We start from the raw sequence: 288,358 nt of genomic DNA on the forward strand, positions 1-288,358 counted from the left end.
TGGTCTTCTAACCAGTTTCAGTTTTGAAAACAGTGTGACTGTGTATGGTATGTTTTTTGGGCTACTTCTAATACTCATACGGCTGCCGCATTTATGCCTTGGCATGACCTGCGCTGGGATAGAGGGAAACCGCATGGATGGGGAAAGTGTGTGGGCAGAGCAAGCAGTAGTAGTACATAACCTACACACTTCCTTTAGTGAAGTGTATCCTCACTTTCATGAAGTTATTGTTGTAATCAAAGCTTTTAAAGAATGGATCTCTGCATGATGGGCCTGACCAGAGCACAGGTGGCCTGACACAACACGCTTCAAAGTTGTCACTTTCAAAAGGGTGGCATTTTAACCCTGTCAGTCCAACATGTCTAAAAGTTGGTACGCATGCCTTATTGCCAATGGGGAACAAATAAGTCTCAAGAACCCATAATGTCGGCAGCATGGATATTTCTCTACAGTGACAATTTGTGAAGAATTTCAAAAAATGACTTCAAATCAGCCATTCATCCAATTGTCTTGAAATGTTGTGTACATGTATGAAATACATGTCTGTGTCATGTCAATTTTGTAATGGTTTGCAATGCTGAGGAGGAACCCGCCATTGCTGCCTGCAGCTATATTTATTATTATTTTTCTTCTCCTTGCGCCCCAATATCTCAAAAAGTCCCTGGTCATAAATTTTCTAATTTGGCACATTGATACTACATCCAAGTGGGTACCCCCACACCAAATATGGGCCACATCGGACTATAGGGGGCGCCACAGGCCACGCCCAAAAGTCCGATTTTCAAAGTGATGGCATTTCCACCCCATTGCTCCAATTCTTCTGAAACTTGGTGTGCATGCCTCATTTTTCATGAGGAACAAAAAAGCCTCAAGGACCCATAAGGTCCGCCATGATGGATTTTCCTGTACTGTGATAATTTGGGAAAACCTTCAAAATTCCTCTTCTCTTGAACCAAAGGTGAAATTGACTTGAAATTTGGTACAGATATGTATCATTGACGTATTTAAAAACGTTACTTAAGGCAATTGAATCAAGTACAAAATGGCTGAAATGGGTGTATTTATGTAAATGTCCACATTGCCTCAATATGTTTGTGTCACTAAATCAAATGTATTTTTGAAGGATGGTTCAAACCTAATAAGCTTTAAGGTGACATGCCTCTGAAGTACCATGCAAAGTTTCACCTTGATATGTCAAAATATGATTGAATTAGAGCTGTTTCAACCTTGGCTGAATCTAACAACGCTTACCACAGGAGAAACAGCTTACTTTTTCATACAGTAACTGAACATGACAATATTTAACACTGAGAATAGCTCAATGGGCTGGGACGGTGACCTGCAAAGTATAAGGTCGTAGGTTTGAATCCAGCCACAGTGTTTGATCCTGTCTTAAATTTAAATATCTGTTTAGTTAAACAGGATGATATCGTTCTGAAGTACCATGCGCAATTTCACCTTGATATGTCAAAAGATCATTGAATTACAGCTGTTTAAACTTTGGCCAAATCGAACAATCCGTGCTTCAGGAGAAACGGCTTCCTTTTTTTGTACAGTAACTGACCACGTATACTCAGCCTTGAGGGTAGCTCAATGGGTTGAAATGGTGTCCTACAAAGTGCAAGATCACAGGTTCGTATCCAGGCACAGTCTATTGGCCTGTCATAATTTTGATTACTTGTTTAGTTAAACAGGCAGACATCATTCTGAAATACCATGCACAATTTCACCTTGAAATGTCAACCGTTTCTTAACCTTTGTCCCAAAGCTGACCAAAAACTAATACTCATATCACGCAGTCGGAGCACAGCTATATAATCTATCTTATATCTCTATCCTCTATCTTATATTTGGACATTCTATCTTGTATCCATCTACCCCCCTCCATCTAATATTTGGACATTCTATCTTGTATCCATCTGTCCCCTCTATCTAATATTTGGACATTCTATCTTGTATCCATCTGTACCCCCTCTATCTAATATTTGGACATTCTATCTTGTATCCATCTGTCCCCTCTCTATCTAATTTCAAAACCAGATTTGCTTTGGCTCACCAGAATTGCTTTGGCTCACCAGAATTGCTTTGGCTCACCAGAATTGCTTTGGCTCACCAGAATTGCTTTGGCTTACCAGAACTGCTTTGGCTCACCAGAATTGCTTTGAAATGTTCTGACATAACTGTGTACATAAGGTAAACATTTCCATTCTTAATATTTTCCACACGTTTGACAACAAACCGTTTCTACTTTCATATTTTTTGTAATTAAGCATTGCATGTAAAATGACTAATTAAATAAATAAATTGGTAGATATTGATAAACTAAACAAAGCTACATTTGAAATATTACAACAACCGGAGTGTGTTGGTGACATCAGTACAAATAAAGTAAGTTTTGAGGTTTTGAAGCACAGCAACAATGCCGAGGAAGGGTCAACGTTTTCAGGCTCCGAAGCTCAGATGGCAGAAGGAGAAAGAATCTCAGCGTGAACAAGCAGAAGGTATCCCAGTGTCACAGAACGTATCTTATGCTGAGGTTGTAAGGAGAGGACATCACAGTGATGGTATGTGTGTTGGACAGTCTTCTGATAGACAGCAGGTAAACAGCAGAGGTCAGAGTGCAGTTTCTGATGGGAACACTGTCATCGATGCTGTCCAGCATGATAAAGAACAACAGGTGAAGCAGAGTGTACCTCAGGTGTCTTATGCTGACATGGTAAAGAAAGGATGTGATGCAGCTGGAACATCTCATCAACACCGTGTGAATGTGGAACCTCAGCCATCAATGACACATGTCTGTGCCTCACGCAGTCAGGCTTCATTAAAATATGGAAAATACAGGAACAGTCAGTGTGTGACCAACAGTTTGGTCTTTCTGTCATTTTTTCATGAGAATGAAAAGATTAGCAGAGCAGATCTTGACCTAGTTCTGGATAAAGGTGATGTTGTGTACAGACAGGCCAGAGAACGGTTTCCTAACAGTGTCCATTTGGCATCTGATGAACTTCCACTGCGTGTGTGCACGCAGGTCAAAGTATCAGGTGGACTTGACTCGGCTGTCTGTGTATGGAACATTTGGAGGTGGAGAGAGGCTTCTCAGCCTTGAACATGGACTGAGCTTTCTGTCATCAGGTGTACAGTATGGGCTGCTTATCACTCCAGGAACACAAATGGAATGCCACTGTCCTCCAGGCTGTTGAACTTTGGTACTGCTGTGATGCTGAAATTCACACATCTGAGTGACATGATTGACAGGATCAAGTTGTGCTACACAATGTTTGACATCCAGTCATCTTGTATGTATGAACTCAAGCCTCTGTCATTTCACTGTGTGAACACATCCAACCAGAGAAATGCTGTTTCAGACACAGGCTGCAGACACACAGCTGTTGATATACCTCCTCTGTTAGAGGAAGCTGTCAATGAATCAAACATGCAAACAGCCACTGATCAGTCTAAGAACATTTTACCAGAAATGTCAGCTGACACAAATGCTGTTCAACGAGAGGTTGATGTTACATTCCTAACACAGGCTTCTCCTGCACATGAGTGTAACTTCACAGAAGAAGTGATGAACCCTGTTGTAGATGATCTTTGTGATGATGTAATGGAAGGTGTGTCCACTGATATCAGTTTTACATCTGATGTTAAACAACAACATGTCTCATTCCCTCCTACCAGTGCTGACAAAGAAGCAACAAGAGAATCCAGTTTCCTTTCATCGCATGATGCTCACTGTGAATCAAACCTTTCACCCTCAATAAGAAACAATGTGTCCACTAAGCTCTCTGATACTGTACTGATAGGAATCTCCTGTAAACTGACAAAGTTAAATAAACAGCAGAGGAAAAAACTGAAGAGGAGACTAAGGACAGAAAAACCTCGACTAAGTAAAGAGAATAAAAAGAAGAAAGAAAGGGAAAAGTATGCTTCAGATGAAACTTTTAGAGCAAAGAAAAGCTCTTACTCAAACCTGACATATCAAAATAATATTGATATTAGACAGAAGAAAACCCTGCAAAATATTAAGAAGTATAAACACAACTCTGAATTAAGGGAAAAACATAAATCATACATCAGAGATTCTTACAGGAAAAATCTGAGTCAGAGAGAAAAAAGAGAGAGAGCGTGAGGAATTCCTACAGGGAAAATGCTGAATTTAGACATAAACGAAAACAGTATCTGAAGCAGTATTTTTCTAATAATTATAAAACAAACAAAGTGTTTCGAGATAGACAAAAGATGAATATCAGAAACCGTTACAGTCAAAGTGAAGCTTTTCGACAGAAACAAATGATCTACATCAGAACCCGTTACAGTCAAAGTGAAGCTTTTCAACAGAAACAAATGATCTACATCAGAACCCGTTACAGTCAAAGTGAAGCTTTTCAACAGAAACAAAGATCTTATATCAGAAACCGTTACAGACAAAGTTAAGCTTTTCGACAGAAACAAATTATCTACATCAGAAACCGTTACAGTCAAAGTGAAGCTTTTCAACAGAAACAAATGATCTACATCAGAAACCGTTACAGTCAAAGTGAAGCTTTTCGACAGAAACAAATTATCTACATCAGAAACCGTTACAGTCAAAGTGAAGCTTTTCAACAGAAACAAATGATCTACATCAGAACCCGTTACAGTCAAAGTGAAGCTTTTCAACAGAAACAAAGATCTTATATCAGAAACCGTTACAGACAAAGTTAAGCTTTTCGACAGAAACAAATGATCTACATCAGAAACCGTTACAGTCAAAGTGAAGCTTTTTGACAGAAACAAATGATCTACATCAGAAACCGTTACAGTCAAAGTGAAGCTTTTCGACAGAAACAAATTATCTACATCAGAAACCGTTACAGTCAAAGTGAAGCTTTTCAACAGAAACAAAGATCTTATATCATTCATCGTTATGCAAATGACAGAGTATTCAGGCTCAGACACAGACAGCTTATGAAAGATTTAATGAGAAAACGATATAACAATCATTCATTTAGGATGATGCATAACATCAGATGTACAGTGAGCATAAAAAGAAAATACAGACAGATGAACAGAAACACTCAGAGTGAAACAGAGACCAGAGAAACACAGAGTCTGCAACACGAGACAGTTGAGAATAGATTGATCAATGAAGCCATATCTGTGTTTAGATCTAATATTAAGGCTGGTCCCACTTATGTCTGCACTGTGTGCCATAAGGCCTCGTTTCCCAACCAGGTACGAACGTGCACAAGGTCAAACTATGACAAAAATCCAAATGTGGTCGCACAATGTCTGACAGGAAAGTATGTTCATGTTTGTGATGAAGCCTGCAGAAGTGAACCATGCACAGTTCCTGATGAGAGAAGGAAAGAGTGGATTTGTCACACATGCCACGCTCATCTAAAGAAAGGATGCATGCCAAACCTCGCAGCAGCTAATAAACTTGAGTTGTCTGAAATTCCCAGCGAACTGTCAGATCTGAATATTCTGGAAAGACATTTGATTGCTAAGTGCATACCGTTTGCAAAGATCATTCCTCTTCCAAGAGGCAGACAAAGACTGATCAGGGGAAATGTTGTGTGTGTGCCATCTGAGGTCCAAGAAACAGTCAATGCATTACCCAGACTGAGGAGTGAGTCTCAGGGGATGAGAGTGAAACTGAAAAGACGTTTGTCTTACAGAGGGCATCAGCTTTTTCAGACAGTAACCTGGTCTAAACTAGTCTCTGCATTACTGAAACTGAAGCAGGTTCATCCACAGTATCAGGACGTTACTATTAGAGATGAAGCCGAACTCTGTGACCCAACACTTCCTGATGATGATGATGATGATGATGTTAGCATGGGGGAGGATGACTATGATGATGCAGATTTGATGCAAATTGACATGTGTGAGAGAAATGCACTGTGTGAGGCAGAAAATGAGCCTGAAAATGATCAGAATGGTGAATGTGAACAACCACAGCAGCAGAGAGATGATGGAGATGAAGGTGATCTGCCAAATGGAGGGTTTGCTTTAGAATCATGCCGTCAGCCTCTTGACATATCAGAAGAGATCCTCTGTTACAGTGATAACACTTATTGTGTGGCACCAGCACAGAGGAATAGCCCAGTAAGCTTCTTCAGGACTCCACATTTGGAATCAATGTCATTCCCTGTACAGTTTCCTACGGGCGAGAACACATTGGACCAAATGAGACACATTAAAGTCAGTCCAAGTGGATATTTCAAGTCACGGCTTTTTAATGTGGATGATCGTTTTGCCAGAGACCCAAACTACTTGTTCTTTGCACAGTTTGTGATAGAAATACACTTGGCTAATAACAGCATGACGATACAGCTGAGGAAAGGTAAAACTATGACCAGAGATGGACGCATGATAACCTCAGGCATGTTACAAGACAAAAGAGAGGTTGAGAAACTGGTGATAAATAAAGATGCAATCAGATTCATACAGCCACTGAGAGGGACTCCAGTATACTGGGAGAAAACCACTAAAGATCTGTTTGCCATGATCAGACAGTTGGGAACTCCGACGTTCTTCTGCACATTTTCAGCTGCTGAATTCAGATGGCCTGAAGTGATAGAAGCAATAAAGAGACAGCAAGGTGAAGAGGTAGATTTTGAATCACTTGACTGGACAGCTAAATGTCATATTCTGCGATCCAACCCTGTCACATGCATGCGTTTGTTTGATAAGCGTGTTGAGGCACTATTCAGAGATCTGCTGCTCTCAGATGCTCAGCCACTGGGGAAAGTGATTGACTTTTTCTACAGAGTAGAGTTTCAGCACAGAGGAAGTCCACATATTCATGGAATGCTTTGGATTGATGGAGTACCTGAACTGGATGTTTGTGATGATCAGACTGTGTGTGATTTTGTAAACAGATACATCTCAGCACAACTACCTGACCCAGAAACACAACCTGAACTGTACCAGAAAGTCTCTGAAGTTCAGAAGCACAGTAAGAACCACACTAGGAGTTGCTTCAAGAGTGTGAACTCTGGTTGTCGGTTTGGTTTTCCAAAGCCACCCTGCACAAGCACAACGATCACAAGACCTGGTGAGGATGATAACACTGGAACTTCAAAGAGCAAACTCAGACCTCTGCTGCAGCTGCTGAATGAACCTGAAATCGCTTCCTTGAGTCTAGAGCAGGTCCTCTCTCAATGCAACTTGACACTGGCAGAGTATGAACGGTACCTTCAGAGTATGAACAGAAAGACTGCGATTCACCTGAAGCGTGATCCCAAAGACTGCTGGATAAACGGGTACAACCCACATCTGCTTAAAGCCTGGGACAGTAACATCGATGTGTCTTTCATTCTGAATGCTTACTCGTGTATACAGTATCAGACTAAATACATCACAAAGAAGGAAAGTGGTCTGTCAGAGTACCTGAAAACAGTCATGGAGAATTCCAACATGGACAGAGTTAATGAGTGTGATGAGATGAGAGCTGTCATGCAGGCTTACTCAAAAAAGAGAGAGATCAGTGCTCAGGAGTGTGTGACTCGTGCATGTGGAATAAAGATGAAAAAGTGTTCACGCAGTGTTGTGTTCATTCCTACTGATGACAATCCAGTGAAAATGAGTCGCCCCATGTCATTCTTGGAGGACACCCCGTCAGAGTCTTGTAATGTCTGGATGACAAGTTTGAGTGACAAATACAAAGCCAGACCTGAGACACCAGAGTATGAGGAGATGTGCTTGGCTGATTTTGCTGCTACCTGCAGGTTTGTCAGTGCAGACCACTCAAAGCGTGATGGTGTTTTACCACTTCTGAATGAGCTGGGATTTGTCCAAAGGCGGAAAAATGATAAGCCCTCTGTCATCAGATATTACCACTGTTCAAAGGAGAAACACCCAGAGCAGTTTTATGCCAGATTACTGAGACTGTACCTTCCTCACCGATCTGAGTATGAAATACGAAGTACCGATCTTCCAACCTACGACTCTTTTTACAACTCTGGCTGGGTCCAGCTACCAGGCTCAAACCGTCCTGAGAGTGTGAAACATATTGTCAAAACAAACAGAGACAAATATGAGAAAAACACTGAGGAGATTGAGAATGCACTTGTAGAGTTTGAGGAGAGCAGAGACCATGTGATTGATGAATGGTGTAATCTTGCTCCTGAATCTGAAGTTGTGAGGTTGCCGTGTGATGATGACCTGCAGGAAAGAGAGCCAGACGATGAACAGTAAAATGTGCCCGACTATTGTCCTCAGTCTGCTGCTGTAACAGAAATGAGAGCCATCAGAGAACCTCCAGCTATGGATCCAGCTGTGCTACGACATATGTATCAGAACCTGAACCAGAAGCAGGCCTGTGTGTTCTATGCAATCAGAGACTGGTGCAATAAACTTGTGTGTGGCCTAAATCCAGAGCAGTTTTTCTTTTATGTCAACGGTGGTGCAGGAACAGGAAAGTCACACCTGATAAAATGCATTTACTCTGAGGCATCTAAGATACTGAGCAAACTGCAACTCTACTCAGAGGAGTTTGACATATCAAACCCAACTGTTTTACTCTCTTCTTTCACTGGAACTGCAGCTTTCAACATCTGTGGCACAACACTTCACTCTCTACTGAAGCTTCCCCGCAGTCTGAAACCACCAATCCAAGGACTTGGTAACAAACTGGATGAACTCAGATCTGAACTGTTTAATGCTCAAATCATCATAATCGATGAGATCTCGATGGTTTCGAAGCCTCTTTTTGCTTATGTGGACGCACGACTGAAACAGATCAAAGGCAATCAGAGAGCGTTTGGTGGAATGTCAGTTTTAGCTGTTGGAGATTTTTATCAGCTGCCACCTGTGCGACAGTCTAAACCGCTCTGTGTACACGATCCAGCAGATATTGACCTGTGGCAGGAACATTTTCAGATGATCACTCTGACTGAGATCATGAGACAGAAAGATGATGTTGCCTTTGCAGACATGTTGAACAGGATTCGGGTGAAACAAAAGGCAGATGAGCTGTCTCAGGCTGACAGAGATTTGTTGTCACAGACCATCACTGAACGAGCTCGTTGTCCCACTGAGGTTCTGCACATTTTCCTCACAAATAAGTTGGTTGATGAACACAACTCAGCAACACTGTCTTTGTTCCATTCCAACATTATAATGATCGATGCAGATGACTTCCAGAAAGATCCCCGAACAGGCACAATGGCACGAAAAGACACATCATATAAGGGAGGTCGAAATGATTTAGCAGACACTCTGAAAGTTGCTGAAGGGGCTCGTGTCATGCTCACCAGAAACTTTGATGTTCAGAATGGTCTGGTTAACGGTGCTTTTGCCACACTGATGAGCATCGTGACTTCTCAAGATGATCAACACATCACTAAGCTGGGCCTGATGATGGACAATCAGACAGGTGTAACAAGAAACCAGAGTGGAGCTCCAGAATCTGCCAATCTGGTTTACATCGAGAGAGCAGAGGAGAAGCTGAAACAGAACGGAGTGGTACGTAGACAGTTTCCTGTGAGGCTGGCGTTCTCGTGCACTGTCCATAAAACCCAGGGCCTCACAACACATGCAGCTGTGGTGTCACTGCAGAAAATCTTTGAAGCAGGTATGGCTTATGTAGCTCTCAGCAGAGTGACGTCTCTCAGTCGTCTTTATTTACTAGATTTGGATGAAAAGAAAATATACGCCAATCCTGAAGTGACTGCAGCGCTCGAGACCATGAGACAAGCCGATGTGGATCACATGATGCCTCTTCTTCAGGTGAGAGAAACAGTAAACAGGCCTGACACTCTGACCCTTGTTCATGACAACACAGAGGGACTGCCATCTCACATCGGTGACATCAAGAAACATCATGAGCTGAGGCTAGCAGATGTACTGTGTCTGACAGAGACTCGCCTGCAAGGTTCCTTTGTTGCAGACAGTCTTCAGCTGGACGGCTACAACATGTTTAAACGCAACAGACACGCGTCCTACACTAGATATCCTCAGATGGCCAGCAAAGAAGGTGGTGGAGTTGCTGTTTATGTGAGAAACCACATTCAGGTGCGTGAAAGACAGTATTTGCATAATGTGACTGATCTTGAGTTTGTGGCTTTGAAGATTGAGGCTCCATTCTGTGCAGTGATTGCAGCTGTGTACAGACCTCCTGACTACAGTCTGAGACCGTTCCTGGAAAACCTGGTAAGCCTTTTGGATGCACTTGAGGTGTTGGACTGTCACCCTGTTATTGTGTGTGGAGACTTCAATGAGAATCAGGTACTCGGGTCAACAAAGCCAATTCTAGATCTGTTTCAGTCTAAGGGATATGTACAGCTGATCACCTCTGCCACCACAGACAAGAACACACTGCTTGATCTAATTTTCATTTCCCAGCCACAGAGATGTCACCAGTCAGGGGTCATGAGGACGTATTATAGCTATCACAACCCAGTGTTCTGTGTCCTGTCCACCAGTGAACCATGAAGAGGTCGGTGAGTCTTAAAAATCATGAAAAATGTAAAGAATTACTGCCTGAAGTTTGTATTTTTGGTGAAGAGATAATAATGTTTTCTTTAGAAAAGTATTAAGAAAAGCTATTGATATTTAACAGAATAAGATAATGAATTTTTCCCAGATACTGTAAGTTTTCTCAATATTGAATGTTTCACCTCATAAAAGATTATTTACAGCTGTTATAATACTTATAATTTAAATAATATGACACATATAAGTTATAATGAATCAAATGATGATAATATATTAAAATGATAATGGGTATAATAATATTAAATACATTTATATCACCTCTATATTCAACCCGTTGTGGCCTGTGCATTTATCTGGGTGGGTTGGGTCAGGATTGATAAATGCACAGGCCACCACTGTCTGAGCAGCTCTATAAAAGCTGCTACATTTACCATCAGAAAGCATGAGCTCTAGGTGCAGCACATGCTTTCTGATGTACCAATAACACCAGCTGATACCCCACTGGGGTGGAGGGCAAAGTGGGTTGGGGGTGGGGTGGCCAGTCAAAGAACTATAACTCTACTATAACTTAAACTGTTTAGATGTTTAGCTTTGTTTCCTCCAGACAGGAGACATGTTCTCCTGTATCCTTCATGACAACATCCTTCAGCACCAACTCCAGCACAACAACACACACTTCAACATCATCTTCATGAACTGTCAGTCCAAACCAGACCCATCACAGAGAAATCTTCTACATCCTGCCATCCCAGTGTTTCTTCAAAGCAGAGCATAAAATGGCCCCTGTTAACCCTCACCTGACCACCTGGCTGACCCTGAGAAAAACCACACATCATGCTGCCTCAGACCACCAGCAACAGTGAACTCAGCACTGCTGCATCATACAGAGACATGTCCTCCTCCTGCCAGTGACCAGGGTTCTTCTCAGCTTTCAGAAGGTAGAGTGGAGATCTTCTCTTGGGAAATACAAAATATTAACTTCATTACTCGGGGTATGCTAATTCCCAGTTCCATTGTCTTTCTGTAGGCCTTTCTCTCCTGTGAATCCTTCATAGCTGAGACCCTCACAGATGAACAGAAAGTTATCATCAACACTTCTGAAACATCCACATGTTAAATCTCACTGACAGGAGATGATTTGTGCTCTGCAGCACTGTTCAAGGTATAAACTTATCATGCATCATGTGACCTTTCAGCTTGTGATTTTAAAGACTAAGGTTCATGACTATATATTTGTTTTCTCCTCAGGATCAGTTCCACCTTCATGCTTGCATCATCTTCCTCTCCAGTAGAGACAAACTGCTGTTGACTCTTTGGTTGGTGGTCACATGTCTGTCCCCTGTCTTCACACACATCCATAAAGGATGTGAAGGGGACCAAGGGCCTCCTCACGATGGAGGGGGACATTGTGCAAGTATGTTGATTCTGTTCATCACAGTAACACACTGATACACTAACTTTAATCAACATTCCCAGTAATTACAATGTGTGCACTGATCTTCTGTAGGTTTATTGTTAAATCAAACCAGTATTTTAAATGTTTTACTAAATAAAAGCTGTCACTGTGACATGTTTCATTCTAACTACATTAATAAGTGCTTCACTGTGTTATTTAGAGAGTTGTGTTATTGAGAGTTGACAGCAACAGATTCCAAACACAAATACCATACTTGAAATGAACTCTAGACCTTTTATCTGCTCCTTGTCAATGAAATAACGAACTCCCATGAGGGAATAACATACACCTGGCCATGGAACAGCTGAGCAGCCAATTGTCCAATTACTTTTGGTCCCTTAAAAAGGGGGGGGCCACATATAAAATGTATTGTAATTCCTACACCGTTCACCTGATTTGGATGTAAATACCCTGAAATTAAAGCTGAAAGTCTGCACTTAAAGCACATCTTGATTGTTTCATTTTAAATCCATTGTGGTGGTATACAGAGCCAAAATGATGAAAATTGTGTCAATGTCCAAATATTTATGGACCTAACTGTATAAATGTACACATGAAATAAGTGGATTGTATGGATTTAGTAGTAATTATAAAAGGAATAAGACAGGACCCACACTCATGTTGTGTTGACTCATTATGGAGAGCATTGCTGACATTTGGGAATGCCCTCCATTACGGCCACCTGCAATGATGATCATGTTATTATTTAATAAACACACTGTACAGTAACACACTGATACACTAACTTTAATCAACATTCCCAGTAATTACAATGTGTGCACTGATCTTCTGTAGGTTTATTGTTTAATCAAACCAGTATTATAAATGTTTTACTAAATAAAAGCTGTCACTGTGACATGTTTCGTTACATTAATAAGTGCTTAATAAGTAATAAGTGCTTTACTGTGTTATTTAGCTGTCATCTGTGAGGATGATTTGCATCAGGAGAGAGGAGGTCCTACTGCGTCAGCTAAAGCTGCAGCAGGTCCTCTGTGCAGCATCAGGCCTTCATAATGAGGCTCAAAGGTAAAAATACTCCTGGTTTCCTCTTGAAGGACTGTACCCATCTTTCCAGTGCTGCAGCGAACACTGAGCAGGTACATGGAAGTAGCAGTTCAGCAGCCAGTGAAAGTGAAAAAGGTCACATGGTGAGAACATTTACATCTTCACATTGACTCTGTGCTCCTTTAACTCTTTAGTTTGCACCATCAGATTCAACAAACAGCAACCACATAAAAGTGAACTGTGGACAAAATGGAGGACTCTGAGTAACATTTTATCCTGTCCATCTGTGTAAATGTGAATGTTTATTTCATGTTTCAGAACAATGCAATAGTGTTTTTCTCCATCATGTTTCCTCATATCTGGTCAATGTTCACTAAAAACTTTGACTACTTCAGATATCATGTGCAAATGTACTCATGAGCACACCAGAGAGAACTGGTTTAGTCGTACTTATAGCAGGAATAAGACAGGACTCACACACATAAAATAAACCCCACCATGTGAAAAGAGATACGGCTGAACAAAACTGCGAGTCATTGAAATTGTTATATCTTTGTTTATCAGTGTTCAATAAAACACTTATAAACAGTGTATTTTATCAGTGTACTTGGAAACTGATAAACAAACAGTAATAACCAACTCATATTTACCTTGTGAGTTATGGTAAAGACACAGTTTTTACCATAACTCACAAATTCTATGCCTTGTTTTATTCACCAAGAAAGAAGGACTAAATTCAAACTTGGTTACCATAAAACCACAGAAAAAAAGTAATAATGCAAATGACACAGGATATCTGAGCAGGTTTAGTGTGTTGGTGACTTACATTGTTCAGCCCTGCCTTTCAATATGATCACAGAAACCAATTATGGGAATTTTGTTTTTGTACTAATTTATTTGTCTATCTTCTTTCTGTTATTTGTTTTTTCTTATTGAATATATCCAACAGTTTTAGGGTGAGACATAATGAAATACTTTAGGAACATAGAACTACTTCAATCCAAACAAAAACTTTTTATTTGATATATTTAAGTTTGTCCTTTGACAAAAATGTAAGTCTTCTTTTGTTCTCCATCATGTTTTCCTGTATTTTGGTTATCACTGAAACAATGACGTAGTTAAACTAAATAAACTGACCTCTTCAGTGATCACATATAAATGTACACATGAAATAAGTGGATTGGATGGATTTAGTAGTAATTATAAAAGGAATAAGACAGGACCCACACTCATGTTGTGTTGACTCATTATGGAGAGCATTCCTGACATTTGGGAATGCCCTCCATTACGGCCACCTGCATTGATGATCAGGTTATTATTTAATAAATACAATTTTCTCAACTGTCCACCATATGGAAACTAATGATAGCAGAACAGTTTATAGAACATTTTATTTGGCCATTCTAAAGACCCCAAAAATTGCAAATGGATGAAAAAACACACTTTTAAAATGGAACACACGATTGAGTGAATCCTGTCTTAGTGTGGGGTATCAGCTGGTATTTTGGTTTAGGAACAATTTTTATTATCGCTCTGGATAAGAGCGTCTGCTAAATGACTAAATGTAAATTATAACTAATATTCATAATAGTAGTTTTGTTTTCTTTTTTGTAAAATGATTAACATAAGACTATATATTTGATTAATAATATTATTGTTGAAATATAACATAACATATCACATAATAATGGACATTATTTGAAATCCATAACAGAACATGGGGTCAGATGGCTGAGCGGTTAGGGAGTCGAATGTTTAAAAATGTCATTAAAAAACGGACCCCTCTGCAACCGACGCAAGCAAGCACACCCTACAATTTCCCCAGAAATTGTACCCTCTCTAGTTGTTTTTGCGGCAAACAGGCGCTCTGGATAAGATCGTCTGCTAAATGACTAAATGTAAGTGCATCACAGTGCAACATGTTTTTAGTGAGTGAGAATGTTGTATAGAGTTTTGCCAAAAGAGTGACTGATTGTACAAATGGGTTTAGGCCACCTGTGTTCAGAGAATGCGGTTTAGTGTTATAACAATTGTGAAAAACGGTAAAATAACCAATCATTCACGTCTTCAATGCTAAACCTTGCAATCAAGTGAAAATGACAGGTCTTCGGGTAGCCTACGAATCTGGATAATTTTTCAGCGAACATTCTCACGTCAAGTTTGTTTTTCTAGATCCCAACTTTTACGTGGGAAGTGGCTTAGGCGTCTTTCAGGCCCTGTTTTGTGCGTACGCAACGGCCTATATGAGGCACCGGTTCGGTAATGAATGTGCCAGTCAGCAAATCTTTTCGTGGCATACGGGGTCTTATCTTTTGTCACGTGACTCGTTCTCAGCCATCTTGTGGAAAACGGAGAGAGACACACACTACTCGAATACAAAACCTGTGCTATCATTAAAAGTAGAGGTAAGACATATACAGTTTAATTGTTATGTGTAGCGTAGACATCGATAGAAGTGCATAGTTGTGTTATAGACCCTCGTTTGAGCTAATTAAAGTGCCTAAGTCTTGTTATACCTGCATGTTTACTTGGCCTTACAACTCCGGCCTCAAGTATGGTCAATAGCCGCCAAAGGAGCGCAGAAGAGGGGATGGGTTTGCACTGAACAAACCTGTTGTAGCGACAGGCTTTTGCTAAATTAAAGGCCTCAAAGCAAACTAGTTGCTATTAGCTAACAAGCTACTACTACAGTATGCTAGTTGAAGTGTTGAGGCCTGGCTATCTGTGGATAAACTCGTGTCAGATCGCTTTGACCGTCTTTGGTGGGGTATTATGACAGTTTGCCTACATTGTGATCTTTATTTAGATTTTGACAACAACCGTTAGCAAGTTAGAATTCACAGCTAGCTTCATTTGACTGCATACGAAGTTATCGTAATGCTAGAGCCATACTCGGGTTGGAATCAGTTGAGTTAATTTGAACTAAACTAAACTCGGAAATGTATAGCTCAAGTAGTCAGAAGTCACCCGACAACTGTTGTTACAGGCTTCAACCCGATCCTGACATGGTACAACTGCTGCAGCTGTATTAGTTTCACCGGTTAATAATAGTTGGATACCAATGAAATTAGCTAGTGGTGGTACTGCCGTCCAGCTTGGAGGACCGGGGTTATTCTAGTATTTACAGCCAACCTGACGAGCGTCCACCTATACTGTCAAAGTTTGTTCAAATATAGATTAGCTACTACAGTAGCTGGCAGATAACCTAGCTTGACCAATTTAGTCCATCTAATTATTAGAACTAGTAGAGCTAGCTAGTTAGTAGTAGGCTGTAGGTAGACCAGCAACGTCGTAGGTAGAAAGTAGCATAGGAATATTTCTGTCAGTCGTACAAGTTGACATACCATGTGCAAATAGAGGTATTCTAATATGAAAAGCAGTAGTGCTAGCTCTATTAGACTAAAGTAATTACTAACGAACGCTATACATTCCAGCACCAAGGTAGGCTAACTAACAGTTGGAAATACTTGACCTTTAGTCAGTACCTGTAAACACTACGTTACGTTAAATTAGACATTTTATAATGTCTGTTATTCATAGAAGTTTTTTCAGTAGAAGTAAGAACAAAAACGGTACTGTACTGTTGATAGTGGCACGCGGCAGTACTGCAGCTGTCACGGAACATCTCCCCAGTGTCTCGTTCCAGTGCGGCAAGTGTCACGGAACATCTCCCCGGTGTCTTGTGGCAGTTGCACTGTCTTGTGAGTGTCGGCAGTTGCATGGGGTGTCTTGCTGCATTTTTGTTGACTGTCACATAACTGCCCCGCGGCAGTTTTAGAATAAGTTAATAAGTTAAACTGTTTGTGCGAACAGACTTGGGTGAAGACGTCCTCTTTTACCCAGACATGTCCTCTTTTCGAGACCTAAACAATGCGTCCAGCAGGGATTCCAAAATCGTTCGGGATTTTGGACTGACGCAGGGCAGTTACGCGTCAGTCAATAAAAATTCATCAATATCATAGGTTTAGTTTCCTATAATCAGCTCAAGAACCGGGCACTCTGCAAAGTTCATATTCCACACGTGTCCTCTTTATAATCCAACGGAGTGCAGTGCCACGATTGACGTTGTTTGGATAATCATTTCGACATCAAATAATGAAAAAATAATTACATCAGTTTGGCTTGCTCTCTTCGGTCACAGCCTCTTCACTCTGATTGGTCCTCTGGTCTGCAACGAGTTTCCAAAGAATAGGTTATCTTGAGAACCGGGTACTTTATAATCCAAAGCATTCGCAATGAAACTAAGCATAGTAAGGAAAATAGGTGAATGAGGCCTACAATTATGACAACTGTCTCAACCATTGTGCATGTAATTACTTCTGTTATGACTTAAATGTTAAGATGTTTGTGCTGGTAAGAGAATTTAACAGAGAACCAATATAGTAAATGTTGATCAACATAAGCAATTTATAACGTAGGAAACAGCAGACAAAAGAAGGCTACATAATCATTTGTATGAATGTAAGCTACCACAGTATTGGAAATTTGACTAGATGTGGAGGTTGAATACGTACTTCAGAGTAGGGCTGGGTGGTATGGCCTAAAATGTTTATCACGGTATAATTTGTATGTCATGATATATTAGTTATTCTTAAAATGTCGTGACAATGCAATCCGCAATGCAGCGGCTAATCTACTGCACTCGGACGGATTTGGATTGGGTAACTCCGGTGTGTCGCATGAGTTGAATTTAGCAATTTTTGTAGTGTTTAATTGCCACGGAAGAGCGACTTTTTAGTGGCCTATGCGTTCAACAGTTGCCTACGTTTATGGGATCGCAAGAAAATGTAAATATTTGTAGTGAGTTAACTCTATAAACAATTATTACATGGCTGAATACTCGATTCTGTTGGCCTACAATAAACATTTCACAATTCTAACCAACCTGGCATTGGATTTTATCAAACGCATTCATTTTCGCGCACATGCATGGCTTTCAGGTGGTGAAAAAGATTGCTCGTGTTTCCACCTTTGGCTAGCACAATTCCACGACACAACTTGTAGTGTAGGCTACTGTTTGTTGGTCGATATCGGATAACTTGAAACCAAACCATTTCCAAACGACAGAGGCCCTCTTTTTTTTACCAATTCTTCTTCGTCCGGCAAATCAACCCCACTGGCGTTATTTTCAGACATCATTAATGCCAGACATTAACTCAGACATCCATCGCAGCATGGACGCTCGCAGCGTCCATGCTGCATGTTTTTTTTTTGTAAAAGATACAAATTTGAACTAGCCCACAAGGCTGTATCACTTCAAATACCAAACAGAAACACTTTACTTAATACATTTATTTGTGATCTCCATATCACCAGCTGTATTACGGGCACTGCACTATCTATAATTCCAGAAATCTGTGTGTGTCACCGACATCATCGCGAGCACTGTGCCCCATCTAGGCATGGGCCAGTATCAGATTTTGACGGTATGATAAACTTGAGAAAAAATACCACAGCTCTAAAATATTTTTGTTGAACACAATATTTATTTATTTTTTAAGCAACACATCAAATGGTTTGAACAGAAGTAAACATGTAAAGTTAAAGATCCTGTAAAGTGGACCTGGAAACAAGTTTTAAGTTCGCCACACCACAGAATAATTTGTTATTAACTACCCATCCAAATTCGAATGAAAAAATAACACAGAAAGTATGTTAAATTAGGCTTTTAAATCGTGAAAAAATCTGCAGTCTTCTCTGCTTGAAACTGGGGGGGCGTGTCGCCTGAAGGAGCTGAAGCTCCGCTTCTCGCTGCCTAGTGCCTACCTCCGACCCAGATAATGGAAGCTATGTCAAGCCGAACAAAACCATATAGAATTACAATGTATTTGTTCAATGAGTTAAACATACAGATGCATATAAATGAAATGTTCCCCTGAGCTGTAACAGTAAAAATGGACACCAGAGACAGCAGACGGTGAGCTCTCCAACTAGGCTACTTCTAACACATTAGCTATTTCACCAAAATACCATCATTCTACACCGAGTAGCCTTAGCAGTTTGCACTAACTCATAGCAGAGATACCTCTGGAAAAGTTTTCTGATGATCAGTCCGATCATCTGGCCGTGTCTGCGTTGTATTAGCAACACAATACAAGGGACAGTGTGGCCATAAAAAAAGTTTGAATGTTGTTTCAATGTTGAAAAACGAGGAGGGAGCGAGTGCCAGAGTTGGCCAACGTGTTTGAGGGGGGAGGGTCCGTGAGTTATTCAACTGCGTGGATAACGTCATCTACACTTGTGTTTTGCTCAGGTGTCTCGCAAAGGGAGTAATGATTGACAGCTAATATTACCTAAAATCGTCATTAAAGTTAAGAATTTCAAAATTAAGTTTAATTGGTAATGTAACGTTGGATAGAACGGTGGAATGGTTACTAACGGCTCACAGCAGGTATACTACTGTGCAACTAGCTAACATTTTATAGAGAAATTAAAACATGTCGTGCCACAAGTTATTTGCACTCACACAAATGCTCCTGTGAGGAGTTGTAAATATGAGAGGTCGGCATACCGTATTTTTCAGACTATAAGTCGCTCCGGAGTATAAGTCGCATCAGTCAAAAAATGCTTAATGAAAAGGAAAAAATACATAAGTCGCTCTGGACTATAAGTCTCATTTATTTAGAAATGTACAGTACTGTGCAAAAGTCTTAGGCACAATAAAAATAAAAAAGGTTAAGGAAAAATGCTTTAAGAAATAATGAAATAAAAAAAATTAGCAAAATCTAGCAAAATTGCACTTTTATACTGCTGCACAAATATTTTTTTTTGATTACATATATTTATTTGATTAAATGTTGCATTCAAATCTGATACACTTAAACGAAAAAATGCAGCAACATTAACTATAATTCACTATAATTCTAATTTATTTTTACTAGAAATAGGTACGGTACAAAACTTTCTGCATCACTATTAGGATCCTCATCTGCCTCCTCACCGACGAGACACCAGAGATGTCGCCTACTAATTAATTAACTGCTTTGCGCAATTCCTGTGTTGTTCTTAATTACGAATTAAATATTAATAATAAAAGCTGGCCTCGTACACACCGCCCTCATTGAAACATGTAATTCAAGAACAGCTGTAGCATTTAATTGAGGAAATACAGTATAAGACATTATTTGTGTAAAAAATGTTGGGTGCCCAAGACTTAAGCACAGTACTGTATTCAGTTATTAACAGTTAGGCTGAATAGGCTAAATTAACATAACAAGCTAGGGAGTCCAACAAGCAATTTACCGGTAAGCTAGTTCACCAAGATCCCGATCTCATTACACATCACTGAATCCGTTGAACTCGTTAGTTCATGTCAGTCAGTATGCGTTAACATTTAAAAACATGTTAAATTATGTATATTTTGATATAAGTATCACCTGACTGGTCGCAGGACCAGCCAAACTATGAAAAAACTGGCTGACTAGTCCGGAAAATACGGTATTTCTCCCTTTTGGCACACAGCTTTGTGCGTAGTTTGTTCAAGTAGGCCTGCAAAGACAATACTTTTTTAACAGAAAACATAGCTAGCTACCCACAACGTAGCCCAGACCTCACAGGCCCTTAAAGGTGCAGTGTCCACTTGAACCTGTCCAGTGAATTATGTACAAGTAGTGTGTCATTACTAGCGATCATGTGCAGTGAATGGTTAATATGCTTTTATGTCCGATTTGGTGAGCCCAGAAGGAAAATATGGCATTTTAAAAGTAGCCTACATTTACAGTAGCTAGCTAACAGTAGCCTACTGAGAAAGTGATATTGTGATATTTTTACGTCCGTTTTGGAGCGACAGAGCGAAAATATTTCAGTCAACACATTAAGTTGAACCAAAATTTGCGTTCTAATCCGGTCCGATTCCTATCGGTTGCGTAGGAAACGGTTCCATAGTGGAACCGGGTTTCAGTACCCAACCCTAAAAAGTAGTCTGCTACACTCACAAATATATTTTGAGGTTTCACAAATAAAATTTGGTGGGCATATGCGACCAAGATGGATGAAAATTGCATTGCAGTTTGATTTCAGGTGTGCGACCCTTCATTTTCTGCCTGAGCCCCTAAAATTCTGTTAGGGACTCTTAGTAAAAAAAGTTAGTCTGGAGCCCTGACTAGGCCAAGTTCAGGCAGTGTAGTGCTGAAAAGGGTGCGCATTCGGTTTTGGTAAACCTGTGATGCAACACAAGTAACTTTGTAGTCCAAATATCTATTGAACAGTTTATCCAAAACATCCAGTCCATCCAGTTAGGCCTGTCGCGATAGTCAATATATTGACTTATCGCATGGTATATGGAAATGAGCGCAATAATTTTTTGTGCCATGATATATTGCAACTGATCATTTTTATAATAAAAAACTTATATTAATTTTTACATAAAAAGGAATGTCACCAACATTTTAGTCAATCCCGCTGCCTCAGTCATCTTGTCTGCTTTCTGTGTCGAAAGCGTAGGCGGGACTAGGGTCTCCACACACACACACACACACACACACACACACACACAGACAGGTGTGAACTCACTGTGTTATAAAGTGTTCTGTTTCGTGACATCTACAGCTGTTAGGAAGAACAAGTAAAAATTGACTTGGTTTCAAAGCCGCAATCTTCAGCTCCGGTGTGGGAACATTTTGTCTTTAAGCCGAATGAGATGAGAGCCAATTAACGTGAACAAGCTGGTATGTCGACTTTGTTTAAAAACAGTGGAAACGAAAAGAGGCAACTAACCTAACATCTCACCTACCAATACATAACTATCCCATCCAGTTTTTCAACCTGTGAACAACAACTGCAGCTGGAGCTGGAAAGGGGTCTTCCATACAGTTCTGTTACAGATGCCTTTTCCCGACAGTGCAAATATAAACGTGACAGCGCGAAATGGCGCACACTCACGGATAGCGTAATTCGCTATATAGCCAAAGAGATGCAGCCATTAAACACGGTCAAAAAACCAGCATTTACAAATATGCTGCAAACTTTTGACAAACACAGGGCTGCCAACTCTCACGCATTGGCCATGAGACACACATTTCAACCATTCCACACGCTCTCACGCCACACCTTGTATATCTCAAGCTGAAAAGGCAACGCCAACCAAGTAGCCCTGTTAACGTTGTAAACAATAAGGGATGATGGAGTGAAGCGACAGACGCGCGAACAGCCGTGAAAATGACCCCCCCCCCCAAGGCGAGTTATGTAATCAGTGGCATAAAATGGATTGAAAATTACAATTGACGTGTGTGCAATAATATCGTTTATCGCAATTAATTTTGGTGCAATATATCGCACAAGAAAAGGTAGTTATTGTGACAGCCCTACATCCAGTCATCATCGCACGCTGCACTACACATCCATGGGTCCTGAGCAGTGATGCCGGTAACGCGTTACTCTAATCTGGCCACTTTTTTCAGTAACGAGTAATCTAACGCGTTACTATTTCCAAACCAGTAATCAGATTAAAGTTACTTGTCCAAGTCACTGTGCGTTACTATTTTGTCATTAATAGTAAAATATATATTTTGATTTCTTCTTGCGTCTCTGGGAGTTAAGCCTATGCGACAATTAAGTCACATTTTCAGCACGAGGGTCACGTCACGTGTATATACATTAGGGCGGCAACAACGAATCGATTAAAATCTATTATTAAAAGCGTTGGCAACAAATGTAATTATCGATTCGTTGTGTCGCGTGATTATTACGCCACTCAATATGTCGCGGAGATGTTTGAGTATTAAAAAAAAAAGTTTAGTTGAGCGCGGAGGTAGAGGTAAGGCCATCGGAGAGACGTTGTTGAGTAACGTTGTTCTGAAACACATGGCGGAGGCAGAGAAATCAGTACGACCCAAGTCATCCAAGGTGTGGGAGCATTTCACACTAAATGCATCGAAACAGTGTGTTAATTGACCAAGGTGAAGTTAGTTTCATATTCGACATTCGTCTCACATTCGGAAGACGCTACTTTGCAGTATCGCGTTAGGGACCGGGTGAAAACAACCCATACCATTTTGAAAAATGTAGACTTTTTATAATATTTTTTGGAATATAAAACCTCAAACAGACACCAGAGTATCTTAACAATGTCTGGTATACTTCCACAGCCTTTACTTTTTCAATGATGTTTCAAATAAAATGATAGAAAATCACTAATCTTTGAAAATAGCTTAATCCTCGCAAATCTTAACTTTTTTCAAAATTGTGTCTAAAAATCATAAATATACACCAGATTATTCTAATAAAGTCTGGCCTACTTCCAGAACCTTTCAATTTTCATTAAAGTTTTAAACAATACTCAAATAAATTGCTCATCTTGGAAAATAGCATTAAGTCCACGCTAATATTAATGTAGCCTAATATAGGGGTTAGCTGCCCCCGTCCTTTCCAGACTTCTATTCTCTTCTATTCTTCTAACTATTCTCATTCATGAATTTCATTAAATCCAAGTACAGATCCAGACTGTTAACCATCTCCAGGCTGTTCTATGTCTCAGCAGAAGTGCTGCCAGGTGTCACACTAAGGAAAGGTTGATAGTCTTGTGCTTACATTTAGTCATTTAGCAGACACACTTATCCAGAGCGACTTGCAGTAAGTACAGGGACATTCCCCCTGTGGCAAGTAGGGTGAAAAACGTCATTTTGCACGGCCAGGAATCGAACCAGCAACCTTCTGATTAATAGCCCAATTCCCTAACCGCTCAGCCATCTGCCCCCCCCCCCCCCCCCCCTCCTGTTGTGCTTATTTGATTGTATGGTATACAGTTCCTTCTCCCTCCACAATTGTTAAAGCGGCACCCTTGGGAAAAGACCACCTGGGCAGTAGCCTCATATAAATTGAGTTTGAGACCAATGATCTAGGTCATTTCAGTTAGCTGGACTATTGGCAAAGAGAGAACCCATTTTTGCCAATTGCAGGTGTTTGTGGAGAACCTATTCCTAAACAGGGAAACTTATTATTACAATTTCCATGCACATACGCTATTTTATGTGTAGCAACTGTAACTTGAGTGGAACAAGGAATAGCCTCCTCTCTAATGAGCTGGTGGTATTATGTCTGACATTTTCCATTATCATCTGTAATTATAATTGTTGATTATAATTGGTATCATAGAATTCAGGGCTCGACAATAACGATTGCCCGGGGCCAGTAAAAAGTAACGTCGGGACAGTTAACCTAGCAACTCACTGGCCCGATTGGGCCACTGCAAATTATTGATTGAAAAAAACATTTGCATTGTAAAAGTTAACATCCTTCATATGTTTTGCTATCTGCTAAATCCATAAATAACTTTGCATCTCGTGGGGCGCACAGTTGGCAAATCAAGAGTTGAGTAGTGAGTGACGAGTGGTTGTCAAATTGTAATTCTCTAATCTTGATAATTTTTTAAACAACTGGCGCGAGACAATAAAGTGAAGATGGCAGCAAAGTAGAGCTACGAGCTTAAATGGAAGCAACTTTTTTTTATGGAAGGAAGATGCACTGTGTCGTATGTTCCCGTCTAAAGCAGACAAAAGTGGATCTTTTTACACAGGCACCGACAATTTTCGAAAACAATCCCTGACCCATCCATGCTAGCAGACAGCACCTGGTTTGCGTGACAGCTAAGCGGATGGTTGACGATCCATCTTCCAGGCCGTTGACCATGCTGGTCAGGAATTTAAATGTAGATGCCCATCGTGTTATTGCATGACTTATAACAACGGCATATCACGTAATTAAGACGGGCCAGCCGTTCCCCCGGGATATTGAACTGCAGCAGAAGAATGGTGTCGACTTGGGTAGCCTACTTAGTATCATACTGATGAAATGCCATGGAAGCTTTTATATATTAGCATTGAGGGACCAGAGGTTTCAGTTTCAGCCAGACAGAGTTGTGCAGAGATGGCTGTCAGCAGGGAAGAGAGCACGTCACGTAAATTTTTTATCACTAGAAATGTGATTTCATTTTTGTTCTTTTTATATTCAGGATGCGTTTAATAAATGGTTAAACATGTAAACAGAATAACACAACTTATAAGTCTTTGGTTTTGTTGTAACAATGATAAATTACAACTTTTGGAGGGGGGGCCAGTAAAAATAGTCTTGGGGCCAGTAAGTTTCAAACCCACTGGCCCAGTGCCAAAAATGTTTAATGTTGAGTCCTGGAATGATTAATTATTTAATGTTTTTTTCCATATGGATATTATTCAACTTGTGACATTTTGGGTTAGCATGTTGATGCTAGCATTGATGATGATAATTTCCCCCTCCATAGAACTTCAAGGAAGAATGGCAGAAACTCAGACACTTAACTTTGGACCAGAATGGTTAGTAACTAAGATGAACATAAATTCATGATATTGAGAATCCAAATGTCATAACGTTTGAAGACCTGTTGAATTAATATTTTTGATATGGGCTGGTTTCCCCTACTTTTAAACTTGCAATCTTTACCTAAAATTTGCATTTCACTTTCCCACATGTCCTACTCCTTTCTATCCTTTCTCCCAGGCTCCGAGCCTTGTCTGGGGGAGGAGGTGGGGGCAACAGTGCTACTGTTGCCTCACCACCGCTCTCACCTGCTTTGCCAAAGTATAAACTTGCAGACTACCGTTATGGGAGAGAAGAGATGTTAGCACTTTATGTAAAGGACAACAAGGTACGGGTAAATTCTGTGTTTTAATATATTACATACAGTTACGGATCCATGTACATGATCTGGATAGGACCTAGGGTACCATTTATTAATGAATACTTAAGTCAATCCTATATTTCCAAGTGACATTATTTATTTTCTCCCCCAGATCCCTATAGACCTGCATGATAAGGAATTTCTGCCCATTCTACAAGAGGACCCCCTGCCTCCACTGGCACTTGTACCTTTTACAGAGGAAGAGCAGGTACCACTTGACAATGTCAAAACACTAACCTTGAGAAACCTGAATATCCCCTTTCTGAAATCAAACATTGTGACCAAATACAAACACCCCCACCCCCTTTCTCCCTGTGCAGAGAAATTTTTCCATGTCTGTAAACAGTGCAGCTGTGCTCCGATTGACGGGTCGAGGAGGAGGTCCGGTAGTAGGGGCACCGAGGGGTCGAAGTACCTCACGGGGACGTGGTAAGACCATTATTGAGTCAGTGTGGATTAGGGATTTATCCAAAGCCAAATACATTACTCGTAATAGCACAGATAATGCCTTGGTCATTATTCCATCTGAAGTTCATTGGTAATATTCGGAATCGGATGATTTGATCACTTATCTTTCAATGCCAGAGTTGTTTGTCAAACAACGCAAGCGTAATAGTGTAATGCCCCTGTTGATGGGATCTGATGTGTTCTGATTAGGGGTGGAACGGTACATGTATTGAACCGAAACGGGCGTCACCAGGGCTCTACAGTGCGAGTATTTCACTCACATTTACGCCTAGAAATAGGTATAGTGCGAACTTGAAAAATAATTTACGAGCACAGTGCGCGAGTGACGGGTTGTTGTCAATACACAGAACAACCGTGCGATGAAGTGAAGCATACCATTGATTTCACATGGAAAGCAAGTCACGGAGTCATGCGATGTGAACATAGCATAATGACACACGAGCGATGATTCGCAACCAATGGGCCAGAGCCATATAAAAAGAGTTACAACGCTCTCTGATCTCGCCGACACGTTATCACTTGGTTCAAGTAGCTCGCAAAAAAACACTGCTGGCAACCTGTTTGAATGGTTTTCAACGGGACAGACAGTAGCAGCATCTCGATTTACTGACATTTTCGGTATATTAACACATATCAATTGGTTACTGGTGTGTTGTATCATGTATATGTCTGATACTTTATTAACATTTATGTATTACATTAACTTATAACACTAGGCAGCAATTGTGAAGCAGAGCTAGAAATGGCTATGCTAGCTACCATACTGTAGCTCACACCAGCTCAATTTAAGACAAGAAAGGCGTTTGGTAAATAGAACAGAATATACAAGGCAACCAATTGCATTTAATAAAACATTTTATTATGCAATATTTCCAGTGAGAGGGTCAAGTTTGTTTTTAGTGAGTGGACCTGAAATTCCTGCCGAGCTTCGACAGCTAGCTGGACGATTGGGGATCAAATCAAATCAAATTTATTTGTATAGCCCTTTTTACACGCAAGCATGTCACAGAGGGCTTCACATATGCCCATAGAACTGCCCCTCAACCAACCTAAACCCTCAAGGAAGACAAGGAAAAACTCCCCAAAAACTCAACAGGAGAAAAAAATGGAAGAAACCTTGGGAGGAGCAATTCAGAGAGGGATCCCCTCCTCCAGAGACGGTTGGTGAGAGAGAGGAGCAGAACACAGGCTAAACATAGTCATGCAGTGTCGATGGGTTTTTAAAACACTAAAATCCATTGTTCAACTTTATAGATGTAGGACAGGACCGGGAGACTCGCGACCAGGTCCAGCGTTGGCTGACCGACGACCAGGCAGGTGCTGACAACTCAAACCCCCCACACCACAAGGGATGTGTGTGGGGGGGGGACAGAGAGAGGAGAGCAGGGATTAGAGAATGCCAGGAGCAGCTAACAGTTACAGTCATAATAGAATGAGATCCCCACCGGTCAAGTGTGGACTGGTGCAGCAATTTAACATAGCAAAAAAGGGGAATTTGATGCAACCCCACACACCAAGACAGCGACAGCCCCCCTCATTTGGAACATGAAATCTGTTCCAGGGGAAGAGAACTCTAAAATAAGTTATACTTATAGAATATGGATGGAAAAAACCCGTCCCCCGTTGCCTCCAACTAGTAACATACTTACCTTTAACAGTCGTAGAATTGACTAAACAATAACATTTTTAACCTAATTTTAAATGTCGAAACAGTATCAGACTCCTTAATTGAGACGGGTAATTTGTTCCAGAGAAGAGGTGCTCTATATGAGAACGCCCTACATCCAGCTGTTTTTTTCTTAATTTTGGGAACCACCAGATAGCCGGCATCTTGATCTAAGTGTCCTTGCGGGGCAATAGGGTGCAAGGAGACCGGAGAGGTACAGTGGTGCCAATCCATGCAGAGATTTGTAGGTTAGTAGTAGAACTTTGAAGTCAGCTCTGGCTTGGATAGGGAGCCAGTGTAGAGAGACAAGAGTAGAAGTTATGTGATCAAAGGGGACCCTTCAATCTGCAATTCATTGTTGCTAGCTCTAATCAGATGTGCATTTAGAATCTAACAAGTTATATCTTACAATAAACTTTAAGTAAAGCTGGCTATATAGGCTAAAATTTGGGTGACCAGACGTCCTCTTTTCGAGACCTAAAAAATGCGTCCGGGAGGGATTCCAAAATTGTCTGGGATTTTGCCTCGTCTGATATTTGTGTTTCTCTGGGTATTTCACAAACTATTACGCCATTCATGTTCAGTGTGATGAAGCAAGTTAGCTGGTAAATTGATCAAATTACTGCATTATTTTCAAAATAGCTAACTTGCTTCGTAACACTGAACATGAATGGGGTTGAACGTTGCAAAATACAATGTTTGGGACTATGTCGCAAATGCCTTCGATTACAATGGAAGTCTATGGAAGTGTCCCAACTCTCTTTTTATATGGCTCTGGGTCTACCTAACTTTGACTACCAAGCCTTTTAATCTGTGGCGTGCTTACATAGTCTATAATGTCCCAGTATTTTAAGAAAATATTAACTATAACTATATACATGTTTCTTAAACTATTTGTTCTAGTTCTATCAGAGTGAAAGTTGCTAGTTGTCTAGCATTAACTGTTAAGTCAGTGGTGTTGTTAGACATAAAACTGTACTGGGGCACAGGCCCCTATTCATATCCCTTCTTCCAAGCGTGTTGCGCACAATGCACTATTAGGCTATAGAAACTCCCCTCGCTTAACCCACTATATAACAGTTCAGGGACGCAAGTTTGATATCAGCTTTGGCAGGGACATCTATAGTTAATGCAAGCTTTGTGTTTTCGGTTAAACTGCTTTGATTTTACATGCGTTGATTGGGATATTGCGTTAATTTTTTTCGGGATTATCAACCGTAATTAATGCACTGACTAATAAAGTAAATTGTTAAAACTCAAACTTTAGATTTTACTGGGACACAGCAGATTTATACTGGGCATGTGCCCCTGTAAAAAGGGTCTAACGACGCCCCTGTGTTAAGTTATGTTAAATAAACGAATACAAAAAAAAAAAAAACACTGTGCTCCTAGTACTCCTAGCGTAGAGCCCTGGGCGTCACGGTTCGGTGCATGAAATGACACGGAGAATACACGGTATAAAAGTAAATAAAAGTTGCGTGCAAATTAATTAATGTAATGCGGAACTACTGTTAGATACTCGTGTTCTTTAGCGACACCTAATCTGTAGCCCCACCTTAGCTCTGAAGGTCTGATTGGTGCCGCCGTGAGTCAGAGATGGCTAGCAGCACTAAGGACAAGTATGGCGAGTGGTGGCGACCCACAAGAGATAGAGGACCCGCCGGCCTCTTTAATATCGCAAGTTTGGGAAAACTTCGGTTTCCCAGTCAGTTACAGTAGTACAGGTGAGAGAGTGGTGGATAAGCACTGTGTCGGTGTTGTTCAGCAGTTGTGGGGTATGTGAGTGGAAATGCATCTAACATGCTAACGCATATAACGCATCTGGATAAGAGCGTGTGCTAAATGACTTATAATAATGTCCGACGCCATCAACCAGGTGTGCCAATCACTGGAACGAGACAAAAAAAATCCAACTTCTCCCTACAGTGCTTAACCAGCCTTTAGATACACATACAAATAGGAGCAAAAAAATCACTGAAGCAATTGGAATTTACATGTCATCTTCAATGCGCCGTATTCACTCGTAGAGGAACCTGGTTTGTTTTGCTTTTCCCTCCATTGTACCAAACCTGTACCGAACCGCGATTTCAGTGTACCGTTCCACCCCTAGTCCTGATGTGGTGCGTGCATGCAACAAACATTATCAGAAATAACATAATGACCATCTGGCTAATATTGTGTAGGTCCATCTTTTGCTGCCAAAACAGCCCTGACCCATCTAGGCATGGACTTCACTAGACCTCTGAGGGTGTGCTGTGGTATCTGGCACCAAGACCTTATTAGCAGATCTGTTAAGTCCTGTAAATTGCGAGGTGGGGCCTCCATGGATCATACTTGTTGGTCTAGCACAGTGGTTCCAAACCCTGGTCCTCAGGGCACCCCTGTCCTGCATGTTTTAGATGTTTCCCTGCTCCAACACACCTGATTCAAATGAATGGGTTGTAATCCAGCTCTGCAGAAGCCTGCTTATGACCATTCATTTGAATCAGGTGTGTTGGGAAACATCTAAAACAGACTTGGTTACATTTCATGAAATTCCGAAGCAGCGGCAACAATGATTTTGTAGTGGTGGGCCACCGTTGCAAAATGTTTATAGCGGAAACACTTAACCAGGTCCTTGCATTGCTGTTTAACCCTCTGGTACTATTTTAATAAATAGTCAAATTAAGAGTAATTCTGAATTATTTCTGTAATAATAACATTTCACTTTCATCCACTTTAATACGACTATTAGACAAAATAATGCAAAACAATGTCCTGAAACATGTCTGGTTTAGGCCCCACCCACTTTTGGTTTCTATCCAAATACAGATAGATTTTGGGGGGTAAATAGATTAGGGGTTTGCAGACATGCCATTATCTCGAGTGTGGATGCACCTTTGGTTGAGTCTGTCAGCCTCTACATGTCTCCTCTACGTTCACCTGTGTAAATGTGAAATTGCAGAAGTCTGCCTGGGTGGTAGCAATGTGTGATGTAATATGTGCTCTTGGGCAACACCCAAAACGTATATGTTTTCGTAGTCCATTTACAGGAGAGCACACCTTTTTGTTTAATTTATTTTGATCAATTAAACATGGAGGGATTACATTGTCAGCTCATTGCCCCTTGTTTTTCTGCTTGTTTTGTCTTTTCCTTTCTGTAAATTTAGGTAGAGGAAGGGGAGACGGAGGTTTTTACCAAAGAAGCTTTGATGATGTGGAAGGAGCATTTGGCCGAGGAGGGAGGGAAATGCACCGTTCCCAGAGCTGGGAGGAGAGGTACTGTCTTCAGTGTTTCCCCTAGGCTGGAGCTTTAGCAGTGGAGGGTTTGTGCGCATGTGAATTTTATTTTGTGCACTCACAAAGCGTGCCATGCCGAGAGGTTTCTGTATTGTCGGCCGGTGTTTTTCAATCTTTTACTTCCAATATCATATTTTGCTGCCAGTCTGAAAATGGGTCTAGCCCCAACTCTAATCCTAACCGTAAACTTGCTGTGTACAATTTAATTAAATTTAGCCTTTAATGACAGACTGCAATTATCAATGAAGAAAGTGTTTTAGTCCACCTCTTAGTAACAGAAAGTTTAGTTGAGTTCTGGTTGTATTATCAATCTGCAGATTGGAGAGAGTTTAACATAGCCCAAGACATAAAATGACCCATTTCAGTACACTGGTTCGTGCAAGTTCTAATACAATGACATTTGCGACCATGCAGTTTGTCAGCGATCAAGTAAGCATACAGTGCTTGATCGGCCATGATGAATTTGAATTGTATTTATTTACATTAATGAACAACTGTGAATGTTCCAGAATTAGCCAGTATGGCTATTTTTCATTTGTAGACCCTTGACAGAATGTTAAAAAGTCACCCTAAAAACAATACATCTTATATTGATACAAAAACACATTAATTAGCCAAATAAAAAAGGTACAACATGATTGATTGATTCTAAGCACGTAAACGCAGCAAACCACGGGAAGCAGAAAACGTCCACTTTGACGGCTCCGTTTTTAGTTTTTTACCAAGTTTATAAAATAATTTAAATTTTTGTTGTTGATACAAACACACTAGTCATCTTTTCATAAGCTTTATTGTAGAAATTGTCCAAAAGAGAGTTTGTACTTAGCAACTAATACATGCTATGCATAATCATGAAATTTGCATATTAACACTGCAGTAAAACAGCTTTTAAGTCCTGTGTGTAAATCAAACGTGCACACCTTATCAGGACTTGAGTTCTCTAGTCCTCTGTAGATTGAATGCATGTTATAAGGGATATTGAGATTAGTTTATTTGTTAAACATTACCTTGTAGTGCCTTCATTACTTTTTTTTTCTCCCCCCTAGGGGAGACAGAAGGTTTGAAAAGCCAGGTCGAAAAGACCCAGGTTAGTGCCAAACTTCAGTAATGGTTAGAATTTTTTAATTTTACCTGAAATTTAAATACCTTTTTTTGCAGTCCAGCTCATGTACTTTGTCTGCCTTTGTTTACTCAGTAGAACCTGTCCCTGCCCACTTCCAGCTGAATCACAGTAGGTTTTTTCTTTATAAACTCCAACACTTCATTCCCTTATCAGCAACAGGGTTTCCCGCAGAAAATGTGTTAGTTAAGGGGGGGCAGCTGCAAAGTGCTGCGGGAAACCCTGAGCCATAGGGAAGCTGAAAGTTAACTAAAACTTGACAGCTAGATTTGAAACATCTGAGATCCATCCTTTCTCATTTCACCCCTTCTGCTTCTCCCTTGCGCTGTGCAGTCCGGGCCAACTACGAGGAGAGCGTCACTGGACTGCTTAAGAAGCATGACTTCACCCGCTCAGAGAGTGAGAACTGGCGCATGTCTCGCGACGAGCAGAATGGTGAGGACGATGAGGGGGGCTGGCGTCTGGCAGGTTCGCGAAGGGACAGTGACCGGTGGTGCCCCCCGAGTCCAGGTGTGCCCTGTAGCAATCACACTGCTGCTGCCACTGATTGTCGTGTGTGTGCGTGGAGTTGTCATCTTATCTGACTGCATAAAAAAAAGGAAAGGCTGACTTTAATTGTAGTTCAAGGTTTGTCCTTTGACAAAGCATTGGGTCATTAACAGAAACTTGAAGAGTAGTAGCATATAAATAATCAGCCAGTATTGATACACAGTTTAGTGTCAGACGACATTAGAGTATGAGTGGCAGGGCGAGGCTCCCCTAAGCATTGTTATGTTCTTTATCCCCTAGACGGCCCTCGATCTGCAGGGTGGCGGGAACATCCGGACCAGCAACAGCGTCGTCGGTTCCCCTTTGACGCACGGGAAGATGAGCGGGGGTACCGACGTCCACGGTCAGGCAGTGGTAGCCTAGAGGACGAGAGGGACAGCCTGCCGGAGTGGTGTCTGGAGGATGCAGAGGAGGAGACGGGCACCTTCGACTCCTCAGGGGCTTTCCTTTCTCTTAAGGTGAGTAGGATGTGCAATATTCCTCATCCATTACATTTATTTATTTAGCAGACTTACAAGAAAGAGTTTTACAAAAAGTGCTTAGGTCAATTATCATAAACAACGAGATAGCCCCGTTAAACTCCAGAGCTCGAAATATGCTCCCAAAATCTGTGCAACCTCAAAATATATTTGGGAGCATTTGTGCGAGTGAAAATAATTATGGTGCAACCTGTTTTAATGTCTTTACAAAACGCTTGCTAATTAGCCAACTGCACAGTATGTGCCTGCTGTGAGCTGATGCAGTGACCGGCCCACCGTTCTTTCACATAACCAAAAATGTAATCTTTACACATTTTCTGTCAACCACCCCTTGTCACTGTGCAACGTTGTCAGGTGACAGGGAGCTAACTCGTGCTCAAAATTTGAAGAGCTGAAAAGACAATATGACAATTTTTGGTGGGTGCGCCTAACTTTTTGCTGGTGCTCCTGACCCAAGTTGGGAGTACAGTAATTGGCTTCCTAACATGCAGACGCTGATACTTCAAGACTCACACACAGTTATTCTTTAGAGAACTTGATTGTTCACCCCCACACAACAGAAAGTCCCCAAGGAGCCAATACTGGAGGAGGCTGAACTTGACTTCAGACCCCTTGAGGACTGTGAGGAGCGGCTAGAGGAGGAGGGCGAGGAGGAGGAAGAAGAGGAAGAGGAGGGAGAGCCCCGGGAAACCAAAGAGACAGCTACTGGGGCCCGAAGAGGGGCAGAGAGGAAAGAGGGTGAGTTGGAGTGCTGTTTTTTGTTGTTTTTTTTACATTCTGTGAATTGAGATTGCATCTCAACTTTCAGAAACAATGATTTTCTGCAATATGTCGCCAACCACTGGTCTATAAGAGGTCAGTTTGTCTGATTTTAAGAAGATTTATATCAACCTAACAGATAAATATTGCAACATAATCTCCAGTTCCAGGTGTGGGGAGGGTAGACGAAGAGGCACCTTCTCCCTTGGTCCAAGAGCCCCAGCCCCCAAGTCTACACAGCCAGCCAGAAGAGCCAGAGCCACTGGAGAGGACAGAGAGACCCCCTGCCCCAGAGCCTCAGCCCGAGCCCAGCAAAGCCTCCATGCATGTCCCTATGTCCAACAGCATCCTTGAGCCCATCACACAAACCATCACTTACACAGGTGAGACTGCACACACTCTTATTTTACATCTGGAAATGTATTTTATCATGAGCAGATAAAACACATTTTCCCATACAGACAAGTGTCAATGGTACCCTATGAAGAGGTCATGCTCGAACGGATGACTGTACTCATTTAGTTAAGGGTCACTCTTGTTCTGTCTTTGCCATCCAGAAGTCTCTGCCCCGTCACCCAGCGTACAACAGCAAAAAGCCTTGGAGGTTCCTTTGGCCATGTCCACACCAAACAAACTCCCTTATAACACAGGCATCATGGCCCCCATCTGCAGACCTAGTGCTATGCCACAAGACGCCGATGAAGATGAGGGACTCAAGCACTTTGAACAGGTATGTATAGTAGGGGTGAAACGGTGCACTGAAGTCACGGTTCGGTTCTTACGAGTCATTTAGCACACGCTAGATGCGTTATATGCGTTAGCATGTTAGATGCATTTCCACTCACATACCCCACAACCACGTGCGGTGATGTCAGTAAGAGGATAGGCTCCCCACCCCCAACTCTCCACCTCCATCAGAGACACTGACTGTCTCCCCACCTTCAAGAAAAGGCTCAAGACGCACTTGTTCCGGGAGTACAACGGTACTAAGGAATAGTTTGCTGGACCCCATGTTAGTTTCAGAATTAGAATGGGATTTATTCGCCATGAAAGTTTGCACAGACAAGGAATTTGCTTTGGCAGGAAGGTGCATACAATAAACATATAGGGACATAACATTTAAATATGTGGACTATCTACACTAAGGGTACATAAACTAGCAGTACTAAGTGGAATTAGAGTTAAACAAAATATACAATAAAATATAAGTTGCCGTAATTTACAATATAAAAATACTAAAATACAAATATTACAAAAAATACAAATGTACAAGATACAATTTTTGTAATGCAGTGCAAGAAGCAGTGTGTTGTAAGCAGGAAGTCATTAGAGTCAGTGTGGTCCCTTGGCCTTGTTGAAGAGGCCAACAGCGGAAGGGAAGAAACTGTTTTTGTGGCGTGAGGTATTGGTCCTGATGGACCGCAGCCTTCTGCCGGAGGGGAGTGACTGAAACAGGGAGTGTCCAGGGTGGGAGGAGTCGGCCACAATCGCCTCAGGGTCCTCGAGGTGTGCAGGTCCTCGAGGGTAGGCAGATTGCAGCCAATCACCTTCTCAGCAGTGCGGATGATACGCTGCAGCCTGCTCTTTTCCTTGGCAGTGGCAGCAGCGTACCAGACGGTGATGGGGGAGGTGAGGATGGACTCAATGATGGCTGAGTAGAAGTGCACCATCATTGTCTTTGGCAGGTTGAACTTCTTCAGCTGCCGAAGGAAGGAAGTACATCCTCTGTTGTGCTTTCTTGATGAGGGAGCTGATGTTCAGTTCCCACTTGAGGTCCTGGGAGAGGATAGTGCCCAGGAAGCGGAAGGACTCCACAGTGTTGACTGGGGAGTCACACAGGGTGATGGGGGTGAGTGGGGCTGTGTTCTTCCTGAAGTCCACAACCATCTCCACTGTCATAAGAGCATTGAGCTCTAAGTTGTTCTGGCTGCACCAGGTCACCAGGTTGGCCGCTTTCCACCTATAATCAGACTCGTCTCCACCAGAGATGAGCCCAATAAGGGTGGTGTCGTCCGCAAACTTCAGGAGTTTGACAGACGGATGACTGGAGGTGCAGCTGTTGGTGTACAGGGAGAAGAGCAGAGGAGAAAGGACGCAACCCTGAGGTGATCCGTTGCTGATGGACCGGGAGTCAGAGACTTGTGTTCCCAGCTTAACGCACTGCTTCCTGTCAGACAGGAAGTCTGTGATCCACCTGCAGGTGGAGTCGGGCACGTTCAGCTAGGAGAGCTTGTCCAGAAGCAGGGCGGGGATGATGGTATTGAAGGCAGAGCTGAAGTCCACAAACAGGATCCTGGCATAGGATGCTGGGGAGTCCAGGTGCTGTAGGGTGAAGTGGAGGGCCATGTTAACTGCATCTTCCACAGACCTGTTGGCTCTGTAAGCAAACTGCAGGGGGTCCAGCAGAGGGTCTGTGATGGATTTACGGTGTGCCAGCACCAGGCGCTCGAAAGACTTCGTTACCACAGAGGTCAGGGCGACGGGTCTGTACTCATTATGTCCTGTTGGCCTTGGCTTTTTGGGCACAGGGATGATGGTGGCGGACTTGAGACAGGCTGGCACATGGCATGTCTCAAGGGAGGTGTTAAAGATGTAGGTAAACACCGGAGACAGCTGGTCAGCGCAGTGCTTGAGGGTGGCTGGAGAGACAGAGTCCGGCCCAGCTGCTTTGCAGGGATTCTGCCTCTTGAAAATTCTGTGAACTTCACCCTCCTGAATGGAGAGAGTCGTCACTGTAGAGGGGGGGAGGTGGGAGGCCTCCTGGGTGGGAAGGGGTAGTTCAGGACTGTCCAATTGTCTTTCAAATCTGCAGTAGAACTCATTCAGGTCGTTGGCCAGGCGGGAGTTGTTAGTGGAGTGGGGGGCTCTGGGCTTGTAGTTGGTAATCTGCCTGAGTCCTCCAGACAGAAGCAGAGTCGTTTGCAGAGAATTGGTGTTTTAGTCTCTCTGAGTACAGTCGTTTAGCCTCCTTCACCGCCTTGCTAAACCTGTTCTTCGACTCCTTGAAACTGTCTTTGTCCCCAATCCTAAACGCGACCTCTCTCGCTGACCTCAACCTTCTGAGTTTAGCTGTAAACCAGGGTTTGTCGTTGTTGTAGCTCACCCTGGTGCGTGTTGGTATACAGCAGTCCTCACAGAAGATGATGTATGATGTCACAGCCTCTGTGAGCTCATCCAGACTATTGGTAGCAGTCGTGAACATGTCCCAGTCAGTGCAGTCCAGGCACGCCCGCAGATCCTCCATAGCTTCACTGGTCCACTGTTTTGCTGTCCTCACAGCAGGCTTACAGCGCTTTAGCTTCTGCCTGTATGCAGGAATCAGGTGGACCATGGCGTGGTCAGAGTGACCCAGTGCTGCTCGGGGGACTGCATGGTATGCTTTGCTGATTGTAGACTAGCAGTGATCCAAGGGTGTTTCCTTCTCTGGTAGGGCATTTGATGAATTGTCTATATTTTGGGAGATCTTGAGTGAGATTGCCTTTGTTAAAGTCGCCTAGCACAATAACCAAGGAATCCGGATTTTCATGCTCCACACTCAGTATCTGGCTGGCGAGCACACGTTGAGCCTCGTTGACGCTAGCCTGCGGAGGCATGTAGACGCCAACCAGAAAGAATGATGCAAACTCTCGTGGCGAGTAAAAAGATCTACAGTTAATAAAAAATGATTCCAGATCAGGAGAACAGTGCTGCAGAATCACTGTCACATCTTCACACCAGCCACTGTTAATGTAAAAACAAATACCACCGCCTTTCATTTTGCCAGAGAGCACAGGGTCACGATCCGCTCTCAGCAGTTTGAAACCTTCTAGCTGTAGCGCAGTCTGGGATCAGTTCACTCAGCCATGTCTCCGTAAAGCACAAAACGGAAGATGAATGAAAGTCTCTGTTTTTCCACACCAGAAGCTGAAGTTCGTCCAGTTTGTTGCTCAGTTAACACACGTTGGAGAGAAATATCCCCGGTAATGCTGTGCGTGCCCCACGCCGACGGAGTAGCACCAGAGCACCGGTTCGTTTGCCTCTCCTACGACGCTTCGCTGCTAGGACAAAGCCGAGGGTGGCTTTAACTATAATTCCCACTAATTCTGCCGCTGGAAGCAGAAAAGTGCTTCTCTTGTTAGAGAACCTCGGAAATCTTGGCAGAACACTGAATTAACAGACAAAACAAGACAAAAAAGAGGGCACCTAACGACCGAGGCAGCCTTCATCGGCGCCGCCTTGAATACAAGTATCCTCAAGGATCACAATGACTCTGGCTTAGTCTTGCTGCTCTTGTTGGTTAGTGGTAACTGATTTAAATTGTTGAAATATTTTTTTTACTGTTGCTTGCTTTTCTACAGGTACACTTGCACTTATAGCGATTCATGTTGTTTAATTGTAACTTGTTTAACTACATGCTTTTGGGGTTCTTCCCTTTGGCACTTATTTTGGTTGTTCACAATATGTGCTTCATGTTTTGGCTACCCGCAATGTTTTTGTTGTTATTATCAGTGACCTATGCACTTTGCAAAGCTCTCTCTTGAAAGTCGCTTTGGATAAAAGCGTCTGCTAAATGAATAAATGTAAATAGGCACTGAGTTATGAAACCCAGATTACCTAATTTTTTGAGCTTGGAGAAATTCCTTAACTCAGCAGACACCACTCCTGTCATTTTGACTTGAATTTTGCGGGGATTACGCTTACGTGTAATGACGTTAGCTGCGCAAATGTCCAGTAATATCTCGATTTTAAATGGTCCATGTTTGATACGTAACGTAGGTGATTACTGGCATAACATTTATGTGCAAAGGCATAGCCGAGTTGTGCTTTTCAACGTACATGTTGAAGAATACAGGATCGAAGTGCGCAAGGGAGTTTTTTGCTTGTCGTCCGCAGTGAACGGACAGTAAAAGCACTGCTTATTTTACAAATGTATTTGTATTTGATTATGCGTAACTGCTACATTTGTCATCGTAACGTCTGAACAATTGGAATAACACACATATTGCATATATAAATCACAAGAATAAACAGTAAAAATATAAATACAAGTTTATTAAATAAAATGATTTAATAAAACATTTTACGTATGAATTTTGGCTTGAACTTTATTTATTTTTATACCGTGTAATTTGAGACGAATACATGTACCGTTCCACCCCTAATGTATAGGGATGGGTACAGTTAAGGTTTTAACGGTATTACTACTGTTACCGATACTGCTTATTGATCCAGTACTTTATGGGTATTCTTATCGGTACTTTGTGTTTAGTTTTTTAATTAAAACAAAACAAATTGAGAACAGACCCGCTATATACAATTAATGGACGAGGCGTAGTCTCGAGCTATAGTTGTCTCCAGTTATAAAAGTTAGTTAAAACCAGAAACACCAGCACCCCCCACCCCGTACACTTCTATCCTAGTGAAGTGTAACCACACTTTGGAGCGTTAGATTCTCTCCGCCAGCGTCACTATATTAAGCTGGAGCTTTCGAATTGTGTGTGTGTGTATGACTGCGCGCTTGTTGCTGTGTGAGACAGACAGTGCTTCTGGATTGCAAATAACAAAAATGTAGACGAATGTCTTAATATTATTAGTAATGTTTGGTGAGAGAAAATGTAGAAGATAACATTTATTTAACAATAATTAATATGAAATATAGCTGCAAGCAGCGATGCGGGGTCCTCCGCAAAATATGATAAAAATATACATTGTAGAAGATCGAGAGTTGGACAACAAGAGAGCAAAACTACTTCATGTTTGGCCAGCAACAATAGGCTGGATGGGGATTTGAACTTATGCACATTAGGTTACATGTCAGTCTCTCTATCCTCTCTGCGACACACCAACTCTGCCCTTTCTTTTCATAAAATCTCCAGAGTATTAGCTTTGGTCAGCTTTGGGACATGGGGCGCTGGGGAAATCACGTAGACTTTGGGCGTGGCTTATAGCGCCACCTATGGGTGTAGGTGGGCCACTAGACGTCTGGGAGTAGTGTATCTGTTGTACTGTTGTATCATTGGGCCAAATCTGAAAAAAAGAAAAAAAAAAACTTTTTGAGCTATTGAGCCATTAAGCGGAGAAGAGGAAAAATAAGAATAAAAGGAATACTAACAAAAACAATAGGTTCCCTCCTACCGGAGGAACCCTAAATACTAACACAAACAATAGGTTCCCTCCTACCGGAGGAACCCTAAATATATTTTCTTAATTCTCTAGTACTGAAAGCAGAACCGATAGCGTCAGAGCTTATCGATACTACGGTCTTTCATAATTTAATACCGGGTTACAGTAACCATCCCTTGGTATGTAGGTGGTAATCATCCCATTGTTCTCTTCAGTGAAATCTTGGGATCATACTCTCGACTGTTTATCAAAGGTTGTTTGGTTCATACCAGGGGTGATTCTAGGATCAGACCTTTAGGGGGGCTCAGCCCCCAATGAGAACGTGACATAGATACAGTGCCAAAAGTGTTAAACCCCCTTGCTAATAAATCTCTAATTTCACTGGATAACAATTAATACATTTATTTATTATTATGCAAAATCTTGAATGAATGAAAAAATGAAGTCCTTTTCTTCATGAACTACCAGCACCAAATGAAACGATAATGATGTGTCAACAATAAATAAACATTGTTTTAACACGTTAGAGCACTGAAACTTATTTAAGATATAAATAATTCATAATAATTCATTTAAAAAAAAATAAAAAAAATAAAAGGGTGCTGAGATGAAATTGCCACTGGTTCATACTGTTGAAAATAGTGTATATTTGGCTAAGTAAAGTAATCAACTTCATTGATACATCTTGATACATTTTGACTGATCTTCCCTCTTTGCTATGTTTCTCCAGGAGGCTGAGAAAATGGTGGCATACCTGCAGGAGGGTGCTGTGGAGGATGACAGGCTGGCTGGCAAGACCTTGGAGAGAGCCAAGCCTGCAGGCCTGCCCCTCACCCATGAGGCTGCACTCAAGTGGTTCTATAAAGACCCCCAGGGAGAGATGCAGGGTGAGCCTGATGAAGGGAAAGTTTGTTGAAGTGGACTGGCATAATTTGTGTTTTGCATTTGATTATTACAATAATAATAATAATGTATTTATTTAGCTGTCACATTTAGCCTTCATCTAGTGTGACGATGGGATTTTGAACCTGTGACCTTGATCTCCAAGCACGATCCAATGCTCTAACCACTGAGCTAAACCTTGCACCCATTACTGTGTCATAGATGTCTTTTATTGTTGTGTGTCCACAGGGCCATTCAGTAACCAGGAGATGAGTGAGTGGTTTCAGGCAGGCTATTTCACCATGACCCTTCTTGTGAAAAGGGGCTGTGATGAGGTATTTCAGCCCCTGGGAGAAATCATTAAGATGTGGGGTAGGGTACCCTTTGCCTTGGGCCCTGCGCCACCTCCCCTGCAGGTACAGTAACGGTGGTCCTTGTGGTTCACTCCAACTGACTAGACCTCAGTTTTGTCCAATATTACTTACTTTTAGAATAGTCTTAAAAAGGTACTCAACGATTGTAGAATAAATTTCCCTCTTCAAAAAAGGAACTTTTTGGATTTAGACGTTTCACTTTGGCTTTCTCGCTAACACTCTAATTTGCTGTATGTTTCACTTTCTCGTGCGTGTGAATGTGCCCGCACTCGCAGGGTGATGGGGATCAGGAGAGGTTGAAAAGGCAGCAGGAGCTCACTGCCCTAAACCTCTACCAGTTACAGCAGCTTCAGTACCAGTATCTCCTCAGGTTGGTCCACAAATGTTCTGTATGTGTGTACACACACATGACTAAGCATTTGTTACTTTAACTCCATCTCTAAACTCATGTATTGTTTCTTTTGTATGTATGTTTTGTTTACATTTTTCAGTAATTTAGATCGGTTTGTAGAGATTAATTTTAAAATTAGAGTATTTCTGTTCAGTGTCAAAAAAGCTTAACTAAATCCATTGTGATTCAATGTTGTAAAACAACAAAACATGAAAGTCCATTGGAGATGAATACTTTTATAGGCACTGTATATGAGGATCAATTTGTGTGATGTTTAAGAGACACTTTGCTTTACCATAACCTAATGCGTGCGAATTGGAGACTTATTCCTGTTCATTTTTATTTCCCGGTCCTTCCTCTTTTTCTGGTTCATCCCTCAGGCAGCAGTATGCCCAGGCCTTGGCCCAGCAGAAGGCTGCAGCTCTCAGCTCAGCTCCTCTTCAGCAGCAGCAGCAACAGCAACAGCAGATCAACCTGCTTCTGCAGCAATACCAGGCCCTTAAGATGAGGTCGGTTTCACACATGCACTTTTTTTCCCCCAATGTAAACACCCATTTTTAAATGTGATTTACTCTCCTATGGGACAGAACCTCTGAAAGCCTCCAACCTACAGTCACACGGTCTGTGTCAGTACCGGACTCCTCCGGTTCTGTTTGGGAAATGCAAAACCCATCCACGCAACCCTCCTGCACACTCAACCTCCAGCCCAATGGTGAGTGTCAGCCTTCACAGTTAAGTCCATTACACAAGTCTTTACGTTAATAGGATACAGGTATAATTCGACATGACTGAAAAGAAGTGTTGCTCTCACTGTAGAGGAGGAATATGTATGTGCCCCACCATGTTCACTTCTCACATGTAATCAATGAAAAAGAGACTGCTTTGGCTGGACAGTTTTACACTTCCAGTGGAGGGTATGGAACACAAAATGTGCACAAATTGATACATTTGTTTTTTACTGTTAACATCATTTTATGTTCATGTTCATCATTGTTAACATCAAAAAATCATTGTAGAGCTGTGTGCAGTGCATTGATTCGCTCGGACCCTTCTTGCCTCTCTCTCACTACAATGGACCCGTCTGTGAATAGCCCCCTCTCTCCGTGCTCTGAATTGATGTGCGGGACGAGCTTCTTTTTCACTCAGAGAAGACGGACAGAGAATGAATCCGGAGTTTACGAACGGTTAGGCCCAATCCCAATGTCGACCCTCACTTTGAGGGCTTAAGGCCGATATATGCTTCTGCGTTTTTCGAAAAACGGACACATGGGAACGCCTTCGTCTCCGTGGAACGCCCTCTAAGAGCTCTGTCAGCCCTCGGAGAGCCCCGGAGAGCTCGACGTGCACCTACTGAATTTTCTAACTATCCGTCGTAATTTCGGAGAGGTACGGAGACCCCCTTGGCTGTGATTGGTCAGTATTAAGAACCGCTTGCGTCAGGGGCGGGGTTGCCGTGATAAACAGGTCGAACAGAATCCTTTGACCACCATTGCTGTAAGTTTTTAGAATTCATATTTCAGCTAAACAGTACATGTAAATCAGCATCTGAATTAAAATGTGACGAGAAATGGGCAGTGTAGTTGCTGAAAATGTGCGTATTTTATTGATGAAACGGCTAATTTGTAAATTTGCTCCGACTTCTCGATAACCTAGGTAAATAAACACTCGACGACGACTTACAAAAAAACGTTGCGCCACCTACTCTTCTGGCGGTGAATTGTTTTCAGCACCCACAGCCTACGGAGAACCATAAACGAAGTCTATCCGTGCGTATCCGTGCGCCCGCCCATCCGTAAACGGAGACGCAGAAGCATATTTCGGCCTTTAGGGCTGTCCCACAGTTAAATCGTCAAGTGTGCGAGGGCTCTTTCGCAGACATTTTGAACCCTTTATGTAGGGGTGGGCGATATGAACGGTAAAGAAATATACCGGTATGAATTTGGCCTACGTTTTGAATTTTGACTATATCCTGTAACCGCGGTACAGCCTACCAGAAATAATATTTGGCACAGACCCATTCACACCAGGCACGGCATGAAGTTACCGTACGGAGCTTTAACAAAAATATTGCAAGCAATCTACGCAAACATTGCAAGCAATCTTACGCATCCTCGTAACCGGTATTGCACAGATGGGAGTAGAGCATAATTTTCGGGCTTTACTCTTCGGTTTTATATGACACAACGTTCAATGTCGATACAACCAATGAATAGCATTTTGAGCCCTTTCAGCCTCTTGCACGTAATCACTTACTAGGTGACATCAAGCAAGTCTGTGAGGGTTCAGGGCTAAAGGCCGAATTATACTACTCCGTTTTCACGGAGACGGACACAGGGAACGCCCTCTTCGAGCCCCTCGGAGAGCTCTACGTACACCTCCTGATTTTCCTGACTATCCGTCCGCTAGTCTGTAATTTTACGGATACTCCTTGGCTGTGATTGGTCCGTATTAAGAACAGCTTGCGTCAGGGGCGGGGGTGGGGTTGCTGTGACCAACAAGACTAACAGAATTCCTTGACCGCCATTGCTGTAAGTTTTTAGAATTCATATTTCAGCTAAACAGTACATGTAAATCAGCATCTGAATTAAAATGTGACGAGAAATGGGCAGTGTAGTTGCTGCTTCTTTTATTGATGAAACGGCTAATTTTGATAACCTAGTTGGCATTGTAGTGCAGCGTCACCTACTCGTCTGGCGGTGAATTGTTTTCAGCACCCACAGCCTTCGGAGTACTATAAATTCAACTAATCCGTCCGTCTGTCCGTAACGGAGTCGGAGTAGTATAAATCGGCCTTAAGGGGGGACACTGCACAAATTGGTCTAAAACTGGTACATTCAATTTATATATAATAATATTCATAGTTAAACTATAACAATTTGAGTCCAATGAAATGTTTATATTACATAAAGCTCCAAAAACTATTTTGCGCTCAAATGAATGCTAAAATGTTTCGTTCGAATACTTGAAGTCCCTATCACTCACATCAAAACGATACTAGTACCTAGGTTTGGGCTAAGCTCCTAACGTTTACAACGTCTGGCTCCGCCCGGTCGCAGACACACAGATTCTTGCCATTATTAGATGGATGATTGCAATATCAATTTCAGGATATTTGTCTTACTGTCCTAAGTCACAGCATTTAGCAAAGCCCATTATTTAGCCCTGTGCACTGAAAATATGTCATCCCTCTGCAGCGTGGGACGGCAGCAGTGTGTGGGACCTGCCCATTGACTCTATGGCCCAGGCTCCCACCATAGAACAGATGCAACAGTTGGAGAAGGCTAAGGCTGCTAAGGTACGACATATACACACACACAACCAAACCTATACACCCTCCAGCACACTGGCACTGCTATAGCCTTTCTTATTGGAAAAGAGGACTGGCTTGTCAGCTGTAATGTTTAAAAATGTATTTAGCTTTTTGTGGAGAAGAGACTTTGCTAGCAATGGCGGGCAAGTGTTTGTGTGCAGACTTGCAGTTTGATGAGCAACTACGCAAAATGTTCTTCATTGTCGCATTTTATTTGACCTTTTGTCAGTTGGAACTAGAGAGGCGTGAGGCTGAGATAAAGGTCAAGAGGGAGGAAGAGGAGAAGAAACGTCTGGAGGAGGTGCTACGGGCTAGACAGGAGGAGGAGCGTAAACGCCTTGAGGGGGAGGAGCTGGCACGACATAAACAGGTGAGTGATGAAAAAGAATATAATTTCATCAAGAGTTTCATTATATTAGAATAAATCAGAGTAGAGGCTTACTGCTAGCATATACAATACAAGAACATGTCCTCTGTTTTACTTCTCAGTAAGCTGACTGAAAACGTGACTTTTTTCTAAGGAGGAGGCACTGAGGAGACAGAGGGAGCTGGAGGAGGCACAGCGCAGACAGAAGGAGCAGGAGGAAAGGCTTGCTCAAGAAGAGGCACTGCAGAGACTGGAGGAGAGAAGGCTGGAGGAGGAGAGAAAGCAAAAGGAAGAGATGCTCCACAAACTGGTAGGCTGCAGAACACAGCTGGTCACAAAATAGCCCTTGGTTCTTCTATGAATGAGTGACTTCCTTACCACACTTTTTCTCCCTCTATCTCCCTTCCCTATTCGCCACTCCAGGAAGAGGAGCGCAAAAAGCTGGAGGAGCTGGAGGCGATGCGAAGGCGGGAGGAAGAGAAGCGGGCCGAGGAGGAGGAGGCGGCTGCTGCAGCAGCCCGCCAACAGCAGGAGGAGCAGAAGAGGAGAGAGCAGGAGGCTCACCGGCAGCAGGAGCTGCAGAGACAGAGGCAACAACAGCAGGAGGCCCTGAGACGCTTGCAGCAACAGCAGCAGCAACAGCAGCTGGCACAGATGAAGGTGCAGACAAGGGGACTGGGAACATTCTCATAATGATACAACAATAAGATTAAAGACATTCTGAAGTACATTTGATAGTTTATAATTGGATTGACAATACGCAATTATTTTATTATCTCCCCGGATAAGTGCATGTACTATGTAGGCTGAGGTCTTACTGCAGTGGCCTGGGTTTGAATCTGGCCTTGGCCCTTTCCTGCATGTCTTCCCCTTTTGTCTCCCTGCCTTTCCTGTCACATTTCACTTAAAAACTGTCCAATAAAGCATGAAAGAATATATATATGGAAATACACCACAAAAGCATATGTAACCATCCTCTTGTTCCCCATCCCACCTGTGTGCCATTTAGCTTCCCTCATCCTCCAAGTGGGGTCAGCAATCGGCCACAGCAGCGTTCATCTCTCAGTCCCAGAATGCTCTGTCGATTTCTGAGATTCAGAAACTGGAGGAAGAGAGGGAACAGCAGGCGCGTGAGGAGGTAATGAGGAATAGCCTGTGTTGGAACACTAAGCTCTGTATCCGGCCATGTATAGTCACAATTGTTATCCTTACTCTTGACTGAGCAATTAAACGTGGGGTGGTCTTTTTTTAGCATGTCAGTGGCATATTCCAAATTCTTAGTGGTCCTTTCATTCCATAGTCCCTTGTCTTTTCTCCTCCTCTTGCTATTCACAGCAGCGACGGCAACAGCAGGAGCTGTTGAAGCTCCAGCAGCAACAGGCCGTCCTCCTGGCCCAGCAAACCCCGGCCAAGCTTTCAGGCTGGGGATGTGTAACCAAGCAGCCGGCTGCCACCAAGTCCCTGCTGGAGATCCAGAGGGAGGAGGCTCAACAGATGAAACAGAGGAAAGAACAGCAGCCGCAGCAGGCCCATCCCACAGTCACCCAGCACAACAGGACCCAGAACCGAGCTGTAAGTTCCATCCCAGCAAACCTTAGTGAATAATTGTAAAAAGAAATATAGCGGCAAGCAGCAATAAGGTGGCCAAGCAGGTCAAATGACCCAGAAAACATTTCAGACATCCTCAGAAGAGTCGAGATACCAAGTTTGGTGTGGGTTTCTCAAAGAGTTGCTGAGATATGAACCAACTTCCTGTTTGGTTGTCCGGTACAGCCAATCAAAATCGGCAGCAAAACAAACGGTTTTGAAAATCAATAATCCTTTTTATAATTTGAGTGAGGGTCGCCCTGACAATGATCTGTGCCAATTCTGGGGAACATTAGAAAAAAAATTTGATAGATCCTGCTTGATACAGGAGACGTTAGCATTGCTAATAACTGTTAGCGACAAAATCATACTTGCAGCGTGCGGTTCTGATGAACATCATTGAGTGTCGAAGGGATCTTGTCATTGACAAACTTGCTCGTCGAGTGTTACTTGGGAAGACTATGAAAAGTGTCAGCATTCCCTGTACAGCCTGGAACACTGCATTTACGACCGTGGTACATTTTCAATATCATTGAAAAACGTTCTTCGTAATTCCTGTGGAAGTACACAGAGCAGCACGTAGCTAAACTAGAGTCTGAGATCTATGCAAACCCTGAGGTTTGGGGCGTGACAAAGGTAAATAGGGTGGAGGATTTTTTGAAACCAACAGTTTCAAATTGTGAGATTTGCATAGGAAAGGGGTGTCAATGGACTTTGAGGTTCACTGTATGTCCATTTTACCCACCGAACTGTCGTTATTCAACTATGACAAGGTAAACTCGGTTTTGCAGTCGATAACCCCTTTAAAGAGGGGACTGTCCTTAAGGAGTGTGCCAAATTTCACAACTTTTTACCATACGGTTCTAAGGGCTGTCCAAAATGGGAGAAGAAGATTCGAAGAAGATTAACTAGAGCAGTGTTTCTCAACCCTGGTCCTCAAGTACCCCTGTCCTGCATGATTTAGAGGTTTTCCTGCTCCAACACACCTGATTCAAATGAATGGGTCGTTATCTAGTTATGCAGAAGCCTGCTAACGACCATTCATGTGAATCAGGTGTGTTGGAACAGGGAAATATCTAAAACATGCAGGACAGGGGTACTTGAGGACCAGGGTTGAGAACCACTGAACTAGAGGGTACAATTCCTGGGGAAATTGTGAGGTGTGCTTGCGTCCGTTGCAGATGGGTGTGTTTTTTTTACTTAAATTGTTTTTACAGCCTGTAGAGGAGACCTTCGTGAACAGAATGACATAAAGTTTAGGCTGTGGCATTGAAGTTTAGGTTAGTAGTCAGTTTCACCAATTGAAAAAACAATCTTGGATTTTTTTATTTAAGTAAGGGGATTGCTGAAAATGTTCTGTTGCTGTTTGGCTTCCTAAAGTTTAGGTTAAACCGCGGCGGAATTGTTTTTCTTATCAGTGTGTCGCGTACAGCGTTGCAGTGAGCCTCACTGGTTTAAAACCACAGGTAATGATCATTTCACCAACAAATCGTTGACTTGTAATCTAATGTCATAATAAGTCCTATTTATTTGTGTCCATTTATTTGTGAGAAATGTTTATTTTAAGGATTGAAAACAGATGTATCACAGACCGCTGTCGTACGTGTCGGGCAACAGAGGCTAATGTCATGATGCTAACGCCTCAGTGAAATAGCAGACTACTGTTTCCGAAAGTAAATGTACTAGCTTAATATCAGCGTATATCATATTGTACATTTCACAATAGTTTTTTTTATCACAATGTTAAATGAGTTAGTAGTTATCACCCTGGCCTCTTTGCCTATGGTGTTTCCTTTCTGTTTTAGGTAGGTAGCTCTCTCCCAGAAGTTAACAAGCTGCTAAACTAATGTTCTACTATAGGTAGTCGTGTGTGTTCGCAACTTTTCTGACTGTGGCTAGCTAGTTCACCAGCGTTACCTAAACCGTCAAACGGAACGTTCACGCGAATACAAGCAACGCAATTCGGACCAATACATTGTTTATGTAGTGCAAATATTCCGTTTTTTTAGGGGTGGGAAAATAATAATGATAAATATAGCTGCAAGTAGCAATGGGGTGGCCAAGCAGGTCAGATGACCCAGAAGAAACTTTCGACGCAGCAAGTTTGGTGTGAATCCATCAAAGATGTGCTGAGATACGTCTCAACTTTCTGTTTGGCGGCTCTGCTGCCGTTTTCGATTGGCTGTACCAGAGAAACGCTTTTGAAAATCTAAAATAATTTTGATGGAGTGAGGTGAGGTTTGATAGTGTAAACATATAACCAGTGACATGACAGGCTTGTTGGCTTTGGCTGGATTCGAACCTCTTATGTTGCGCTTGCCAGGACACCAACTTATCCTAGTGAGCTATTCTCAGTGCTTGAAATTACTGTGTTCAGTTACTGTGTAAAAATATAAGCAGTTTTTTGTGTGGCAAGCGGTTGTCAGATTTGGCCCAAGTTTAAACAGCTGTAATTCAGTCCTGTTTTGACATGTCAATGTGATTGTGGTCTGAAGATAATCTGTGCCAAATTTGGTGAATATTGGATACATTTTGTAGGAGTAGGGAAAAAATGTTTTATTCATTCATTCAAAATGGCGGCCGCATCAATTCAGCTGGTATCACATGTTAACATGTGTCAGACACGGGATCGCCCCCTAGCGGTTAGATGACACAACCTTTTGTGGACCTCTTTGGAACAGGGTCCCGAGCACCTGTACCACGGTTGATGTCAATTCAGCAAATATTTCCTGAGATATGATCTCACTTCCTGTTTTGGCGGCTCCATTGCCGACTTTTATCAGCTTTACCGGAAAAAACGTTTTGAAAATCAAAAACCATGTGAAAACGTTTGTGAGGCTTGATCTGAAGATAATTGGTGCCAAATCTTTGCTTATTGCAGTGCCACCTAGAGGTGAAATGGCATGACCTATTTTGGACCTCTTTAGAACAGGGTCCCCTAGTCCCTATACCACATTTGGTGTCAATGCAGTAAAGAGGTGCTGAGATATGACCTCACTACTTTTATGGTGGCTTGGTTGACGACTTTGATTGGCAGTTCTAGTCAAAAGGAGAGGTACTTTATAGGAGAGGTAGCGAAAAAACGTTGAATTCAAAATGGCGGCCACATCAATTCGGCCACATCAATTTGATTGGCTGTAACTAACAAACGGTTGCGAAAATCAAAACGCCATGGGCTAACTTTAGTGAGGCTTGGTCTGAAGATCATCTGTGGCAATTTTGAAGAAGATTCTACAAGAATTGTAGGAGGAGTAGCGAAAAAACGCTTTTCCTTAACATTTAAAATGGCTTAGAATCTATATAACTGGGTATGATCTTGATCCAGGGAATCCATCGATACCTCATTTTGGAAAATGCGGCATATGGTTCAAAAGTAACGTGTGTAAACACACCTTCAATTTTGACCCATTGGTGGCGCTAGATGGTTGGAATGGTAGACATGAAACTTGGTGAAATTGATGAGGGGACTGGCCCCAAAGAGTGTGCCAAATTTCACAACTTCTGACCATACGGTTCTAGGGGCTGCCATAGACTCCCATGGAAGATGTGTAATAATAATAACTAGAGAGGGTACAATTTCTGGGGAAATTGTAGGGTGTGCTTGCTTGCATCGGTTGCAGATGGGTCCGTTTATTAACTGTAATTTCTGTATATTTGATATAAAAATGCCTACTTATTATTTATGAAGATTGCATAGATTTAAAAGCACAGCCTACATTTGTTGCTGCTCATGTACAATTGAAAATACAAAAACTGAAGTGTAGCATGTTGCTGTACTTACTGTAATTTGCTCTGGATACGGGCGTCTTCTAAATGACAATGTAAATGTAGAATGAACCTAACCTATATGACTTAAACGTCACCTTAAGTTTTTCCGTTCTACAGTAGTGATATTGTCAAGCATTTAGCCCACTCATATTGCATTCATTCATTAAGAACCACCTTTGAAACAAGCTGAACCCCCTTGAAACAAGCTATTATAAGTAACATCATTGTCACCGGCAGTATTCGATGGAATCGCGAAGGGTTAGGGTTCGATTGAAACAGTACCATCTGCTAACTGAAAATATGCCCCCCAAAAACGTAAATAAGCTTGACATTTATTTGGGCTGAAATGAATTATTTTCATGACAGGTTGACAAAGTTTAGGCTGTGGCAATGAAGTTCAGATTAGTAGTCAGATAGTTTTACATATTGAAAGACTTTTGATTTAAGTAAGAGGAGTACCGAACATGTTCTGGCGCCGTTTGACTTTCTAAACAGCTTTGGAGATGTTTTTGTTAGCTAGTGTGTCTCGCGTAGGCAACAGCGTTGCAGTGAGCTACACTGGTTTGAAACCACAGGTAATGATAATTTCACCAACAAATCGTTTACTTGTAATCTAATGTCATAATAAATCCTACAACGAAAATGTATTTGTGAGGAATGTTTATTTTAACGACCGCTGTAGTATGTGTTGCCCGGGCAACAGAGGCTAATGTCATGATGCTAATGCTTCAGTGAAATAGTAAACTACTGTTTCCGAAAGTAGATGTACTTCCTTAATAATATCAGCTTATATTGTACATTACACTTCACAATTGTGTTTCATATCACAAAGTAAAATGAGTAAATAGTTATTATCACCCTGGCCTCTTTGCTTGTGGCGTTTCTACAGCTGCCTTGCAGTAAAGCTATAGTTAGCCTAGCTATCTCCCAGAAGTTAACGAGCTGCTAAACTAATGAGACTAATGTTTATTAGACATTCTCTGCTAATGTTCTGCTAGAGGTATCACGCGTGTTTTCGTGACGTTATGACGTTAGTAGCGTCAGTGACTGTGGCTAGCAAGTTAGCCACCGTTAGCTTCACTTTTCGCCACTAAAACGTAATTTCAACTTATACCATGCAACGGAACGTAAATAAAATACAAGCAACTCAATCGCTACCAAGACGAAACTTTTGACACCTAAGTTGTCTATGTAGGCCAAATATTGACTGAGTTTTAGGGGGGCAAAAAGAATAATAATAACAATAATATACACTACCATTCAAATGTTTGGGGTCACCCAGACAATTTCGTGTTTTCCATGAAAACTCACACTTTTATTTATCAAATAACTTTCAAAATGAATAGAAAATATAGTCAAGACATTTATAAGGTTAATTATTATTATTAAAAATAATTATTTTTATTTGAAATATAAATTTTGTTCTTCAAACTTTGCTTTCGTCAAATAATGCTCCATTTGCAGCAATTACAACATTGCAGACCTTTGGCATTCTAATTCTAATCCTTCTAATCATCCATTAGTCTTCTAAGGCAATTAGCAAACAAAATGTATAATTCGAACACATACAGTAATAGTTGCTGGAAATGGGCCTCTATACAACTATGTAGATATTTCATTAAAAACCAGATGTTTCCACCTAGAATAGTCATTTACCAAATTAACAATGTATAGTGTATTTCTGATTAATGTAACATTATCTTCATTGAATAAAACAGTGCTTTTCTTTGAAAAATAAGGACATTTTTAAGTGACCCCAAACTTTTAAACGGTGGTGTATATGTGAAAGAACAATGGTTGTGCCCTTGCCGAAGGCAAAGCACAGCCAATAATATATATATGTGAGAGAACAAAGGTTGTGCCCTTGCCGAAGGCAAAGCACACCCAATAATAATAAGAATAGGTAGAAACACTTAAGGTGGCTTTGCAGCTTCGCTGCTTGGCCACCAAAAATAGCTGCATGCAGCAATGGCGGATTCCTCCAAAACATTGCAAAGCATTTAAAAAGGGAAATTTGTCACATTTTCACTGTATAGAAAAATCCATGCTGCAGACATTATGGGTTCTATAGACTTTTTTGTTCCCCAAGGCTACCTTTGCCTAAACTGACATGCACCAACTCAGAGAACTGAGTTTCAACATCCATTTACACATTTAGTCTCTATTTGTTACTCTACTCTTAAGGCATGTTTAACTTAATGTCTGCACTTCTCTGTCACCAACTGTCTCTGGAGTGGGGGGTGGGGGCTTCACAGGGTGTCTACAGGTATAAACAAGTTAAATGTAAGACTTTTTAAGACGTTTTAATACCACTTCCAAATGAAATTAAAGACCAAACTTACGATGGAAATACAGTAATCTTTCCTAGTAAACACTGATGTCTGTTCAATATGAACAGTATGGTTGTGAATCGGGGAATGGGCACCGACCTCCTGAAGTCGATAATCATATCCTTGGTCTTGGAGAAATTCAGTTCAAGATTAAACTCCTTACACCATGACACAGTCATTGACAACCAGCCCATATTCCATATCTCCTCCCTTCAGCTAGCTGACTATGACCGTGTCATCTGCAAACTTTATGATGTGTCTTTTCTCAAACTTGCTCTGGCAACTATTTGTGTACAGAATATAAAGAAGAGGAGAGAGTACACAACCTTGGGGTGAGCCAGTGGATGAATGGAGCTTGTCTGAAAGGACGCCATTAACCCTCACACACTGATCTTTCTGTCATAAAGTCTAAGATCCATCCAATAATATTCATATCAAGATTGAAGTCAAAAAATAAGTTTCTCTACTAGCAAGTGTGGTTGAATAGTGTTAAAAGCAGAAGAAAATCAATAAACAGAAGTCTGGCATGAGTTAGTGGGCCCTCAAGGTGATGATACAAGCTGTTCAGCAGCATCACCCCTACCAGCTCTATAAGCAAACTGCAGTGGATCCAGAGAACCCTGGATCTGCTGCCTAACAGCCCGTCCTACCACTTTCTCTAAAACCTTCATAAATAATGATGTAAGTGCTACCGGTCTAAAATCATTTAAGGACTTTGGTTTGTACACTTAGCGACAGGGACAATAATTGAATGTTTCCAGATTTCTGGAATCTTTTGTAACTCCAGAGATTTCATAAAAATAACCTGAAAAACATTGCAGAGCTGATCAGCACAAGTCTTGTGCTGATCAGTACTTTGCCACAGATCTTATCAGGGCCTGGGCTCTTACTACTGTTGGTGTGCCTAAACAGTTTTGCAACAAAGTCAACATCAATGGTCAATGTTTGACTCTTGCACCTCATCTTGTCTGTCTGTTTATTAAAATCTTGTTTATCAAACCTTAAATAAAAATGATGTGGAGCACAAATCATCCAAGAAACAGTACTTCTCTTGAGGGGTTTTTATTCAGATGAATAATCATTGGATTCAGGTCAAAAGTCTATCACTTGAACTGGTTTCATCACTTAAGACACTTAAAGTCAGCAGCTTGGCATACTGGGACATGGAAAGGATTAAACATTTAGACTCATCAAAGTAAAAAAATGTTGGTTTGTCCTTTTTCATCAATGTTCTAAAAAAAGCAGTCTGCAGAGCTACTGTGTCTGTGGGGTGACTGTCTCTGGAGGGCTGGCAGGCAGGGGCAAGCAGGGCCTACAGGCAGGGCAGGCCAGCTGGATGAAGCTGTCCTGGGGTCAGGGCTGAAGAGAAGCTGTCCAGCTAGAGAGGGGTAGTCCAGCAAGGGGTCTGTGTTGCTCTCACCATCCTCTGTTGCATCCTCTGTTACGCTCAGCATCCTCTGTTGTACTCTGTTGAGCAGGCCTCTGCATGACCCTCCAGACCTGTAAAAGTGAAGGGTCCATGTCAGTTGTGAAAAATGAAGCTTTTTCCATCTACACTTGATATAAACTACAGTTTTTACTGTGAAATGCAGTGGCATTACTTGAACTTGAATCCAAATGTGTTGACCTGATGGAGACCCATGCAAAGTCACTCAAAACACGGGTTCGATTCCAGGCTCTGGCAAGAGTATTTAGCTCTAAAATGGTCAATATATACACATCTGACCAAAGACCAGGGGGGGGTGTTCCATCAACGTCGATTAAGGAAAAGCGAGACTTATTTCGCCAAGTCTCACTTACTTTAGCGAGAGTTCCATTCCATTAAGGTGGCTTATTCTAGTTCTAGCTACGTAACCAAGGTAACTTATACTTCGGAACTAGCCTAATCCGTGTCAGGCTAAAAGTCAAACTAAACTCAAATGTGTTGCAAATAATTTCAAGAAACAGAATCAGTTCTGTCGAGTAAATTCCTGCGCTCAAAGCACTTTAGTCCGTGTTCGGAAACGTAAATTCAGACATGAATGATTTACTTGTTTACTTCATCTCCAAAAAATATATTAATTTAAATAAACAAGTTAAGAAATAATATCACTGTAACTGTTTTCAAAAGCCATTGGTTAATTGACATAAAATAAGGCCTTAGAAACTAAGCAGAGCGTCTAGACAAGTTACAATCAATTATGGCGTATCCGTTCTTTGACAACCTTGTGGTGGATGAAGGTGCTCAGATTATACAAAGAGCGTTTATCCACCAGCCCCAAGGGTCTTCAGAGACAAAAGTAATGCTTCCCTAACCAGTATCTGTGGAAGAGTTCATATACATAGAAAAACACAACTCTTAAGGATTGCAATGAACACATAAGAGCAGCCTACCATCCTTTGTAGAAAGGAAAGTAATAGACTATAATAGTAGAAATGAGGGTGGCCTAGTAGACTGCAGTCTATGTAAGTAGTTAGGCCTAGACTATGTAGTCTGCTGGAATCACTGACAAGGAAGCAAACTCACTGTAGCCAAGCCTTGACCACTGTTCAGTCTGTCTGTGTGTCTTTGCATGTGGGACATTCTTGAACAGGGTTGGTGACTTGAAAAGGTTTAGCAAAGGCAACTATGCCAGGAAATATGAAGGGTATACCTTGCTCCGAAGCAGTACCTGAATATTATCAGTTTTCCAGGTCATCTTGAAACAAAGAATCAAGAAGACTTTTTATTCAATTGTGGGAGTCAGGTGGCTGAGTGGTTAGAGAAGCGGGCTAGTAATCAGAAGGTTGCTGGCTCTGCCAAATGACGTTGTGTCCTTGGGCAAGGCACTTCACCCTACTTGCCTCGGGGGAATGTCCCTGTACTTACTGTAAGTCGCTCTGGATAAGAGCGTCTGCTAAATGACTAAATGTAAAATGTAAATGTAAATTGTATAAAGCATGTTCATTGTTAAAAGTAGCCTATATGTTGATAAGCCTCTATATTACTTCATCCTCTCCTTCTGGCTTCCCCAATATTATAGGTGCAATATACTGTCCCCATGGGTGTATCCAGGCTCACTGGAAGACTCAGGGGGTGACTTCCTGGTGCCCCCAGGGTTGAAAAAGCGTTTCTAAAACGCTATAAATTTCAAAACATGTCTTCATGACTTCCTTTATAGTAGAGAAAATGTAATGCAGTATTTTGACTGTTCCCGTGCCCTTACTTCCAGTGGAAAAGGGTGCTGTTATGAAGTGCCCTTTATGCTGCCTTTACATGTGTCTAATGGTGCCCTTTCCAAAGAAGACGATTAGATGCTGTGTCCAACAGTCTCCCCTACAATGTGCCCACTAGGGCATGCTTTCCCAAAGAGAGGCTGTGAGAGCCCATGTCGTGCAGTAGCAGCACTTTAAATCTTTCCGCCCCTGCCCTTCAAACAGCCACAGTCTGCCACTGTCCAAGCCCCCTCTGGATCTGTGGAGGCAGACTGTTAATTGGAAATCTGGTAATATGGGGCAACTTTCCATACACTGTCAGCCAGAATAGTAATAATTGGATTTGGATTAAATATGCACGCGTAATATAATAATTAAATATTTTTAGACATGCTGAGCAATTTTAAATGACTGTTCTGCCAAGCAAAGTGTGCTACAGTTTGGGAGTCTGAAGGTTTGTGCTGGATCTGTGCAATAATACTTATTTCAGTGAATCCCCATTTTAGTCATGGTTATCTTTGCCTTTTATCTTAAAGCTCAGCATTTAGCCTATCAGTTAATAAATGTGTGTGGCAAAGTTATTTTTAAGTCATTTATACATTTTGTTAATGATGTGAAGACAAACACTAGTAGCCCACATCAAGTGCAATTAACCATGGCCTTCAGTGTTTTGAATTTTATCCTACAATTTTCAATTGCTGCCACGTTCTTTTTTGGGCTATTACTCTCAATCTCCTGTTGAGAATATTGGCCATAGGCTACTGTGAGAACGGTTTCAGACAGCTCTTCAAATTTCGCTAACTATCAGTAGGGCTAACTGCATATAGTTATGTTAAGTAGATTTGGTAGGCCTACAATTTACGCATTTTAACGGTCGTAATGGTTTGACAAGTTGTATCCCTTGCCGTGTTAATTGCGGCAACATTGTCCTTTTTGGGGACAACTCCAAAAAAACTCAAATCAATTTACGCTGCTGAAAGTAACACCCCTCTGCTGGTTTACGCTTTGCTTTTTGTGACATAACTCCTCTTGTCGACGATCGCCTGATCTGGGCTGCACAATCTAAGCTTATTGAGGTCTAGCTTGAATTAGCGTTGCCTGTTAGTGGAACGGAACGTTAGTGGAACAGCTTGAGGCTTAAGTCTAAAATGACGTTTACCCAAGTGAGACTTATTCGTGTTAGCGCGACTTGCGTTAGCAACGTTGATGGAACACCCCCCTGCTCGACCTTTGCCTGTAAACAGTGATTCTGACTGAGTTAATGTTACTAGAGGAAGCAACTTTTGTTTTCCAAGATGGTGTCCCCATTCATTTCTATGAAAAGTGCTCAGTGGCGCAGTGAGGCAAATGAGAGCGCGAAACCGGACCGCGCCATCTTTCCACTTCCGGTCTAGCGTTAAACAAACTCGCCTTTTTCCTAGCTCCGAGACTCGTGCACGCTTGCAACCAGCTGTACACGTCATACTTTGCGACAACCAGTCGCGAGCATATATTTATATGGTCGCCAGCGTGTGAGCTAAGGCATTGCAGTGGCAGAATGGGGTACAAGTCCGATAGGAATCAGAGACATGATGCAAACTTTACGGAAATGTATGCTGTCACTGTATAGTATTCCTTTCACTTGGTTTTTAGAAATAGGCTATAGAGCTATTCTAGATGGAACTCATCACATATGTTGCTTTTTTTCTTTGTGATTTGAGTATGATTTCCAAAGCATTTTATCGGATTAAATAAACTGTTAACATGAACGCCTAGCTCTGTCGTTGTTCTCGCCAGGCAAAGGAAGTTAGTTATTTTGGTAACAGAAATCTTACATAATGCAGACTTACCATAACTTACTGTCAACTTTATATTCAAACGAAATGCCACAAAATTCACACTGCCTTCAATTTAACAGTGTAGAAATGTGGCCTGTGTTTTATATGTTCAACCTACAAAACCAAATGCCTATTAATGGATATAACGTGATCTAACAAGACTTGGTAATAATGTAATAAATAAAAGCTTGAGAAGTGTCTAAAATATACTTTATTGAACATTTGACTTTGAAAGGGACATATTAACAGAACTATATACAAGACGTTTCCATCAGATATAAGTGGGGGTGAAACATAGTCACTGAGGACCTTCATTGTCCCACAAAAGCAGTCTGGCTTGATGACAAGATAAAAAATAAATTAAAAAAAGCGTAATGGGTGTGTTTAAAAAAAAACTTCTGAAGGCAAGACTAATATTATTTAAATATATATCATTTCCTATTGTGGTTATCAGTTAAAGTATTAATCTTCGTCTTTGCTCCAGATAGCCATGTCAACAATCTATGCTCACGCTTAACATAATATAATATTTGCCATCATGTCATGAACGTAAAAACGTTCATGACAGAAAAATCTAATGTTTTAAAATAACGGGAATAAACTATTAACAATATTTCATGTGACAACCATTTGCTAAACTTGCTACATCAGGGCAGGCAACTCGAGCCATTTCTCCCTGTGCTCATTCAATATAAGTCTGTCTCATTCAGCTCCAGGTAAATCAGCAATCGGCCAATGTGAACATTTGTGCTCGTGCCCTGTTCGTATCCGCAAGCACATTTGCAGGCAACTTTTATTGACGTAAGCAAATAAATGGGGTGCTAGTTTACCCATTTCGGATTGATTTCAAACTTAGCAAAAATCTGGAAAAATTCCATGAAAAAGCTAATAGTATGAGCCAGGTTCGAGAATCGAACTAAAATTATTGGGGAAGATAGTTTTGTAAATGTTGACTGGAGTTAATAGTATAAAAACAACCGGAAGAGCCGGAAGTCTAACAAGAAATGCAATACCACCTACATCCACCGGGGCCGTTGCTTCAAGCCGAGGGGCGAGGGATGGGGGCCTGTTCTGACTGTCAGAGACCTTTAAATTAGCCTGGCTCTGCCCTCCTACGTACTTCCGCTCATTTTTTATTTTGCTTCTGTACTAGGTCTGGGATTTCAGTGTGTTAGTCGGTTTTCATAAAAAAAATTGTAGGTCCAATCAGCGAACAGAGGGAATGGCTGAGAGCGATGACGTTGATGTCGTGCACTAGTTTGAGTTGTAGTTCAGAAATGGCGGGAAAAGATGCAAGCGAAGCTATTCTGCGGTTGTGGCAACGCTGCCGAATATCCAGAAGTTAAAGCCGGAGCAAGAACAGTCCTTGCTGAGTTTTGTTGGTGGCCATGATGTTGTGGCCCCCCTCCCCACAGGGTTCGGGAAAAGTTTGATTTTCCAGCTACAGCTAGCTCCGTTACAGTGTTGAAGGAGTTGGCTAAGGCGAACACTAGCGATTGGCTATGGCAGATCAGTGGCTCTGCCAGATCCAATAGTTTTAAACTTCAACAGAGTACCCGCCTTCAACGAAGTTAATGCTTGTCAATGGAGCGATCCCAGACCCTCTGTACAAATAAAATGTACGAGGGTCTGGTTAGGACCAGGCTACCTTTTAAATAGCTTGACGTAGTGAAATTGGCAAAACTAGCCTAGCTAACGTAGGTCGTTTTCTCAGGGCATATGACGAATGAAACAGGCTTGCCTTGAAACATCCGAGATACTGGTTATCTTAAGCAGGCTCTTGTCTACAAAAAACAGTCCTCCCTGACGTTTTTGGGGTAGAATTGAGTGAAATACAAACATTTGTACACACTGCCAGTAGGCGGGCCGAGTCTGACTGAGGCTAACGTCAAAACAATGTACCCCCGGGACGCAGGCTCACTCAATTGCAAGTCCACAAATCACAAAAATAATCGGAGCATCTGGCTAAAAGCACAATTCCCACATCTCTTGAAGGCTGCCCTGCTCGACTTTTTTGGTGTAGACAGAACTGTAAAATGGTGAACTTATGAACATGACGCGACCAAAACATGACTGCTGCCTAAGCATATGGGGTCTCCCTGGCGTCCGAACTTACTCCAATTACAAAGACTTTCACGACCCAAATCAAATTTTTGAAGAATTCGCCGAGATGCTAAATTATTCACTAATTATAAACACAGAGGAAAAAAGCTAGCTACTTTTCGAGTTCGGTTTTCCGTCACTTCAGACTCACGATCTAAAGGTCTAGAAGTGCTCAAACCTTCACCATAATTCAAGAGTAGTGTACTTTCACGAAGCCAATCATTGATTCTAGCTTAAAATTAAAAAATGGGTGACATGACTTACCGAACGTTGCTGCCTCCAACTCCGCTATCATGCAATTCCAGTTCAAAACAACAATGGCCGCTGAAAAATAATTTATATTCGTAACGGCGAGCTGCGATTGGAAGCAAAATGAAACAGGAGCTAAAGACCGAGGGTGGGGGCTTGGTCAGCCCACAATTTCCAGAAAGGATGTGTGTGCGTCTCGCCAAGCTCGCGCGTGTCAAGTAGGGTGACCATCTGTCCCACTTTGCACTGTATCGCACAGCATTTTCAATATGCGACGTGCAGGACAAGGGGTGAAAATGCTGTGCGACACAACGCAAAGCGGGACAGGTGTCAAGGGGCAGGATGAGTCTGAGAATTTGGAGCGTGCGCTGTGGAGCAATTCAATTGAATTCAATCATATATTGACATAACAAGGTGAAATTGTTTGTGGTACTTCAGAGTGATGTCATCTTGAACCATATTAGGTTTTAAAAACCATCAGTCAAAATTATATTTGATTTATTGACACAAAGATATTGAGGCAATGTGAAGATTTACATAAATACACCCCTTTCAGCCATTTTGTATTGCATTTCTTATTCCATGTAACCCTATATAAAGACATGTATTCTACACATCTGTTACAAATTTCAAGTCGATTGGATCTATGGTTCATGAGAAGGGTTTTGAAGGTTGTACCAAATTTGGACAGTACAGCAAAATCTATCATGGCGGACCTAATGGGTTCTTGAGGCTTGTTCCCCATGAGAAATAAGGCATGTATACCAATTTTCAGGCACCACCTATGGGCGTACATGGGCCATTAGCGGTCTGGGAGTAGTGAGTGACCTGTTGTATCATTGGGCCAAATTTGAAAAAATTGGGTTGAGGACTTTTTGAGCTATTGAGCCATTTATCGGAGAAGAGGAAAAATAATAACTAGAGAGGGTACAATTTCAGGGGAAATTGTAGGGTGTGCTTGCTTGCGTCGGTTGCAGGTGGGTCTGTCCTCTAAGTTTTTCCCTTCTAGTGATATTTTCAAGCATTTAGCCTACTCATATTGCATATTTCATTAAGAACACCCTTTGAAATAGCTGCGACCCCCCTTTGAAACAAGCTACTGTAACAACGTTGTCACTGGCAGTATGGAATCGCGATTCAAATAGTACCGTCTGCTAACTGAAAATATGCCCCCCAAAACGTAAATAAGTTTGACATTAATGTAGGGGGAAATGGCTAATTCAAAATAAGTTTGCTAGAGGCAAGCTAGCTGCTGTTGCTCCACATTTCACTGATTGTTTGAAAGCGCCAGAAATGAGTGTTTCTTTTGACATAAAGTTTAGCTGTGGCATTGAAGACAGTACTACACACTGCCAGTGGGCAAGCCGAGTCTGACTGAGGCTAACGTCAAAACAAGCCGCGGTGTCACTCAAATTCCAAGTTTTACACAAATCACAAAAATATGCTGACCCGCTGGCTGTCTTCGCAATTGCCATATCTTTAAAACACTGCCCTCCTTCTGATTTTTGATGTAGAATTGACCCTCGTACGAGTGAAATTAAGAAAATACTCATCAGAGATCGACAACAGCTGACGCAATCGTCAACGGAGGCTGACGGGGCTCTCACGTAGCAAACCAATCAGTTTTTACAGCAACCTACATAAAAATCTCACCATCTGGCTGTCTTCACAATAGTCATAACATTGCCCTCCTTCTGTTTTTTGGTGTAGAATTGACCGAACTATAAAATTACAAAAATACTAGACTACTATGACGCTTGCATGGCTGCCGCCTAGGCAGTCTCACGGGCGACCCGCACTCGCTCAAATTACACAGACTTTCACGACCTAAATCAAAAATCCGAGATGGCAGTTCCACTCGAAATTGCTTTCTCAACAAAGCCCAATGGTTGGTAATTTTGGGGGTTGGCATTTTTCACTCATAATCCAAGCTCCAACTTGCGTGCTAGAACGTCTATCACATTGTATCCATGCATCGTTGCTAACGTGTGCTGACGTAGTGACGTAGGCTAGCACTGAGTACCCTTGGTTGACAGAAGACACTTTTTGCCACAAAAACGTTGTAACCTCCTAAACTGTGCAACGGAGTGTAAATAAAAATACAAGCAACTCAATCGCTACCAAGACGAAACTTTTGACACCTAGGTTGTCAATGTAGTCCAAATATTGACTGAGGCTAAGGGGGGAAAAAATCAATAATAAAAAGAATAATAATAAATATATATGAGAGAACAAAGGTTGTGCTCTTGCCGAAGGCTTGAGCACACCCAATAATAATAATAATAAGAATACTAACAAAAACAATAGGTTTCCTCCTACCGGAGGAACCCTAAGCTTTGCTGCTTGGCCACCAATATTAATAATGAGAAGAAGAAAAGGTAGAAACGCATAGGTGGCTAATAAAATAATTGCATAGTGGCATATACGGTGTTCAAAGTAACAGCTTCTCACAGTGACTACCATCATTTTTCTCTAGACCACACTGAGCTCATCAGTGTGGGGGGCGGTAAACGCAGCCACTGGAGGCTCCAACTGGGGTTCCGATCCTAGCAGCATTTGGGGTGACACCCATAACTCCAACATTGGCTTCTGGGATGAGGCAGTGAAAGAGGCCTCCCTGCCCCCTCCCCCTGCTACCAAAAAAGGCAACCCTCCAAAGAACAACAAGGGGAATGCAAACTTAAGGTACCCACTGCAGTGTATTTTTCTCAATTTATCTTTTCCTTTCCCACCTTTCCTTTGTAGACCAGGACTTGTTTCTCTCCTTTCATTGTTCAAGATACATGGGTTTACATGCAGTTCTTTGAACTGACATTTTAGTGGTGTGTATAATTTCTCCCATTATGTGTCTGTGCAGTAACTCGGTCAGTGGGCGTGCCAACAAGAAGGTGGAGGAAGAGGAGAAGCTGCTGAAGCTGTTTCAGGGGGTCAGTAAGAGCCAGAAGGACGGCTTCATGCAGTGGTGTGAACAGACTCTGCATATGCTCAACACCGCCAACAACCTGGATGGTAAATTGGTCCAACGCACTTATCTGAGCTTCAGCTTTATTACATTAAAAACTAAAAAAAAATTGTATGCATGCTATTATCATTTTAATTTTATTTTTGTACAATTCGTACAGTAGAACAGCGTAGATACAGTGCTGTAACAGGTGTAATAGCCATGTACATTGACATTTTATTCATTTAACAGACACTTATCCAAATTACATGTAGAAAATACTGCAGAAGATCAAGGATCAGAAGTGCATCATTCTACAGTATTTTGGTGGTCAGGGTCAAAGAACAGTTACTAGCCACATTGCAAAGTAACCACATCTCAGCTACCAGGCATGGTGGACAGAAATAAACCTTGTTTGTACATTGGTCGAGTTAGGGTTGTAGTGGTCTCACTTGGTTGAATTTCCTTACTTTTTGAGACTTTTCACAAAGCATAACTTGCCAACATCTTTAGTTTTTTTATTTCCATATCATTTCCACTGTGGGCTTCATATATATTTTATAAACTAGAGAGATTGTGCTGTCTGTTAAGGAGCTTCAAACCTATCTGCATAATCTTATTTAGCTATTTTTGTTGCAATTTAAAGTAGCTGCCTTTACATCGCATATTCAGGGTGGGAATGTTGTTTCTTTATAATGCCTTGCAGTATGAACACGAAACAGGGGGATGGCATTCTGCTGACTGTACAGGTAGTCACAGAGCCGAATTGGCATCTATCTAAAAGGGAAAGCTGGCATGGCAGGACTACACACACATTAGATGTCACATCTCTGGTTTCGGGTCAAAAGGGGCTTTTTTGTTTAATTAAACAAAATTATCTACTGGGGTTGCTATGCTTTGTATTGCGTCATTGCATACATACTAACTACAGTATATGCTAGTTGTAATTGCTAGCTAGTTGACTTACTGTAGCCCTACCCTCAATCATCAAGGGCCTAACTGATGGCAGAACTATTGGTAATACTTTTTATTAAAAATATATTTTGGATGGACATGCCAACCAAACCATAACTGGATAAGTATTCTCCTGCCTCCCATTCTGTCATTCCCGTGTCCAGTGCCCACATTTGCATCCTTCCTGAAGGAAGTGGACTCTCCATACGAGGTGCACGATTATGTCCGGGCATACCTGGGGGACACGCCTGAGGCCAAGGAGTTTGCCAAGCAGTTCCTGGACCGCCGTGCCAAGCAGAACGCCAACCAGCAGAAACAGGCTGGCCAAAACCAGCAGCAGCAGGTGAGGGGGAGTTTGAATAGCATTTTTAGAATGAACAACATATTAAAGTCACTAACCAAGCTATAGGTATTTAAGTGCCTAATGAGTTTGGCCAAGTAAATCAATTAATGGGGCTTTGTTTTAGCTCCCAGCCCCCTGAAAATAACAGCAACTTGGCATCTTTGAAGGTCAGGAAGGGGGGAAAGTAATGCTGTAGGGCACCTGTTACACAAAGTAAAACGACATCTCAATGTCCCTATTTAGGGTTATTTCCCAGCAATAGTAACCGTTTTTGCAACTGTTTCCTAGGATTCGGTGTGGGGTGGAACAGAGTCCTCATCCGTGTTTCAGTCCAACCACACCAGCCTACAGCAGCCGCGCTTTGAGACCGTCACCTCAGGGAAGAAGAAGAAAAAACAGAAGATGGTCCGCGCAGACCCAAGCCTGCTTGGTGAGGGGAAACTTTCGAGTGCTGTTAAATAAATCAGTTTTTCCTTTACCGCTGTACTTACTGTAGGTGGTGCTAAAAGACTTGCGGTGACCTCCATACAAGACATAAAACTGCATTCACCTCCATGTACCCTCTTGCGTGTCTCTTATGGTTTTATACTTTTCTCAGGTTTTTCTGTGAATGCGTCATCTGAACGGTTAAACATGGGTGCGATTGAGACGGTGGAGGACTTTTGAGGGACTGCTGCCAACCCCACTGACTATATCAACTCGGATCGGCTGCCATTTTACCTCCAACGTCTAAAATCCTCAACTTTTTTTTATTTTATTCCAAATTTCCCTCAGTGATGGGAGGCAGGGGTCCATCTATCACTCTGTCCAAAAACATCATTTTTAACCCTTTCAGGGAAAGGGAGAAAAAATATCAAAACATCCAATTTCAGAGGGCGCATGGGGACCCACACAAAGTGGTGGAACGGAGAAGAAGTTTAGTCCATCTTTCATTGGTCTGTCCATCCATCAATAACCTGCAATAACAGTTCCAAATTACATTTATTCCCAAAGGACTTTTACAGAGGTGGACATATGGATTGGGTGGTGGGGAAAGAAGTTTCTGGAAAGTATCAAGATTTTTTTGTATTATTTATTGAAAGTTTCCAAACTCCTTAAAACATTTGAATTTCCCTTTCAACTCCTAATTTCTGCCGGTTGTTTTTGGTCCAAGATGGCAAGTAGCATCCAAGATTTGTGCCCATATATGTCCTGTTTTAAGGACATGTTTAAAGTTCCAAGTAGTTATCTATTTCTTGTAAAATACTAGGCTGTTTAAAGAATAAACTTTCAATTCTGCATCTGTATTATAATATATAGAAATGAACTGTTGGAGTCATACTTTTTTATTGCGGTATGAAATAAAACAGTCTCTTGTGTGGGCTGTTTCCACCTCTTTTGTGTCTGTATGAACCGTTGGCAATAGTTGTTTGTCGAACTACATGCACATTAACAGAATTAATTTAAATAATGATTTGCTAAACTGATAGTTTACTGGGTGCGAATACAGCCTTTGGCGTGCTTTAGCTGAATATTAACATGTTACTGATTAAAGGGAGGATTGGTAATGTTGAGACACACTCATATCTGCTGAAATAAACTTCACATCCTGAATGCAACCAGTAAATCTAAAGGTTTGACTGTAAAATGTAATGAAATCCAATATCTGTCGCAGGACTGTAATAAATACGAATAATGTAGTTCAGACCAATCTTAATGATTGGTCGTCATTCGGACCAAATGCAATGATAAGACGGGGCACTACCTGGCAGTAGTTAGGCAGCACGTTCATGTGTTTTGGGGGAGTGGCTTTGAAGGGATGGGGTGGGATATTTTGGTTTGAATATTTAAAAACTCAAGCCAGAATTGCTAGGTTTGCTAAACTTACCGATCCTGCCTTTAATTTCACTGCAGTAAATTGTTTTGGTCATATGCCTCACTGATTCATGGTTAATTATGGGCTTATCTGTAGAGTTGTTTTACAAAAATGAGTAAACCACAAATCAAGGATTCAAAGTGCTATATTTGGGTCTCTCCCTTGCTTGTGTGAGACAGGTACTAGGTATGTTCTTCTGCCAGACTTGGCTCTAGCATCCAGAGAGGGCAAGAGGAACACAGCTGCCAATAATACAGAGAGAGACCAGGGAAAGTGGTGCCGTCACCTTGGCCAGTAAGTAACCATCCATAACCAAGTTAGGAGTGGAGGACGAGTGACTTGGTGAACGAGTACTAATGGGGTAGGGGAGAGGGGGACTAGACTGACTTAGAAAATTTGAAATCAGCAGATGAATACAACCAAGTGAGAGAGAATGTTTGGTCAGCATGTAGTGGGTGGGCCTTCAGCTGAGGTGTTGACAAAGTCTTCACTGTCCAGACAGTTATCCACATTCCCCTCACCCTCTCACCTTCCAGTCTAGCCCTCTTTACTTCATCTTCAGTCAGTCTTACTAAACCCGTTTTATAGGTGCTTCAGTCCACTGTGCTCCTACTCTCATCCCAGGAACCATGATTCCCAACAGCAGTCTTGGCAGGCCCCTTGTCTTCATTATAGGTCTGTTGGTGGCCACTGTCTACACAGGTAAGTTTCTTAACTGGCCGAGACTTTACTATTTCGGCCTGCAGTAAAATTTTCAGGAGAATCAAAAAATGCAAGTGGTACAATACAGCTTTGTATTAATGGCAACTTAAGATATGGTCATGTCCTAGTATTTAACTGGAAAAACTAGCTATAACTTTTGAGTTACGTGTTTGATAAGCAGGCTTTCACATGTGCTCTTAGATCTGATATTTGAAATGACAGAAAGGTTATAAGATTCTTTCGTGGTTGATCTTTCAGATTTCAAAATTTGTGTCAAGATCATGACCTTCAAAGATGGGTTTCAATTCTGACGTTAGTTGCACAAGAGAATCTGTCTTGTAAAGTTACTCATGTCCTGTGATGTTTCATTTTTGCGCAGAATAATTCTGAATAATTATAAACCCCAATCAATAGTTAACCAGAGAAATGGTAAAGCATTTGATATGTAGAAATTTGTCAATATGAAGTATATTTATTCGTCAGTCTGTGGAGTTCAGAGGTGTGTGTACGTGTCATTTTCCCTTCTATTGGGCCAAGAGGCCCATAGAGCGAGAGCCCTTCTTACCCTCTAAATGATGCAGTTGTTAAAGTCAGTGGAAGTCACTGCAGCCTGAATGCTGCTCTTTGACAGGGTGACTACCATTCATTATGGCCCTGTTTACAGCCTGTCTGAAATTGAATATTGGCTGTGGTTGGAACTTAACACTGAGGCTTACTATTCATTTGGAAATTATTGGTTTAAAAGCACAAATTAAGTTCTAAATTGTATTTAGGGTGGTCCTTGCTCAATTGTGATGGCAGGTTTTAATCAGATCTTGATAACGAGTAAGCATAAGTACTATTATCTCACTCTCATTTGGTTTTCCTTTTTCCATTATTTTTCCCAAATTTTTTCATTTCTCCTTTCCCTCATGTAGCCTAACCTCTCACTTTGTCCCCTCTTTTCTTACTTGAACGTCACACTTGGGTGATAAACCAGAGGAAAGGTATGGGAAAGGGTATATTCCACAAAGCTGTAAATTGTGAGGACTTTGGGAACGCAGAGCACATTCAGTCCTAGAGGTCATTAAGAGGAGGTCAGCAAACAGCAATCTTGCAGAAAAATATTAGATAAAATATGGTTTTCCCTGACAATGAGAAAAAGCTTGGGAAGTGTCAATCTACAGAAGGAGGCATATACTGTACAGTGGGCTTTTGTCATCCCAGTCAACCGTGACGTGACCATCACTGGTATGTTAGATATGATAACAATGTGATGATATGATGACATGGCCTATATTTGGTGCACCAGTAAAGCACTGGAATGTGACATGGAATGTACAGAACTACTAAAACCTCTTGAAACAAGCTGTTTTGTTGATTGCTAGTTTTCATGGAAGTCCACGAAACCACCTATTTTAAAGATGACTTCTTTGATAACATTTTGGTGAAACTTTGAAGCGCCATACCTGTAATGGTGGGTGGCATGCCGAGAGGAGACCCCATTGTAAATACTTGCTTGGAATATTTATTCACCATCACTTAATTTTCTGAATCTAGTCCTCATTTCTGTTTCTTATATTTACTTACATTTGTGTTCAACTGACGTGTATTTGTGGTGGCGACAACCTTGTTGTGAAGGATATAATATTCCTCTTAGTTTGAACAGTAAATCCCAAACAGCAACAGTGAGACATCTGAAGACAGAATAAATAAATAAAATACCAGGTACCTTATAACTCCATGCCACTTACATTTATGTCACAAACCATATTACTAGTATTCACTATTTACAATTTTTCTCTATTTAAACTGTAAACAACTAAAATTGGATTGCTGGTTACAACCCGTTGTATTTAAAGGTTAAAACCTTAGTTATTTAAAGGTGGTGAGCTGAGGTTCAAAATCGTGCATGTGTCACTGGAAAACTTTTCTACAACACACAAACATTTTTTGGCATGTCCACTTCTTGCAAAATTTAAGGAACGAGAGCATAGTGCCCATGGCACACACACACAGATTTCTGGAATTATAGATGCAGTGCCCGTGATGCAGCTGGTGATGACATTTCTTCTCAGTGGTTTTGGTACCAATATTTCTCAGATCACAATTGAAATTCAAATTGTTTACATTTTTTTTTATTTACATTTTTTAGTCATTTAGCAGACGCTCTTATCCAGAGCGACTTACAGTAAGTACAGGGACATTCCCCCCAGGAAAGCAGGGTGAAGTGCCTTGCCCAAGGACACAACGTCATTTGGCACAGCCGGGAATCAAACTGGCAACCTTCTGATTACTAGCCCGATTCCCTAACCACTCAGACACCTTTAACCTCCACATCTATTCTAGTCAAATTGATAATGCTGTAGAAGCCTACATTCATGCAAATACTTATGTAGCCTTCACTTGTCTGCTGTTTCCTACGTTATAAATTGCTTGTGTTATGTTGATTAAAATTGAGTTCTCTGTTAAATTGTCTTACCAGCACAAACATCTAAACATTATGTTAACCCTTGTGTTATCTTCGGGTCATTCTGACCCATCAGTCATTGTGACCCACCGTCGTATTGCGACAGATTTACCGCATACAAAGACAAAGTGAAGCATTTTCTTTTAACCGTTGGGCTGTCTTAGACCCCCCACATTGCAAAGGTTAAAATAAAATTATTTTAATTTGTTTTTGTATTGGGTAAAATTGGGTAAACACAACGATGGTTCGTTATGAACCTTTGGGTCATGTGACCCGAAGGCAGCACGAGGGTTAATAACAGAAGTCATTACATGCACAATGGTTGAGCCAGTTGTCATAATTGTAGGCCTAATGTACCATATAGTGCTTGTACATTTGCAATGTAGTGGCACATTGCAAATGTAGTAACACATTGTCATATAAATTAAATCACTGATCTATATATCTGAAATTATATCCACTTTACATAGACATTCTGTTCGCTAGCCAGCCCCTTTGAAAGCAGCTGAATATTGGTTGTAGCCTAAAACCAAATTTGCTTCAATGAGCAAAGAGGGGGGCAATAGTTACTGAAATGTTATGACTGATATTTCTGTATATTTTAAATAAGTAGGCCTTATTATTTCTGAAGATGGCATAGATTAAAAAGCATGCATTTGTTGCTGCTCATTTACACTTCAAAATTCTAAGATTTTAGTGTAGAATGAAACAGGGTTCTCTTGTCATTTCTCTTAGCCTATCGCCATTCTCTCTTGCACTATGTTGCAGTCTCACATAGTTGACACAGTTGCATCAAAGCAATCCTGTCAAAATGGTCCTAATCTATATCGAACAAAGTTGTCACTGGCAGTATCTCAACTGGAATCGCAACTCAAACATTACCATCTGCCATCTGAAAATATGCCCAAAAAGCATAAATAAGCTTGAAATATATTTGGGAAAACTGGCTAACAAGTTTACTGGAAGCGATCACTGTCAGTAACACTGTCTGAAAACTCAGGGCTCATGTGAGCCGCTATCTGGGGTATTCCAGAAAGCGGGTTTAGTGAAAACCCTGAGTTGGGTAACTCTAAAATGAGGCAAAGGAGGTTGATGTTTTCCGTTCCAGAAAGAGAGGTAACAAAAACTTTTAGTCAGTGTCCAGGTAATTTACTCTGGGAACCTAACCTACTCGCTTGCAGGTTTTCCATGCAGGCATGCAAACTCCTCACCTTTAAGTGAAACTCACCTTTTTGAAACCAAAATGGGTAACCTACGTGAATCGTGCAGATCCGATGAGAAAAAGTTTTTTTGGGGGGGAGGGGTGTCGTGGCCGTGGCCAACAAAGCATTTTACCCGTGCTTTGAAACTTTACAACCGGCTCTAGAACCAATCGTCACTCCTAATGCCTGAACCTCACAGCCAATCAGGGGCAGAGTGGGGAGAGTTTTTTTTCAAAGTCTGCAACACTGAGCAGTCCGTTGACAACTGAACCAAACTGAAGTTGAACACTGCCGAACTGTAGAACGAAATGCCCGTCAGAAAGCAAGTTTAAGGTTTTGCTCTTAAAGTGCAACAGATTGATGCGTTTAACTTTAAAATTTACAAAATTTCCTTCTGGGGGAGCATTCCCCCCCCCGGACCTAGTCGTGGGTACGCCGTATCCTTCTCACCTTTTTTAGCCCTGACCTGTTTGCATGCTTGTCCATGACAAACTTAATTTCTACCCAGGGTTTTTCCTGCATAGAGAAAATGTTGGCGCACGACAAAGCCGTTTTCCCGAGCGCCAATGACAAATCCCGAGCGCCAAAGTCAAAAAAAAGTCTGCAATGAAAAACAAAAAACAAAGCTGTGTTCATCACGCGTGCAATGCATGTCAGCGAATGTTCTCAATATTATGTTTCAAGTAGGCTACAGCCGAACCCTCGTTCTGTTTTGATAAATAGTAATTGAGTTGATAAGCGTGTCTTCTTGTCTGATCAATAAGCAACTGTGAGGTGTGCGAATGGCCAGAGCGGCAAGTAAACTGTCGTTCCGCTGCGAGGGCAGCCCGACGTGCACGAATACACCTGTAAAAATGCAAAGGAAATTTCCACTCAAAATGCTGACAAAAGTTTGATTTACGATTTCCAACGCAGCCTCCATTGGTATTCTTAACCTGGAATGATAATATATAGGGCAGTGTTTCCTCTATGGCTACATTTCTGCCGCCACGGTATCAGAAATCAGGCTGTACAAAATTTTAGGGTGTCTATCAGCAGTGATTGTTAGAGTGCATGTCGGAGAATTGCACGGACACGCGCTTCACACCGCAGTTGAGATTGCGTGTGTGCGTCCTTGAGAACTGTAAATCGTATAATTTATGTTGTCAGTTCATTTAAGCCTGTTATTGTATAAGTCTATAGTTCTTGCAAATGTAAATCAAGTTAACTGGTGATTTTCGTTGTTTGTATTCTTCCCCTGCTAGCTAAATTGTCTGTTGATTCGATAGCGATTGATGCCCTTGCTCAGGTTTATATTTTAGGTGCATTATTATGCTGAAGTAGTTTTAATTAATAAAAAGTGGGTTTATTGTTATTATTTGCTACAGAATACTTAGCCTATCAAGATCAAATGAAGCAGGCAGTGCACATGCTTCAGAGTGGCCTACCTTAATCGATAGGCTAGGCTACTGAAAATTTACAATAAGTTGTTACGTCAATTATTAATTGGCAGCATTTATGCCATTTAGAACATACTTCATGAGTCTAAGGTGTCTTTAAGTAGCCAAACTTTATTGCTTTAGGGGAAATAGGACGAAAATATGTGCAATATTACATTAGATTATTACATTAACCTGTTCCGAAATATAGGTGTAGTTTCGCGGGGGGGGGGGGGGGGTGCAAAACACCTGGGAATAAATACATTGATTAGAAAGAAGAAGAAAAAAAAGAATATATATATACCCTTTTTTTTTTGGAGCACCGAAGACCCATTTTGACCCCAAAAAAACCCTGCTACCCTGCTCCCCACCCACTTTCTGAGCCTGATACAGTTGGCAGACATGGGGTGTCCTTTCCTGGTTCAGTCGACCAATCTCGAACAAAATTTCATTCGCTTAGTTATACGCCGGGAGAGGATTTTAAGACTGCGATTCGATGTGCTTTAATTCCCTGATGAATACCTAAGTTAACGTTTCCGTTTCCCGTCACACTCCATAATTTATTTTAGCAACATTCTCAGCCCTTACATTGCTAATGTTACACACCGTGGATTAGGGGTGGAACGGTACACTGAAGTCACGGTTCGGTTCATACCGCGGTTCAGACATCACGGTTCGGTACGAGTTCGGTACAATGGAGGGAAAAGCAAAAGATGCGCATTGAAGATGACGTGTAAATTCCGATTGCGTCAGTAATTTTTGGGGCCCTATTTGTATGTGTATCTAATGGCTGGTTAAGCACTGTAGGGAGAAGTTGAATTTTTTGGGGGTCTCGTTCCAGTGATTGGCACACCTGGGTGATGGCGTCGGATATTTTTAGTCATTTAGCACACCAGATGCGTTATATGCGTTAGCATGTTAGATGTATTTCCACTCACATACCCCACAACCAGTGACGTGCGGTGATGTCAGTAAGAGGCTAGGTACTTGAATGGGAAAATGTGTCCAAACTTTTGAATGGTACTGTACATGTTGAAGAATACAGGATCGAAGTGCGCAAGTGAGTTTTTCGCTTGTCGTCCGCAGTGAACGGACAGTAAAAGCACTGCTTATTCTACAATTTTTTTTGTATTCGATTATGCGTAACTGCTACATTCGACATCGTAACGTCGAAACAATTGCAATAAGACACATATTGCATATATAACTCACAAGAATAAACAGTAAAAATACAAGTTTATTAAATAAAATGATTTAATAAAACATTTTACGTTTGAATTTTGGCAGGGTAGGCAGTGCCTACCTTGCCTACCCAGACTGCACGTCACTGCCCACAACTGCTGAACTACGCCGACACACAGTGCTTGTTTTATCCACCACTCTCTCGCCTATACTACTGTAACTGAATGCGAAACCGAAGTTTTCCCAAACTTGAAATCTTAAAAAGGCCGGCGGGATCTCTTGTGGGTCGCCATCACTCGCCATACTCATCCTTAGTGCTGCTAGCTATATCTCTGACTCACGGCGGCGCCAATCAGAGCTTCAGAGCTACAGATTAGATGTCCCTAAAGAACACGAGTATCTAACAGTAGTTCCGCATTACATTAATTAATTTGCAGACAAGTTTAATTTATTTTATACCGTGTATTCTCTGTGTAATTTCATGCACCGAACCGTGACGCCCGTACCGTACGGTTCGGTACGAATACATGTACCGTTCCACCCCTACCCACTATACAACAGTTCAGGGACGCAAGTTTGATATCAACTCTGGCAGGGATATCAATAGTTAATGCGAGCGCACAATTTTCTTTCGCATTCATTTGAGCACAAATACTGTTTTTTTGAGCTTCATGTAATATTGTTTTTATGTTTTAGTCAAAAGAAGATGATGAGGCTTATCATTTAGAAACTTTCTTTAGTTTTGTAATGTTTTCTTAGCCTACCTCAATTCTGACTTGTGTGCTGAGTCCGACACCTGGACTTCTGTGTGCGTGCTGCAGTGGCTATTTGGCAAGCTCAGAAGAGTGTGCTAACATGGAATTCTGCGTGCATCGGTTTGTGTTTTCAGTTAAACTGCTTTATTTTACAAGCGTTTATTGGGATACTGCGTAAGTTTTTTCCGTGATTATCAATCTACATTAATGCACGGACTAAAAGTAAATTGTTAAAACTCAAACTTTTGATTTTACTGGGGCACAGCAGATTCATACTGGGTCACGTGCCCCAGTAAAAAGGGTCTAACGACGCCCCTGCCTCTTACTCTTCTGGAAAAATCAAGCACTCGCCCCTAAACCATTTAACCTGTGCTCAAGATCAAACAATGCTTTCAGATCATAAACACAGCAAAACAATATATAAAAACTATGGTGCAATCATTAGACACAACACAAAAATTTTTTGAACACAACATCCAGAGCATGTAGTTACAGAAAAATATGTTCATTGTACATACTGCAGTAAACGCATTTCGCAATAAAGAAAGTATAACAATCACAACTTAGTACTTTGAATAAATTGCATACTGTAAGTACTTTAAGCAATACAGTATTTTATGTCTTTATATTCGGCACTTGCATGAAAATACAGTAGTCGAACTGCAATTAAAAAAAATTACAGTAAACTCAAATGTTGTGCAACTGCAACGTCAATGTGAGATTTACGGTATTCTGCCTCAGCATCACATCTTTGTATTGGGACTTGCGAGAAGATCACATCATTAGAAACAAGTGTGAACATTTAAGAGTCATTGTGTTTTAAAGATGACAACTGTGTTGTAGTTGTGTTTACTATTTGCCGCCTATGTTAACCATTTTGCAACACAAGTGCATCACAGTGCAAAATGTTTTAGTGAGTGAGAATGTGTTTAGAGTTTTGCCAAAAATTCTGCAAAACGTATTGTCTCATCACTTTGCGTGACATAAATAGCGAACTGTTTGAATGATTCTGGCAGTTGCTTCAAAACCATTGCTACCAACAGCCCATCGCTCAATGTCTCACCAGCGTTTCTCAATGCTGTGATGGCTGTCTCCTTGCGGATAACGTATTCAGTCACACTTTTGCTGCTCGACTTTTCAAGGGAAGTCAGTTCTGTATACAAGCTAATTATACGCAGTAGTGATGGGTCGTTCGCGAACGATCCGTCTCTAAGAGCCGGCTCTTGAAGGTGAACGTCGGGAGCTGGCTCGCATATCTGAAGAGCCGACTCTATTTTTAATAGATTAATACAGCCTATAAAAACTAAATGATTATGAAATAATGAATTTTAATTGTATTTAAAATAATTGACTAATTCAAAGAACAACAAAAAAATACTTGTAGGCTTAAAGGCGCACACGATCATCCTCACATTCTGTTCCTGTCAATCCTGCATGAGGGAGGGCCGAGCCAACTCACACACAGTCAGAGAGTAGTCAAAACTCGGAGGAGAGCCATGACAAATCAATGCATTTTTAAAGATATGTGGTTACGGTCGAGTATGATTTCATTTCATAATTTATTTCAAATTGTTTTCACGCCCATCATAGTCAAATTCATAAAACGTGTATTTTTTAAAGAGCCGTTCGGGAGCCAAAAAAGCCGTCTCTTTTTGGTGAGCTGAGCCATACGAGCCGGCTCACGAAAAAGAGCCGGAATGCCCATCACTAATACGCAGCTTTCCTTTAGCTGCATAATAGTCTTTCAAAATCGCCAACTCCTTTCATCCATCGTCTGTCAATCCGAAGAACGCAAGTTCTTGCAAGCATCCTTGCGAGAATTGCTGACCCTGAGGACGGAAAATGAATTGAGATGCAGGTTTTCTTGGCTATACCCTAGGTTATCGAAAAGTCGGAGAACATTTACAAATGAGCCGTTTCATCAATAAAATAAGCACATTTTCAGCGACTACACTGCCCATTTTTTTTAAATGTCAATGATGTCATACACATCCTACAGCGAGAGATACTGCTTTTTGGCAAGCTCTGATTCACTTCCTTTTTTCTCTCGAGGCATCGACAACACAGTTGACAAGCTCTCCCTGTCAATACAGGAGCTTTTTAGTTTGCTAGAAAGAGTTTAAGTTTGCTAATGTTTTAAAGACCACGCCGAAATGTTCACACACACACATTTCACAGTACATACTTAAAACGATAGGCAAATAAAAGTTCCAGCTACCCCAAAAAAAGAACTTGGGCGAACAAGTCCATTCTCAGAGAATGCCCGTAGATGGGCTCTGACATTCTGGTTCCGCTTTGGATGCCATCAAGCCGAATCTCTGATCGTAATCAGTCCTTCACTAACCAGAATGCTAGCGTGTTATGGGCAACAACGACTCAACCTGTAAGAAATCAAAAGGACATAAGTAATCGTTCATTCAACTTTCAACCTATAATCCATGTTGAACTTACAAAAACTACAATCAAATCTGAGATTTCTTAACGACAATCAGGCGAAAGAGACACATTTAGCCGTCTAGCTCCATAGACTCCCATTCATTTTGCACTCGCCCGCGATCACCCCCAGGGGAACTCTAGTGGAACTGTGGATACCCACCCCCAATTAGAAAATTTGTGACCAATAACATGTTGAGTTATTGTGGCGCAAGGAGAAGAAGATTAATAATAATAAATATAGCTGCAAGCAGCAATGGCGGATTCCTCCTTCAAAATGGCAAAATGTTGGAAAATTGACATAATAGATAGTTACACTGGGATTAACCAGAAGACTTGAAACTGTAATTTCTGTCATAAAAATTTGTTCAAAGTTCAAACAGCTGTAATTTAGTCCTATTTATATATGGGACATAAAAACGGGACAACGGGATGACTGGGTTGCTGCTGTAAAGAATAGCTTACTCGTAGTGCTTTACAAAGGTTGTTTGGGGTGCCATAACTTGTCATGGAAGGGAATTTCAAATCATGCCTAGCATCAGCGGCGATGTGTCCTGGCTTAGGTAACTGAAATGAATTTGTGCAACAGGCAAGGGATCCACCTGAACAATCAATATACTTCATTAAAGCTAACTCGGTTGTGAATCTGACACGACCATGCGTAGACTACAAGTAGCTAGCTACTGTGGTGAAACTGGCTTGTTTTGCAGTGGTTTACACAGTCTCGCTAAACAGATGATCGGAGTGTTGTAATGGGCTCAAATAAATACTCATTGCTATGTTTTACAACCGGAGGATTGACCGGAAGACCAGAAACCGTTCTGTAAAAAAATAAATAAAAATGGCTTTGACTGGTTTTGAACCTACAACCCTTCGTTTACCAGCACAACATCTCATCCAATTGAGCCATTCCCAGATCTGAGGTCTCATTTATAAAACTGTGCGTAGGATTCTTACTAAAAGTGTACGTACGCCCAAAAGCCTAAAATGGCGTACGCCCCCAAAAAATCAGATTTATAAAACTGTAAGCAATTTTCCCTTTATAAATCACAGACTACCCACAAGTGTGCGTACGTGAATCTGCATTTTACCCCACCCTGAACTCGTCCATTTTTAACCATAAATGGTCAATGCAAAGCACCTCATGAATGCTAATCCAGTATATTAATGACCCTGGCATGCGATTGTTCTTTACGGTGAATCATAGCGCATGATGACTTCTCAGACACTGTTAGCCTATTGGTGGAGGCCCGAAAACCACATTATTTGGCCGGTGGATCACTAATAAAAAAAAAACAGTGGCGAGTGGCGTCAACTGATACCGCAAGTCGAGATACAATTTGAAAACAAAAGCGTTTTGTTATTGAACAGTAGTCTATTGAAGTCTGGACTGATAACAAGGACGTAGAGTGTAGTGATTGCGCGGGAGCTTAACGACTGTATTTCCAGTTTTTGACATATGATGATATATGCACAGTATTAAAGAAATATATTTAGTTATACAATGTGTTATGCAGTTATCTAAAGGTAGGATATGTGATGTTATCCTGTATTCCATGCAGTCGGGCTCGGGCATCTCCCCCTCCTGCATTCCCGTAGTGGACAATCTGATGGTGAGACATACAGCGCTGAATTTTGATTTAAAATTTGAGTTGGATTGTACAAGGTGTTTATGGAACAATTATCACTCAATACAAGCGCAAATAACACTGCTGGATTTATTCTTCGTGATAATAATGAAATCGAGTGAAAAAAACGTGTGTGAGGAAAACAAAAAATATAATATTACGAGTAATCGTTCTTCCCACATTTACTTTCTGCAGTCTGACTACAGTACAGTCATCTGCGTCGCCAATTCCAACTGTTTCCAAAATGTGCGTAGGCCTACGGGAGGGTCAGAGTTTGCGTGGAGGACCGCACATTCTCCCGTCAATTTTGTTTTTTATAAATCACAACCTTTGCGTGGAAAGTGGCGTACGCACATTTTCAGCCCCGTTTTGTGTGTACGCAAGCTTTATAAATGAGACCCCTGGACTTTTCCATGTTCAGTAACTGGATAATAAAATAAGATGTTTCTCCAATGGCAAGCTTTGTCAGATTTGGTCCAAGCTCAAACATATTTGTCATATATTTTCACATATCAAGGTGAAACTTTGCAGGGTACTTCAGGGGGGTGTCACCTTAAAGCCTATTAGGTTTGAAAAACCATCATTCAAAATGACATTTGATTTAGTGACACAAACACATTGAGGCAATGTGGACATTTACATAAATACACCCCTTTCAGTCATTTTGTATTTGATTCAACTGTCTTAATTAACGTTTTTAAATACATTAATGATACATAACTGTACAAACTTTCAAGTTAATTTGAACTTTTTTGTGAGAGGAAATCGTTTTTGAAGGTTTTCCCAAATTATCACTGTACAGGAAAATCCATCATGGCGAACCTTATGGGTCCTTGAGGCTTTTTTGTTCCTCGTGAAAAATGAGGCATGCAAACCTAGTTTCAGATGAATTGGAGCAATGGGGTGGAAATGCCATCACTCTGAAAAGTGGACATTTGGGCGTGGCCTGTGGTGCCCCCCTATGGTCTGATGTGGGCCAGTCTGTGTTTGGGCGGTAGTTGTGGAATGTTGTATCAATATGCCAAATTTCAAAACTTTTTACCAATGAGTTCATGAGATAAATTACAAGAATGATAATAATACCAACAATTACAATAGGGTTCCTCCTGACGGAGGAATCCTAATAATAGTAATAATAATAAATATAGCTGCAAGCAGCAATGGTGGATTCCTCCTTCAAAATGGCAAAATGTTGTAAAATTGACATAATACACTGGGATTAACTAGAAGACTTGAAATTGTAATTTCTGTCAGAAAAAGAAGAAGAAAATGTTTATACCTCTGACTGGATTAGAACCCACCACCCTTCGCACATAAGCACTGTTGTGGAAAAATTCTAGTGGCACTGTGTAGATTTGAATAGTCAAGAGATGGTGGTTTCAATACATTTATCTAGCTTGTACAAATTAAGAATTAACAAAGTACTTTGTGATCAGTCATAACGAAGGGGGTGCTAGCCACAGATCGTTCGCAAGAGTGATGAAGAACAACCCTAAAACTCTGCCTTATATAAACTTAGAACAAATGGTTCTTCTGATGGTCAATCCATCAATATGGCGGTCTCTGTGATTGGTCAGCACTGCTCAGTGACAGTTTGACTCCATACCAAGTGTCCCACAGTTCTTTGATGTGGCATCTCTCCCCAAACCTAAATACTAAAGCCACAGGAGTTCACCAGTCAAATGGTCAACTGTCCTTTGTGTGGACATCTTCAAACAAGTATTTAATTAACACCACCCATGCAACAGGAAGGATCAGAGCAGCTTGATCAGTTCATCTATCTTAAACTGCTCCCTCAGATCACAATAACAATACAATTCATCCTCCCCAGGTGTCATAAACTGCAAATGGCATCTCTACCAAATGGAGTTGATTAAACATTCATTGTATCAAGCTTCTCAACCAACTTTAGACTTCCCTTAAAACACATTCCTCATATATAAAACACACACATTATAACTGTATTCCAAATTTCCACTACAATTCCTCTCTTTTTTTGTTTTACAATACCATAAACCCAAACAGTTAATCAAGAAAAATAAAATTCAAACATTAACATAAGAAATGCCATTCCCAAGACAAAACCCATTGTACCCCGTACACCACAAAGTCCAGGTTGTCGGAACGGATGCCATGATTGTGCATCCGTAGTGACCATCTTCAGTTGGCTGTAGGCAAACTTCTTTCAGTCAGTGTAGTCGAATCGAACCAATTGCAAACAACGATCAAATTGCTCAGGGCCACTCTCAACGACACTGCACTTTGCGTACAGCTCGGAAATTTCCTTGGTACTACGCAGAACGCGTATCCTCTGTTTCCGTCTCCAGACAAGGTGCACGCTTACAGTGGTTAGCATGTATCCACGTTGCTCTTCCCTCCGATCTTAACCGCCGGATTAGTCGTCAGGAGAATCTGGTATGGCCCCGTCCACCTTGGGTTTTACCAGGCGTTTCAGGTCCTTCACCACGATCCAGTCCTCTGGTATCAAATCATGCACCGGTCCAGTCATAGGAATAGCCTCCTTCACCTGCCTGTGAATCTCACACAAAGTAGACTCCAAAGGTTGCATAGTGATAAACAAGCACATTCTCACAGAGGTCAGTTAAAGGTAACTGACTTCTTGTCGTCTGACTTAGTCTTCAAAGTTCTGTTCTCTCATTCAACTGAAGTGATTCACACAATGTTGAATCCTATCAACACCAAAATAACTTCCATAAACAAGTGTGACCCATTATCATTACATATCCTCAAAGAAAAATCCCATCGAAGAATAATCTAAATTAACAAAACTTGACCACTGAGCCCCTGAGAAGTCTAAAACTTCTTCCCATCCAACAACCATCAACAATCATTAAAACAGTATCACTTTTCCAAAAATTTAACTCTACAAAATCCATCTATCAATACTCAAATAGTTTCTCTAACCTTAACTGTGAAGCTTATCATGTTTAAATTTCTTTCCTCATAATACTTGTCCTACATATGAAGTACTGACAAAATGACTATGCATCCATTACAAATCCTCTTTTATGCTAAAATAATGCATTCTTGATATCACACAAACTGTAGAGGCATGATCTTTCCATGTGTTAACTGAGCAAAATCTCAAAATAAATGTTTTATGCAGACCATACAACCTCCATTTTTTATTCTCATATCCTTCCTTCTTCCAAAACGCATTTTCTTGTGGTTTAGTCCAAGTTCGAATCTCCATTCCACCATTCCTTTCTCCATCTGTCCGCTGTATTCTGTAATTCTTGTAAAATATACTCAAACCAAACAAAATTCTCACTCTGTGTTAAATACAGTCCAATATTTTCAACTCAGCAGTATCATATTAGACCCTCACAGTCCTACCACAAATCCAAACTACTGAAGCTAAATTCATAAAACCATAAAACCCCCATAGTCACTCTCTGTTTGGATCAGTCAGTCATCAGTCAGTCATAAATTCCTAAACGTCATCACTTCCTCTCTAAGAAGCCTGCGCTTACCTTAAAGAATCTGTAACAAATGTTGTATCAAGGTCACACAACAATTTTCCTCAAAAGAGTCCTGTAAACCCAAATTTGTCATCCGGACATAGCAACACATCTCATCACTTCCTGTAAACATATCAACATCAAAAACATATTCTAGTTAGTTCATCAATGCATGCAGGCAATCTAGAAACTGCTCCAGCTAGTATCAGCACTAGCATTTTCCCTTTGGAATAATCATCATTGTTAGAGTGAGCCCCACATTTGCATAGAGCAAGTTGTGTCCCAGATGAAACTAAGAAACTTCCCATGTTTCCATCTTTCCCAAAATCATATATAACACCAATGATGTATTTAACTATCAGTAAATATTTTACCTCTTTTCCCTTTTATGAATTAACAAGCTTACACTGAAGCAACCAACTTTTGAACCAATTTGTATAAAATAAAACTATTTTAGAAAACAACCAAATTACGAATAACCTCAACTTTTAGTCTCTTATTATCTTTTCTTAAAAAACCTTTAGGAACAGTTCAAATGAATACCTTTATATTTCAGATTCCCTTTTATTTTTTATTTTTTTTCCTGTATTTAAATTCACCAAATCAAATCTCTCTTTTTCCAAGACATGTAGAAAACTAGCATCACTACCCTAAACCAGAATTTAATCTGTATGATTCCAAAATGAAACATAGACCATAAAATATTCTTAATGTAACCATTAGCCAAACTTATACCCCATCTATATTTCTATATAGGTTAGATAGGTAGAACTTCATAACTTGCTTTGGCTGCAGTCCAGAACAAGCTACTTAGTTCCAACCATCACAACCACAATTTATCAGACTTAATGAGTATTCCCAAATTATCTCAAAACCAAGTTATAATAACCCTCTTTATGAACCAATACCATAATAAAACAACCTCATCACAGCCTAATTGTTTATCCAAAAACATTGTACCATGCCCTGATAAAACTCTCAAAGAAAACTTAAAATCAAATTACAGTCAAACTCCAAACAAAAGTACATTGTAATCATTTTCTCTTATTTCACAACCACATTGCATCTAATACCTTTATCAAAACTCTTAAAAACCTCTAGATTTTAATATTCTGATTTAAAATGTTTGCCCATATACCTCTTCAAAGCATATGCATAGTTCCCTTTTCAGAACATCAAAGTGTTTAAACCAAACATCTCTTCACATCCACAAAACGTTCTCTTGTTTCATTAAATCCATGTTCGCACACTTAAAACTGCTCTTAGAATAAGTAATTCATGCTAGAATTACGCTACGACTCGCAATCACATCAATCAAACAATGCCCTTAAGACAAAAGAAAATATAAACTCTCCCTTTTTCTTTTAAACCTTTAAATTCACAATTTAACATAAACCCGTAAAACAAAACCTTATTATTTAACTTCTCAAAAGTCTTATCAAAGCATGTAATGTATACACCTTTGAATATTCCCATATTTACCAGCCATCTCAATTACTCTTTGTTAGTACTCAATGAATCAACTCAAATAAACAATGTCTATCAGCGCGCATTTCAAACTCGAATCAAACAAACAGCGCGCTCTGGAACAAAGCAAAAACTCTCAACCTTTTTTCTCTTTTTTTTTTTCTCTGAACAACACAGATGGTTGGCGTTTACAGTCTATTCACTTAATTTTGCTAGAGTATAACTTTTCCAATCAAATTAGAACTAATTTATGAACCAGGGGTCTAATTTCTGCATTTTTAAGGATACCATCACACATCACAGATTTTCCGCTCGTAAATACAAGTTCTGGTCTGAAAGGCTTTACCTCCCTGTTTGGCTAGGAATTAGAACAAATGTTAATCATACATTCGTTAACCACCAAACTTCGAATTCATCTAAACGGACACATCTTTCACCATTAATACTCACATAATTAAGCAGAATTACACCCTCTGGGATCACCTTTGTAAAACTCAACGTAACGGGAGTTTTTTTTTAGCCCCCACCTTTCCTCAGAATTTCTGAAACTCATTTAAAATGTCCTCAAACAAACAAAAACCTTGTTAGCAAATGTCTCAAAATACTCATCACCCAACATATTTCAAAAGTAACCAAATTAATATGTAAAATTTGCTCCAAATTCATTCATTTCTCTAAATTTGCGTCTTAATCAATTTCTCAATTTCCGTCTGCGCATGCGTCGTTACTCATCCTGGATCTCAAATGTCAAGCTGCAATTCCTTTACTAGCCTGTTACCCGCCGCCATTGCTGTTGAGTCGGTCTGTAAGTTTGTTAGCTACAAATATCGTTGCCATAGTTGCAAATTCAACTTCCTGGACTCTCCTTTGTCTCAGGACAGAGCAGAATGCACTTCCTCCACGTTTTCACCATTAGCCAACAAACTCACAGCCTGGATTTTTTCCTCAGATCCCAGAAAAGCACTGAGTCTCATCCTACTAAGCCATTCACAGACTTAGACATTTGATTGTTCAGTTTTTGTATCAGAAAATAAGACATTTCTCCAATGGCAAGCATTGTCAGATTTGGTTAAAGTTCAAACAGCTGTAATTTAGTCCTATTTGAATATGGGACATAAAAATGGGACAACGGGATGACTGGGTTGCTGCTGTAAAGAATAGCTTACTCGTAGTGCTTTAAAAAGGTTGTTTGGGGTGCCATAACTTGTCATGGAAGGGAATTTCAAATCATGCCTAGCATCAGTGGCGATTTGTCCTGGCTTAGGTTACTGAAATGAATTTGTGCAACAGGCAAGGGATCCACCTGAACAATCAATATACTTCATTAAAGCTAATTCGGTTGTGAATCTGACACTACCATGCATAGACTCCAAGTAGCTAGCTACTGTGGTAAACCTGTCATGTTTTCCAGTGGTTTACACAGTCTCGCTAAACAGATGATCACAGTGTTGTTATGGGCTCAAATAAACACTCATTGCTATGTTTTACAGCCGGAGGATTGACCGGAAGACAAGAAAACCGTTCTGTCCAAAAAAAAAAAAATTGCCTTTAACTGATTTTGAACCTACAACCCTACGTTTACCAGCACAACATCTCATCCAATTGAACCATTCCCAGATCTGGACTGCCATGTTCAGTAACTGGATAATAAAATAAGGCAAGCATTGTCAGATTTGGTCCAAGCTCAAACAGCTGTAATTCAGTCATATTTTTTCACATATCAAGGTGAAACTTTGCAGGGTACTTCAGGGGGGTGTCACCTTAAAGCCTATTAGGTTTGAAAAACCATCATTCAAAATGACATTTGATTTAGTGACACAAACATATTGAAGCAATGTGGACATTTACATAAATACACCCCTTTCAGCCATTTTGTATTTGATTCAATTGTCTTAAGTAACATTTTTAAATACGTCAATGGTACATATCTGTACAAAATTTCAAGTCAATTAGAGCTTTGGTTCAAGAGAAGAGGAATTTTTAAGGTTTTCCAAAATGCTTTTTTTGTTCCTCATGACAAATGAGGCATGCACACCAATTTTCAGAAGAATTGGAGCAATGGGGTGGAAATGCCATCACTTTGAAAATTTGACTTTTGGGCGTGGCCTGTGGCGCCCCCTATGGCGATGTGGCCCATATTTGGTGTGGGGGTACCCACTTGGATGTAGTATCAATGTGCCAAATTAGAAAATTTATGACAAGGGACTTTTTGAGATATTGGGGCGCAAGGAGAAGAAAAATAATAAGAAGAATACTAACAAAAACAATAGGTTCCCTCCTACCGGAGGAACCCTAATAATAATAAAACTAACAAAAACAATAATATTTCAAAAGTAACCAAATTAATATGTAAAATTTGCTCCAAATTCATTCATTTCTCTAAATTTGCGTCTTAATCAATTTCTCAATTTCCGTCTGCGCATGCGTCGTTACTCATCCTGGATCTCAAATGTCAAGCTGCAATTCCTTTACTAGCCTGTTACCCGCCGCCATCGCTGTTGAGTCGGTCTGTAAGTTTGTTAGCTACAAATATTGTTGCCATAGTTGCAAATTCAACTTCCTGGACTCTCCTTTGTCTCAGGACAGAGCAGAATGCACTTCCTCCACGTTTTCACCATTAGCCAACAAACTCACAGCCTGGATTTTTTCCTCAGATCCCAGAAAAGCACTGAGTCTCATCCTACTAAGCCATTCACAGACTTAGACATTTGATTGTTCAGTTTTTGTATCAGAAAATAAGACATTTCTCCAATGGCAAGCATTGTCAGATTTGGTTAAAGTTCAAACAGCTGTAATTTAGTCCTATTTGAATATGGGACATAAAAATGGGACAACGGGATGACTGGGTTGCTGCTGTAAAGAATAGCTTACTCGTAGTGCTTTAAAAAGGTTGTTTGGGGTGCCATAACTTGTCATGGAAGGGAATTTCAAATCATGCCTAGCATCAGTGGCGATTTGTCCTGGCTTAGGTTACTGAAATGAATTTGTGCAACAGGCAAGGGATCCACCTGAACAATCAATATACTTCATTAAAGCTAATTCGGTTGTGAATCTGACACTACCATGCATAGACTCCAAGTAGCTAGCTACTGTGGTAAACCTGTCATGTTTTCCAGTGGTTTACACAGTCTCGCTAAACAGATGATCACAGTGTTGTTATGGGCTCAAATAAACACTCATTGCTATGTTTTACAGCCGGAGGATTGACCGGAAGACAAGAAAACCGTTCTGTCCAAAAAAAAAAAAATGGCCTTTAACTGATTTTGAACCTACAACCCTACGTTTACCAGCACAACATCTCATCCAATTGAACCATTCCCAGATCTGGACTGCCATGTTCAGTAACTGGATAATAAAATAAGGCAAGCATTGTCAGATTTGGTCCAAGCTCAAACAGCTGTAATTCAGTCATATTCTTTCACATATCAAGGTGAAACTTTGCAGGGTACTTCAGGGGGGTGTCACCTTAAAGCCTATTAGGTTTGAAAAACCATCATTCAAAATGACATTTGATTTAGTGACACAAACATATTGAAGCAATGTGGACATTTACATAAATACACCCCTTTCAGCCATTTTGTATTTGATTCAATTGTCTTAAGTAACATTTTTAAATACGTCAATGGTACATATCTGTACAAAATTTCAAGTCAATTAGAGCTTTGGTTCAAGAGAAGAGGAATTTTTAAGGTTTTCCAAAATGCTTTTTTTGTTCCTCATGACAAATGAGGCATGCACACCAATTTTCAGAAGAATTGGAGCAATGGGGTGGAAATGCCATCACTTTGAAAATTTGACTTTTGGGCGTGGCCTGTGGCGCCCCCTATGGCGATGTGGCCCATATTTGGTGTGGGGGTACCCACTTGGATGTAGTATCAATGTGCCAAATTAGAAAATTTATGACAAGGGACTTTTTGAGATATTGGGGCGCAAGGAGAAGAAAAATAATAAGAAGAATACTAACAAAAACAATAGGTTCCCTCCTACCGGAGGAACCCTAATAATAATAAAACTAACAAAAACAATAGGTTTTCTCCTGCCAGAGGAACCCTAATAAGAATATAAATGGGCAATAGTGCAAATAAGGTGGCTTGTGAGTAGTGCAACAGGCGTCGGACAGAGTAATAATAGATAATAGTTAAATGTCACTGAGAGTCCTTGGCCTTGTTGAAGAGGCTCAAGACACACTTGTTCCGGGAGTACAACGGTACTTAGGAATGGTTCGCTTGACCCGATGTTAGTTTCCTCAAGGATCACAATGACTCTTGCTTAGAGACTTGTTGCTCTTGTGGTTAGTGGTAACTGACTTAATTTTTTGTACTCTCTGTGATATATTGTTTTTATTATTGTTGCTTGCTTTTTCCACAGGTACACTTGCACTTATAGCAGTTCATGTTGTTTAATTGTAACCTGTTAAACTACATGCTCTCATGGTTCTTCCCTTTGGCATTTATTTTGGTTGTTCACAATGTGTGCTTCATGTTTTGGCTACTAGCAATGTTTTGTGGCTATCTCGTTGTAATGATCAGTGACCTATGCACTTTGTAAAGCTCTCTCTTGGAAGTCGCTTTGGATAAAAGCGTCTGCTAAATGAATAAATGTAAATGTAAATGAAGAGGCCAGTAGCAGATGGAAAGAAAGTTCTTGTGGCGTGAGGTTTTGGTCCTGATGGACCGCAGCCTTCTGCCGGAGGGGAGTAGCTGGAACAGAGTGTCCAGGGTGGGAGGAGTCCGCCACAATCTTTCTCGCTTGCCTCAGGGTCCTCGGGGTGTGCATGTCCTCGAGGGTAGGCAGATTGTAGTCAATCACCTTCTCAGCAGTGCGGATGATACGCTGCAGTCTGCTTTTGTCTTTGGCAATGGCAGCAGAGTACAAGAAGATGGAGGAGGTGAAGATGGACTCAATGATGGCTGTGTAGAAGTGCATCATCATTGTCTTTGGCAGGTTGAATTTATTCAGCTTCCGTAGGAAGTACATCCTTCTGTTGTGCTTTCTTGGTGACCAGGGTGATGTTCAGTTCCCACTTGAGGTCCTGGGAGAGGATAATGCCCAGGAAGCGGAAGGACTCCACAGAGTTGACTGGGGAGTCGCACAGGGTGATGGGGGGTGGGGCTGTATTCTTCCTGAAGTCCACAACCATCTCCACTGTCTTAAGAGCATGGAGCTCTAAGTTGTTCTGACTCACCAGGTCACCAGGTTATCAGCTTCCCACCTGTAATCAGACTCGTCCCCATCAGAGATGAGCCCAATGAGGGTGGTGTTGTCCGCAAACTTCAAGAATTTGACGGATGGATGACTGGAGGTGCAGCTATTGGTGTACAAGGAGAAGAGTAGAGGGGAAAGGACGCAGCCCTGAGGAAATCCGGTGCTGATGGACCGGGAGTCAGAGACGTGTGTTCCCAGCTTAACGCACTGCTTCCTGTCGGACAGGAAGTCTGTGATCCACCTGCAGGTGGAGTCGGGCACGTTCAGCTGGGAGAGCTTGTCCTGAAGCAGGGCGAGGATGATGGTGTTGAAGGCAGAGCTGAAGTCCACAAACAGGATCCTGGCGTAGGATGCTGGGGAGTACAGGTGCAGTAGGGTGAAGTGGAGGGCCATGCAGTGTTGGGGGTAACCAGTTACAAAGTAACGGATTACAGTAACGATATTACTATTATAGGTAACGAAGTAAAGTAACGCATTACACTCAAAATATTAGTAACTACACTACTTTACTAGACCTCAGGAACGCGCTTTCCTGCGTTACCCAAGCCATTTTTGCCAGTCCGAAAAGTTCTCTTTTAGTCGCGCTTGCATGCTTGCCTGTGTGCTTGCTTGTCTGGGCACTGTTGCCACAGAGACCGATTTGAGTGATTTGAGTGACGTAGCTGCTGGTGCGTAGACATTGACAACCCAGTATCACATAATTGATACTAGGTTGGCGTAGAAGGAGGAAAGCGGGAAAATGGATGAGACGGAGACAGGAGGGTTCAGCCAGTGGCGATATTCTCATTATTTTAACTTTGTTGCTCGAAAGGACAAAAATATTACAGTAAAATGCACTCTATGTCCAGACGAGAGGTGTCTTTCAACTGCTGTCAACTCAATGAGATTTTAAAGTGAGGCATATTTCTTTGGTCAGACAGTGTGGACAGGGTTAATGTTCGTTCAAGTGAATGGCTGAGTTTTATATGGCATTTTGTTTCGTATCGTCCACAGACCTGTTGACTCTGTAGGCAAACTGCAGGGGGTCCAGGAGGGGGTCTATGATAGATTTGAGGTGAGCCAGTAGCAGGCGCTCAATACTTCATTACCACAGAGGTCAGGGCAACGGGTCTGTAGTCATTATGTCATGTTAGCCTTGGCTTTTTGGGCACAGGGATGATGGTGGAGGACTTGAGACAGGCTGGCACGTCTTCAAGGAGGTATTGAAGATGGTGGTGAACACCGGAAACAGCTGGTCAGCGCAGTGCTTGAGGGTGGCTGGAGAGAGTCCAGCCCAGCTGCTTTGCGGGGGTTCTGCCTCTTGAAGAGTTGCCTCTCTGAGTACAGCCGTTTAGCCTCTCACCGCCTTGCTAAACCTGTTGACTCGACTCCTTGAATCTGTCTCTATCCCCACTCCTAAACGCTTGCTCCTTCACCATCCTCAACCTTCTGAGCTTTGCAGAGAACCAGGGCTTGTCGTTGTTGAAGTTCACCGTGGTGCGTGTTGGAATACAGCAGTCCTCACATAAGCTGATGTACGACGAGTTCATCCAGACTATTGGTAGCAGTCGTGAACATATCCCAGTCAGTAGAGTCCAAGCATGCCCGCAGATCCTCCATAGCCTCACTGTTTTGATGTCTTCACAGCAGGTTTACAGAGCTTTAATTTCTGCCTGTATACAAGAATCAGGTGGACCATGGCATGGTCAGACTGACCCATTGCTGCTCGATGTAAGGCGTGGTAGGCTCTACTGACTGTGGTGTAGCAGTGATCCAGAGTGTTCCCTTCTCTGGTGGGGCATTTAATGAATTGTCTGTATTTGGGGAGTTCAGAAAAGGGCGCACCGATAGACCGAGGCAGCCATCAGCGGTGCCATCTTGGAAACAACTAGACAACAAGAGAACAAGAAACTACTGAACATCTTTTCCTGTAATAGATCTGCCTTATTCTGGAAGGATTTTCCAAATTTGATATTAGATAATAATTTAATTATGCCAACCCTAAATTATAGTTATGTCAGATTTGGTTTAATAATGGAGGACAACAATTTTGAATTTCTATTTAATAATGTAATAATACTGGCCAAATACTTCATGCACAAATGGTTGAAAGCCCCTCCCATGTTTAGAAGATTCTTAAATGAGTTGTCACTTTATTTAGATTCACTGAAGTTTCTTAACCCCTTTGCTGCCTTCGGGTCACATGACCCAAAGGTTCAAAATGAACCATCGTTGTGTTTACCCAATTTTACCCAATACAAAAACAAATAAATAGCATTTTCTTTTAACCTTTGCAATGTGGGGGGTCTGAGACAGCCCGACGGTTAAAAGAAAATGCTTCACTTTGTTTTTGTATGCGGTAAAGATGTTGCAATACGACGGTGGGTCACAATGACTGATGGGTCAGAACGACCCGAAGATAACACAAGGGTTAAATCTACAAAAGCCCTACATCTACACTGCATTACTTACTGTAAGTCGCTCTGGATAAGAGCGTCTGCTAAATGACTAAATGTACACGAACACGTGTCAGAGTTGAAACTTAACTGGACCCCTGAGAATTTAGCCTTAGCATTGGTGAAATATTTTATTGTTTGTATATTATGTTATTTTTGTTAATGGGTTTATGTTTATTTACATACTGTATCAATACCTTTTGTAATTATTTGTGTTTTTGCAATTATTATAATATATATTTTTTAAAGATGGCAATAGCCGTATCCAGGATATTTTGGCTTCATTTATGTAAAGTGGGAGGAAGCGGAGATGCTGCCCCTTGGCTGGCACATATACTCAGGTCACATGTCACGCGCGTATTTCATTGGTTACATGTTTGAGAGCACATAGCTGGTCTTAGGTTCTCAACACACTGTGATTTGGCATTGGCGCTGTATGGACAAAAACAGGCTATGGCATGCACTGCTTCAAGTCAGCCACCGTTCAGTCTGCGCAGCATCGCACGAGGCTGAACACATCTATTGCTTCATGCGTCTTTGGCACCTGGTCAATCAGTGAAGGCTCGTCAGGGGAGGAAGAGGAGGATCTCTTCCTCACTGAAATTTCTTAAAATTAAAATTGTGAACCTTTAAAAAAGTTACAAATTTGAGATAAAACTATACTAAATATATTAATGTCACTGATAAATTTCAAAAAATACATAATATTGATCTGAAAGTCTACGGCACTGTGTGTGATAGAACTACGGTACATCCGGAGGACAGCTAGCCTCCGTCTTCCTCTGGCTGCATTAACTTCAACACAAAACCTAGCGGCTAGTGGGCCGAACCACCCGTCCATAGACATGAATGATAAATAATACTACTTCCGGAGGACGTCCTCCCACCAATCAATGCTCCTGCCGTATGAACTGGCATGCTGCTGCCAATCCAGACAGCATTATTGGGGGTGAAAGACTTCAGAGAAAATTTGTGACACTTGTTTAATAGAGACTGAGAGAATGATACTTGAGCATTTTACTAATATTATTCCATTCAAATTAGGCCTTTTGTGTTACAGGAGATTGAGAAAGTATATAAATGGTTTTCTTGGTTTTAGAAATTTGTGTTCTGTTACTGTATAAAATTTGCGTTGCCTTCATCAGTAGCAGCTAGTAGCTAGCAGCGTGTGCGAGAGAGCAAGCACTTTTCTCCTCCACCATGACTTAGGCCGAATCCCATTTCTCTGTCTTACCCCTTCCCCTTACCCCTAGCCCTTGTCCCTCGAAACCGAGTGTAAGGGCTAGGGGTGAAAACATACCCCTATGAAATGAGACACCACTTGGTTACGGTCATCTAGCACAAATCGATGTCTCCAAAGCAAGTAGTGTTATGCACTGATATCAAATGAACTTCGCTGCTAGTGGAGTTTAGGTAAAACTGTAGACATGCATGGAGTCCATTCAAGGCTAGTCAGAGAATTGCGGGACTGTTGTGCAAATCAGCAATGTAACATTAGCGTAGCAAACTATCGATTTTAAAAAAAGTTTCAAGAACATGGGTGCAAATATATATGTACACGACTGTGTAAAGCACAAAACAAGACTGTCGTAATTTTTAAATCAATGATTTAAGCCGAAAATATTACATTTATGGGACTCTCTGGATGATCTGGCCGCCATTGTTGCCGGTTGCGCAGTATTCACATACCCCTTGGTTTCAAGTAAGCTCCAGAAAATACTTGGTTTTAAGGGGTATCTACCCCTTCCTCTTAGCCCTACCCCGATCAAAACGAGAATTGGGATAGCCCTTACTCTCACGTGAACACGCAAAACGAAGGGGAAGGAGTAAGGGGACAGAGACAGAGAAATGGGATTCAGCCTAACCCTACCGAAAATGTTGTGGATTTTTAAATGAAGAACCCCTTTAGTTTCTGGGCTACACGGAATAGGTGAGAACGTTAGACTATAAATGTTATAAGTATGAAGGTTCGAGGGGTACTGTACTGCGACCCTAGGAACATCGGCAACACAAAAGCCGGGAGCATATACATGCTGATGTTTCAGCCTGAAAAGGGGGAGACATCAATGAAGACGTTTGGACACGATGCATTCCTTCTGGCAGCTGCATTGAGAATGAGGCATTGTGGCCGACAGCTCAAAACTCCCCCTACCGGCCTCTGCAGGCATGACTAATCAATCACAACTCTCAAACGGCTCAACAAGTCGATCATAGATTAACATTGCATATAAATGAATTTCCATTTTCTGCCCCTGGTGTACCCATGCTGGTAGTCCAAACTTTAGGGCAAAATCGTTGAATATTAAATCAGCTACTGTTTTGGCAGACTTGGAGGTGGTGGCGTATGCCTGGGCAAAACAGGTGAAGTGGTCAACTATTACCAAGATATATTCATATCCGCCTTTACATTTGTCCAAGTGGAGAAAGTCAATCGACCCAAGTTCAAAGGGTTGCGTTGTGATGATACTGGTAAGTGGTGCCCACGTTTCTTTACAGGGTGTCTTTTGTTTCAGACAGGTACAAGTCCTTGCCACATAATGTTAAATTTCCTTTTGCATGTAAGGCCAGAAGAATCTATCTTGAATCAGTGATGTTGTTTGGCAATGCCTTGCCAACTCTTTTAGTACTGTGGTCTTATACCGCTCAGGTAAGACAAGCTGTGTTTTGTTTGCGGTTCTTCTACGGAGAATCCCAACTTCATCAAGTTGAAGTCTTTCTCACTCACGTAGCAGACACCTGCTGTGTATACTGAGGGCTTTAAATTCTTGTCCCAATGGTTTTTGGTCTTCCAATTTGCACTGCAATACTGGAGCAATGTCTTTGTCCTCTTGTTGTGCTTGTTTGATCTCAGAAATTGACAAAGTTTGTGTGTCTGCATTAGCTGTTGAACATTGCAGAGAGGTACGCACTGAACAAACCCACAGTGAACTTGAGTCTCCACAGCTTGGGTTGTCGCTGCTATGCAATCTGATGTAAGCTCATCTACACACCGTTCCATCATCTCCTCAACTTCGGAAGGCATTCTTGACAGGCTATCGGCATCCACATTTTCTTTGCCAGGACGATACTTGATGGTAAAATGGAAATCTGCTAGCTCTGCTACCCATCTACATCCAGTTGCGTGGAGTTTAGCACTTCACAGGACGTACGTAAGTGGGTTGTTATCCGTAAACACAGTGAATGTTGGTGCGTTGTACATATAATCCCTGAATTTTTCTGTAAATCCATAAAACCTTGATTGTAGGCCTTTCCTGGGTCTAATAAGAAAAACCATGAGTGGCCACCAAGACTGTCAAGGATGTCCTGCACTCGAGGAATCGGTTGTCTGTCAGGATGAGTCTTCTTGTTTAATTGTCTGCAATTGATGCAAAGACATAGGCCTCCATCTTTTTTCCTTACACAGACAATTGGTGAAGCATAAGGCGAGTTGGATTTCTTTATCCAACCTTGCGCGATGAGTGTGTAGGTAATCTTTCATTTCTTTGTACAGGGGCTTCGGTACTGACAGGTAAGTGCATGCTACTGGATCCATGTATTTCAATTAGATGCTCAATTTCAGTTTCTCTATTTGTCCAATGTCATCGTCTGCCTTGGAAAAACAGGAGCACTCTTCTCGAAGCATATTTTGCATCACTTCTCTCTCTGGTTCAGTCAGATGGCTCAGGCCGATTCGTGGATCCCATGAGCTCACAGTAACTTGTTCGGTATCTGCATTCACTTGCCACACTGAGAGTGAGGGGAAATTATCAGGTTTCTCCAAAATGGTGGCTGGATAAACCACTTGGATTTGCTGCACTGTGCCCACAACAGTTTTTCCTGATAATTCAATATCGTGATCAGTGGGATTTTGCACATCAAGAATAATGTAAGGTGAAGCACCTCTACTGATCGTAACCAGTCTCACAAAATTTGAGGCTTTCAGTCCATTGTGGGTTAAGGTCAGGCTCAAAGAGAAGTGTAGTGTATTTCTTCAATGGCCATTTTTGCACTTTGCAGTCAATCTGGACAGAGGTTTGTTTGGGCACAGTGACTCTCGCTTTTGCTGTTCTCACCATGTAGTCACACAGTAGTTACAAGATCAATGAAGGCTGGAACACTTCCTTTCTCGAGTGTGGGAAAAGCTGCCTTTAATGTCTCATGGAACTGCTCTTTTTTTTGCACCATCCAGTTGCTCTGCAGTACAGATTTGTATTATTTGCTCAATGAGATTGTAGCCTAGGATGGGCTGCGAAAGTCCTCCACCTTTCATCACTAACATGGGGACAACAAGTTCATTGGGGTTAGCGCCTTCTGCAGCTATTCCAAAAGTGACTTCAATAAAACTGCTGTTATTTTCAAATAATCAGATGCATCAAGTAATTCAGAGACGTCTTACTTTTTCTCTTGGAACATGTTTCCTTCTCCACTTTTCATCCACAATACAGACTTGAGAGCCTGTATCCCACAATGCACACGTTTTATGGCCTTGTATGTAGCACTCAACAATACATTGATTACCTACAAGAGCTACAAGACGAGATTGGCTGTCTTCTTTCTTAGTACAGGTGACATCTGCCTTTTGGTGAGAATGCTGGTTACATTGTTTTTTGTGTTTTTGCCAGTGTTTGGCATGACAGAATTTTGAACAGTAAAAGTCTTTTTGACAGGATGCACATCTTCTGAGTCTTTGGTCTGCCTCAGCAATGCCACAATGAAAGCAATAATGTTGGGACATTACTCTGTTGTTGGTTACTCCCTGGACAGAATTTCTAGCGCCTAGAAATTTCGTGTAGCCTATGGCTGAGTGTTTATTCGCTATAGAAATCAATTCATTTCATAATTGTATATTCTGAACAAATGTAGTGAGCATTACATTACAGCCATTCACGCCATAATAAATGGAACTCCAAATACGTGATGAGTATAGCCTACATTCGGGTAGTGTCTACGGTAACTAGTTGATTCAGAAGAACCAAAACAACATGTTGCCTGAAGGCCAACGTAGTTAACAAATTCGTGACTGAATTCCTGAAACACTCATGTGCATCAGTAGCTCGCGGTGTAATGCAACGGATTATACCAAGGCATGTGTTTTTGCTCGAGGGATCGAATCCCACTCGAATCTTTTATTTTCTTAGCTTCCATTTATTATGGCGTGAATGTCTGTATTGTAGTGCTCATTACATTTGTTCAGAATATGCAATTATGAAATGAATTGATTTCAAAAGATATAGCGAAGAAACACTCAGTCATAGGCTACACGAAATTGCATAGGAATTGAATGTTTCCATGTTGTGTTATGCGTATTTTGATCGTATTGTCTGGGTTAGCAGCGACGTTCTTAGTATGAATTTTTAATATGTGGTGTCAGAAGGAGCTGTGATGTCGTGGAAAATACGGCTATTGCCTCGAAAACAACCCCAAATACGTGCATAGTAGCTTACATTCGGGTAGTGTCTATGGGAACCAGTTGATTCAGAAGAAGCCAAATCAAAGTGTTACCTGAAGGCCAACGTAGTTAACAAATACGTAACGATTTGGCCAAATTTTTTTAGCTTGTATAGCTCGCTGTGTAAATCAATGGACTATGGTGCGCACGTGTTTTTGCTCTAGTGCGATCGAATCCCACTTCATGCGAGCCTGCAAATGTTTTATTTTGTCTCCATTTATTTTGTCGCGAATGGTAGCCTAATGTAGTGCGCACGTAGCCTATAGGCCTACTTTCATATTTGCCGCAGCAAATATGAGATCCGACTTGAAAATCGCCAGTAATATGTTTGTGAATTTGTGACTAATCTGATGATAGAGGCAGACTGATAGGTGCACGCACAGCTGGGGAACCAGTTAAATTGGGAACCAGTTGGGACGTAACACCGGCAGTAGAAGAAGGAAATATGCCCCCAAAACGTAAATAAGCTTGACATTTATCTAGTGGAAAATCGCTTTCATAAAGCTCACTGGTAGCGATCATTGTCAGTAACAACGCAAAGTGCGATATAGCCCTGTGTGGAGAAGCTGCCCCGGTCAATTGTACGACTACAGTACAGTAGACTACTGCTGTGTTCGTCTTGGTAGCGATTGCGTTGGTTGAATTCGATTTAACGTTCTGTTGTACGGTTTAGGCTGAAATTAATTATTTTCATGAACAGATTGACAAAGTTTAGGCTGTGGCAATGAAGTTAAGGTTAGTAGTTAGCAGGCGCGCCCCCAGACATTTTTCATAGGGGTGGCCAGATGGGGCAAGGGAAAATCTTTGGGTGGCACACCAAAATCAAAACACATTTCAGGAATTATATTTTGCTCTTGTACTTAATAGGCTTAGATGTCAATGTGAGCATTAATAATAGCATATAATAATTAATTATAATTAATAATATCCGACGTGGACTTTCTTTTCATTGTCTGCAAATTGACATACAGTTACTGATCGTAGCTAGCTTAGCTAACGCTATACAGTACCATCCCACAACGCCAGCTATCCAGATAATAACGGTGCGTTTACACTGCAGCGACGCGATGCGAGTTGAGATTTTCTCAACTTTATGCAAAAGAGGAGCGATTTTCGCTAGCGATGGCCAATGGCAGTGTTTTCTTGTTTCTCGTAATGTAGCAACCATGTTGAACATTTCTAGCGTTCTAGGTTTCAAGGTGGAGGAGAAACTAATCGTTTGTGTGGCTGCTTACCCAGTCCTGTACGATACATGGCTGTATTCGTACAGAGATGTTAATAAAAAACGATGCATGGCGCAAGGTTGCCGAAGTTGTTGGTGCTTGTACTTTCAAATTCAGTCTAGTCACATTACGTAACTTCGTTCTGTTGAACTAGCTAGCTAGCCCGGCTGGAACTCCCTATCGTATCAACAGATTAACAGACTTTGAGTAATATAATAAAACGTTTTTTACACATGTCAACGTTTATGTCTATTTAACAGTTTTGTATTTTGTATACAAGTTGTATTTTGATCGATGTTGCGAGTACGTAAACCCAAGTCTGCACACTTGGCCATGACAACTACAACAGTGACTTTAGAGAACTACATTTTACATGAATCTGTTTGAAACGCCCCCGAGCGTGGTGAACTGTGGGAAGGCGAGCGATGGCAAGCGATTCGCGTCGCTGCAGTGGACACGCACTGTAACAGTCCCAAGTTCAACTTCAGTTACGGGCCGAAACCACTAACACTCAAGAGTGTATTTAGAAAAGTGTCTGCCTCAAAAACGACAAAAAGCGCATATGGAATTTAACAGAGCTGTACTGACGTACCATAGCAAACAATGGGGTTTTAAGTACAATGTTTTAAAAATACACTCTCGGTGTGATCGGCCCGAATTGCCTAAGTTGGTACAGGCTACTCTCTAGACCAGGGGTACTAAATTAGAAACCCAAAAGGTCCACTAACCAAATTTCCATTCAGTCCAGGGTCCGGAACAATTATGGTTTATTTTTCTGGCCCTTACATCAGAGTCTTGGGGGTAATTTTGTTCAAAGTGCCCATGCTTTGTGTCATAGTCTTTGAGTCATATTCTTAATGTTGCGGGGCGGTAGGGATGGACTGGGAGTAAAAATAAGTCATGCACATTCTGTTTGATGTGATGCTAGTTCGTGAGAACGCTAGGATACTTAATGCGAGCACGCGTAGCACGCAAGATCATTTTTTTGCCTTTATTTGAGCACAAAATAGTTTTTTGAGCTTTATGTAAAATGAACATAGCCGTTTTTCAATTGGTAAAACCTTGTCTAGTGAAGGTGATGTCTTTTTGTCTCTTAATTTTTCAGCCCCACCCTTACGTTTCTTAGCCTGGTTTTCCATTGTTATTCTTCTCCCTGTGCTCCCGATGGCCAGTCCGCTACTGCGGGGCTGGGCTGTGCCGCGGTGGTGAATTTTCAAGTCATATCATTGGAAATTCTCGTGCTGTCAGGGGGTGCTACAGCACTCCTAGTTCCCACGGCCATGATAGTGACGTTTCACAATAGCTACCACTATTGACAAGGGCAACCGTCTCATTAAACACATCGGTTTTGTGCGCCCCACTGGCAGCACAAATGCATACTTGTCTAAAATTAGGTATTCTTGGAATCAACTTTTCGCCGGGTTTAGAGCACGCCTTGTTTTTCGCTAAGGAAGAAACAGGTACTTTTAGCAAATCGATTAGCCTGCGTTGTTGCGAATGACACACACAACCTGACCCACAGATGTTGCAACCAACTTTCAGTGAGTGAGTTGTCATGGTAAGTAAGATAGAAACCACATTTAGTTGGAACAAAAAGATGTGCCGGTTAAAATGGAAACGTTCCGTCAAAATGAATTAATTCCATAATAATATATTGGTTATAGGTCCGGGTCCGGATAGGGAACCGCCTGGGTCCGGACCCGGACCGCGGTCCGCCAATTAGTGACCCCTGCTCTAGACTGAAGTAACCTTGTCTGAACTAGCTAGCAAGGTAAGACAGCCCTCCTAAAATACCGATTTATATAACTACTGTAGCTTACCAACGTGAGGTTGCCTACTGTAAATAGGTCATTTAAAATTCAAAAACAGTTTATTCAATATTTGTACTCACTTTTTCCTTGAACTTGGTCGACGATCGACGATAAACTCCCGCTTCTATATGTACCAACCTAGGCTGCACTCTAATCTGGCCCAGTACAACCTCTTGTGGGGGGAGGGGTGACAGGCTCTGAGTGTGAAGATACAGTTAGGTCCATAAATATTTGGACATTGACACAATTTTCATCATTTTGGCTCTGTATACCACCACAATGGATTTGAAATGAAACAATCAAGATGTGCTTTAAGTGCAGACTTTCAGCTTTAATTTCAGGGTATTTACATCCAAATCAGGTGAACGGTGTAGGAATTACAATACATTTTATATGTGGCCCCCCCCTTTTTAAGGGACCAAAAGTAATTGGACAATTGGCTGCTCAGCTGTTCCATGGCCAGGTGTATGTTATTTCCTCATGGGAGTTCGTTATTTCATTGACAAGGAGCAGATAAAAGGTCTAGAGTTCATTTCAAGTATGGTATTTGTGTTTTGAATCTGTTGCTGTCAACTCTCAATATGAAGTCCAAAGAGCTGTCACCATCAGTGAAGCAAGCCATCGTTAGGCTGAAAAATCAAAACAAACCTATCAGAGAGATAGCAAAAACATTAGGTGTGGCCAAATCAACTGTTTGGTACATTCTTAAAAAGAAAGAACGCACTGGTGAGCTCAGCAACACCAAAAGACCCGGAAGACCACGGAAAACAACTGTGGTGGATGACAGAAGAATTCTTTCCCTGGTGAAGAAAAACCCCTTCACAACAGTTGGCCAGATCAAGAACACTCTCCAGGAGGTAGGCGTATCTGTGTCAAAGTCAAAAATTAAGAGAAGACTTCACCAGAGTAAATACAGAGGGTTCACCACAAGATGTAAACCATTGGTGAGTCTCAAAAACAGGAAGACCAGATTAGAGTTTGCCAAAAAACATCTAAAAGACCCTGTACAGTTCTGGAACAACATCCTATGGACAGATGAGACCGAGATCAACTTGTACCAGAATGATGGGAAGAGAAGAGTATGGAGAAGGGAAGGAACTGCTCATGATCCAAAGCATACCACCTCATCAGTGAAGCATGGTGGAGGTAGTGTTATGGCGTGGGCATGTATGGCTGCCAATGGAACTGGTTCCCTTGTATTTATCGATGATGTGACTGCTGACAAAAGCAGTAGGATGAATTCTGAAGTGTTTCTGGCAATATTATCTGCTCAGATTCAGCCAAATGCTTCAGAACTCATAGGACGGCGCTTCACAATGCAGATGGACAATGACCCGAAGCATACTGCGAAAGCAACCAAAGAGTTTTTTAAGGCAAAGAAGTGGAATGTTCTGCAATGGCCAAGTCAATCACCTGACCTAAATCCAATTGAGCATGCATTTCACTTGCTAAAGACAAAACTGAAGGGAAAATGCCCCAAGAACAAGCAGGAACTGAAGACAGTTGCAGTAGAGGCCTGGCAGAGCATCACCAGGGACGAAACCCAGCGTCTGGTGATGTCTATGGGTTCTAGACTTCAGGCTGTCATTGACTGCAAAGGATTTGCAACCAAGTATTAAAAGTGACAATTAGATTTATGATTATGTTAGTTTGTCTAATTATTTTTGGTCCCTTAAAAAGGGGGGGGCCACATATAAAATGTGTTGTAATTCCTACACCGTTCACCTGATTAAATGTAAATGTAATGTAAATACCCTGAAATTAAAGCTGAAAGTCTGCACTTAAAGCACATCTTGATTGTTTCATTTCAAATCCATTGTGGTGGTATACAGAGCCAAAATGATGAAAATTGTGTCAATGTCCAAATATTTATGGACCTAACTGTACGTGACAGGATCTGAGTGGGGAGATACTTGGATTTCTATGACGAAGTGTTTCAATCGTAGATTGTGGTTAAAATATGTTTAAAACGTTCTACATTGATTTGTCCTACAGTGAAGTTGAAATCCCGTTTTCCATTAATGAAAAAAAAACAAATTCTTGATGACGGACAATATGCGACTCGCGATGGGGGGGCCAGCAATGATGGCGCCACTGGTAGTTAGATAGACTTGTGATTTAAGTAAGGGGAGTGCCGCCGTTTGACTTCCTACAGCTGTGTAGATGTTGTAGTGTGTCTCGCGTAGGCTACAGCGTTGCAGTGAGCAACACTGGTTTGAAACCACAGGTAATGATCATTTCACCCACAAATCGTTTACTTGTAATGTAATGTCATACTAAATCCTACAACGAAAATGTATTTGTGAGGAATGTTTATTTTAACGATTGAAAACAGATGCATCATAGACCACTGTAGTATGTGTTGCCCGTGCAACAGAGGCTAATGTCATGCTAATGCTGCAGTGAAACAGTAGACTACCGTTTCCGAAAGTAGATGTGGGCCTACTTCCTTAATAATATCAGCTAATATTGTACATTACATTTCACAATTGTGTTTCACATCACAAAGTAAAATTAGTAAATAGTTATCACCCTGGCCTCTTTGCTTGTGGCGTTTCTGCAGCTGCTTAAAGCTATAGTTAGCCTCGCTATCCCCCAAGTTAACAGATGAATGTTCTGCACGCGTGTTTTCGTGGCATTAGTGACGTTAGTAACGTCAGTGACTGTGGCTAGCAAATTAGCCACCGTTAGCTTCACTTTTCGCCACAAAAACGTAACTGGAGCCTAAACCATGCAACGGAACGTAAATAAAAATACAAGCAACTCAATCGCTACCAAGACAAAACTTTTGACACCTAGGTTGTCTATGTAGGCCAAATATTGACGAAGATTTAGGGGGGGCAAAAATAAATAAAACTAGAAAAGGCTGTTCCTGCGAAACAGCAGTGAGAATGCTGAAAACCTGAATGGGGATAGCTGACCATGCTAAAAAAGCTGAAAATAGTGAAAATTTTGTAGAAAGTTATAAGCTGAAGCTTCAAAGCGCCCGAAAGGTATTTTTGAAAGGGGCAGGAGCTGGACGAAGGCATAAAACTACAGAAAAGAGAAGAACAATGCAACGCAAGCTTAATTCAGAAGAATTTGAAAATTTTGTAGAAAGTCATTTGCTCAGGTTTCAAAAGGTCTGAAATGTATTTTAGAGAGGACCTGGAGCTAACTGATTAAAATGCATCTAACCAGCGGATCATCTTGCAAGTGTGTCAAAGTGGTATTTTTACAGACTGTATTAACACCGTAGGCGTGAATAATGCATGCATCGTGATTGTCGTCCTTTTGCAGCCGAAGCTAAGCTAGAGAGAGGATGCAATGGGAGACTTTCTACAGTAAGCCATATCTACTGCTTCAAATTGAAAACGGAGACCATCTTTTGATTAAAGACAAGTTCCTTAACCTCTGTTGTCAATATCGCCAATAAAAAGTAAATACTCTTCAGTTACGAAGCATTTGTTTGTAGCTAGGTAACGAATATTATGTCTGGAAAAACGTAGTTAGCTATGTGACCTGGTTTCGCCGTATGATGACAGTCGTAGTGTCACTAGAATGGCCATAACAAAAGATCATATGTCAAATCTGTCTGCTGTTCTACATTGCCCACACAATTATATATATATATATCAACTCTAACATGGCCTGTATCTTGTATCGAAAGTGCTCGAAAATTAGCTTGTCTAATGTAGCTACCCAGCTAACACAGTTACGTTGCCCTTACGTTGCCGCAACGTCACTCGATGACCAAACATACGTTGCCGCAACGTCGCTGCGGGACCGTGCATCTGTGGGACCCCAGAACGTAACCGCAACGTAATCTTGTGACGTTGCCAGTCCGTAACCGCAACGTCGTGGCAACGTTATTTTCCGACGTTGCCAGTCTGTAACCGCGACCTCCTAGCAACGTTATTTTCCGACGTTGCCAGTCTGTAACCGCGACCTCCTAGCAACGTCATTTTCCGACGTTGCCAGTTTGTAACCGCGACCTCCTAGCAACGTCATTTTCCGACGTTGCCAGTCCGTAACCGCGACCTCCTAGCAACGTCATTTTGTGACGTTGCCAGTCCGTAACTGCAACGTTAACTAAGTAACCTATATTTCTCAATTCTACTGCTTATATTGGGGCGGTTCATATGCAGACCTCATTTGCCCAAAATGCTACTTGCTCTTGTATAATAGGCTACATGGTAGCCAACTTTAGGAGGACTATGTTTGTGTGATGTGTAGCCTAACTCCAGCTAATCATAAACAAGGCAGCATTTCCATGTAACATTGTCATTTTATTTCAAACAAAGTGCCAAACAGTGAATTAAAATCTTCTGCCAGTCCCCACTACAGGTCATGTCTGTTGGCACTGACAATGAAGCACAAAATAAGTTAGTGTTCTATCAACATAATTGCACGTGTAAAAAGGCGCTATACAAGTCATAAAAAAATCACATCTAAAATAATATACATCATCAAAAAAATATGTGATTCTAGATTTTTGTCACATAGCCATGTGAAAGGTTGGATATGGAAGCTGCAATCATGATTCATTCAGCTGGCTTGTTTTGAATGGGCTGCCGGGGTGTGTTTGAGTGTCTCCTCTATGAGGAGCTCCACAGCTTTCTCTCCCAGTCCCGTCTTCCACTTCATCACAGCGTCTGGAATTAGAAGTCATGAACTTATTGTCAGCACCAATGTGAACGTTGAACGCTGCGTGTAAGCCATAGTTCATGGCATCTCCAAACACTTACCACTCTCTTTCGCAACTCCAGCACCTTAAGGCGCTCCTCAAGGTCTTGGAGTTCAGCCTGTGTTTGGGCCACCTGTAGGTCCATCACTGGCACCTCTTCAGTGTGTCTGCCCTGTAGTCGCCTGAATAGGAGAGCCTCTCGCTGGTTCTCCTCCAATGTCTCCATCTTCCGGAGCATTGTCTGTCATTAAAGACAAGTAAAACAAGTTTACGAGAGTTAGCATGATTGGCATACACTGTGGTTCTTCTAGATTAGCTGTAACATTGATGTAAATAACAAATGTTACCTTGAATGGTTGTATACAAGGCATATTTTTTTTTGGAGTGTCTTATATTTGCACTTGCCTGGCTGCCAGCTGTTTTCCTGGGCCCCCAATTGTTTCACCTCCACCAGACCATAGTTGCCATCTAGGGGTATTGAATCTGGTGATGCAAAAGTTTTAAGTCATGCTTTTGCTTCAAAACATAGCCTTTAGGTTGCCATGGCTCATACAATTATTGTCACTGTTTTAAACGGTCATTCATTACTTTACCATCATTTCCCAGGGACACAGTGCTAGGCCGTGTGACGGGGGTAGGATAATCTGTACAGAAATGAAAATGGAATGTAGTTTATGTACATAGTTATAGCATATTGGCCCCACATCGTAGCGTCGCACATGTGTGATTCTGAACATTCCAACCGACTGTTTTCCGATAGACAAAAACTATATGACAAACGCTATAGTATGGCTTCAAAATTTACAATTAGTAGGCTAACAAGTAACACTAGCAGGTAGTAGCATTGCTACGAGTATTATGCTAGGTTGCTAGGTAAAGGAAGCTAATTAAAGCTACCTAGCTGCCGTTTTGGAAAAATAACTGGTGGAAGCGTCGGAAATATTTAGAACTCACGCATCTAAAGGTTAAAACGAATAAACTTATCCAAAAACAGATGTCATGTACAAATTGGAAAGATTAGTGACATGATACTTTTATAGACGCCATTGCTGTGCATGCCATGACCGACTGTGATTAAAACGTGATCAGCCACGCTAGCTCCACAGTCTTTGAAAATTCCGGGCTAAATAAACTATTTTGGGACAAGGTTTTTTAACAGTTCTGAACATTTATTTTCACTGATTCTTTTGTGGGTGATTTGTGAGACGCTAAACTTTGATAACATGTAGGCCAGGAGGGTTTAACCTCTACTGTACTGTAGCTAGCGAAATCCTAATGTAAACAATGTGAATCTGATAGCACATAAACAGGCTAAATGGCCTAAATTTCAAACATATACGTATTAGCATGCCCCATCCAATTTCTGAAAATATGTTTATATATATAAACTATTTCTGTAAAGAAACTCACCTTTGAAGTAGCTAATTTCCAGTTGAAATCCAATGCGTACAAGACGGTGTTGAACCCCTGCAAAATCTCTTCTGAAACCCCAGTTTCAGCGATGCGTTGAAATGGGCATGCGCAAAATTGTTGCTCAGGGTCAGGTTTGCTAAGGAAGAATTGTAATATTTGGGTGTGCTCAAGCCTTCGGCGAGAGCACAACCTTTGTTCTCTCACATATATATTATTATTTATTATTATTGTTTATTTTCGCCCCCCTAAAACTCAGTCAATATTTGGCCTACATACACAACGGCGGTGTCAAAAGGTTCGTCTTGGTAGCGATTGCGTTGCTTCTATTGGAATTTACGTTCCGTTGCATGGTTTGGGCTTAAGTTAAGTTTTTGTGGCAAAAAGTGAAGCTAACGGTGGCTAATTTGCTATCCACAGTCACTGACGTTACTAACGTCACTAACGTCACGAAAACACACGTGACTACCTATAGCAGAACATTCGTTTCGCATCTGTTAACTTGGGGGATAGCTAGGCTAACTATAGCTTTACTGCAAGGCAGCTGCAGGAACGCCACAAGCAAAGAGGCCAGGGTGATAACTATTTACTCATTTTACTTTTTGATATGACACACAATTGTGATGTGTAATGTACAATATAAGATGATATTATTAAGGAAGTACATCTACTTTCGGAAACAGTAGTCTACTATTTCACTGAAATATTAGCATCATGACATTAGCCTGTGTTGCCCGGGCAACACATACTACAGTGGTCTATGATGTATCTGTTTTCAATCGTTAAAATAAACATTCCTCACATATACATTTTCGTTGTAGGATTTATTATGACATTAGATTACAAGTAAACGATTTGTGGGTGAAATTATCATTACCTGTGGTTTCAATCCAGTGTATCACTGCAACGCTGTAGCCTACGCGAGACACTACAAAAACATTTACACAGCTGTAGGAAGTCAAACGGCGACAGAACATGTTCGGCACTCCCCTTACTTAAATCAAAAGTCTATCTAACTACTAACCTGAACTTCATTGCCACAGCCTAAACTTTGTCAATCTGTTCATGAAAATAATTAATTTCAGCCTAAACCGTACAACGGAACGTTAAATCCAATTCAACCAACGCAATCGCTACCAAGACGAACACAGCAGTAGTCTAGTACTGTGCCGTAGTAGTACAATTTACCGGGGCAGCTTCTCCACACAGGGCTATATCGCATTTTGCGTTGTTACTGACAATGATCGCTACCAGTGAGCTTTTTATGAATGAGTGATTTTCCACTAAATAAATGTCAAGCTTATTTACGTTTTGGGGGGCATATTTTCAGTTAGCAGATGTACTGTTTGAATCGCGATTCCATCTTCTACTGCCGGGTAACGTCGTAGAATAATCTTCAAAGGGGGTTCTTTATTAATGAATGAATGCAATGAGTAGGCTAAATGCATGAAAATATCACGAGAAGGGAAAAACTTAAAAGGACGTTTAAGTCATAGAGATTAGGTCAATTTGTACACCGGTCTGCCAAATGTATTCGTTTTGATTCAACGATGAGGCTGCCTCTTGCCTCTTGGGGAAATGAGAAGACATCCATTTCATTCTACACTTCACTCGTATTTTCAGTTGTAAATGAGCAGCAAAAAAAAATGCTTTTAAATCTATGTCATCTTTATAAATAATAAGTATGCATTTTTATATAAAATACAGAAATATCAGTTGTAAAAATGTCATTAAAAAACGGACCCCTGTCCAACCGACGCAAGCAAGCACACCCTACAATTTCCCCAGAAATTGTACCCTCTCTAGTCTGTGATGATTTGTCTTTGGAAATGAAACTTAAGAGTCGCTTACCTTTTGGTGACATTTAACAATTTTGAATCACAAAAATTATTGGAGCACAAATTTGCATTGTGTGTCATACAGCTTTGGTGTGCTATACAAAGAATGTTTGCTTTATCATGTTACACATCACACATTGATTGCTTTTGTACATGTTTATAGTAAAGAATGAAAGACTAAATTATATTCCAAATTCAGTCTTTTATTTATTAAAGCTATGTTTCTGCATATGAGAACATTGATGACCAATGACATGCTGGGGCTGACCTGCACATGAATTACATGCATTGTCTACATTTATACGTGCTGGGTGCAACATTTAATATTGTGTGTGATTGAAATTCATGTAGACTATGGCTACATTGCAAAAGTGTCAGAACTGAGAGCAGTCCAGTGTGATCTCTCCATCTCTGGATAAACCACTATATTGCACTCGAGATCTGTTGTCCTGTGACCAAAGAGCGACTTAACCGCAACTTAACCCATGGTACCAAAATTAATGTATCCAGCCGACCAAGGTACAACGTCATGGCAACGTTGTCCACGGGACCAAAAAATAACGTAACCACCCGACCAAGGTACAACGTTGCGGCAACGTTGCCCACGGGTCTAAAAATAAGGTAACCAGCCGACCAAGGTACAACGTTGCGGCAACGTTGTCCATGGGACCAAAAAATAACGTAACCAGCCGACCAAGGTACAACGTCGCGGCAACGTTGCCCACGGGTCTAAAAATAACGTAACCAGCCGACCAAGGTGCAACGTTGTCCAGGGGACCAAAAAATTACGTAACCAGCCGACCAAGGTACGACATTGCGGCAACGTTGTCCACGGGTCTAAAAATAACGTAACCAGCCGACCAAGGTACGACGTCGTGGCAACGTTGTCCATGGGACCAACTGGCAACATTCCCTTTATAACGTTGCTACGACGTACAGAAGGTAACGTCGCGGGTTACCAACTGAGCACTTACTGGCAACGTTGCCGCAACGTCATGTGTTAGCTGGGTATGGTGGACTGAGAACATATTTGTTAGTCAAAGCAGAACGAGCAGATGTCGTGGTAGAATTCCTAACGGAGAAGATATTTAGAGTAAAGACAATTTACTTAACATCTGTGTTCAATATCGTCAATTAAAAGTAAAAACTTTCCAGTTACGAAGCGTTTGTTCGTAGGATTAACGCCAGCTGCAGCAAACACTTACCCCAGCCCCGGTTTGGCTGTTCGTGACGGTCAACTATGACAGTCTTGAGCCTCGATTTTTGCAGATTTCTGTGAAACTTGCTAAAATAAAAACGATCTAGCTAGATTATGTACACTTTAATGTACATACCTTGTTTGGCCAATTTGGTCGATTGTGGAAAAGAAGTCGAAACGTTTTTAGTTATGGAGAGCCATCGCGCTAGCTCGATTATAATAGAGAATAACAGAAATGTAGCTAGAATCCACACCTCAAACAAGTTAACCTAGACGCAAAACTACACGTCCAATGACCCAAGACTCTGACGAAACTAGAGATGTCCTTTATGTCTGTGCGGTCAGAAATATGTCTCTACCGGCAGTTTCCAAATCGTCTTCCTTCTTGCTTTCTCTGACGGATTTTACCCACCTCTCCATTGAAGTTAGTGAGAGAATTTGAAAGAATGCTCTCGCTTCAAGGCTCATAGCTGAAATGTGTAAATGTGAGCTCTTTAGTAGTCACATTGGCTGAAAGAGGACAATTGTTCCTACATTTTAATGTATAACTTGTTTCTGTAAGTTAAACTATATGAACGTTAGAGGAATTTGTTTGACAATTTAGTTGAATATCAGAAAAAGAACAGCCAGCAGTGTATCACTCTGCTTGCTGCTCATTCATAAAAATCAAGAAGGAGCAAACATTTTAATGTATTTCAAACTGTCATAATTCAAAATTGGCTGAATATTTTAAAAAGCTGAATCATTTGGGAATAGCTGAATGTCTTTTGAACATTTTAAAGGTTGAATGGTGTCTCTAGCTGAAAGTATGCTGAAGTAGTTATGTTTGAAAGAGGAGGAAGCTTTTTAATGATTTGAAAGGATTTACCATTACTTTTAATGGGAGAATAATTTGCGTAAAAACCTTAAGTGTTTCTACCTTTTCTTATTATTGGTGGCCAAGCCGCGAAGCGGCGAAGCCACTTAAGTGTTTCTACCTTTTCTTATTATTATTATTACACTTCTTCTGCCATTGGAGTCTATGGCAGCCCCTAGAACCGTATGGTAAAAAGTTGTGAAATTTGGCACACTCATTAAGCACAGTCCCCTCTTTATATTCACCAAGTTTCATGTCTCCCATTGGAGCACTCTAGCGCCACCAACGGGTCAAAGTTGGACTTGTGTTTACACACGTAACTTTTGAACCGTATGACCGATTTTCAAAAATGAGGTACCATTGGATTCCCTGGGTCAAGACGAGTTCAACACACCCTATGACGTCAATTTCCGGTTTTATCGAAAACCTTTGAAAGCCTACTCCTCCTACAAAAGACACCAAACAGGAAGTTGGGTCATATCTCAGCCAATCCTTGAGAAATCAACACCAAACTTGGTATGATGACTCGGAACCCTCATCTGAGGATGTCCAAACAATTTGGTGTCATGTGTTCACTGGGCGTGGCCGCAGGATGCAAAAATGTGTTTTGGCCAATAACTGTTGATTCGTTTGCCTTTATTAACCCTTGTGTTATCTTCGAGTCGTTCTGACCCATCAGTCATTGTGACCCACCGTCGTATTGCGACAACTTTACCGCATACAAAAACAAAGTGAAGCATTTTCTTTTAACCGTTGGGCTGTCTCAGACCCCCCACATTGCAAAGGTTAAAAGAAAATTATTTTTATTTGTTTTTGTATTGGGTAAAATTGGGTAAACACAACGATGGTTCGTTATGAACCTTTGGGTCATGTGACCCGAAGGCAGCACGAGGGTTAAGTGATTCCTTTGTCTCATGATATCTTGGGACATCCCGTGTGTGACACATGATAACTTGTGATAACAGCCGAATTGATGCGGCCGCCATTTTGAATTACTGAAAAAACGTTTTTTCTGTACTCCTCCTACAAATGTTTTCCAATCTTCACCAAAGTTGGCAGAGATCATCTTCAGACCAAGCCTCACAAAAGCCATCATATGTTTTTTGGATTTTCAAAACAGTTTGCCCGGTACGGCCAATCAAAATGTGCCGGTAAGCCAGCAAACAGGAAGTTGGGTCGTACCTCAGCAAATCTTTGATGGATTCACACCAAATTTGTTGCGTGTACTCGTAACCCTCTTCTGAGGATGTACAACATGTTTTATGGGTCATTCGACTGCTTGGCCACCTCATTGCTGCTTGCAGCTATATTTATTGTTGGAATGCTGCTTCAGCATTCCAAGTATTGTTCTTTGAATCTTTATTCAACTTATTATTATTGTTGGAATGCTGCTTCAGCATTCCAAGTATTGTTCTTTGAATCTTTATTGTTGGAATGCTGAAGCAGCATTCCAAGTATTGTTCTTTGAATCTTTATTCAACTTATTGTGAGAATGCTGTTAAGCATTCTCACTATTGTTTTCCTGTTTCTCTTTATTATTGTGAGAATGCTGTTCAGCATTCTCACTATTGCTTTTCAACTTCTCAGTTCTTCCGCCGTTTTTTGGCCTTTAACTCGTTCTGCATACTTTAACCGATTCCTACAACTTTTGTATCAAAACGTTCAGCTCCTTCAGGAGATGATGGCTATGACTTTTGGTATTTCTCACTTTTATACTTTTTAAGACATTAAGGTTTTTGTGCAAATTATTCTCCCATTAAAAGTAATGGTAAATCCTTTCAAATCATTAAAAAGCTTCCTCCTCTTTCAAACGTAACTACTTCAGCTTACTTTCAGCTAGAGACACCATTCAACCTTTAAAATGTTCACAAGACATTCAGCTATTCCCAAATGATTCAGCTTTTTCAAATGTTGAGCCAATTTTGAATTATGACAGTTTGAAATACATTAAAATGTTTGCTCCTCCTTCTTTTTCTGATATTCAACTAATTTGTCAAACAAATTCCTCTAACGTTCATATAGTTTAACTTACAGAAACAAGTTATACCTTAAAATGTAGGAAAAATTGTCCTCTTTCAGCCAATGTAACTACTAAAGAGCTCACATTTACAGATTTTCAGCTATGAGCCTTGAAGCGAGAGCAGCCTTTCAAATTCTCTCACTAACTTCAATGGAGAGGTGAGTAAAATCAGTCAGAGAAAGCAAGAAGGAACAAGATTTTGAAACTGCCGATAGAGTCGTATTTCTGACCGCACAGACATATAAAGGACATCTCTGGTTTCGGCAGAGTCTTGGGTCTCGGAAAATATCCTTATATTTTGGATTGGACGTATAGTTTTGCGTCTAGGTCAACTTGTTTGAGGTGTGGATGCTAGGTAAATGTTCGTTTTTCTCTCTGCCTAGCTCGTTAGCTATCACAGCTGCGCCATCACCGTGGCAACCAAACAAACAAGCACCAGGAAAGCAAAAGGAACACGTTTTTGAAACTGCAGGTAGAGTCGTATTTCTGACTGCACAGACATATAAAGAATATCTCTGGTTTCGGCAGAGTCTTGAGTCTCGGAAAATATCCTTATATTTTGGATTGGACGTACAGTTTTGCGTCTAGGTTATCTTGTTTGAGGTGTGGATTCTAGCTACATTTCTCTTATTCTGTGCCCTCACCGCGTTAGCAATCATAGCTGCACCATCACCGTAACGACAGACACGCACCACTCAGTCTCTCACACAGGTGATTGGTACGTTTACTTGACCATGAGAAACACGATTACTAGCAATTGTCGGTTTATGCCAATAATACGATTACTCCGTTTACATGTGTAATTAGTTATGCGATTACTCAATAAACGCGTCTACATGATTCTTTTTTATTAATCGTTGTATGCTCCACGGACAAAACTTGCACCATCATCCTTCTGCAACAAAGTGTCGCCGTGTCTTCCTGTATCGGCCCTACTGCTGTATGTTTCATTCCATCAACACATTGAATCCTACTAAGAAGGCCGAGTAAACGCACTCAATGGTAGGCTACATCTGCTACTGCTATTACTATCCCAACTATAATTTAATCTGTTAAAACGATAATATTCTTGTTACGACTAGCTAGCCTACTTCTTCTTCTGTTTAACAGTTCAGCTTTCAGCTTCTCCCACATTGTAGGCTATTTTAGCTCTTAGCTTTGTTAAGATGATGCAGTTCAGCTTCCACACTGCCTCTTTTGTGTGACTCACACATTTTTGAAATTCATTTCAGCTTGCGGGTATTTTCTCATTTCTCACTTTTATACTTTTTAAAATATTAAGGTTTTTGTGCAAATTATTCTCCCTTTAAAAGTAATGGTAAATCCTTTCAAATCATTGTTGGAATGCTGCTCCAGTCCCTTTCAAAAATACCTTTCGGTTGCTTTGAAGCTTCAGATTATAACTTTCTACTAAATTTTCACTATTTTCAGCTTTTTTAGCATGGTCAGCTATCCCCATTCAGGTTTTCAGCATTCTCACTGCTGTTTCGCAGGAACAGCCGTTTCTAGTTTGTCAAACAAATTCCTCTAACGTTCATATAGTTTAACTTACAGAAACAAGTTATACCTTAAAATGTAGGAAAAATTGTCCTCTTTCAGCCAATGTAACTACTAAAGAGCTCACATTTACAGATTTTCAGCTATGAGCCTTGAAGCGAGAGCAGCCTTTCAAATTCTCTCACTAACTTCAATGGAGAGGTGAGTAAAATCAGTCAGAGAAAGCAAGAAGGAACAAGATTTTGAAACTGCCGATAGAGTCGTATTTCTGACCGCACAGACATATAAAGGACATCTCTGGTTTCGGCAGAGTCTTGGGTCTCGGAAAATATCCTTATATTTTGGATTGGACGTATAGTTTTGCGTCTAGGTCAACTTGTTTGAGGTGTGGATGCTAGGTAAATGTTCGTTTTTCTCTCTGCCTAGCTCGTTAGCTATCATAGCTGCGCCATCACCGTGGCAACCAAACAAACAAGCACCAGGAAAGCAAAAGGAACACGTTTTTGAAACTGCAGGTAGAGTCGTATTTCTGACTGCACAGACATATAAAGAATATCTCTGGTTTCGGCAGTCTTGGGTCTCGGAAAATATCCTTATATTTTGGATTGGACGTACAGTTTTGCGTCTAGGTTATCTTGTTTGAGGTGTGGATTCTAGCTACATTTCTCTTATTCTGTGCCCTCACCGCGTTAGCAATCATAGCTGCACCATCACCGTAACGACAGACACGCACCACTCAGTCTCTCACACAGGTGATTGGTACGTTTACTTGACCATGAGAAACACGATTACTAGCAATTGTCGGTTTATGCCAATAATACGATTACTCCGTTTACATGTGTAATTAGTTATGCGATTACTCAATAAACGCGTCTACATGATTCTTTTTTATTAATCGTTGTATGCTCCACGGACAAAACTTGCACCATCATCCTTCTGCAACAAAGTGTCGCCGTGTCTTCCTGTATCGGCCCTACTGCTGTATGTTTCATTCCATCAACACATTGAATCCTACTAAGAAGGCCGAGTAAACGCACCCAATGGTAGGCTACATCTGCTACTGCTATTACTATCCCAACTATAATTTAATCTGTTAAAACGATAATATTCTTGTTACGACTAGCTAGCCTACTTCTTCTTCTGTTTAACAGTTCAGCTTTCAGCTTCTCCCACATTGTAGGCTATTTTAGCTCTTAGCTTTGTTAAGATGATGCAGTTCAGCTTCCACACTGCCTCTTTTGTGTGACTCACACATTTTTGAAATTCATTTCAGCTTGCGGGTATTTTCTCATTTCTCACTTTTATACTTTTTAAAATATTAAGGTTTTTGTGCAAATTATTCTCCCTTTAAAAGTAATGGTAAATCCTTTCAAATCATTGTTGGAATGCTGCTCCAGTCCCTTTCAAAAATACCTTTCGGTTGCTTTGAAGCTTCAGATTATAACTTTCTACTAAATTTTCACTATTTTCAGCTTTTTTAGCATGGTCAGCTATCCCCATTCAGGTTTTCAGCATTCTCACTGCTGTTTCGCAGGAACAGCCGTTTCTAGTTTGTCAAACAAATTCCTCTAACGTTCATATAGTTTAACTTACAGAAACAAGTTATACCTTAAAATGTAGGAAAAATTGTCCTCTTTCAGCCAATGTAACTACTAAAGAGCTCACATTTACAGATTTTCAGCTATGAGCCTTGAAGCGAGAGCAGCCTTTCAAATTCTCTCACTAACTTCAATGGAGAGGTGAGTAAAATCAGTCAGAGAAAGCAAGAAGGAACAAGATTTTGAAACTGCCGATAGAGTCGTATTTCTGACCGCACAGACATATAAAGGACATCTCTGGTTTCGGCAGAGTCTTGGGTCTCGGAAAATATCCTTATATTTTGGATTGGACGTATAGTTTTGCGTCTAGGTCAACTTGTTTGAGGTGTGGATGCTAGGTAAATGTTCGTTTTTCTCTCTGCCTAGCTCGTTAGCTATCATAGCTGCGCCATCACCGTGGCAACCAAACAAACAAGCACCAGGAAAGCAAAAAGAACACGTTTTTGAAACTGCAGGTAGAGTCGTATTTCTGACTGCACAGACATATAAAGAATATCTCTGGTTTCGGCAGTCTTGGGTCTCGGAAAATATCCTTATATTTTGGATTGGACGTACAGTTTTGCGTCTAGGTTATCTTGTTTGAGGTGTGGATTCTAGCTACATTTCTCTTATTCTGTGCCCTCACCGCGTTAGCAATCATAGCTGCACCATCACCGTAACGACAGACACGCACCACTCAGTCTCTCACACAGGTGATTGGTACTTTACTTGACCATGAGAAACACGATTACTAGCAATTGTCGGTTTATGCCAATAATACGATTACTCCGTTTACATGTGTAATTAGTTATGCGATTACTCAATAAACGCGTCTACATGATTCTTTTTTATTAATCGTTGTATGCTCCACGGACAAAACTTGCACCATCATCCTTCTGCAACAAAGTGTCGCTGTATGTTTCATTCCATCAACACATTGAATCCAACTAAGAAAGCCGAGTAAACGCATAGGCTACATCTGCTACTGCTAATACTATCCCAACTATAATTTCATCTGTTAAAACGATAATATTCTTGTTACGACTAGCTAGCCTACTTCTTCTTCTGTTTAACAGTTGAGCTTTCAGCTTCTCCCACATTGTAGGCTATTTTAGCTCTTAGCTTTGTTAAGATGATGCAGTTCAGCTTCCACACTGCCTCTTTTGTGTGACTCACACATTTTTGAAATTCATTTCAGCTTGCGGGTATTTTCTCATTTCTCACTTTTATACTTTTTAAAATATTAAGGTTTTTGTGCAAATTATTCTCCCTTTAAAAGTAATGGTAAATCCTTTCAAATCATTGTTGGAATGCTGCTCCAGCCCCTTTCAAAAATACCTTTCGGTTGCTTTGAAGCTTCAGCTTATAACTTTCTACTAAATTTTCACTATTTTCAGCTTTTTTAGCATGGTCAGCTATCCCCATTCAGGTTTTCAGCATTCTCACTGCTGTTTCGCAGGAACAGCCTTTTCTAGTTTATCTTCTATTTCTTCTGTGGCACCTTTCAGCGCCTTCAAATCTTCAGCTATTAAAACCGTTCAGCTATCTAAAAATTCAGCAGTTTCAGGCCATGGGTGCTATGACTTTTCAGCTTTGTACCTCTTATGCTTGAATTAATATAAATCAATATTCATAATATTTTTAACATGGGTTTCCAATGGAGTTTTCTTTCAAATCCTCTCAAACTTCTTTAAACTTCTTCAACTTCCAAATCCTTCTTCTTCCTCAATCTTTCAGCTAGAGCCACCATTTAAACTTTAAAATGTTGACAAAACCTTAAACTATTTTTTTAATAATTCAGCTTTTTGATATCTATTCAACTTTTTTCAATATCACTGATTATGTTTCATGACTTTTTCAAGCCGTTTCTGAGATTTACATGGGTGTTTACGTGAAACCCTAGAGTGGAGGGCAGCTTCGGATGTCGTTGAAAAAATATTTCTAGTTTGCCAGCATTGCCACAATTTTCGCTCTTCATGCTTCGTTTTTGGATCAATAGATAGCTAATTTTGTGCTGGTCGTAGACAGTTGTCTGTTGAATCCAACAGACGTACACATTTGTTCAGAGCCCCACGAAAGCGAGACAAAGTCCAACTCTCGCCCCATAGAGACCAATGCAAATCTGGTGACAAAATCGTCAGAGAAAGCAAAAAGAACAAGATTTTGAAACTGCCGGTAGAGTCGTATTTCTGACCGCACAGAAATATAAAGGACATCTCTGGTTTCGGCAGAGTCTTGGGTCTCGGAAAATATCCTTACTTTTTGGATTGGACGTATAGTTTTGCGTCTAGGTCAACTTGTTTGAGGTGTGGATGCTAGGTAAATGTTCGTTTTTCTCTCTGCCTAGCTCGTTAGCCATCACAGCTGCGCCATCACCGTGGCAACCAAACAAACACGCACCAGGAAAGCAAAAGGAACACGTTTTCGAAACTGCAGGTAGAGTCGTATTTCTGACTGCACAGACATATAAAGAATATCTCTGGTTTAGGCAGAGTCTTGGGTCTCGGAAAATATCCTTGTTTTTTGGATTGGACGTATAGTTTTGCGTCTAGGTTAACTTGTTTGAGGTGTGGATTCTAGCTACATTAGTTATTCTCTCTGCCCAGCTCGTTAGCGATCACAGCTGCTCCATCGCAGTGGCAACCAAACAAACACGCACCAGGAAAGCAGAAGGAACACGTTTTTGAAACTGCAGGTAGAGTCTTATTTCTGACTGCACAGACATATAAAGAATATCTCTGGTTTCGGCAGAGTCTTGGGTCTCGGAAAATATCCTTAGATTTTGGATTGGACGTACAGTTTTGCGTCTAGGTTATCTTGTTTGAGGTGTGGATTCTAGCTACATTTCTCTTATTCTGTGCCCTCACCGCGTTAGCAATCATAGCTGCACCATCACCGTAACGACAGACACGCACCACTCAGTCTCTCACACAGGTGATTGGTACGTTTACTTGACCATGAGAAACACGATTACTAGCAATTGTCGGTTTATGCCAATAATACGATTACTCCGTTTACATGTGTAATTAGTTATGCGATTACTCAATAAACGCGTCTACATGATTCTTTTTTATTAATCGTTGTATGCTCCACGGACAAAACTTGCACCATCATCCTTCTGCAACAAAGTGTCGCCGTGTCTTCCTGTATCGGCCCTACTGCTGTATGTTTCATTCCATCAACACATTGAATCCTACTAAGAAGGCCGAGTAAACGCACCCAATGGTAGGCTACATCTGCTACTGCTATTACTATCCCAACTATAATTTAATCTGTTAAAACGATAATATTCTTGTTACGACTAGCTAGCCTACTTCTTCTTCTGTTTAACAGTTCAGCTTTCAGCTTCTCCCACATTGTAGGCTATTTTAGCTCTTAGCTTTGTTAAGATGATGCAGTTCAGCTTCCACACTGCCTCTTTTGTGTGACTCACACATTTTTGAAATTCATTTCAGCTTGCGGGTATTTTCTCATTTCTCACTTTTATACTTTTTAAAATATTAAGGTTTTTGTGCAAATTATTCTCCCTTTAAAAGTAATGGTAAATCCTTTCAAATCATTGTTGGAATGCTGCTCCAGTCCCTTTCAAAAATACCTTTCGGTTGCTTTGAAGCTTCAGATTATAACTTTCTACTAAATTTTCACTATTTTCAGCTTTTTTAGCATGGTCAGCTATCCCCATTCAGGTTTTCAGCATTCTCACTGCTGTTTCGCAGGAACAGCCGTTTCTAGTTTGTCAAACAAATTCCTCTAACGTTCATATAGTTTAACTTACAGAAACAAGTTATACCTTAAAATGTAGGAAAAATTGTCCTCTTTCAGCCAATGTAACTACTAAAGAGCTCACATTTACAGATTTTCAGCTATGAGCCTTGAAGCGAGAGCAGCCTTTCAAATTCTCTCACTAACTTCAATGGAGAGGTGAGTAAAATCAGTCAGAGAAAGCAAGAAGGAACAAGATTTTGAAACTGCCGATAGAGTCGTATTTCTGACCGCACAGACATATAAAGGACATCTCTGGTTTCGGCAGAGTCTTGGGTCTCGGAAAATATCCTTATATTTTGGATTGGACGTATAGTTTTGCGTCTAGGTCAACTTGTTTGAGGTGTGGATGCTAGGTAAATGTTCGTTTTTCTCTCTGCCTAGCTCGTTAGCTATCATAGCTGCGCCATCACCGTGGCAACCAAACAAACAAGCACCAGGAAAGCAAAAAGAACACGTTTTTGAAACTGCAGGTAGAGTCGTATTTCTGACTGCACAGACATATAAAGAATATCTCTGGTTTCGGCAGTCTTGGGTCTCGGAAAATATCCTTATATTTTGGATTGGACGTACAGTTTTGCGTCTAGGTTATCTTGTTTGAGGTGTGGATTCTAGCTACATTTCTCTTATTCTGTGCCCTCACCGCGTTAGCAATCATAGCTGCACCATCACCGTAACGACAGACACGCACCACTCAGTCTCTCACACAGGTGATTGGTACTTTACTTGACCATGAGAAACACGATTACTAGCAATTGTCGGTTTATGCCAATAATACGATTACTCCGTTTACATGTGTAATTAGTTATGCGATTACTCAATAAACGCGTCTACATGATTCTTTTTTATTAATCGTTGTATGCTCCACGGACAAAACTTGCACCATCATCCTTCTGCAACAAAGTGTCGCTGTATGTTTCATTCCATCAACACATTGAATCCAACTAAGAAAGCCGAGTAAACGCATAGGCTACATCTGCTACTGCTAATACTATCCCAACTATAATTTCATCTGTTAAAACGATAATATTCTTGTTACGACTAGCTAGCCTACTTCTTCTTCTGTTTAACAGTTGAGCTTTCAGCTTCTCCCACATTGTAGGCTATTTTAGCTCTTAGCTTTGTTAAGATGATGCAGTTCAGCTTCCACACTGCCTCTTTTGTGTGACTCACACATTTTTGAAATTCATTTCAGCTTGCGGGTATTTTCTCATTTCTCACTTTTATACTTTTTAAAATATTAAGGTTTTTGTGCAAATTATTCTCCCTTTAAAAGTAATGGTAAATCCTTTCAAATCATTGTTGGAATGCTGCTCCAGCCCCTTTCAAAAATACCTTTCGGTTGCTTTGAAGCTTCAGCTTATAACTTTCTACTAAATTTTCACTATTTTCAGCTTTTTTAGCATGGTCAGCTATCCCCATTCAGGTTTTCAGCATTCTCACTGCTGTTTCGCAGGAACAGCCTTTTCTAGTTTATCTTCTATTTCTTCTGTGGCACCTTTCAGCGCCTTCAAATCTTCAGCTATTAAAACCGTTCAGCTATCTAAAAATTCAGCAGTTTCAGGCCATGGGTGCTATGACTTTTCAGCTTTGTACCTCTTATGCTTGAATTAATATAAATCAATATTCATAATATTTTTAACATGGGTTTCCAATGGAGTTTTCTTTCAAATCCTCTCAAACTTCTTTAAACTTCTTCAACTTCCAAATCCTTCTTCTTCCTCAATCTTTCAGCTAGAGCCACCATTTAAACTTTAAAATGTTGACAAAACCTTAAACTATTTTTTTAATAATTCAGCTTTTTGATATCTATTCAACTTTTTTCAATATCACTGATTATGTTTCATGACTTTTTCAAGCCGTTTCTGAGATTTACATGGGTGTTTACGTGAAACCCTAGAGTGGAGGGCAGCTTCGGATGTCGTTGAAAAAATATTTCTAGTTTGCCAGCATTGCCACAATTTTCGCTCTTCATGCTTCGTTTTTGGATCAATAGATAGCTAATTTTGTGCTGGTCGTAGACAGTTGTCTGTTGAATCCAACAGACGTACACATTTGTTCAGAGCCCCACGAAAGCGAGACAAAGTCCAACTCTCGCCCCATAGAGACCAATGCAAATCTGGTGACAAAATCGTCAGAGAAAGCAAAAAGAACAAGATTTTGAAACTGCCGGTAGAGTCGTATTTCTGACCGCACAGAAATATAAAGGACATCTCTGGTTTCGGCAGAGTCTTGGGTCTCGGAAAATATCCTTACTTTTTGGATTGGACGTATAGTTTTGCGTCTAGGTCAACTTGTTTGAGGTGTGGATGCTAGGTAAATGTTCGTTTTTCTCTCTGCCTAGCTCGTTAGCCATCACAGCTGCGCCATCACCGTGGCAACCAAACAAACACGCACCAGGAAAGCAAAAGGAACACGTTTTCGAAACTGCAGGTAGAGTCGTATTTCTGACTGCACAGACATATAAAGAATATCTCTGGTTTAGGCAGAGTCTTGGGTCTCGGAAAATATCCTTGTTTTTTGGATTGGACGTATAGTTTTGCGTCTAGGTTAACTTGTTTGAGGTGTGGATTCTAGCTACATTAGTTATTCTCTCTGCCCAGCTCGTTAGCGATCACAGCTGCTCCATCGCAGTGGCAACCAAACAAACACGCACCAGGAAAGCAGAAGGAACACGTTTTTGAAACTGCAGGTAGAGTCTTATTTCTGACTGCACAGACATATAAAGAATATCTCTGGTTTCGGCAGAGTCTTGGGTCTCGGAAAATATCCTTAGATTTTGGATTGGACGTACAGTTTTGCGTCTAGGTTATCTTGTTTGAGGTGTGGATTCTAGCTACATTTCTCTTATTCTCTGCCCTCAGCGCGTTAGCAATCATAGCTGCACCATCACCGTAACGACAGACACGCACCACTCAGTCTATCACACAGGTGATTGGTACGTTTACTTGACCATGAGAAACCCGATTACTAGCAATTGTCGGTTTATGCCAATAATACGATTACTCCGTTTACATGTGTAATTAGTTATGCGATTACTCAATAAACGCGTCTACATGATTCTTTTTTATTAATCGTTGTATGCTCCACGGACAAAACTTGCACCATCATCCTTCTGCAACACAGTGTCGCCGTGTCTTCCTGTATCGGCCCTACTGCTGTATGTTTCATTCCATCAACACATTGAATCCTACTAAGAAAGCCGAGTAAACGCACTCAATGATAGGCTACAGCTATTACTACCCCAACTATAATTTCAGCTGTTAAAACTATAATATTCTTGTTATGACTAGCTAGCCTACTTCTTCTGTTTAACAGTTCAGCTTTCAGCTGCTCCCGCATTGTAAGTAAGTTAGACTTTATTTATATAGCACATTTCATACAAGAATTGCAGCTCAAGGTGCTTTACATAAAATCAATAAAAACAATAATACAAGTGATAAACAATTCAAACAAAAATAAAAATCCCAATAAGATCTCTGTTCAAGAGAGAAACCAACTTTAAACATGCATCTTTAAAGTAACATATACATTTGGTTCACCCCTGGTCTGTATATATAAAACCATACACTCTGTTAACAGATCCTACACTCTGTTAACAGATCCTTTCCCCAGGTCAAGAGTATTGGCCGTATTCTCTGTTAACAGATCCTTTGCCTCAGATCAAGAATACAGATTGTTTTAGATATTTGTTTATATAATTCACGCGACCAGAGTTCTTGTACGCTATCAGAGTTCGCCAACTCTGACCTAGACAAAGTAAAAATAGCAAGTCAAATAATGACCCAAATTTACTAAACCAAGATTCTACAATAAAATAACTAATAAAAGTAGGATTACAAGTAACACACATACATTTGGTTCACCCCTGGTCTGTATATATAAAACCATACACTCTGTTAACAGATCCTTTCCCCAGGTCAAGAGTATGGGCCGTATTCTCTGTTAACAGATCCTTTGCCTCAGATCAAGAATACAGATTGTTTTACATATTTGTTTAAATACTTCACGCGACCAGAGTTCTTGTACGCTATCAGAGTTCGCCAACTCTGACCTAGACAAAGTAAAAATAGCAAGTCAAATAATGACCCAAATTTTCCCCAGAATTGGCACACATCATCGTCAGAGCAACCCTCACAGAAGTTATCCAAAGATTTTTGATTTTCAAAACCGTTTGTCCGGTACAGCCAATCAAAATCGGCAGCAAAGACACCAAACAGGAAGTTGGGTCATATCTCAGCCAATCCTTGAGAAATCAACACCAAACTTGGTATGATGACTCGGAACCCTCATCTGAGGATGTCCAAACAATTTGGTGTCATGTGATCACTGGGCGTGGCCGCAGGATGCAAAAATGTGTTTTGGCCAATAACTGTTGATTTGTTTGCCTTTATTAAGTGATTCCTTTGTCTCATGATATCTTGGGACATCCCGTGTGTGACACATGATAACTTGTGATAACAGCCGAATTGATGCGGCCGCCATTTTGAATTATTGAAAAAAACGTTTTTTCTGTACTCCTCCTACAAATGTTTTCCAATCTTCACCAAATTTGGCAGAGATCATCTTCAGACCAAGCCTCACAAAAGCCATCATATGTTTTTTGGATTTTCAAAACCGTTTGCCCGGTACGGCCAATCAAAATGTGCCGTTAAGCCAGCAAACAGGAAGTTGGGTCGTATCTCAGCAAATCTTTGATGGATTCACACCAAACTTGTTGCGTGTACTCGTAACCCTCTTCTGAGGATGTACAACATGTTTTATGGGTCATTCGACTGCTTGGCCACCTCATTGCTGCTTGCAGCTATATTTATAATTAAGATTGTACAATAAAGTTTCATCTTAGACATTAACAAAAGACAACAATGGTTCAAGTGAACAATGTACCTGGCAATAACAACATTTATTCAGAACCTTTCAAAGCTTGCAGTCAGCTAGACGCTATGAAGACACAAAACCTCAACCTACATAGTCTAGAATGCATCATGACAGCTAATTATCAAGTGTCGCGAAAATGCTAATCACTGCACATATCAAGACATGTATGTATGAGGTGAAAGTTAAATATAAACAATGTAGGCTACTCTTCATCACCATGTCATGCAATGTAGCACACAGTCAAATATGTACTGTATATAAAAAATACTTAAATATGACTTTTGTCACATTAGATTGTAACAGGCCGGGACGGATTTAGTTATTTGGGGGCCCCAGGCGAAGACAGGCATGGGACCCCCTTAACTCCTATTCTCACCATTTTCAATCCATATAATCAAAACAACCAGACTCACCCACTAGATGTCTTCTCACCGGGCCCCCACTGCTACACAACATTTATTAAGATGTCCAGGGTGTCATTAATCTGCAAGAAAATAAATATGTGCTTCTTTAACAAAGAAAACATATTTACACAACCTTTAAGGAACCGGACCAAGTGGTAAGAATAGTGCCCATGTCCGTGATGCGCGCTGGTGATCATAATGTCAGTTGACTTGGTGTTTGGTGTTGGTGAGAGTTTTGTGTAGTGATGGAAATTTCGGATCATTTTACGGACTTGGTTCTTTGAATCTCGTTCATTAGGAACAAATCTTTTTTTGAGTCATTCGTTCATTTCAATTTTTGATTTGAAATGATTCATTATCACACTAGCATTTGATTATCAGGGCCGGTCCTTCCTATAGGCGACATAGGCAGCCGCCGAGGGGGGCGGCATTTTCCAAAGTGAATCCATTAATTAACCCTCCTGCACTACCAGCAAAGGGCACCAACCACGCCACGTCATATGTCCGTGTTGTGGCTAAACAATGAAAGATGATCCAAAGACTCGGATCCAAAGACTCGGATCCAAACTCACAGTTGTGATTTCTCTTGGTTTCAATTTTCTCTACCAGTACTGAGCCTATGGAGGTCGCGTGAAAAATGATCCAAAGACTCATACCCGTACAAAAGTACCGTTCGCCTCCCAACTGTGTCTCCAGTTTAAAGATTTGTTCCTCTGCCGACCGTGTCTTCAGGTTAAAGTTTTGTTCATCTCCCGAGTCTTTGGATCCTTTTTCACGTGACCTGCATAGGTTTAGTAGAGGAAATATGCAACAGTCCCAATGCGCGGCCCTGAGAAAAAGGAACAAATGACTCTTTGAGAGGACTCGTTACTCCCGAGTCCTTGTAAGGATTCTGAGATTATGAGGCGGAGGTTAGTTTGGTCATCATGTATGGTTTTATTTTCACAAACCCGGTTTAATTTACTTTGTTAATGTGTTAATGTGTTCAACTGGTTGTTGTAAGTAATAAACCCTTAAGTGTTCTGCACCCTACTCAGCATGGGCGGATCTACAGGGGCGCCCCTAACTTTGGTGATCCAAAAACTGTACTTGTAAAAACAAACCGCCACTATGTCCACAAGCTTCTCAAAACATTGAACTGAGCAATACATTTACCGAAAGTGAACAATTAAATGTTTTATTTTAAACGTATTCTTAGCCCCCTGCCCCTCAAATAGCTACGTCCACACAGTCTGGCTCGCACACAGCAAGTCTGCTGAGGTGTGGTGGCACTGCAGCCCGGCAAAGACTGGAGCAACTGAGCTGCCCCCGAGCCTCTGAAGGTGAAGTCAGTTTCCCCAGGGGAAGTTTAACCTTTTAAGGAGTGAGTTCTAAATATTACCGACGCTTCCACCAGAGTGAGTTATTTTTCCAAAACGGAAGCTAGCTAGCTTTAGTTAGCTTCCGTTACCTAGCATAATACTCGTAGCAATGCTACTACCTGCTAGTGTTACTTGTTAGCCTCCTAATTGTAAATTTTGAAGCCATACTATAGCGTTTTTCATATAGTTTTTGTCTATCGGAAAATAGTCGGTTGGAATGTTCAGAATCACACATGTGTGACGGTACTCTTTGGGGCCCGCTTTCGAACGATCACATATGTGTGACGCTACTCCTTAACGGGTTAAACACACGTTTAACTTAAAGTTACATTGGTAATGAATGTAATTTATGCTAAAGACGATTCAGCATCAGCAAAAACAGCGAGTCTATTACGTTAGCCAAAAGTCAAATCGCTACATTTGTAAGAGCACTCTGCCCTTTGATTAGTTTTGATTTTAGTAAAGACAAGAACAGCTTAATATATAATATAAACCCTTGTTTGTATCCATAACGTTTACTGATGGTCGCTGTTTTGCCGACCTTACGTTAGGCCTACAACACACAATAATACAGTGCCAGTTGGGAGATCGATAATTTATATGATTAGCTAAGCAGTCCTATAAAATCCACTTACTCTCACATATCGTTTGTGAAACGTTTAGCTGCAAAGCACACAACTGTTGCCTTATGCTTTCCTAAAAAAGATGGGTGATCATGGGTCTTTTGTGGACTGTAATGATACGTTTTTAATTAGGCTATAATAAGTACTCGAGTATTGTCTGCTGTTTTATACTTGTAGCATCTTGGACACAAATATTGTACTTTGAATTTTCATTTAGCTTTTTATACTTTGACTTTTTAAAAGATGCACAGTTTTGTTTGAATACTGGGCTCAGGCCCGGAGTGGCCATCGGGAGAATCGGGAGAATTCCCGGTGGGCCGCTCTGCCCGCTCATAATTTGGACCAGCAGATCGCCTGCTTTCTCTTTGTTTTTTCACACACCGAATAAAACGATATGTATTAAGTTTTTAAGTTACTATGTGACTGATAAGTAAGCTAATAAGCTACACTGGGTTTTAATTTAAATAAACGCATGATCAAACCGTGCATTAAAAAGTGCAGTTTTCAGTTGTCGCGCACGCTCTCTTTCTCAAACACGAGTGCGACAAATTTGTTGTTTTTGTTTTGCTAAACATTTTTCCCACGTACCGTTTACCCCAGAGCCATAGAAAAAGAGAGTTGCGACACTTCCATAGACTCCCATTGTTATCGAGGAATGCGGAAGTAAAGCATGTCTCATGCGACCTATAGTGCCAAACATTGTATTTTCCACCGTTGAACCCCATTCATTTTCTGTCTCCTAAGCAAGTTAGCTGGTAAATCGATGACAATCCTGCATTACTTTATATTTCTACCACCACATATCAATTGTTATTAGTAGTATTTCATAAAGCCAGCTTTAGATAAAATACATCGTAAGATTATAGCTTGTTAGATTCTAAATGCAGTTAGCGCTAGACTGTAGGTCTAGTATCTAACGTAAGCAACACTTTTACTGTAGCTAGCTAGAGAGCACGTGTATCATAACCAGAAGTCCGTTAATTTATAGTCTGTCAAATTAGTTCTAGTTATTGGTGTTCGTTGGCATACAACGTTAGTCTTCTCTTATTAGCCTATAGTACATCTGATTAGAGATAGCAACAATGAATTGCAGATTAAGGGGTCCACTATCGTCCAGCTAACTCTCAACGCTTGGCAGGAATTTCAGGTCCACTCACTATCTAGCACAACTAGATAAAATGGCTAGTTTGCATAGCAATCACCGGATCACTACAAACAAAAGGAGTGGAAGAACACTTGACATATTGTACAATAAAATGTTTTATTGAATGCAGTTGGTTGCCTTGTATATTCTGTTCCATTTACCAAACTCCTTTCTTGTCTTTTTTGAGCTAACCATTATCACCAGCAGTTGCTGGTGATAATGGTTAGATTCAACTTGCGTCAAGTACTACAAATAAGTGTTGCTAATGTGGTAAATTGTAAGTGGGCTGATGAAGTCCCATTTACTTCAACAGTCGAAGGTTAAACGTTAAGTGGAACAATATATTCCTCATTAGGCTACTGTTTGGTATGTACAGTATGGTACAGTATCGGTAGCTAGCATAGCCATTTCTAGCTCTGCTTCACAATATTGCGTTATGTATAAGTTAATGTAATACATAAATGTTAATAAAGTATCAAACATACATGATACAACACACCAGTAACCAATTGACATTATGGGGCCCTTTCTTGCACCCAGCGCAATTGACTTTGTCAACGACGCAAGTATCATTCCTAGTTTGCACTCAACGCAAAGCGGACTTTTCCCTCCACAGAAGCACGTCGGTAAATTAGGGAATGACTTTGCGCTCCCGGGGGCGGTTCAGCGAAAAAAGGAGGCGTGTTCCGGCTCAGTTTCAGAAAAACAATGATTTTGTCGCTAACAGTTATTAGTAATGCTAACATATCCTGTATATCTAGCGTAGGTTGAATGTGTGATGATGGGATTACTACTTCATTAACTTTAGTAATGTCCTGGTTCGAGAGATAAATATAAGATATAAATCAAATGTATTTAATAACTAATTTGTCTTTGGTTGTAGATGATTATTGACTTCACGCAGAGAATGAAAACACAAAAACATAGTAACTCTCTTCAAGAGAAAATAGTATTATTGAAAATGTTCAACAATGCATATTACATTTCCCATCCCAAAACACATATAGTAATAAAATATGTTCTGTCCAGAAACAACCTTTTAAGTTTTTTTTTAATTGATTTAGTTGTGCACAACCCAGTACCTGTTTGAGCTCAGTTTATAGAGACCATCTATTTGAACAACCTTCCAGTAGCCATTCCTTCTGCATTAACCCTTGTGTTATCTTCGGGTCATTCTGACCCATCAGTCATTGTGACCCACCGTCGTATTGCGACAACTTTACCGCATACAAAAACAAAGTGAAGCATTTTCTTTTAACCGTTGGGCTGTCTCAGACCCCCCACATTGCGAAGGTTAAAAGAAAATTATTTTTATTTGTTTTTGTATTGGGTAAAATTGGGTAAACACAACGATGGTTCGTTATGAACCTTTGGGTCATGTGACCCGAAGGCAGCACGAGGGTTAAGGTGTTCTTCATCTAGCAATAATAGTCATAGGTTCTTCAAATTTACATAGTATTCCCCCGCATAACTCATCTCCTATCCATACAATTTGAAACACTTTGTCTTCCTCTGCAAAAGCTTTACGCACCTCCCTAACAGTGCGTTCACACTGCAGCGGAGCGGGCGGCGCGTGGCGTCGGCTTCCAATTCATTTTCAATGAAACCAGGCGTTGACGCTCGCGTAGGGCATTGTGGGAAGGCGAGCGGAGCGGAGCGTTGCAAGTTGGATTTTCTCAACTTTATGTAAATGAGGAGCGTGAAAACGCTAGCGTTGGCCAATCGGATTGTTTTCTTGTTTCTTGTAACGTAGCAACCTTTGGTCATGATAAACATTTCTAGGTTTCACAATTTCAAGATGGAGGAGAAACTTTTCGTATGTGTCTGCACACCCAGTTCTGTTCAGAACAAAGTTACTAATGTGACGAGCCTGAATTTAAAGATTACATTAAACTAATAATGCATGGTGCATGGTTGCCGATGTCGTCATTGTTCCTAGTGTGTTTTTATAGCCTACTTTTAAATTCAGTCTCGTCACATTACGTGACTGTTCTGTGCCACTGCTAGCCCAGCCTACAAACGACTGGTTGAGTGACTGGTGGCGTAACATGTATTCTACTGTAATCTTGCACTAGTAAAATCTTGCACTTACATAAATGTTGTGTAAAAGTGGTATTTTGATCGATATTGTGAGTACATGAACCCAAATCTGCACGCTTGGCCATGACTACAACAGTGACCTTAGAGAACTACAACTCTGTATTAACTTGTCTAACACGCCCCCGTGCGTGGTGTACTGTGGGAAGGCAAGCGATGCAGAGCGTTAAAAAACGCTGCAGTGTGAACGCAGCGTAAGGGTCACTGAGCTTCTAATATTTCTTAGTACTACAGACCGCTCAGGATCAAAACCATGTTCTGCACACATCTCCATGACTTTACTTAACTTTGAATATTTTTCATGAAATGGTGTAAATACTACTATATTGTTGTTATAATATACAGTACGTATAATTTCCCTTGAACCACACAATGTATATATCACTTCTCTTGTGAAGTCAAATCACCCACAGCCCCATGTTGGGCGCCAAATTTTTTACAGTATGTAACCAGGTTCTAATCAGCCTCCAAAATTACTTGCAAAAAATACCTCAAGATCACTGGGTCTGGGATCACTACTTCATTACCTTTAGTAATGTCCTGGTTCGAGGGATAAAGATAAGATAGAAATCAAATGTATCTAATAGTGGTGACCACGGCGCGCTGCGACTCTTATCTGCGATTAAAAAAAATATCGCCGTTAATCTATTCTCAAAGTTGGGTTGGGAGCTGGGTCTATACTACGGACTTGATGACTTTTACCTTGATATTTTAGCGCGGATGTATACCTAGCCGAATTGCACTGTAGAGGGCGAGAACGAGTCTTCGAACCTGTGCGTATGCAATTATCACATCAAACGTGACGTGCTAACATGGATGCAGCTATGAAGCCGCCTGGTTTGCTTCAGGGAAAATGTATTTTTAAGAAGCTTCCCAATGGAAACCTCGACAAGACTAAGGTTGTTTGCACCTTGTGCTATGCGGAATTAGTTTACTGTAGGAGTTCTTCCAGTCTCAAATACCACCTAAACGCAAAGCATCCCTTAGCTAATGCGGAAGATGCCGGGCCATGCAAGCACTGATGTAGCGCAGGGGAAGAGTCGTCGTCAAACTACGATGTTTGAGTGCAACCGAGGCAAGCCCGTCAGCACAGCTCTATCAACCAAGCTAACTAATCTAATAAACAGTTAATAAACGCAAGTACATCTTATTGAACAGAATTTATTTTCATCACCAATTATCATTTACATTTATTCATTTAGCAGACGCTTTTATCTAAAGCGACTTCCAAGAGAGAGCTTTACAAAGTGCATAGGTCACTGATCATAACAACGAGATAGCCACAAAACATTGCGAGTAGCCAAAACATGAAGCACACATTGTGAACAACCAAAATAAGTGCCAAAGGGAAGAACCATAAGAGCGTGTAGTTAAACAAGTTACAATTAAACAACATGAGCTGCTATAAGTGCAAGTGTACCTGTGGAAAAAAAGCAAGCAACAATAATAAAACAATATCACAGCGAGTACAAAAATTTAAGTCAGTTACCACTAACCACAAGAGCAACAAGTCTCTAAGCGAGAGTCATTGTGATCCTTGAGGAAACTAACATCGGGTCAAGCGAACCATTCCTAAGTACCGTTGTACTCCCGGAACAAGTGCGTCTTGAGCCTTTTCTTGAAGGTGGAGAGACAGTCAGTGTCTCTGATGGAAGTGGGGAGTTGATTCCACCACTGGGGGGCCAGACAGGAGAAGAGCTTGTGTTGGGACCGGGCGGTCTTGAGCGGTGGGACCACCAGGCGGTTGTCTGAAGAAGACCGTAGGTGACGGGTGGGGGTGTAGGGCTGCAGGAGAGACTTGATGTAGATGGGTGCAGTCCCGTTCACTGCTCGGAAGGTCAATACCAGGGTCTTGAATCTGATACGGGCCATGATAGGTAGCCAGTGGAGAGAGATGAGGAGCGGGGTAACATGGGAGCGTCTGGGTAGATTGTAGACCAGGCGGGCCGCTGCGTTCTGAATCCTCTGAAGAGGGCGGGTTGCACATGCTGGGAGACCAGCGAGCAGCGAGTTGCAATAGTCCAACTTGGAGAGGACAAGTGCTTGGACTAGCAGCTGGGTGGAGTGCTCAGACAGGTATCTCCTGATCTTCCGGATGTTGTAGAGGGTGAATCTACACGACCGGGAGACCGCAGCAATGTGGGCCGTGAGGGAGAGCTCGTCGTCCATGGTAACCCCAAGGTTCCTGGCAGAGGATGAAGGGGTCACCGTCGCAGATCCCAGGGTGATTGAGAGATCGTGGGAGATGGAGGGTTTAGCCGGGATGATGAGAAGTTCTGTTTTGGCGAGGTTCAGCTGGAGGTGGTGCTCGGTCATCCAGGCGGAGATGTCTGTGAGGCAGGCCTCAATCCTAGCTGAGATCCCCGGATCTGTTGGGGGGAACGACAGGTACAGCTGCGTGTCGTCAGCGTAGCAGTGGTAGGAGAAGCCATGGGAGGTGATGATTGGTCCAAGTGAGGTGGTGTACAGAGAGAAGAGGAGGGGTCCAAGGACGGAGCCCTGTGGGACACCAGTGGAGAGCTGGCGAGGGCCTGACAGTTTGCCTCCCCAGGAAACCTGGTAGGATCTTCCCGACAGGTAGGATGAGATCCACTGGAGTGCAGTGCCAGTGATGCCCATCTCAGAAAGTCTGGCGAGCAGGATCTGGTGGTTAACCGTATCAAACGCTGCAGAAAGGTCCAGCAGAATGATGACAGATGACCTGGAAGCCGCTCTGGCAGACTGGAGGGCAGTGGTGACTGAAAGGAGGGCAGTCTCTGTGGAGTGGCCACTCTTGAAGCCCGATTGATTGGGGTCAAGCAGGTTGTTCTGAGAGAGAAAGTTAGACAGTTGGTTAGATACAGCACGTTCAATTGTTTTTGAAAGGAAGGGTAACAGTGATACCGGTCTGTAGTTCTGGAGAACGGCAGGGTTAAGGGAGGGTTTTTTGAGTAGAGGGGTAACTCTAGCCTGTTTGAAGGCAGAGGGGAAGGTGCCAGAGGTAAGAGAGGAGTTTAGGACATGGAGAAGAAAAGTTATGATGGAGGGGGAGATGGTTTGAAAGAGAGGGGAGGGTATAGGATCAAGGGGACAGGAGGTGGGGCGATGAGAGAGAATGAGGTCAGAGATCTCTGCCTCAGACAGGGGAGAAAAAGAGTTTAGACATTTAGTCGGGTCAGTCATGGAGGGTGAGAGGGTAGGACAGGTGGGCTTAGGGAACCGACTGCTAATGTCGGCGACTTTTTTCTCAAAGAAGGAGGAGAAGTCGTCTGCTGTCAGGGTGGAGGGAGGGGGTGGGGGAGGTGGGTTAAGAAGCGTGGAGAAGGTAGAAAAAAGTTTGTGGGGGTTTGAAGCAGAGTTAATTTTGTTCAGAAAGTAGAGGGTTTTAGCACCAGTTATGTGAGAAGAGAAGGATTTGAGGAGGGAGTGATACTTATCAAGGTCCGGACCGCCTTTGGACTTGCGCCATCTCCTCTAAGCTGCCCGAAGGGTGGACCGTTCTTCACGGATAACATCCGTAAGCCACGGGCAGGAGGGAGAAGATCGTGCAGGCCTGGTTGACAGGGGACAGAGAGAGTCAAGTGATGCAGTTAAAGTGGTTAACAAGGTGTCAGTGGCAGTGTTAGTGGGGTGGGACGAGAACTCGTCAATGGGGGGGAGGGAGGATGTTACAATAGAGGAGATGGGAGGGGGATAGGGAGCGGAGGTTGCGCCGGAAAGTTACAAGGGGAGGGGAGGTAGAAGGAGTTGGAGGGAGAGAGATAGAGAATTGGATAAAGTAGTGATCAGAAATATGCAGTGGGGTTACAGAAGTCAGTGATACAGTTACGTGTCAGGATGAGGTCTAGCTGTTTGCCTGCTTTGTGGGTCGCCGGTGTGCTCAGCAACGTCAGGTCGAAGGAGGTCAGGAGAGACAAGAAGTCGACGGCCTGAGTTCCTTGGAGGTGGATGTTGAAGTCCCCAAGGACTATCAGGGGGGTTCCATCATCCGGGAGGACGCTGAGGAGCATGTCCAGCTCCTCCACAAAGTCGGCTAGCGGGCCTGGTGGGCAATAAAGAACAATTAAGCATGCTTTGATAGGATCAGTTAGCATCGCACAATGGTGTTCAAATGATTTGGCAGTAACAGGGAGTGGTGTGGATGTGTATTTAATATGTGGGGAAAGAAGCAACCCTGTCCCACCACCCCGCCCGGTTGAGCGGGGTGAGTGAGTGAAGGAGTGGTTGACGGAGAGAGCAGCTGGAGTTGCAGTGTTCTCAGGGCGGATCCATGTCTCTGTCAGCGCAAGGGCATGAAGAGAAGCATGAGATGCAAACGCTGGGATGAAGTCTGCCTTGTTCACAGCAGACTGGCAGTTCCAGAGCCAGAGCCAGAGACTGGCAGTTCCAGAGCCAGAGCTATAGAAAGAGAGAGGGCAGGTGGAGAAGATCTGGATAGGTAGTGAAGGTTAGAAGTTGACCGTATATACTTTGTGATATATCTACGTCTACGGGTAGTGTAATGAACGGGAATGCTGAAGAAACACATGCTAGCTATGAATATGTTCTAGGTGGATTAGAATACAAATAGGGTGATACTTGTCAGAAGAGGTGATCCACCACGTCGGCCATCCTCGGTGGACTCCCGCAGGTAGACTCCCTGTCTTTGTTCGACTCCCGCAGGTAGACTCCCTGTCTTTGTTCGACTCCCGCAGGTAGACTCCCTGTCTTTGTTCGACTCCCGCAGGTAGACTCCCTGTCTTTGTTCGACTCCCGCAGGTAGACTCCCTGTCTTTGTTCGACTCCCGCAGGTAGACTCCCTGTCTTTGTTCGACTCCCGCAGGTAGACTCCCTGTCTTTGTTCGACTCCCGCAGGTAGACTCCCTGTCTTTGTTCGACTCCCGCAGGTAGACTCCCTGTCTTTGTTCGACTCCCGCAGGTAGACTCCCTGTCTTTATTCGACTCCCGCAGGTAGACTCCCTGTCTTTGTTCGACCGAGTCTTCGTGCACCGAGGCTGCCAGACGAGGCTGCCTCTGCAGTGCTAATCGCCTAAATATGCTAAAGGGGCAGCTGACAATGGCCCTAATTATGTAAACAAAGCCAGGGTCTCACACGGCGGCAAGTACCCTGAAACTCGATCTCTAGCTAGCTACCTATTGACCAATTTAGCTGCTATACCCTTACCCTCTGTCCTAGAGGCAACGTTTTAGATAAACCACAAATGAATGAAACAAACTCTGGTTACTTAGTCAGATGGCAGTCACGAAGTACACTCAGTAAGACACTATTAGCTCTGAATCTGATTACAGAAGTCAGGGCTGATTTAACCAAATTCTACAATAACAAAGCCAGGGTCTCACACGGCGGCAAGTACCCTGAAACTCGATCTCTAGCTAGCTACCTATTGACCAATTTAGCTGCTATACCCTTACCCTCCGTCCTAGAGGCAACGTTTTAGCAAAAACACAAATGAATGAAACAAACTCTGGTTACTTACAGTCAGATGGCAGTCACGAAGTACACTCAGTAAGACACTATTAGCTCTGAATCTGATTACAGAAGTCAGGGCTGATTTAACCCTCGTGCTGCCTTCGGGTCACATGACACAAAGGTTCATAACGAACCATCGTTGTGTTTACCCAATTTTACCCAATACAAAAACAAATTAAAATAATTTTCTTTTAACCTTTGCAATGTGGGGGGTCTGAGACAGCCCAACGGTTAAAAGAAAATGCTTCACTTTGTCTTTGTATGCGGTAAATCTGTCGCAATACGACGGTGGGTCACAATGACTGATGGGTCAGAATGACCCGAAGATAACACAAGGGTTAACCAAATTCTACAATGGTCCTAATTATGTAAACAAAGCCAGGGTCTCACACGGCGGCAAGTACCCTGAAACTCGATCTCTAGCTGGCTACCTATTGACCAATGTAGCTGCTATACCCTTACCCTCTGTCCTAGAGGCAACGTTTTAGCAAAAACACAAATGAATGAAACAAACTCTGGTTACTTACAGTCAGATGGCAGTCACGAAGTACACTCAGTAAGACACTATTAGCTCTGAATCTGATTACAGAAGTCAGGGCTGATTTAACCAAATTCTACAATGGCCCTAATTATGTAAACAAAGCCAGGGTCTCACACAGCGGCAAGTACCCTGAAACTCGATCTCTAGCTAGCTACCTATTGACCAATTTAGCTGCTATACCCTTACCCTTACCTTCCGACACCACCATCAAAAGAAAAGACACAATAAATCACAGTTCAGGATATTATTTCCTTTTGTTTCTTTCAGAGCTAAATGTTCGCCGTTTCTCCCTCTGCAGCAGGTTTAAAAAATAACGACACCAGCCCTGCGCAGCTGCCACCTAGTGGCCATTACCGCAAAGTATTTGCCACTGCTGAAAAGTGTTGCAAAGTAAAACTAGAGAGGGTACAATTTCTGGGGAAATTGTACGTTTTTTAATGAAATTTTTACAACTGATATTTCTGTATTTTATATAAAAATGCATAGTTATTATTTATAAAAATGACATAGATTTAAAACCATTTTTTTTTCCTGCTCATTTACAACTGAAAATACGAGTGAAGTGTAGAATGAAATAGATGTCTTCTCATTTCCCCTGCAAGAGGCAGCCTCATCGTTGAATCAAAACGAAAAAAATTGGCAGACCGGTGTAAAAATTGACCTAATCTCTATGACTTAAACGTCCTTTTAGTTTTTCCCTTCTCGTGATATTTTCATGCATTTAGCCTACTCATTGCATTCATTCATTAATAAAGAACCCCCTTTGAAGATTATTCTACGACGTTACCGGCAGTAGAAGATGGAATCGCGATTCAAACAGTACCATCTGCTAACTGAAAATATGCCCCCCAAAACGTAAATAAGCTTGACATTTATTTAGTGGAAAATCGCTCATTCATAAAAAGTTCGCTGGTAGCGATCATTGTCAGTATCAACGCAAAATGCGATATAGCCCTGTGTGGAGAAGCTGCCCGGTAAATTGTACTACTACGGTACAGTACTAGACTACTGCTGTGTTCGTCTTGGTAGCGATTGCGTTGGTTGAATTGGATTTAACGTTCCGTTGTACGGTTTAGGCTGAAATTAATTATTTTCATGAACAGATTGACAAAGTGTAGCCTGTGGCAATGAAGTTCAGGTTAGTAGTTAGATAGACTTTTGATTTAAGTAAGGGGAGTGCCGAACATGTTCTGTCGCCGTTTGACTTCCTAAACAGCTGTGTAGCTTGTAGTGTCTCATGTAGGCTACAGCGTTGCAGTGATACACTGGATTGAAACCACAGGTAATGATAATTTCACCCACAAATCGTTTACTTGTAATCTAATGTCATAATAAATCCTACAACGAAAATGTATATGTGAGGAATGTTTATTTTAACGATTGAAAACAGATTGTAGCGGGGTTTGCTCGTTTAAGATTAGCAATACTTAATTTATAATAAAGTATGTAGTTCTTGTGGGCACCACCTCTTATTTGTTAAAGGGACAGAGGAAACCTTATTGAATAATAGCCTTCGTAATAATCAGTCTAATCTTAAGTAGTGAATTTCTATGAAAGTAGAGCAGATCAGATAACGTGAGGGATAACGCGAGTATTATAAACAATGATTTATTTAAGGAAATGTAATTATAATGAACAAATACCAGAGAAGTTATAGGTTAGTTGAAAGTGAGTTGAGTTGAACTGTATACAGTAGGTCCTAAACCAGGGGTCGGCAAGTAACTTGGGCCGCGGGCCAGTATTTTTCCTCGCCACTAGATGGCGGGCCAGAGTCTCGGTTACTGCCTATTTAGACGCTGCGATAGGTGCCCTTGCGATACGTGCACTCACAACAACTAGGCCTACATGGAGAATGGGTAGGTCTACTACAAATAATTAATGATAATAAACCATGTGAATGAGCCCATTGGTGGTCTGTTTGAATAATTTAATTATTTTAACGAACTCTCTTATCCCCTTCTGTCAATATAGCCTCGCCTATTATTGTGAATAGTAGCAATGATGGACTTTTTTTCAACATTGAGCCTCCTAATTAGACCTAGGCTACTTGGAGTCTATCTTAGGGTACTTTTATTTCAAAGTAATTGATTGACACACCTCCTTATAGACCAATTATTTGTTTGTAAACAATCGGGATGTGCGCAAAATGTGGTTGCAGAAAAACGGGAAAGGATAGCATTTAAAACGGCAGAAGGACCACACGGATCATACAAACAGTTAGATTTAAAAAGGCCATAAAGGTCGAGGGAGGACAGCCTTTAAGAGAGAAAGCTATTCCCCATTGATCTGTCACATTAGAATTTTGATTTGGGTCACGAAAGTCTTGACATTTGGCGGCAGCCATGTCTTCACGTCATGTCACAAAGTTCATAATATTTACAGTTTTACAGTCAATTATACATCTAAAAAGTGGAGCAGGGCAGCTTAGGGAATTCTGCTTTTAGCCAGCTGGTCCGATTATTTTTGTGATTTGTTTAAAACTGGCAATCTGAGTGAGACTGCGTCCCCGTTACTGTTTTGACGTTAGCACCGGTCAGACTCGGGTCGCTGGCAGTGTGCACAATTTTGTATTTCACTCCATTCTACACCAGAAACGTCAGGGAGGACTGCCTAATGTAGATACGAGCCTGCTGAAGATAGCCAGCATCTCGGATTTCATTAACCGAGCCTGTTTCATTCGTCATTTGCCTGAGAAAGCAACCTCCGTTAGACAGGCTAGTTTTGCCCGATGACTTGGTCAGGCTATTTAAAAGTATCGGGGTCAAGTGACTTTTTTGCATAGACAAGTGAAACGTAAATGTACTTGTCCAAAGGACAAGTGCCTCAAAAAGTTAATGTCAAGCCCTGCAATCAGTGGCGGCTGGGAAGCCCCCGCAGCCCCCGCAAGGCGGGGGGGCCCCCACTTCCTAAGGGCCCCGCCCTGCATATCAAAAAACAGACTGGGCCTATTTAAAAATATATATATATATATATAAAAAACAAGGAAAACTCTTTGAGGGCGCTCATTGACAGCCCCAAGTTTCAACTGCCAGGTAAAGGAATTCCGTAATGTAGGCAACGTAACAGATCTAAATAGGCTAAATAGTCTCAAAATCCCTGAATCTGGCAACAATGGCTTTTGCGTATCTTACGTGCCTTTTGGGCCATTACGCCTATTGAACGCGCACATTTAAAAAATGCTAATCATTAGGCTATGTTCTGCTAGATGACGGTAGAGACATGAGTAAAAGAAAATATGCACGCGGTGCTCAAAAGCGCAGCAATAAACTGTTGTCTGAACAAGCTCGAGCAAAACACCCGAAGATTACACACTTATTTAGACCAGCCAGAGAAGAATATTATCAACATCTCCAGACGAAACACTACCGCAGCCGCAGGTAGCTAGCAGAAGCACGTCTTCACCAGCAACCAACAATAAATATACTTGCTTAGCCTACTAATTGGCAAGAATAAATGTTTTCCTTTCCTCCATTGATTGTGTGTTATTTCGGCGATGCTATCCTTGGTGCTGAACTATCAGAAGGCTAGTGCTGTCTTTGGTCTTGAACAATGACAAATGTGTGGCGGCCTGCGGAAACCCTTCACATCGTGAACATTTGGGTCTTTCTGGGTATTATACATATTTGGAAACTACAAACTATCCTGAATACAATTCTGTTTAAATAACTCAGATATCTTTATCACAACTGAAGTTACATAATTTTAAAGTTGACCTGTGTCAATAAAGTGATAAGCGAGAAAATTGCATTCCACTCCGTTTCATTCTATTTCTGTGCCGAATATGGAAAGGAAATCCTTTTGTTCGTAATCACGTTGTGAATGTAAATGTCAGTTTAAGTATAGGCTACATTAATAACTTCTCAGCAAGATATTTTTAAGTTTAACAGCCTGACTTCATTGATCAGTTGTTTGGGGCTGCTGCAGCACTCAAAAGAGCAAGCAAACTGAGCATTTGATTTGAAATGGCTTGTAAATCTTGCTATAGCTGACATGTCCAAAAAACTTTGAAATTAACAGTTTTTCAGAAGCTATACTTTTTGTACATTACAATGAAGTTTACGGTGTTAACTATAGAAAACATCAAAAATCTAAATTTTGACAGAAAACAATTTTCGATCTTTTATGGCTTATAGCCAACAATGAGCGGCCGCGACATCCGACGGGTTTCTGCAGGACGCCACACAAATAGGCTGCTATTATGATTTTATTATTTTTAAACTTTTTTATTTCTCTCACATTGGTGAATATAGGCTATATTTAAAGGTAGACAGCAATGTATAAGATAGTATGGAGATACATTTTGAGTGGATTTAGGGGAGGTGCCTCGAGCTCCGACTTTGCGGGGGGGCCTCTGCAAAGTCCCGGCCGCCACTGCCTGCAATCCAGTGGCCTGAGATATATGATGACCTGATCGACATTACACAGGTCTATTACAGGTCTATTACACGTAATAGACCTGTAATAGACCTGCTTGACAGTCGTGTGGCTATAATGTTACAATGTTTACTGTTTGGGAAAAGAGCGCGCAGAGAAAAAATTAGCATAAAATTAGCTTGGAACAATGTCTTTATCAAAAGGTCTTAAGAGGAAAGTTGGCAACGATAACAGAGTATACAAAGAGGAATGGAGAGACAACTTTGCCTTTATCTTACCCGGTTTCACAAATGGAAAGCCGATGTGTCTTATCTGCAACGAAGTTGTGGCGGTTTGCAAAGGGTACAATGTCAAGCGGCATCACGAAACGAAGCATGGCTCCTTCAACGTTGCTTATCCGCTCCTGTCTGAGGCCCGAAAACGTAAAATTCAAGCGCTGTCAGAGGGTTATGCAAAGAGTAGCAGTATCCTAATGCGAGGTCTCACATCCCAAGAAAAAGCCACAAGTGCGTCCCTAAAAGCGTCTTGGTTGCTAGCACGACACAACAAGCCTTTCACCGATGCAGAGCTTTTCAAAGATGTCATGATTGCTGTGTTGGAGGAACTAGCTGATGATAAGTCCATGGATGGAGTCATTGCCTCTGTCAAACAGATACCCCTTTCTGCGAGGTCCGCTACCCGCCGCATAGACGCGTTATCAAATGCTGTGCAGGGAGCTGTTATCAGTGACCTCAATCAAGCCAATTACTTCTCCTTAGCGGTGGATGAGAGCACTGACAACACAGATGTTGCCCAGATGTGCGTCTTTGTTAGATACTTTGATGGGAAAGAGTTTGAGGAAGACCTGCTGGCTCTTATTCCGCTGGAGGGGCAAACTACTGCTGACATAATTTTCACTCAATTGTCTGAGCGGTTTGAACTACTTTTGTTGTCCTTTGAGAAGGTTAACCTACTCGTAACAGATGAAGCCCCTGCTATGGTGGGTAAGCACAGAGGTTTGGTGAGCAGGTTGAAGGAGGTCGCTCCCCAAATGCAAGGACTGCATTGCCTCATCCACCAAAGTGTCCTCTGTGCCAAGCTGGGTGGTGAGTTAAAGGGAATCATGGACAAAGTGATGCCCATCATCAACTTTATCAGGGGTACATCAAACACCCAGCATCAGCTTTTCCGACAGCTTGTGGCTGACTCAGAGGAGGTCACCCACGATGACCTTCTGCTTCATAATGACGTGCGCTGGCTGAGTAAGGGGAAAGCGCTGGAGCGCTTCTAGATGAAGTGAAGATGTTCCTATCGGGCAAGAGGGCAGCAGATCATCTTGTCCTGATAGAGGACGATGAGTTCATGGCTAATGTGGCATTTTTAGCTGATATATTTGGCCATCTAAACACTCTAAACGTACAGCTACAGGGGAGGGGGAAAACCATCGTGGACATAGTGGAAAAACTCCAATCATTCACGGCAAAGCTGGAGTTGTTGGACTCAGACATGTCAACTGGCAGGCTACTGCATTTTAACACACTGAAAACACGGGCAGCAGGGAGAGTGACCGGTCTGATGGTTGAGTTCATCAAGCAACTACGTGCAAACTTCGCATCTAGGCTGGAGGACTTTTCTGTCAGTCACTGAGATTGGTCTGAAATATTTGTCCTTAGGCCTATACTTGTGTCGTTTCAGGAGCATGGCGAATCCACCACGGGCGTTGCGTGACTGTCCGATCATCATTGTCATACAGATATATTGTTTTACAGATCTGTGCTGATGTTATTATGCCACGTTTACTAGCTATTTGTTAAATAATAAATAAATCAAAAAAACGATCCAAAAAAAGTATTATCGGAAATATTTTGACGGGCCAAATAAAATCGCTGGCGGGCCAAAATTGGCCCGCGGGCCGCCTGTTGCCGACCCCTGTCCTAAACTATGATGAGGGTTGGTACAAGATGGTAGGTTGAGAGCGCGTGGGGAGGGGGAAGGGAGAGAGAGATAGGCTTCTGGAGAACAATGGGAGAGTATGTTAACTAATCCTAACGAAAGTTAAGTTAAATCATTTGCAAACTAAAATCAAACGTAACAAATTAAATCACAATATGCCAATGTTCACAAGTAAGAAATGTAGCAATATCGCAGTTACTGTTGTCAGTTTGAAGAAGAAGAGTCAAAGTTCCGTTCGTCGTTGTCAAACGGTTAGAGCAAAGGAATCTTTCGTTCAAGTTCCTAGTGGTCCAGTGAGTTGCTGATTGAGAAGGATAGGTCAGATGTGTCGCGAACACTTCCGGTGAATCCTTGCGAAAAAGCAGGGTGTGATTGTTCATCTTGGGTTTTATAATCCAAGAAATGCGGGGTATCCCTTTTTTGAGGGTGAACTTTTCATTGGTCAGTTTACCTGACCAGGCGTTGTCCTGAGATAAGATAGGTGTGAAGTGGTCGGTAGATTGAAGTCAAAATATAACAATACAACGTTCAGAAATAGTTTTGTTAGTATGGTACAATCATTTTGATATCAAGATTGACTGACTTATCATAACAGGAAAGGAAGTTTCATTAAAACATCAAATTACATCAACACAGCATTTAAAGGTAAAGCATAAATTGTCACACAAATTCCAATAGTTCTTCTAGTGTCCACAAGCAGTATTGTCTTTGAGAGATGTTTGTTAATCCATGAAATGTCTGTTTTGGGATAAATCCTTTATAATTCAGAGTTTCTAGAGTAAGGGAGGTTGAGAAAGGTGGGCCGTTGGCTGGCTCTTCCCCCCCTTGGAGAGGGGAACACCAGGTATGGCATCAGCCCCTTTGAGGCTTATCCAGAAGATAGTAGCATTGTATGAGACATCATATGTGTCTTACTGAGTGGATCAGAAATGGTTGTGTTGGCGGTTTGACTCTCTGCTACAAGATACATCATAGACCACTGTAGTATGTGTTGCCCGGGCAACACAGGCTAATGTCATGATGGTAATACTTCAGTGAAATAGTAGACTACTGTTTCCGAAAGTAGATGTACTTCCTTAATAATATCAGCTTATATTGTACATTACACATCACAATTGTGTGTCATATCACAAAGTAAAATGAGTAAATAGTTATTACCCTGGCCTCTTTGCTTGTGGCGTTTCTGCAGCTGCCTTGCAGTAAAGCTATAGTTAGCCTAGCTATCCCCCAAGTTAACAGATGCAAAACGAATGTTCTGCCAAAGGTAGTCACGCGTGTTTTCGTGACGTTAGTGACGTAGTGATGTTAGTAACGTCAGTGACTGTGGCTAGCAAATTAGCCACCGTTAGCTTCACTTTTCGCCACAAAAACTTAACTTGAGCCTAAACCATGCAACGGAACGTAAATCCCAATAGAAGCAACTCAATCGCTACCAAGACGAAACTTTTGACACCTACGTTGTCTATGTAGGCCAAATATTGACTGAGTTTTAGGGGGGCAAAAAGAAATAATAATAATAATAATATATATGTGAGAGAACAAAGGTTGTGCCCTTGCCGAAGGCAAAGCACACCCAATGAGTCAATTAAGACAAAGTCACATAACCTGAGCTATTTGTGTCTGACTAAAAAAATAAATAATAGGAAACTCATACTTTGTGTTTAACTTGGATGAACATACAAAATGTCCTATTATGGTGACCAATACTGATTAGATTAGATTCAACTTTATTGTCATTGCACAGAGTACAGTACTGAGGCAACGAAATGCAGTTTAGCATCTAACCAGAAGTGGAAAAACAGCAAAAAGTGCAGAGCATGGCATGTGTAAAGTGCAATAAGTGAACAAATAGACACAAATAGACAGTAAATACAAACAGCAATTGGGACAAGAATAGCAGCAATGAATAAGAAGTGTAAATAAGTATGCAAAGTGCAGGTGCAATGTAGTAGTAGTATAAGTGCAATGTTCAGTGCTGCAGGAGTGCGTGATGACAGTCAAGCCAGGGTGGAGGGGGGAAGTACAGTCACTGGTGGAGGTGGGGGTGGGGGGCTATCCCCGTGGAGTTTAGTAGAGTGACAGCCGTAGGAATTAAGCTGTTCCTGAACCTGCTGGTCCGGGAACGGAGGACCCTGTAGCACCTCCCAGAGGGGAGTAGGGCAAACAGTCTGTGGCTGGGGTGAGAGCTGTCCATTTCGATGCTGTGTGCCCTCCGCAGACATCTCTTGCTCTGGACATCCTCAATGGTGGGGAGTGAGGAACCGGTGATGCGTTGGGCAGTTTTCACGACCTTCTGCAGTGATTTGCGGTCCGCGACAGAGCAGCTGCCATACCACACTGAGATGCAGTTCGTAAGGATGCTCTCTATGGTACAGCGGTAGAAGTTCTCTAGAATCTGAGGAGACAGATGGGCCTTCTTCAGTCTCCTCAGGAAGAAGAGACACTGGTGTGCTTTTTTTTTTACCAGGGATGAGGTGTTGAGGGTCCAAGAGAGGTCCTTGGAGATGTGGACAATTATCACTTGTCATTGAAGATGCCGTAAAGAAAATTCCATGATTTGATTCTCAGTACATTATATACGTGTGAAATGAGTTCCTGAAAGTATGTGCAAAGCAGCTCAGGTTTTGTATAGGTGGAGCAAAAACCCGACCTATGTACGTTACAGCGACCTATCTACGTCAGATCACAGACGGTTGCATTGTGTTACTCTGCTGGTCTGATGCAAAGACAAAGTAATTAACACATAAAACTCTCAGAGACTGCTGGTAGGTCTGTTCTGATATGTGCAATTGATTTAGCTAGTGTTGCTGTTGTTGCTAAATTCAATAAATTCGAGGGGGCGGAGCTTCAGCTTCTTCAGGCGACACGCCCCCCCAGTCTCAAGCAGAGAAGACTGCAGATTTTTTCACGATTTCAAAGCCTAATTTAACATACTTGTAGTTTTTTTTTCCTTCGAATTTGGATGGGTAGTTAAACAACACATTCTTCTGTGGTGTGATGAACTTAAAACTCATTTTCAATTCCACTTTACAGCATCTTTAAGACACGGTCGGCAGATGAACGAATCGTTTACCCGAAGACTCAGTTGGCAGATGAACAAATCCTTTACCCGAAGACAAGGTCGGCAGATGAACAAATCTTTTACCCGAAGACACGGTCGGGAGGTGAAGGAATTGTTCGTTCGGACACGAGTCAAAATTTGTACGGGTGCGACTAAAATTTTTACTAGGTCGCACCGGTGCACCTAACCTCCTCGCATCCGCTGCCTCTCCAGGAACGAAGCGTTTGTTTCTTCTTTGACGGAACTCGCACTCATGGTTGGATCATATCGTGGTCTAAACTTATCAGAGACAGAGATGGGGCGGGTCTTTGCCTCTGATTGGTTGTGGTCCAGATATTCCTGTAGGCCTACACTGCTCCGTGCTGTGTGATTGAAATTACGACCTGAGCACCAGAGAATCAGTTATGGCAGACCTGGGCATTGTACGGCCCGCAGGGCCACAACCGGCCCACAGGCTGTTCCAATCCGGCCCGCGTGAGGTAAATCTAAAATTAAAAATAAATAAATGTGTTGAGCGGTTGTAAATATGTAGTCCTGAAACACTAGTGATCAGGCAATTTACATATGTGCGCTTGCGCAACCTCACCGACAGGAGAGTTACACTGCGTTCACACTGCAGCGTTTTTTAACGCTCTGCATCGCTCGCCTTCCCACAGTACACCACGCTCGGGGGCGTGTTAGACAAGTTAATACAGAGTTGTAGTTCTCTAAGGTCACTGTTGTAGTCATGGCCAAGCGTGCAGATTTGGGTTCATGTACTCACAATATCGATCAAAATACCACTTTTACACAACATTTATGTAAGTGCAAGATTTTACTAGTGCAAGATTACAGTAGAATACATGTTACGCCACCGGTCACTCAACCAGTTGTTTGTAGGCTGGGCTAGCGAGCTAGCAGTGGCACAGAACAGTCACGTAATGTGACGAGACTGAATTTAAAAGTAGGCTATAAAAACACACTAGGAACAATGACGACATCGGCAACCATGCATTATTAGTTTAATGTAATCTTTAAATTCAGGTTCGTCACATTAGTAACTTTGTTCTGAACAGAACTGGGTGTGCAGACACATTCGAAAAGTTTCTCCTCCATCTTGAAATTGTGAAACCTAGAAATGTTTATCATGACCAACGGTTGCTACGTTACAATAAACAAGAAACCAATCCGATTGGCCAACGCTAGCGTTTTCACGCTCCTCATTTACATGAAGTTGAGAAAATCCAACTTGCAACGCTCTGCTCCGCTCCGCTCGCCTTCCCACAATGCCCTATGCGAGCGTCAACGCCTGGTTTCATTGAAAATTAATTGGACGCCGCCCGCTCCGCTGCAGTGTGAACGCACTGTTACGCTGCGTTCACACTGCAGCGTTTTTTAACGCTCTGCATCGCTCGCCTTCCCACAGTACACCACGCTCGGGGGCGTGTTAGACAAGTTAATACAGAGTTGTAGTTCTCTAAGGTCACTGTTGTAGTCATAGCCAAGCGTGCAGATTTGGGTTCATGTACTCACAATATCGATCAAAATACCACTTTTACACAACATTTATTTAAGTGCAAGATTTTACTAGTGCAAGATTACAGTAGAATACATGTTACGCCACTGGTCACTCAACCAGTCGTTTGTAGGCTGGGCTAGCGAGCTAGCAGTGGCACAGAACAGTCACATAATGTGACAAGACTGAATTTAAAAGTAGGCTATAAAAACACACTAGGAACAATGACGACATCGGCAACCATGCACCATGCATTATTAGTTTAATGTATTCTTTAAATTCAGGCTTGTCACATTTGTAACTTTGTTCTGAACAGAACTGGGTGTGCAGACACATACGAAAAGTTTCTCCTCCATCTTGAAATTGTCAAACCTAGAAATGTTTACCATGACGAACAGTTGCTACGTTACAAGAAACAAGAAACCAATCCGATTGGCCAACGCTAGCGTTTTCACGCTCCTCATTTACATAAAGTTGAGAAAATCCAACTTGCAACGCTCCGCTCCGCTCGCCTTCCCACAATGCCCTACGCGAGCGTCAACGCCTGGTTTCATTTTAACGCTGCGTTCACACTGCAGCGGAGCGGGGCGGCGCGGGGCGGCGGCTTCCAATTCATTTTCAATGAAACCAGGCGTTGGTTTCATTGAAACCGTTCGCTTGACTGCTAGGTTTAGTAAGATGTGAATGCTATTCGTTCATAAGTAATAATTACAGCTTTTGTTATTAACTTTTTAACTTAACTTTTTTTTTTGTTAACTTTTTTGTACTTTACATATAGTTTAGTGCAGTGTAATTCTTTGCCGTGATAATGAAATGACAATTTAAAATCATACAAACTGTAATGATGCAGGAATTTTCTTTAGTATAGTATCTGCCACACAAATGTGTAATCTTGGCTGGTTTAGATGCACTAATATATATGAGAATATGATAAATGTTTGCAGTGGATGTATTCAAGCCAGGGAATTGGCTATCAAATTTAGATTTAGTCATTTAGCAAGTAGGGTGAAGTTCCTTGCCCAAGGACCATGTTATTTTGCATGGCCGGAAACGAACCGGAAAGCTTCTGATTAATAGCCCGATTCTCTAACAGCTCTAGGCTCAATCAACAGCTGTTCTCTTAGCAAGGTCTGTAGAGCTATGTTCAATAAGCTGATCCTTCATCATATTTACTATGTTAGATACAAAGTAATAGATTGCAGAAAGTCCACATACAATTTGAACATATTTCATATCTGCCTCTTTGTGGACCTTGCACTATTTAAAAAAAATATTGGCGCTCCACAACCATGTGGCTGTGAAACGTCCCTTAAATGCAACCACTGCAGCATCAAAGGTGTCCACTTCTTTCCGAAGGCAGTATACGAGGACAGCTCTCTTCCTGGGCTCTGGTCAATCACCTTCTGTTGCATTGACGACTAGCAGGTAATTATTGAACATCCAAAGCCATGTTTTGAAAGGCACTACAGGGTTTTCAGGGCATGGTAGCAGGAAAAAGCAACACCTTCTATCCATTGTGTTCTCTAATCTCTGGGTACATTTCGTTTTTTTGCAGGCTCTGCAGATCCTTTCAGTCACTGTCAGAGATATTTAAGGATTTGCTATTTATCTACGTTAATCACAATCATACATCATATCAATCATTGTCATTTTCCTAATTCATTTACTTTAAAAACGTAAAGACAGTTGTGGAGGACAGGTCATCATTTTGTCAGCATGCCGAGTTCCGATCATAGCCTAGCAAGGGGAGTGTGTGGGCCCCGTGGCAGGAGAAGAATTGTCTGTGATTTGTCTATTTTGTTGATTGTGTTTTGTTCTATTATCCTTGAATTCACTATAAAAAGATGTAGTCTGACCTTAGAGAGAGTTTGTGTATTTGATCTATTAATTATTCTTGAGTTCTATTTCTTGTCTGGTGTAAATCTCTCTCCATTCACGTTTTTTGTTCCACATGACGTCGGTGGTGGGATTGATGTTGTTTGTGCTGATGGTGCATGCAATTATCAAACATAATATGGGCTGAGGTTAGATGAGGACACACAACCCCACAATTGCCCATTCTGTCATCCATCTGTTCAGTGTGAAACCCTGACTAGACAGGTCAAAGCCACAAACAAACGTCTTGTGATTTAAGGTGAACTGGTGTGTCTGTACAGTAGCAGACAATGGTAAGATGGCTGACCCAGGTGTCTCTGTCACTGGTAAGAACTAAGGAGATGTACATTTTAAATACATCTCCTTTTTCAAATTAATTGAGACTGACTTATTCTAGATAGAAAGTTATCATTCTTTTGATATATAAAAAGCAGACATGGAAATGAAGGCTGCCTCAGCCGTCTCTTAATGTTGGATGTTTATGAAGGGGATACAGTGGTAATAGATAGAATGTTTAAAATATAGTAATTGATACTGATCTATTCGAAATACAAACCTCAATGGAACCTCAGCAATTGAAATGAACACTGATTCTGACAAACCAGTATTTTCTACTTGGTAATGGTCAAAAAACTAGTTCAACCTTGAAAAGGGGACAAACAAACAAACAGCATTGGAAAAAACATCATGATGTTTCTTGTTTCTTTTCGTCAACATTAAATTAAGTGGGCCAGAAAGCATAATCTCTCCATACAGAGACTGTTTAATAAACAAGCCTTCTTGACTTCCAGTGCATGGTCGTAGCAGGGTTTGGGCCTTTCCGCTTGTTACTGGTTGGAGCCAGCCACCCGCTCAAACACTCCGCCCTCCATGGCTGCACAAGCAGGCTTTTGTGGCCAGTTCTGAAGGCTTCATTGATGGTAGAGCTGGCCAAGGGCCCAGGCCCTGTACCTGCTGCCTGCCTTAGAACAGGAAGCTCCATGCTACACAGTCAACACCACAGCAACATCAGAAATGCCCAGGGGGGTATTCCAGAAAGCAGGTTATGCGACAAACCCGGGTAAGTTAACTCCTCATATGACAGCCAGCATTGTAGCAACATTGCCAGTAGGTTGCTGCAACATTGTGTGTCAGCTGGAGAGTTAACTTACCCGGTTATGTCGCAAACCCGCTTTCTGGAATACCCCCCAGTACTCATATAGTCACCTTGTAGTTAATAGTCCACTGGTAAATAGTCTAGTCATACATACTGGGTGAATGGGAATGTGATTATAATACAATGATGAGGTGATGTCAGGGTTCTGAGCTTTCAGAAATAGAATGATTACTTTCTAGCAGAATGATTACTTTCTATCTAGAATAAGAGTTCTGAGTTTCCACAGAGAACCAAATCAGTATTTTTTATATTGTTGACCACTAGATTTCTTTCACGTTTTTGATTTTCCTTAAACGTTTCACGTTTAAAAATGGGTGGTTTGGAGTTAGGTGGTATCTGGAGCAGCTGCAAAGTAAATATGTAGGAGCTATCATGAACAAGCTGGGTGTATATATATTTGGTTTGGTATGTGTTTGAGGCATCAGTGGGGTGAGGGGTGAGTGAATGGGTAGGCTTGTGTGTGGGGACATTTAGTTTTTCCTGTGGTAATCAAGACCAATTTTCACTTTTCCATTTGATGGCATTGAGCTTTGCAACCAGCTGTGACCTACCCTCCTTTCCTCTGAAATCCACAGCCGGCCATGTTCTTGTCCATTTGGTCATATCCCAGAACTCTCTTCTGAACTGTTTCAAACTCCTGGGAAGTGAGACTGAAAGACAAAAGAGAAAGGAGGTCATGTTTCCATGACTAAAATGATGGTGTGATATGTGTGGCAGTGCTAAGTTGTGTGGAGTTTACATGTTCTCTCCGTGCTCACATGGGTTTCCTCTGCAAAGAAACCCAATGGAAAAACATGCATAACCAAACAAATAGTTGTCCTGCCCATGTCCCTGGCCAGGACATGAGGTGAACACTTGAACTGGGTCCCTGGGCACTCTTGAGGACGAGATGGGAAAAAGGCAGAGAAATAATTTCTTCAATGGTCACCGCTTGCATGCGTGTATGTGCATCACCGCTCCTGGCACTTGTGTGTTTGTGTCACCATTGTGAGATAAGTAAAGGATTGTTCTTTTTCTTCTTAAGATTCAGGTCAGTTTTCCCCCAACTGTGTTTTCATCGGCAAATAGACAATTACGATCATCAGCAAAGCAGCTCCCTCTCTTGACACAAAAAAAAACCATTTTATTTCCCTCCATTGGTTGTCACTACTTAGACATCATGTCTAGTGCTGTCTATGAGCCCTGCATTTGTAAATGTTTGATATTCCACAGAGACTATTGACCCTGCACCAACTCTTAATGGGGACAACCACGACATGTCCGGGGGGGGGGCCTACGATGTTGCCACAAAGGACCCTTTCCAGGACATAACGGAGCGAGCCTTTACCTACGAGTATGAGGACACAACAAACTCCCCGCCCGTGGAAGATGATGAGGGTAAGAGCTGTTTTCAATCATGAGCATGCTTGGTAGAATAGCATTCTGACCCCAAGACGTTCTAATGTTTCTCATGGTGTGAACAATGTATGTCAAGTCAGTGTTGTTGTGTACAGGTGTTCTGGGCCCCGGGGCCATCACAGCCATCGTCATCGCAGTGTTCCTGGGGGCCTCCGTCCTACTGGCCCTCATTGTCATCACACTCAGGAAGTTCACTGCCTCCTAGGCACTTAACATCCTCTATGTCTTCCTTCTTCTAAATATTTCTGTGTATATTCTCTTATGTGCTAAATTTCTCGAACTGCTCTTCTTTTCTTTTTCTGTTCTCTCTGTCTCTTTCTCTCTCCCTTGCTCCAACTTTCTATATCTCTACATCAAAGTAACCATTAGTAACCTATGTCCATATATCCATATCCTCCATCTGAATGCTGTGTGGAGGTGGCAGGTCTTTTTGGCCAAGAAGTGTTTCATAAAGAGATTCAGATTAATTTAATTATACTGTTTGGCACACCTGTCCACTAGTTGGCAATGGTGCTGTGTTAAAGACTGGCAGGTTTCTCCAGTTCTAAATTATAGCATGTCGATGTACTAGGATTATTAGGGTTAGGGTTAGGCTTACGTACTTATTTGTAAACTTCTATAGTTTATACTTCAAACTATCAAACTGTTGTTTTTCTACCTATGCCATCATTATTTCTTTGTGTCTTGCCTTTGTTTGTTTGTTGTGGGACTAGGATTTGTGCTCTTGTTATTATATTGACCACCATGGTAATTTTATCAGAATTTCTGATGGTACATTTGATCAAGATTGTCGTCAATGAAATAATTCACCCCCTGTACTAAAGTTACCTTTATCCATAAGGATTTTTCTGATAGTACCATTTACATGTTTTTTTATCTGTATATTAGCAATTTTATCCCTTTCTATTTACATACAATATTTTCCAAAATGTCCTCCCTCAAAAAAACATTTATAGATGAAAATGCTGGCGTCTTCGATGAATGTAAAACAGAGCAACTTGTTTGGTTTGTCTTGAAAGCAAATATTATGCTTGATCATAAAAAGAAAGAGTGTTTGCATTTTGGTGTATGTACTGTAGACATGCGTGATTGTGTGCTTTTGTGTGTGTTTGTGTGAATAGTTTTTTGGTTCAGCAAGAGAATTGAATGGTTGATTTGTTTCAATCATTTCATTTAACAGGTATTGTATTCAGCAGTGGCCTCTTACAGGCCAATTCATTCTTCCGTAACAGCAGAAAATTATGTATTTGTGATGATTTCACTGTCTATTTTCACTGAATCAATAAATCAACCAACTAAAATCAGTGTCATTTTTTAAATATTGCCTATTATGCTAGTGCAGTGCCTGTGGTACATATTTCAACCTGTGATTGGTTTTAGTTCTCCTAGTTTAACAGAATGTGCTTTCTCGTACCAGGGGAGCCTGGCAAGAACCTCAGCACCGCGTCCAGGGGAGCCACTGCTGCTTTCCCCTGATGAGGGAGCACACCTGAGAGTGATTCCTCATCAAGGGAGCTTAAAAGGACTGGAAGGGGTGCACAAGGGAGATAAAATAGTGTGTCTTTCCTAACTTCTGAAAGTGTGTCCCCACAGGCAGAGAGGCGGAGGACTGAAGAGGCACAAAGAAGAGACTGAAGCACCCACCCAATGCTTCCCCAACCAGAGAGAACCAGGCCTAACCCGTTGAGCAAGCCCCACCAGCAGAAGTGGCCCTCAATGAAGAGCTATTTTTGTTTTATTTGTGTCTTTGTTGCTGAATAAATCTCCTTACAGACCTTTCCTCCGCGTCTGCCTGGTCTCCTCTGCCTTGTCACAGTACCATTTCCTTATTTTTCATCAAATAAGTAGAAGTTAGCCATTACTACAGTTAGCTAGCTATGCAACCTGTTAGTCATGTGGGTAGCTAGAAGTTGTGGAAAGAGTCATGAACATTTATTCTTACGTACGTTACATTGCTCAGATAACTCAATTACAGTTACAGTACAAGTACAGGTGTTAAAAAAGTAAAAAAAAAAAAAAAAGTTAATGTATAAAATAATCTTCTCAAAAACTACTTACAGTAGTTTAGCTGGTGATAGATTTTCAGAGGTCCATAGAGAAAATAGTAGCTTTCAACAACAATACAAAATGTTTACCTTATTTGTTAAAGGTGTTTTTTGATATTAGAGGTTGAACGCTTGTAAGACAAAATCACCACAGATGGCAAACAAAGTTTGCATTGCATTAGCACCCTGTCACCTTTCCTCCCTATGTACGTGAACAACTCCTCCGGGTGCGGCCATGGGCCAGCCGGTATTTCTTTGTCATTTTCAATGAGTTTATGGTGGCTGTCATTAATCTCCATCACATGATTGGTTTGCTTCTCCAAACCTTCAGTTCTGTCCATAAATTAACTGTGCGATTATTACAATAAACTCTATCTGAAACCTTCTGCAGCAGGGTTTTTTTTCAGTCCAAATATCAGGGTTTTAATTGGTTCATTTACAATCAGATATCGTTATTGGCTATGAAATGGCGTTCCAATTTTTTTGAATATTACTTCAAATTGTAGGCTAGCCCAGTGGTTCTCAATCCTGGTCCTCGGGACCCCCTGCCCTGCATGTTTTAGATGTTTTCCTGCTCCAACACACCTGATTCAAATGAATGGTCGTGTGTTGGAGCAGGGAAACATCTAAAACGCCATCATTCTCAGACAAAACGCCCTCAAACTAAACTTTGTCCGAATTTATTTTGTCAAAGCTAGCTAGATGAGGGAGCTGTTGACTAGCTTTCTGAATTAGCTAAAGCCAGTACAATCAATATCAATTAAACAGGCTCTGGTATAAGTTATTTCATTGTACTGGCGGAACAGTTGTTCAGATCGTCGCGCCGCGTGTTGATGACGTTTATGATTCTTTAGCAAAGTTTGTTTGTAGCATCCATGGCAACCAGAGGACTACACATGACTACACGAGTGAACTAGCTTGCAGAAAACAACTACTTCGTATTATATCAAAAGTAAGTTTTCTTGCTGTACCAGTTAACAGAAACTACACCATGGTATTCACTTTAAAAGCTGCTACTTTAGCTAATTCAGAACGCTAGTCAACAGCTCCCCTTATCTAGCTAGCTTTGACAAAAAAAATTCTGACAAAGTTTAGTTTGAGGGTGTTTTGTCTGAGAATGATGTTGTTTGGTTTGAGAGCGTTTTTTTCTGAGAATGACGCTGTTTACTTTGAGAGCGTTTTGTCTGAGAATGATGTTGTTTGGTTTGAGAGCGTTTTGTCTGAGAATGACGCCGTTTAGTTTGAGAGCGTTTTGTCTGAGAATGACGCTGTTTACTTTGAGAGCGTTTTGTCTGAGAATGATGGCGTTTGGTTTGAGAGCGTTTTGTCTGAGAATTACACCGTTTAGTTTGACAGCGTTTTGTCTGAGAATGATGGCGTTTGGTTTGAGAGCGTTTTGCCTGAGAAAGATGGCGTTTGGTTTGAGAGCGTTTTGTCTGAGAATGACAGAGGTTTTTCTGAGACTGAAGCCGTTTTGCCTGAGTCTGACAACTTTTGGTCTGAGACTTGACTAGGGTTGTCACCTCCAATGTGGTCAAATAAGGGACACCTTGGTGTAAATGCCCTGAAAAGGGGAGTAATTGAATAACCGATGCACGGACAAAACTTTCCCTCACATCGTGTATTTAACTGAAGGGAGGGAGCGACGTGCACCGAAACCTAGCTCAATCGTTTTACATTCCCCCTGCTGGATCCCTATGGTAACTACAATGCTCCCGTATTTAGAACGACACTTTGCACATAAAAAACAAGAACCGACAACAACACCCGAAACATAAACTGTGATATACCACCAACGCACATTATTCCATCTGTCACATACTTCCCCTCAAAAGTAGATGTTGTCCTCAACATCATTACCTCTAATCATAAGTTCAAATATGTTCAAAACACTTTTTACAGACTGGAACTCTTTTGATACATTCTGCGTTCAGTCCAGATAACCATAAGTTAAATATCTAAAGAAATGCCCAACGTTCTACAGTACATCATTTGAATCCACCACAGTTAACTTGTGTAACAAAGTCCTCAACTGTGTAATGTTCGTGACATCAGCAGCACTCTGCTGTCTCATGAGTCAATGAGTGCAAAGCAGTGTGAACTGTTCAAAGTAGGAGTAGTTTTTTTCAGTTTACATTCCACACAAATAAAGGTGCTGGTTGTAATATGATCGCACTGGTTGTGCCCATAATTGAGTCCTAACATAAGAGGGCAGTGCAGCAAGGCTGTAGCAGGAGGGGGTTCCAATTGTGTCATATCTGAGGGTCTTTGGTGGCCTACGTTGTCTCTGTGGCCGCTGAGATCTTGTCTCCACCTCTATTTCCTGTGTGGTATCCACTGAGAGCAGTGATGTTTCCTCTTCAGTCTCAGGTGCAATGTCGTGGGCATCCTGGCTGTCTGCTGAGCTATCGTCACTGTGTCCTATCTGAGATTGCTCTGTTGCACGTTCATTTAGGTCTTGTTGAATCACGTCATCTGCCATGACAGGAGTCTCTCTCACTGATTCTAGTGGTTGAGCAAGGATCTGAGGTGGCACAAAATAGTAAACCTCAGCATCTTCCTCTGAATCCTCTCTGATTTCGTCACTCACTGCAGTTTTTCTTCTTGATTTCACAGGTGGGCACACTGCAGCTTCCAGGGGTAAGTTATCGCACGGTAACAGGAGATTTTGATGCAGGATCCTGGTTTTTCCTTTCCCATGTTCAGGTCTCAGCTCATAAATGGGGACATCCTCTCCCACCTGCTGGACTACAGTATGGATGATGTCTTCCCAGTGATTTCTCAATTTCCCAGTTCCACCACGAGGGGTCATGTTTCGGATTAACACACGGTCTCCTGGGTACAATCCTGAACTTCTCACCTTGGTGTCATACATCCTCTTGTTCCGCTGAGCCGATTTGTGCGCATTTTCCTGTGCAATAGCATATGCCTCCTGCATTCCTTGCTTCCACTTTTCAACATAGACACGCTGGTTGCAACTTCCTGCTTCTGTGGGCAAACTGAACAGCATGTCAATGGGTAGTCTTGGAGAACGGCCGTACAATAAGTAAAATGGGGAAAAGCCTGTTACCTCTGTACGTGTGCAGTTATAAGCGAATATGAGCTTATTCAGAGTCTTTCCAATTCATCTTATCTTTGTCCGTGAGAGTCTTAAGCATCTGTATTAATGTCCGATTAAAGCGTTCTACCTGGCCATTTCCCTGTGGATGGTAAGGTGTAGTCCTCGATCCAGCTACACTGCAGTATTTGCTCAACTGTGAGAAGAGTTGATTCTGAAACTCACCTCCCTGATCATGGTGAATGCGTGTTGGAAATCAGAATTTCAGAGCATAATCATTGAATATTTTGTCAGCCACCGTTTTCCGTCGTTTACCGTTTTGATGTTGTCGGGTACGCCTGTGCAAAACGAGTAAAATGATCTACAATCACTAGTATGTACTCGTAGCCCCCCTTGCACTTATCTAGATGGAGGAAGTCTACTGAAACCAGTTCAAATGGCTGGGTGGTGACAATGTTTGTAAGAGGGGCCCTTGTCTCACGGCTAGGTTTTTTCTGTTTCAGGCAAGCACAGCTCATTACATATTGCTCTATTTCACGCTGCATGTATGGCCAGAAAAAGCGGTCTCTAATCAGTGATACTGTCCTGTCAGTGCCTTGGTGTCCCATCTGGTTATGTAGCTCTTTTAGTGCTGTTGCTTTGTGTTTTTCAGGCAATACCAGTTGTTTCCTGTGGGCTGTCTTTCTCCATAGGACTCCATTTTCGTCTACTTCCAGTTTTTCCCATTCTCGGAGGAGACAACAACTCTGTGCATTGAGTTTTCTCAGTTCCTGACGCACAGGCCTCACACCAGACAACTTACACTGCCAAACTGGCCCAATATAATAAGTGAGTCATCTTTCTGATCCTGTTGTATCTGCACTGGTGTTAATGAGACAGCCGAGGTACCTTGAGCATTGAGAAGAATCTTAACCGAGATGTCCATTGACCACAAGGCATTTGACTCTGGCTGTTTTACCACTGCCTGAGCAGTGGTTCCCACTGCATCGTAAGACATCTCTTCTGTGCACTCATGCATCAGTTTCTCAACATCGACCGGCATCCTGGACAAACTATCGGCATCAATGTTTTCTTTGCCTGGGCGGTATCTGATGGTAAAGTTGAAGTCCGCTAATTCTGCTACCCATCTACTCCCTGTAGCATTCAACTTAGCAGTGGACAACACATAAGTCAGAGGGTTATTGTCACTGTAAACTGTGAAAAAGGGGGCATAGTATAAATAGTCACAGAATTTTTCTGTAATTGCCCACTTGAGAGCAAGAAATTCCAGTTTACCTGAATGGAGATGATAGTTTCTTTCTGATGCTGACAGTCGGGAACCGTATACAAGAACACGCAGCTTTCCATCTTGTTTCTGGTACAGCACATCTCCTAGTCCATTATTGGATGCGTCTGTGTGAAGTACAAATGGCTGCGAAAAATCAGGGAATGCCAGGACAGGTGGTTGGACCAGACAGTCTATCAGTCGCTCAAGAATTTGTTGGTGTGAGTCTGTCCATTCAATCGGTGTGTGGGATGGCACCACTTTTGCATTTCCTTTTTTCCGCAGCTTCCTCCCCTCAAGTTGTGGGCTTTCCACGTGGGCAGATGTCTTAGTTAGTTCATACAGGGGACTGGCAATGCAAGAAAAGTATTTTATGTACTGGCGACAGTAACTCAACAGTCCCATAATCTGTCTTAACTCACCAACTGTTTTAAGGGTTTTTGTCTCTTAAACTCTGACGGCAGCAGTGTCAGCAGGATCAATTTTGTTCCCTTCTGCTGATACTATTCTCCCAAGATAACGCGTTTCAACTTTGAATAACTCACATTTACTTGGTTTTAACTTGATGCCATACTGTCTCCGTCTCTGCAATACTGTTCTCACATCATTGACATGTTCTTCAAATGTTTTGCTGAACACCAGGGTATCATCCAAATATGGGACACATATTTTGTCTTCCATGCAGCGTTGGAAAGCGGCTGGAGCATTCATGAGCCCGAACGGGATCCTGGTCCCTGGCCCATTCATACAGGCCCCAGGGGGCCTGTATGAATGGGCCCTAACCCAGGCCATCCATAATATCCTGGACTCTGGGTATTGGCTGTCTGTCAGGATGGGTCTTCAGATTTAACTCCCGATAATCTATGCACAGTCGTAAAGAGCCACATTTCTTTTGTACACAAACAATGGGTGACGCATAGGATGAGTGGGATTTCTCTATCCAGCCTTGTGCAATCAAATCTGTTAAATAGTCCTTCATTTCCTTGTATAAGGGCTTAGGGACTGACCTGTAGACTCGTGCTACAGGCTCAGGATTCTTCGATGAGATTTTCAAGTGGAGCTTCTCAATACAGCCAATGTCACTATCTGATCTGGAGAAAGTGTTTGACTCCTCCCTTAGCATCTCACAAACAACCTTCCTCTGACTTTCACCAAGATGGCTGAGATCGATAGGGGGATCCCAAAGCTCTATACTTGTCTCCTGATCGTTGGTGTGCTGGGTCTGAATGGTGTTTACATCAACAGGTGAGTGAGTTTCCTTAACAGCATTGAGTGGATACACCAAGGTGACTGACTGTGCTGTACCGATAACTACCCTTCCTGTCAATATGATGTCATGGTCAGTGGCATTTTGTACACTCAGAATAATGTTGGGCCCCTTTCTTCACCTGAACAAGTGTGTCACAAAATTCATGTCCCTCTGGCCACTGGGGATTATCATCGGGCTCAAAGGCTAATGTGGTGTCTTCTTTAAAGGGTTTCACATGTATCCTACACTTTACTTGGACAGCACTATGACTTGGTACACTCATTCTCTGGCAGGCTGTTCTCACTAGGTACTCACTTGTTCGCTCAACACTCACTGCTTTAATGAAGGCCTTAGCTGTCCTTTCCTTGAAGTTAGGAAAAGCCATTTTCACGGTTTCTCTTCCTCTATGTCATTCGTCCGGGTGTTCTGGCTGTTAATGACTACACTTTCAATGACATTGAAGCCAATAATTGGACAGTGCTGTTGGCTGCCTTTCATAACAAGTATGGGGACCTGAAACTCTTCAGCACCTGCTGCTAGCCTGCTGCTAGCTTTAATCCCACATATGGCATCTCTGTACCATTAGCTGCCTCAATCTGCAAGGGATCATCTGAATCAACTATCTCTGCTATGTCTCTTGGTCTGATGTCAGGGAAATTGTCAGCTTTCCATACCTCATCAATTGCAGACACCTGTGAGCCGGTGTCCCAGAGCACTTCGGTTCTCTTCACTTGTAGGTAGCAGTTGAGGAGACACTTCTTTCCCACCAGTTCAGTCACGGTCGAATGTTCCTTTGTCAGGATGTTTCTTTTTTTGTCCGTCATCATCTTGCATGAATTTGTTTGTTGCGTTTTTGGTTTAGGGTGTGTGAACGGTTTGCAGTTTTCTCTATGTTCTGGCCAGTGATTACCCTGACATTCTCTGGAACAATAAAGTGCTGTTTTACACACTGAGCATTGTTGAAACTCTTGATGTTGCTCTTGTTCTCCACAGTTAGTGCATCTTTGGGACACTCGGGCAGATCTGGTCACTCCCTGTCCCTTGGGGGCAACCACTCTTCGTTTAAAGGGGCCTCTCTAGCGGCACTGGGCAGTCCACGATATCCTTTGCAGCCTGCACGAAAGTGTTCGCTACTCCCACACCTGTAGCAATGTTCGCAGTATTCCTCCCCTCGCTGTTGACACACCAAACATCTTGGTCTGGGGCGTGGCACAGGGTATCTTTGTGGTGCAAAACTCTGCTGAAACTGGGCAGTTCCTGTCTTTAATCTCGGACCACCAGCAGCTTGGTACTCTTGCACTGGTCCACGCGGCTGATGGAAAGCTGGAGCACTCTCTTTGTTCCAGGTTGTGAACTGTGACTGCACATGCGCTGGGTGGTTGGGCTGCCTGTAGTCTGTCTCTTTGTTGGCAGGAGGATACAGCTTTGGTGCGGTTTCTCTCATGAATGGACTCTCTGATTTGGGATATCTCTGCCTTGAGGTCTTTCAACAGTACTATGTCGGCTTTGATTTCCTTTAGGTCTGAAAGAACATCTGGAGGGAGTGTAGCAATGTTTTGTCGACCTACACCTTTTCTATCTCCACTTGCATCACTAGACTGGACAGCATGGACGCCAGTATGTCGTTGTGGGGCAGTCAGTCTCTTTTTATCTTGCCTTTCTTTCTCATTAGCGCATGCCAGATTTAGCCTCTCTAAGAGCAACTCATCAGAAGTAGTTGGCTGCAGCAGGTAAGGCTGGAGATCCGTTTTGATGCTGTCATTTTGTAGGTCTGTGAGTACTGTGTGCATAAACATACTCTGTACTAGTGCTGGGTCATATTTGAGGCTAGACTCAGCCTCCTGCGATGCAAACAATATTAAGTCTTAAGTCCATTGCTCTGATTAAAAAGTTCTGTGGAGTCTCTTTATTGCTCTGAACTTCTATAGTCAGCTGTTTATATAGCTCAGTTGCACTAATTTCTAGGTAGTGTGAGCCGAGGATCCTTCTAAGGGTAGGCAGAGACAGATCGCTCTTGCCTTCAAGATAGCTCCGCAGCTGCAGGCCAGGTACTATGGCTCTGATAATGGCATCTACTATTTCTGATTCAGGGTAACATTTACCGAGACCATTCTCAATTTGACGAGCCAAGCTGGAGAAGGTAAGTCTGTCTTTTTGTCCAGGTTCGCCAATCTGCCCTGAGATTTTATAATCTTTTCGCCATTGTGGGCTGTTTGCATGAGCAGCTTCATTGTTTACTGTACTCTTTGAGTTTCTATATGCTCGTTCCTGCATTTCAGTTTCCTTTTGCTGTACCATGAGTTTTAGTTGCTCTAGCTCTTCCTTTAATTTCTCCTGTTCCTCATTATCTTGTGCTCTTTCTGATGTGTAATTTTTGCTAGCCTCTTGCACTGTTTTTATCATGTCCAAACATCAACTTAAATTCCTCTGCCACTCTAAACATAAAATTAATGCAGAGCTGCATCTATTATATTGAAGATGCCCTAAATGGAAAATGTTGTTTTTCTTACATTCATGTGCCTTAAAATGTTTAATCTTGACTACATTTACATTTAGTCATTTAGGAGACGCTCTTATCCAGAGCGACTTACAGTAAGTACAGGGACATTCCCCCCGAGTAAGTAGGGTGAAGTGCTTTGCCTAAGGACACAACGTCAATTTGCACGGCCTGGAATCAAACCAACAACCTTCTGATTAATTCTCATTCGTCATTCTCCTGTACTCCGGACTCAGTGGTGAGCTTCAACAAAGTCCTGATTTGTTTGGGGCACTCATCTCCAAGGCTTATGAAGAAGGACTTCACACCACATTCTGGACTGCCACTGGGAACATCTTTCTGTTGCCTTTGTTGGAGGCATCTGTCTGGATGGAGAAAGGTAGAGGTGTTTCATCCTTCTTTAACATCCTCACTACGTCTTCCACTGCCTTTGGTGCCAGCACATCCTTTACCAATGACTCTGCCTTGGTTCTCCCACAGGAGATTTTTTTGGCAACCTTTGAGTCTGGCAAAATCTTTGAGGTGAGCTTCTGTGCACAATCGCTACTATTGTAGCTCAGGTTGTGCTTTACAGTGTGGTAAACCTGAGTCAGCTCTGCAGCTGTTACCTGGGAGGAAGGAAGTATGAAAGAAACAATTAAATATAAAATATATTTTTAAATAATTGTTTGTACTTATATATGAACATATGTAGGCACAGACTGGAAATTAGGCCATCCTATACCTTAAAATCCTCAAAGTTGACAGTATTAAAAAGTGAATGTGCTATCCTCTGCTTTCCTTGTTCTCTTGTTGCAGAATTGTGGGTAGAGGTGAGGAGGGTGTTACTCAAGCCCTCGCCCCTCAGCTTGAAGCAACGGCCCCGGTGGATGTAGGTGGTATTGCATTTCGTGTTTGACTTCAGACTCTTCCGGTCGTTTTTATTCTATTAACTCCAGTCAACATTTACAAAACTATCTCCCCCAATAGTTTTTGTTCGATTCTCGAACCTGGCTCATACTACTAGCTTTTTCATAGAAGAATTTTTCCTGATTTTTGCGAAGTTTGAAATCAATCCGAAATGGGTAAACTAGCACCCCATTTATTTGCTTACGTCAATAAAAGTTGCCTGCAAATGTGCTCGCGGATACTAACAGGGCACGAGCACAAAAGTTCACATTGGCCGATAGCCGATTTACTTGGAGCTGAAAGAAATGGCTTGAGTTACCTGCCCTGTTGTAGGAAGTTTAGCAAATGGTTGTCACACATAAATGAAATGTTCTTAATATAGTTTATTCCCGTTATTTTAAAATAGATTTGATTTTTCGTAAAAACGTTCATGACATGATGGCAAATATTATATTATGTTAAGCGTGAGCATAGATTGTTGACATGTCTATCTGGAGCAAAGACAAAGATTAATAGTACTTTAACTGATAACCACAATAGGAAATTATATATATATATTTAATAATTGGGTGTGCTCAAGCCTTCGGCGAGAGCACAACCTTTGTTCTCTCACATATATATTATTATTATTATTATATTTTTTGCCCCCCTAAAACTCAGTCAATATTTGGCCTACATAGACAACGTAGGTGTCAAAAGTTTCGTCTTGGTAGCGATTGAGTTGCTTCTATTGGAATGTACGTTCCGTTGCATGGTTTAGGTTGAAGTTAAGTTTTTGTGGCGAAAAGTGAAGCTAACGGTGGCTAATTTGCTAGCCACAGTCACTGACGTTACTAACGTCACTACGTTACTAACGTCACGAAAACACGCGTGACTACCTTTGGCAGAACATTTGTTTCGCATCTGTTAACTTGGGGGATAGCTAGGCTAACTATAGCTTTACTGCAAGGCAGCTGCAGAAACGCCACAAGCAAAGAGGCCAGGGTGATAACTATTTACTCATTTTACTTTGTGATATGACACACAATTGTGATGTGTAATGTACAGTATAAGCTGATATTATTAAGGAAGTACATCTACTTTCGGAAACAGTAGTCTACTATTTCACTGAAGTATTAGCATCATGACATTAGCCTGTGTTGCCCGGGCAACACATACTACAGTGGTCTATGATGTAGCGTTATCTGTTTTCAATCGTTAAAATAAACATTCCTCACATATACATTTTCGTTGTAGGATTTATTCTGACATTAGTAAACGATTTGTTGGTGAAATTACCATTACCTGTGGTTTCAAACCAGTGTAGCTCACTGCAACGCTGTAGTTTACGCGAGACACACTACAAAAACATCTACACTACACAGCTGTTTAGGAAGTCAAACGGCGACAGAACATGTTCGGCACTCCCCTTACTTAAATCAAAAGTCTATCTAACTACTAACCTGAACTTCATTGCCACAGCCTAAACGTTGTCAATTTGTTCATGAAAATAATTAATTTCAGCTTAAACCGTACAACGGAACGTTAAATCCAATTCAACCAACGCAATCGCTACCAAGACGAACACAGCAGTAGTCTAGTACTGTACCGTAGTAGTACAATTTACCGGGGCAGCTTCTCCACACAGGGCTATATCGCATTTTGCGTTGTTACTGACAATGATCGCTACCAGTGAGCTTTTTAGGAATGAGCGATTTTCCACTAAATAAATGTCAAGCTTATTTACGTTTTTGAGGGCATTTTTTCAGTTAGCAGATGGTAATGTTTGAATCGCGATTCCATCTTCTACTGCCGGTAACGTCGTAGAATAATCTTCAAAGGGGGTTCTTTATTCATGAATGAATGCATTATGAGTAGGCTAAATGCCTGAAAATATCATGAGAAGGGAAAAACTTAAAAGGACGTTTAAGTCATAGAGATTAGGTCAATTTTACACCGGTCTGCCAAATGTATTCGTTTTGATTCAACTATGAGGCTGCCTCTTGCAGGGGAAATGAGAAGACATCTATTTCATTGTACACTTCACTCGTATTTTGAGTTTTAAATGAGCAGCAAAAAAATATACTTTTAAATCTATGTAATCTTTATAAATAATAAGTATGCAATTTTATATAAAATATACAGAAATATCAATTGTAAAAATGTCATAAAAAAACGGACCTCCCTGTGCAACCGACGCAAGCAAGCACACCCTACAATTTCACCAGAAATTGTACCCTCTCTAGTATTAGTCTTGCCTTCAGAAGCTTTTGTTAAACACACTCATTATTCCTTTTTTGATCGTGTCAAAGCCAGACTGCTTTTGTGGGACAATGAAGGTCCTCAGTGACTCTGTTTCACCCCCACTTATATCTGATGGAAACGTCTTGTATATAGTTCTGTTAATATGCCCCTTTCAAAGGCACGTTCAATAAAGTAGATTATATTTTAGACACACTTCTCAATTTATTACATTATTACCAAGTCTTGTTAGATCACGTTATATCCATTAATAGGCGTTTGGCTTAGGGTTAACCCTTGTAGGTTGAACATATAAAACACAAGCCACATTTCTACACTGGTGTTAAATTGAAGGCATTGTGATTTTCGTGGCATTTCGTTTGAATATAAAGTTGACAGTAAGTTATGGTAAGTCTGCATTATGGAAGATTTCTTTTACAAAAATAACTATAAAGCTTTCTTTGCCTGGCAAGAACAACGACGGAGCTAAGTGTTCATGTTAACAGTTTATTTAATCCGATACAATGCGTTGGAAATCATACTCAAACCACGAAGAAAAAAAACAACATGTGATGAGTTACATCTAGAATAGCCCTATATTTATCCCTATAGCCTATTTCTAAAAAACAAGTGAAAGGAATACTATACAATGACAGCATACATTTCCGTAAAGTTTGCATCATGTTTCTGATTCTTATCGGACTTGTACCCCTGCCTTAGCTCACACGCTCGCAACCATATAAATCTATGCTCGCGACTGGTTGTCGCAAAGTATGACGTGTACAGCTAGTTGCAAGCGTGCACGAGGTCTCGGAGCTAGGTAAAAAAAGAGCCACTGTTTAAAGCTAGACCGGAAGAGTCGGAAGTGGAAAGATGGCGCGGTCCAGTTTCGTACTCTCGCTTGCCTCACTGCGCCACTGAGCGCTTTTCATAGAAATGAATGGGGACGCCATCTTGGAAGACAAAAGTTGCTTCCTCTAGTTATATTAACTCTATGGTGTTACTGTGATCTGGCTCTGTGTGTCCCATACACTTTAAGAGAGTGCTGGTCACAGACATCTGGGAGACCCTTCTCCACACAACATGTTTTTAGTTGTTATGTTGCTGTACTTTCTTCAGTTGTGATTTAATAAATTAAGGATGGTGTTGACTCACCATCCTTCAAATATGAACAACTTTAGGTCCAGCCAGGTGCCCTCTGCTAGCTAGGCCAGTTTACTAAAGTAATCTTGTCATTTGTATGCTAGCTGTACAAATTAACCCTTGTGCTTGTTCATAACGAACCATCGTTGTGTTTACCCAATTTTACCCAATACAAAAACAAATAAAAATTATTTTCTTTTAACCTTTGCAATGTGGGGGGTCTGATACAGCCCAACGGTTAAAAGAAAATGCAATAATTGATTCTATCTTAAAATGTGTAAAAATAGGACTTACCGAATGTGGCTGCCTCCAACACGGCTATCAGGCGACTCCAGTTGAAAACAACAATGGCCAGAGAAAAATAATTTATATTCGTAATGGCGAGCTGCGATTGGAAGCAAAATGGAACAGGAGCTAAAAACCGATGGTGGGGGCTTGGTCAGCACACAATTTCAAGAAAGCATGTGTGTGTGTCTCGCCAAGCTCGCTCGTGTGTCAAGGGGCAGGATGAGTGTGCGTGCGCTGTGGAGCCATTCAATTGAATTCAATCATATATTGACATATCAAGGTGAAATTGCGTATGGTACTTCAGAATGATGTCAACTTGAAGGCACTAACGTTTGAAAAACCATCAGTCAAAATTATATTTGATTTATTAACACAAAGATATTGTGGCAATGTGGACATTTACATAAATACACTTCTTTCAGCCATGTATTTTGTATTGCATTTCTTATTCAATTTGACGCTATAGAAAGACATGTATTGTACAAATCTGTAACAAATTTCAAGTCGATTGGATCTATGGTTCATAAGGAGAAGGGTTTTGAAGGTTGTACCAAGTTTGGACAGTACAAGAAAATTCATAAGTCTGACAATATGGGTCCTTGAGGCTTTTTTGTTCCCCATGAGAAATAAGGCATGTCTACCAATTTACAGGCATTTTGGGCTAATGGGGCGCTGGAGAAATCAGGTAAACTTTGGGCGTGTTTTACAGCGCCACCTATGGGCGTACATGGGCCACTAGCCGTCTGGGAGTAACGAGTGACCTGTTGTATCATTGGGCCAAATTGGAAAAAATCGGGTCCAGGACTTTTTGAGCTATTGGGCCATTTAGCAGAGAAATATAATAAGAAGAATAAGAATACTAACAAAAACAATAGGTGTCCTCCTACCGGAGGAACCCTAATAATAATAAGAATACTAACACAAACAATAGATTTCCTCCTACCGGAGGAACCCTAATAATAATACTAACACAAACGATAGATTTCCTCCTACCGGAGGAACCCTAATAAGAATACTAACAAAAACAAAAATATAGCTGCAAGCAGCGATGCGGGTTCCTCCGCAAGATGGGAAAATGTACATTGTAGAAGATCAAGAGTTGGACACCAAGAGAGACAAAGAGAAACTACATGTTTGGCCAACAACAATAGGCTGACTGAGGATTTGAACTCATGAGCATAAGGTTACAAGTCAGTCTCTTTATCCTCTCTGCTACACACCAACTGTTGAGATTTTATGAATAGAAAGGGCAGAGTATTAGCTTTGGTCAGGTTTGGAACAAAGGTTAAGAAACAGTTGACATTTCAAGGTAAAATTGCATGAAATTGCGCATGGTACATCAGAATGATGTCACCTTGAAGCCAATAAGGTTTGAAAAACCATCAGTCAAAATTATATTTGATTTATTGACACAAAGATATTGAGGCAATGTGGACATTTACATAAATACACCCCTTTCAGACATTTTGTATTGCATTTCTCATTCCATTTCCCCCTACATAAAGACACATCTGCCCACACACTATTCCCATCCATGCTGTTTCCCTCTCTCCCAGCGCAGGTCACGCCAAAGCAGAAATGCTGCAGCAGCCGCATGAGGTTTAGATGTAGTCCAAAAATTGCCTCCCACAATCAAAACATATTAATGCAACATTGTTTTTCTCAAAGATGGCTTGAAAACCGCAGATATTGACTCTTCTTGAGTAGATCTCTTTCCAGAATCTCAGTCAATCCATAATCAAGAATAGCCTTGTAGACAACTGGCCTAGGGCACAACCCACATTCAGCTCCTTGCGAGCATACCATATGTTTGTACAATTAACGGTAACCCTTCCTTTTACAGTCCCTTAAGTACTAGGTATAAAGAAAGTAAAGGGTATGTTATGTGTTTTATTGGGTATTACCGATTGGGACCAAGGTGGTAAATACCTATAATTCGAAGTATTTACCCATTAACTAAATACTAACGTGCTGGTCATTACTGGGTATGTTTTCTGTATTATTGGGTATTACCGATTGGTACCAAGGTGGTAAATACCTAGATAATTCGAAGTATTTACCCATTAACTAACTACTAACGTGCTGGTTATTACTGGGTAATTTTCACTGGTCCTAATTAGGTAAAGACAGAAGACAAAACTTAGTATTTACCTGGAAACGTATAAATATTACTATTTAACCCTCGTGCTGCCTTCGGGTCACATGACCCAAAGGTTCATAACGAACCATTGTTGTGTTTACCCAATTTTACCCAATACGAAAACAAATAAAAATAATTTTCTTTTAACCATTCCAATGTGGGGGGTCTGAGACAGCCCGACAGTTAAAAGAAAATGCTTCACTTGTATGTTTTTGTATGAGGTAAATTTGTCGCAATACGACGGTGGGTCACAATGACTGATGGGTCAGAATGACCCGAAGATAACACAAGGCTTAAATACCGCTGGTAGTAAGTTGGTAACTAAGGGAAATATATATGGTAAATTATGTGTTATTGGGTAAATACCACTGCTACTAGTAACCTAGGTAAAGACGGCCAAGCTCCAGCAGAATTACGAACAAAATACTCTACTATTACCCTGCAGTTACCTAAGGTTTATGTCGGTAACAGTCCACGTCTAATGAGAATATAAGATAGTACTTTACAATGAAATACCTTTTCAGATACATTTATCGATGATGGCCTCATTTACTTGGCTGGTATACCTACCTCCGCGGGAAGAGTTTTCCTCTAATGTACTGTCATGGTAAATCTTCTTGGATACTGGGTATGTTCTTGTGCATGTTTGGACTATTTACTCTGTAAGTAATCTGAAACTGGACTGTAAAAGGAAGCCGTGTTTGTTTTCATGGTGTTACCAGGCTCTTACCATACCCTTTGTAAGCGAATACCACTTTGTCAATGTTACCCTTGGTATGAACTTGTACTATACGTTCCAAGGCGATACCAGGTAAAACATGGCTATTTACTCAGTAAGTAACCTGAAACTGGACTGTAAAAGGAAGCCGTGTTTGTTTCCATGGTGTTACCAGGCTCTTACCATACCAGGGAGAAAACCGCAATTCAAAAATAACTGGGAGAAGTGTGCACAACCAAAGGTAAATAGTTTATTTAATTATACAAGTGCAGTGCCCATGATGCAGCCAGTGATTAAGATGTCGGGTTGTGTTTTCACAAAGGGTATAACCTTTTTCCAGTATAAAAAAACGGACCCCTCTGCAAACGACGCAAGCAAGAGCACCCTACAATTTCCCCAGAAATTGTACCCTCTCTAGTTATATATATTACTGCACATCTCTATGTATTATCAGTATTCATCAACATTACAAAATTCACTGGATGGAATAATAGTTTAGTACATCAATACAGATCTATGGTATGGTATATGAATTCTCTAGGGATACACTATTCGTTTTTATCATTCTAGTGTTTAGTGAAATTAATAGCTCTCAATTTTTTTGGGTAGGATTGAGCGTCTATGGTGAGATGTACACACACAAGTACTTGATGTGTTCCACACCCTCTTCCATGAAATGGAAGCAACAGGGATGTTGATTCCAGACAATGAAATCCATCTCTACGCTCTCCACTGGGTTTTTCTGCCTTTGCTTCAGAGTCACCTCGGAAGGTTTCAAGAAGCCTGGAACTTTCAGACTCAGAACCGAACATAACCAATCGCCCTACCAGCTGTGGCTACGGAACAGAGATGCTACTGTGGATCCCCAGGAAGTAAGTAGGCTTACACTAATAACATGGCCTAAACTAGGACCATGGTACTGGGAGAAACAGCTGATGTTACACCGAAAGATGTAGTGGTTGTCTTAAGATATTTGGGAAGACGATCAGGCTGATGATGCTGTAAAGTGATCGTTGTGCATTATGATGGCTACATGGCCTCAATGTGTTCAACAGGAAGCAGTTGTTTGCATTAAATTGTAGAGTAATATAGACCAATTCTGATATTTTGTTAGGTTGATGAACTTTTTGGTGCAAACATGGATGGCACAGAGCTGGTAGAAGTGGATGGAGTCCAAATCCCTGCAGTACAGTTACCCCGTGTGCTTACTCCGGAGGACCTTGGAGGACTGCCCAACCCCGACATTCCTCTGAACGAAGCACTTGGTGTTTACATTTCAACAGTAGAACAACTGGAACACATATTTCGGGACTAGTTCATTTCATTTTATATTTAAGAAGCACTTAAAACCTCATTTCTATTTATTTTTGTACAAGAATGGCAGGTTTGTGTGGCGGGGTGGACTGACTACGCCACTCTCACAGATGGGGGTGAGAGACCCTTAGTTGGAAATACTATAACTACGACTGGTGTCCCGTCCAATCAAATGAACTGTACAGAGACTGTGGTATCAAAAAAATATACAAAGTTTTATTTTATACACAATAATAAAATCCAAAAGGTATTTAATAGTACATTATAAAATAAAACTCACGGCAAACCAAACAGCACACAGGGTAGCACAACAAACCACTCCTCAAACCAAACAACTTGAAAACAAAGATAAATCAAAATGTGGGAAAAACAGTGGCAGGCACTAAACACCTGTAGTAGAAGATACATGTATTAGTAATACAATAGCAGCAGTATTTACAAATTAATAATTTACGATCAAAACATACCGACTGCTATTGCGTTTAGACCCCGCAACTCACTTGATCACCGTCAATATCCCGCTGACCTTGGAACTGATGCCTAAGGCATTAGGTTACTCAAACAGCAAACAATTGCCTCCAGCACTACTCCTACTTAAACTATCGCGGGCCTCATTAAGAAATGAGCGCCAGCTGTGAGTTACCTAGCTCCTGGGTCCTAGAGCTACCCGGTTACATTTGTTTGTCATTATAGTTAACTTATCAATACATTGTCTGCACAGAAATGAGATTTTTAAATATTGCCTAAATGGAATGGATAATGCCACTGTTCAATATTTGATTTCTCAAAATGAAACACTGAAATCAGTTAATTCTTTATCACAGAAATGTTTAATTTCGCACTTGTATGGAGAACTAAGGCTGCACTCATTAATTTAATAAACTCATCAATAACTGTATGACCTCATCAATGACCCTAAAACAGTGGTAAATTAACAACAAAATGACTTGGAAACTAGCCTCAAATCATTTGCAAGTAAGTCTCAATTTCAGACAATTTCAAACATAATATATCAAAGGATTCCTATACTTAACCCTTGTGTTATCTTCGGGTCATTCTGACCCATCAGCCGTGTGACCCACCGTCGTATTGCGACAAATTGACCTCATACAAAAACAAAGTGAAGCATTTTCTTTTAACCGTTGGGCTGTCTCAGACCCCCCACATTGCAAAGGTTAAAAGAAAATTATTTTTATTAGTTTTTGTATTGGGTAAAACTGGGTAAACACAATGATGGTTCGTTATGAACCTTTGGGTCATGTGACCCGAAGGCAGCACAAGGGTTAAAAGAACACGTGTGTGAATGACGACTGGTGGTTACTCGGTCTTAAACCCGTCCAAAGCCAAACTTTGTGGACCTGACAGCTGTCCTCATTCTGTCCATGAATTCAGAGAAGGTCCCACATCTTGCTGGAATTTTCAAGGTGGTTAAGCAGGTTGAGGCCACTGGGAACATCAGATCTGGCTGTATGTCAACATACATCTGAACTGAACCAACTCGCTAAGCTGTGAGGAAGAGGCTAAGGAACATGGAAACACCTTAAGTATGCTGGGTTGTGTGTATTATTTTCACTGAGTAATTTACTTCAAGTGTAATAACATTTTCTAATTTAACACAAGAAGCACCAAGCCGGTTTTCCCAACTTATAGCTCAAATGGGCGGTCAAATGACCAGTCTTCAGACGGGATGCTTTTACTGACATGAAATTATAACTAGATGGCATATCTTGCATGGAACCAAAGGCAAGTTTGTATAATGAACTTTGCTTCTAATTTATTTTCCTTCATTTTGAATTGTTGACAAAACAGGGATACATGTCATTGAAATAGCAATGTAATTTACAAGTTTGTGAGCTTTTGACATCAACTGCAAGTTTGCATTTCTCACCTGTTCCAATGTATTCACGTAAGAATGATGTGGCCTCACAGAAGTCCTCTATGTTGTCTTCTTCATCACTCTCTGATTCTGGCCAAATTATTCTTTGAATGATCATCTGACAGACTCGCCTGGTCCTAACCAGACTCTCGTACATTGCATTTGTACAGGGAGTCTGGCCTCGCTCCATTGACAAGCGTTGACTTCCTTGTAGGCAGGTACTCTGTTGAAGTTGAAAACTATTGGATCTGCCCAGAGCCGCTGGATCTGCCATAACCAATCGCTAGGGTTCGCCTCAGCCAATTCCTTCACCACTACTGTAACAGAGCTAGCTGCCGTAGCTGGAAAATCAAACTGTTCCCGAACCCCGTGGGGAGGAGGGCCACAACATCATGGCCACCAACAAAACTCAGCAAAACTTGTTCTTGCTCCGGCTTTAGCTGTTGGATATTCGGCAGCGTTGCCACAACGGACCGAATGGCTTTGCTCGCATCTTTCTCCGCCGCCATTACGGAACTACATCACAAACTAGTGCACAACATCAACGTCATCGTTCTCAGCCACTCCCTCTGTTCGCTGATTTGCCGGTAGAAAATCAACCTGAAAAATCTGACTTACGTACCTCATGGCCGGACCTATGTACAGAAGCAAAGATAAAATTGAGCGGAAGTACGTAGGAGGGCAGAGCCAGGCTACTGACAGACAACATTCTTAAATTTCACGAGTTCAGTAATCACATCATAGATTGAATAGATAGCTTTTATTGAAGCAGGGCTGGTAGCAAAGCCAAGCCTAATGCATTGTGGTACAGGCTGGTAGCAGAGCCAAGCCTGAGGCTGGTAGCAGAGCCAAGCCTAATGCAGGGTGTCGCAGGCTGGTAGCAGAGCCGAGCCTGAGGCTGGTAGCAGAGCCGAGCCTTGAGTGGTTGGTGTAGGCTGGTAGCAGAGCCGAGCCTGGGGCGGTTGGTGTAGGCTGGTAGCAGAGCCGAGCCTGGGGCGGTTGGCGTAGGCTGGTAGCAGAGCCGAGCCTGGTGCTGATGGAGGCCGGTAGCAGAGCCGGGCCTGGGTTCCTGGGAGGATGACAGTGTGATTAGGGGATGCAGAGATGGTGGAGGTGATGTGGATGGTGCATGTATAGTTACCGGGGAGGTGATGTGGTTGGTTCATGAATAGTTACCGGGTATGGACTCGGGGTGTGGCGGAGAGTCCTTACGCTGCGTTCACACTGCAGCGGAGCGGGCGGCACGGGGCGTCGGCTTCCAATTCATTTTCAATGAAACCAGGTGTTGACGCTCGCGTAAGGCATTGTGGGAAGGCGAGCGGAGCGTTGCAAGTTGGATTTTCTCAACTTTATGTAAATTAGGAGCGTGAAAACGCTAGCGTTGGCCAATCGGATTGGTTTCTTGTAACGTAGCAACTGTTCGTCATGGTAAACATTTCTAGGTTTGACAATTTCAAGATGGAAGAGCAACTCATCGTCTATGTGTCTGCACACCCAGTATTGTATAGTGATGGGTCGTTCGCGAACGATCCGTCTCTAAGAGCCGGCTCTTGAAGGTGAACGTCGGGAGCTGGCTCGCATATCTGAAGAGCCGACTCTATTTTTAACCCTTGTGTTATCTTCGGGTCATTCTGACCCATCAGTCATTGTGACCCACCGTCGTATTGCGACATCTTTACCGCATACAAAAACAAAGTGAAGCATTTTCTTTTAACCGTTGGGCTGTCTCAGACCCCCCACATTGCAAATGTTAACCCTTGTGTTATCTTCGGGTCATTCTGACCCATCAGTCATTGTGACCCACCGTCGTATTGCGACAGATTTACCGCATACAAAGACAAAGTGAAGCATTTTCTTTTAACAGCTAGGCTGTCTCAGACCCCCCACATTGCAAAGGTTAAAGGAAAATTATTTTAATTTGTTTTTGTATTGGGTAAAATTGGGTAAACACAACGATGGTTCGTTATGAACCTTTGGGTCATGTGACCCGAAGGCAGCACGAGGGTTAAAAGAAAATTATTTGTATTTGTATTGGGTAAAATTGGGTAAACACAACGATGGTTCATTATGAACCTTTGGGTCATGTGACCCGAAGGCAGCACGAGGGTTAATAGATTAATACAGCCTATAAAAACTAAATGATTATGAAATAATGAATTTTAATTGTATTTAAAATAATTGACTAATTCAAAGAACAACAAAAAAATACTTGTAGGCTTAAAGGCGCACACGATCATCCTCACATTCTGTTCCTGTCAATCCTGCATGAGGGAGGGCCAGTCAAAACTCGGAGAGCCATGACAAATCAATGCATTTTTAAAGATATGTGGTTACGGTCGAGTATGATTTCATTTCATAATTTAATTCAAAATTGTTTTCACACCCATCATAGTCAAATTCATAGTTAAAACATGTATTTTTTAAAGAGCCGTTCGGGAGCCAAAAGAGCCGGCTCTTTTTGGTGAGCTGAGCCATACGAGCCGGCTCACGAAAAAGAGCCGGAATGCCCATCACTAGTATTGTATGATACATCTCTGTTTGATTACAGAGACGTTAACAAAAAAAATGATGCCTGGCGCAAGGTTGCCGAGGTTATCGGCGTCCCTGGTGTGTATTTTGTACTTTTGTAATTCAGTTTCGTCACATTACGTAACTTTCGTCTGTGCTAGCTGCATAGTCTAGCTCACGGCACATGATTGACATCCAACGTTGAAATGCTGGCTGGCAGCCACTCGCTAGCCATAAATGTGTAGTCATGATCTAGCGATTTATTTGCAGAGATTTCGAGTAATATAATAAAAGGTTAGTACACATGTCAACGTTTATGTCTGATACATCTTTCTTTTAGTCGATGTCTGCAAAAAGAAATGGAAGACTTTGAGGGACGGATACAAAAAAGAAAAAAATAGGGAGAAAGAGCGGTGCAGGAGTGGAGCAGGTCTAGGGAGTAGTAGACCGTGGAGGTAAGCTGCGGTCATGAGCTTCCTCGCTCCATTTCTTGAATTTAGGGAGACAAGTGGCAACTTCCCCAACGAGCCAGAGCCCCCAGCCAGCCAGCCAGAGCCCCCAGCCAGCCAGAGCCCACCGCCACCCAAGATGGGCAAGACACCCAGGCCAGCGAGGCTGGAATTTCCCCTGTAATTTGGGGCCAGCCTTCAGCATCCTCTCACAGTCAGGCTAGGACGAGGGTGCGGAAGGAGAGGTTCACAAGTTTTGAGGAGAGGGTGCTTGATGCTCTTCAAGCACCTGCAACTCAACCACCACCACCACCACAGGAAGACGAGGATGAGCTTTTTTTAAAAGCCTCCTCCCTTAACTAAAAAGAATGCCACCAGCCAAGCGTTCAGAGCTTAAATTTAACATACATCGTTTGTTTTTTGAGGCAGAGGCTGAGATGAGGGCCACAGAGTGACAGGCCTACTAAATAAAAAAAATTGTCACTGACAGAACCTTGTGTCCATATTATGTAATTGGCACTATGAATGGTTGGTATAATTTCAGTTTAAACATACACAAAGGATCTGTAATGATTGGACTGGAGGGTGTTCAGTATTTCACTATTTAGGAGTTTGCTACTGCTTTTTCTAACTGCCTTTAGAAGTGTTTTAGAAGTGCAAATTAGATAATATAAGAAACTACACAACCATACACTGATTTTATGAAAATAACATGTAGGAACTGATTGCTTTTTTGGTGATTAGTATGTGTGGCTCTTAAAAGAACCTTTGGTTTTCAATGCCACAGGCTATATGACATGTTGCTGCCAGGGCACTGCACCCTCTGCATTGAAGTATGCAGTGAATGCATCCCTCACACGAATGGCTGCACGTGCAGCATTGTTGCTGCCGATTCGTGGAGCCTCCTGGAGACCTGCCGACTCCTCCTGGTCAGGACTGGCTGCTGGAGATCCCCTGGCACCTCTCCTGGACCACCGGATGTAATTGTGGAGGATGCAGGTGGCCTTCACACAAACCTCCGCCTTTGCTGGGTTGACTCCAATGACACGCCGATACATTCTCCACTGTCTGTAGAGTATGCCAAAGGCACACTCAACTATCAACCTGGCACGGCTGAGTTGGTAGTTGAAAAGCCTCTTCTCCCTGGAGAGGTTCGTCCCAGGGAAGGGGCGCATGAGGTTGCTCCGCAGAGGAAAGGCCTCATCACCCACAAAGACGTGCGGCAGTGGTCCACGTGGCTCTGCTCCAGGGATGATGCAGTTCTCTGGGAGGTCCAGGGTTCCATCCTTCAGGGCCAAACCAAACGCCCAGGGTCCCACCGTCACTGTTGCGACCGTAACCCCCCACATCAATGACCCGGAACATGCAGTCGGCGTCCACAACAGCAAGGAGAACGATGGAGAATGTTCCCTTGTAATTGTGGTACAGTGACCCTGAGTTGTGAGGGGCCTGGATGACAACATGCTTGCCATCGATGGAACCCAGGCAGTTTGGGAAGTTCCACTTCTAAAAGGAAGCCTTCAGCAATGGCCCTCCAGTCCTGCTTGGTTGGCACAGGCATGAACTCCTCCACCAGGCAGTCCCAAATGGCCTGAGACACAGCCCCAACAATACCTGCCACAGTGCTTGAGCCCACACGATAGCTGACACTGATCGTCATGAACAAATCCCCCATGGCAAGGTATCTACAAAGAAATACCATACATTTAAAATAATGCATAGAAAATAACTGCATTATATTTTAGTCTGAGAATACTGAAATATAACAGTTTACCGTAAAGGCTATTAAAGCTTACCGTAGACAAATAGCGAGGCGTTCAGCTGGGCTGATCGTCTCGCGGAAAGAGGTGTTTAGCCTCGCTATCCGGGGTCCCACTCTGGTCAGCAGGTCATCGAACTCGGCCCGGTTCAGCCTGAAGTACCGCTGGAACAAGTCGTCATCCAGTCGCAGCTCCTGAACCAGCCGGTGATGACCGGCTGGTTGACATTTAATCTTTCACTCGGCCTAAAAAGTGTGGAAAGATATATCCTATTGTGTGCAGTAGATAATAGTGATGGGAAGTTCGGATCATTTTACTGATTCGGTTCTTTGAATCTCGTTCAGTAAAATGAACGAATCTTTTTTCGAGTCATTCGTTTCAACGGGGGGGGGGGCTATCCGTCCACTGCAAACACGTATCATATTCTCATGTAGGTTAGTGCATGACATGTGCACCAGCAGATACTATTTTAAAAGAGTTAAAACATGATACATTAAAATAATGTATCATGACAGTTGTATGATTTGGTCATTTATTATCACAGTAGCATTTAATTATCACGGCAAACAATTACACTGCACTAAACTGTAAGTGTAAATGTAAAGTGAAAATAACAAAACCAGTCAGTATGATGACTGGAGCGAATATCATTCACGTCTTACTAAAACAGCAGCCATGCGAAAGGGAATGAGGAAACTGTTTCCTCTACTAAAAAATACAATGCGGGTCACGTGAAAAATGATCCAAAGACTCGTAGAAAGACCGAGTCGGGAAATGAACGACTCGTTCCCTCTAGCGTTTCCTCTAGCTACCACTACAGAGCCTATGCAGGTCACGTGAAAAATGATACAAATACTCGTACCCGAAGACCGAGTCGGGAAATTAACTAATCATTTCTGTTTACTTGGACGAGCCTATGCAACAGTCCCGATGCGCGGCCGCGAGAAAATGAACGAATCACTCTTTGACAGGACTCGTTACTCCCGAGTCCTTGTAAGGATTCGTTCAATATGAACGAATCGTTCACGAACAACACATCACTAGTAGATAAGATCATGTCAGATCTAGAAAGCGTATCGGATTTTTGCTTAATGTGTGCAAAAGTTGTATTTTGTCTGCACACTTTGCCATGACATTATACGAACTACAACAGCAACTTAAGAGAACTACAGCTCTGCATTAATCTGTCTGACACGCCCCCGAGCGTGGTGCACTGTGGGAAGGCAAGCGGTGCAGAGCGTTAAAAAACTCTAGTGTGAACGCAGCGTTATGGGTCACGGCCGAGCAGCGGCTCGATCGGATACCCAAAAGGAACACTCACCTACGGGCTGCTGCGAGGCTGATGAGAGCTTGAGTGTGGTGGAGATCAGGGAGGTTGGTCTTGACGTATAGGTGGTATGCCTGAGAGGACCAGCGACCCAGAAGCTGGTTAGTGTGGTCAGCAACGCCCTGGCTGGAAGCAGAGGAAGCGGCGCCGATTCTGAAGGAATGTGCGGAATAGTATGTGGGGTCTATCCCTGATTGGTGAAGATGAGGCGGATATGATGGTGGAACCAGAACCGGGAGGCGACGAGTCCTGATTCTGTGATGAATAGTGGGCTGGATGGGAGGGCGTGGCTTCCGGATTTGGAGTGAATGATTTTCTGACTCGAAGGGGCTGAGGGGAGAATTGACGCGGAAGAGGAATATTGGAACTGCTGGCCCGCTCTGATTGGTCTTGCTGCGTTTCAGAGATAAAATGAGTGTGTCGGGGGAGTGTAGAGTGGTGTCAGAGACGCATGGGTGAGCAGAAGGGTCGAAAGTGGAGGAGGTGGACGTGAATTCGGAACACCTCAGGAAGCCGAAGAAAGCCAGGAGGAACATAGCCTCCAGGGTGGAGTCAGTGGAAGGGGAGGAGTAGCCAGACCGCCGTGTGGTGATGCAGGCGGCTAGTAGGTCGGCAGTGAGGGGGAGTCGTGCAGAGGGACAGCGGGGTTCCAGGCACTTCAGACCCTTCATGAGAAGGGAGATCTGGCTGTTGGAGATGGCTGTGCAGGGGGAACCGGAGAGCAACTTGCAGAAGAAATTGATGCCGCTGAGGTATGTGTGGATGGTGGAAGTGCGGATAGAGAGGTGCGCGTGAGCGTATGAGATGAAGCTGGTGATGGAAAGGAGGTTGAATGAGGGGAATGTGAGGTGGTGAATGGTGTGGAAGGACCTGAAGCTTTTCCAGGCTGTCCAGTAGGTGGAGAGTGTATGGGGGGACAGACCTTGGAGGATGACATCCTGGGTATGGAGGTGGAGGGGTGCCGTTACGGAAAGGTTGTAGAGGAATACGGAGGGACCGGAGTGGGAAGGGGGTCCGCCTCTGGGGCCAAGCGCCTGAATTTTTGCAGGGAGAGACGAGAGAGAGAGTCAGCAATGGTGTTGTAGTGACTGGGGATGTGAGCGGCTCTGATTATGAACTGATGTGTGACTGAAAGCCAGGTGAGGCGGCGGATGAAGGGCATGGCGGTGATGGAGTCTGATTGACCTTTGTTGATCCAGGAGACGATGGCAGTGTTGTCGGAGTGGATGAGGATGGATTGGCATGACCATTCATGGCCCCAGAGGAGGGTGGCGATGATGATGGGGTAGACCTTGTGAAGTGCAGATGAGGGGGCCAGTGAGGGAGAAGGGCAGGAAGGGAACTCGGAAGGCCGTGGGGAGGAGAACCAGCGGCCGTTATAGTAGCAGCCGAAACCAGAGGAGGGGGCGGCATCGGTGAAGAGCTGCATGTCGTTGGGGTTGGATACAAGATCGTTATAAAAGAAAGTGATGCCGTTCCAGTGGGAAAGGAGATGATGCCAGAGCTCCAACTCCAACTGAGACAGGAGGCGTCCAGTCTGATGGTGTGGTGGAGCGACTGTACAGATGAAGCCAGGAGGAGGAGGTGGGAAATGAAGGAGCGGCTTTGGGGGATGAGGCGGAGGGCGTATTTCAGATGGCCGAGGAGGGAGAGGAGTTGGCGCAGGTTGGGGTGATCAGGTAATTGGAAAGAAGGAGCATGATGGGACACCAGGCTGGGGGAGAAGCCCAGGACCAAGCCGTCCAGAAGGAACCGCACTGCGGCGGGGTCGGGGCGGAGGCCCGCAGCCAGGGCAGGGACGACGATGGGGGTGGACAAGTGGGCAGACAGTCAGGGGGCCGGCCGGCCGGGGGGGTCAAGGGAGCAGGAGTGGGCCCCACCGCAAAAGGAGCAGACGTGGAGGCTCCGGCAGGATGACAAGGAGCAAGACCCGGCATTGAAATTGTTGCAGATCATACGCCCCTTCTGCATCAGGATGGGGCGTCCCCGGCGGTCGGTGCCCGAAGGGCCGGACATGAGGGGCTGTGGGGTGAGGGGGTGGGGAGGGGCAGAGGAGCGGGAGGAGGAGGGGAAGGCAGGCCGGGCGGGGGTCCGTGGGCCGGGCGCAGGTGCCGGGCGGGCCGCAACCGTGCACTCCAGCGACGGATGGGAGGGGGCGCCGCACAGGGAAGAGGGCAGGGCGGACCGGGCGGCGAAGACCCGGCAGTAGGCTTCGCCGTCCAGCACGCCCCAGTAGGTCAACTCGTTAAACTGCTGCAGCCGCCCTGCGGCCTCGGAGGCGAACCGGACGTGGTAGGTGTAGAAGCCGGAGCCCCCGAACCGCAGGCCAGGAAGATTGGCGATGGCGGGAGCCGGGGCAGAGGGGGCGTCGAAGGGGGAAGAGGGAAGCGGGCACGGCAGGGGGCAGAAAGACGCCGGCCGCGACCCCACGCCCAGCAGCTGGAGAGGGGCGGAGCGGGGAGGCGCGCCGGCCCACGAACTCCCCAAAACAGAGGGCGAACAGCCTGGCCTTAGGATCGGACCGGCTGAAACGGAGCCCCCGAGCCCAGAGGAGGCGCTGCAGGCCAGCGACGGTCCAATCGGAGGGCAGCGGCGGGAGGCCCGGGGTGAGGGACTGCGGGGCGGGCGGAGCCAGGCGCCACGGAGCAGGGCCCCCCGGAGCAGGGCCCCCCGCGGTCGCGAGAGGCGAGGCCGGGAAGGCCGAGGAGAGGGCGAGGAGGAGAAACCAGGGCCGGCGCAGGCAGCCGCCGAGACCGGGAGGGACGCCCGGAGCGATCCCGGTAGGAAGGCTGGGGGGGCGGAGACCGCAGGAGGCGGTCAGGCTGACGTCCGGGACCAGCAGGTGAAGCCACGGGATCCGGGGAAGCCGAGGAGGTCGGAGCAGCGGCGCAAGAAGAGCGGCCGGAGGCCTCGGGGACGCGGCCAGAACGCCGAGGGCAAGACTGGCGCTCCAGCCGGGAGGGAAACTCGTCGCTGGACGGGTGGAGGTCCAGGACGTCCAGGAGCGCCGCAGAACGAGGTCGGGAGGCAAACAGCCGGAGCCGGGAAAAACCAGTCGGCGGCAACGAAGGAGTCAACGGCAAAGAAGCAGTCGGAGGCATCGGCAGTCGGCAGGCAGAACAGCAACGGGGTGCACGAAAAGTCAAGCGACAAAAGCATGCTAGCACAAGGATCAGAGCAACGGAAGACACTTTATACAAACCTCGTAATTGATACGGGGAGTTTGGTCGCATTCTTCCATGCTTTCGCTAGGCTGATGCGTATGAAGTTGATTGGAGTTGGTGCGCATTCTTCCGTGCTTTTGCGAGTTGCTTGATTGGAGTAGAGGAGGAGTCTTGGTGCGCTATCTTCCTCCCGAACTTTAGTTAGTTAATCTAACTCCCTTAAATGTTAGCACAGACATTTTGAAAGTAGGCCTTATATATATACGTATTTCAAGTACTTTGCTCTACAACTGAAATTATCATTAACCATACACATTTTCATAAGTGGTTAGTACTAATAGTCATTTGGAAAAGATAATTGCCAATACTGCAAGTATTTTCAATATAAAATTGTATTAGGCATAACTGTACGCTACCTCTGGTTCCAGCACTAGCTCGGCACATCTGGGAAACATCACAGTTGCTAATTCGTGCCGTCCTTTCAGTAGCCGTAGCACCCCTGTGTCCTTCAGCCCACTTCTTATTTGTGCGATCTGCCCATGTCGGCCTATCACCTTGGCACCAGAAATATCTAGCATCGATCTGCATATTTCAACTAATTGAACAAACACGCATGTAAATAACATCTGTAAGATTGATTAAATCATTCACCAACATACCCCATGATGGAGGATTCTTTCTGCCAACCATCGTCTGTTTGTCACAGTCAGTGTAGGCAGGTCCCAGCTGATGGCCAAGTTGTTGACTTCCTCTGTTTAAGCGGTTGTAAGGGCATTCTGGATTTCAAGCTGTTTTTATATGGAGTAGGGTTAGTAATATACAGTACTGGTGTTTATCACCCAGGAATGTAACATGTTTAATAGACATTGGTACTTATATTTACCACGGTGCCATTACATTGATTTAGAAGCATAATCTACAAATATCTGTGATTCCAAATGTTTGACTGGTATTGTGTTTACCATTGTATACTGAAATATAATAAATTCTGCGTTTACACTTACAAGAGAAACTATGTCAACTACATCGATGTCAGGGAAGTCCTTTAACTCCAGGATTGGGGTGGCATCTTTGGAGCCACTTAGAAGAGTGAAAAAGCACTGACGAAGACCAGTTAGCAGTGGGCCCCCATTGATAAAGGAATGACCAATGACTCGCCCCACTACCCTGAAGAGGTCACCATCTAGCAGAGGTCTTAATGTTGAGGGAACCTGATGGTCTTCCTCCCCAACAAAAAACAAAGTTTTTCCTCCACAGTTGTCTGAGGAGGTATAAGCCATGAACATGAACAGTCTTCTTCTGTGATCAGTGTTCCTACATAATAATAGATTTGTTGTTAACTAGTATATTTAATAACTTTGCAACATATTGGTTTAAGAAAATGTCAAGCCCTTAAACCGACTTGTTCTGTGATTTACCAAGGTCCAGTTGCAGTCCAGTGTGGAGCTTGTCTAACAGCAATGAAAAGAAGTGCCGTTTCACTCCATCCCCCATTGCAAAATCCCCTGTATTGAGATGAAAAGGTAACACTATTTGAATAGGTTTCACAAGACTGACATATCATGACAACTGTCATGAACATGAATGAAAATGTATTGTCATGTGTAATTATGTCATTATGTCTGTCATAACAATGTGACCTTTAAATTAAATAAAAACCGCTGTCATAAACACTTTAGTCACATCAAAAGATGCATACATGTTCCAAATTCTTTCTTTACATACCCTTCAGTTGTGCTTCAAATGGGCGTGTCCGTCTACATATTATTGATGAAACCAGGTACTCTCAAATGTAGTTTATCTTGTTATGTAATTGCAGTGTGATGACAAATAATGTAATTTTCACATTGTATGTTGTTGTGGAATATGGGCCACGCCATTATCATTAGGCTGGTGTGTTATGCTAAGATGAAGTTACCTTCAAAAGACATCTCAGTGGATGGACGGCCAGTGTCAGAGGATGAAGCAGGTGGGCTGACTTCCTCAGATGGTTGATAGCCACTGTAAGTCGAGGCAGTGGCAGAGGATGAAGCAGGTGGGCTGACTTCCTCAGACGGTTGATAGCCACTGTAAGTAGAGGCAGTGGCAGAGGATGAAGCAGGTGGGCTGACTTCCTCAGATGGTTGATAGCCACTGTAAGTAGAGGCGGTGGCAGAGGATGAAGCAGGGGGGCTGACTTGCTCTGTAGTAAAATGTGTGTGTGTGTGATGGATGGTCAGATGGTTACTTACATTTCACAGGCATCAACATGATCTTGGATGTCATTCAAACAGAAATTCTGGTCACAATACATGCATGCCACCATACACGCTGTTTGTTGCCCAGCCTGTGTGTTGGTCTGCGTGAGGTTCTGCAATAAGAAAAAAGGAATGATTCAAAGTACATACAAGTTCCCTGCCTGCATCTCTTATTTTTTTATTTAATAAAACACCTAGGAACACAGGAAAGTATGTTAAATATTTATCCTGCCAAGTATTTTAAAAGTATGCCTGCATACCAACCTCCAAAACATCTTGTGTCAACAGGCTTCTTCAAGTAATACAGTAATTCACATGATGTCCCAAAGTAGTTTGTTTAATTACAAGTAGTTTAAAGTAATTTATTTACCGTTAAAACAATGTCCCTTTGTAGGGGCCTCACATAGATGACCGCTTGTCCAATATCGTCCGACCTGCATAAATACAGGGGGGTGTATCCATCACTGGGGCAATCTATCACCACAAGCATTTTAGAACGACTGGAACCTCTTGACCACAGACGCTGGTAGACCCCACAGTCCTTCAACGATGGGTAATGGTTAAATAAAGTTGTAGAGAACTCTGCAGCAGTGCATGATTTATCTGAAAGAAAAACCCAGAACACATTATTGAGTGAAAAGACTATACATTCATAAAATATTTATGAACTGGTGAAGTTGCTAAGCTTGCAAGAGATGTAACGGGGCCGAAAATGTTTGTGTATTGTGATGTGTGAACATTGACTGATGGTAGGGGGCGGGGTTGGACAATTTTATGTGGTTACGTTGGAGTGTGTGGATGGCTTGTTGCGTCCCCTAACAGGTGTGCCGAATAGCCCTAATGAGACTGACGCGATTGGTGGCTGGAGGAATTAAATGCGAGGGCGGCATTCAACGGGTTGATTCCTTGTTAGTAGCAGGCGCCCGTGAAGGACCCTACGACTAATTTACAAGTAGTGAGTCAACAGCAACGTTGCGATCGAACAAGAACAACTATCGCTCTCAACGAGACAACGCCAAGGACACGTAGAGATACAACGCCCTCTATTCCTACAAAAAGGAAATACTATTGCCTATCTCACATTGCCGTGAAATGGTGATTTACTTTCGCTACCAGTGTGCGTCCTGATTATATTTTCTTCTGCAGTTCTGGGGGAATCACGTACGAGCTACTGCGGGGAAAGGACTATCTCGGTGGAACAGCAGTACGGTCGCGACTACGGTGCACTGGAACTTTGGGTCATCATTGGGGTCGTGAGTGGTGTATGGACTGCCGGCGTAACTATTGATAAATCCTCTTATAGAAGTGTTCCACTTTACTATTCCTCTGTTCAAGTGTGGTCTTAGGTGGCTAATTCTTATTTATGCCAATCTGTGTATTTATGCTAATCTGTATTTATGCTATTCCCATGGAAAGCTTTGGGTTATGAGCCTATTGCAGGTTTGCTGTATATATGCATAGTGCACGATTACGTATTGCGGTGCTGTGGACTTGCTGTGGATTTGATAACTGTTGCGGTGCTTTTACTTGTAAGGCATAGGCCCATTTTCACAGTAGTCCCCTGGGGGTTAGCCCACCCTAGCTGTTGGCACCAGATGTAAAATTGTGAAGTGCTTACAACTGAGTATTCTGTTTTTAGAGCTGTATATCAATAAATGTATATTTTAATAAACTACCTCACCGTGTTGGTTGTGTGCCTCAAGGATCATAAAGTTCAACCTGCTATCCGTTACATAGACTACTTCAAAATCGTCTTATGTTAACACAACAGGTGGTTTATAATTGTGAAAATGTTATGCTAAATATACAAGGATAGACTACTGTTACCAGGGAATGTTACGCTTCGTTCTCCCAGGCCTGCCTTTTCCAATTCAAGTCTTTTGGCTGATTTGGGCATTTCCTCCTGTCGCCTTTCAGCCAGGCAGAAAAATCTGTGGGTGTAAGTTGCCGACTTCCTCTTTGTTGCAGATGGGCCGGATGCAGTTTGAGGCCTGTTATACGTCCTAAAAAGCCTCAACACCTCTGCTGCAATAAATATAATAACTACAATAATGTGTAATATCACTGGAGAAGGGAAGTAACAATTACATCTCTTTAGAAAAATCAGTTAGCCCATGGTTTCTCAAACTACCCTCTAAACCCCCAGGAGAGCAGTAGGAATTGGGCAGGAAAACCAGAAGAGTTGCAGAAGCATCAATAGCTTTTCGAGGTTCAGATATAAAGTTACTATGTAAAGCACCGTAACAAATTTCACAAAACAAACTGAAAATGTATTGTAGATGGTCAAACATGCATATTCATGTCCTAGATAGTTGCGAAATTCGTTGCAGTGCTCTACATGGTAACTTTATGTCTGAACCTCAAACCTATTGATTTGCACGTGCTAACTTGCATACAGCATAGCCTACCTGATAAATTCATCTAAATATTTGAACCTACCCCGAGTTCCCATTGGCCTATGAACCGGTGTGCCAGCACTTGACACAGGCCTGTCTGGAGGTGGAGTAGTAATGTTGTTCCTCAAGAACCTCAGCGGCCTCTCGGAGGAGCTTCGCTGACGTTTTTGTCATTTTCACTGTGTATGCAACCTAACTGAACTTTTCAAACGGCCCTGTGTGCTCTTGGCGTTTTTTTTTTTTTCTAATTTGAGGTTCACACTAACATATCACGTGGATATTGATATATGTTGCGGATTGCATTGCCACTTTGCACATTGAATTTCCATTTGAATAAAGAGTTGAAAAAAAGTGTCAATATGAAATGCAATAAGCGTTCATTCAAATTTGTACTCAAAATAATACAAACTGAATTGCGGATTGCATTGTTATTTGCATATTGAATATCCATTTGACAACTACTTTGACATTTGAATTGCGGATTGCATTGCCACTTTTCAAATTGAATTGCCATTTGACAAATTAAGTTTCATTTGAATAAAAAGTTGAAAAAAACGTGTCAATATGAAATGCAATGCAATAAGCGTTCATTCCAATTTTTATTCAAAATAATACAAACTGAATTGCGGATTGCATTGTCATTTGCACATTGAATTGCCATTTCACAACTGCTTTTCCATTTGAATTGCGGATTACATTGCCACTTTGCGCATTGAATTGCCATTTGACAAATGCATTCCCATTTGAATAAAGTCTAATAAACTTCCATAGGTCCAGGGAGTACAACGCTACTTAGAAATGATTTGCTGGCCCTAATGTTAGCTTCCTCCAGGAACACAATGACTCTTACTAAGGGACTTGTTGCTCTTGGTTAGTTGTAACTGCATTAACTTATTGTACTCGCTGTGAATTATATTATATTATTGTTGCTTGCTCTTTTCTACAGGTACACTCTTGCACTTTTGAGGTTCATGTTGTTTAATTTGTAACTTGTTTAACTACATGCTCTTATGGTTCTCCCCATTGGCACTTATTTGCTTTTCACAATGTATGCTTCACAGGTCTGCCAACTTTTCCAAAAACCTTGGCGTGAGATTTGGTAGCAACCCCAAAGACCTCAGCAGCTCCCTCCCCGAGGCTACAGGCACCAGGTCAGAGCATACTAGGCAGTCAGTCACATGCCAAGTTTAGCTTGTGTTTGTAGGCCACACATGTAAGCCTACACAAAAGTTGTTTTCCAATTATGCCTCACTTTAAAATGTTGGTTCTTGATTCATTAGTGTTCTTGTTTTGATGGATGTGGCATTTTTTGTGTGAGTACACACTAATAGTTATGATTTAATTTAAAAGATTCATCAAAGGATCTAACCTCTAACCTGGTTAGACCCAGATTATATATTCATGAAAACAGACTGACCAAAGTCTCTCCAGTTTAGATAGCTATAATCTGGCTCAAATGAATACGGACAGCCATCCAATTATAACGACCTCATCCACATTGTCTAAATAATTTTGATATTGAGCCAATATTTTAGATAACAGAAGCCTATGATTTAATGTAGCCATCCTAACACACTACCTGAACGGCTTTTTCTAGTCTTTTTTTAAACACTAAGGCCTTGCACTATAATGCCTTGCCTAGCCTAACAAAAAAAGCTAGCTTGATAAAGTTGTGGATTAATTACCTAAACTTTAAAAAAAATACAAACAATAAACACATAAAATACATCTAAATAGTAACTAAGCTCATATCTCATCTTGAACCAGTAACTTAACTAGTTATATTTGAAAAGATTGGCAAACATTGAGAGGCTTGTAGTAGGAGTCAAATGGTGAAACCGGTTACACCATTTGACATTTCAATGTAAAATCAAATTTGACAGGCATTATCATGAACACATATCAGCATATGGCCTTGGTGTGAATAAATCAAACATTATATTTTGACTAAATACACATTTTTATTCAAAATAATGTTTTTCAATGTTTTCCTTAGGTCATACCATTTGACATGTAACCAAAGATACTTGAACTTCCCCTAAAATGTCTTATTAACATATTTATCAGAGAGTTACTAACCTTGTGACGCAGCAGTTATGCTCATCTGGGGTCCTTTCCTCTGATGACATTTCCTGTCATGTGGTCTTCTTGCTGATTGCAAAATGGCACCTTGAATGGTGGTTACACCACCTTGACATTTACATTACAGTTAAGCATTTAGCAGATGCTTTTATCCAAAGCGACTTCCATTTCAGGAAGCTAGCATGACTGACAGTATTCCCTAAATTATTAAAATAAATATAAACAGAATTTTAAATTATATTTAAAATATGTATAATAACCTTTAATTTAGGTTTATGCCAAAGTAGTTTACTGGATCTTTTATTAAGAAATGTACCCTTTTTAAGCAAGCTAACATATTTGGTATAAAGTTTTGACGGTTACACCACTTAGACATTTTTGCCATTATCCTCCAATTATTCTCAAAAAATTTATCAAAACCAAACTCTTTAAAATATGGCCTCTAAAAAATAATGTTTTGTTTGTTTTTGTTTTAAATTTAATGTTTTTAAATTGAATTTAACCTTATAGACACAAAAATGTAGCCTGGTCCTAACCAGACTCTTGTACATTTCATTTGTACAGAGTCTGGCCTCGCTCCATTGACAAGCGTTGACTTCCTTGTAGGCGGGTACTCTGTTGAAGTTTAAAACTATTGGATCTGCCCAGAGCCACTCTGATCTGCCATAACCAATCGCTAGCGTTCACCTTAGCCAATTCCTTCACCACTACTGTAACACAGCTAGCTGCCGTAGCTGGAAAATCAAACTTTTCCCGAACCCCGTGGGGAGGAGGACCACAACATCATGGCCACCAGCAAAACTTGTTCTTGCTCCGGCCTTAGTTTATAGATATTCGGCAGTGTTGCCACAACGGACCGAATGGCTTCGCTTGCATCTTTCTGCGCCGCCATTACGGAACTACAAAACAAACTAGCGCACAACATCAACGTCATCGTTCTCAGCCACTCCCTCTGTTCGCTGATTCGCCGGTAGAAAATCAACCGGAGACATCTGACTTACGTACCTCATGGCCAGACCTAGTACAGAAGCAAAATCAAAATTGAGCGGAAGTATGTAGGAGGGCAGAGCCAGGCTAACAAAAATGGGCGTCACGTCATTGACCCTCCCATAATTTTATTAGGTGTGTCCGACTTCATGCAGCACCGGCGGCGCCGACAGCCGGCTGCAGCCGGCTGCCTTGAATCTGAGAATGCCAATTGTTGATGCTACATGTCCTTTTTAAATGACCATAACTTGCTCAATTTTCAACCAATTTTTAAACGGTTTGGTTTGTTATCAACGTCAGAGATGTCGTTATGCCACTGCATACTTCTATTCTATAAAAAAAAAAAAAAAAATATTCATAAGTATGCAGATGGGTCCGTTTATTAACTGTAATTTGTACAACTGATATTTCTGTAAATAGATTTTATATAAAAATGCGTACTTATTATTTATGAAGATTGCATAGATTTAAAAGCATACATTCGTTGCTGCTCCTTTACAATTCAAAATACAAAACGTGAACTGTAGAAATGAAACGGTTGTCTTCTCATTTCCCCGGCAAGAGGGAATATTTATAAGCAGCCTCAGTTGAAAAGTTGGATCAAACGAAGATATTGGGCAACCTGAAGTTTTTCCCTTCAAGTGATATTTTCAAGCATTTAGCCTACTCATATTGCATTAATTCATTAAGAACCCCCTTTGAAACAAGCTACTGTAACAACATTGTCACCGGCAGTATTTCAGATGGAATCACGATTCACCATCTGCTAACTGAATACATGCCCCCCAAAACGTAAATAAGCTTTACATGTATTTAGGGGGAAATGGCTAATTGAAAAAATCATTGTCAGCAACAATGCAAAATTTGGCCTCAGTCTAGAGCCCTGTGTGGAGAAGCTGACCCCGGTAAATTGTGCTACCAGCAAGCTAGCCTAGCTGCTGTTGCTAACCAGACTTATTAACTGAGCAGCACTTTTGCTAGCTGCCGCATCATTGGATACAAGTGGAGAAAAAAATTACGTTTCTGTAATATCTGTTGTGACTGTTTGTCACACGGTGCTTACCGTAGTCAAAGGCGTATGTTCAGGAAGGACGTAATGACGTCAGTTGGAAAACCCGGGGTGAATAAACCAGTACGGAAAGAAGTCGGTCGTTGGCCTGAGTCTATACTGAAGTGTATAAGTTAAGTTTGTGTGTGCCAGAGGGAAAAACATTTGTTTCCTCTGTAGTTTCAGTTTGGTAACTACTTGATTACTCTCCTCTTTTGTCTTTCTCTTTTGTGCTCCGCTCGGGGAGTTCAGTTTCATTTAGCAAATTGGTTTTTGCATTCACTTCACTCTTTTACTGTCTCATATTAACCAACTGATATGACGTGCTTTGCTGTGCAGTTGCTGCAATCGATGGAATAGTCCACAGTAGTATGGGTAGGGAGGGGAAGCCTGCGTTGACACAAATAGAATAAACGCTCTATTGGTATCTTTCTTTGTTGATACTTTTGGGGAAGGTTATGACTGAATCGATTTTTATTAGGGTTCCTCCGTCAGGAGGACCCTATTGTGTTTGTTGGTATTATTATTAGGGTTCCTCCGTCAGGAGGACCCTATTGTGTTTGTTGGTATTATTATTAGGTTCCTCCGGTAGGAGGGAACCTATTGTTATTGTTGGTATTCTTATTAGGTTCCTCCGGTAGGAGGGAACCTATTGTTATTGTTGGTATTCTTATTATTATTTTTCTTCTCCTTGCGCCCCAATATCTCAAAAAGTCCCTGGTCATAAATTTTCTAATTTGGCACATTGATACTACATCCAAGTGGGTACCCCAAAACCAAATATGGGCCACATCGGACCATAGGGGGCGCCACAGGCCACGCCCAAAAGTCCGATTTTCAAAGTGATGGCATTTCCACCCCATTGCTCCAATTCTTCTGAAACTTGGTGTGCATGCCTCATTTTTCATGAGGAACAAAAAAGCCTCAAGGACCCATAAGGTCCGCCATGATGGATTTTCCTGTACTGTGATAATTTGGGAAAACCTTCAAAATCCTCTTCTCTTGAACCAAAGGTGAACTTGACTTGAAATTTGGTACAGATATGTATCATTGACATATTTAAAAACTTTACTTAAGGCAATTGAATCAAGTACAAAATGGCTGAAATGGGTGTATTTATGTAAATGTCCACATTGCCTCAATATGTTTGTGTCACTAAATCAAATGTATTTTTGAAGGATGGTTCAAACTTAATAGGCTTTAAGGTGACATGCCCCTGAAGTACCATGCAAAGTTTCACCTTGATATGTCGAAATATGACTGAATTACAGCTGTTTGAACTTCGATCAAATCTGACAATGCTCGCCATTGGAGAAACAGCTTTTTATTATTATCCAGTTTTGTGTAATCCATGTCTGGGAATGGCTCAATTGGCTGAGATGTTGTGCTGGTAAACAAAGGGTTGTAGGTTCAAAACCAGTCAGAGGCATTGTTTTTCAATTGATCAATCCTCCGGTTGTAAATTGATTTAAAATTCCCTTCCATGACAAGTTATGGCACTCCAAACAACCTTTTTAAAAAAACGATGAGAAAGTTATTCTATACAGCAGCAACCCAGTTTGATTACTTGTTTAGTTAAACAGGCAGACATCATTCTGAAATACCATGCACAATTTCATGCAATTTCACCTTGAAATGTCAACCATTTCTTAACCTTTGTCCCAAAGCTGCCCAAAAACTAATACTCATATCACGCAGTCGGAGCACAGCTAGATAATCAGCGTCAGCACCCTTGGGTACCCAGCATGCAGTGCGGCGTGTCAAAAAACGCAAAGACTTGTGGAAAATAGTTTGGTTACAACAGCCGTGCGAGGGATTTCAGTTGTTGTGTTCGTTCAGTTAGATGTTTGTAGTGTTATTGTTGGTTAGTTAATATAATGTTGTTGGTCACCCTGATTGTGCATGTTATGTAGTTTAATGGGACCAGAGAGTCGGCTGCTGTACTGTCACCGGCTATTCTCGCAAGGAGCTGAATATGAGCTCTTCCCTAGCCCAGTTGCCCACATGACTATTGTTAGTTGTGCATTGACTGAGAGTCTGGAAAGAGATCAACTCAAGAAGAGTTTCAATATCCTATACAAAGTTAATACTCAGCCCTTACTAATCATTAAATCTCAGCAGTTGGTGTGTAGCAGAGAGGCTAGATAGACTGTCTTGTAACCTTATGCTCATGAGTTCAAATCCCCATTCAGCCTATTGTTGTTGGCCAAACATGAAGTAGTTTTGCTCTCTTGTTGTCCAAGTCTTGATCTTCTACAGTGTACATGTTTATAATATTTTTCCATTTTGCGGAGGAACCCGCATCGCTGCTTGCAGCTATATTTATAGTTATTATTGATCATAGAGTATTTTTATGGAGTCTTTCAAGGGGCCCCTGGCAACTGGGGGCCCCAGGCGGTTGCCTACTATGCCTAATGGGTAAGTCCACCCCTGCTCCTGTGTACCGCTAGCGTGGACAACGCCATCCATATGATAAAATCGCAGGCGCGCGGACGTGACGAAGCAAGTTCAAGGTCCTGCCTCACCACCCGTCAAAGCGTCTGTTCAGTGTGCGCTGGCGTGGTAACAGTTTTCTATTCGTGGTTCCGTCGCAGTGCTACATTTTCATCTTTAGATCCATAGATGGTTATTGTATGCACCTTCTTGCCACAGTAAATTCCTTGTTTGTGTGAACTTCCATGACGAATAAAGCTGATTCTGATTCCGATTCTGCAGCAGCACATTGCCTTTATCCGCCTGTCACTACATAAGGTTGGGGGTGTGCACTTCCACATTAAAATCCTATGACCCTGCCTGGCTTCTGTTCTGTCGTGGTAATCGTAATAAGACCAGGTAGAGTCAGAGTTGGATTCATTGTCTCTTTACTTCACTCGCTTGCATACAACACAGTATACATACATTTCCTCTGATGCAATGCGGGGGTCGTACTACGGATGTCAGCGAGGAACATAATACATAACAACTCCTCCCCCCTTAAATGAAAAGTACCACTTTTCATTTAAGTGCAACAAATAACAAACCCCACTTACAGACTAACTCTACCCATAACCACACTACCTTAATCTCATGTGTGTGTGTTCCTAGGCTATGCTACGGAAATGAGGGTAGACTGCCTCAAATCCCGACATCACCCTGGGGTGATGTCGGGATTCTGCCCCACAGCACTGGGTATGTCACCTATCTAATACCTCAACCGGTCCGGTGGTCGGTGTTCCCTGACTGGATACCGACGAACAGACAAGTCTCTGGGTGAGGATACACCGGGGTTGACAGGCAGTGGCGCAGATGGAGATGACATAGACTCAGCCATTGGAGAAACTGGGTTTAGCACGACTGTGGCAGACTCTGGAATTTGTGCTGGCACACTGATGGTAGCAGGTACTTCAGTGGGAAGTGGTGGCCCTGGTTGTGGACACCCCCCAGGTGACGACAACACTGGAGTTTCTGCTCCCTGTAGCAGTTGATCTGTGTGTCTCCTCCAGACCCTGTCCTCAGTTGTTTGGATCGTGTAAGACACAGGACCCGTCTGTGCAATAATTGTGCCTGGAACCCATTTTGCACCACTTGTATAATTACGTGCCATCACCGGGTCTCCAGGACAGAATACTTCGTCTCTTGCCGTCTTCTGCCGCCTTTGTATCTGCGCCTGTTGTTCACGCCACACCACCGACTTAGTCTTCGGAGGTTTCAGAAGATCGAAGCTGGTACGCAAACGTCTTTTCATCAGAAGGGTTGATGGACTCTCTTTCGTCGTGCCATGTGGCACATTCCTGTATGACAACAAGAAAGCGTGCAGTCGTTGATGGAGGGAACCTTGTCCTTGTGAAGCCTTTAGTGAGTGTTTCATGCTCTGAATAAATCTTTCTGCTAATCCGTTAGTAGCGGGCTGATATGGAGCAGACCGTATGTGTTGAATTCTGTGCCTTTCAAGGAACTTGGCAAGATCCTCAGAGACAAACTGCAGACCATTGTCACTCACCAGCTGTTCTGGAAAACCAAAACGACTGAACGTTTCCGCCAGCTTCTCAATCGTTTTCTGGGCTGTGGTTGATCTCATAATTGCAACTTCTGGCCACTTACTATGTGCATCAATAGCTACCAGCAACATCCTCTCTTCAAATGGCCCGGCAAAATCGATATGTATCCGTTGCCATGCTTCCTCAGGCCAGTCCCATGGGTGCAGAGGGGCCAACGGTGGTGTGTTGCGGACGCTCTGACATGAGCCACAAGACTTCACCCTGTCTTCAATATGACCATCGAGTCCTGGCCACCAGAAGTAGCTCCTCGCGAGTTCTTTCATGCGAACCATTCCACAGTGCCCTGAATGTAACTGTTGTAGCAGCGCTTCCCTCAGCTCTGGTGGAATGATTACCCTCTGCCCCCATAACAGACATCCTGCTTGGACCGAGAGTTCCGTCATCCTTGAGAGATACGGTTTCAGTTCTGCTAAACTCTCCACTTTCCTTCCACTCACCACGACATCAATCATCTTAGAGAGCACAGGGTCATTTCTGCTCTGACGGGACACCAATCACCTGTAAACAGGTGATTGGTGTCCCGTCTACCTGCTGGAAGTAGAAGATGTCTGCTTGCTCAGACATGACATGAGTGTCAGGCAATGGCAGTCTGGAGAGACCATCAGCATTTGAGTGCAGTTCAGACTTCCGGTACTTAATGTCATAGGTGTGAGCGGAGAGAATCAATGCCCACCTCTGCATCCAACTCGCAGCCAACGACGGAATCCCGGTGTGTGGCCCAAAAATGGTGGTAAGAGGACGATGATCTGTTAGCAGAGTGAACTTCCTCCCAAACAGGTATTGGTGGAACTTCCGGACACCAAAAACTATCCCTAGGGCCTCCCTCTCTATTTGGGCGTAGTTGCTTTCGGCCTGGTTGAGTGAGCGTGATGCAAACGCTATTGGTCTTTCCTCACCATTTGCCAGAACATGTGACACCACGGCACCTACGCCATATGGCGATGCATCACAGGCTAATCGTAGCGGAAGCGAGGGGTCAAAGTGTATCAATGCCTCTGATTTCACTAAAGCTTCTTTGGTTTGTGCAAACACCTGCTCACATTGAGCTGTCCATTTCCACACCTTGTCTTGGCACAAAAGCTGATGGAGTGGCTTCAACATGGATGCCAGATTAGGAATAAACTTCCCATAATAATTAAGCAGACCAAGATAGGAACGTAGTTGACTTACATTTTGAGGCGCTGGGGCCCCAGTGATGGCTCGGACCTTTGATGGAGCTTTGTGCAAGCCTTGGGCATCAATCACATGCCCCAAGTACTCCACAGAAGATTAAAAAAATTCACATTTAGCCTTGCGGACTGAGTCCATATTCTTTCAGTCTTTGTAGGGTGGCCTCAAGATTTCTCAAGTGCTCTTCCTCAGTCTTCCCCGTGACTAAGATATCGTCCAGGTAGCACTGTACTCCAGACAGACCACTTAAGACCTGATCCATCGCTCGCTGAAACAAAGACGGGGCAGATGTGATCCCAAAAGGCAGACGGAAGTATCTGTATAGCCCCTTATGAGTGTTGATGGTCAGCTGCTGTCGTGACTGCTCCGCGACATGCATCTGCAGGTATGCCTGGCTCAGGTCAATTTTGCTGAATTGTATTCCTCCTGCTAGGCCAGCAAACAGATCCTCGATGAGAGGGAGTGGATATTGTTCCACTTCCAACACCGGGTTAACTGTCACCTTGAAATCCCCACAAATTCTGAGCGCGCCGTTCTTTTTCATTACAGGAACTATGGGCGTTGCCCACTCACTCACACTGACAGGCTCAAGCACGCCACTCTCTACTAACGCTTGCAACTCTGCTTCCACTTTTGGTCTAAGAGCATAGGGCACCGCTCTGGCTTTCATGAACCTTGGTTTGCTACCAGCCTTCAGATCTAGTTTAGTCATGATATCCTTCATGCTTCCCAGCTCGTCTTTAAACACCTCTGCGTACTTCTCTAAGACGGTGGTTAGACCTGGCTCCGCCTTGGAGATCATGAAGATGGTTGACCAGTCAAAACGCATCTTTTCCAGCCATGCACGACCACAGAGAGATGGAAAATTTCCTTGCACGATGTAGAGCGGCAATGTAGCTGTTTGTTTATTCAGTTGGACCCCTACCTCAACTAAGCCGCTGACTGGCACTGTTTCACCAGTGTAGGTCTTTAAGAGGATGTTAGACCTTTTTAACGGCAGATGTTTTAATGCCTTGTTGTAGACGCGGTCTGATACAATTGACACTGCTGCCCCAGTGTCAATCTCCATGGGAGTGGGTTGCCCTTCCAATAATGGAGTAACAGAGTACCCCTGTGACCCTCCCTTAATGGTCAGTATGTGAACTCTCCAATCATCTGAGCTGCTACTATCTCCAGATGAGTCATTCTGGTAACCCACATTATACACCCCTTTCTTCTCCCAAACCCGTTTTGGTGGCTGAGGCTCTCTTTTACTGTTGGTGACCCTTCTACTCTGGCAAGCACGTTCGATGTGACCCTTCTTCCCGCACTTCCTACAATCTAGGTCCTTGCTCCAGCATTCAGATGCTACATGTCCCATCTTATCACCCCTGTAGCATTTGATGTGCTTTTCATAAGTGTCACTTGCAATCTTATGCAGTGTGGTACTTGAACTCAGCTGATGGGCCTCTTTAGCTGCCATCTCCATGGACACGCTTATTTCCACGGCTCTGTCTAGTGTCAATGCCTTTTCCGTAAGCAATCTCTTCTGTATGGCTTCACTCCTGAGACCACACACCAGTCTGTCTCTTATTACTTCGCTTAGTGACTCTTTCAATTCACAATGCTCAGCTAGCCTTTTCATGGTAGCAACAAACATATTCACGGACTCCCCCTCCTCCTGATTCCTCTTATGGAAACGGAAACGTTCCGCTATGGTCAATGGTTGTGGCGAGAAGTGCCTTGCCAATGTTTGCACAATCACATCATACGTCTTGACACCGGGTTTATCCGGCTGTATCAAAGAGCGCAACAGATTAAACGTCTTAGCTCCCATCACGCTAAGAAATGTGGGTACTGTCTTCTCCTCGCCAATGCTATTTGCAGCTACAAAGTATCCAAAACGTTCAGTGTACGCGGCCCATGGTTCAACCAGTTCATCAAAAGCACCAATGCTCCCGATTATCCCCGCCATGTCTTCAAACTTTCACTTTCTCCAATACAGGTTTAAGCAGAATGCACTGGTCTCTTTTACAGTCACGTATCCCCACAGTCGCTGCACTCACAATTACTTCCCTTACCGCTCCTCTTGTAGACTCGGTTCGGTAGCTTGCCAGCAACGGTATCCACGAAAAGTTAGTATCCCGGTCGATTCCAGTTTTCCAAGCGCTAAACACGTCTTCCTAGCCCCACAAACACGCATGCATCCGCCATCCTCGTCGCCAGTTGTTGTGTCGTGGTAATCGTAATAAGACCAGGTAGAGTCAGAGTTGGATTCATTGTCTCTTTACTTCACTCGCTTGCATACAACACAGTATACATACATTTCCCCTGATGCAATGCGGGGGTCGTACTACGGATGTCAGCGAGGAACATAATACATAACAGCTTCAATATTCTTAGACATACTGTGGTGCGTTCTCTGTGAGCCCTTTTGCTTGTAAATGTGTCTGCTGTGTGCTTCATGGTGCATCGCTTCGAGTCCCGCAAGCTGCAACCGTTGTCCATCAAGCATTGGTGGCAGGTGTCCAGTTGTACGTTCGGTGTGCGAATCCTTCATCATGCAGCCTTCTGGGAGCCCGTCTGGCGACCAATGTGGTCCACATGTATCCTGTGGCTGGGTGGCTTCGTACATTGCTAATACTAGGTGTCTCTTCGGATCTCCATGTAGCCGTGGTGATCTGCAGACATGCTCTGATGCTCTAAGCTAGTCATCCAGAGGTCTCATCCAGAGGTCTCAGACCCGCTCGGCTTGAGTGCTTGCTCAGCTTGAGTGCTTGCTCAGCTTGAGCACTATGCCTAGAGTAGAGGCAGTTGCTGAGCGTTCTCCACTGCAAGCCTCTATTGTGTAAAAGCTGCAACATTGCCCGACACAGTCACAGTCTCTGTTCTCAAGCGCTCATGAGTTCTGCGCTTCCACGACATCCAGCGCGGACACCAGAAGCGGCCGCCCCGATCCGGAAGGAATGCGCCGTATAGAGCTCCGGGGACAGGCCACAGTGCTCGCACAGAACTCCGTGGCGTTGCGTGAGCCGCGATCTGGTCGTGGTCTTGGCAGCTGTGTCATTGGTAAACAAGAGCTCATCAGGTGTCGCCCGGGGCGGTATAGCAGGTATGAAGCGCAGGCATGATGGTGCATGAAGGAGAGGGGGCAAAGCTAGTTAGTTTGGGCAATCACAATGGGGATAGCTTTACATGTCACATCAGTTTGTAGTAGGCCCTACTCCGTATAACAGTGAACATCCCACTTCCCATTATGAAATCGGACATGCATGGTGAGATCGCAAGACGGATAGAAGTAGCGCATCTAGAGGGCCATGTAGACATTCACCGTACTGCAGAAACCTGTGAGAAAACCGTATTGAGCAGGGTGTCGACTTGGCACAAAGCACACCTGTCTCGGGTGGACACTATCTGCTTTCAGGCCGCTGCTTCCATGCAACGCTCATGAGAAGATAGACGGGCTCCCAGAAGGCTGCACGATGAAGGATCAGAATCCACGGTGTCTACATGGGGATATCCGTTGAGATGCCCTGCACTCTCGGGTAACAGCAGATGCTCCGCTGACACATTTGTCTCTCATCCTCATGTAACATCCCATATCTGGTGCACGTACACAAGCGCCTTTGCGTACATCCTTGGGGTCGCCGACGGGTGCTAGAGGGCGGGTCTCTAGAGGTAGCATAAATCTGCCCTGTATGGATGAGAAGGCTACCGGATCATTATTGCTAGAATGTCTCGTGGGAGCTCCGTTGCCAATGTGAATGCTGCACGCTCTATGGCAATCTGGGAGTACCTCAGGAGATACCCGGATACCAGCCGGGAACAGCATGGTGCGGGCATGGCTGCCTGTGTGTTGTCACACATTTTGTTTTCTTCCCACTAGATAACATATCCCCGTGTCCAGAATTGTGCTGCCTTTGCGTACATCCTGGGCTCATTTGCCCACGTCGGATGAGAAGGGTACCGAAGAGATGATCGGTGTACGGGGTTGGTTGCGGGCGCACTTCTCGTCGAGCACTGTGTCTGGACGGGACGTGCGTGTGGGACGGTTCCGTAGACCGCGCGTCAGATGGTATGCAGCATGACGGATGTGCACACATAGCCTTAGTCATCGTTAATGATAGCATGACCCGGGCATCCAGAAAACACCTTGTTTTTCATCACTAGCAAATAGTGGGATGCCATGTGGTCCTCCTGTGGCACAGGAGGAGCGACGCTCCGCGTACACATATTATTGACTGGCAGTGTGTCGGTGTTTTGGGGATTTAACTCGTTGCTCCCTGCCTCATGTCAAGCATGCTGCAGTGAAGGCAGGGAGCGCTTCCCCATAAAAAAAATGGAAGAAAGCATTAAGAAAAACAACCTTGGCCGTTATGAGATGCCCTTGCCATTCAAAGAAAGACCTGCACTGCCTGACAACACACAGCTCGCTATGACTAGACTCAATCACCTCAAACGAGATCATAGACAGGGGAGATGCTGAGGAAGCCAAGGAAGATGGCGATAAGGAAGAGACATGGTAATTACCTCATCATGGCGTATACCACTCGAAGAAGCCAGGAAAGCTGCGTGTGGTCTTTGACTGTTCAGCAAAATACCATGGCACATGTTTAAATGATTACTTACTTCAAGGGCCAGATTTAATCAACAATTTGAATGGGATTCTCATCCAATTCCGACAGCACCCAATAGCACTGATGTGCGACATGGAGAAAACGTTCCATCAATTCCACATTAATGAACCTGACAGGAATTACTTACTTATTTTATTTATTTTTATTGTTTGGAGGATAACCCCTTGAGATGCAGCATCTCGTTTTCGAGGGGGTCCTCTTACGCTTCCTTTGGTGGAAAAAGGGCGACTTAGACAGAAACCCAGATGTGTTTCGCATGAAAGTTCATCTCTTTGGTGCCAGATCATCACCTGCATGTGCAAACTACGGATTGAAACACCTTGCTCAAGAGCACAGCAATGAATACCCTCTTGGTGCTCGATTTGTAATTAAGAATTTTTATGTAGATGATGGAGTTGCTAGTGTAGCTACCACACAAGATGCAATAAGACTAGCGTCAGAGGCAAGAATGTTATGTGCTAAAGGCGGCCTTCGGTTGCATAAATTCATGTCCAATGATGCAGTCGTTATGGAGAGCATCCCTACATCTGAATGTGCCAAGTGAAAAACGTTGAATTCACATTCGATGATGTACCATTAGAAAGAACGCTGGGCATCCAGTGGCACAGAGAATCTGACTGCTCCAAGTTCAGAATCCAAGTCCAAGACCAGCCTGCTACGAGACGCAAAATACTCTACACAGTTGCTTTGGTGTATGATCCCCTTGGGTTCATCACACCTGTGCTGCTAGATGGAAAAATGATCCTACAAGAAATGTGTAGACAAGGCACTGGTTGGGATGACCCCTTACCACCTGCACTCAAACCACGGTGGAAGTGCTGGAAAAGGGATCTCACCAACTTGAAAGAAGTGAGTATATCCCGCTAATATGCGCCTCCTAGCTTCGGAGAAGTTGTCAAAGCCGAGTTACACCATTTCTCCGACGCAAGTACTGTTGGCTATGTGCTCATATTTGAGACTTTGCAATCGAAAGGGCAATATCCATTGTGCTCTAGTAATGGCAAAATCAAGAGTGGCCCCCATGAAATTAAAGATCCTGTAAAGTGGAATTAAAAACGAGTTTCAAGTTCACCACAGCACCGAATAATGTGTTATTAACTACCCATCCAAATTCGAATGAAAAAAAACACAGACAAGTATGTTAAATTAGGCTTTGAAATCGTAAGAAAATTAGCAGTCTTCTCTGTTCGAGACTGGGGGGGCGTGTCGCCTGAAGGAGCTGAAGCTCTGCCCCTCGCTGGAAGGCGCCGCCTCTCAAGTAAGCAACCTACGACCCAGATAATGGACGCTACGTCAAGCCGAACAAAACAGTATAGAATTAGAATGTATTTGTTCAATGAGTGAAACATACAGATGCATATAAATGAAATATTCCCCTGAGCTGTAACACAGGAGTAAACATTTACAGTAGAGACAGCAGACAGTGAGCTCTACTTCTAGCACATTAGCTACCATTTCACCAAAATACCATCATTCTACACCGAGTAGCCTAATATCAAGTTAGCGGTTTGCACTAATTATAGCAGAGATACCTCTGGAAAATTTATCTAGTATAATTATAACAAGCACACAGAACTGAGTGATGAACTGCTGGCGGCGGTGGATGGTCCAGGTGCGACCGGAGGATGAACGGCCGGGGGGGCGATGATCGGTATGGCTCCACGCTGCAAGAGAAGCCGCGTGTTGGTGAACCCCGTCTGTGTCTGGTCCATGTTAAAACTGTCCGCCGTGAAATGGTCAGTGGCGCAGAGGCGGCTGTTGGAGTTTATCCGAAGCTTTCCATGAGCGTGGCTCTTCACAACATCTATCCACCGATTTTTCCTTTCATTATCAACAGGGAACTTAAATGGCGTTGCAGCGCAGCTGGAGTTCTTGCATCTAGGGAAGAGGCAGTTGCGGGTGGTGGGAGACATCCTGAAGCTAGCTAGCTTAGCTATCTGATGTAAGCTACAATAAAAGTACAGCAGGAGGAGCCATTCAGTGATCTGACGTAGATGGGGCGAAATGACGTAGATAGGGCATTTTTTGGCTCCGCCCATTAAAACCTGATCTGAAAACGGAAGAGAAACTGTTCTTCGGTCTAACTCCACATTTCAGTGCGACAAAGTTTTAGCGCTTTGCACATGCTTTCAGGAACTAATTTCACACATCTATAATGTACTTAGAAGCAAAACATGGAATTTACTTTACAGGATCTTTAACCACTATTCCCAGATTAGAACTAACAGCCGCTGTTACCTCTGTGAAGACAAGTAGCATGCTTAGAAGTGAACTGGAATATGAAAATATTGAGGAAATATTTTTTACAGACACCAAAGTCGTACTGGGATATGTGAATAACGAGGCACGATGCTTCCATGTGTTTGTTGCGAACAGAGTACAAAGAATACACCTGGGCTCAACACCAGAACAATGGAAATATGTCTACAGAAGAATTGAGAGGGCTGACTGTTAGTGAAATGCTAGACTCAAACTGGTTTACTGGACCCACGTTTTTATGGGAAGGGAAAATTGATCTCTCCATGGAGATCTCACCAGAGCTGTCGGTAGGATACACAGAAATAAAAGTAGCTTGAGTCCTGAACACAGGAAGTACAGATCAGTCAGATCTGACAAACTGTCTGTCAAAACTTTCCTCTTGGTCTCGTGTCACCAAAGCTGTTGCTCGCATCTTAAGATGGATGAGGAATAATAAATCAAACCACCTGGCAACTGTAACTGAAGTGACAAATCAGGACGATAAAGTCTGTTCTCAATACCACACTCTCACTCTCCCCAGGCAGGATAGCAGAGCCAACAGACAAACCACGTACCATCACACCTTTCCCCTACCCCCGACAAGGAGAAAGGGGGTTTTCCCCCTTTTCCTTATCTCCAGAGCAGGAGCTTCAAAGCTTCTGGCCCAGCATGGGGTCAGAAGGTAGACCAAAATGGCCTTACAGTATGGAGACAAAGGATTTTAAGGAAAAACTAACTTTTCTGGATTTACAAACATATTCTCAAGGACTACATGGCTCATGGACACTATTTCAATGACAGTAGTTGATGTGTTATAATGTATGCTTTCCCTTTAATGCTGTGTTGATATAATTTGATTTTTTAATGTAACTTCCTTCCCTGTTATGATAAATCAGTCAATCTTGATATCAAAATGATTCTAATCTACAAACTAAACCATTTATTAATGTTGTATTGTTATATTTCGAAGTATAAGCAATACATGGACATTTGAAATAGCTGAACTCTGAAAAGTTATCAACCACTTCACACCCATACGTCAATCTCAGGATGGACGCCCAGGTGGGAGTAACTGACCAATCAAAGAGTTCACCTCCAAAAGGATACCCCCCTTTCTCAAGGATTATAAAACCTTGACGCACAAGTAATCCGTGCTTTTTCGCAAGGATTCACCGGAAGTGTTCGCGACACATCTGACCTATCCTTCTCAATCAGCAACTCACTGGACCACTAGGAACTCGAACGAAAGATTCCTTTGCTCTAACCGTTTGACAACGACGAACGGAACCTTGACTCTTCTTCTTCAAACTGACAACAGTAACTGCGATATTGCTACATTTCTTACTTGTGAACATTGGCATATTGTGATTTAATTTGTTACGTTTGATTTTAGTTTGCAAATGATTTAACCTAACTTTCGTTAGGATTAGTTAACATACTCTCCCATTGTTCTCCAGAAGCCTATCTCTCTCTCTCCCTTCCCCCTCCCCACGCGCTCTCAACCTACCATCTTGTACCAACCCTCATCATAGTTTAGGACCTACCGTATGCAGTTCAACTCAACTCACTTTCAACTAACCTATAACTTCTCTGGTATTTGTTCATTATAATTACATTTCCTTAAATAAATCATTGTTTATAATACTCGCGTTATCCCTCACGTTATCTGATCTGCTCTACTTTCATAGAATTCACCACTTAAGATTAGACTGATTATTACGAAGGCTATTATTCAATATTATTCAATAAGGTTTCCTCTGTCCCTTTAACAAATAAGAGGTGGTGCCCCAAGAACTACATACTTTATTATAAATTAAGTATTGCTAATCTTAAACGAGCAAACCCCGCTACAAGGTGACATAGTGATGATGAAGGATGAAGATTTGCCAAGGAATGAATGGCGTCTTGGAAGAGTTTTAGAGGCTACAGCAAATAAGGATGGGCTAGTCAGAAAGGTTAAGATACAGTTGGGGGACAGAAACTTGAATCACAAGGGAGAGCATATCAGTAAGCCTTTACTAGTTGAACGGCCCATACAAAAGATTGTCTTATTAATGGAGACTTGAATATATGGTAGTATGTTTTACTGATTTCTCCACTGAATTATATGTATATTAAGTGTTAAAAATTCTTAGTTAATTGAAAGAAAAAAAAAGAAAAAAGGTAACTTGTGTGTAAAAGGGATTTTCATGATGACTTAAGAAGGGTTTGTGTGGATTTTAAAGGGTCCATGACTCAAATGTTTTCTATTTGAAAAGTCACCCCAGAATTTCAGTGTGTTTCAGGTATACAACTTTCCATGTACTCTTTGATGTATTGGTGTTTTTGAATGCTTATTCAGGGTCATTCCTATGGAAATCATTTGTGTTTGTTGTAATGTGAATTCATGATTTGGTGGGAGTGTAGATTACCCTGTTTATTCAGAGCACAATCTTCTGCTTTTATATGTAAATGTGTCACTTATTGGGGTTCCTCCGGTAGGAGGAAACCTATTGTTTTTGTTAATATTATTAGGGTTCCTCCAGTAGGAGTAAACCTATTGTTTTTGTTAGTATTCTTCTTATTAGGGTTCCTCCGGTAGGAGGAAACCTATAGTTTTTGTTACTATTCTTATTATTATATTTCTCCGCTAAATGGCCCAATAGCTCAAAAGGTCTTTGACCCGATTTTTTCAAATTTGGCCCAATGATAAAACAGGTCACTCACTACTCCCAGACCGCTAATGGCCCATGTACGCCCATAGGTGGCGCTATAAGCCACACCCAAAGCCTACGTGATTTCCCTAGCGGCCCATTATTCCAAAATGCCTGAAAATTGGTATACCTTATTTCTCATGGGGAACAAAAAAGCCTCAAGAACCCATAAGGTCCGCCATGATAGATTTAGCTGTACTGGTCAAATTCGGTACAACCTTCAAAACCCTTCTCCTCATGAACCATAGATCTAATCGACTTGAAAATTGTTACAGATTTGTAGAACACATGTCTTTCTATAGGGTCAAATTGAATAAGGAATGCAATACAAAATGTCTGAAAGAAGTGTATTTATGTAAATGTCAACATTGCCACAATATCTTTGTGTTAATAAATCAAATATAATTTTGACTGATGGTTTTTCAAACCTATGTGCCTTCAAGATGACATCATTCTGAAGTACCATACGCAATTTCACCTTGATATGTCAATATATGATTGAATTCAATTGAATTGCTCCATAGCGCGTGCTCCAAATTCTCAGACTCATCCTGCCCCTTGACACTAGGGTGACCACCTGTCGCGCTTTGCGTTGTGTCGCACACACACGCGAGCATGGCGATACACACACATGCTTTCTGAAAATTGTGTGCTGACCAAGCCCCCACCCTCTGTTTTTAGATCCTGTTTCATTTCGCTTCCAATCGCAGCTCGCCATTACGAATATAAAATTTGTTTTGGCGGCCATTGTTTTCAACTGGAGTCGCCTGATAGCCGTGTTGGAGGCAGCCACGTTCGGTAAGTCCTATTTTTACACATTTTAAGATATAATCAATGATAGGGTTTGTAAAAGTACACTACTCTTGAATTATGGTGAAGGTTTGAGCACTTTGAGACCTTAAGATCGTGAGTTTGAAGTGACAGAAATCAGAACTCGAAAAGTAGCTAGCTTTTCCCCTTTGTGTTTATAATTTGTGAATCATTTAGCATCTCGGCGAATTCTTCACCCAACAGGTTGAAGAGGACAGCCGTTCGGAGAAAAGCGATTCCCCACAGACCTGTAGGCTCAGAATTTTGGGTCGTGAAAGTCTTTGCAATTGGAGTGAGTTAGGACGCCAGGGAGACCGCATAGGCTCTAAGAAGCCCGGACGCGCCGCACAGCGCCACGATAGGCTACGACTGAGCAAAAGCTGTTCACACCAGACGCGCATTTCTCCGCGCCGGTCACCAAGCCTTTCAGCTACTCTGAGCTTTCCTTTACGCTGACATGGTACATAAACATGGCATTGGCTATATCCCAGCATTGATCCTTATCTACGTTGTCCTTGTAAAATTGTTGCTGACATACAACAACTCCCTGTGCTTTTTAACTTCGAGAATTCATTTGATGCTGATTTTAGAAATCGACTTGGGGGTTCTCTCTCGGTAGGCTATGTCTGCGTGTGTGTTGTGTGCAACGCGTGACAACTCGTTTCTCTCAAACAAACAAAACAACTACGGGCATGCTAGCTCAACGGATCAATCCCTTTATTTTCATTCGTTTTCATCAAGGTAAACACGTGTAAAGGACGTTCGTTACCAACATTGTGTAATTATAAAGTCTTCAACTTTACAAATGTTCACCGTAGTCTACAATTAATGGAGTAAAAAAAAAAAAGTTTTTATTCAAATATATCAACTAATATGGTGTATTTCATCATCCTGCAGCCGATTTCGCAAGCGTCTCGCGAAAAAAATCGACCAGCTGCCGAAACGATCGCTGCGATCGCAGGCAATCGCGGCGCTTCGCAGCCAGTGTGGTCGGTCCCATTTGATAACATGGGCGCCGAAAGAAAAAAGGAGGCGCTTCCAGGCGCGTCGCAGCAGATTGCAGCCGATCGCAGGCAGTGTGTCCCAGGCGTTAGGCGGCAGCCATGTTTTGGTTGCTTCATGTTCACCATTTTATTTACAGTTCGGTAAATTCTTCCCCCAAAAAGGGCTGGGCAGCCTCAAGAGATGTGGGAATTGTGCTTTTAGCTAGATGGTCCTATTATTTTTGTGATTCGTGGAAAACTTGCAATTTGAGTGAGAGTGCATTGTTTTGACGTTAGCCTCAGAGTTAGACTTGGTTCGCTCACTGGCAGTGACTGTATTTCACTCAATTCTACTCCAAAAACGTCAGGGAAGACTGCTTTTTGAAGACAAGAGCCTGCTGAAGATAGCCAAGATAGCAACAAAGCAATCCTGTTTCCTTCATAATTTGCCTGAGAAAGCGACCTACGTTAGCCAGGCTAGTTTCACTCGGTCAGCCTATTTAAAGGTCTCTGGCAGTCAGAATCACTGATTACAGGCAAAGGTTGAGCTGGTCTTTGGTCAGATGTGTATATTGACCAGTTTAGAGCTAAATACTCTTGCCAGAGCCTGGAATCGAACCCGTGTTTTGAGTGACTTTGCATGGGTCTCCATCTGGTCAACACATTTGGATTCAAGTTCAAGTAATGCCACTGCATTTCACAGTCAAAACTGAAGTCTGTATCAAGTGTAGATGGGAAAAGCTTCATTTTTCACAACTGACATGGACCCTTTCTTCACTTTGACAGGTCTGGAGGGTCATGCAGAGGCCTGCTCAACAGAGTGCAACAGAGGATGCTGAGAGCAACACAGACTCCTTGCTGGACTACCCCTCTCTAGCTGGACAGCTTCTCTTCAGCCCTGACCCCAGAACAGCTTCATCCAGCTGGCCTGCCATGCCTGCAGGCCCTGCCTCTGCCCCTGCCTGCCATCCCTCCAGAGACAGACAGTCACCCGCAACACAGACCCCTTGCTGGACTTCCCCCTCTCTAGCTGGACAGCTTCTCTTCAGCCCTGACCCCTGTAATGGTGGAAATTCAAGTGGCACTGTGTAGATCTGAGTAGTCAATAGATGTGGTTTTAATACAATTTATTTAGATTATACAATTACGTAATATTAAACAAAGCTTTGCTGATCAGTCATTACGAAGGAGGTGCTAGCCACAGGTCGTTCGCAAGAGTGTTGAAGAACAACCCTAAAACCTTGCCTTATATAAACTTTAGATCAAATGGTTCTTCTGATGGTCAATCCATCAATGTAGCAAACTCTGTGATTGGTCAGCACTGCTCAGTGACAGTTTGACTCCATACCAAGTGTCCCACAGTTCTTTGATGTGGCATCTCTCCCCAAACCAGTACATAGTAAAGCCACAGGAGTTCACCAGTCAAATGGTCAACTGTCCTTTGTGTGGACATCTTCAAACAAGTATTTAATTAACACCACCCATGCAACAGGAAGGGTCAGAGCAGCTCGATGAGTTCATCTATCTTAAACTGCTCCCTCAGATCACAATAACAATACAATTGAATCCACATTGCCTCCAGACCAGCTGTCTCATCCTCCCCAGGTGTCATAAACTGCAAATGGCATCTCTACCAAATGGAGTTGATTCAACATTCATTGTATCAAGCTTCTTAACCAACTTTAGACTTCCATTAAAACACATTCCTCATATATAAAACACACATTATAACTGTATTCCAAATTTCCACTACACCCCAAGACCGCATCATCCAGCTGGCCTGCCCTGCCTGCCGGCCCTGCCTGCACGCACTCCAGAGACAGACAGTCACCCCACAGACTACTGTGTCTACTGGCTCTGCAGATTGCTTTTTTGAGGACATTGATGAAAAAGGACAAATCAACATTTTCTACCTTGATGAAAGTCTAAATGTTCAATCCTTTCCATGTCCCAGCATGCCAAGCTGCTGACTTTGTGTCTTAAGTGATGAAACAAGTTCAAGTGATAGACTTTTGACCTGATTCCAATGATTATTCATCTGAATAAAAAACACTCAAGAGAATTACTGCTTCTTGGATGATTTGTGCTCCACCTCAGTACATTTCACACATTTGCCTTTGTTTCCATGGGATTCACGGATTTGCTAGTTTCTGCTCCACCATTTCCACCGTAGTGTAATAATAAATATATTTTAGGACAGCAATTAAATGTGTGTCATCCTTTCCCATTACACACATTTAGTCAATGTTTGTAAACTCAACCAATTATTGTCATTTTACCATACTGTTCATATTGAACAGACATCAGTGTTTACTTGGAAAGATTACTGTATATTTCCACTTTTGAATTGTATTTCCATCGTAAGTTTGGTCTTTAATTTCATTTGGAAGTGGTATTAAAAGTTCTTAAAAAGTCTTAAATGTAACTTGTTTATACCTGTAGACACCCTATGAAGCCCCCACCCCCCACTCCAGAGACAGTTGGTGACAGAGAGGTGCAGACATTGTCATGCCTTAAGAGTAGAGTAAAAAATAGAGACTAAATGTGTAAATGGATGTTGAAACTCAGTGCTCCGAGTTGGTGCATGTCAGTTTAGGCAAAGCCTTTTAAACCTCTAGGTTTAAAAAGAATTTAGATTTGATTGAAACTCTCTCTTTTATACATTTATAGTTGAATTTGACATTTAACAGACATTTAATTCATTTAGCAAGTTGTTTAACTCAAACAACCATAACACAGTACATAAGGCATACAAAGCTGCAGTCAGATTTGGCGAAATTGTTAGCTTGGATGTTATCTTTACGTATAGATGGGGTCTTGATGATGATGCGCATGCAGCTTCAAGACGCGTTCCATTTCACTTTTACTGTACCCTACCAGAGCCTGTTTGAGAGCCTGGCCACTCCCTATTAAGCCCCATTGTACCGAATTTTGTTGCAGTTCCACCAGAGTTCCACTGGGAGTGATCGCGGTCGAGTGCAGAATGAATGGGAGTCTATGGAGCTAAACGGCTAAATTTGTCTCTTTCACCTGATTGTCGTTGAGAAATCTCAGATTTTATTGTAGTTTTTATATGTTCAACATGGATTATAGGTCGAAAATTTAATGAACGAGCATTTATGTCCTTGCGATTTCTTACAGGGTGAGTTGTTGTTGCCCATAACACGCTAGCATTCTGCTAATGAATGCTGATTGGTTAGTGAAGGACTGACAATGACCAGAGATCCCGCTTGATGGCATCCGAAGCAGAATCAGAATGTCAGAGCATTAGCAACATTAGCAACAACATTAGCAAGCCAAAACTCTTTCTAGCATGTGTATTGACAAGGAGAGCCTAACCTGTCAGCTGTGTTGTCGATAGCTCGAGTGGAAAAAGGAACTGACCAGAGCTTGCCGTAAAAAAATATCTCTGGTCGTACGATGTGTATGACGTCAATGACATTTTAAAAGGCTTTTTAGAACAGAAAGGCGACTTCAAAAAAATCTAACACCCAGCAGTGTGTATTTGTTTTGCCTCCCCTTTCGAATTCAAATTACTAGAAAAGAAATTATATCCTGAGAAAAGTGGATTTTGAGGGGTATAGCTGCATAGACCTCCATTCATTCTGCACTCGACTGTTAGCGCCCTCATATGGAACTAGAGTGGAACTGCAACCAATTCAGAACCTGGAAGAGTTTCCCGAGAGTGGCAGTTCTCTCTATATTAGACATTCTCTTACCCTACACTTTTAATGTTACCGCCATCCCCTCCTTTCTGAATAAAGTTCGACTGATCTGATTTGTTGATTTTTGTTGCTATGAAAACCAGTTTAGCCAAGCTAACATTGTTTTTAGCTAGCTTGCATTACCATTCAATCGCTAACAAAACATTAGTAAAAATAGCTTGCTAATCCGGCAGAACTGGTTCATGCTAGGAGACCTTAGCGCGTCACTAGCATCTCATCTAGCATCACGCAGTCGGGGCACAGCTAGATATTAGGTGTGTTCGACTTCATAAAGCGCCAGCGTCGCCTGCAGCCAGGCTGACTTGAAGCAGCCAATGGCATTCTCAGCTTCAAGGCAGCCGGCTGCAGCCAACTGTCGGCGCCGCCGGCGCTGCATGAAGTCGAACACACCTACTCAGCGTCAGCGCCCTTGGGTACCCAGCATGCAGTGCGGCATGTCAAAAAACGCAAGGACTTGTGGAAAATAGTTTGGTTACAACAGCCATGCAAGGGATTTCAGTTTTTGTGTTCGTTCAGTTAGATGTTTGTAATGTGATTGTTTGTTAGTTAATATAATCTTGTTAGTCACTCTGAATGTGCATGTTGTGTAGTTTAATCGGAACAGAGAGTCGGCTACTTTATTATGACAGGCTATGCTCCAGGGCTCGCCCAAGCCTTTATGGGGCTTTAAGCAGAATTGATTTGGGGGCCCCTTGGCGTCGCCAATTATTGTATTTCTTTCTTAATTGCCGTGTTTATTCTATTAAACTTAAATTTATTACACATTCAAACAAAAATATTTTTATTTTTGTTTGAATTGTTTATCACTTGTATTATTGTTTTTATTGATTTTATGTAAAGCACCTTGAGCTGCAATTCTTGTATGAAATGTGCTATATAAATAAAGTCTTACTTACTTACTTACATTGTTCATTTTTGTTGCGCCGTTTATTCGAGGGCAGCGTTTATTTGGGGGCGACGTTTAATCTAAGAAATATGGTATTCTAGGCTGTCTGCGCTAGCATGCTAATGTGTTAGTTCGCTACATTAAATGTTCTTAGATAGTTTAAACAGTACGGTCTTCTAAATCACCGATTAAGCAACAATCAAACGTCAATGTTAGACTAGCTAGCTCTATCTCATCTGCTTTTTGTTAACGCTGATTTGCAAGGAATGCAAGAACAGCTAGATAGCGAAAACATAAACTACCTACTGTAGCCATGTAAACTAGTTTAGCTTGCTAACGCAAGAGCACCTGCTTCTCTCCAGTTCTTTCAATAGATAATCTAGACAGGCAATAGGCTAGACTGCTATTCTTTTTCTGGCTATTTTTTTCGTAAGCTTCCCTTCTCCGACTAACAGCATAGTTTCTAGCTAGCTAGAGTCATTTGCTAAGTAAGGTATGTTTAGATATTTGAAACGCATAGCTAGCAGTGAACCCCGAGTGCAACACAACAGAATGTTTATTAAAATGACATGCTGCTACTTGGTATTTCAGGACATGCTGCTCCTACCGTATTTCTGGGGCGGCGTTTATTACACAATGTTCATTTTTGGTGCAGCGTTTAATCGAGGGCAGCGTTTAATCGAAGAAACCCGGTACATTAAACTGTAACTTCATGTGCTCTTGGGGGTCCTCTGGTGGCCACGGGGGCCCTAAGCAGCCGCTTAGTTCGCTTATGCCTTGGGCCGGCCCTGGGTAGAATAAACATAATGGGAAAAAATGTTACTTCAGTCCATTTTGCTGCATTCTACGATGGATTTTAGTTTTACTGACTCCGTACAGGGCTGCAATGTCTCAAACTTTTAAGCCATGAAGGAGGTACCCCTCGATAGCTTCGACGGGTATCTCGATGACAGGCCTCCCCACCCTACGCGATAATAACAGTGCCTGTAACACTTGTGTCAACTTCATTTCAACACCTGTGGTGTCGAGGCCTGTTAGGTCAGGGAGATCATTTGTACTCTATCAAAAACATCAGTTAACGACACTCGGTTTCCATCTACATTGTCTGCTAAGGCAGTGAGCGTTGGAACAAGTTCTTCTGTTGCCATATTGTTGTTAACATTAGCAACGAAGTTTCGTCTGTTTCCCCCCCCCCCCCCCCAACAGACTACTCTGCCTCTGATTGGCTGGTATTCATTACCTTCGTTGGCTAGGTTAGGTTTCGGCAGCATTACAGCATTTTAAGTGTTAGAGTTAGCCACTCAGAAGCAGATTAGGGTTGGGTCTTACCCTGAATACGGGTGGGACCCGCCTTGATGGGGGGACTGACAGATTGCATTGCCATTTGAATTTTGCACCAAAAATAGCGCGATGACAAGTAAATGCTAATGCAATAGACTGTTTAGCTACCACATTGAAAAAAACATTTGAATAAACAGTCGAAAAAACTGTGTCAATATGAAATGCAATGCAATAAGCGTTCATAGAAATTGTTATTCAAAAAAATACAAACTGAATTGCGGATTGCATTGTCATTTGCACATTGAATTGCCATTTGACAAATGCATTTTCATTTGAATAAAGAGTCGAAAAAACCTTGTCAATATGAAATGCAATGCAATAAGCGTTCATTCAAATTTGTATTCAAAATAATACAAACTGAATTGCGGATTGCATTGGCATTTGAATATTGAATTGCCATTTGACAACTGCTTTGCCATTTGAATTGTGGATTGCATTGCCACTTTGCACATTGAATTGCCATTTGACAAATGCATTTTCATTTGAATAAAGAGTCGAAAAACCTTGTCAATATGAAATGCAATACAATAAGCGTTCATTCAAATTTGTATTCAAAATAATACAAACTCAATTGCGGATTGCGTTGTCATTTGCACATTGAATTGACATTTGACAACTGCTTTTCCATTTGAATTGCGGATTGCATTGCCACTTTGCATATTGAATTGCCATTTGACAAATGCATTTTCATTTGAATAAAGAGTCGAAAAAAACGTGTCAATATGAAATGCAATGCAATAAGCGTTCATTCAAATTTGTATTCAAAATAATACAAACTTAATTGCGGATTGCATTTCCATTTGCGCAATGAATTGCCATTTGACAAATGCATTTCCATTTGAATAAAGAGTCTAATAAACGTCCAATGCCTCTGATTGGCTGGTATTCGTTACCTTCGTTGGCTAGGTTAGGTTTCGGCAGCATTACAGCATTTTCAGTGTTAGAGTTAGCCACTCAGAAGCAGATTAGGGTTGGGTCTTACCCTGAATACGGGTGGGACCCGCCTTGATGGGGGGACTGACAGATTGCATTGCCATTTGAATTTTGCACCAAAAAGAGCGCGATGACAAGTAAATGCTAATGCAATAGACTGTTTAGCTACCGCATTGAAAAAAACAGTTGAATAAACAGTCGAAAAAACTGTGTCAATATGAAATGCAATGCAATAAGCATTCATAGAAATTGTTATTCAAAAAAATACAAACTGAATTGCGGATTGCATTGTCATTTGCACATTGAATTGCCATTTGACAACTGCTTTGCCATTTTAGTTGCGGATTGCATTGCCACTTTGCACATTCAATTGCCATTTGACAAATGCATTTTCATTTGAATAAAGAGTCAAAAAAACCTTGTCAATATGAAATGCAATGCAATAAGCGTTCATAAAAATTAGTATTCAAAATAATACAAACTGAATTGCGGATTGCATTGTCATTTGCACATTGAATTGCCATTTGACAACTGCTTTTCCATTTGAATTGCGGATCGCATTGTCATTTGCACATTGAATTGCCATTTGACAACTGCTTTGCCATTTTAATTGCGGTTTGCATTGCCACTTTGCACATTGAATTGCCATTTGACAAATACATTTTCATTTAAATAAAGAGTCGAAAAAAAATTGTCAATATGAAATGCAATGCAATAAGCGTTCATTCAAATTTGTATTCAAAATAATACAAACTGAATTGCGGATTGCATTGGCATTTGAATATTGAATTGCCATTTGACAACTGCTTTGCCATTTGAATTGTGGATTGCATTGCCACTTTGCACATTGAATTGCCATTTGACAAATGCATTTTCATTTGAATAAAGAGTCGAAAAAACCTTGTCAATATGAAATGCAATACAATAAGCGTTCATTCAAATTTGTATTCAAAATAATACAAACTCAATTGCGGATTGCATGGTCATTTGCACATTGAATTGACATTTGACAACTGCTTTCCCATTTGAATTGCGGATTGCACTGCCACTTTGCATATTGAATTGCCATTTGACAAATGCATTTTGAGTTAGCCACTCAGAAGCAGATTAGGGTTGGGTCTTACCCTGAATACGGGTGGGACCCGCCTTGATGGGGGGACTGACAGATTGCATTGCCATTTGAATTTTGCACCAAAAAGAGCGCGATGACAAGTAAATGCTAATGCAATAGACTGTTTAGCTACCGCATTGAAAAAAACAGTTGAATAAACAGTCGAAAAAACTGTGTCAATATGAAATGCAATGCAATAAGCATTCATAGAAATTGTTATTCAAAAAAATACAAACTGAATTGCGGATTGCATTGTCATTTGCACATTGAATTGCCATTTGACAACTGCTTTGCCATTTTAGTTGCGGATTGCATTGCCACTTTGCACATTCAATTGCCATTTGACAAATGCATTTTCATTTGAATAAAGAGTCAAAAAACCTTGTCAATATGAAATGCAATGCAATAAGCGTTCATAAAAATTAGTATTCAAAATAATACAAACTGAATTGCGGATTGCATTGTCATTTGCACATTGAATTGCCATTTGACAACTGCTTTTCCATTTGAATTGCGGATCGCATTGTCATTTGCACATTGAATTGCCATTTGACAACTGCTTTGCCATTTTAATTGCGGTTTGCATTGCCACTTTGCACATTGAATTGCCATTTGACAAATACATTTTCATTTAAATAAAGAGTCGAAAAAAAATTGTCAATATGAAATGCAATGCAATAAGCGTTCATTCAAATTTGTATTCAAAATAATACAAACTGAATTGCGGATTGCATTGGCATTTGAATATTGAATTGCCATTTGACAACTGCTTTGCCATTTGAATTGTGGATTGCATTGCCACTTTGCACATTGAATTGCCATTTGACAAATGCATTTTCATTTGAATAAAGAGTCGAAAAAAACGTGTCAATATGAAATGCAATGCAATAAGCGTTCATTCAAATTTGTATTCAAAATAATACAAACTGAATTGCGGATTGCATTTCCATTTGCGCATTGAATTGCCATTTGACAAATGCATTTCCATTTGAATAAAGAGTCTAATAAACGTCCATACTGGATGTTATGCCTGGATGATTGTTTCTTTCTGACCTAGTCAGGTCATTACAATAGATTTCAAATGGCTAAATGATACTGTTGTTGTTTTAAAAGTGTGCTATATAAATGAAAATGAAAAAAACGAAATTGAATCAACTACACCACAGTACGACAACTGCGCTGTTAGCTACTATGGTAATGCTAAGTGCTAATCAAAAACAGAGACATTTCTCTTATCTGAATCTGTTATGGAACCAAATTGCCAATATGCATCTTTTTCAATGGCTCTGTGGCCAACTCAACTTTCATAACATTTTGTTCAGGAAACCTCAACCCCAATGTTAAACCTTAAAACGATAACTGTAATATGATCTTGTCTTCCATCGCTGGCTCTGTTTCAGACGCTGGTGTAGTGATTTGTGACTGACTGGTGAACTGTGCAAATATCCTTGATTGAAAAAATGCGTTGCCAGATGTCAAAAGAAACGCTTCTTTTAACAAGATAAATTAAATGTCAATCAGCATCAATTGCCAGGGATAGCGAATTACATTTTGGGGTGGCACCTGGGGTGGCCAGTCCTATGTCAGGGGGGTCCAGTGCCAACCCGGCCACCCCTCTAGCTCCGTGACTGACTACAGCGGAGCGGGCGGCAGGTTGGCTTCCAATTAATTTTCAATGAAACCGGGCGTTGACGCTCACGTATTGTGGGAAGGCGAGTGGAGCGGAGCGTTGCGAGTGTAAATTTCTCAACTTTATGTAAATGAGGAGCTTTAAACACTAGCGTTGGCCAATCGGATTGGTTTCTTGTTTCTTGTTACGTAGCAACCGTTGGTCATGGTAAACATTTCTAGGTTTTAACATTTCAAGATGGAGAAACGTATCGTATGTGTGACCCAGTCCTGTTCAGAACAAAGTTACGTAATGTGACGGGGCCAAATGGCTGAGTGGTTAGGGAATCGGGCTATCAATCAGAAGGTTGCCGGATCGATTCCGGCTGTGCCAAATGACGTTGTGTCCGTGGGCAAGGCACTTCTCCCTACTTGCCTCGGGGAGAATTTTACAACTGATATTTCTGTATATTTTATATAAAAATGCATTATTATTTATAAAGATTACATAGATTTAAAAGCATATTTTTTTTGCTGCTCATTTACAACTCAAAATACGAGTGAAGTGTAGAATGAAATAGATGTCTTCTCATTTCCCCTGCAAGAGGCAGCTTCATAGCTGAATCAAAACCAATAAATGTGGCATTTATTCATTAATTTACTCTTTAAAACCTAATTAGTTGTAATACATTTCAGTACATTCAAATAATAAATATAATTTTATGCTTTGGCATCTCAAACCTCCAAAATGTCAGGTGGCGCAACTGTCCATGCAAATAAGGGGACTAAGAAAACTATTTAAAAAAAATATTTTAATGATAAAAAAAAATAAAATAAAATACTTTGGCATTATTTTATGTTTGAAACCTTTTTAATTAACCAAATTTTTAAAATACCAATAGTTTTTAAGCCATTGAGATAACTGAAGAACTTTTGTCCGGTCATTTGTATGTTCTCAAATGTCAGAGTGGCACAACCGTAAACATGGGACCTTTATTGTGAAGTAAACAGGTTAAACAGTAAACAGGATATTGCATCATCTAGAGGACCTCAAATGACCCGAGTTATTGAGTGAAAAGGTTTGTAGAGCTCTCTCAAATATTGATAAAAATAGCTACTTTCACCTCATAGGTAGACTGGTACACTTTCCATGTCAGGTGGTACAACCAATGTATGACAAGGAAAAAAAATGTTTTACCATAAAACTCTTTATTCTATTTAAAAGTGATGTGTATTAATTTGCTAGCAATGGTGAAAGCTAAAATAGGCATCCAGGTAGAAGCCTGTTTAATTTGAAATTAGTTGCAAAAGTCAGGTGGCGCAACCAGCGTCAGGTGGCAAAACTGCTGCTTTGTTTACTGTATATTGGTACACATGCCATATGGGCAATTCCATGCAAAGGTCACCCTTACCATAGATAGACCACAAATATAACTGTTGTTAAAATGTTCACTTAGGTCTATATTTTGTTGCATGGAACCAGTCTGATCGAAATGTATAGACAATTGCACTCTTTTACATAATATACAAGTTGTGCACTCATGCAAAAAAAAAACATTTTTTAAATGGCCGTTTTGTACCGTTTCAAAAATGGGGTAAATGGACTCCAGTTTTCAATAAAATGTTACCATTTGGCATTTTCCTGATTGACAAGGGAATGATAGAGCATTGTGTATGCTCAGCTTGAGTTAAAAGCACAACTCCTTAAATGCATAAGCCTTTATGAGTCAGTGAGTTCTATGGCCAAGTCACGTCCTTAACGTTTTGTAGAATAAGTTGCCATTCAAACAGTGCCGATGCTACAACATCCAAAGTTTCTGTGCAAATCTTATTTATACCAATGGTTAGTTTGATTAACAAATCTTGCCCCTTTGTTGCTTTAATTTTTTTTAATGATGTGTTATATGGACGTGACGTTACGGACACTACACAATGTAAATTTTCACAATACACTGTTCACAACACAATGTAAATGTTCTCAAATGAAAAGCTGACAATCGTGTTTTTCGGCATGTTATAACCCCTTTCACCGACGTGTTTAAGTAAAACGGACATTCCAGTGATGATTATAGTCGCAATCATGGGTAAACCAAACATGATATAAACACATCATCAACGATCGACATCTTCTCGAGTGATATTGAAATTTTGAGTAGCCTAATTATCTTGCCGTAACTGTCTTTGCCATAACCTCGATCCCCGCTCTATGTTTATAATATTTACTACCTACTAGAGAGGTAACTCGAAAGTGCGCGAGGGACTCGATTGGTTTAGGCATTTAAGGCGGCGCTCTCTAATTTGCTCAAGCTACCTGTCGATCAAGCTGAGGTAGAGTTGACAGCTTTGTCGAAGTTGTCTTAAAGCTGAACGCCAACTACGAAGACCAATGGTTAAAATGGTAAGATATTATTAAAAACAGCACACAATCTGAAAACCGTTTGTTAAGTGGAATTGAATACTGTTATATTAATATGTAATATCAAGGACCCTGGTCGGACAGTAACAGCTAGCCTGAAATTAGCATCTGTGACAATTCTATTCCTTTCTCAGATAACCCATGGGTCAAGGCAATTTTATATTAGGCCCTACATGACATTATGAGTTAAAGGCCTACTTTTAGAACTTCTAATTACCCTAAGAATTATGGCTATTTAATAGGATTTTCCCTATGAATTATGGCTATTCAATAGGATTCATTTTAATATATTGTTGGAAAGCTAAGATTCTATTGATGTAAATGATTTAAGTCTATTAGATTTCTCAAATGTTTATTTGTTTTAAGTTACATTTTCATTTTTCTTAATTTTAGATGCCGCTATCAAGTAAACAAAAATCAGCACGACACAGGGAGCGCATAAAAAATGATCCGACCGCAAGAGAAGCCTATCTTGCAAAAAGAAAAGAGAGGTAATGCACATTGATAAACTAAAATGCAAGTGTAGATAGGCTTATTTTTCAGTTGTTACTTTTATACAGTAGTCCTTTCTGATTTTTTATGGGAACATGCCAACTTATTTGTTCTTATGTTGTATAGTTATCAGAGTAAGAAGAGAGAGGGGAAAATTGTGAAACTCCCCATCAGCCAGCTGTCCAGAACAGAACAGGAAAAAGTGAGGCAACAGTGGAAGCAAGACCAGAGAAAGCACAGGGAAAGGAAAAGGGCTACGGAGGAAATCTTAAATTTCACACCTGAGTCAATGGATACAACTCCCATAGAACATGAGGCAGAGCTTCAACCTCCCAACATAGACAATATTGTCAGTGTAGATGTACAGCAACCCAGAGCAGCCTCAACACCAAAGAGAGTAGCAAGCAGTAACATGAAATGGCAAAGAGAGAAAGCAAAGTTACGTAGTAAAATGCACAAAATGAAAAGAGAAATGGAAGCTGGCAAAAGAGAATCGCATAGATAGATTGAGGAAAAAAAAGTTGGAGAAGCATAAGGCAAAGTCTACCACTGAAGGGAACAGATCTGCAAAGAAATTGGCCATCCAGAGAAGAGAGAGAGTTGTTGACTTCCTCTGTCGAGATGAGAACAGTCACTTACTGCCAGGGAGAAAGGATACAGTCACAAAAAACAAAAACAAACAACAGAGGCGTGTCTTACTTAAACCCTTGACTGAACTCTATCTTCAGTATAATTCTGAAATGCAAAAGCCCCACAGGCTGTCTTACCGACAATATGTCCGATATTGTCCTTTCTTTGTAACACAGCCAAAAGTGTCAGACAGGAACACTTGTGCCTGCTTGCACCATGAGAATGTCAAACTCTTGAGTGAAAAACTGCAACAGAAAGGTCTTCTGAAAACAGCAAGCACTTCTCAGTTGTTGTCCTCAATTGTGTGCATTCCAGACAACAAGTCATGCATGTATCGAGGATGTGCAAAATGTTGCTACAATGAGGTTGAGGTTGAAGTTGCAACATCCCAAGGGAAGGAGACTGTGACATGGCATCAATGGATGAGAATGCCTGTGACAGAGGGGCATAAGACCTACATAAAGTTTGTAAAAGAAGCACAAAATGGAACATGTGCTGAACTGTTGAACCTTTTTAATCAGAAGCTCGACAGCCTCGCCAAACACCACTACAATTCGTTGCACCAAGCCAAAGAGTGCAGGGCTTTGAAAGAAAGCCTGAGAGAAGATGAAGTTGTCCTCCATGTGGATTTTTCAGAGAACTTCTCCTGCAAACTTCATAATGAGGTGCAATCTTTTCATTTTGGAGGGAGTCGGAAGCAGGCCACAGTCCACACATGTGTGGCTTATACAGCAGCTGGCTCACAGTCCTATGCCACCATCTCTGCATCCCTTTGGCATGATGAGAGAGCTGTGTGGGCCCATGTGGAACCAGTGCTAAGGGATGTGATGGAGAATTGCAATCTGTCTCCCACAACTTTACATGTGATGAGTGACATGTAAAGTTGGTACAAAAGAATTAAATAAAAAGAATTTCTATTTGCTCAGCACCATCCCCTTCCTCTCAGGCTTTCAGCAAGTCACCTGGAACTTCTCTGAGAAGTCCCACGGAAAAGGCGCCCCCGATGGAGTTGGTGGGGCAGTTAAGCGCACTGCTGACTGCTGTCCAAAGGGGTGCAGATGTACAGACCCCAGAAGAATTGTACAGCCTCCTAACAGAGAAAAAATCTGATGTCAAGTTCTTCTGGGTGAGTGAGGAGGACATCCGAAGATTTGATGAAGCAGTTCCTGAGGTTGTGCCTCCTGTAAAGGGAACTTTGGCGATGCACCAGGTCATCTCCACTGAACCTGGGAAAATCATGCACAGGGAGATCTCATGCTTCTGCAGCAGGCCGCATATCTGCCATTGCCACAATACCACTATGGTCAACTTGCAAACAGCCAGTACCCAGGCCAGCCCAAGATGATGATCTGAATGGGAAGTTCATCCTTGTGAAGTATGAAGGTCAGCCGTTCGTGGGACAGGTTCTTCAGGTCATTGGTGATGAAATTGAGGTTAGCTGCATGCAGCAGTTGGGAGGAAAAAATAAGTTCACTTAGCCCCATCCGGTTGACATACTTTTTTACTACACAGCTGATGTGCTCAAAGTAATCTCTGAGCCAGAGCCTCTTAGTTCACGGCACACCCAGCTAACTCATGCAGACTGGGACTGCTTTTGTAAGCACACATAAAATGGGATATTAGCTCTCTACCAGTGTTTAACAAACAGTTAAAAAAATGTTTAGAAATGAGTAGTCAAACATGACTACATTGTTGTTAAATCACAATTGCAAAAAATAGTATGTAGTTATTACATAGTATTGCATTCCATTTGCCATGAATTTAATATTTTAAAAATCTAGGAATACTTTTTATGATGCTTATTTCAAATGAATGTTATGATTAAACTGAAGCTGATGTTTATTTTCCAGTGAAACAAACTAAAACATGAATTTGTTGTTCAATCCATCACAATGTATCAATTTAATCTATTGCATCTATTGTATAGTGATGTATCCTGTTTTTGATCAATTTACTACTTTTACTTTAATAGAAACTGTTGACTTAAACACTTATTGTGTATTTGAAATAAAAAAATATATTATTCAGCATATTTTCTGTCATTACTAATGTTGTCAGGTGGCACAACTGATAATCGTCAGGTGGTGCGACCATGTAAAATATTAAATTCAACCAATTAATAATAGGTCAAAGTGAACAAATGGTTGATATATGTGATGTGAATAGCTATTGTACTGAATGCATTCATTTGTAGATTTGTAGAATATTTTTTTTGTCTTTAAATGTGAAAATCAGATGCTAAATACCGGGCCACTATAATGCAATGATCTTAAATTGTTATAAATACAAAACACCAACTGATAATGATAATGTGTTAGGGACTATAGACATTCTAATGGATACTTGTGAAAATAATTCACTTAAAATAAATAGTCGGAAAATAAATATATATTAACAAATATTTGGTTGCGCCACCTGACATATTTTGGGTAGTGAAGTTAAAAATACAGTAAAAAAATGAATTTAACCACTTTGAAATGTTATTTAAATAACAAAAGTTGCTTAAACACACTGCTCCAGATGTAAAAATATGCATGAAATCCATTTTGAAAACACTTTATAAAAATGCTTTTTTAGAAACCTTATTTGTCATTGACCCATTTATTTAGTGGAAAATCGCTCATTCATAAAAAGCTCACTGGTAGCAATCATTGCCAGTAACAACGCAAAATGCGATATAGCCCTGTGTGGAGAAGCTGCCCCGGTAAATTGTACTACTACTGTACAGTACTAGACTACTGCTGTGTTCGTCTTGGTAGAGATTGCGTTGGTTGAATTCGATGTAACGTTCCGTTGTACGGTTTAGGCTGAAATTAATTATTTTCATGAACAGATTGACAAAGTTTAGGCTGTGGCAATGAAGTTCAGGTTAGTAGTCAGATAGTATCACCTATTGAAAGACTTTTGATTTAAGTAAGGGGAGTGCCGAACATGTTCTGTCGCCGTTTGACTTCCTAAACAGCTGTGTAGATGTTTTTGTAGTGTCTCGCGTAGGCTACAGCGTTGCAGTGAGCAACACTGGTTTGAAACCACAGGTAATGATAATTTCACCAACAAATCATTTACTTGTAATGTAATGTCATAAATCCTACAACGAAAATGTATTTGTGAGGAATGTTCATTTTAACGATTGAAAACAGATGCATCATAGACCACTGTAGTATGTGTTGCCCAGGCAACAGAAGCTAATGTCATGATGCTAATGCTTCAGTGAAATAGTAGACTACTGTTTCCGAAAGTAGACGTGGGCCTACTTCCTTAATAATATCAGCTAATATTGTACATTACATTTCACAATTGTGTTTCACATCACAAAGTAAAATGAGTAAATAGTTATCACCCTGGCCTCTTTGCTTGTGGCGTTTCTGCAGCTGCCTTGCAGTAAAGCTATAGTTAGCCTAGCTATCCCCCAAGTTAACAGATGCGAAACTAATGTTCTGCTACAGGTAGTCACGCGTGTTTTCGTGACATTACTGACGTAGTGACGTTAGTAACGTCAGTGACAGTGGCTAGCAAGTTAGCCACCGTTAGCTTCACTTTTCGCCAAAAAAACGTAATTTGAACTTAAACCATCCAACGGAACGTAAATAAAAATACAACCAACGCAATCGCTACCAAGACGAACCTTTTGACACCGCCGTTGTGTATGTAGTCCAAATATTGAGGGATCCTTACGGGCGCGAAAATAAACAATAACTAGAAACGTCTGTTCCTGCGAAACAGCAGTGAGAATGCTGAAAACCTGAATGGGGATAGCTGACCATGCTAAAAAAGCGGAAAATTGTGAAAATTTAGTAGAAAGTTATAAGCTGAAGCGCCTGAAAGGTATTTTTGAAAGGGGCTGGAGCTGGACGAATGTATAAAACTTCAGAAAAGAGAAGAAAAATGCAAAAAGAGAAATAATTCTGAAAAAAATTAGCAGAAAATGATTTTCTGGAGTTTCAAAAGGCCTGAAATGTATGTTAGAAAGGACCTGCAGCAAGATGAAGGCAGAAAAGTACAGAAAAGAGAAGAAAAATGCAAAAGTACTGGCAGTTGGAAGGTACTGCTGTGAAAGGTATTTTTGAAAGGACCTGGAGCAAGATGAAGGCAGAAAACAGAAGAAAAGAAGAAGAAAAATGCAAAACAATAAGGGCAAAAATTCAGAAAGATGAGCTGCAGGAAAATGTGAAAATTTAGCAGAAAACCAGTTGCTGAAGTCTGGGTTGAACGAATTTGAAGGTAAAAGGACAACACTGGAATGACTTGAACTTGCTGGAAAAACGTAGCAACCGTTGGTCATTGGCAACAGACTGGCAACATTTCTAACCTAGAATCTAGGTTTCAGGTTCAAGACGGAGGAGAAACTAATAATGTGTTCCTGCACACCCAGTCCTGTTCAGACACTTAATTTAACCCTTGTGTTATCTTCGGGTCGTTCTGACCCATCAGTCATTGTGACCCACCGTCGTATTGCGACAACTTTACCGCATACAAAAACAAAGTGAAGCATTTTCTTTTAACCGTTGGGCTGTCTCAGACCCCCCACATTGCGAAGGTTAAAAGAAAATTATTTTTATTTGTTTTTGTATTGGGTAAAATTGGGTAAACACAACGATGGTTCGTTATGAACCTTTGGGTCATGTGACCCGAAGGCAGCACGAGGGTTAAGATGACATCAAAATAATAATTCATAGTGCAGGGTTGCCAATATTGTCGTTGTCCCTGATGAGTTTTTTATACTTAAATAATAAGATCATGCTACATCTAACCAGCGGATCATTTCTTTCAAGTGTGTCAAAGTGGTATTTTTACAGACTGTATTAACACCATAGGGTTGAATAATAACCGAAGGCGTGAAGCTAGAGAGGATGCAATGGAACATTTCCTACTTAAGCTAGATCTACTGCTTCAAATTGAAAACGGAGACCATCTTTTGATTAAAGACAAGTTCCTTAACCTCGGTTGTCAATATCGCCAATAAAAAGTAAATACTCTTCGGTTACGAAGCATTTGTTTGTAGCTAGGTAATGAATGATAGTTATTAGACCGTATGTGACCTGTTTTCGCCGTTCTATTAGCAGCCATGATGACATTATAGTCACTAGAATGGCCATAACTAACAAAAGATCAAATATCGAATCTGTCCGCTGTTCTACATTGCCCACATAATTACGCATATTTCATTCCAAGACTCTGCCGAAACCATAGATATCCTTTATGTGTCTGTGCGGTCAGAAATACAACTCCTTTGGCAGTTTCAAAAACGTTCATGGTGCGTGTCTGTTTGGTTGCCACGGTGATAGCGCAGCTGTGATAGCTAACGAGCTAGGCAGAGAGAAAAACGAACATTTACCTAGCATCCACACCTCAAACAAGTTGACCTAGACGCAAAACTACACGTCCAATCAATAAAATTGATTGAAAAGATATTTTCCGAGACTCAAGACTCTGCCGAAATTAGAGACGTCCTTTATATGTCTATGCGGTCAGAAATATGTCTCTACCGGCAGTTTCGAAATCATCTTCCTTCTTGCTTTCTCTGACGGATTTTACCAACCTCTCCATTGAAGTTAGTGAGAGAATTTGAAAGGCTGCTCTCGCTTCAAGGCTCATAGCTGAAAATCTGTAACTGTGAGCTTGTTAGTAGTTACATTGACTGAAAGAGGACACATTTTCCTACATTTTAAGGTATAACTTGTTTCTGTAAGTTAAACTATATGAAAGTTAGAGGAATTTGTTTGACAATTTAGTTGAATACCAAGAAAATAACAGCCAGCGCTGCTCATTCATAAAAATCAAGGAGCAAAAGTTTTCATGTATTTGAAACTGTCATAATTCAAAATTGGCAGAATATTTCAAAAAGCTGAATCATTCAGGAATAGCTGAATGTCTTGTGAACATTTTAAAGGTTGAATGGTGTCTCTAGCTGAAAGTATGCTGAAGTAGTTACGTTTGAAAGAGGAGGAAGCTTTTTAATGATTTGAAAGGATTTACCATTACTTTTAATGGGAGAATAATTTGCACAAAAACCTTAATATCTTAAAAAGTATAAAAGTGAGAAATACCAAAAGACATAGCACACATCTCCTGAAGGAGCTGAACGTTTTGATACAAAAATTGTAGGAATCGGTGAAAGTATGCAGGACTAGTTAAAGGACAAAAAACAGCGGAAGAACTAAGAAGTTGGAAAAACAATAGTGACAATGCTGAACACCATTCTCACAACTAGAAAGGTACATTTCCTGAAGAAAATGTGTGTGTTTGCTGAAAGCAGTTGAAACGATTGTTTTGATGGCTTGAATAGTGAAGAAGGTTTTACAAAAATTTTGAAAGAGGTATGTGCTTTAAAAACAAAATGGTGAGAAAAAGTGTTAAAAGTATATCTGTCATTGTTATGCATTGCGATATTTTCTTACTGTTGAAAATGGAGAAAAAACTGTGATGAAAAGAGTATCTTATTGACTTTCATACATTTTTAAGCGTTAAAAGTATTAAAGAATGAAAGATTGAGAAACAGAAAAATGTTTGAAGTTAGAAAAATGAGCAAATATAGTGATGAAGAGTATATTGCATAACAGTTATCAATATCATAGCAGACAAAAGTATGTCAGCAGTATGAAGGTGAAAAAAAAGTGTTGCTTTGAAACCAAAATGGTGAGACAGTGTTAAAAGTATATCTGTCATTGTTATGCATTGCAATATCTTCTCACGGTTGAAAAAGGGGGAAAAAAGAGTGATGAAACGGGTATCTTATTTAATTTCATAAATGTTAAAGCGTTATGTTAGAGCCATTTTATATTTTATTTCATTCTAAACCTTTTACATTTTTAAACCCTTAGTATTAGTTAGACTTGTACACTTCTTATTTAAGATTCTTATATGTTTAATGTGTGCCCCTTCCTGCCACAGTAAATTCCTTGTCTGTGTGATGTTTCTTGGCGAATAAAACCCATTCTGAAAAGTATTAATAATTGAAAGATGTAGAAACAGAAACAAGTTTGAACAGTGGAACAGTGAAGAGCGTTGGCCAATCGGATTGGTTCCTTGTTTCTTGTAACGTAGCAACTGTTGGTCATTGTCAACATTTCTAACCTAGAATCTAGGTTTTAGGTTCAAGATGAAGGAGAAACTAATCATGTGTGCCTGCACAACCAGTCCTGTTCAGACACTTAATTTAAAGATGACATCAAAATAATAATCCATAGTGCAGGGTTGCCGATGTTGTCGTTTTTAAATTCAATCTCGTCACATTATGTGACTTTGTTGTGCAACTGGAAAAGCTAGCTACTCTAACTCAGAATGCTGCTGCAAAAAAAGCAGAACTATTGTGGGTGGTAAATAAGATCATGCTACATCTAGCCAGTGGATCATTTCTTGCAAGTGTGTCAAAGTGGTATTTTTACAGACTGTATTAACACCGTAGGCGTGAATAATGCATGCATCGTCATTGTCGTCCATCTTTAGCCAAAGAAGCTAGAGAGAGGATGCAATGGGAGATTTCCTACAGTAAGCTAGATACTGCTTCAAATTGAAAACGGAGACGATTATTTGATTAAAGACAAGTTCCTTAACCTCTGTTGTCAATATCGCCGATAAAAAGTAAATACTGTTACGAAGCATTTGTTTGTAGGTAACGAACAATAGATGTAGCTAGCTAGTTTCGCCGTTCTATGGCAGCTACAGTACTGACTGATGACAGTCGTAGCTAGCGTTGTAAGCACTCGTCACTAGAATGGCCATAACTTTAAAACAAAATATCATATTTCAAATCTGTCTGCTGTTCTACATTGCCCACACAATTATGTATATATATCAACTCTAACATGGCCTGTATCTTGTATTGAAAGTGCTCGAAAATTAGCTTGTCTAATGTATGGTGGACTGAGAAAACATATTTGTCAAAGCGGAGCGAGCGGATGTCGTGGGAGAATTCCTAATGTGTTAGATTTACTGCTTCAAATTGAAAACGGAGAAGATATTTAGAGTAAAGACAAGTTTCTTAACGTCTGTGTTCAATATCGTCAACTAAAAGTAAAAACGTTTTTAGTTATGGAGAGCCATCGCGCTAGCTTGGAATTGCGTTATCCCACTCATCACTTCAGTGGTTATAACTTTTAAACAAAATAGTCTTTCTTAAATCTGTCTGCTGTTCTGAATTCACGACAAAAGTACGCAAATTTCATAAGCTCTAACTTATCCTCTATCTTGTAGTGAAAGTGGTTAAAAATTAGGTTTAAAAAAAAAATAATGCAGACGGAGAAGATTTTTGTCAGAATGGCTCCGTGAAATCGTCTTGATAAAGGATGATTTGCCTAACATGATCATATAAATATTTACATCATTAGAAAGGCCTAAATCTTGTCTTCAAAAGTAAAGGTATAAACAGTTCAGGTATATTATTTGAAAAAGTCTGCATATTCAGGCAGGAAAGTGTTAAACAGTGTCAAAAATTGACGCAGTGAGAAACAGTTCTGTCAGTGCATGACGTCACAATTGAATTTGACTTGAACATTCTGAACCATTGAAACCCATTCATTTTTTTTAGCACTTTAAACTTTAATACCTTAAAAACTTTAAAAGTTATCAATGAGAAAAGTAATAGCACACTAGAGCAGTTCAGACTTTATCAAATGAAGTTTGAACGGTGTTTCTAGCTTAAACGGTGTGAAAGGAGTAGGTGACGGAAAATGTGGGAGAAAAAAAATAAAATAATAATAATAATAAGTATGCAGAATAACAATAGTGTTTTTGCTTGCAGCAAACACACTAAATAAATAAAAATAATAAGTATGCAGAATAACAATAGTGTTTTTGCTTGCAGCAAACACACTAACTAGAAAAAGGCTGTTCCTGCAAAACAGCAGTGAGAATGCTGAAAACCTGAATGGGGATAGCTGACCATGCTAAAAAAGCTGAAAATAGTGAACATTTTGTAGAAAGTTATGAGCTGGACGAAGGCATAAAACTACAGAAAAGAGAAGAAAAATGCAAAAAGATAAATAATTCCGAAGAATTTGAAAATGTAGTAGAAAGTCATTGGCTCAGGTTTCAAAAGGTCTGAAATGTATTTTAGAGAGGACCTGGAGCTAACTGATTAAAATGCTGCTGCAAAAAAAGCTAAACTATTGTGGGTAGTGAATAAGATCATGCTACATCTAACCAGCAGATCATCTTGCAAGTGTGTCAAAGTGGTATTTTTACAGACTGTATTAAAGATCCTGTAAAGTAAATTCCATGTTTTGCTTCTAAGTACATTATATACGTGTGAAATTAGTTCCTGAAAGCATGTGCAAAGCGCTAAAACTTTGTCGCACTGAAATGTGGAGTTAGACCGAAGAACAGTTTCTCTTCCGTTTTCAGATCAGGTTTTAATGGGCGGAGCCAAAAAATGCCCTATCTACGTCATTTTGCCCCGTCTACGTCAGATCACTGAATGGCTCCTCCTGCTGTACTGTTATTGTAGCTTACATCAGCTAGCTAGCTAGCTTCAGGATGTCTCCCACCACCCGCACCTGCATCTTCCCTGGATGCAAGAACTCCAGCTGCGCTGCAACGCCATTTAAGTTCCCTGTTGATAATGAAAGGAAAAATAGGTGGATAGATTTTGTGAAGAGCCACGCTCATGGAAAGCTTCGGATAAACTCCAACAGCCGCCTCTGCGCCACTGACCATTTCACGGCGGACAGTTTTAACATGGACCAGAGACAGACGGGGTTCACCAACACGGCTTCTCTTGCAGCACGGAGCCGTACCGAGCATCGCCCCCCCGGTCGTTCATCCTCCGGTCGCACCTGGACCATCCACCGCCGCCAGCAGTTCATCACTCAGTTTTTTGTGCTTGTGAAAATTATACTAGATAACTTTTCCAGAGGTAGCCTATGTCTGCTATAATTAGTGCAAACCGCTAACTTGATATTAGGCTATTCGGTTTAGAATGATGGTATTTTGGTGAAATGGTAGCTAATGTGCTAGAAGTAGTTGGAGAGCTCACTGTCTGCTGTCTGTACTGTAAATGTTTACTCCTGTGTTACAGCTCAGGGGAATATTTCATTTATATGCATCTGTATGTTTCACTCATTGAACAAATACATTCTAATTCTATACTGTTTGGTTCGGCTTGACGTAGCGTCCATTATCTGGGTCGTAGGTAGCTTACTTGAGAGAGGTGGCGCCTTCCAGCGAGGGGGCCGAGCTTCAGCTCCTTTAGGCCAGTGGTTCTCAAAGTGGGGGTCGCGAGACAACGAGGGGGGGTCGTGAGATGATTTCCAGAAATCAAGGAACATTGTAAAACAATTAGAAATAGCATATTTTAGCCAACATTTTAACAAGTTAAAAATAGTAGTTAAATTAATGCATGCAAATAAAAAAGCCATTTGCCTTTTGATTTTCCATTCACTGTAAGTACGGCAAACCATCTGACATCCAAGCAGGAGGATCATTAGTTGAACTGTCAAGCGACCGAACGTTAAAGACAGCGTTCTCAGCCAAGACACTGACAGGCTGAGTTTTGGATTTCAGTGGAGAGGGAATACCCATGGCCGTGGGAACTAGGGGCGATGAGGATGCTGCAGCACCCCTTGATAGCACGAGAATTTAAAATAATATGCTTGAAAATCCACCACCGCGGCACAGCCCCGCAGTAGCGGACTGGCCATCGGGAGCACCGGGAGAAGAATAACGATGGAAAACCAGGCTAAGAAACGTAAGGGTGGGGCTGAAAAATTGAGACAAAAATACATCACCTTCACTAGATAAGGTTTTACCAATTGAAAAACAGCTGTTTATTTTACACTTAAGCTCAAAAAATATTTTGCGCTCAATTAACCCTCGTGCTGCCTTCGTGTCACATGACCCAAAGGTTCATAACGAACCATCGTTGTGTTTACCCAATTTTACCCAATACAAAAACAAATTTAATTTTCTTTTAACCTTTGCAATGTGGGGGGTCTGAGACAGCCCAACGGTTAAAAGAAAATGCTTCACTTTGTCTTTGTATGCGGTAAATCTGTCGCAATACGACGGTGGGTCACAATGACTGATGGGTCAGAATGACCCGAAGATAACACAAGGGTTAAAGGCCAAAAAATTTGGCTTGCGCGCTACGCACGCTCGCATTTACTATCGAACTCCCAAACTAGCATCACATCAAGCATTGCTTGAAGCAAGGCATTAAAGGCCAAAAAATTTGGCTTGCGCGCTACGCACGCTCGCATTTACTATCGAACTCCCAAACTAGCATCACATCAAGCATTGCTTGAAGCAAGGCATTAAAGGCCAAAAAATTTGGCTTGCGCGCTACGCACGCTCGCATTTACTATCGAACTCCCAAACTAGCATCACATCAAGCATTGCTTGAAGCAAGGCATTAACAGGTTAGCTGTGGTGGCGTATACGGGGGCCGGTTCTGGTGGGCCAGTCTGGATCAGATCCAGGTCATATTTTTACTCCCACGTATACGTAAACCACCCCCGTGGACGCGGGGGTCGCGAGTCACTGGCACCATTATTTTAGGGGTTGTGGGCTGAAAAGTTTGAGAACCCCTGCTTTAGGCGACACGCCCCCCCAATCTCGAACAGAGAAGACTGCTGATTTTCTTACGATTTCAAAGCCTGATTCTCTTACGATTTCAAAGCCTGATTCAACATACTTGTCGGTGTTTTTTTTCATTCGAATTTGGATGGGTAGTTAATAACACATTATTCTGTGGTGTGGTGAACTTGAAACTCGTTTTTAATTCCACTTTACAGGATCTTTAACCCTTGTGTTATCTTCGGGTCATTCTGACCCATCAGTCATTGTGACCCACCGTCGTATTGCGACAGATTTACCGCATACAAAGACAAAGTGAAGCATTTTCTTTTAACCGTTGGGCTGTTTCAGACCCCCCACATTGCAAAGGTTAAAAGAAAATTATTTTTATTTGTTTTTGTATTGGGTAAAATTGGGTAAACACAACGATGGTTCGTTATGAACCTTTGGGTCATGTGACCCGAAGGCAGCACGAGGGTTAACACCGTAGGCGTGAATAATGCATGCATCGTGATTGTCGTCCATCTGTAGCCAAAGCTAAGCTAGAGAGAGGATGCAATGGGAGGTTTTCTACAGTAAGCCATATCTACTGCTTCAAATTGAAAACGGAGACCATCTTTTGATTAAAGACAAGTTCCTTAACCTCTGTTGTCAATATCGCCAATAAAAAATAAATACTCTTCAGTTACGAAGCATTTGTTTGTAGCTAGGTAACGAATATTATGTCTGGAAAAACGTAGCTAGTAGGCCGTAAGGTGAACCCTGTTATCGAACCCTGCCATGGTATCAGAAATAGGTCTGTACAACATTTTAGGACGTCTATGTGATTGTTAGAGTGCATGTCGGAGAATAACATGGATACGCGCTTCACACTGCAGTTGAGATTGTGCGTCTTTGAGAAGTCGTATAGCTAACTTGTCAGTTAATTTAAGCCTGTTATTGTATTAGTCTATATTCTTGCTAATTTAAATTAAGTTAACTGGTGATCTGTATTATTCCCCTTCTAGCTAAATTGCACATGTCTGTTGATTCGATAGCGATTGCTGCCTTTGCTTACGTTTGTATTTTCGGTGCATTACTATGCAGAAGTAGTTTCAATTAATAAATAGTGGGTTTATTGTTATTATTTGCTACAGAATGCTTAGCCTATCAAGCTCAAATGAAGCAGACAGTGTACATGCTTTGAGTACCTTAATCGATAGGCTACTGACCATTTACAAAATGTTGTTACGTCAATTATTAATTGGCAGCATTTATGCCATTTAGAACATACTTTATGAGTGGAAGGTCTCTAAGTAGCCTAACCTTATTGCTTTAGGGGAAATAGTACGAAAATATGTGCAATATTACATTAGTTATTAAACTAGGCTATTACATTAACCTGGGGTGGGGAGACAGGCTTATGTCGTTGTTGTAACATTCATTCATTCTTACACAAATGAAAACACTGATCAACCATAAAAACAATCTAATGAAAAATATGAAATATGATATATAAAACTGTACAAAACAGAATAAGGAATAACAGATTAAGGACACTCAGTCCTCACTGTCAGTGTCAGGACAGTTATCTCCCAGTTCCTCAGTTTCTTTTGTGTTGGCACAATTACAACAACGACATAAGTATCTGTATCACATGCAAAGCACTGTCTGTTAAGTGCAAGGTCCCGTCCACTATTTGCCAAACATATCCATCCATGTTGACAAAAAGCAGCTTCCTTATTGGTGTAGAACGATCACGTGTCGAACCGTGCCACCAAAATCCTATTACGCTCTGAAGAAACTAGTTCTGCATAAAACGCAACGATAATCGACTGGAATTTCAGCTACAAACTTTTTTTTGGTAGCTTAGCACGAATCGTTCTTTTTTATGAGCTAAAGATTGTGTAGATGCCAGACTGTGGAGCGGGAATAATTTTCTAAAAGACTTTTCGTGGTTCACCTTGCAGCCTATAGCTATGTGACCTGGTTGATGACAGTCGTAGTCAGGGGCGTCTTAATAGCACTTGAGGCCCCTGGGCTATGGACTTTTTTTTTCATTTTTTGAGGCCCCCCACACGCTAATCGCACAATCGCACGAGTTGCTTGTATTGTTATTTACATTCCGTTGCACGGTTTAGGCTGAAATTCAAATTTGTGGTAAAAAGTGCCTTGTGTCAACGAAGGGAACTCAGTGCTAGCCTACGTCACAACGTCAGCACACGTTAGCAACGACGCATGGATACAACGTGCATTGCTGTTGCACAGCAAGTATTGTATCATGCCGTGGTGTACTAGCAGCATTATACATTTAACCCTCGTGCTGCCTTCGGGTCACATGACCCAAAGGTTCATAACGAACCATCGTTGTGTTTACCCAATTTTACCCAATACAAAAACAAATTAAAATAATTTTCTTTTAACCTTTGCAATGTGGGGGGTCTGAGACAGCCCAACGGTTAAAAGAAAATGCTTCACTTTGTCTTTGTATGCGGTAAATCTGTCGCAATACGACGGTGGGTCACAATGACTGATGGGTCAGAATGACCCGAAGATAACACAAGGGTTAAGCAATTCAAGACTTGCATGTACAGTAAGTAATGTCACAATAAATTATGTATTTAAACTCAAGCTTGTGTGGTGCGTCGCTGTATTCAATGCCACAGCCTAAACTTTGTCAAAAGAAACGTTAATTTCTGGCGCATTCAAACAATCCCCTCAGTGAAGTTTGGCTAGCAACAGCAGCTAGGCTAGCTTGCTCGTAGCACAATTCAGCTTCTCCACGCAGGGCTCTAGACTGAGACCAAAAAGTTGCGTTTGAGGACATATTTTCAGTTAGCAGATGGTACCGTTTGAATCGCGATTCCATCTGAAAAATACTGCCGATGACAACGTTGTTAGAATAGCTTGTCTCAAAGGGGGTTCAGCTTGTTTCATATTAAATGGACCCATCTCCAACCGACGCAAGCAAGCACACCCTACAAATTGTACCCTCTCTAGTTTTTGTTACATTTTGTTTATATAAGGGGGGGAGCCTCCCCTGCCTCCACATACAACACCAGATGCCACTGTAGAGCAGAGTAATGACATCGCGAATACGGACGTTTATCATCATTATTATTTTGTATTATTATTAAGAGGCCCCTGATTGGTCGAGGCCCCGGGCTTAAGCCCAGGTAAGCCTGTTAGGGTTAGGGTTAGGGTTAGCAACGCCTTAATGCACGCATTAAGGCGCCACTGCGCACAGACATATAAAGAATATCTCTGGTTTCGGCAGAGTCTTGGGTCTCGGAAAATATCCTTATTTTTTGGATTGGACGTACAGTTTTGCGTCTAGGTTAACTTGTTTGACATGGTACATAAACATGGCATAGGCTACAGGCTAATTAGGCAACTTGTTGCTCCAACAACCGTTGCAACAGCATCCCATTCCCAACATAACGTGGCAACGTTTGGCTTTTGTTGCCGTAGTCTTGTAAAATACGTGCTGTGGGGCATACAAGGCACTTTTTACCACAAAACTGAATTTCAGCCTAAACCGTGCAACGGAATGTAAATAACAATACAAGCAACTCGTGCGATTGTGCGATTAGCGTGTGGGGGGCCTCAAAAAATGAAAAAAAAAGTCCATAGCCCAGGGGCCTCAAGTGCTATTAAGACACCCCTGTCTGTGCGGTCAGAAATACACCTCTACCGGCAGTTTCAAAAACGTGTATCCAATTCTGCTTTCATGGTGCATGTCTGTTTGGTTGCCACGGTGATGGCGCAGCTGTGATTGCTAACGAGCTGGGCAGAGAGAATAACAGAAATGTACCTAGCATCCACACCTCAAACAAGTTAACCTAGACGCAAAACTATACGTTCAATCCAAAAAATAAGGATATTTTCCGAGACCCAAGACTCTGCCAAAATATTTGTGAGCATTCTCACAAATATATATGTGAGAGAACAAAGGTTGTGTCCTTGCCGAAGGCAAAGCACACCCAATAATATGAGAGGCCGTCTAGGACAAAATTCCTGAAAAACTTGCTCCTCCACATGCACTCATCACTTGTGCTACCCCATGAAACACTCATACACATGCACTCTTCACTTGTGCTACCCCATGAAACACTCATACACATGCACTCATCAGTTATTCTTAGGAATTGTTATACTGATCATGCCAATACATCTAGAATCAACACATTAAAATGTGTAATTTTCATTAGTAATTTATTAATTTAGAAGAGTGAGGTGGGGGAGAGAGAGAAGGGGGGAGAGAGAGAAGGGAGGGGAGAGAGAGACGAGGGGAGAGAGAGAGAAGGGAGGGGAGAAAGCGAGAAAGGAGGGGAGAGAGCGAGAGAGGTGGGGGGAGAGAAAGAGAGAGAAGGTGGGAGAGAGAAAAAGACAAGGGGGGAGAGAAGACAACCTTCCGGTTTTTCCGGAAGTCGCTGTAAAAGGAAGGCAGAGCATAATTTTAACCGAGGCAAATACCTCAGCCCGTTTGCTGCTTTAGATTGGAAAATAAAAAACAAGAGGGGCAACTTTGCTTCTGTAACGATATGGGGAGGAAATATTGGCTAGTTAAAGTTGGAAAGATATTCACAGACTCAAACTCGAAGCAATAATTAATTACAAGAACGTTGTTAAAACACAAACGCCACCTCTTTCCAACCGTAGTGATATAGACATCGAGCTACAACCTCGTTTTCATGAAAACGAGCCTTCCTCCGAGCTGAACAAATTACAATGCTTTCTACGCGCAGCCGGTGAAGTCTGCAAAGTGCAAAGCCGAACAGCGATACAACAAAAATATTAAATAATGTCACTGTTACACTTGCACAATGTCACCAAATTCACTTGACACATCAATGGCCTCCTGCTGGCTATACTGAAACCCATAGGGTAGGCCTACATCATAAACCAACTGAGAAATTTGGGAAGATTGACGACACGAAGTTAATCATCGAAGTTAAGTAGCCTAGCGTCTGGATTCGCAGCAGTGTGTCCCAGGCGTAAATCAGGCATCTACGTACTGTTGCTCTACCCATCACAAAATGCAGAAATCTTTAATGTATGTGGTTGTTTATTTAGTTATAGGCTAAATAGTTTAATCATGCGTGCTGTGACTTCAAAACATACGCAGTTTCCAAAAAACGCAAGAAAGCAGGTGTTCACATGCATCAAAGACCCTAGTTGAAAAGTCCAGGTGTCTTTATAGGATTTTGAATACACCGATTAGGATTTTACCCCGACTTTATAAATCAAAATACTCTCTGCGACATCTGCTGAGATAATAGAGGAGCGATCATTGGAAGACTGAAAGAAATACCTAGCCGACCGCGATTATTTCAGTGCACCCGGGAGTTCGTTTCAATGCAGCCGAAAGTCTGTTCATTGTAAAAGGGAGATAGAGCCTACTTTTTGCCAAATACCACAACACGTTTGCTGCTTCAGATTTGAAAATATATATAGGACAGGTTATTTTAACATTAGAAACGCAGAGCGCCTTCATTTGACCGCTGTGAAGATATAAAGACATCTTTGCACTTGATCAAATTCCAGGACCCAAATTATTTCACGGACCCCCTCGCTATGGTTCGCGGACCCCCACTTTGAGAACCACTGAAGAAACATTGAGTGCGTTTACATGCACACGATGATCATAACCCGCGATAATGGCAATAATGTCATTATTAAACTGATCATGTAAACATCTTTATCTGATTTTCAAAGTCGGAGTAACGTCTTAATCGGCGTATTCATAACCCGATAAAGACACCTGGATTTTTGCCCAATCTTTCGATTAGGCTATTTGACTTGGCTTTCTTGCGTTATTTGGAAACTGCGCATGTTTTGAAGTCACAGCACGCATGGTTAAACTATTAAGCCTATACCTAAATAAACAACCACATACATTAAAGATATCTGCATTTTGTGATGGGTACCTACAGTACGTAGATGCCTGATTTACGCCTGGGACACACTGCTGCGAAGCCAGACGCGCACCGTTCCAAGCCTTTCACCTCCATGAGCTTTCCTTTTTCACATTTAAAGCTGACATGGTAACATGGCATAGGCTATAGGCAACTTGTAATTCCAACAGCCGTTGCAGCATAACATAACGTGGCAACATTGGTATTTTTTTGCCGTAGTCTTTAGCAGGAGGCCATTGATGTGTCAAGTGCATTTGGTGACATTGTGCAAGTGTAACAGTGACATTATTTAATATTTTTGTTGTAGGCCTATCGCTGTTTGGCTTTGCACTTTGCTGACTTCACCGGCTGCGCGTAGAAAGCATTGTAATTTGTTCAGCTCGGAGGAAGGCTTGTTTTCATGAAAACGAGGTTGTAGCTCGATGTCTATATCACTACGGTTGGAAATAGGTGGCGTTTGTGTTTTAACAACGTTCTTGTAATTAATTATTGCTTCAAGTTTGAATCTGTGAATATCTTTCCAACTTGACCTAGCCAATATTTCCTCCCCATATCGTTACAGAAGCAAAGTTGCCCCTCTTATTTTTTATTTTCAAATCTAAAGCAGCAAACGTGATGAGGTAGGCTATTCGCCTCGGTTAAAAGTATGCTCTGCCTTCCTTTTACAGCGACTTCCGGAAAAACCGGAAGGTTGTCTTCTCTCCCCCCTTGTCTTTTTCTCTCTCCCACCTTCTCTCTCTTTCTCTCCCCCCACCTCTCTCGCTCTCTCCCCTCCTTTCTCGCTCTCTCCCCTCCCTTCTTCTCTCTCCCCGCTCTCTCCCCTCTTCTCTCTCTCTCCCCCTTCTCTCTCTCCCTTCTTCTCTCTCTATCCCCCCTTCTCTCTCTCTCCCCTCCCTTCTCTCTCTCCCCCCTTCTCTCTCTCTCCCCCACCTCACTCTCTTCTAAATTAATAAATTACTAATGAAAATGACTAATTTTAATGTGTAAATTCTAGATGTATTGGCATGATCAGTATAACAATGCTTAAGAATAACTGATGAGTGCATGTGTATGAGTGTTTCATGGGGTAGCACAAGTGATGAGTGCATGTGGAGGAGCAAGTTTTTCAGGAATTTTGTCCTAGACGGCCTCTCATACAATAATGCATGGTGCAGGGTTGCCGAAGTTGTCAGTGTCCCTGGTGTGTTTTTTATACTTTAAAATTCAGTCTCGTCACATAACGTGACTGTTCTGTGCCACTGCTAGGTCGCTAGCCCAGCCAACACACGACTGGTTGAGTGACCGGTGGCGTAACATGTACTGTAATCTTGCACTTGTAAAATATACACAAATGTTGTGTAAAAGTGGTATTTTGATCTATATTGCGAGAACATGAACCCAAGTCTGCACGCTTGGCCATGACTTGTAGTCATGGCCAAGCGTGCAGACTTGGGTTCACTGTTGTCAGTGACCTTAGAGAACTACAACTCTGTATTAACTTGTCTAATAAGCCCGAGCGTGGTGTACTGTGGGAAGGCAAGCAGTGCAGAGCGTTAAAAAACGCTGGACACGTACTGTCAGAATAGGGTTTCAAGTCTAAATACAGAGTTTGGTGTCAATCCCATTAAAGATTTGCTGAGATATCACCTCATTTTGTTCCGTACTGACCAGTTTTGATTTGTATGTTTCTGGTTTTACAAGATATAATATTTTATTGTGTGTTTTTCTTTTTACGAAATGCAGTAGTTGGATTTGGGTTAGGAGGATAAATTGAGAAAAGTGTATAGAAACAGTTGCAGTCAAATACAATATATTTGTTAAGTCCTGCCACTTGCATAGTCTATTGTGTTGTACTGAATCAACCAGAGGGTAAAGCATTTACATTTATTCATTTAGCAGACGCTTTTATCCAAAGCCACTTCCAAGAGAGAGCTTTACAAAGTGCATAGGTCACTGATCATAACAACGAGATAGCCACAAAACATTGCGAGTAGCCAAAACATGAAGCACACATTGTGAACAACCAAAATAAGTGCCAAAGGGAAGAACCATAAGAGCATGTAGTTAAACAAGTTACAATTAAACAACATGAGCTGCTATAAGTGCAAGTGTACCTGTGGAAAAAAAGCAAGCAACAATAATAAACAATATATCACAGCGAGTACAAAAATTTAAGTCAGTTACCACTAACCACAAGAGCAACAAGTCTCTAAGCAAGAGTCATTGTGATCCTTGAGGAAACTAACATCGGGTCAAGCGAACCATTCCTAAGTACCGTTGTACTCCCGGAACAAGTGCGTCTTGAGCCTTTTCTTGAAGGTGGAGAGACAGTCAGTGTCTCTGATGGAAGTGGGGAGTTGATTCCACCACTGGGGGGCCAGACAGGAGAAGAGCTTGTGTTGGGACCGGGCGGTCTTGAGCGGTGGGACCACCAGGCGGTTGTCTGAAGAAGACCGTAGGTGACGGGTGGGGGTGTAGGGCTGCAGGAGAGACTTGATGTAGACGGGTGCAGTCCCGTTCACTGCTCGGAAGGTCAATACCAGGGTCTTGAATCTGATACGGGCCATGATAGGTAGCCAGTGGAGAGAGATGAAGAGCGGGGTAACATGGGAGCGTCTGGGTAGATTGTAGACCAGGCGGGCCGCTGCGTTCTGAATCCTCTGAAGAGGGCGGGTTGCACATGCTGGGAGACCAGCGAGCAGCGAGTTGCAATAGTCCAACTTGGAGAGGACAAGTGCTTGGACTAGCAGCTGGGTGGAGTGCTCAGACAGGTATCTCCTGATGTGGATCTCGCATTGATGTCTAACGTGTCCCACATCTTCCCACACAGACATACTCTTTGTCCCACATTTGATTTGTTGGAGTCTGGTCACCATAGCCGGATATTAAAGCGTTAACAATTGTAAACAATTGTATGCCTTGCAAGCACATTAATAATATTATGTGAAATAACAACAGTGCAGCTTGCTGATAGCAAGCTCACTAATTAGGTCTGTGTTGATCACTTTTGTTCATTTACCGGGGGTTTGGAGTCCGATGGCCTGTTGTACTTTTAATTTGAAGTAATCTTTTGCAGAGTTGTAATGGCAGTTTTTGACATAGTTACAATATCTATGTTTCTTTAAGCGGTAAAAAGTTAGTTCCTTTGTTATACAGTCGAATGCAAGAAACTAAGGCTCTGTGGTGTGGTTTACTCTGTAGAATGGATGTAGCGGTTGGTTTTTATGCTGTTGTTTTATGATACCTAACTAAGAGCAAGAGGGTCTTAGTTGGGTGTGGAGGTTGGGGGATTCTTGAGTTCCCGTGGCCAAAAGGGAGAAGTGTACTTCTGAGAACTGATTAAGCTTCCTGTTGCATGGGTGGTGTTAATTAAATACTTGTTTGAAGATGTCCACACAAAGGACAGTTGACCATTTGACTGGTGAACTCCTGTGGCTTTAGTATCTACTGGTTTGGGGAGAGATGCCACATCAAAGAACTGTGGGAAACTTGGTATGGAGCCAAACTGTCACTGAGCAGTGCTGACCAATCACAGAGTTTGCTACATTGATGGATTGACCATCAGAAGAACCATTTGATCTAAAGTTTATATAAGGCAGGGTTTTAGGGTTGTTCTTCATCACTCTTCAAATCAAATCAAATGTATTTGTATAGCCCTTTTTACACGCAAGCATGTCACAGAGGGCTTCACATATGCCCATAGAACTGCCCCTCAACCAACCTAAACCCTCAAGGAAGACAAGGAAAAACTCCCAAAAAAACTCTCAACAGGAGAAAAAATGGAAGAAACCTTGGGAGGAGCAATTCAGAGAGGGATCCCCTCCTCCAGAGACGGTTGGTGAGAGAGAGGAGCAGAACACAGGCTAAACATAGTCATACAGTGTTGATGGGTTTTTAAAACACCAAAATCCATTATTCAACTTTATAGATGTAGGACAGGACCGGGAGACTCGCGACCAGGTCCAGCGTTGGCTGACCGACGACCAGGCAGGTGCTGACAACTCAAACCCCCCACACCACAAGGGATGTGTGTGGGGGGGGACAGAGAGAGGAGAGCAGGGATTAGAGAATGCCAGGAGCAGCTAACAGTTACAGTCATAATAGAATGAGATCCCCACCGGTCAAGTGTGGACTGGTGCAGCAATTTAACAGAGCAAAAAAGGGGAATTTGATGCAACCCCACACACCAAGACAGCGACAGCCCCCCTCATTTGGAACATGAAATCTGTTCCAGGGGAAGAGAACTCTAAAATAAGTTATACTTAAAGAATAAGGATGGAAACAACCCGTCCCCCGTTGCCTCCAACTAGTAACATACTTACCTTTAACAGTCGTAGAATTGACTAAACAATAACGTTTTTAACATAATTTTAAATGTCGAAACAGTATCAGACTCCTTAATTGAGACGGGTAATTTGTTCCAGAGAAGAGGTGCTCTATATGAGAACGCCCTACCTCCAGCTGTTTTTTTCTTAATTTTGGGAACCACCAGATAGCCGGCATCTTGAGATCTAAGTGTCCTTGCGGGGCAATAGGGTGCAAGGAGACCGGAGAGGTACAGTGGTGCCAATCCATGCAGAGATTTGTAGGTTAGTAGTAGAACTTTGAAGTCAGCTCTGGCTTGGATAGGGAGCCAGTGTAGAGAGACAAGAGTAGATGTTATGTGATCAAACTTTCTTGTTCTGGTCAATAGTCTAGCAGCAGCATTTTGCACCCGCTGTAAATTTTTTAGGTGGGTAATTGGGAGGCCAGAGAACAACACATTGCAATAGTCCAATCGGGACGTAACAAATGCATGTATTAGTTTTTCGGCATCATCGTTTGAGAGAAACTTTCGTATTTTGGCAATATTACGTAGATGGAAAAATGCAGTTCTGGTAATTTGCTTAATATGGTACTCAAACGAAAGGTCTGGGTCCATTGTGACTCCTACATTTTTTTTTACTAGCTGGCTTTGAGAGACTTTGACGCCGCCTAGGTCTAAGGTCAGATTGGAAAAATTATTTCTATATTTTTTAGGACCGAAAATTTGAACCTCGGTTTTATCCGAATTTAGAAGAAGGACATTTTCAGTCATCCAAGCTCTCAACCTAGAAACACATTTTTCCATAGCATGTGGAAATTCTCCAGACTTTATAGACATATATAGCTGAGTATCATCTGCATAACAGTGAAAGGCAGCATTCCTAAAAGCAGCATATAGAGAGAACATAACAGAGGGCCTAGAACTGAACCCTGTGGTACTCCGTATTTTACAGTGGAGCTCCTGGATGAGCAGCCATCATAGTGGACATATTGTGATCTATCGGATAGATACGATCTAAACCACTGAAGTGACGTACCAGAAATCCCAACATAGTTCTCCATACGTTCCAAGAGGATCTCATGATCTACCGTGTCAAAAGCTGCACTTAGGTCTAGAAGAACCAGGACAGAGAAAGAACCCGCGTCAGAGGCTAACAGTAGATCATTGACTACCTTGGCTAATGCAGTTTCAGTGCTGTGGTGGAGACGAAATCCAGACTGGAGAGGTTCATAAAGCTGATTTGAGGAGAGGTGCTCAGTGAGCTGTTGTGCCTCTCAACTCTTGCGAACGATCTGTGGCTAGCACAACCTTCGTTATGACTGATCACAAAGTACTTTGTTAATTCTTAATTTGTACAAGCTAAATAAATTATATTGAAACCGCCATCTCTTGACTATTCAAATCTACACAGTGCCACTAGAATTTTACCACAACAGAGTCCGCTTGTCTTTCAAAATGCACGTCTTTGGGTCCTGAGCAAGACACTTGCCGACTTGAAACGTCATACAATGTCTGGTTCTCAAGATATTAAAAACACATACTAATTCACTGAAGGACAGACAGAAATTCCTGTCTTTATAGATACTAGTGCCCATCTTTATATCTTATGAAATATATTATAGTGCCTGCTCAACATGACTGAAAGGTATCCATCTCAAAACATGGTGTTGAATTATTTATAATAATTTCGAAGCGCTCATCCAAACAACAAGAACCGGGGCACTGCATGTCCTTAGGTCCAGAGATGGACACCTGCAAAATTATAACTGCATAGTGCCCGGTTCTCAAGATAATCGTTACACTAAAAATCTACTATAAAACATTGTTGGAACGCTGCTTCAGCGTTCCAACTATTGTTCTTCAAATCTTTATTCAACTTCTTCATATTATTATTCTATTTCTTCCGTCGCACCTTTCAGCTCCTTCACATTTTCAGATATTAAAACCGTTCAGCTATTAAATAATTCAGAAGTTTCAGGAGATTCCAGTTATGACTTTTCAGCTCTTATGCTTGAATTAATATAAATAAATATTTATCATGTTTTTTTTTTTCAAATCTTCTTAAACTTCTTAAACTTTCAAATCCTTCTTCCTCAATCTTTCAGCTACCGCCACCATTTAAACTTTAAAATGTTGACAAACCCCTAAACCATTTTTTTTTAAATCAGCTTTTTGATATCTATTCAACTTTTTTCAATATTTTAAAATTCATTTCAGCTTTCAGCAATGCATTTTCTGCAGGAAATGCACTTTGTAGTTGCATTATATTGTAGATATAATATAGATATCTTAGCCAGTAGAGGGTGCTGGGTTGCAGTCTGTTATATATGTGTATAATGAAATAGGCCACATAACTGCTCTATTTTGTGTACTGGCAGAAACATTGAAGAAAGAGGAACAAAATATGAAGGAAATTGCATCATAGGTTACAATATACAAGTTAACACGATAGAACAACCATGTATGGTACTATCTTGTACTTGGTGTTAAAAAGTTAACCAATAGTAAAACATTCAATAGGCAACAGCCTAAGCAGGATATTTTCCTGTCTTGGACTACATGAATTATATTTACTGAGCAAGCTATTTGATGGAAGACTGTTGATGACTAACTGTCTCGTTGTTAGTGAGGCCATGTGACTGAAATCCAGTCAGAACCACAAACCATGAAACCCTCAATGACGTCAACCAACTGCTATCAGCTGCAGTGTCAGGAGACTTTCTTCTGACTTGATTTGAGCATATTTTAGATAATGACAGTGAGTGCAGTCAAGTCTTGAATCTATGTTGCTTTTAGAACTTCTTACAAGCTTCTAATATCTTCTGAATAAACTTTTTTTAATTTAAGAAATTAGGTTAGGCTCTCTTTGTAGGCTATGAAGTCAAAACATCAAAGACATGGTCTCTGTTTAACTGTGCAGAAGCAAAAGCGCTTCTCTGATTTCAGAGAAGCACTTTTGTGGTTGAATGGTGCACCAGCATTTACATGTTGATGTGAAGGGAAGTGGTGTTATTACAAATATGATGACGATGTAAAGAATCAAGGCACAAATCTTGTTTTGATAATGGCTCAATTATCACCACAAGTCACAATTAATTAGTAATTAATCGGCTATCTTTATACTGTGCAATGTCATGTAAGGTTACCTAGTTTATAAATGGTTGAAAATGTATTTGCAAAGTAATTTGAATTGGTAGAGTACTAAAAGAAAGTTCTATCGTTAAGTGGTACTCTCATTACACGTTTACTTGCTGGGGACAACATTTTTTGTAAATCCATATTTTCAAAAGATATGAAATGAAAGCATCGCTCATTTAGGGTGTTCTACAAACACCTGTTTTGCTTGGTTTCAACTATGGTTACATAAGCATTTTTAAGCATTGCTTGCTATTGACACTTTTATTACATTTACATTTAGTCATTTAGCAGATGCTCTTATCCAGAGCGACATTCCCCTGAGGCAAGTAGGGTGAAGTGCCTTGCCCAAGGACACAACATAATTTTGCACAGCCTGGAATCGAACCAGCAACCTTCTGATTACTGGTCCGATTCCCTAACCGCTCAGCCACCTGACTCCCTCTCTCCCTCTCCTTTTATCCACTGCATACAACTGCTTTTCAATGTAAAATTCTACATTTGTCATTTACAATACATTTACTAAAGGGAAACATGTAAAGTGTTACCATTTTCTATTAATGATAAAGTTTGGGTAAGATTCAGACCCAAACCGGAAGAATAAGATGCCATCAGACCCAAACAGGAAGTGGTCATGGAAAAGGTTGAAAAAGCAGAAGTCTAAAACAAGGGTGTCTAGCACGAAGCAGACAGACACACATACCAGCAGACTTGAATCAGGAAGGTAAGGGCGCCCTTATGAAGTACCAAAATGCAATTCACAATCTAATTTAGCTCAAGATTAGCAAGGACAGTCCATACAATTGAATACTTCATTTAAATTGAGATTGCATAGCATAGGAAATGTAACATACAAATTTATCCAGTATTAGATTATATACTTAGTATTCAAACACTACTGTTATCAATTTAGATGCAGTTGGAAGACTGGTAGTGTCATGGCTTCCTCACAGCACACTTAAAAGGAACACTGTATTTAAGTGTACTGAAAGACTGCACTGTACTGAAGGACTGTACTTACTCAAATTAATGTAAAGAGAGCTTGTATTGCATGGTTGGCAACTATATCTCTGTGTAGGTGCGTTTGCATGTGTGTGTTAAAATGTGCTTTGTGTTTCTACTTGCAGGGAAAATCAAGTAATTAATTGAAAGACTTTCATTTTTGTCCCAACACAGTATTCGTGATCACAGCACCTTTTAAAAAGGGCTTTTGTAAAGGTAAATTATGTCCAACAACAGCACCATGGCAACCTACTGTTCCTTTGAGGAGGTGGACCGTCTAATGACATCACTGGAACTTGTCATATACATACCAATCTTCTTGATGGGCCTAGTACTTAACACACTGGCCCTGGTTGTATTCTGTGTTCTCCTCCGCAAGTGGACTGAGTCCACAATCTACATGACCAACCTGGCTCTGATGGATCTCCTCTTGCTTCTTCTCCTCCCTTTCAAGATGCATGCCACCAACAACCAGTGGTCTCCTAAACATCGCCTTCTTTGCTCCTTTTTGGAGAGCATGTACTTTGTGGGCATGTATGGTAGCATCTACACTATTGTGTGCATCGCCGTGGACCGCTGGGTGGCAATCAAGCACCCATTCAGAGCCAAGCAGCTGCGCTCCCCTCAGGCTGCCCTGGGGACCTGCGTGCTAGTCTGGTTCTTGACCCTAGGAGGCATCTCCCCCATCTATGGCTTTCGCCAGGCTGGGGATGAGGACTTCCACTGCTTCCATGGTTTCTCAGAAAAGGGCTGGACCCCGGCAGTAGTTGGTTGCTTAGAGGTGTTTGGGTTCCTGGGACCTGCACTGGTGTTGGTGGGGTGCTCAGTCCAGAGTGTGAAGACACTCAAGAATTCTGGCCAGGAGAGACGGGCCTGTGAGAGGATCATTTATAGCAGCCTGTGTGCTTTTCTACTCCCCTTCACACCCAGTCATCTGGCAATCTTGCTGCAGTTCCTGGTATGGCTGTTCTACAACCATATACACAACATTACATATACACAAGTATTTGAAGGTTTCATGATATGGCTGTATGGTACTAAATTATCTAAATTAAGTTTGATGGCAAAATATGTTGATTGTACATGTGGTGTGTACCTCTTTGTCTTTACCTTTCTTACTGTTGACGGTGTGGCTGTAACTTCTGCCACCTATTTTCTGTCTGTCTTTCCCTGAATGTGTCTGTGATTATTTGCACATAAGGTGTCTGGTTAAGTGTCTGTGTGAGGTTTTCAGTTTGCTTGTTTGTGGTAGTAGTTTCACCTGTGTCTAGTTTGATCCTTGTGTGTATATATGGTTTCTTCCCTGAGGCCTGATCCATAAAGCCTGCTCAAAAAAGCTGGGATTAATGAACCTAACAAATCAGTTGGGGATAAAGCAGTTCCATAAAGGCCAATTCTAGTTCACATAATCAGACTAATTTAAGCCATGTTCAAGTAGTGAAGATAATTGGGTGCGCATGATATTCTTAAACAGCCCGAGAGGCAGGATATTGATCTAAGCAATCCAGCATTGCAAAAAGCAATGTTCACATCCATGTGATCTCTCCCTGAAAGTACATTCTCTTTAAGATGCATACAATTACAGCTCGCTCATCCACTACCTCATCAAAATAAAATTACTTGCCATGATTGACATTACCGATTCATAGGTTGAGGTCCTTTATTACAGATTTCATTGATAAAAAAAAAAAATAATACATTTGAAATAAAAATCTCTCAATTGACTTTTTTACATTGTGTTAAATAGATTATCAACCAATACATTCACCAATATATCTGGTCAAAGGTAGGGCAATTGTACTGTTAACTATTTATGTAGCTATGATCAGTCTATTGGGGTAATTTAGACTGAGATTAAATTAATCCAATAGAATGATCATAGCTATTTAACAGTACAATTGCCCCCAACCATTTTGATCAGAATTCTTTTAACTAAATCCATATGTCTCTATCCTCTATTTTCACGATTCAAAAACCATGTTGAAAATTCAGCATCAGTCTAAATGTTTGAAATCACAAGCTACCATATGATTAAAACATATGTATGTTTGTAGGCTCTTATCATTTTAAATTGTATAATTTATTAGATTATTTAAGTACATTTTCTATCAACTTAAATGTTTTGACTGATAGTGGTTAATAAAGTAAAAAATGGAATCTGCCCAAAAGTCAGTTGCAAATCATAGTTTTCCAATTGGCTCAATGTTACAGGAACATCTAGTTACGTCCTGACAGCCTGCCAAGGACCAGATTAGATTTGCATCATAAATTGCCATAGTAACAGCTTGATTGAAATTTAACTGGCTTCGTGGAACTGAATCCACTGGAAATGAGTCCGACTAACTCACAGAATCCTAGCTTATTCGGTAAACTCGCTTTATGGAACCGCCTGTGACTGCTTCTTCCTTTTTCCACACTCACTATGACATTTTTACTTTTTCATCTTCTATTGGAATTTTACACTGCCTGTGGCTTGTACTGTCTAAGACCTCTCTCTTACACCACAGGTACGTCATGGTGTGATTAAAGACTGCAGAACCCAGACAAAGATCAGTCTCTTCCTGCAGGTCTCTATGAGCCTTGCCAACATCACCTGCTGCCTAGACGCCTTTTGTTACTACTTTATTGCCCACGAGGTGAGGAGCTCCAAGCACACCTACAGAGCCAGGACCTTTAGTCAGAGAAAGACCATCAGCACCTCTGATGTCTGAGTTTCAGCCTGGAGTCTTCATTTAAATAATTTAGGGGGTCAGATGGCTGAGCGGTTAGGGAGTCGAGCTATTAATCAGAAGGTTGTTGGTTCGATTCCCGGCCATGCAAAATGACGTTGTGTCGGTGTTGGTCAAGGCACTTCACCCCTACTTGCCTCAGGGAGAATGTCCCTGTACTTACTGTAAGTCGCTCTGGATAAGAGCGTTTACTAAATGTAAATGTAATGAAAGTGCTAAATGGTATATTGATGCATTACAACCCGAACCCAACCATCTTCTGGCTCGTCCAGTCTTAGTCCAGTGCAGTACGTAGTACAAAGCATTAAGCAAAAATTATTCTATGAAAAAACTAGTTTTTTTAACCAGGTTCGAGAACTAAATGTTTTGGGGGGTGAGATCGTTTTTGGTATTTTGACTGTAGTTAGTAGAATAAAATCACAGAAAAAAGCCGGATGCCAATTGTGTCAGATAATTATTGATGTTCGTTGGCATAGGGTACAAAGTTTATCTTCTCTAATTCGTACATCTGACTACAATAAAGGGTAGCTAGCTCAAACTAGCATAGCTCAAACTAGCATAGCTAGTTTGTATCTAGCAAGGTTGTTCCATGGTTAATTCCGTCCAGGGGGGAACCTTCAGGGCTAAAGACAATGTTTCTGAAATAAACCCTTCAATCCTGCCTATTCAGTTTGTGTTGGAATGTGAAAAAATATCCTTTTGTCACCCTATCAGAATTTTTCTATCTCCGTTGTTCGGAGGAAAATGCTATGCAGCTCTGTGATTGGTGGTCCAGCTATGAATTTACAGAGGGCCGATTAATAGTGAAACAATAAAAGACTAATTTCCATTGACAGTAAAATTGACCAATAATATCTTCCCTCTAAATGGGTGGGCTTTGTTATCGCTAACTTTATGACAAGTTCCGCCCGCTGTGGGGAATGCGATCACAAGCTAATAAACTAGCTAGTAACGTTCCCGCTAGTGAGGAGGACATTGTTTCACATTTGTTATGCGCCGTTTTCAAGGTAAACTTTTAACGAGAAGTTGGAGTTAATCGGCAAAGGAAAACCTACACCAGAACTTAATTTTGTGCAGAAAACCAAAGCTCTTGAGAGCCTATATGTTACAATGTTGTGCAGAATGACCGGTCAATCTGTAGGCTAAATGTACCAACGCAACATCATTATGCGCAATTACCGTGAATAGTGCCGCAAGGGCTGCCTTAAATACTGCTCAATGACCAACACAATTTAATGTAGGCCTAATGCTGTGTGCACGCTGTATCATGTTTTTTTGGACGAGTAATTGGGGTCACAGGGCCAAAGTTTAAGAGTCACGGTTCGCTACTGATTTCGTCATTATACAGTTTGTGCATCGATGACAAGGTGAAGATCAGGAGCATAAATTTGGATTGTCACAGTAGGCTAAAAAGAAAGTACAACTGCAGCTGTTGCTTGCCATGTCCCAAGACTTTTATATGACTTCAAATCTCCTGTTGAAGAGCTGACATGGGAAGCATGAAAGAACTAGAGAGGGTACAATTTTGGGGGAAATTGTGGGGTGTGCTTGCATCGGTTTCAGGTGGGTATGTTTCCAGGCTGTGAATATCAACACCCTGTCTTTTTGTACGCCCTTCGACTGGTTAGCTCCTGCGATTCCCACACAGCAGAAATCTAGTAGTTGGCTAGCTCTACAATTTAATGGGGTTAAATAACTATTTAGCTAGTCGGCTCCATGACACCGGGTAAGTAGGGCTCGTTAGACTGCTCACCAAAAAAACGAAGGGGAACACACTTGACTAGCAGATATAGGCTGTGTCTACTACCACGCACTTGTGCACTTCGAGCACTGACTTTCAGTGCTTAGGGCGCTTACACTCACAAAACCAGCAGAATTCTGGGCACTGAAAGTACCCGGATGGCGCACTGCAAACGGTCAAAAATGCAGTGTACAACGATGGACACTACTCGCCCTAAACGGGCGCCATATTGGCTACGTAGCGGAAGAGGAGGAGCCCTTTCGGCAGCTTTTCATTTCTAAAATAATGGCGGACGAAATGACTCACAAGCAGATTTGAGTCTGTCACTTCCGCCTTAGATTCGCAGGTGTCACAATCAGATTTGCGTCCGTCACTTCCCGCCAAGTGGTTAACTTAAGTGTTCCATTTGAGACAGCACTACTCAGCGACGGAGTGCACTACAGATGTAAGTGCACTGTATTGCAGTGCACTGTATTGCAGTGCACTGTATTGCAGTGCACTGTATTGCAGTGCACTGTATTGCAGTGCACTGTATTGCAGTGCACTGTATTGCAGTGCACTGTATTGCAGTGTACTTAGTAAAGTGCGCGGTAGTAGACACAGCCTAAAACATGTTCCTAGGTACCTTGCGAAAAGTAGCCTCAACTTTCCTAGACTTTTAGCTATGGTACTAATTCTGAGGGCTCACTGATATTGCTGTCTGTTTTACTAGAACGTTGTATCTATGCATCGTTGCTAACGTGTGCTGACGTTGTGACGTTAGGCTAGCACTGAGTTCCCTTGTGCGACCAAGGCACTTTTTGCCACAAAAACTTAATTCAAGCCTAAACAGTGCAATGGAACCCAAATAAAAATACAAGCAACTCGATCTGGATCAATACGAACATTTTGACGTTGTCTATGTAGTCCAAATATTGAGGGATCCTTAGGGGTGGGAAAATAATAATAATAAATAATAACTAGAGAGGGTACCATTTTTGGGGAAATTGTGGGGTGTGCTCCTGTATTTTTGTACGCCCGTCGACTGGTTAGCTCCTGCGATTCCCACACAGCAGAAGTATAGTAGTTAGCTGGCTCTACAATTTACCGGGGATAGGTCTGAATCTAGGAGCAAAACGGAGCACAGCTGCCAGTGAAAGGTTGCTACCTGCATATACCTAAACAACAGTGCTTAACAACTATTTATCTGGTCGGCTCCATGACGCCGGGTAAGTAGGGTTTGTGAGACAGCTCACCAAAAGGACGAAGGGGAACCCAATTGTCAAGTGTGGAAGAAATTGGGATTTCCTGTATGCTTACATTATTCACCAGGGTTTTTCCTGGGTCAAAATGGGTCTTCGGTGCTCCGAAAAAAAGAATATATATATATATTATTTTTTCTTTTTTCTAATCTTTTCTTTATTTGCAGGTGTTTTGCATCTCCCCCCCTGTAATAGTCTAATAGCTAATGTAATATCCTTTTCATACTCCTGTTAAATTTGCCTGAAAACGCCTAAACAGCATACCCAAAGTAAATTGAAAGCTGTTCTTGAACCATTTGGAGTACATGCATGTAGATGATCTCTTTTGAAAGCTGACACTCTGAAGTTATTTCCCCTGTTGTCAGGACCCCTGTCAGTCCTACTGGTGTTGAGTAATAGAAGCTTGAACACAAGGAAAGTGAAAGTTTCTATTTCCGCCTAGATTTTGTTTTGAAAACAGAGGCCTGAAGAGGCCTAGAGGTGGTAGGTATTAGCTGTAAGACTAAATTGGACCACAGGTTGAAGCCTTACCCAATTAAAATCAAAAGTCAAACATAATACCACAATATATTCACATTTGACATATGTTTTTATAAGAGTACATCCAGGAGACTCCAAAATGACCCTTTGTAACCAAGGTCAAATACTTAGGATAAAAAGGTATTATTTTTCTTAATTGTTATCTCTAATGAAAGGTGGTACTTAGAACTATCATATATAATAGCTAAATCCCTAATTAGTATTACTGAAACACAAAAACTGAAGCATGAACACATTGGAGTGCTTTATCTGATTCCCAGGATTGGCGCACAAAGAACACTGATTCTGTCAACCATATTGCGCAATCGACTTTTATTTTGAAAGCTCCACAGACACATACAAATGAGGTATTAGCATTTTCAGCTAGCTGTCAGCTACAAGGCTAACGAGCTAATTTCAGAGCCCGTCGAAGCCAGTTCGAGAAATTAGTTTAGAACGAGTGTGTGTGTGTGTGGGGGGGGGGGGGCAGGACGCACAGACCTAGTTGGCTTTAGAGGGCTGTCAACGGGGCATGGAAGCTCCTATTGGGTCAAACAAGGTGTCAATCAAAAGGGAGGGTTCAACGGACATTGATGCCTTCATATTGTAAATACTCAGTTGCTAACCGGAGAAAAGAACACTTATGTGAACAAGTTGTTTCTTCAGTCGGCTAACTTGCATAATGAAACAAAGGATAATGGATATTCATGAACGTAAAACATTGTATTTGGACGAATTACTTTACTACATGGTTAGATACTTTGAACCCTTGGGAATGTACGCAGATCAAGTTTTGATGTGTTGTTTGCATACCAGGGGCCTGTTCTCCGTACGTCGCTAACTCAGTTAGCTGGATTTGATTGTTGACGATTTGTCATTATCTTGGATTGTTCGGTTCTTCGAAGCTCATCCTGGACTTGCTGTCATAGCAACAGGTCCGTAAGCTTAAACCTGCTCGGGAGCAGGTTTATTTTATGTAAACACGATTAGATTGAGGCTTTACAAGCAGAGGTGATACAGGAAGTCTGTCACAGACATGTCTTGTCCGTTTTTACTACAGGAACCTGTTGCAGAAGGTGCAAGAATAATTAGCAGAATTTAACATGAAACCGAATTAATTGCTCATTGCGTGAGGCTCCTTAAGCACAGCGCGATATGCTAGCCTAATAATTTTTGAGAGGATAGCCTATCGTTTTTTTGTGAGGGTGTCATTTACATAATACATTTGTTGAAACCACATCATATGACATTAAAGATGATAAATGAAAATATGAAAGTATGAAAATAAAAAAAACATAGGCCTACTGTAATAAGCGATAATACGCGTCACTCCTCTACATTTAATTTGGTCTGCTACTTTTTGCCAGCCCTCTTTCTTGGATTTTGCAGACTTTGAGGTGTTCCCTGGCGTTCTGATAAAATCTTCAAATTCGGAGTAACCTTCGAGCAAGCTGTTGCTCTGTTGGCTCTGTTGCGGAAAAAACAGGGCGCTCATTTTGGCCACGGTGAGCAGCCATAGACTTATGTGAGCAGCCAATAGCAGCGTTGCTGATCAAGGTTTCTACTATCGATACATACCCCCTTTTAGACCAACGTATAACTCAATCCAGCTATACTAATCATAAACAACAAGTGTGTTCGAAGAACCGAATTAGCCAGATCATGTTAAGCAAGATGATGTCATCTTGGATGTGTCATTTGATCTCGGATGTAATAAGCGACGTACGGAGAACGGGCCCCTGGACGACACGGAACCTTTGAGGGTAAGTAGAGACGTTTGGCTTTGTATACAACACCAAAGTGGTGACTGGACAAAGACGTTGACTAAACTTGTTGTTGTGACTCGATCGATCTTGAAATGGTTTACATATCTACAAGCACAAGAATCGTAGCTTTCCAATGATGTATAACATGTGTAGTAGTCTAAAAAATATATTTATTAACATTTAGTGCGTAGTAACTGGGGGAGGAGGGGGAAGTGTTTCGGGCCCGCGGGCAGGCCTGGGGGGTGTTCCATCAACGTCGATTAAGGAAAAGCTAGACTTATCTCGCCAAGTCTCACTTACTTTAGCGAGAGTTCCGTTCTATTAAGGTGGCTTATTTTAGTTCTAGCTACGTAACCAAGGTAACTTATACTTCGGAACAAGCCTGATCCGTGTCAGGCTAAAAGTCAAGCTAAACTAAAATGTGTTGCAAATAATTTCAAACAGGCGGAAACAGAATCTCAAAAGACAGTTCCGTCGAGTAAATTCCTGCGCGCAAACCACTTTAGTCCGTGTTCGGAAACGTACATTCAGACTTTTTGAAGTGCAGACATTAATGATTTAGCTACATGTTTACTTCATCTCCAAAAAATATATTAATTTAAATAAACAAGTTAAGAAATAATGTCACTTTTATTTTCAAAAGCCATTGGTTAATTGACATAAATCTATCATATCAGATAGATATATATCATATATCATATCTAGATAAATGTAATTGTCATTCTTAAAAAAAAACATACAAAAACATAAATATATATATATATATGAAATAACACTTTAGCAACTCTTAAGGATGGCAATGAACACATAAGAGCAGCCTACCATCCTTTGTAAAAAGTAATAGAAAGGAGAGTAGACTATAATAGTAGAAAGGAGGGTAGTAGACTGCAGTCTATGTAGGTAGGCCTAGACTATGTAGTCTGCTGGAATCACACACAAAGAAGCTAACCCACTGTAGCCAAGCCTTGACACTGTTCAGTCTGTCTGCATCTGTCTATGTCTTTGCATGTGGGACATTCTTGAACGGGCAACTATGCCAGGAAATATGAAGGGTATACCTTGCTCCAAAGCAGTACCTGAATATTATCATCAGTTTTTCAGGTAATCTTGAAACACAAAGAATCAAGGAGGACTTTTTATTCAATTGTATAAAGTATTTTCATTGTTTAAAGTAGCCTATATGTTGACAAGCCTGTATATTACCTCTCCTCTGGCTTCCCCAATATTATAGGTGCAATATACTGTCCCCATGGGTGTATCCAGGCCCATTGGAAGACTCAGGGGGTGACTGCCTGGTGCCCCCATGGTTGAAAGCGTTTCTAAAATGCCCAGAGTGGCAAAAATTAGACCAAGTGCCCTACTGTCTGCCATTCACATTGTGAAATATGCTTGAGTGCACAGGATGCCCCATGCAATAAATGACAGTGTGCCCTCTATAAATGTAAAAAGAGTTCCTTTATAGTATAGAAAATGTGATGCAGTACCCTATAAGGTGCCCTTACAATGGCCTAAATTGGACTGTTCCCATGCCCTTACTTCCAATGGAAAAAGGTGCTGTTATGAAGTGCCCTTTATGCTGCCCCTACATGACAGTGTCCCAAATGTTGCCCTTTCCAAAGAAGACAATTAGATTCTGTGCCCAACAGTCTCCCCTAATGTTCCCAGTAGGGCATGCTTTCCCAAAGTGAGGCTGTGACAACACTTGGCACAGCCACAGTCTGTCACTGTCCAAGCTCCCTCTGGATCTGTGGAGGCAGACTATGTTAATTGGACATACTCGTGATATAATAATGATAGTCATGCTGAGCAATTTTAAATGATTGTTCTGCCAAACAAAGTGTGCAGTTTGGGTCACCTTCTGATCTAAAAAGTCAGTGCTGGATCTGTGCAATACTAGTCATATCAGTGAATCCCCATGGATCCTCATGGTTATCTTTCCCTTTTATCTTAAAGCTCAGCATTTAGCCTATCAGTTAATAAATGTGTGTGGCAAAGTTATTTTGAAGTAATTTTTTATTTTGTTCAAGATGTGAAGACAAAAACATTATTAGCCCACATCAAGTGCAATTAACCATGGCCTTCTTCAGTGTTTTGAATTTTATCCTACAATTTCCAATTGCTGCCACGTTCTTTTTTGGGCTATTATTCTCAATCTCCTGTTGAGAATATCGACCATAGGCTAGCCTGTCAGAACGGTTTCAAACAGCTCATCAAATTACGCTAATTATCAGTAGGCCTAAATGCATATATATATATATGTTAAGTAGATTTGGTAGGTCTACAATTTACGCATTTTAACGGTCGTAATGGTTTGACAAGTTGTCTCCCTTGTCATGTTAATTGCGGCAACATTGCCCTTTTTGGGGACAAAAAAACTCAAAAAATCAATTTACGCTGATGAAACAACACACCTCTGCTGCTTTACGCTATACTTTTTGCGACATAACTCCTCTTTTCGACGATCGCCTGATCTGGGCTGCACAGTCTAAGCTTATTGAGGTCTAGCTTGAATTAGCGTTGCCTGTTAGTGGAACGGAACGTTAGTGGAACGGCTTGAGGCTTAAGTCTAAGTTGACGTTTACCCAAGTGAGACTTATTCGTGTTAGCGCGACTTGCGTTAGCGACATTGATGGAACACCCCCCTGGTCTAAAAACAGGTTTATGCTCATCGCCTGCGTTACAAAAATGCTGCCCCCCCTCCCTCAGTTACGACGCACTAAATTCTTAACAAATATATTTTTTAGACGCTACACATGTTATACATCATTGGAAAGCTACGATTCTTGTGCTTCCATTGAAATAAACCAATTCAAGATCAAGTCGCAATAGCAAGCAAAGTCAACGTCTTTTTCCGGTGAACATTCCTTCAACAATGCCAAAGAAAAATGTTTTACTCACCCTAAATGGTTCAAATAGGTCCAGGTGTGCAAATCATGGCATCAAAACTTGATCTGCTTACAGTCCCAAGGGTTCAAAGTATCTAACCATGTAAAGTAATTTGTCCAAGTACAATGTTTTAAATGTTCTCTTAAACGTTTAAATATATTAGTAAATCATAGTTAATGGACATGTATTTACTTCTTGAAGTACTTACATTAATTGAAAGTGCACTTGAAAGTATTAAAAAGTATACTTTGAGGTACTTTAGGAAGTATACTTCATGAACTGAAAGTGTACTACACAGGCTACTTTACAGTATTCAAAAGTAAACCTCAAATACACTATAAGTGTACTTGAAAGTCTACTAAATGACCTAAAAAGTGGGCCAATTCAGTTTACTTAGTACAAAAATAGTATATAAATAAGAACACTGCTAGTATACTGTAAGTACCATGATAATAGTATAATTTTTATATTTTAAGTATAAGTATACTTACAAATTAAACTTGAAGTATTCTTCTTTTTCGTAAGGGCCAGTATATATCCGCTATTGCATATTTGTACAAATCTGGGATGTAAAGGAAGATTTTTTACAATTTTATGAGTAGCTGGTGGTTATTCTGTGCTTACCATCCACTACAATTAACCACAAAGTCACTTATTTTTCTTATACGAGTTACAAAACTATGTCAGATACAATTAGGGACATGTGATCAATAAGTGCCCTTATCGTAACAGTAGATAGCACTGATTACATTTGGGAAAGAGGAGGAAGAAGAGGAAAAATAAATTAATTGTTTACCTCATTCACCTTCACTTGACTGCTAGGTTTTGCTCAATATCTCAAAAAGTCCTCAACCTGATTTTTTCAAATTTGGCCCAATGATGCAACAGGTCACTCAATACTCCCAGATGGCTAGTGGCCCACAGGTTACGCTATAAGCCACGCCCAAAATCTACGTGATTTCCCCTGCGCCCCATTTCTCCAAAATGCCTGAAAATTGGTATGCATGTCTTATTTCTCATGGGGAACATAAAAGCCTCAAGGACCCATAAGGTCCGCCATGATAGATTTAGCTCTACTGTCCAAATTTGGTCCAACCTTCAAAACCATTCTCCTCATGAACCATAGATCCAATCGAAATTAGTTACAGATGTGTAGAATACATGTCTTTATATAGGGTGAAATGGAATAAGAAATGCAATACAAAATGGCTGAAAGGGGTGTATTTATGTAAATGTCCACATTGCCTCAATATCTTTGTGTCAATAAATCAAATATAATTTTGACTGATGGTTTTTCAAACCTTATTAGCTTCAAGATTACATCATTCTGCAGTACCATGCGCAATTTCACCTTGATATGTCAAAAGATCACTGAATTACAGCTGTTTAAACTTTGGCCGAACCTAACAATGCGTGCTACAGGAGAAATGGCTTCCTTTTTTATACAGTTACTGACCTCTTTTCCTCCAACACTGAGAATAGCTCAATGGGCTAGGGGAAGGTCAAAGGTTCAGATCTACCTACAGTCTTTGGGCCTGTCATAATTTTGAATATCTGTTTAGTTAAACAGGATGACATCATTCCGAAATACCATTCGCAAATTTCACCTTGATAAGTAAAAATATTATTGAATTACAGCTGTTTAAACTGTAGGCCAAATCTAACAATGCTTGCCACAGGAGAAACGGCTTACTTTTGTATACAGTAACTGATCACACTGACTCTCAGCACTGAGAATAGCTCAATGGGCTGAGATGATGTCCTGCAAAGTGCATGGTCACAGGTTTGAATCCAGCCTCAGCCTTTGAGCCTGTCTTAATATTGATTATCTGTTTAGTTAAACAGGGTGACATAATTCTGAAACACCATGCGCAATATCTATAATGTATTCATAAAATCTCAAATGTTGGTGTGTAGCATAGAGGATAGAGAGGCTGACTTGCAACCTTATGCTCCTGAGTTCAAATCCCCATTCAGCCTATTGTTGTTGGCCAGACATGAAGTAGTTTTGCTCTCTTGTTGTCCAACCCCTTGATCTTCTACAATGTACATTTTTATAATATTTTGCCATTTTGCGGAGGAACCTGCATCACTGCTTGCAGCTATATTTACAGGTTTTGTTTTTTTAAACTTTTTTGTCCCTTACTAATTTACTGTTCAGTTCAGTGTAATTGTTTGAGTGATGATTAAATGTTAGTGCAATAATAAATGACCATTTAAACTTTCATTATGCATTATTTTAATGTAGGAATTTTTTTATAAAATAGTATCTGCCACAAAAATGTGTAATCTTGGCAGATTTAGATGCACTAGCATATATGAGAATATGTTTGCAGTGGACGTATTGAGGCCAGGGGATAAGATATCAAATGCACCCCGGGATAAGATATCAAATGCACCCCCCCCAATCAACCTTCAATCGTGTGATGCCGAGGTGTGGGATGACATGATCCGCCTGCGGTTGACCAGGCCAACATTAAGGGTAATTCGCAGCAAAAACTGTTTTCCCAAATGTAATCAGTGACCCACAATGGGTTGATTAATTCATTTTTCATCAACCATGATAATTCCATAGTTTCCTGTGGGAATTGTGACGGTTGCTTAATGGCAAAATACGTTACACACTATCATCACAGGGTGTTTTTCTGTAATTCGTCGGAGCTTCCGGATGATTTAGGGCCAGTACAAAGACTCAAAATTAAAACTGATCCTGAGTCTAATAATAAAACACGGAACACCATATTTGGTGGTAATATTAACAATAAAAGACGTCCGTAGACCACTAATTCAAACTGTGATGTGTTCTGTGGAGACGACTTTTATTTTGATATGCGAAATAATTTATTTTCAGTCCTACACGGTGTTGCCCGTCACTGCGTACGCTTCGATGAGGTCAGAGAGACAGTACTATTCAGCGGGGGCGCAGTAGGATTAAAACTATATAATCTCCATTATTTGCATGGTAAAATCAGTGTGCTATAAAATACAGACATGGTGAAGATTACTTTTCAGCCAGTCTCGTCGCAGAAACCCGATAAGGAGAACGATGGCGATAAAACCGATGTTCTTATGCCTCATGCACACGTGAGTTTACGCTACATTGCATTTCTTTCATTGTTCTAATCTAGACAGTTGACACTGTTGTTGTTAAAACCTGGCGGGCTTGTTAAGGAAAAAGGTTATACAAAATAGTTGTCTTCCACCTTCAGATGCATTATATATACGCAGTTTATTTAATGCAAATTAGCTTAGACAATAGTGTCTTTCGACAACATTCCACGTAAAACGGTGCATCTAATCGTTGTTACAGAAAGTAAGAAGAAAGTAGGAAGAAAGTAACAATCTCTAATACAGTCAAAAATCCTGCCTTCGAGTATGTAACTAAATATGCTCCCCGAGGAGTTTGACGCCATATTTTGGGGACACAGCAGATGCTAAAATGATCTGGGTAGGCTGATCTCGTTCCCTAAACAGGATGCCTCTTTAAATACACTCAACTGCCTTACAAAACGTTGTTTGGACAATTGCTTATGTTGAGTGTCGTAAGGGACAGTGTCATTAGAGGGTACACTCTAAATGGGAGCAATTTGCTATGCGTTTTTCGCACCGTGCAATATATAAATATTGATCACATTTGATTATAATATAGGCCTAAATAAGGCTAATTTCCATTTGTCATATAAATGAATATTAGTTTTGCGATATTTTCACCATCCTCCTCTCTGGGCTTTGACTTTAAGGTTGTCTTTCTGTTGAAATGTGTTGTGTTGATATTTGAAAAGCCTACAACAAAAAAACATAGGTCTGGTACCCAGATAGTATACTGTAAAACAAGAATTTAGCTACTCTGATAGGTGGTGGGTGAGAGGGAGCAGTTGTAGAAAGGCATTTTTCTGCATCAGAGTAGACGGTGTGTTTGTAGAACTAGTAATACAATTTCTAATTTAGGATTCCGGAACCCTGCAATTGTTCTGATTTACCTCCAACGTTGGGTGTTCTGAATGAATATAGAGTGTGGAAGTGGGGCTCCATGAATAGAACTCCAACGTTAGCGTCCCTGCTACAGCGTCATACTACCAATGCAATCTGCTTATTTTCCTTCGGTTGTCCATGGCATCGGTGTCAAATGTGTGTACAGCATGTGCGTGTTGCCTCATTAGTAGATTGACTGAGAGACTGGGGATCGTGTCTGGTAAGGTGCATCATCTCAGCCCAATTATGTCCTAGAGATGTCCATACTGGCGACTAGTGGGGCGTGTCCACTACAGCGGAGCGGGCAGCGCGGGGCGTCAGCTTCCAATTAATTTTCAATGAAACTGGGCGTTGACGCTTGCCTAGAGCATTGTGGGAAGGCGAGCGGGGCGTTGCGAGTTGAAATGTCTAAACTTTATATAAATGAGCAGCGTTAAACGCAAGCGTTGGCCAATCGGATTGGTTTTCTTGTTTCTTGTAACGTAGCAACCGCTGGTCATGGTAAACATTTCTAGGTTTTACGATTTCAAGATGGAGAAACTTATTGTATGTAAGGCTGCACACCCAGTCCTGTTCAGAACAAAGTTACGTAATGTGACGAGCCTGAATTTAAATATTACATTAAAATAATAATGCATGGTGCAGGGTTGCCGATGGTGTTCCTGGTGTGTTTTTCATACTTTTAAATTCAGTCTTGTCACATTATGTGACTGTTCTGTGCCACTGCTAGCTCGCTAGCCCAGCCGACTTACGACTGGTTTAGTGACCGGTGGCTTAACATGTACTGTAATTTTGCACTAGTAAAATATTGTGTATTTTTACTAGGGCTGTCAAGTGATTAAACTATTTAATTGCGATTAATCGCAAATGTATTCAATTTAATTGTTCAAATTTTACCCCAATAAAATATTTGTTTGTGAAATAACATTAAAAGGTTGTAGCCTACTTTAAACTTCAAATAACTGGAGGATAACAAGGAAATTGTGAGGGAGTTTTATTCACTCAACATTGTCGAGTGTTGTCTGCCGTATATTACCGGAGCGAACGCTGCTGCTGCTACCGCTGTTATTGCTAACGCTGCTGCTGCTAGCTGTGTGCTTTACTTGCATGTGATATATTAGGCTGGAAGTACTCAGGTGATAACTAAACTCAGCCTGACAATCAGTACACACAGCCTTGGTTTTGTCACCAAGCCATCTGGCAACTTTTTGAAATGGAACTTCCCATCTAAAAGCCCTCTCTCCATCATTCAACTACCGTCGCCAGTCGAAGTCAAGGTGATTCCCAGGGTCAAAAAGAAACCTGCGTTAGAACTAGGAATGGGCCGGTATCAGATTTCTATGGTATGATAAGCTTGAGAAAAAATACCACGGTTTCACGCTATCAGGGTATTGCGATTACAGCTCTAACATATTTTTTCTAACACAATATATTTTATTTTTAAGCAATATACTATTGTTTGAACAGTAAACATGTCAAGTTAAAGTTAAATTCTTATTAAAAAAAAATTACTAAAAAGAACAATACATAATTATTGTTTTAATTTAACTTATACACACACAGACGGTGGAAGAAATACGTATATACGTGAAACCAGCTAAATATATGCACTAATTTTTGTACTAAATTGCAGAAATGTAGTAGCAAGGCTCTCAAGTTTTATCAAAAGTTTGGCGTGAGATTATCATACCGTGTTTCTTATTTTCTGTTTTTGAACTCTGCATAACTTGAGACAACTATCAACTCCGTAGAAATCTGCTGTTCTCAGCGTGAGAAATGGTTGAAATGTGTGAGTCTCACAGCAAATGCGTGACATTTGAGAGACCTGTAGTAGGCTAACCTGCTCCTCCCCAGAAAATATTTGTCTATGGCTCTGGTGTAACGTAACCTGAAACTAGCTGACGCTAGCTTGTTAATTAGCCGTGTTATCTGCTTCAGTCAGTAGCATGCCAATAGTAGCCTACTGTTCAAAGTGTATTTCACTAGTGCTAAACGCGCTTACTCTCTTAACTTGTTGCAAATGTAAATTTCAAGACACCGTTATCTTGAATTTTGCGAATAGGGACTGGTGGTGCTCCCGTAGATGGGAAGTTGTATTTCCTTCATCTGTGGCCTTCTGAATGTTTTCGGTCCACAACAAATGGTAAAGTTCCAGGAGTGCACCTCCTTCGGCTATTCTGTATACTGACTGCTTGCTCGCACCAACCCGGAGGGTTACTTTCTCAGCTGTGTAAAGCCTGAGGGATTCCTGCACTTTCCGTCTTTGACGAACCCCCCCAAAAAACAGCTCATACCGCAGCAACGGTATAGCGGAAAATTAAGGGGTATTTAAACTGTGACTTTTTCAAACCGAACAGAGTCCTGATTGTAGGAAGGAACTAAAGGGACAGCAAACTCCAATACTATACAATTATTAACGTTTTCCTTTGATTTTGATGGTAGTCAATGAGGTATCCCATCAACCCATACCCCAACACTGTGCTAGCTTCTATTTTCTTAGGACTAACTTAGTTTTCTTTCTTTACCCTAGGGGGAGCTGGTGCTTCCTCTTAGGCCCAGGAAGTCTCCCCTAAATGGCCTGTGCTGCCTCACCTTTGGCCTGGTGGTCTTCATGTCCGGCCTGGTGTTGGTGTCCATCTACGTTTACCGTTACTACTTCATACCTCAGGTAGATATAGATGTCAAACATATTATTTTGATAATGGTTGGCTGCACTGATTTATAGCCTAGTCCAGAAGTGAAACTAACCAAAGTTTTGGTATCTTCGTTCTCAATCCAGATCCCAGAGGACAGCCTGTTCCATTGCAGGGTTCTGTATGAAGACTCTGTTTATGCTCCTCTGCGCGGGCGCCAGGAGTTGGAAGAGAACGTTGGCATATACCTCGATGACAACTATGAGCAGATCAGTGTGCCTGTACCCCACTTTGGAGGGAGCGACCCCGCCGATATCATTCATGATTTTCACCGGGTAAGAGAATGACATGTCACCCTGTTGGTCAACCCTGGCCATTCCTCCAGAGTAGGTGCTCACAACACTGACAGTGCCAAAGAATCCATGTGAAGAGGTCTGTCTTTAACCACTGATCAATTTACAATGATTCAATATTACTTTTACTTTTATACTGTTTGGAATGCTCTGAATATAATAAATATAATAAATAATGTTTGAACTATACCCTGCTATATTAGCTCATGAGAACATGGAACGTCAGGGCCATTTTTAGGTGCCAATCTAAAGCCTAAACAAAGGCTATCTAGCACCATGAATGCGGCGTCTTCTGTCTGTGCTTGCGAAGGCTGTGTTGAAGATCACCCCCAACGTTTCTGGTGGGAGTAAAACCTCCCATATTGTGATACTATTTAACTGCCCTTCATTACTGTATTCTTTGTGCAGTCCTCTGAGATGCTCAACTTGAGTGTATCAGACAGCTGCACCTTATAGATCTGTAATAAATACGTTGATTTTCTCTTGAACTTGTGCTTAACTATTCCCTTCATTGACTTGGTACTTTCAGAGCAATTGGGTACTATCTAATACGTCTTTATTAAAGACCCAGATTGCATCTCAAATGTCCAAAGTGAATTTCTGTTGAGTTCCTCTCCAGTCCTTCAATTGTCCATTTGTGGAAGTTGGAGGGACATGGGCAAAGTTATGGAAACAAGGAGATGAATTGAGTGGCCTTAGATTATAGGATATGCTTTAAGATATGGTCATCCTAATAATAGCGGCACGTTGTACATTGAGGATCTTTTGAATGGCTTCAGTATGCTTGACTTGTCTATTTTGTATTGCAGGGTTTGACAGCGTACCATGACATTGCCTTGGACAAGTGTTATGTCATTGAGCTGAATACAACACTGGTAATGCCACCACGTAACCTGTGGGAGCTTCTGGTCAATGTTAAGGTAAGCTCTTTGTGTGCTTGACTCCTGTTTTGAGAACTGAATAGGGATGTGGTGGTTTGGAGGACAAAGTTTGGAGGACAAAGAGGACAGTGTTGTATTGTGTATGTGTCCTGCAGAAGGGGACATACCTACCCCAAACGTACATCGTGCAGGAGGAGATGATGGTGACGGGCCGTGTGAGGAACATGAGACAGCTGGGGCCTTTCATCAACCGGATGTGTTATGGCAGGGAGACCTACCGCCTCAAACGTCGCAACCAACACAGACGTGAGTTCACACACAAAAAACACTCCCACTCTTGGCATTACACACAATGTAATGCCAAGTCATGGTTTTGGCAGCTCTACATCAATGGATACCAAGGATTATAGTGTATTCCATATCGGTTGAGTCATGGAGAATCCGTAGGCTGTTTGGTGTGAGAACAGATGACTGCTGTGAGATGACAGCAAGCATAGAGCAAACAGACATGGTTCAGTCTTAATGGAAGCTTCTGCCACATAGCAGAGCAGTGTTTCCCACAGAATGTGGTTATATTTGTGATGGTAGGCAGGGGCTGAGCCAGACTTTGAAAAAAAAAAAAAAAATGTTGCTCAGCCCGAAGCTATGTCCTAGTATCAGGCAGATGAGAGTGTAGATAGGGTCTTCAACAAGTAATACTAGTGCGTGAGTATTTTGTTGCGCATTAATTTGAGCGCAAAATAGTTTTGCGCTTTACGTAATATAAACATTACGTTGGACTCATATTGTTATATTTGCCGAATGTATTTAACTATGAATATGATTATATTTAACTTGACTATCAGTTTACACATTTGTGCAGATAACTAGAGAGGATACAATTTCTGGAGAAATTGTAGGGTGTGCTTGCTTGGGTCGGTTGCACAGGGGCCCGTTTTTTAATGACATTTTTACAACTGATATTTCTGTATATTTTATATATAAATGCATACTTATTATTTATAAAGATTACATAGATTTAAAAGCATCTCTTTTTTTGCTGCTCATTTACAACTCAAAATACGAGTGAAGTGCAGAATGAAATATGATGTCTTCTTATTTCCCCTGCAAGAGGCAGCCTCATAGCTGAATCAAAACGAATACATTTGGCAGACCGGTGTAAAAATTGACCTAATCTCTGACTTAAACGTCCCTTTAAGTTTTCCCTTCCCGTGATATTTTCAGGCATTTAGCCTACTCATATTGCATTCATTCATTAACCCTCGTGCTGCCTTCGGGTCACATGACCCAAAGGTTCATAACGAACCATCGTTGTGTTTACCCAATTTTACCCAATACAAAAACAAATAAAAATAATTTTCTTTTAACCTTCGCAATGTGGGGGGTCTGAGACAGCCCAACGGTTAAAAGAAAATGCTTCACTTTGTTTTTGTATGCGGTAAAGTTGTCGCAATACGACGGTGGGTCACAATGACTGATGGGTCAGAACGACCCGAAGATAACACAAGGGTTAATAAAGAACCCCCTTTGAAGATTATTCTACGACGTTACCGGCAGTAGAAGATGGAATCGCGATTCAAACAGTACCATCCGCTACTTGAAAATATGCCCCCAAAAACGTAAATAAGCTTGACATTTATGTAGTGGAAAATCGCTCATTCATAAAAAGCTCACTGGTAGCGATCATTGTCAGTAACAACGCAAAATGCAATATAGCCCTGTGTGTAGAAGCTGCCCCGTAAATTCTACTACTACAGTACAGTACTAGACTACTGCTGTGTTCGTCTTGGTAGCGATTGCGTTGGTTGAATTCGATTCAACGTTCCGTTGTACGGTTTAGGCTGAACAGATTGACAAAGTTTAGGCTGTGGCAATGAAGTTCAGGTTAGTCAGATAGTTTCACCTATTGAAAGACTTTTGATTTAAGTAAGGGGAGTGCCGAACATGTTCTGTCGCCGTTTGACTTCCTAAACAGCGGTGTAGATGTTTTTGTAGTGTGCCTCGCCTAGGCTACAGCGTTGCAGTGAGAAACACTGGTTTGAAACCACAGGTAATGATAATTTCACCAAAAAATCGTTTACTTGTAATGTAATGTAATAATAAATCCTACAACGAAAATGTATTTGTGAGGAATGTTTATTTTAACGATTGAAAACAGATGCATCATAGACCACTGTAGTATGTGTTGCCCGGGCAACAGAGGCTAATGTCATGATGCTAATGCTTCAGTGAAATAGTAGACTACCGTTTCCGAAAGTAGACGTGGGCCTACTTCCTTAATAATATCAGCTAATAGTGTACGTTACATTTCACAATTGTGTTTCACATCACAAAGTAAAATGAGTAAATAGTTATCACCCTGGCCTCTTTGCTTGTGGCGTTTCTGCAGCTGCCTTGCAGTAAAGCTATAGTTAGCCTAGCTATCCCCCAAGTTAACGAATGCGAATGCGAAACGAATGTTCTGCTACAGGTAGTCACGCGTGTTTTCGTGACGTTAGTAACGTCAGTGACTGTGGCTAGCAAATTAGCCACCGTTAGCTTCACTTTTCGCCGTAAAAACTTAACTTGAGCCTAAACCATGCAACGGAACGTAAATCCCAATAGAAGCAACTCAATCGCTACCAAGATGAAACTTTTGACACCTAGGTTGTCTATGTAGGCCAAATATTGACTAAGTTTTAGGGGGACAAAAAGAATAATAATAATAATATATATGTGAGATAACAAAGGTTGTGCCCTTGCCGAAGGCAAAGCACACCCAATTATATAGATAGGCCTACTTACTGTTTGTAAAATCCGGATTGATTCTCCTGCCGTCTTCTCTGAGGGAAAAAGCTGTTTGTCCCGCGCATTGATTTAGAGCAGGGGTCCCCAAACTATGGCCCACGCATTTGGACCGGCCCTCTGAACAATGCCAGACTTTTTTTTGTTGCCATGTTAAACAGTAAAAAAAAAAAATAGTTAATACATTTGTGCCGGTCAATTTTTTATTGTGGCGGGCCGCCACAAAGAAATCAATTTATGGGAAACACTGACAGAGTGTGTAAGCAAGTATATGTGTTCAGCCAGTGTTGCATAGTACATTTCCGTAACAGAGCTGGCCACATACCACTCTTCCTAACCTGCAACCCCTCTACAATCCGAGTAAAACACTCGCATATGTGACCAAATTTTATGCTAGACGATTAAAAATTATTTAATTAGCCAATAGATAGTAAATTGTTCGATTTCACTTGCCTATGATTAAGTTTGAGGCAAAGAATAAGCGCAGATTGCAACGATGCACCGTTGCTTGAATGAGAGAGCACCCTTTGTCCAGTGTTGCCGCTGGGTGGAGGGGGGTTGGGGTGCGAGTTAACAGAAGTACAATTAGTTGTTTTGCTGCTGCTCATAAACAAGCGGAGATTGCCAAAGTAACAGAAAGTCGCTAGATTTGCTGCTAGTCGCTAGATACGATTTGTTGTCACTATGGAACAGGGCTGAACGATGAATTGCATTTGCGATAATATCGCGATGTGACAAAACGAGATTTTGTAATCGCAAAGGCTGCAATTTTACTTTGGTCATGTGACACGCGAGAGTAACGCAGTTTGCAGACGAAGGATCAACTTTGCACGATACACTTTACCTTGACCTGCACGATGGCCTCAGGCTCGTCAGAACCTGACACTACAGACACTTTGCCAATTTTGCCTTTAATGCTTGTGCAAAACTAACTAGAGAGGGGGTGTGCTTGCGTCGGTTGCAGATGGGTATGTTTCCAGGCTGTGATATCAACACCCTGTATTTTTGTACGCCCTTTGACTGGTTAGCTTTTGCGATTCCCACACAGCAGAAGTCTAATAGTTAGCTAGCTCTACAATTTACTGGGGCTATGTCTGAATATAGGAGCAAAACGGAGCACAGCTGCCAGCTGTAGGTATATGCAGGTAGAAAAATTATGTTCACTTAATTTATGTACTGAACCAGACTATTTTACTTACTGTAATATAATCCTAAACCGTGCAACGATACAGCGACGCATCACACAAGCTTGAGTTCAAATACATTATTTAATGTAACATTAGGTACTGTACATGCAAGTCTTAAATTGCTTAAATGTATGATGCGCTTGTTGATCAGTCCTCTTACACCACAGCACGATACTTGCTGAGCAACAGTGCAAACACAAGCAGGGATACAGTAGCTAACAACTTTAGTGCTAAATAACTATTTAGCTGGTCGGCTCCATGACGCCGGGTAAGTAGGGCTCGTGAGACTGCTCGCCAAAAGAACGAAGGGGAACTCACTTGTCTAGCAGATTAAGATATTAACCTACCTAGCGAAAAGTAGCCTCAACTTTCCTAGACTTTTAGTACGGTACTAATGCTGAGGGATTGCTGATATCGCTGTCTGTCTTACAAGAAACGTCGTATCTATGCGTCGTTGCTAACGTGTGCTGACGTTGTGACGGTAGACTAGCACTGAAGTGGCGTAAATCCCAATACAAGCAACGCAATCGTGACCAAGACAAACATTTTGACATGTTGTCTATGTAGTCAAAATATTGAGGAATCCTTGGGAATCCTTGAGAGGTGGGAAAATAAAGAATAACTAGAGAGGGTACAATTTCTGTCTGGCTATCTTCAGCAGGCTTGTATCTACAAAAGGCAGTCCTCCCTGACGTTTATAGTGTAGAATGGAGTGATATACAACATTGTGTACACTGCCAGTGAGCGACCCGTGTCTGACTGAGGCTAACAACGTCAAAACTGTAACGGGGACGCAGTCTCACCCAGATTGCCAGTTTTACACAAATCACTAAAATAATCGGACCAGCTGGCTAAAAGCAGAATTCCCATATCTCTTTAAAGCTGCCCTGCTCGACTTTTTAGGTGTAAAATTGACTGTAAAACTGTAAAATTATGAACTTTGTGACATGACGTGAAGACATGGCTGCCGCTTAAGACTATGCGGTCTACCGGGCGACATTCTCACTCAAATTCCAAAACTTTCGTAACCCAAATAAAAATTCTGATATGACAGATCAATGGGGAATCGCTTTTTCTCTTAACTCTTAATCTTCGGGTCATTCTGACCCATCAGTCATTGTGACCCACCATCGTATTGCGACAACTTTACCGCATACAAAAACAAAGTGAAGCATTTTCTTTTAACTGTCGGGCTGTATCAGACCCCCCACATTGCGAAGGTTAAAAGAAAATTATATTTATTTGTTTTTGTATTGGGTAAAATTGGGTAAACACAATGATGGTTCGTTGTGAACCTTTGGGTCATGTGACCCGAAGGCAGCACAAGGGTCAAAGGCTGTCCTCCTCGACCTTTTTGGTCTTTTTAAATCAAACTATATGTATAATCCGTGTACTTCTCTAGCCATTATAAAGGCTATCCTTTCCTGGTTTTCTGCAGCCACATTGCGCGCGCACCCCGAATGTTTACAAACAAATAATTGGTCTATGGCGACTCAAGGTTCATTGTGTCCGTAGAGCGCTGCCTGCGTGAAGTTGGGACCCCCACCCAATGCAAATCGGTGGCAAAAATAGTCTCAATTGTTTGTACGGGTTTGTCCCTTTTAACAATTTTGTTTGTGCTACTGTAATTATTTTGATATTAAAGAATATTTTATAGGTTATTTTGATGTCGCTCTGCCCTCCAACATGCTCCAAATCCACCCAAAATAGTAATGTTTGTGTTGTTAAAGGGGCAATTGATTGCAAAACCGATTTTTACCTTGTCATAGTTGAAAAATGACAGTTTGGTGTGTAAAATAAACATACAGTGAACCTCAAAGTCCAAACGCTAGCTTTTGAAACAGTGCAACTTGTGACGTCACAAGTTGCACTGTTGCACAAGTTGCACTGTTGCAAATTTACTCGCCCTCTGGTTTCCTGGTCCAGGAACATAAACGGAGGTCGCGTAGATCTCCGACACTTTTTTAGCTAGCTGCGCGCTGCTCTGTACTTACACAGGAATTACAAATAAGAAAGTTAATGTTTTCAAGATATTGAAAATGGAGCGCCGTAAATGCAGTGTTCCAGGCTGTACCGGGAATCCTGACACTTTTCACCATCTTCCCAAAGAACAAGACACTAGACAGGCATGGCTGATGTTTATCTATGGGAATATTCCTATTAAGTACGATGCTAAAGTATTAATTTTCTCGGACCATTTCACCGAGGACACTTTCGAAAACTGGGGACAATTTAAATCAGGATTTGCTATGAAGCTGTTGCTGAAAAGAGGTGCTGTTCCGACCTTATGTTCATCACAGCCGCAAGCAAAGAACTTATATTGACGTGCTTCTATACTCTTTGGCTGTAGTATGATGTTGTCGCTCACAGTTATTAGCAATGATAACGTATCCTGCCTGTATCTAGCATCGGTAGAATGTGTGACGATTTAGTTTTTGGAAATGGGACTAACGTTATTTCATGTTCCTGACTGTGTTTCATTCAAATAAATAACCTGTGTTGTCATGTAAATCTACAATTCAAGATGCATGTTTGTCCAGATCTATTTTTCAGCAAGATAGCTAGAAGAGCTAACTGAAGCTGAGTTGACTCACGATTGCTAAGCTGTAGCTAGTGCTAACGTTACCCACCTAAGTCGATCCTGTTTGCTTCGACCACAGAAGTGGAAACAACTGGTTCAATTTGTTCAAATGGTATCTAGTCAATCTGTTGAAAACAGTGTTGTGTAAACACAATAGATTTATTTGTACGTTTTTATTTCAAGTCTCCACCGTCGTTGTGTCAGTGAGTTCTGTGGCCGTGTTGCGGCTTTGCTCCGCAGCTTCACTCATTGTAAACCAACCAATCAGCGCACAGCTCATCTATATATTCATGAGCATACCATAAAAGGAGAAAACCCAGCGTTTTTTCCTGGGAAAAATTTCACTGGATGTATCAGGGGGCATAGAATAGCACCCGGGCCATTTTCAGCCCAACCAATGTTACATACCCTATTCAGAGACCTTAAGGAACAGTGTGAAATACCCAAAATACCCAGTCTATCACCCCTTTAAAAGTTTTGTTTGTGCCACTTCAGTTTAAAAAATATCATACATTACATTATAGGTGATGACGTCATCAGACCCCCAACATACTCCAAATTCACCCAAAATAGACTCGTTTGTTTGTGCCTCCTTGTTTAAAATAAATATTATTGTATCAGAGTGTGTGTGTATCAGAGTATGTGGGTTTCCACAGGGAGCTTCTTGCATAATCAGTGTGTGACTCACTCCTAGAACACTATGTAGAATCAAACATTGCGGAGGAGGAAGTGTTGCGTAGTAGTGACGTCTTCTGAGAGTTGGCGGATGGAGGCATTGCTGATGTAACATGCTTCCTATAGGTGCATATATGGTGTTGGAGTAACTAGCAGTATCTACATTGATGCTATGGAGAGGTAGAGAGTGGGAGCTCTCAATTGTATTGGCAAACGTAATCCACTTCTCTAACTGTGACTAAAATATCTCTCCCTTTCTCCTTTTCCTCCCTCTTTCCAGGCATCATTAAACGTGAGGCAAGGAATTGCCACAGCATTCGGCACTTTGAGAACACTTTTGTGGTGGAGACCATCATCTGTGATCAAATCTATCTCTAGAACTGAGATATCCGCCACTCTACACATTACAAAGCCAATTCTGAAATCAGACCTCTTGCATCTATTAGGCTTGACTGCACTTTATGAGCATGTATTGTGTTTTACAGTAGAGTTAAATGTTAGTCTTTATTTTTTTGGTCCCAAGTATTGTCCTGATGTCATTTTTTTAAATTAAAATAGCCTATAAATTTTGATAGTGTGTATTGTAAAATACATCAGTAGCTTTATGTACTTTTTATCATGGTCCACAAAATGTTGATTTCTTTTATTTGAGATCATATGCATAATCATGAAAGCTCTTTGGTAGAATGTGGAAAATTGATTGATTTTGCACGTTTGTCTTGTTTTTCTCCATTGTTCATCTCGTAACAAAGGGTATGTGTTGGTGGGTGTGTGTGAAGATGTGGGTGTAAAGATGCTGCTTGCACTGTATGCGCACATACAGTTACATTCCTTCCTAGGTCCATCTAAACAGAACTGGGCTTATTTGTTTTGGATGTCAAGAAAAGCCGAAACACCTCATATTTTAGACGTAAATATTTTTTGCCTGTAATTTTAACCCATTTACTTTGCATTGTTCTTAAGCAATATATATATACTGTAATTTTTCCAAATTATACAATGCACAGATTTTTATTCAAGTTCATTTTGTGAATTATTTATTTCATGATTATCTGTCCTAGTAGTATCTTTCACCTTTGTTCTCACTCATCTGGCATTGGGTGTATTCGGTAGCAGTGTTTTGGGGGTGCCAAAACTAGAACCAACATTTGGGTTATATGTGCAGTGTTTGGGGTGGTTTTAAAAAAAGTAAATAAAAAATGTTGGAAATACAGGCAAATCTATATAGGTTCTTCCCGAGGAAACTTTCAGTTTCTTTCCTTTTTTGTTTTCCTCTTTCCATTCCTTTGTTTAGCTGTTACTCACTTTAGTAAGTAAGTAAGTAAGACTTTATTTATATAGCACATTTCATACAAGAATTGCAGCTCAAGGTACTTTAAACTCCATTTACTTTCTACATTGCTATTCTTTTAAGCTGCTCTCTTTTTTTACTACTTGTGCAATATCTGCTATCTCAACTTCTACTACCACTGCTACCGTATCTAACATGATATTGGACACATTTGTTGGCTTTGGATGAGATCTATGATATGTCTGTCCATGACTTTCTCTTCTGAGTCTCCCTGCTGTACAGTCCTTCCGCCTTCAATATCTGACCACATAATAAATAAACAGTAAAATATATGTTCCTTGGAATCTTTTTCTCAAAATTCAAATCTTTGATTCAAATCTCAGTTATAAGTTACCCCAGAAGGTAGCACTGTTAGACCTAACATCATAAAGTACCATATAAAAAAAGACATAGAAGGTGGGTTTGTGTTTTTAACACACTTAATCTACAATGCATTTAACTGATACTGGTGATGTGACAAAGGACAAGCTGTTCAACTGACTGCTGCTTAGCACTATGGGCCAGAGCTGCCAAGTCTCACGCATATTACGGAAATCCATATGTGCCAAAACCAAGCCCCTGCCTTGAGGCAAAGGCCCTGGTGGATCTTTGTGGTATTGCATTTCCGATTGGGTACCCAGCTTGTTCGAGAAGGGTCCAACCCAGACCCCTATGGGAGGCCTAGTGGGCAAGTATTAAGACGCCCCTGTGTGTCAACCACGCGTAATTAACACCGACTTGGCATCCAAAGCCGGCGTCTTTTACGCCTTGCTTGACACGGCCCCGTCTCAACCACGCGTAAAAACCGCCGACTTACAAAGTCGGCGTCTTTTTCGCCTCGAATTGAACCGTGTCACGTGACACGTTGCAATTTACACACGTAAATTTTGTCTCAATTTTTGAGACGTGTCTAGCAAACCACACAAAATTAACGCCTGGTTTGGCTCAATCAGCGTCTGGTTTTTCAAAATTAAAGTCTGCTTGCTTGAATCTCCGATGGGAAATTATGACAACAATTGTAACAACTAATACGTAAGTATAGTAGGTCTAAGGATGCTCGTGCGAGCTACTATCAAATACAATGTTGGTTAGCTAGTTAGATATTAGTATGAAGTTGGAGTTCTTTTAGAGTGCAGTGGGACTTGTAACTGGAAAATACCTCACTCTGGAGGAGTGGGGATGATGGGTACTGACACCTCAACTCGGATGACAGTAGTGTCAGGGTAGTCCTTGAAATCTGCTTGCAAATATTCCTGGATCTGCTGCTGGGGTAGACATTTCCTTGGCACTGAGTTAATAGGCCTGAGTTAATTGGCTGCAGTTGCCTTACCTGGTGAAGAAACGGATGTCTTTGTCCGAGGAAGCAAAACGGTGGATGCCGAACCTCTGCGTCAACGTAAGGCTCGACCTGCTGTCTCAGCTGGCAGGTTTCCTCTTGAAGAGCTGCATTTTCCTCAAGCACAGGTCCACAAATGCGGGATCAGGACCAGGCGCGCCCCCAGACATTTTTCATAGGGGTAGAACGTTTTAAACATATTTTAACCACAATCTACGATTGAAACACTTTGTCATAGAAATCCAAGTATCTCCCCACTCCTGTCACGTATCTTCACACTCAGAGCCTGTCACCCCTCCCCCACAAGAGGTTGCACTGGGCCAGGTTAGAGTGCAGCCTAGGTTGGTACATATAGAAGCGGGAGTTTATCGTCGATCGTCGACCACGTTCAAGGAAAAAGTGAGTACAAATATTGAATAAACTGTTTTTGAATTTTAAATGACCTATTTACAGTAGGCAACCTCACGTTGGTAAGCTACAGTAGTTATATAAATCGGTATTTTAGGAGGGCTGTCTTACCTTGCTAGCTAGTTCAGACAAGGTTACTTCAGTCTAGAGCAGGGGTCACTAATTGGCGGACCGCGGTCCGGGTCCGGACCCAGGCGGTTCCCTATCCGGACCTGGACCTATAACAGATATATTATTATGGAATTAATTCATTTTGACGGAACGTTTCCATTTTAACCGGCACATCTTTTTGTTCCAACTCAATGTGGTTTCTATCTTACTTGTCCAATACAAAGGTCCAATCAGGAGCTTTAATAACTGTAATCACCATGACAACTCACTCACTGAAAGTTGGTTGCAACCTCTGTGGGTCAGGTTGTGTGTGTCATTCGCAACAACGCAGGCTAATCGATTTGCTAACAGTACCTGTTTCTTCCTTAGCGAAAAACAAGGCGTGCTCTAAACCCGGCGAAAAGTTGTTTCCAAAAATACCTATTTAGACAAGTATGCATTTGTGCTGCCGGTGGGGCGCACAAAACTGATGTGTTTAATGAGACGGTTGCCCTTGTCAATAGTGGTAGCTATTGTGAAACGTCACTAACATGGCCGTTGGGAACTAGGAGTGCTGTAGCACCCCCTGACAGCACGAGAATTTCCAATGATATGACTTGAAAATTCACCACCGCGGCACAGCCCAGCCCCGCAGTAGCGGACTGGCCATCGGGAGCACCGGGAGAAGAATAGCAATGGAAAACCAGGCTAAGAAACGTAAGGGTGGGGCTGAAAAATTAAGAGACAAAAAGACATCACCTTCACTAGACAAGGTTTTACCAATTGAAAAACGGCTATGTTCATTTTACATAAAGCTCAAAAAACTATTTTGTGCTCAAATAAAGCAAAAAAAATGATCTTGCGTGCTACGCGCGCTCGCATTAAGTATCCTAGCGTTCTCACGAACTAGCATCACATCAAACAGAATGTGCATGACTTATTTTTACTCCCAGTCCATCTCTACCGCCCCGCAACATTAAGAATATGACTCAAAGACTATGACACAAAGCATGGGCACTTTGAACAAAATTACCCCCAAGACTCTGAGGTAAGGGCCAGAAAAATAAACCATAATTGTTCCGGACCCTGGACTGAATGGAAATTTGGTTAGTGCACCTTTTGGGTTTCTAATTGAGTACCCCTGGTCTAGAGAGTAGCCTGTACCAACTTAGGCAATTCGGGCCGATCACACCGAGAGTGTATTTTTAAAACATTGCACTTAAAACCCCATTGTTTGCTATGGTACGTCAGTACAGGTCTGTTAAATTCCATATGCGCTTTTTGTCGTTTTTGAGGCAGACGCTTTTCTAAATACACTCTTGAGTTTTAGTGGTTTTGGCCCGTAACTGAAGTTGAATTTGGGACTTTTAGAGTATCTGGATAGCTGGCGTTGTGGGATGGTACTGTATAGCGTTAGCTAAGCTAGCTACGATCAGTAACTGTATGTCAATTTGCAGAAAATGAAAAGAAAGTCCACGTCGGATATTATTAATTATAATTAATTATTATATGCTATTATTAATGCTCACATTGACATCTAGCCTATTAAGTACAAGAGCAAAATATAATTCCTGAAATGTGTTTTGATTTTGGTGTGCCACCCAAAGATTTTCCCTTGCCCCATCTGGCCACCCCTATGAAAAATGTCTGGGGGCGCGCCTGTGGTTGAGGGGCAGTTCTATGGGCGTATGTGAAGCCCTCTGTGACATGCTTGCGTGTAAAAAGGGCTATACAAATAATGGTAAACGATTGCACACATAGAGACCTCTGTGTATTGATGGTGAGAAACGGCTTACTTTTCTCATCCATTTCAAGCTGCGTGTAGGCCTGAGTCAAGTCAAATGAAATGCTTTCCACCTGCTAAAGTGGAGAATAAGTCCTGCGGCTTTGGCAAGGGGTATTGATCAACATTGAGCCACTGATTTACTGTCACTTTATAATCTCCGTAAATGCGTACAGATCCGTCTCGTTTTGGAATGCACGCGCAGCCCATTCACTATGCTGCACGGGCGAGATAATTCCTTGATTTTCGGGCTTGAGTAGCTTTTTATCAACGGTTTCGCGCAGCGCATAAGGTACTGGCCTCACCTTGCAAAATGTTGGTTCGGCAGTCGGTAACTCAGGCAAGGACGCAGTGACACCCTTCACTCGGCCTAGGTCTGCCCTGAAAACGACTCTGCTCTGAGCACACTTATTCCACTGGGTCAATGATGGCAACGCGATTTACTTTGGACCAATCTAAATTCAGCACTCGAATCCAATCACAGCCCATAAGCACAGGTGCTTTACCACGGGCTACATACAGTGGAAGCTGCAATTGCTGCTTCCCACAATGCACATTCACTTTGATTTTACCCAACAGAACTAACGGTTGGTCAGTGTACGTTCTCAATGTAATGTCGCACGGTTGTAACTTCACTTCACTCAGTTTAGATCTGTACAGGTTCTCTGAAATAACTGACTGCTGCCCCAGTATCTACTTCCATGTACATCCGAGCCCCATTGCATTTGACCAACACCTTGTAATGTTTCACATACTCACAATCAGTCTTTACTGTATACAGTCTCTTATCAGTTTGCTGTTCAGTAGACTGAGGGCCTGACAGTGTTTCCTCTAGGATTTTTTTTAGCAGCTGAAACCAAGTTCTAACCCTATATTTCGGAGCAGGTTAATGTAAGTCTAATAACTAATGTCATATTGCACATACTTTCGTGCTATTTCCCCTAAAGCAATAAGGTTAGGCTACTTTAAGAGACCTTCCACTCATAAAGTATGTTCTAAATGGCATAAATGCTGCCAATTAATAATTGACGTAACAACATTTTGTAAATGGTCAGTAGCCTATCAATTAAGGTCCTCGAAAGCATGTACACTGTCTGCTTCATTTGATCTTCTAAGCATTCTGTAGCAAATAATAACAATAAACCCACTATTTATTAATTAAAACTACTTCAGCATAATAAAGCACTTAAAATACAAACGTGAGCAAAGGCAGCAATCGCTATCGAATCAACAGACGTGCAATTTAGCTAGCCCGGGGAAGAATACAAACAACGAAAATCACCAGTTAACTTAATTTAAATTAGTAAGTAAGTAAGTAAGACTTTATTTATATAGAACATTTCATACAAGAATTGTAGCTCAAGGTGCTTTACATAAAATCAATAAAAACAATAATACAAGTGATAAACAATTCAAACAAAAATAAAAATCCCAATAAGATCTCTGTTCAAGACAGAAAACAACTTTAAACATGCATCTTAAAAGTAACATATACATTTGGTTCACCCCTGGTCTGTATATATAAAACCATACACTCTGTTAACAGATCCTTTCCCCAGGTCAAGAGTATGGGCCGTATTCTCTGTTAACAGATCCTTTGCCTCAGATAAAGAATACAGATTGTTTTACATATTTGTTTAAATACCTCACGCGACCAGAGTTCTTGTACGCTATCAGAGTTCGCCAACTCTGACCTAGACAAAGTGAAATTAGGAAGTCAAATAATGACCCAAATTTACTAAACCAAGATTCTACAATAATATAACTAATAAAAGTAGGATTACAAGTAACACACATACATTTGGTTCACCCCTGGTCTGTATATATACAACCATACACTCTGTTAACAGATCCTTTCCCCAGGTCAAGAGTATGGGCCGTATTCTCTGTTAACGGATCCTTTGCCTCAGATCAAGAATACAGATTGTTTTACATATTTGTTTAAATACTTCACGCGACCAGAGTTCTTGTACGCTATCAGAGTTCGCCAACTCTGACCTAGACAAAGTAAAAATAGCAAGTCTAATAAAGACCCAAATTTACTAAACCAAGATTCTACAATAATATAACTAATAAAAGTAGGAAAACCCCTTTGAGATAAAATTACTTAAATGCTTCGGTAAAAAGGTAGGTTTTAAATTAGCAAGAAGTATAGACTAATACAATAACAGGCTTAAATGAACTGACAACATAAGTTATACGACTTACAGTTCTCAAGGACGCAATCTCAACTGCGGTGTGAAGCGCGTGTCCGTACTATTCTCCGACATGCACTCTAACAATCACTGCTGATAGACAGCCTACAATTTTGTACAGCCCTATTTCTGATACCGTGGCGGCAGAAATTTAGCCATGGCGGGTCGCCACGGCTAAAGCAGTAATCTGAGCCAGACGGCAACATAGGCCAAGGAGATGAGCTGAAAGGATTTTTGCCACAATGATCACACTTTTTCAGTTGAGTGGACACAAAATTATTACATGTCACAGATTAAGCAGCCATGCAATATTACAGTTACTGGAATTTATAATTTCGGTCCAGATGGCATTTTTGTGTCGTGTGGAATTCCGGCCTTGTATAATATTTAAATCTGCTGTTACATCATGAACAAGCACATCGATTTCGTTATCACGAAATCTTTGTTTTCGCTGTTTTGACTTTGGTGGCTGATCCATGACAGAAAGAGAGAAGGAGGCCCATTCAATTGTGCGTTTAAATGCTCGCAATTTACGGTATAGTGGGCAGAGAAAGGCGCTGCTTACCCAATTAACTGCAGGTTTGGTAAATACGACGTAAACTGAAGTATCACAGCATGCACTATCTGCGGATTGGCCATGGCGCTGCTAACGCTACGTTTGCAAATGTACGTACATGAGGGCCTCAGTCTCTGAAACCAATTCGGGAGTCGCGACTCCTTGGTCCACAAAGTTCACCTCCGGGCCACTTTTGGTCCAAAGCGGGCGTGCAGACGAATGTCCAGTAAACCGCCTCTCTTGGTCCTGGTGTTATTTCTGAAGGCGCGTTCCAGATATGCGCTCTTTTCGCATCCCCGACACTGGAAATCCTTGAAGCGGCGGTTCGCCGGTCTGTGTCCTTTCCCGAGGCACCTGTAGCAGGCCTGGTTGCTGTCACTGACCTTCTCTCTTGGGTTCCGCGCAGCCCTGGGCTCCCGGTGTCTTCTCATTCCTACATGGTCCGTGCGTAGATGTGCAGAAGCACGCTGTCCCTTCTGCATACTGTCCAAACCAATATTCATACACTCAAAACTGTTTGTTATAAAAAAAAAAAAAATCCATATCAGTCCCTCGCCATTTAGCAGTTTTCAACGTTGGTCTTTGCTGGATGTCCCACAAACGAACTGATCACGGAGCTGCTCTTCAAGGCTCCCGCCAAAATCGCACGTAGCTGCTAATCTTTTCAGACTGGCAATGTAATCGGCAAAAGTCTCTCCAGTCTGTTGTCGACGACTTTTAAAAGCGAATCTCTCAGCCAATACGTTTTTCTTTAAAAATCCTTCAATGCTTCAGCAATTTTGTGAAAGTGAAATGTCATTGAACGATTGAGGCGATAAGAGGTCTTTCAACAACGCAAAAGTCTTTGGTCCAACCACAGACAAAAATACTGCTCTTTTTCAATCTGGCTCGATTTTGTTCGCAGCCAAAAATTGCACCAACCTTTCCTCGTAGTTTTTGAATTTTCAAAAACTCGTTCAACTTTTCGCTCTGGATAAGAGCGTCTGCTAAATGACTAAATGTAACTTTTACTGGTCAAGGCAGGGGTCACCCGTTGCATATAAAAAAAAAGGACAATCCCATCCTCGTCGCCAATTTACTGTCGTGTATCTACAATGAAGGTATTATACTCCGAACCAGATTCTTTGGTATTTTCCACTTTTATTGCTAACGCAGTCAAATGAACTGAGCTCTTCACAGAAGGTAGAGGTAGTAAGGAAAGAAGAGGGCGCTCCAGGATTAGGTGCAAGCATTTATACAGTTCTGTCTATCCAATCAACATGCCAGGTCAGAGGTCATGGTATAAAATAAAGCAATCATAATCATCAATATAAAATAAAGCAATAATTATTCCTGTGTGTATCTATCTATTAAAGTTCATCAGAATTTGGTTCGAACGCTGGTGACAATTTTTATCACTCTAAGTTCTAGCACTACCTTGCTCTGACGATATTTAATGGTGGGGATGTCACGGCTGGCTGCAAGGAGGACCCAAAAGCGGAGTGCGGAACGGAAAGTTTATTAAAGGACAATCGAAGCCGTAGAAGGTAACTCAAAAAGGATGGTCCGAAAAACGTAGTCAGGAAAGGCAGGGTCCGAGATCGGGAAGGCAATCCAGTACGTCCAGGGAAGGGTAAGGCAGCGGTTCAACGTGGCTGGAACAAAGAGTGTATCGCAGGGTCTAGAACTGGTCTCACACATAACAAAACTCTTCGGCAAAGAAGGAGGGAAAACAGAGGGTATTTATAAGGGGTGTAATCAGCGCAAAACAGGGTGGTGAGAAGGAAAAATCTGCTGACAGAAAGAGCGCTGCCATGAAACCCAGTAACCACTAGGTCACCCCTCAAACCCTGACAGGGGAGGCTTCAATTATGTATTTACATTGGTAGGAACATGCCCTGTATTCTAACTCTAAACCTAAGGCTATGTAAGTTTCTCAAACAAATATAAAATTGCTTAGTTTTATTCAAGGATTCTCGCCTAGTTTTAGCTTTAGAGAATTCTGAGGCCGCAGATGGTATAGAGTCTGGAGTGTGACAGGCACACACAGAAACACGCACACACATTCAGATGAAATAAAAAGAACAGCAGATACTTGGAAACACTAGCCAGTTTTCAACAGTATTAGGCATCATTGGATAACAATCCCATCCAATGTGTAGAGAAATGTGATTTACAAGCAACTGTCATCAAGAAACCAAGTTCATACATACGCCTACCCACACAAACACACACAATTACTTATTTTAGTACATTTAGTCATTTAGCAGACGCTCTTATCCAGAGCGACTTACAGTAAGTACAGGGACATTCCCCCGAGGCAAGTAGGGTGAAGTGCCTTGCCCAAGGACACAACGTCATTTTGCACGGCCGGGAATCGAACTGGCGACCTTCTGATTACTAGCCCGATTCTCTAACCGCTCAGCCACCCGACTCCTGACTCTAGTAATTGTTGGATAATTTAAGTTGATGTCTGCCCCTTGAGAGGGAATCACACTGAAAATCAATTTACATTATTCCCTCCTTCAGTCAACAGTTATTGATATAAAATTAGCCATTATATTCTATAAATGTATTCAATGTTTTCTTAAACTTAACTATTCTTAAAAGCTATCCAAACCCTTGAATTTAATTGTTCTTAAATTTCTAGTCATGTTTACGGAGTGGGAGATTTTCGAACGGGCCAGTTATCCTCCACCCATCTAGCAGAAGAAAGTTAAATACAGTCAACCACGCAGAAGTCTGAGTGTGTCACAGATATAGTAGTGCAGCCATCCCCATCAGGGTTCTTTTAGGAGCTATCTTGCATCTGTAATGTAGGGGCAGCGTGAAGATAATGAAGTATGTATGAATGTTTCCCTGCGTTGCTGTTTGCCAGCGCAAATGTGAGAATGAGGCATATCACCCCAATCACTCAGAAGCCAAAAAAATGACTACCCAATACACACACACTTTTTCTCTCTTGCTGTCTGTCTGAGGAAGTTGACGCTCACAATTAAAATGAATTGAGCCACCTCCCTCCCAGTCTCCTGCGGTCTACCAATACACTCAGACTCAACACAGCTGGACAATAAATGATCAGGAAGGTCACTTCTGATACAGATTGTGCAGTACAAAAATCCTGGCAAGTTGAGTGGGATATTTCCACGACTTGCACGACTGACCCAATAAGCTGTCGATACCTATGTACCAATGATACCATGTAGGGATCAACAAGTGAGCTAAATTAGTAAACATGTCACACTTAACACAAGGTTGGTCTCGTATTGGCATTTATATAATAAGGGCATAATTACTGTAAGAATGATTTTTTACAGATACTTTTTAAATGATTGAACATCAAACAGATTAAAATTCCATCTCAACCTTCTCCATTAAGTTGTTAGAACTCATGGAAATCCATAAGTCTTTATTACAGCAAATCTAATTTTCTGTAATAAAAAAAACCCATAAATCATCAGTGGGGGCAATGATGATGAGTCGATGCAGACAGTCTGAAAGACACTTATGCTGTGTACCAGGCCAATAAATGCATATTATAGAAGGATCCTTGCACACCTAGAAGTTCTGTAAAATATACATTTGTATTCACTTTGTGATTTTGGAATAGAACTACCTTGGGTATGTTGCCATCTATAGGCCTTGAAGAGCATTGCAATACTTTGTCAGAGCAAGAAAGAGAGACAGAGAAATATATAGTGACAGAGACAGAAAAAGAGAGGCAGGTGGCACACAGAGTTTAGTAGGATTACAGATTAAGTGAAATGTGTTGGTGAGTGAAAGCAGAGCGAAATAATATTATGACATGACTGGAGACGTTTGATTGATGGACATGAAATAAAAAAGAGTGAAGTGTGAATGCCAATAATACACTCATGTAGCCTATAGTCCAGTGCAAAAACTAGCAAAGGTATTTCACAAAAATCCCTTGCAAACAGAATGCCAATATTTTTGATTTGATTTTTTATGTGCAATATTTATATTTTATATGGTATCTATCTGCCTTTATTTATATTCACTCCGCACAGGAGTACTGTTTGTTTTTATTTTTAGTTAGAACACTTCTTAGGAGCCAGTAGAACAACATTTCGTTCTTATGTGCGCTTAGCTGTACTGTTGAATGACAATAAAAACTATATCTATTCACCAAGACCAGAACATCACTCTGCTACACAATGCAAAAAAATAACAAAATCTTGGTTTTCCACTTTAACCCTTGTGTTATCTTCGGGTCATTCTGACCCATCAGTCATTGTGACCCACCGTCGTATTGCGACAGATTTACCGCATACAAAGACAAAGTGAAGCATTTTCTTTTAACCGTTGGGCTGTCTCAGACCCCCCACATTGCAAAGGTTAAAAGAAAATTATTTTAATTTGTTTTTGTATTGGGTAAAATTGGGTAAACACAACGATGGTTCGTTATGAACCTTTGGGTCATGTGACCCGAAGGCAGCACGAGGGTTAACTCATGACACATTACATATGAATGTCCATTTCACTATTATTTTAATCAGGAGACCAGCAAATGAGTGAAGTGATTGATTATAGGATCAGTGGTGGCCATCTTATCCCACTTTATATGGCCTATCCACTTATCCAGACTTTCTTTTTAAAAGTAGCCCTCCTTTTTCAACATAGTCAGTTATGGAAAAACTAGTAAATGCTTAAGCTTGGGGAGAGAACAGAAAGAATAAAGAGAGTGTTTCATTTTCACAGCCCTAGAATATTGTCCACCAGCGGATCACCTTCCACCTACTAGGAATGACCAATCAGAAATGACTCATCCCTTCTCTCCACTACCTTCTCTATCTCTGTAAGGTGGGATCCCCCACGTATGAGACATCAAAGACTCACCTACTCTGTTTGGATGGACCTGCTCATCAATATATCCTAGAGTCCCCCCTCTCTATCTCTTTTTCTCTACTTCTATCCCTCCTTTTTCTCAATCTTTATCATCATTCATTCCTTACCTCAGCACTTTGGTTTCTCTCACTGCCAGGTGGATGGATGTTATCTTTTGTCTCTAAAGTTGACTGGAATGCATGTAAATAAAAAACGGACACATATCTCTTCCCATCAAGTACATTATAGCACTGAAAAGCCCATTCCATTTCACTGTAACAGGGATAAACAGGGATTATCCAGTGAAGGTTCAAATTACATTACAGAATGGAAATACAAGGAAACTCCAAGACACTCTCTTTGAAAACAATTAAAATTACTTTATTGTCATGGCATGTTCAATCTTTAAACATTCTCCAACATGTTTCGGCATCAAGTCTTTGTCAGGGAATCAAACACGTCATGGAACGCCTGGCCCTTTGTTAGTGGTATTGCACAAATAGGAATCTTCCACCTGGACATGGGGTGGTGGCCTACAGAGGGTGTAGACATGAACACACTCCAACAGATGGTGTTGTTTTGTCCCACAATTTTCTTCAAAGCTGACTAAAGACCAACTTAGTGCATACAAACAATTGTTTTGGCCCACGATAGTCATTAACGATCAACAAAGTAAATGCAAACAAGTGCAATGGTTACAAAAAACAAAAATATATATACATATTATTATCTTTGAATTTTTTTACAAGAAAGCAGTCAAATCTAGCTCCTCAGTTTGTTCATATATATCCCTAGCCAAAGAGCACCTCAAACAAACAGTTTTAGTGCTCCTACCCAAACAATTTCAAAATACCGAATCGTTGTCTGGAAGAGGGTAACTATGCAAAAATTAGAAAACTGGGGTCCCAAACTGTTCCTGAGTGCAAAGCTCTAGGTAGATGCAATAATACAATAATACAAAGTCATTCAAAGGCATATTTAGATGTACTGGACGAAGAGGAGAATGTGTCAGTTACAATCTACATTATAGGCTTGTTTTGTAACCTATCCTATTTCCTGGCTTGGCAATATGTTATGAAACACACACAAAAATGTAAAACATGTTGTGTGGATGTACTGAAATGTACAGGGTTGGTGAGGGCATGACCAACAGACATGCAGTATCTGGCATGTGGTTGATAATCCAGAGTAAAATATGTTGTCCTGGAATCACTATCCCATTTCCATGGTTCTGATTCTGGGTCCACCTTTTCATCATTGTCTGCCTCATCATCTTCTTCTTAATCATCACTGTCAGCAGTGACATCCTGAGAGCCCATCTGTAGGCCTCTTGGAACCAGAACACCCACGCACAGCTAGTCAGCGGTGGAGTGATAGGTGGGTGTGAACTCCCACATGTGAACTCATGGTGCTCCTCAGCAACAAATGTGGCACCTGACACAGTTGGTGTCAGGGTAAGCATGGCCTGTTATTCCCACCGCCTGCTGGAAGCCTCGCCAAAGGCGCCCACCACACATGTGAACAACCTCGTGCGTCAGTCTGGGTATTTTTGGGGGGACCGACATTGTGACAAATTTACAAGAAAATCTTTTCTGGATCTGGTTGTTAGTAGGAGGTAATTCTAAGTGCTTAATGGAACCGCAAGGGTCAAGTCCTCCCAAGGTAGTTTAAAGTCAGAAGATGAAACATACCGTATTTCTTTGATTAAACGCTGCAGCGTTTATTTCACAATGTTCATTTTTGGTACAGCGTTTATTCGAGGGCAGCGTTTATGAAAAATACGGTATTCTAGGCTAGCTGCGCTAGCATGCTAATGTGTCTTTAGACAATCTTGCTAGTTTGCTACATTAAATGTTTGCTACAGAGAATGTTAATTAAAATGACATACTGCTACTACCGTATTTCTGGGGCAGCATTTATTACACAATGCTCATTTTTGGTGCAGCGTTTATTTGAGGGCGGCGTTTAATCGAAAAAATACGGCCATATGTCATTTCACAGAGAAGACACATTCACACACAAATATTGTTCGTGTTTTCTTTATAGGGGTTAAAGTGAAACAAAATCCTGAGCCGGACTCATCTTCACAGACGGACTCATCTTCAACCATTTTTTTTCAAGTATTACGGCTGTATGTAAAAACATTCTACACAGGGTGACCAGTGGCTGCGAAATTGTGAATGACAAGTCATGTTCCGCAATAAATGTGCACAAACTTATTTTTAAGTCGCAGACGGTCATAGACACAGGGCTTCCAACTCTCACGCATTGGCCGTGAGACACATGCATTTCAACCAGTTCACACGCTCTCACGCCACACCTATATTTCTTATGCAAACACACGGGGTGGGGTGCTTTGTAAGCAGCAAAATTTGCGTTGGCCCCACCAAATCTCACTCAAAAGGTTTTTGGTAAAGTTGCCAGCCCTGTAGACAACAGTGTGTCAGCTGTAACAGTTGCTCCCAGCAATGTCGTGGTAAGTTTGAGTACACGGACAGCAACTCTATGACCGGGGTCTAACTCATGACGAGCAAGTACTTTCTTACCGCTGCTGGCATATAGTAGCTTCCTCGAGCAGAAAATGCAGAAACAAGCACCAGGCTCTCTCAGTTTCTGGCACCAACTGCCAAAAGGCTCGCCGTCTCTACCTTCTTCTATCCATACCCAGCGCCATTTATTTTTGAGTCCTTTATCTATGGGTAGTGTTGTGATCCTGACTGCCCAGAGAGTGACAGGTGAACCCAAATGCAACACTCGGATGCTGATGTGATATGAACCAGGTTTATTACCCACACAGGGTAATGATGGTGGTGGCCGTAGGTTGAGGATGGTGGTGTCTGTAGCACACAGGGACAGAGGCAGGTTAGTAATCTTCAAGGCAAGGCAAGGCTAGGAAAGGCCCAACTACCGTCAAAGTAGCAACGTTGAACTGGCAACAAGTCTGTGGGAAGCCAGGGTAGATGAACTGTGCAGGTAACGATAGATGGGTAACAGGTGTGTCTGGTTGGGAGGTGAACTGGAAGATGTGAACCGGAGTATTGGGGTATGTGACCTGGAACATAGACTGGACAGACACACACAAAACCAGGACTGGACAAGACAGACCATAACAGGTAGGACATCATCTCCAGGCTTCATGAACTTGCGCTCCATGCTTTCACCGACAACGCTAACGTGACATATGGATCTCCATCACACTGTGTTGCCACGACCCGCCCTGCTCCTGATAGGCTTGTAACGTTAGTTAGAGCTGCGTTCCTCTCATATGATTGGTATGTGTAATCAATTGACTCGAAAATATTGATGTTGCGGGGCGGCAGAGACGGACTGGGAGTAAAAATAGGCCCTGTACTTTGATCCAGACCGGCCCACCAGAACTGACCCCTGTATACGCCACCACAGCTGCCCTGCTAATGCATGCACATTCTGTGTTTGATGTGATGCTAGTTTGGGAGTTCTATCCTTAATGGGAGCACGCATAGCGCGCAAGCAAAAGTTTTTGTCCTTTATTTGAGCGCAAAATAGTTGAACTTTATGTAAAATAAACATAGCCGTTTTTCAATTGGTAAAACCTTGTCTAGTGAAGGTGATTTCTTTTTGTCTCTTAATTTTTCAGCCCCACCATACATTTCTTAGCCTGGTTTTCCATCTTTATTCTTCTCCCGGTGCTCCCGATGGCCAGTCCGCTACTCCGGGGCTGTGTCGCAGTTGTGGATTTTTAAGTCATATCATTTTAAATTCTCGTGCCCATGGCCTCCGTCCCCCCACTTTTCATCGCCAAGTTTTTTTCTTAGACTATATGTATTATAACTTTTTCTTTATTTTTCTGTTTCTCTATGTTCTTGACAGTGCCTGACGCAATGCACACAATTCGTTTATTTTTTTATTTTTTTGAATGAAACAGTCAGGAACATGAAATAACGTTAGCCCCATTGCCAATAAACTAGGCTAAATCATCACACATTCTAAATGCCTACAGTAGGTGTTTTCGCTATCTAGCTGTTCTTGCATTCCTTGCAAATCAGCGTTAATCAAAAGCAGATGAGCTAGAGTCTAGCTAACATTGACTAAACGGGCATGATGTTTGTCTATATTGTAGCGTAGAAGATCCCTGTGCAGTTCGACCCTCAATTAAACATTTGCTCAAACCATTTCACCAAGGACGGTTTTGAAAACCTGGGACAATGTAAAGCCCCTATGTGAACTGTGTAACATTACCGGAGAAGACAAGGCCATTTCGAGCAAAAGCCGCCGAGCTCTGGTTAAGCTCATTGTTGATTTTTGCGAGCGCGACAAGTTTTTGCAAAGTGAAGATGAAGGCATGTCTGTGCTTTTGGAGTTGAACGATGCACTAGAGTCGCTGCTAGAAGCAAGGCCATCGGCTGTGGCGGCGGGAGCAGCGTCCCTGTCGTCACCGACGGGCGTGGAAGCGGCGGAGGAGACGCGCATGGAGCGGTCTGCAGCCCAGAGAGAGGACCACGGACCGTCAGCGGATCAGGCACCGTCACCGTGGTTGTCATCGCTGGAGCACCAAGCGGCGCCAAGGACAACGCTGGACGGTGGGACTCGGCGCAAAGGACGAGACTCTACGAGCAACAGGTGTTGCATGGCATCTTCAGGCGGATTCAGGAAATATTTCCGCATAAATGGTCATGTGGGTGAGTCTACATCCAAAGACACCCTGAGCTTCAGTAGCCTTGAGCATCAGATTGAAAGTGGCTTAAGAAAGGGCTACTCTGAAACTGAAGTAGTAGAGGCTGTAGTTCGTGCCATAAGTCCTGGACTAAAGCTAAGGAGCTATTTAGAAGGAAAAATAGATCTCAGTTTGACCAACTTAAGACAAATCTTAAGAGCCCATTATGCAGAGAAAGATGCAACTGTGTTGTATCAACAACTGACAAAAGCAACACAAGGAGCTAATGAAACACCTCTTGACTTTCTGGTTAGAGTGCTTGATTTACGTCAGAAAATCCTCTTTGCATCTGAGCGTACCCAGTCTAGTCTCAAGTACAACAAGGAGCTTGTCCAAAGTCAATGTTTCCAGTCAATTATGACCTGACTGTTAAATGACAATGTCAGGGCAGAAATTAGGATGTATTTACAGGACGAAAACAGCACTGATGAGCTCCTGTTACAGAAAATGCCAATCGCACAATACAATGAAAGTGAACGATCCCTAAAAACTAAAGCAAACAGGTCAACTCTTAGGGCAGGACTAAATGTTGTTGAGCAGGCCGAAGCACTGAATGACCCCTGCATAAGCCAACTTGTAGCAAAACCTAACAAACCAACCAAAGACAACTCACTCTTCACTAAAATAGAGGAAAGTAACACAGCAATCAGAGAGCTTACAGGTCTAGTAGCTTCACTTGTGCAAACTGTCCAACGTGACAAAAGAAATGACAGTGACAAACAAACCAAAAGACAGAGAAGGCTCTGTTCTCTTGTTGACACTGCGTGTCAACAAGAGAACAAAGACTGTGACCATTGCTTTAAATGTGGCAGTGACTCGCACTGGGCAAAAGGATGTAGAGTAGGGGGAAGTCAGAAACCGTGAAACTGGAGGAGGCTGTGACTGAGGGGCACAGCCCCAAGACCAAAGTCCCTAAGTGCTAAACCCCAAAACTCCAAAATGGTCCAGTATGTAGAGTTAAGCCAAAGCAAGAAAACTGTGTTACCAAAGACTGAGACAACTCGTGCCAAAGCTAAAGACCAACCATCTAGCATGCTTAACCAGTTTAAAGTTTAAAACTCAAGCTCTATGGGACACAGGAGCCCAAGTTTCAATAATGAGTGAGTCATGGAAATCAATCAACTTACCTGATTTAAAAGTCCATCCCATTCGTGAACTATTAAGTGATGATGAACTTT

The 288,358-nt window shown here is 41.6% G+C and overlaps 4 protein-coding genes and 3 long non-coding RNA genes across 13 annotated transcripts; 6 read left to right on the forward strand and 1 right to left on the reverse strand.

The window, feature by feature from the left end:
• The first annotated feature begins 10,977 nt into the window (after positions 1-10,977).
• LOC134036920 (uncharacterized) lies at positions 10,978-11,951 on the forward strand. The gene is made up of 3 exons (XR_009932462.1): positions 10,978-11,366; positions 11,456-11,590; positions 11,677-11,951. It is a non-coding gene; the product is annotated as an uncharacterized LOC134036920 (long non-coding RNA).
• A 3,196-nt stretch (positions 11,952-15,147) lies between these two features.
• Positions 15,148-65,911, forward strand: gigyf2 (GRB10 interacting GYF protein 2). 4 transcript variants are annotated; one of them, XM_062480793.1, is made up of 29 exons: positions 15,148-15,294; positions 25,125-25,176; positions 25,361-25,508; positions 25,654-25,749; positions 25,862-25,970; positions 30,825-30,933; positions 32,001-32,041; positions 32,150-32,185; positions 32,408-32,584; positions 32,864-33,081; positions 33,663-33,840; positions 34,026-34,244; positions 34,419-34,591; positions 40,694-40,850; positions 41,095-41,261; positions 41,495-41,589; positions 41,991-42,119; positions 42,198-42,322; positions 44,805-44,905; positions 45,150-45,290; positions 45,442-45,597; positions 45,711-45,947; positions 46,297-46,425; positions 46,623-46,859; positions 62,792-63,000; positions 63,173-63,324; positions 64,375-64,553; positions 64,842-64,983; positions 65,152-65,911. In XM_062480793.1, the coding sequence occupies exons 2-29, from the start codon at positions 25,139-25,141 to the stop codon at positions 65,217-65,219; spliced, it is 3,966 nt and encodes a 1,321-aa protein (XP_062336777.1). In that variant the 5' UTR covers positions 15,148-15,294; positions 25,125-25,138; the 3' UTR covers positions 65,220-65,911. The 4 variants fall into 4 exon arrangements, with proteins under 4 accessions (XP_062336777.1, XP_062336779.1, XP_062336780.1 ...); XM_062480795.1 differs by having other exon boundaries at positions 46,626-46,859; XM_062480796.1 differs by having other exon boundaries at positions 32,408-32,509.
• A 994-nt stretch (positions 65,912-66,905) lies between these two features.
• On the forward strand, positions 66,906-151,137 carry snorc (secondary ossification center associated regulator of chondrocyte maturation). Its single transcript, XM_062480810.1, has 3 exons — positions 66,906-67,110; positions 149,655-149,819; positions 149,936-151,137. Exons 1-3 carry the CDS (start codon positions 67,038-67,040, stop codon positions 150,043-150,045), a joined length of 348 nt encoding a protein of 115 aa, XP_062336794.1. The 5' UTR covers positions 66,906-67,037; the 3' UTR covers positions 150,046-151,137.
• Positions 151,138-160,268: 9,131 nt separating this feature from the next.
• LOC134035929 (uncharacterized) lies at positions 160,269-160,782 on the forward strand. Its single transcript, XR_009932369.1, has 3 exons — positions 160,269-160,332; positions 160,434-160,475; positions 160,752-160,782. It is a non-coding gene; the product is annotated as an uncharacterized LOC134035929 (long non-coding RNA).
• A 9,367-nt stretch (positions 160,783-170,149) lies between these two features.
• LOC134036334 (uncharacterized) lies at positions 170,150-181,503 on the reverse strand. 3 transcript variants are annotated; one of them, XR_009932404.1, is made up of 7 exons: positions 181,474-181,503; positions 181,167-181,253; positions 180,753-181,009; positions 180,408-180,536; positions 180,165-180,302; positions 170,553-170,658; positions 170,150-170,184 (listed from the first exon to the last, which is right to left on the reverse strand). It is a non-coding gene; the product is annotated as an uncharacterized LOC134036334 (long non-coding RNA). The 3 variants fall into 3 exon arrangements; XR_009932406.1 differs by lacking the exon at positions 170,150-170,184 and having other exon boundaries at positions 170,192-170,658; positions 180,165-180,281; XR_009932405.1 differs by lacking the exon at positions 170,150-170,184 and having other exon boundaries at positions 170,192-170,658; positions 180,165-180,319.
• A 62,164-nt stretch (positions 181,504-243,667) lies between these two features.
• Positions 243,668-247,653, forward strand: LOC134037090 (G-protein coupled receptor 55). Of its 2 annotated transcripts, XM_062482399.1 has the most exons (3): positions 243,668-243,739; positions 244,143-244,975; positions 246,525-247,653. In XM_062482399.1, exons 2-3 carry the CDS (start codon positions 244,241-244,243, stop codon positions 246,726-246,728), a joined length of 939 nt encoding a protein of 312 aa, XP_062338383.1. In that variant the 5' UTR covers positions 243,668-243,739; positions 244,143-244,240; the 3' UTR covers positions 246,729-247,653. The 2 variants fall into 2 exon arrangements, with proteins under 2 accessions (XP_062338383.1, XP_062338382.1); XM_062482398.1 differs by having other exon boundaries at positions 244,143-246,612.
• A 10,114-nt stretch (positions 247,654-257,767) lies between these two features.
• Positions 257,768-271,586, forward strand: itm2cb (integral membrane protein 2Cb). Its single transcript, XM_062480809.1, has 6 exons — positions 257,768-257,983; positions 261,402-261,539; positions 261,651-261,839; positions 262,667-262,777; positions 262,894-263,044; positions 270,246-271,586. The coding sequence occupies exons 1-6, from the start codon at positions 257,891-257,893 to the stop codon at positions 270,341-270,343; spliced, it is 780 nt and encodes a 259-aa protein (XP_062336793.1). The 5' UTR covers positions 257,768-257,890; the 3' UTR covers positions 270,344-271,586.
• Positions 271,587-288,358: the final 16,772 nt, after the last annotated feature.

The sequence above is a fragment of the Osmerus eperlanus genome, chromosome 16, assembly GCF_963692335.1.
Source record: "Osmerus eperlanus chromosome 16, fOsmEpe2.1, whole genome shotgun sequence".
In the NCBI taxonomy this organism is placed as follows: domain Eukaryota; kingdom Metazoa; phylum Chordata; class Actinopteri; order Osmeriformes; family Osmeridae; genus Osmerus; species Osmerus eperlanus.

Bases quoted from the DNA above. Each gene is read 5' to 3' on its own strand.
- itm2cb (XM_062480809.1), top strand. From the start codon at position 257,891: ATGGTGAAGATTACTTTTCAGCCAGTCTCGTCGCAGAAACCCGATAAG. The intron at 261,540-261,650 runs GTAGATATAGAT...TTCTCAATCCAG, and splicing joins GTTACTACTTCATACCTCAG to ATCCCAGAGGACAGCCTGTT. The intron at 262,778-262,893 runs GTAAGCTCTTTG...TGTGTCCTGCAG, and splicing joins AGCTTCTGGTCAATGTTAAG to AAGGGGACATACCTACCCCA.
- LOC134037090 (XM_062482398.1), top strand. From the start codon at position 244,241: ATGTCCAACAACAGCACCATGGCAACCTACTGTTCCTTTGAGGAGGTG.
- gigyf2 (XM_062480793.1), top strand. From the start codon at position 25,139: ATGGCAGAAACTCAGACACTTAACTTTGGACCAGAATG. The intron at 42,120-42,197 runs GTCGGTTTCACA...CCTATGGGACAG, and splicing joins TACCAGGCCCTTAAGATGAG to AACCTCTGAAAGCCTCCAAC. The intron at 63,325-64,374 runs GTAAATTGGTCC...TCCCGTGTCCAG, and splicing joins CACCGCCAACAACCTGGATG to TGCCCACATTTGCATCCTTC.
- snorc (XM_062480810.1), top strand. From the start codon at position 67,038: ATGATTCCCAACAGCAGTCTTGGCAGGCCCCTTGTCTTCATTATAGGT. The intron at 67,111-149,654 runs GTAAGTTTCTTA...GATATTCCACAG, and splicing joins GGTGGCCACTGTCTACACAG to AGACTATTGACCCTGCACCA. The intron at 149,820-149,935 runs GTAAGAGCTGTT...TGTTGTGTACAG, and splicing joins GCCCGTGGAAGATGATGAGG to GTGTTCTGGGCCCCGGGGCC.